Source organism: Pocillopora verrucosa, chromosome 5 (assembly GCF_036669915.1).
Source record: "Pocillopora verrucosa isolate sample1 chromosome 5, ASM3666991v2, whole genome shotgun sequence".
Lineage (NCBI taxonomy): Eukaryota > Metazoa > Cnidaria > Anthozoa > Scleractinia > Pocilloporidae > Pocillopora > Pocillopora verrucosa.
Window position 1 is genome coordinate 1828295 of NC_089316.1, and position 279456 is coordinate 2107750.

At 37.8% G+C, this 279456-nt stretch overlaps 29 protein-coding genes, 2 long non-coding RNA genes and 1 pseudogene across 39 annotated transcripts in view; 19 read left to right on the plus strand and 13 right to left on the minus strand.

The window, feature by feature from the left end:
- Window positions 1-13012: 13012 nt before the first annotated feature.
- LOC131781597 (uncharacterized) lies at window positions 13013-15733 on the minus strand. Its single transcript, XM_059098290.2, has 3 exons — window positions 15641-15733; window positions 14941-14994; window positions 13013-13817 (listed from the first exon to the last, which is right to left on the minus strand). Exons 1-3 carry the CDS (start codon window positions 15695-15697, stop codon window positions 13131-13133), a joined length of 798 nt encoding a protein of 265 aa, XP_058954273.2. The 5' UTR covers window positions 15698-15733; the 3' UTR covers window positions 13013-13130.
- Window positions 15734-17148: 1415 nt separating this feature from the next.
- On the plus strand, window positions 17149-19235 carry LOC131781594 (uncharacterized). The gene is made up of 3 exons (XM_059098287.2): window positions 17149-17277; window positions 17635-17679; window positions 18411-19235. Exons 1-3 carry the CDS (start codon window positions 17221-17223, stop codon window positions 19098-19100), a joined length of 792 nt encoding a protein of 263 aa, XP_058954270.2. The 5' UTR covers window positions 17149-17220; the 3' UTR covers window positions 19101-19235.
- A 1957-nt stretch (window positions 19236-21192) lies between these two features.
- On the minus strand, window positions 21193-22902 carry LOC131781582 (uncharacterized). The gene is made up of 2 exons (XM_066167354.1): window positions 22819-22902; window positions 21193-22015 (listed from the first exon to the last, which is right to left on the minus strand). The coding sequence occupies exons 1-2, from the start codon at window positions 22900-22902 to the stop codon at window positions 21323-21325; spliced, it is 777 nt and encodes a 258-aa protein (XP_066023451.1). The 3' UTR covers window positions 21193-21322.
- Window positions 22903-26157: 3255 nt separating this feature from the next.
- On the minus strand, window positions 26158-29381 carry LOC131781584 (uncharacterized). 2 transcript variants are annotated; one of them, XM_059098278.2, is made up of 2 exons: window positions 29233-29381; window positions 26158-27739 (listed from the first exon to the last, which is right to left on the minus strand). In XM_059098278.2, exon 2 carries the CDS (start codon window positions 27712-27714, stop codon window positions 26860-26862), a length of 855 nt encoding a protein of 284 aa, XP_058954261.2. In that variant the 5' UTR covers window positions 27715-27739; window positions 29233-29381; the 3' UTR covers window positions 26158-26859. The 2 variants fall into 2 exon arrangements, with proteins under 2 accessions (XP_058954261.2, XP_058954260.2); XM_059098277.2 differs by lacking the exon at window positions 29233-29381 and adding an exon at window positions 28326-28463.
- A 3288-nt stretch (window positions 29382-32669) lies between these two features.
- Window positions 32670-34582, minus strand: LOC131781591 (uncharacterized). Its single transcript, XM_059098284.2, has 2 exons — window positions 34550-34582; window positions 32670-33943 (listed from the first exon to the last, which is right to left on the minus strand). Exon 2 carries the CDS (start codon window positions 33921-33923, stop codon window positions 33024-33026), a length of 900 nt encoding a protein of 299 aa, XP_058954267.2. The 5' UTR covers window positions 33924-33943; window positions 34550-34582; the 3' UTR covers window positions 32670-33023.
- A 3550-nt stretch (window positions 34583-38132) lies between these two features.
- On the minus strand, window positions 38133-40227 carry LOC131781588 (F-box/LRR-repeat protein 2). The gene is given in 2 exon segments (XM_059098281.2): window positions 38133-39184; window positions 39186-40227. Coding segments are annotated over 2 exon segments (1791 nt in total). The 5' UTR covers window positions 40185-40227; the 3' UTR covers window positions 38133-38392.
- Window positions 40228-41942: 1715 nt separating this feature from the next.
- Window positions 41943-47417, plus strand: LOC131781566 (uncharacterized). Of its 2 annotated transcripts, none has more exons than XM_059098253.2 (6): window positions 41943-42554; window positions 42867-42947; window positions 43712-43736; window positions 45098-45158; window positions 46260-46395; window positions 46652-47417. In XM_059098253.2, exons 1-5 carry the CDS (start codon window positions 42066-42068, stop codon window positions 46372-46374), a joined length of 771 nt encoding a protein of 256 aa, XP_058954236.2. In that variant the 5' UTR covers window positions 41943-42065; the 3' UTR covers window positions 46375-46395; window positions 46652-47417. The 2 variants fall into 2 exon arrangements, with proteins under 2 accessions (XP_058954236.2, XP_058954237.2); XM_059098254.2 differs by having other exon boundaries at window positions 46795-47417.
- LOC131781565 (SET domain-containing protein 4-like) lies at window positions 47351-49358 on the minus strand. Its single transcript, XM_059098252.2, has 2 exons — window positions 48553-49358; window positions 47351-47946 (listed from the first exon to the last, which is right to left on the minus strand). The coding sequence occupies exons 1-2, from the start codon at window positions 49297-49299 to the stop codon at window positions 47356-47358; spliced, it is 1338 nt and encodes a 445-aa protein (XP_058954235.1). The 5' UTR covers window positions 49300-49358; the 3' UTR covers window positions 47351-47355.
- A 78-nt stretch (window positions 49359-49436) lies between these two features.
- On the plus strand, window positions 49437-63733 carry LOC131781571 (exocyst complex component 3-like). The gene is made up of 27 exons (XM_059098262.2): window positions 49437-49582; window positions 49925-49981; window positions 50365-50444; window positions 50554-50586; window positions 51528-51618; window positions 52233-52339; window positions 52891-52981; window positions 53373-53411; window positions 53852-53961; window positions 54646-54759; window positions 55206-55317; window positions 55760-55843; window positions 56255-56331; window positions 57054-57149; window positions 57507-57573; window positions 58071-58163; window positions 58270-58311; window positions 58481-58532; window positions 58905-58975; window positions 59752-59805; window positions 60172-60272; window positions 60793-60864; window positions 61496-61576; window positions 61840-61911; window positions 62325-62520; window positions 62834-62926; window positions 63360-63733. The coding sequence occupies exons 1-27, from the start codon at window positions 49508-49510 to the stop codon at window positions 63498-63500; spliced, it is 2301 nt and encodes a 766-aa protein (XP_058954245.2). The 5' UTR covers window positions 49437-49507; the 3' UTR covers window positions 63501-63733.
- A 1771-nt stretch (window positions 63734-65504) lies between these two features.
- LOC131781583 (DNA endonuclease RBBP8-like) lies at window positions 65505-73589 on the plus strand. The gene is made up of 11 exons (XM_059098276.2): window positions 65505-65683; window positions 66512-66617; window positions 67044-67106; window positions 67421-67494; window positions 67812-67887; window positions 68546-69560; window positions 69822-70023; window positions 70349-70425; window positions 70507-70577; window positions 72106-72205; window positions 73209-73589. Exons 1-11 carry the CDS (start codon window positions 65626-65628, stop codon window positions 73434-73436), a joined length of 2070 nt encoding a protein of 689 aa, XP_058954259.2. The 5' UTR covers window positions 65505-65625; the 3' UTR covers window positions 73437-73589.
- A 956-nt stretch (window positions 73590-74545) lies between these two features.
- LOC131781574 (roquin-1) lies at window positions 74546-81486 on the plus strand. Its single transcript, XM_059098265.2, has 10 exons — window positions 74546-74701; window positions 76173-77038; window positions 77231-77278; window positions 77457-77609; window positions 77854-77986; window positions 78241-78326; window positions 78723-78764; window positions 78996-79102; window positions 79447-79631; window positions 80233-81486. The coding sequence occupies exons 2-9, from the start codon at window positions 76241-76243 to the stop codon at window positions 79619-79621; spliced, it is 1542 nt and encodes a 513-aa protein (XP_058954248.2). The 5' UTR covers window positions 74546-74701; window positions 76173-76240; the 3' UTR covers window positions 79622-79631; window positions 80233-81486.
- A 1171-nt stretch (window positions 81487-82657) lies between these two features.
- On the plus strand, window positions 82658-86106 carry LOC131781573 (uncharacterized). Its single transcript, XM_059098264.2, has 3 exons — window positions 82658-82851; window positions 83857-84260; window positions 84585-86106. The coding sequence occupies exons 1-3, from the start codon at window positions 82766-82768 to the stop codon at window positions 85664-85666; spliced, it is 1572 nt and encodes a 523-aa protein (XP_058954247.2). The 5' UTR covers window positions 82658-82765; the 3' UTR covers window positions 85667-86106.
- Window positions 86107-86551: 445 nt separating this feature from the next.
- LOC131781572 (pre-mRNA-processing factor 6) lies at window positions 86552-112500 on the plus strand. The gene is made up of 32 exons (XM_059098263.2): window positions 86552-86704; window positions 86826-86885; window positions 87187-87280; window positions 87728-87846; window positions 87969-88047; window positions 88170-88264; window positions 88381-88462; window positions 88724-88867; window positions 89259-89353; window positions 89479-89543; window positions 90013-90140; window positions 90886-91012; window positions 91271-91389; window positions 91721-91768; window positions 91871-91985; window positions 92361-92469; window positions 92712-92781; window positions 93138-93259; window positions 93912-94005; window positions 94340-94461; window positions 94821-94863; window positions 95333-95383; window positions 95480-95530; window positions 96210-96284; window positions 96597-96660; window positions 96773-96842; window positions 97333-97400; window positions 97732-97870; window positions 98276-98326; window positions 99010-99085; window positions 101442-101602; window positions 111963-112500. Exons 1-31 carry the CDS (start codon window positions 86625-86627, stop codon window positions 101598-101600), a joined length of 2814 nt encoding a protein of 937 aa, XP_058954246.2. The 5' UTR covers window positions 86552-86624; the 3' UTR covers window positions 101601-101602; window positions 111963-112500.
- LOC131781575 (potassium channel subfamily K member 9) lies at window positions 106320-110507 on the minus strand. The gene is made up of 2 exons (XM_059098266.2): window positions 109896-110507; window positions 106320-109343 (listed from the first exon to the last, which is right to left on the minus strand). Exons 1-2 carry the CDS (start codon window positions 110179-110181, stop codon window positions 108679-108681), a joined length of 951 nt encoding a protein of 316 aa, XP_058954249.1. The 5' UTR covers window positions 110182-110507; the 3' UTR covers window positions 106320-108678.
- A 985-nt stretch (window positions 112501-113485) lies between the features above and the next one.
- LOC131781595 (uncharacterized) lies at window positions 113486-114316 on the plus strand. Its single transcript, XM_059098288.2, has one exon. The coding sequence runs from the start codon at window positions 113486-113488 to the stop codon at window positions 114314-114316; it is 831 nt and encodes a 276-aa protein (XP_058954271.2).
- Window positions 114317-116336: 2020 nt separating this feature from the next.
- On the plus strand, window positions 116337-119501 carry LOC131781596 (uncharacterized). Its single transcript, XM_059098289.2, has 2 exons — window positions 116337-116698; window positions 118197-119501. The coding sequence occupies exons 1-2, from the start codon at window positions 116405-116407 to the stop codon at window positions 118323-118325; spliced, it is 423 nt and encodes a 140-aa protein (XP_058954272.2). The 5' UTR covers window positions 116337-116404; the 3' UTR covers window positions 118326-119501.
- Window positions 119502-119984: 483 nt separating this feature from the next.
- LOC131781559 (polyadenylate-binding protein 1A-like) lies at window positions 119985-126833 on the plus strand. The gene is made up of 8 exons (XM_059098244.2): window positions 119985-120445; window positions 120549-120861; window positions 121910-122144; window positions 123168-123432; window positions 123829-124007; window positions 124983-125051; window positions 125636-126019; window positions 126420-126833. The coding sequence occupies exons 1-8, from the start codon at window positions 120244-120246 to the stop codon at window positions 126684-126686; spliced, it is 1914 nt and encodes a 637-aa protein (XP_058954227.1). The 5' UTR covers window positions 119985-120243; the 3' UTR covers window positions 126687-126833.
- A 992-nt stretch (window positions 126834-127825) lies between these two features.
- Window positions 127826-129904, plus strand: LOC131781567 (F-box only protein 43). Its single transcript, XM_059098255.2, has 3 exons — window positions 127826-128318; window positions 128549-128663; window positions 129336-129904. Exons 1-3 carry the CDS (start codon window positions 127903-127905, stop codon window positions 129759-129761), a joined length of 957 nt encoding a protein of 318 aa, XP_058954238.2. The 5' UTR covers window positions 127826-127902; the 3' UTR covers window positions 129762-129904.
- Window positions 129905-130004: 100 nt separating this feature from the next.
- LOC131781569 (biogenesis of lysosome-related organelles complex 1 subunit 5-like) lies at window positions 130005-131434 on the minus strand. The gene has a single exon (XM_059098256.2). The coding sequence runs from the start codon at window positions 131422-131424 to the stop codon at window positions 130972-130974; it is 453 nt and encodes a 150-aa protein (XP_058954239.1). The 5' UTR covers window positions 131425-131434; the 3' UTR covers window positions 130005-130971.
- Window positions 131435-131776: 342 nt separating this feature from the next.
- LOC131781558 (DNA replication licensing factor MCM3-like) lies at window positions 131777-143102 on the plus strand. Its single transcript, XM_059098243.2, has 26 exons — window positions 131777-131924; window positions 132404-132516; window positions 132985-133024; window positions 133137-133219; window positions 133330-133415; window positions 133788-133918; window positions 134044-134118; window positions 134597-134680; window positions 134781-134860; window positions 135173-135278; window positions 135383-135513; window positions 136233-136289; window positions 136553-136650; window positions 136933-137006; window positions 137215-137349; window positions 137892-137981; window positions 138668-138752; window positions 139213-139339; window positions 139483-139543; window positions 140177-140266; window positions 140476-140565; window positions 140673-140723; window positions 141072-141196; window positions 141483-141592; window positions 141687-141792; window positions 142289-143102. The coding sequence occupies exons 1-26, from the start codon at window positions 131856-131858 to the stop codon at window positions 142479-142481; spliced, it is 2490 nt and encodes an 829-aa protein (XP_058954226.2). The 5' UTR covers window positions 131777-131855; the 3' UTR covers window positions 142482-143102.
- A 5117-nt stretch (window positions 143103-148219) lies between these two features.
- Window positions 148220-149879, minus strand: LOC131781592 (melatonin receptor type 1A-like). Its single transcript, XM_059098285.2, has 2 exons — window positions 149540-149879; window positions 148220-149406 (listed from the first exon to the last, which is right to left on the minus strand). Exon 2 carries the CDS (start codon window positions 149379-149381, stop codon window positions 148443-148445), a length of 939 nt encoding a protein of 312 aa, XP_058954268.1. The 5' UTR covers window positions 149382-149406; window positions 149540-149879; the 3' UTR covers window positions 148220-148442.
- Window positions 149880-151434: 1555 nt separating this feature from the next.
- Window positions 151435-164344, minus strand: LOC131781576 (adhesion G-protein coupled receptor D1). Of its 3 annotated transcripts, XM_066167145.1 has the most exons (21): window positions 164210-164283; window positions 161727-161756; window positions 160451-160705; window positions 158729-159139; window positions 158349-158452; window positions 158128-158187; window positions 157769-157946; window positions 157509-157625; window positions 157128-157191; window positions 156921-157026; window positions 156774-156832; window positions 156158-156278; window positions 155944-156047; window positions 155445-155550; window positions 155022-155172; window positions 154619-154703; window positions 154220-154286; window positions 153868-153950; window positions 153342-153468; window positions 152633-152674; window positions 151436-152364 (listed from the first exon to the last, which is right to left on the minus strand). In XM_066167145.1, exons 3-21 carry the CDS (start codon window positions 160482-160484, stop codon window positions 152188-152190), a joined length of 2196 nt encoding a protein of 731 aa, XP_066023242.1. In that variant the 5' UTR covers window positions 160485-160705; window positions 161727-161756; window positions 164210-164283; the 3' UTR covers window positions 151436-152187. The 3 variants fall into 3 exon arrangements, with proteins under 3 accessions (XP_058954251.2, XP_066023242.1, XP_058954250.2); XM_059098268.2 differs by lacking the exon at window positions 161727-161756 and having other exon boundaries at window positions 151435-152364; window positions 157509-157571; window positions 164210-164344; XM_059098267.2 differs by lacking the exon at window positions 161727-161756 and having other exon boundaries at window positions 164210-164344.
- Window positions 164345-169381: 5037 nt separating this feature from the next.
- Window positions 169382-175882, plus strand: LOC131781601 (uncharacterized). 2 transcript variants are annotated; one of them, XM_059098295.2, is made up of 5 exons: window positions 169382-169888; window positions 171125-171357; window positions 171649-171784; window positions 172110-172255; window positions 174663-175882. In XM_059098295.2, exons 1-5 carry the CDS (start codon window positions 169594-169596, stop codon window positions 174894-174896), a joined length of 1044 nt encoding a protein of 347 aa, XP_058954278.2. In that variant the 5' UTR covers window positions 169382-169593; the 3' UTR covers window positions 174897-175882. The 2 variants fall into 2 exon arrangements, with proteins under 2 accessions (XP_058954278.2, XP_058954276.2); XM_059098293.2 differs by lacking the exon at window positions 174663-175882 and adding an exon at window positions 173711-174204.
- A 951-nt stretch (window positions 175883-176833) lies between these two features.
- Window positions 176834-178959, minus strand: LOC131781602 (blue-sensitive opsin-like). The gene is made up of 3 exons (XM_059098300.2): window positions 178711-178959; window positions 177628-178253; window positions 176834-177029 (listed from the first exon to the last, which is right to left on the minus strand). Exons 1-3 carry the CDS (start codon window positions 178957-178959, stop codon window positions 176834-176836), a joined length of 1071 nt encoding a protein of 356 aa, XP_058954283.2.
- Window positions 178960-181548: 2589 nt separating this feature from the next.
- Window positions 181549-184307, plus strand: LOC131781614 (uromodulin). The gene is made up of 3 exons (XM_059098312.2): window positions 181549-182090; window positions 182350-182467; window positions 183154-184307. The coding sequence occupies exons 1-3, from the start codon at window positions 181701-181703 to the stop codon at window positions 183513-183515; spliced, it is 870 nt and encodes a 289-aa protein (XP_058954295.2). The 5' UTR covers window positions 181549-181700; the 3' UTR covers window positions 183516-184307.
- A 526-nt stretch (window positions 184308-184833) lies between these two features.
- Window positions 184834-190523, plus strand: LOC136281226 (pancreatic secretory granule membrane major glycoprotein GP2-like). Its single transcript, XM_066167532.1, has 3 exons — window positions 184834-185034; window positions 188731-188848; window positions 189768-190523. The coding sequence occupies exons 1-3, from the start codon at window positions 184843-184845 to the stop codon at window positions 190130-190132; spliced, it is 675 nt and encodes a 224-aa protein (XP_066023629.1). The 5' UTR covers window positions 184834-184842; the 3' UTR covers window positions 190133-190523.
- Window positions 190524-197502: 6979 nt separating this feature from the next.
- On the plus strand, window positions 197503-199680 carry LOC131781593 (pancreatic secretory granule membrane major glycoprotein GP2-like). The gene is made up of 3 exons (XM_059098286.2): window positions 197503-197690; window positions 197950-198067; window positions 198784-199680. The coding sequence occupies exons 1-3, from the start codon at window positions 197628-197630 to the stop codon at window positions 199143-199145; spliced, it is 543 nt and encodes a 180-aa protein (XP_058954269.2). The 5' UTR covers window positions 197503-197627; the 3' UTR covers window positions 199146-199680.
- A 7493-nt stretch (window positions 199681-207173) lies between these two features.
- Window positions 207174-217775, plus strand: LOC131781590 (protein argonaute-2-like). Its single transcript, XM_059098282.2, has 13 exons — window positions 207174-207432; window positions 207565-207969; window positions 208417-208578; window positions 209145-209446; window positions 209910-209966; window positions 210632-210902; window positions 211391-211525; window positions 212527-212701; window positions 213128-213302; window positions 214116-214463; window positions 215136-215927; window positions 216698-216891; window positions 217100-217775. The coding sequence occupies exons 1-13, from the start codon at window positions 207405-207407 to the stop codon at window positions 217170-217172; spliced, it is 3117 nt and encodes a 1038-aa protein (XP_058954265.2). The 5' UTR covers window positions 207174-207404; the 3' UTR covers window positions 217173-217775.
- Window positions 217776-224244: 6469 nt separating this feature from the next.
- LOC136281294 (uncharacterized) lies at window positions 224245-237367 on the minus strand. 4 transcript variants are annotated; one of them, XR_010717662.1, is made up of 7 exons: window positions 237086-237367; window positions 236087-236138; window positions 227894-227950; window positions 227752-227804; window positions 227527-227597; window positions 225092-226928; window positions 224245-224377 (listed from the first exon to the last, which is right to left on the minus strand). It is a non-coding gene; the product is annotated as an uncharacterized lncRNA (long non-coding RNA). The 4 variants fall into 4 exon arrangements; XR_010717660.1 differs by having other exon boundaries at window positions 225092-226955; XR_010717661.1 differs by lacking the exon at window positions 227752-227804.
- A 2955-nt stretch (window positions 237368-240322) lies between these two features.
- LOC131791602 (ankyrin-3-like) lies at window positions 240323-255773 on the plus strand. The gene is made up of 6 exons (XM_066166613.1): window positions 240323-241145; window positions 241368-241415; window positions 243130-243495; window positions 249148-249366; window positions 250288-250467; window positions 252903-255773. Exons 1-6 carry the CDS (start codon window positions 240590-240592, stop codon window positions 254300-254302), a joined length of 2769 nt encoding a protein of 922 aa, XP_066022710.1. The 5' UTR covers window positions 240323-240589; the 3' UTR covers window positions 254303-255773.
- A 2514-nt stretch (window positions 255774-258287) lies between these two features.
- LOC131784134 (protein argonaute-2-like) lies at window positions 258288-274819 on the minus strand (annotated as a pseudogene).
- Window positions 274820-275224: 405 nt separating this feature from the next.
- Window positions 275225-279456, plus strand: part of LOC136280874 (uncharacterized) — a 5616-nt gene continuing 1384 nt past the window's right edge. The window contains exons 1-4 of the long non-coding RNA XR_010717444.1: window positions 275225-275544; window positions 277860-277911; window positions 278274-278543; window positions 279299-279456. The exon at window positions 279299-279456 is cut by the window's right edge and continues 1384 nt beyond it. This is a non-coding gene — a long non-coding RNA (uncharacterized lncRNA). The remainder of the gene's footprint in view (window positions 275545-277859; window positions 277912-278273; window positions 278544-279298) is intronic.

Here is a 279456-nt window from a genome sequence, read left to right on the forward strand (position 1 = left end):
ATCCGGGCATAAGCAGCGGAATGTTTTCTCCGTAAATCCATTTTGACAAGTTCCATTGTTTAAACAAGGAGCTGAATCACAGGCATTCTACAGAGAAAAAGATAAGTGATGGTGAAGACATTGTAAAGTTTTACTGTATTATTCCATTCCACTGAAGGAAAAAGTTGACAACTATTCAGCAGCCGTCATTATTTATCGCCTGGGGGGGGGGGGGGGGGATGGGGGTGCCCTAAACAAAATTACACTTTATGTATCGTGCACTCAAACGTCCTAAAAAGTCATCGTTCTTCGACCAATCAATTATTCTACAGTCCCCGCTTTGTACTTGGTTTGCGACGACTGATCCCCCCTCCAGTACCCCCTGAAAACCATGTTTCCCCCAAATCCTCAAACCCCCCCTTCCCCCATGGCGATAAATAATGACTATCCCTAAAGAGACAAAAAGTTTTATCATAATCCTCCCACTGAATGAAAAAGCTTCAAACTAAATGCAAAATTCCACACAATTGTGAAACTATGAGGGCATGTTGATACAATATCACAAACTCGGTAAAACATATATCCACAGAGGCTTTCTAAAATTTTGGAATGTTTTCTAACCTCAGATCCTCGATAGACAAAATTCTCTTTCATCTTAAGGTGTGTTTTGTCTGTAGAGTTGTTCAGTTCGCATATGTTTTCGGTAACAGAGTCATTAGTTCCAAAGTTGCATGAGACGCATGCGTCGTTCAAGTAACATTGCATGCGGCAAATGAACTCGTCTGGTACATTCAGCGTGGTTATTATGTGACTGTCCAAGGCTTGTCCGTCCACGTGATCAATCCATTTGATGACTCTACAATCATCTTGGTAAGGATAAAGACAGAAGGAAAAATCACGAAACATTTGGGATTTCTCTGCATAAAAGTAATGATCACCCCTTTAGAAATATTGACAATTGTTTTTTTTATTCTAAATCAATTCCTTTATCATTCGGGGCAAACATACGACTTGCCTTGAAGAAGGTCCTAAATTTGTCTTTTAGCTTTTTTTGTCGAAATTTTCTTCATGTGAAGAGAAAAGTTGTCGATAGTTAATTCAAAATCAACTAGAATCTTCATGCTTTCAGAAACGATTTCTACCAAAATCAGATCACAACTTCTATAATTTGCAGCTCAAATCTCTAAATTTAGAGAGAGCTACTTTCCAACGCTGACTCTACTCACTTGGACGAAAATGAATCCTAGCAGAATAAAATCTAGTTTCGGGATCAAACTTTATTCAACGTCACAGGGGCGGAGTTAACTTTTTCGGACAGGTGAAATTCTTGATTTATATAAAGAAAGAATGTAAATCGGACCGGAAAAAAGTTTGATTAGATTCTGTTCTTTTCGTAACCAGTAAACCATCGTTTTGATTTGGAATGAATAGACTTGCTTTTTTCTGAGTGGTGACAAATTTAAATTACTCATTTCTGTAATCGTAGCATAAAATTTTATACAAATCGACAAGAATACTTCTTAATTAAATTGTAGACTGAATATAAAGAAAACTAAAAAGATAAAGACTGCTTACGATTCGAAGATGAGCAAAATACCAACATCATATTTAGATTTCTTAGTAAAACAATCCAGTAAGAGATTCTGGGACGCATTTTACGCAAGGAGGACGCTTTAAGTTGGTCAACGTTAAACATTGAAGGTTGGCATAGGAAGGTGATTGAAAATATCATGACATCATAAGAATAAGAACGAAATTGTTTGTGACTGGATGATTAAGTACAGCTCACCAGATGTTTTTAGCTTTACAAAAGACAACGACGGTAATGAAGTTAATAACAAATATGATTGGTCGTCATTTGCTCGTTCTAAGCACTTATAAGACCATGTAAGCATTTTGCTTATGATCGATGTCGAAAGTAGCATCGAGAAAAGTCTAATTCAGTCTGTAATCCTACAGCTGATTAACAAATTAGACTCCGGCTTCGCGGTTTTCAATAATGTTTTAAACAATTTGTTTGATTACAGACCAAATTGGACTCTCTAATAGAAAACATGAATCGAACTTGCTCTTAATACAAGGAGGCTCTTCGCATTAAGTGAAATTTGTGCAGGTCTACACGTCATTTCAATGTCATTTTAACGCCAGTCTGTATTAAAGAAATTGTTCGTTTGATTTGGGGATTCTCTTAGCCACGTAAAATAGAAGGAATTTGTTCAAAATATGGCAGATGTTACTCCCACGGTGTTTAGACAACAGCCAAAACTTTTGATATTCGTATAGCAACGTATTTTCGTCTCCACTCCCTTTTCAATTCACCTTTTGCTTTGCATGAAAGTTGCAGTCACATACCAGGGTAAGTTACATTTAATGAAGCTTAATTCCAGATGTGATAACTTAGTTTTAAAATTTTTTTACCGACATGAACAATTTCTCCTCATTAACATGCACTTTGAATAATTTATGTTGTTTGTTGTGATAAAATGCGTTCTTTGAAAATTCAACCTTAAATTTATGCAAAATTTAAGATGAGAGTGATCATCATATGTTATGAAAACTACTTAAGCTGTAGTGAAAATGTAAGGCCTGAAAAAATTGTAGGTTCGCACCGGAGTTGAACCCATGACCTCTGCGATACCGTTGCAGTGCTCTACCAACTGAGCTAACAAATCAACTGGTTGATTGTTTGGTTTGTAATAAAACCGTTAGTGAGGTATGAACGACCTGCTTGTGGTAAATATAACCGGCCGGGCAATTACGATTATTGATCTCAGCAAAAAGCGAGATAATGGATCTTCAAATCAGAGTTGCATGAAATTCCAGTCATGGAGTATGTCGCGTTCAACTCACATTTTAATCAACTCTTGTACTTGGCCTTAAGCACATAGACGACGCCATCATTTAAATTTAATGTCTTCTCGCCTGGAGAGTATCAGCTTAGAGTCCCTTGGATTTTACCATATCATTTTCTGTTGGTAAACTGATACGCCTGTTAGAATCCCAAATTGAATTTGCGTGACACTCGTGATCCGTAAAGCCAAACCACGAGGGTTTTCGCATAACAACATGGACGTTTTTCTTTAAAAGGAGCACAAAATTATTTAAGAATAAAAACTCTCTGCAAATATTCCATTTTTGGACAGTGTGAAATGGGTATACCTGATAGTTTTTCTTAGTCATTTGTTACGGACGAAATCAATCAAATATCACAAGAACGTATACTGGGGGAGAGAGGGCCGGGAAACAATGGAAACTTTTCAAAAAGAAAAAACGTAAAATACCTCCAAATACCAAAACCTCTGTTCTATAGGACCCTCCCCTCCCTCTCGTACGTAAGAAGAAAATCACACCATCCCCCCTAGTCACAAATCTCCTCCAACTGATCAAAGTTGATGTGTCCCCATCCTCCAGAATAGCCATCAACCAAACGTAACTGTGCCTCTTTATTTTTGTAACTTGTCACGTTCCAGGTTTCTTCGTACATCATTTCTGAACATCTCCCAGTGGCTTGGAAGACCACAGTTCCTTCTACCAAAAGCTCGGCCCTCACTTGGTTTTCATTGCAACTTCCTCCAATCAAAAACTTGATAGCATTCTTGGTGATGACGAAACTGGGTGACGTCAGTGTACCTTGGGGACCATCGCCTTGACGTCCACCGGCAGGATGAGCGGGACTGGAACGATTCTCGTAGGTACCTATCCACCAGTCCCCTCTGTGTCTGGATGGCTGGCCCCTGTTTCTCGCTGTGGGATTATCCCCGTATGTAGGCTGATTATTGAAGGCCGTACCGGTAAGATTCCAGCCTGATAAACCATTTTCGAAGTTAAACAGAACGCACGGTCCTTTTAAGAACAAAAACAAACAACAAAGGTCTCACCACATCGTTCTTGATTGAAAGGTTAATGGTTTCTTACATAAATACATACATACATTTTATTGGATTTGTATTTACAGGTTATCATGCGTCCACAGTTTACGTTTGCTTGAGTGCTATTCTGGGTGGGTCGAATGTTAGACGTAAAACTATTACGTAAGCGTTCACGAATTACTTATAATCTGTTAATTTTGTCAATAGAAAAAGTTTACTATTGTAGAATAAATAAACTTACAATATCATATAGGGATTAATAGTTAAAATTTTCCTAAGGACTAACTAAGGATATAAACAAGTTGGCAGCCAAAAAAAAACCGCCAGAATTAGTTAAAACATTTTAGAAAAGCTTGACCTTTCGAATGATTTGTTGAGTGTCGATATGAGAGTCTTCTAAAGCGAGAATCACAAAGTTTTTTATTGCTTTTTGAATTAATGTTTTGAAAGATTTCTCAACTTTACGGGCATCTCATTTCAAACTTTTGTTTGAAATTCTGGAGAAAGAATATAGTCGAATTGATAGTTTGGAACTTTGTTGTTAGAAGCAGAAGATCAGGTAGTGTAAGAGAGGATCTCAGAAACATCTTGGAAGAGCTCTTGAATGCTGCAAGGTGCATTTCTATGCCTGATGTCAAACATCAAATTAGCTGTAAGTTCATAGTAGGAGAACTGTAACAGTAAAACTCCGATATCAGTAAATAGAGGAATTGCATGCTGGTTGTGATCAGAAAAATAAATAAAACGGAGAGCGCGTTTTTGGAGCTTGAGAAGCTGGCAAGGTATGATGCTTGGCCCTAAGCTATCAGACCTTAAGTTAGATATGGTGTAATGTAAAACAAAAAAATGTTTAAGAGAGCGCGCCTTGGCACAAAATATCGTAATTTAGGGATAAGTCCATCAGTTTGGCTAATTTTGATTGCTTCGTGATCAATATAGTGTTTCCAAGACAGATGGTTGTCGATTAGAATTCTTCGATATTTCACAAAGTCTTGGCATTCAAAGGCTACCTTCTGTTAAGTTTATTTTCAAATATCATTATTTTGGGTTGGTAGGCTATAATAATTAATCATACAAGAGATTCAACAGAAGAGATTGGATCCCCTTATACTTGCTTTGTTCTGAAGTAAATCCAAGTCAACTTATTATTACATTATAATCTGGTCACTCGAATAAGTTTTTCGCACGTTACATGTGGCTGGCGTGATGCTGGAATAGTATGATCGCATGAGTCACCGCATGAGATGTCCACGTGAGCAAAATTTGCCACAACGGATTTTCTAGGCATAGATTGTCGTGTAATTTCTGACTCAAGAGGACCTAGTTCAAGGGGAAAGGTTTTCTGCAAGCGTGGACAACTCGGCTCTGAAAACTTTATGCTTCTGTCTTCTGTTAACTACCTAGTTGTCCAGGCTGCTTTCTTTGAACTCAATGCAATTATCACTGGCTAATCATTGTTCACGTGACCTTGCAATAATCTAAGAGTCTCCCACCGGCGATATATTTCGGAAATAGGAACTTCAAATATTTCCTTAGAGGGATGTATGCGTTTGACAGAATTTAATTAATATCACGCGATAAGAATGTGGCAGCAGCCGGTGGCTTTAGTCAGAAGCAAAGTCATCTAACCAAAGACTATCAGAATACCTCAGTTAAAAATGTCTCCGCTTTTCTACTCTATCGAAAGTACAGTTCCAGACCTTTACTCTTTATCGTCCGAAAATGGCTGATTTTTTTTTCTTCGACACCAGAAAAGAAGCATATATTACATTTACTTTTTTATTCCCCATATATCTTACCTTTCTCGCATAACTCTCCTCCAAAACGACTGGGACATAAGCAGCGGAATGTTTTCTCTGTAAGTCCATTCTGACAAGTTCCATTGTTTAAACAAGGAGCTGACTCGCAAGCATTCTTCAGAGAAAACGATAAGTGATAGTAAAGAAATGAATTGTGTTATCGTAATATTCGACCCCACTAAATGAAAAGAAACTAACACGGCCACGTGATTTACCAAATTTCACGGCTTGATGGGTTATCATTACTATTATTATTACAATTTCTGATGAGTATGGAGCTTCGCTGCGCGCGCTGTTAACAGTGTGAAAAAATTCAGCACATAAAATAAAACTATTAAGACATCTTTTTACAATATTACAAACTAAAACATTAATACAAACAAGACTTTCTATTATGATAAATATTTCCTAACCTCAGATCCTCGATACACAAACTTTTCTTTCATCTTAAGTTGTGTTTTGTCAGTGGAGTTGTTGAGTTCGCATACGTTGTCGGTAACAGTCTCATTTATTCCAAAGTTGTATGAAACGCATGAGTAGTTAAAGTAGCACTGCAAGCGGCAAACGAACTCGTCTGGTACATTCAGTGTGGTAATCACGTGGCCATACAGAGCTTCTCCTTCCACGTGATCTATCCATTTGATGACCCTGCAATAATCTTGGTAAAGATTAAGACAGAAGTTAACATTAATAAATCGTCAGTGGTTTAGCGTGTCTGTACTCTTATCAACAACGATATTCGTCATTACAATGGTCAAAATGTCGCGGACGTACTCGATTGTGCCTCGTGAGTCCGCCACAAATTTTGAAGACTGTGATGACGAATATTACGGTTGTCAATAAGAGTCCAGACCACGCTAAAACCACTGTCGATTTGTTAAAATTGGCCCTTATGGCTGATAAACTGATTGTTCTCAATCCATCCCGTCATAATTGGGGAAAGAATACATCTTGCCTTGAGGCAAATCTTGAATTTTTTTCTTTTTTTTGGGGGGGGGGGGCTGGGATTGGCCTCTGTAGCTAATAAACTGCTAACAGGAAACAATTCAAGAAAGATTTCGCTATGCAATTTCTTCGAGCGAAAACTAAATTGTCGATATATTTCGAAGAAACTAGTTCCTTCGTGCTCTCAGAAACATCTCCCTTTTAAGAGGAAATGTGATCCGGAGCTAATGTCTAATACATATTGGTCATGTCTGCAATTTTCGCAACACTATGATGACAAAGAAGAATCAAAGCGGCCGCGCTAATTTAATCCCTGAATTAAAATCTCGAAGTTGTTGAACATCTCTATTGAACAAGCGAAAACGAGCACGAAAGTGAAAACTGTTTTCGTCTGGAGGAATCGATTGAACGGCAATTCAACAATGCCACTCCGAAGCAACAAGATTGTTAGTTAGAAGAACATAATGGAACTGGCATGAGCTGGAATCTAATGTCAGGTTCATTAATTTACAGCTCAAGTCGCTCATTCCAGAGAAAGTTATTTTGCTCACTTTTAATCTAAAGTGTATCCTACCGGAAAAATCTAGATTTGGGATCAAACTTAATCAAACCTCATCAGCTCTCTCAAACAGGTGAAATGTTTGACATACATAAAAAAGGCCGAGTGTAAATCGGACTGGAAAAATTTAATTGGGTTCCTTTTCCGTTCTTAGCCTGATGACCAACGATTTGATTTAGAGTAATTAGAATAGTTTCCTCAGAGTGGTGCCAAAATTGCTCTCCTCTAAAATCGCAGCATTACAGCACATACAAGTCAGCATGTATACTTCCCAATTAAAAGAATGAAAAAAATTAAAATTTCTTACGATTCAAAGCTGTGCAAAACACTGACATCATGTTGAAATGTCCCATCAAAATCATCCAATAAGATATTCTGCATCGCATTTTTTCGGTAGAAGGATGCAGTATGCACTGGGAACTGGTCAAAGGCAAATATACACAGTTGACAAAAGACGATGATTTGAAAATATAATGACATAGCTTGAAGAAGCACTAGTGTAGTGACTCACGATTGACTCCAGGAACACCAGGTGCTGTTAGACTGTCTACAAAGGCAACGAAAACTAATGAAGCTATAACAAAGTTCTAAACCACAAGGATCGGCGTCAATTTGTCCGTTTTAGATACAAACAGGCCCCGTCTATGTATTTTACTCGTAATTGGCCCCCGCATCTGATAGCAAAATCCGCGACAGACTGATTAACAAATCTAGGTTCCTGCTTCACGGTTGTCGATAGTGCTTTGATTCTTCGCATGAGTTACAGACTGAATTCGACTAACTGGAACCTATTACCATAATGTAAAAAAAAACTTCGGTGGAGCCTGCTTTAAACTAAAGAAGCTCTGGCATAAAGGGAACTTATTCATGTCTACAAAGTCATGTCAATGAACAGATGTAACTAACGACGCGTCCAAATTAAGGAATTTCATTCGTTTTTGGGGAGGATGGACTTAAACCATTACCAGCCAAAAACTTTGACTATTGTAAGGAAACCGTGGATCCTCTTCAACTCTCCTCGTGCTTTGTATTGAAAGTTGCAGTTACAGGCTATAGAAAGTTATACTTCTTCAAGCTTACATTTATAGTACCTTATTTTTTCAAATTTCCACGGACATGAACAATTTTCTCAGCATTAACATGCACTTTTTTGAATAATTCATCATCTTTAATTACTGTGATAAAATTGCGTTTCTTTGAAATTTTATACCTTGAAAATATGCAAAATTGTCAGATGAGCATTATCGTCTAATGGCGGCTTACAATACTTAGGGTAAGCTGAAAATTGGATACACTCTTGCAGCTTTAATGGATTAAAAATAGTTTTAAATAAGTCCATGAGGGTTCGTTTGATCATCAAGTGGTGACAAGAAAAAGGTCAACTCCAGTTTACGCTCGTTTTGACCCAGTCTGCTGAAAAGGGACGGACGATAATCATCATGCGATTCAAGTCAAGCCTTTGGGCTATTTGGCATTGTTAGCGAGCTTCAAAAAGGCCCTTGAAAACGTAAACAAAATCGTAAATACTACGTAAGATAGAGAAAATAAGAAAAAAATTTCGTTAGAAATAAGGAAAAATTTTTATAACAAGTAATTTTTAAATTACAAAGTTCAAGTCAACGAGTTTTGACTTGAAAAGAGAGAAGTACCAACTACTGACTATGAGGAAAAAATAAATTCAGTTCTTTAACATACACTTTTCTAAGATAGGGGAACGGGAATATCTTGAAAAGAAATTGGAGTGAACACATAACGCAGGGTTTTTCAAAAAAGGGCCCTTAATTTTCCTAACAATGAATTCAAGATCTAACCAGGATGAGGAGAAAAAATCCTTAACAACTTGCTATCCAAAGTACAGGGAAATCGTGAAATTAGATTTAGATAAATGTGTAAAGCGGCTTCAACTGGTTGGAAACTACTCGGTGCGGTAAATTAAAAACTGGGCAGGATCAGGAGAAAGGTTCTTTACCAAGTATTATGCGATTAAAAATATTAGAAGGACAGAGCTTCAAAAAATTTGGAATGGTGATCAAAACATTGTTTTGAGATTCAATTTTTTAAGTGTAAAACATCTGTCCCATTTATAACCTCCTTTTAACAATCGAATGAAATAGATTTTCCTCGCATCTGAATGTCATTAGTAGCCTTCGCTTATAGGCCCCACGATCTGCCTGATGTAAGGACGATAGTTATCCCACCGTGTAGCGCCAATAATCCATTTCCTTGCAATTATTTTAAGCTTCCTTCTAGCCTCACCGTTCTCTCCGGATGGCTCCGTTCGCCGCCACCAAAGTTTTACCACTCTTGAAACAAAAAATCGCATGATTTTTTTTTGGCGTTAATTAGTAGTGTAAATTATCCTAAACTTGCATTGTGTCATCATTCTTTACTCTTCATTGACGGCAACAGCTCCGCCTTGGTGTAGGAAGACAGGGGAACACGTCACAGTAGAAGACCGACCTCAAACTTATTGTTTTGCATTATTTTCCAGGTTCTTTTGTCTTTTTCCTTTCTATTGTTGAACGTTAAGTGTCTGCCTTCCTTCACACCAAAGTAATAGCCCCTCGTGGAAACCACAGGAAATTACTCGGAGTTTTTATCGTGTTACTTTGTGAGTCAGACTTCCTTACGATCAAGGTATTGGGACTTCGCATTTTTTTCGAAAGTCCCGGTAACTTGACAGGCATGGAATCATCTTTTAAAATTAAAATTTAAAAGAATAGACAAAATGCAGTTTGTGGCTCCCTAGCCAGTCCATTTGATTTCTTTGAGGCTGATAGTTTTTTAGATCATTTCAAAACCTTTGTGAAAACCCACACCTGGAATGAAAAGTTGGGACCTTCGAGAAACGGGGCCCTGGACCCGGCAACACGAAAGGTTTTCACGGTTGTTAATGTTAATCAGAAGGTCTTACAAATAAAAGCTGAAAAAACTAGAACCCTTTATTGACCAAAACTATTATATCTTTTTATTTTTTATCAGAGGGCACGGTAAAAGATCAATGAAAATTTAAATGAGGCCCTGGGGATGAAGAGCTATTCGAAGAGCAATCTCTGTTCGCTCTTATAATAAAGTAAATGGAAAATCTTTTAAGTGTGACTAAAAGTATATTTATACTTGCTTGAGAGAGGCCGGTACCCCTAGCAGGCGAATGCTTTGGAAAAAAAAAACTTACAAGACTTCACCGGCTCATACTCTACTAAGCTTGGTTAATATATGTTTCTTAATCGTAATTTGGCCTCTCAGTTACGCTCATTGCGGTTCTCACATGTCCGCTATCGAGGGTCTCTACCATAACGGAGAAGATGACGCCTCTTGGCACCTGAGAAAACGCCTAGTCTTTGTGTCAGGTAATTGCTTGGAAATTTTTATGAGATTAACGGAAGCATCACAAGAGTTTGATCTTACTTTTGATGAGTTACAGGGTTTAATTTCCTGTTTTGGCCGCTCAAGTTTTCTCTTTTTACCGAAAACTACAACCTCTACTGATGCAGTGGTTTTCATGCTCTTGAACGAATTTAGTCGATGTTCTACAAAGTTGCCTCCTCTTTTTTTCTCTAGGGCGGATTCTGACATGCATCTCGTAAACGTCATGAGATATCTCTCCAAATGGCTATCATGTGCTGTTACGACAGCAAGTTCGCAAGACGCAGATCTTGGAAAGCGAGTAGGTTTGCATGTAGATTGGAACTCTGGTGAATTTCCTTTAAAGCATAGAGCCTTTTAAGTTTGGCTTAAACGAATCGCACGTTATTTATTTCTTGCTGGGCTGGTAACGCATTTCTTCGGAACAGTTTCTTCACACCATTCCTAACACGAGAATTTCTGTAGCAATACAGTAAAGGATTCGCCAGGGAATTCAACTGCATAAGTAATTCCCACAGGAGGAAAGCTGAACTTGAACGCAGGATAGGGAAAGCTTCTCCTACCATGAACATTTGCAATAGCAGGAAAAAATGACAGGCATAGGGATCCAGTTAAAATGGCAGAGGTCTTGGCAAGCTTAGATTCAAGTTTTACCTTTAATATATCAGTAACTCGGCTGATTTCGCTCACTTTGCGCCTTCGAAATCCAATGCAAACCATAGCATAAAAAATAGACGATTGCTACAATGGCAATTGTTCCGACGACGCACCAGATAATGTAGAGGGTTTGTGAGATCTTCTCAGCCAAGCCAAGAATTTCCATCAGGAGGGCTGGAATTGTTAAACATAAGGCTGCAAGCCAGACGGCTACCTTCATAATTTCAATGAGGCGTCTACTTACAATCGTCTTGTATTCAATCCATTTTACCACTGCAACATACCTTTCCCAGCTAATCACTGTCAGGTGAAACAAAGATGACATAGAAAAACAGTACATTGAGTAGACGTTAAGAATGTCCAATAAGCAAATCCGCTGAGACCAAACTTGCTTGACCATTAAGAAGCAAATAGCGACAGATAAGGACATATTCACTGTACCCACAAGGAGACCAGCGATCGCTAAGCTGCACAATAAAAGGTTTGAGTTCGTTTGAAGCTCTTTCATTTTCATTATGGCCGTGACGACTACAATGTTCAAGGCTACTGTAGCAGGGGAAGCAACAAATGTGATACTTAATAAAATCCAAGGAAAAGTCCTGTCGTTGAGGTTCCATGTCAGTTCTGGTGCATACGCACAGACAAACACTGTATCAGATTTGACAAAAGTGGACGAGTTCTGGCTGCTGTTGAAATGCATATCCAACTGCCGGCATAAAGATGCGTTTACAAAAAACAACTTATGCTCGCTTAAGATTGCTGGACGAATGCGAAATGAATAACCTACTCTCTGTTCTTTTCTTAATACGAGAGCAAGGAGTGTGTTTCTTCCTTTTATGACAGCCTTACCGGAAGTTTTTAGGGTAAGGTATTCTGAGCCTAATTTAAAACGGGAAACACGACGTAATAACACGTAACTTGAATGGTTACTCAACAAACTAGAATTAGCTTTAAAAATTACAAAAAGGAAGAAAAGATTCAGTCCTACAATAATGGAATTCAATAGCCATTGCGTCAGGATATATATGTCACTGAATGACACAATTCTTGCAAACCAGAATACCACATCACCGCAACGGAACCAGACTCTTGTCCAATTGTTTCTTTAATCTACACCGGCAATTACGTGGCACAAAACGTGTCGCTTTTTGTTATTGATATTCATAATCTAAAACATGATAAATTTTCATTTCGTAATTATAAATTTCATAAAAAAATAATGCAGGCTGTAAATTCGGTACAATTCAACCGAATTGTACGAAACAAAATCTAGTTTCATGTTTTTTGACTCCTTATACAACAACTCCACACAATCAGAGTATATGTGTTGACAACGAAATCATTGTGTCTCTCATTATTTGCGTGCAACTCAAATTTAAGGATAGCTTCTTTATTTTTAAATAGTAACAGCGTTCTGCCTCTCAATATCTTTTTCGTATAATTGTTGCTTCATTCAATTCTATCTAACTCATCATTCGACTTGTATTCACCTATTTTCGATTCAATCGAGACCCCTCATTTGATACCTCGAGATGTTGTTAACTTCTATTTTCCACCGTGAGAAAGCCAAGTACAAAAGTACATCACCCCCGCGGATGCGAGCTTTAAATTTTTACCGAGAATGTCAGAAGAGAGAAATCAACGCGGTTCGATTTGAGTCTAGTAGTGTTGAGATGGAATATGGGAATTGAATTCGTAGGCAAAGGAGAGTGGGGTAAGTCATGCAAACATTGAAAAGTATAATTCGGTAAGGATTTGAATAATAATAAGTTGGCTTGCATATCTCAGTCCTTGTGATGTGTGAGCAATCGACAATAAGACTTGCCAAAACGGTTTTCATACATTTAACTGTTTATTCAAGAATCTCTCAATGCTAAATCAGTGTTAAAAGATCACATAACTTGAACGATGAGAGCCATAGCTCTCTCTTTCGGTTGGAATCCTCTGAGAAGATGCCTACAGATGGGAACCGAACCACCACTGAGTAGTTGAACCTTCTCCTCGAGTGCAGCGGAACTTGTGGTTGATGGCTCCATAGAACCCGAAGTTGTCTTCACTTACTACTGCGCCAGCTGTCGGGTTAAATTCGCAGCCGGCAGCACTGCTGTCGATGTGTAAGGAAAAAGTGTTTTCTGCCTGCCAGAATTTGGCTGTCAGATGTACACCACGGTGCCCGCGTATGTTAACGTATTCCACCTCCTTACACTCACCGTTTCCAAGAAAGTCGACAACGTTGAAATCCTTAAAGTTACCACGAACGTAGTCTGTAAAATCGACACCATGGCTTGGATAGCTGCAGGTTGCTCGCCAATGAGTGGAGTGGGCTGCAAGGGACCTAATGCGAGACAGACCCAAGCGGTAGACATTCCAGTTTTGGGAATTTTCGTTGACTGGAGCGTCAAACTTAAACGGAGTCTTGGAGAACTGGGGTAAACCCCTATTCTTCTGGTTGTAGGACATAACTAGGGTCCACGCAGTGCCAGGCTCGGACGTGAAGTCACAGTAGGCTGGAAAGCTATTGCCATAGTCGTCAAAGAGCCGGTAAATACCACACGTTGTCTTACCAGGAACATAATACTCAACGCAGGACTTAGGGCGAAATGGGTTGAGTTCGACAGTGTTTGACTTTGGGCAATTATCTCCCTAAAAATAGATCGAAACATCTCAAGAAATATTACATTTTACGATTTTCCACATAATATGGACTAAAAGAAATGCTCCTAGGCCCAGCAGACAATACGAACACGTGGGGGTTTTTTTCTTGGAAATACGAATCCATAAGAGGTGTCGACCTGTATGCAGGAAAATAGGCAGGAGTGTCGTATTTTTTTCTGAGCTCATAGAAACGCATAACTCTAATTTTTGTTCTTTTCTCGCCAAAACAGGAGACTCGGAGATATATTTTGCACCAGTGATGTAATTCTCATGGGTCTCAAGTTTACGAAAATGAACCATAAATAACAAATAAAGCTCGACCGGTAACTTTTAATCTCCCAAACCTATTGTGCATTACTTCTCCTGAGAACAAAAAACAGATGCACTGTTATGAACTACTCAATTTAGAAGTGTTTGGAAACTATTAAAATTAGGAATGTTTTCATTAAGTGTTTGGGAATTGTTAAGGCCTGTTAGATTAACTTGAAATCCTTATGTGAGTCTTGTGAGCCTTGGTTTGTTATCGGTGCTGCAAGATCACATTTTTATTTTTACCTTTTGAGTAATGTGTCATTGACTGTTGTAATATAATAGGGCTGAATTCTCGTACGATAATCGTCATCGCTAGTCGTGTTTGGGTTTGTCCCCGACCTCGCTGAGATTCCTCCACGGGAAGTTTGTTTTAGTTTTAATTCCCGAAGATTAGTTGTTTTTCAAGTACGTTGTTGTTCATTTGGAAATTCTCGTGAAATTGTCTGGGTCAGCGTTCTATGATTACTCTGCCAATCTCAGTTTTCCCGTAAGCCCAAATATGCCTACTGATGGATATTTAGAAGCATGTACTCAACGGGCTGAATTAAAGAGACAGATATATATTCAGAGAGTGAATAAAAGTTCCTGATCAGACTCTTGGTGCCTCCGTTTGCGCGATTGACTGAGGCTGGTTAACCCCAATAGTACAACAAACTTATTAGCTTACAAAGAAATGCATAGCAATAATAAGAAAAACACTTTATGATGACTGAAACCCTGGGGGTTGAACCAGTACGAAATAAATTAGTCTACTTTGGTAGATCGATGTTATTTAAATGCATATCTTTAAATATCGCACCTTACATTCCACAGAACGTTTTTCTTTTTTATGATCAGTTGCCTCCAGAAAAACCTAAGGAAAATAATTTTTAAAAAAATCCGTTAACGTTGAAAGTAATTAAAAATCCAAAAGAAGGATCCATTTTGGCAAAAAAGCAAATTAGATTAAGTGAAAAACGTGAAATAAATTTCGGCTTTAGAATGCTGTCCATTCGCAGGTCAAACGATCTTGATTATTTTGCTCGGCTTTAGCCACTTCGATAAGTTTGATACAAGATAAAACCACACTATTTAGTTAAGGATGTAGAGAAAAAGTTAAGGATCATGAGGAAAGTAGGGGAAAGAAGTGAACTGATTTTAGACCATGCATTGATTCATCTCGTTAATGCCCACATCTCTACATGGCATGTGTACATGCATTCTTCTTAAAACTGAAGCTTATTTTCAATACAATAAAAATTCCATTCTTTGATTTTCAAAAGATCATCAAGTGATCAGCATTCAGGAGGCTTATCACAGATAACCTAGTGTTTGACTTAACACAAAAAACGAATTTTGTGGTGCTCCTATGGAGCCACGAGATCCCAAGATCTGAGATTTGAATCCTCTGAGGGTACGGAGATTTTTTTGGAGACATCAGGTTTGCTCTTTGGCCTAAATCTGATGGAAAAGCTACAGAGTTATCAATAGATTAAGAAAAGAGAATGAAAGAAACTTACTGGTAGAGCAACAGCAAAGAGACACAGGATAACGATATAAGAACGTGGTGACCACATGTTGACTTGCTCGCTTTGTGGCTTACTAGAATGATTAGAGTCTTTATAGAGGCTAGTGGCTTATTATTAAGTTATGCTTGATACCTTGAGAAGCGTCAGCTGCACTACTCTAAGTGGTTTGTATTTTGTCAAACCCGAATTTGACAATGTTTAAACATTAAGGCACGATCATGCAAATTGCTATTAATTTGTAGCTCTAATTCTCTTGATTAATAAAGATAATCGATGTTCGTGAATTTAGCTGATATACTTCAAACCTCCTCACTTGTACGATGAGTCCTTGGATTTCTTCCGATTTTATTCTTAAGATTCATATGGAAATGTTTTGGCATTTTTCAACGTTTGATTCAAGGCCTTAGACAGCTAAGCAAATATCACTGAGGAGAGGATTTGACGTTATATCGATATATCTCAGTTTTGTAAACAACTCATTCCTTTGGGTGAAGTTTCTAATCCATTAACGCAAGAACAAATAATATGTCAGCTGGAAAAGACTTGACGCCTTCAATAATACACTACTTGATACATTTCAGAAAGAGAAGAATGCAGAAATACGTATATTGAAAATCTAATTCTCGATCTTTTGCCGCCTATACTACAAAACAAAACTTGAGTAACTGGCTGGGAAAGCGAGGCATCGCGAGGAGTGGCTAGGGAAACGAATTTTCTTGTATTAAACTTGCTATTTATTGTCATTGTCACGCCCATCTCATATATTGTGAACCGGCAAACATTTTTTTTTTCCTGTCGAGTTTTATTGCAAGATGTTGTTAGTAAGTCAAAGGAAGTAAAAGGAAAGGCTCATTATCGACCACTTTGCAACCTTAGGGTGTATTTAGGAGCCAACTTTACTGTTGTAAGACCCTCATACCTGCGAAACCACCATCAAGGCCAAGATCAATTCAATATTTTTTTATATCGATTGATTTGGTCCCTTTTACTTCCTTTCCCCCTCCGTCCTCCGCCTTGTTGCTGCACAACGCCCCAAATACAATCCAAGATACTGGATACTACCGTCTTAGATTTTCTAAATACTCTTTTTTGCCATTTTTGAGCGCGTTTTCTCCTCCTTTTCTTGTGTCAAATATTAAGTGCACTCTGAAAGGAGTTTGATATCAGCTAACCTATAATTTCTGCCAGAAAACATTTGCCTTTAACTTTGTCTTTGTCTTTGTCATTTTTTCATTTGATGTGAATACGTGGCCATCAGGTTGACCTTTGGTGACTTTTCCATTAGATATAGTAAACATGATGGAGTTTTGAACAAACATTTTAAGTGGGAACTAACTTTACAAGATATCAGCTGAGTCAACCATAGCCTATTATCAGGGGAAATTAGAAGGTGATCCACGAAAACAGCCACGCGGTAATGGCCGATAACGTCAAACTTGGGTTGAGATAAAACACATTGATTTCAAAGAAGTGCAGCTGTCATTTTCTCAAGGTATTCTTCATAAAATTGGTAAAGAGGTCAAGAGTTCGAACCATTCTAAAGAAGTTCACAAGGAAAACCACAACTCGATATGTTGTCGCCAAGTTCCTCTGCAGTGATACTTTGCCTCTTTGCTGTTATTTTTCCAGTAAGTTTCTTTCATTTCCATTCTCCTCAACTGGATTCAGACAACAAGTATTTTTCTTACGTTCCATATTTATTTCATCTTTCCATTTCGTAAACGTAATCGCAGAGCAGCGGAAGTGGCATGAATGTAGGCTTTAGTAACTTAAGAAAGTTAAGCTAAATCTCTGACCGCACTTAATTCGCTGAAGGGAAGCTTTTCAAGCATTTCTGATCTGTGACAAAGCATGAAAATTTCAGAATTATGATGCTACTGAAGGTAATTTACTTTGCTCAGGTAATATCTAGAGCACAGCCTTCGTGAGGATAGTCACTCGACTTACGCGCTTAAAGTTTCGTTTAAATTTTGTTGGTCTTTTAGGTCAGGGGTGATCATCATATAGACGAACATTCAGTGGAGTGTAAGGTGGGAAATTCTGATATGTAAATCTTTCTGTTATCCAAAGAAATCTCTCTTTATCATCATCCCCTTTCAATTAGAGGTCTCAACGATTGGTAATTATCCGCACGAATTGGAAGACCTCCTTCTAAATTAGCTGAGAGAATCTGTTATTGTATCAAGTTTGCTTTGATCGCCTGTAGAATGGTGTTTTGCTACAGTGAGAAGAGGTTACACATTAATGAACTTAGGGAATGAAGGATTTTTTAGAGCTAGACTGAGTTCTTTTTTTCGCATTTACGCAAGTTATCACAGGTTTGAAACTGTTAAAATTATAAAGTAAAAAAGAATTAAATCTTGACAGAATAACACACCAGAATTTGGGTTGTTAATTTGTAATAGTCTCCCTGGATTAAATAATAAATACCTAAACTGAGGTATACACTGTACCTGCATAAAGGTGGACGTCAAAGAGCCAAATTTAAATTTTTAGTTCACTTCCGGTTGAAAGATAGATATCTTGTATCTTGTCACGGGAGAAGCGAGAAGCGAGAGCTTCTGATTCCGCCATCCGTGGATGTACCTCTGAACTACAGAGGCTCCACGGTGAGCCAGGCTACTGAGCACGAAGTTTAAATGTGACAGGTGCCTGCATATTTCTAATATCAGCAATTTCGCGATCGAAAGCGTCAAGTTCATAAAGGTAATAAGAAAGCTCGGCTTTGAAATTATTCCATTCAATTTCTGTCTATTACCAGGGAAATCACTGTCCCAAGCCGATGCCTGATGTTTATCAGAAACCATTTCGCCCTAAGTCGTGCGTTGATTACTATGCACCAGGCAAATCGACATGTGGCATTTACCGGCTTTTCGACGAGCATGGCAACAGTTATCCCGCCTACTGCGACTTCAAGTCTGAGCCAGGTACAGCATGGACCCTGGTGATGTCCTGGGCTAACATCAATCGTGGGCTTCCTGAGTTCAGACAAACTCCTTTCAAGTACGACGCTCCAATCAACGAGAATTCTCATAACTGGTATATGTACCGCCAGAGTCTGAAGCGAATAAGGTCCCTTGCAGCCCACTCAACTCACTGGCGAGCAACCTGCAACTACCCAAGCCATGGTGTCGATTTCACAGACTACGTCCGTGGTAACTTTAAGGACTTCGACATTGTTAACTTCATTGGGTCTGGAGTGTGCAAGAAGGTGGAACACGTGAACATCCGGGGACATATTGGCACTCATCTTACAGCACGCTTCTGGCAGGTTAACGACACTTTCACCTTGCATATCGACAGCGCTAGTGACGGCTGCGATTTTGACCCAAGGGCTGGCTCGGTGCTGTCTGAAGACAACTTTGGGTTCTATTCTGTTATCAACCCTAAGTTCCGTTGCACCAAGAGAAAGTTCTCCACCACACAATGGTGGTTCGGAGCTCATCTCTAGCCCATCCTACTAAAGGCTCTTGCAGAAACGGATAAGCCATTGGCTTCATCATCTTATTGTTGTGATCCTGTAGCTCTGATTTAGAAAATAGTATTGACAGATGTTAATAAGTAGATGCTTTAAAAAATTAAACAGATTAAAAACAATAAACTGTTTTGCAAGATTCAAAAATTATTTTACAGCGTAGAAGGCAGTTTACTAAATAGCATCTGCACATCGCTCCGTGATTCTGTTTATTAATCCAAACATCACAATTAAAAAAACCAAACAATCATGGCACATCAATGTAGCCTCACAATGGATTTTATCACAAAGCAGTTAATAAAACTGCTCTGAAAGCAAAACGATGGTAACAAACTTTTCATGTTATCTTGAAACAATTTATAATAAGAACCTTTTGTGGAGTTAATAAATTGAAGAAAGAAAATAGTTTTGATTGCCAAACTACAACCTTATGGTCAGTATATGCGTGAAAATCGTCCGACTGAAAAAAGGAAAGCTGGTTTTTGATCGCTTCATATATATCCAATGGGAGTTGAGTAAAATTATCTGATCGAACTAACCTAAGTACTAGATGGCACAATGAAGAAAGATGATATGTTAAGGGCCTGTTTACATGGAGGTGGGAGACCCCAGGTAAGTGAGGTAACCCGCCTAACCATGGTTGTAAAAATAGCTCGCGTTTACATACAATCTTACAATCCTGGGATCCCGAGGTGAAATGTTTTAAGATTGTTGTCGCACTTGAAATTGTAAAATTATCGATAATAACCGTTTAGGTGGGTTACCCCACGTTGAGACGTTTACATGGCAAATTGTGATCCCGGCTGGCAGGGGTACCCCACCCATCAGACCGAGCAACCTACCTAGGCAGGTTACCCCACCTTAAGACGTATACAATTGTTGACAGTGCTACCCTACCCGGCCGACCGGGTAACCCGTCCACGCGGGTCACCCCATCTATCATGTAATCGAGATCAAGAAAAGATAAAAGATTATACGGGTAGGCGGGTTGCTTGGTTCGTTCTCCTTTTTTCTGGTCAGCGTTTTACCTCTGTTTTCATCTTCACAATCAGAGGAATTCCTTTATCCGTCGCTCAACACTTCATTAAACTTCTCTAAACGACTTAACTAGGTAAATAAATGATACGGGTAGGTGGGTGGCTTTATGCCACTAAATTGCCAAGTTGAACGTATTAATTTTTTTCGCCTTTTGTTGAAATCGTGTGTTGAAAATAGAATTTTGCACGCGATTTATACCTTTCATTTATCGAATTACGTACTCGAATCTTGACTTCTCAGATTCCCGCTCTTTTCGCAATTGTCTCCCTGGAAAGCCGGGCACACTTGTTCTTTATGCATCGAAAGGGCTGGCCTAGGGTTCCTTTGTTTTCTATAAAGAGAAGACACACAGAAAACAACTCTTCGCCTGTGTTCATGAAACAGCTTTGAGCTAACCTTCTCAGTTAGCGGATCATGCATCAGTATAACGATGAAACCGAAGGACTCATATTCTCGATCATTTATTGTGCATGGAGTAAAATACTAATTTTACAAATTGAATATTGAATCCAAAGTGATACATCGCCATTTACCCGCCATGTAAGTTTGCATGTTTATGAAATTGCTCAGAAATTTTTGCGTAGGTATTCGGACCTATGCTAATAGTATGCATTAAACTTAAACCTTCACCATTGTTTGGAATTGGAATTAATGAAGGTGCTGTCAGCCAATCGCTGCGAGTTTGGCATGGCTATCACCAGAAGAGAACTGAGTATTTTCTACGGGAACAGTTAAGGGTCTCAATGGGATGATGACTTTAACGGCTAACTGTTCATTTCTTTTCGTTGCAGTTAAAAGAAATATTTTTACGCTTAACTTTTTTACGACTACCGGTTAAAAGTTTGTCAACTTTAACGCATAACAGCTAATTTTTTTCTTTTGCCTTTTTACGGCTAACGGTTAATCCTGCAGTAGGATTTTTGCCATTTAAGCCACAAGGACGCCAAACTTTTTAGTCTTAAATCTCAACCTCTCGGACGCAAAACTTGATAGAAACTTCACGTAAAGAAGATGATTTCTTTTTCTTTTGGATCTCAATCTTTATTGAAGAGTTTTCAAATGGTTACATCGTTTTTGCTAAATCTAGTTCATGATCAACTGATTACATGAGTGTTGAGATCCTTGTCTTGTGTCGTCTAAAAGACCATTGGACATGTAGCTCACAGATGTGCTCCAAACCACCACTGGGTGGTGGAAAAATCCCCCGCTGTGCAACGGAACTTGGGGTTGATGGTATAATGATAACCAAAGTTATCTTCACTTGACACTGAGCCGGACCTCGCGTTGAAGTTACAGCCGGAAGAACTGCTGTCCGTATGCAAAAGGTAGCTTTTAGCCACTTGCCAAAAGCGTACGGTGAGGTGCAAGCCACTGTGCCCACGGATATTCACGAACTCCACCTTCTTGCACTGACCAGACCCAATAAAGTCGACAATATTAAAGTCCTTGAAGTTACCGCGGATATAGTCTGTAAAATCGATGCCATGGGTCGGGTAGCTGCAAGTTGCTCGCCAGTGAGTGGAGTGGGCTTGTAGGGACCTCATTCGAGTCAGACTCAGGCGATACATATTCCAGATAAGGGAATTCTCGTTGACAGGAGCGTTTACCTTGAAGGGAGTACTCCGCAAGGCAGACCAGCCACGATTTTTATTAGCCCAGGACATCACCAGGGTCCATGCAAAACCAGGCTCGGACTTGAAGTCACAGTATGCTGGGAAACTGTTGCCGGAAGAGTCGTAGAGGCGGTACATTCCACAAGCGGATGCGCCCTTCAGCAAATAATCAAGGCAGGAGGTGGGACGAAATTTCTTGTTGTCTTGAAAGTAATCCTTTGGTTTCGGACAAGAATCTCCCTGAAAGTCAGCGGAATAAAATTAGCGTGGTCAGCAGTCATAAAAAAAAAAAAAAAAAAAAAAAACCAATGGGATTGAAGGGTCGGGCTGAAAAACAACTTACGAAGGGGGAGAGTGAACGAAGGTTTCCATAGAGACCATCCATGGCGAGATTGGGAAATCTTAAGACTTAGAAATGCAAATTAATACTAAATTAGGTGGGAAGGCATGTTAAAAGTTTTAGTTTCCACTCCTTAACCCTCAGTGAGAATGGAAAATAATCCGGAACTCTCATTAACAGCGCACTTTTGTGACTGGTGCTGAGCGATTGCGTCACCCTTTTAATCAATGAGATGCAAAATCAAAGATCTCTGCAGCAAATCCCGACTTACTCGCATGAATTACGGTTTTCACGCGTTTGAGGCCTTGTTTACTTTGGGCTCACGTTGCCTTCTTCTGATGTGTACCTTTTCCTGATTTTCTTTGCCTGAATCAGGAAGCAGGCTTAATATGTTACTTTTCCGTTTGACTGAAAAAATTAATCAAGTTTACCTGACACACAACACAACTCCGGTCATTCTCAGTTAGTCCTTAACAGCGGAGAAAGTGGGATTTCTTTGGGTTTTTCTTTCGTTCGCAGGTTAGTAAACCAAACTGAATGAATCTTAAATTAGATTAACTATTAAAGCATTCTGTGCTCCAAATCAGAATTTCAAACTTCATAAAATTAATAATTTTCATTCTTTTATTTTCTAATTAATGCCTTAATGCATTGTGATCTTTGCTGCGCGATTTTAGGGAATGAAATGACTAAATCTTCCTACCTTGCATCCTGACGAATGTAGCGGGTTCTTGTTGTTTGCTTCTGTAAGTGCCCAGAAAACAAAATACCGCGGGTAATCAACCATTTATACCAAATTCGTCATGAAGTCCACACAGATTAAATTTTCCTATTTCTGAGTTTGGAAACTCTTTCGAACAGATGCATACGACCATTGTTAGGAACTCAAGTGTAGCAGTAAGAAATTTTCAAATGTATAGTTCTTATGGTCAGCTATATTTTATAAACAAACTTTGAAGTTAGTCCGCAACAACTAAACATCATTTTCGCGATATGCTACCCTTGCTTGAGAATTTTCTCTTGCTTTTATTTTAATTAATCCGGTTTTAATTGTTTTTATGCCTTTGATTTCGAGAACCAAGTAATGAGTATTAGGGCGCGAACCCAAGAGCCGAGGCTGTTCGGTTTCAAAACTTGATTCACGTGAAAGGCCTAGACAGCTTTGGGAGCTTCTACGCGTCAGTATCTACTAAATTTTTTCCTGGTTGTAAATTAGTTTTGAACTAGATCCGGTTTTGTCCAAAATAACAATGTTAAAAATATCGGTTTACACGACTAAGCCTCGACATATGATGAAAAAGTCAGTAAAAAACCCACTCACCAAGAAAACGATTCCAATTAATGCGATTGCTTTCAACTCCATATCCGTGTTTTCTCGCGGTGTCTAGCCGAGCTTCGATATTGGTCAGCTTCGAACAGCACAGAAATTATAAGTTCCTTTCTGACCGTTTCTAGTTCGATGGCAGTCGAAAATATCCTCAACGACTGTTCAGATCGATCTTAAGGTAAGTGCATACGTGTACAAAGGAAGTAAACAAACTGGTAACATGAAAATGTCTCCCAAAAACACGCACATTTCAGGTTAAGTAAGACATGTAACTGAAAAGCCTCAACCGTAAAAAACTATGCATCGGCCTTATGAAGTTTGTTTTTTACTTTTCCGTCGATTTAATTTGTTAAAGTATTAGAGTGTTATCCTTTTTAACCAGTTAATTCTTTCGCAGCTGTCTACCTAATGTTGTAACTGAGTTGAGAGCCAGACAATGGAACGAAACTCTCAAACATGAAATGCAACCATACACCAAAGAATTTGCATGTCCATATTCACCAATTGTCATGCATAGCGATCTCTGCCACGTCTATTTATGGACTGATACAAAAACCGTAAGCGAATCTTAAGCAAAATTTTCTCTGTTGTGCTTTTTTAAGACATTGTTGAAGTTTGATCTACTTTACCAGAAAGTTTGATGTGAAATTTTTCCACCATTTAGTCGACTGCGAATAACCCATCAAATAAAATTGTTAAATTATGGCGATTTGGCTTGAAAAGGCCTCATAATGTGCTAGTCTGCCCTTGATGTAACGTTAAACGTGTAGCTTTTAATCAACGTGTAATGTTTATCGTGTAACGTTTACGAAACGTTTAACGTGTATAATAATCTCGTACCGAGATCTTACCATTTAAATGTAACTTAAATTTAGGGTTCAAAGCGTTTTTGTCGATCACGACAAAGTCAGGAAAAGCTCTGCTTTGTAGCGCTTAATAAGTTTTCGATGTTGTCAAATTTTCAAAATTCGACTAAATACCCCTTCACACAATAAATCACTATCTTTTCACATCACTGATATTGAACAAAATAACATGTGACGACGAAGTATCAACGGTTTAGAAGCTGTTAAAGTCAATCTAAGTGTTTGCAGTTTCATATCACATGGTTGTATTAATATTGGAGGAATGGCTTATGATAACAAAAATCAAAGAATATCTATGCTAACTCGTGCATAAAGTACTTAATCTGAAGAAGAAACATGGTTGTATTTATATTGGAGGAATGGTTTGTGATAATCAAAGAATACCTATGGCCAACTCTTGCATAAAGTACTTAATCTGGAGAAGAAACATGGTTGTGAACTTGTAATTATTGATCATGTGGCAATGCAAGGTTGCTCTTGTCTCAAAAGCCAAGCTTCGGGACAATCACGGAGCGTACCACAATTATGGTAGCCATCCAACTCTGCAGAATGATGAACGCATATAATTTCTACTAAAAAAAACAGCACATAATAGTATCCTGTGTTAAACGAATTTCTCTCTGCAAAATTCGTCAAATTCAGGCGCTGCAATCCATATCTTTCTCCGCCTGCACAAGCCAAATTCGACAATTTTCCATTTCGCGATGTCACGTTTCGCCTCACGGTTGCTTAATAAATATTCGCATTGTAACGCAATGACCTTTGTCTACAGCGTTGGCTTGCATCCAATAGTGTTTCTTTAAATTTTCTGCCTCTGAACGAAAACACCACAGAACGCATTTTATGTGACCGCAAGTTTCTTGGAATGATTCAAATTGAAGATATGCGGCAGTGAATTCTACAAGTTTTCTTTTATCAGATAATCACAGGATTATTTTCGTCCGCGTCTGATCGCTCCAGCCAATGTTTACATAAGATAATTGAATTTAATCACGGTTCTTGGTGTACATCAGATCATAAGCAGTCGAAGCGGTTCACAATATTAGGTTTGTGCCTGAACTCGATACATTTTTGTTCACTTGGAAGCACAGGCAGCCTAAGCTCCACCCGTGAGATGATCATCTTGCGTAATACGAGTCATGGCGAAAATATAAGAGTTTGTATGGGAATATTTACGACCTTAGGAATTAAAAAAATACTGTCAAATTCTCAATAAAAATACCTCACCTTACTTTCACAGTGCATCGCTTGTTGTCTGACCGCTTGCTATGTTGAAAATAAGTCATTTTAGCGAGTTATCCATCTCTAGGTTAACTACTCCTTAGGAGTAGCAAAGGAACGAATTTTGCAAAGCTAATTGTGTTGGAAGGAGATATTTTACGCAACGATGCCTAGTATAAACTGCAACAAAGCCTCTCTATCGTTTTAAGCGCGGTTAATACTCCAATATAGCTTCGTGCTCGGACGAGTTCGGGTGACCAACTGAAGATGTCTGCCCCTTATTCCTATCGACTAATTGCCATTGAGTGAGTGACTCGATTGCGTATCGAGTCCCCATATAAATGTATATTTTTGAAAATGAATATTTTGCTTCGGTGTTTTTTCGAACCCCTAATCTAGCGCGCAGTTGTATGTTTTAAAAGTGAAATATAATCTCCATGTCAATGAACTTTGTGCTCACGGGTCAGAGTAGAATGGTTATTTCAGATGGAAAAACACTTGTCAATAGGAACGTGTTCCGACCTAACTCTTTCAATCCCAAGATCTCATTAGTAATTCTCCTAACTATTGCTATACGGTTCTCATGGTGTTATTTTGGAGAACTCGGTATTTGATCAACGAGTAATCCTCTAATTGATATTTTTCTTTATTCTCATCACTTATCTGGTTGACATTGTATTGATATTGTAAGGAGAAGTTCTGTCTTGGTCACTAGTAGGAGTTAAGGGTTAAGAGTGCCGCGTAAAAAGTCAATCAACAGGAGATGTTTACATTTGGAGGCTCAATGTCTAATTCTAGGAAACATTGCTTGATTCACAGATTTTACATAAACCTTGAAATAAAGTGAGAGTATAACGAAAGAATTGAGAATCAGATCATACGTTTTTAGCTGCCAATGTTTATTCTTGTCAGAGTATGTTTTCAGTCGTGTTTGATGTAAAATGTTAAGAGGGAAGAGTAAGATAAACAGATCATCCGAAAAGCGACGAATTTATTTAAAAGAATTTTGAATATTGATCTGGTAAGTGATCACGATTAATAACTGAGTACAAAAATTAACTGCTGTAATTAAAATAATAATTGTTCTGTTGACTGAATCAATTTTGTGATATTAGTGAGTTAAATCATCTATAAGTTCATAAATCTGGTAACTTTAAGTGTGCCTTTGCTAACGAAATGAATCAGCTTCACATTGTCATGTTCGATTCCTATGTATCACCAAACAATTTAGCACTGCTTTTTCAATGTATTTTTGGGAGATTTGAATCTTCTGATCTGAAAATGTCATGAACCCTGGCAAACTGCCGAAACCTGCATAATCTCTTTCTTCCTACAGACTTTTCTTTATTTCTTCAAGTTGTACCAGATTAGCGATCTTCCTGGCGAAATCGACAGCAGCCAAAACGGTCAAAGCAATCTTTGCTATTAGCGCTGCTCCTTCTGTGGCAAGGGCTGCTATGATCATGGCGCTCACCTTCGCTGCGGTCTCCAACCAGTCGTACCATTTCATCTCTCTGCACAAACTCTTGATGATGGTCCACAACAATCCAGCTGCGTAGGTTTCTTTGAGGAGGAAGAAAATGGCTTTAGCCTTGTTAGTTGCACTGCCTCCCGCCGCTTTCCACGAACTGACAAACTTCTGTATCGCTTGCTGGAATGCTGAAGACTTCTTAATTGCTTCCGCGGTGTCTTCAATGGTGGCTTTCATGGTGCTGCTGCTTACAGATACTCCGATCCCAACTGCCTGCATGACAAGCATCACCGCCTCCACCACAACACTGGCGTACTGAAGAATCGTGGCCCAAACGATGTCAGCACTCGCTACCAGTTCCCTGGATGGTAGGAACTCCTCTCCTTCTCTTGTCAACTGCACCAGATGTTTGCCATTGTCCATCTTGCTTATTTCCATGCGGAATGTTGGAATGGTGAGCGCCTTTTCAATCAGCCTGATTCGATCTTCGGGCAGATGCTTCTCAAGGCGCTTACGGATGTCTTGTTCTGGTTGAGAGGCAAACTCGTGAGCGAGTTTCACTTCCTCATCGGCGGCTTCCCTCGCTGCTGTAGTGATAGCATCTTTCAATTTCCCGTCTGCAATGAGCTTGGAATGCTCTTCAGGAGCGTTCGTTTTAATCTGCACCAACGCCCCCTCTACAGCTTCCGAGATTTTCTTATTATCTGTTGTCATTTTCGATCAAGGAAATTTTAAGTTGCTGTGAATGTAAAGCATTCAAGACCAATTTCAAAATGTTATTGCAGATTATACACCAAGGTACGCAAATACTGCTGAATAATCAAATTTAATTTCAATCAAAAGTAGGGGAAATATCTTCAGATTTGAACCTCGCAAAAGTTAGATGACGATCACTGCTGAAGAAAGCTGTTTCCACACGGCATATCTAGGTATCACTTTAATTCATTTCGAGGGCACTTTTCTGACCAACATCATTGCGAGACAGTTGAACGGAGAGATGAGTACCGAAACTATAGGTCATAATCATCTAAACCTTTTCCAAAATACAATTACAAAATGTGACAAAATTTTCTTCAGTGCTCACAGTTATTTCGCTCATTCAGACAAATGTTTTAACATCGATGCTAAAGCGATTCTCAACGAACGAAGTCAAATCATCACTAATTAGTTCCGCATATGCGCTTGCCCAACAAAACGCTTTACCAGCCCTAATTCGAAGAGCACTTTAACTGAGCTATAGAATGATCTTTTGTTATTGTCAGCTTAACTTGAAAGAAATCTAAATTGATCAACATAATGTTCCACTAGGAAACCTGCATGCTTACCAAATTTAACTGTGCCAAGCTCAGAGTTCAGCTTCAAGGGAAGAGATGTAAAGTGCTTTTGATGTTCTGAACGTTCAGTTTATACGTATCAACTCGTCCATCACGTGATAGACACGAGTTGAGTTAAGTTCTCATTCTATCTCGGCGCTTGCTGATTGGTCCATTGTGAATCACCTGATTTTCTTACTTGTTTACATCTAGTGCTAAATTTGGTTCCACCTCAAGAAACCGATGAACTTCTTGCTTTACTCGGAATTGAACATAAATAGCTCCACACAATAGAAATACCCAATATCACTGAGCCTAAATTTCTCGGGGCTCTCTGATTGGCCTATTGCGAAGTTACCTGATTTTTTTCATTTGTTTGCATTTCAACATCTAACAATAAAGGTAATGAAGGTCAAAACTCCTTGGCGTAGTTATTGAAAACATATTCTATATCCAAATATATTACAGAATATCATTTTTTTGCCAATTCAGGCGTAAACACAGAACCTCTCCTCTAACAATGTTAGTGAAACAAAACAGTCGTCTGGTTAATTTTTACAAAGCGCACAAAATTCGACATTGTTTGAAGGAGAGAGGGATTTTAGTAATACTGCGATAAGTGTTCCAACACTTTTAATCTCCCTTGTAGATTTTTACACTCGGCATGCTCGGTTTTCAAGACAGGTTTCAACAAGCTTTCTAATTTTTTTGGAGAATCTTAAGATTTTTAATATAACGACTTACTTGCACGGAGGAGCTGAGAGTGCCATATTAAAGCAAAAAATACAATATTTAGAGACATCGCATCAAAATAAGTTGACGAGACACAGACACTGTGTTGCTTCTTATACTTGCACATCAGTCATAAATGATTTGCACACCTAACTGAACAAATCACAAAGCCATTCTGTATACTTACACTTATTGTAGAGACAGTCTCTTTCCTACTGATCGTCTTCGTCAAATATAATCGATTAAGTTTGCGATTGTGGCTATCAAAATCTCTTTTCTTAAGCGCTTGCAGATTGATTTAATGTCAAATCTCCCAATTTTTTTTTCTTTACATTTGATACTTGATTGCGTTGCACTTTCAAAATGAGTTTCCTGCTTTTCCCAGAATTTGGGATAAACAGCTTATCACGAAAAAAAATCCTGACTCTTGTCATCACCAGGCCTGACTTTTCGGCGTTACGTAGAATACCATTCGAGAGTGAAAAATGTACGCTTCATACACAGGTCCTTCAAAAGATTAGTAGATTATGGCTAAGTACTTTTTGTTTTTTTACTTAACTCAATTTTGTGTCCATCCATTAGAAAAGAGGAAGAACAAGGCCGATAACAGGCCAGTTTGATGAGGATGGGTTGTTTTCACACGACAAAACTTTCGGTTGCAGTTCAATTTCAACTGAAGTCACAACAATGAAATCACCACCTTTTTGACACTTGATACTCCATTTTGCGTTGACAGGTCTTAATCCCTTTGTTTTTCTCGGAAATTAACAGACAACTACAACAATGGAATCTAAAGGCATATCTGCCTGATTGCCATATTAAACTGTTCCAAACTCAGACGTCGGCTGCAATGGAATAAATGGGTATACCATTGATATTGAGAACTTTCAGGTTATGCGCGTGGACATGTCGATCACGGAAAAGTCACAAGTTAAATTCGATTTGTCTATTGCTGAGTTACATGATTTTTTTTTATCTATTTACATTTGATATTAAAAATTGGCTTCCGGGTTTTCTCGGAATTTCATATAGCTTAATGTCTTAAATAGAGATAGCTCAGCACAATAAATTCGCCAACTCTTGACATCAACTGGCCTGATTTCTTGGAATGAAATAGTGAGGTATGAGAATTAAATTTCTGTGGTATAGAAGCTGATACCAAATCGATTTTCAGGCCTCGCGGGAGCCTTGCCTCGGCCTCGCTCTCGCCCTCCTCAACTATCACGCGATGTATGTGAGACACGTGTCACATGTGAATCTGGTAAGTTCTAATGACGGCCTCGCTCACCATAGAGTCTCTGTAGCTCGGTGACTGAGCTTCGAAAATTTTGTTACAATTTGAAATTCAAACTTTTACAATAAAAGATCTACGCGCGTGAGTGTGTGCGTTGTTTTTCTTTTTCTTGGTTGCTATCGCGAAACTTGTTGTGATACCGTTTCCCGAGTGTCTTGCGTTTGCGTCCTGCGGATCAATGCTTATGTCCACTTTTTAAAAAGCAGCGTCGTCGTTTTTTTAATGCCTGTAAAGCTATGCGCCTTTAAGGTAAATGTTTTCTTTATTGCGAGTTTCTTTGAGTTTTTGTTCTCGAATATGTATTTTATATTAGTAGCATAGGCGTTTGTATGATTTAAATAAATGGATGAGCACAATTACGCGTGACTTCGCCCATAGTTGTCGTTGTTTTCGTTTTTAACGTCGATGCAATCCAGATTATTTCTGTTAACTTTACCTAATTATCTCTGAATAAAGCATTTTCTAATAGAATGGGGGAGAGAAGGAGAGTTTTCAGGACCACTAAGATTGGGATATATCTCAATCAGTACTCGAGGTCATGAACGAGGGGAAGAATATTGAGTTACATACACTCGGCGTTGCGGAGTCATCGCGGGTCTGGGTCAGGGATTTGGATTGGTTGTGGAGACTTGGGCGAATTAAAGACTTGAATGTAGAGAGAAGTTTTTTGTTTGAATTCGAGCTTGAACGAACGAGGTAAAAAACCTTCTCTCCCCATCCCGTCTCTGAGCTGCCGAGCCTTAAAAACCGCCCTAGTCCTCACAACCAGTCCCAGTCTCTGGCCCAGACTTGCGGTGACTCTTTGTCTCTCCTTAATTTGACATTTATGATATGTGGCTAAGGAGAGACATTTCCTTTTTTGGACGAGAAGAAGGTGGAAAGGAAGGAAGACTATTGTACGACACTGAACCTCTGTAAGTGAAACTGTTTTTGACAAAGTTGGCTCGGGGTAGTGGAGTAACTAACTTGCCCTCGAAGTTTCTTAAAGAATAATTAGAACTGAATTCCATCCCGATAAATAAACATAGAGGGCAAATATTGCGGAGCAAGGCCATTTAGAGACTTGCAGATCATAGCCGCTGTTTAAATTTTCCGTTGCGTTTCAAGTTTTCCCAATCCAAAGATTTGAAAAGATCGTCAGCACTGACATCATAGGAAGAGTAGGTCACAATGTTGAGTAGGGATTAAATCGAAACAAAGGATTTGCGTCATCATTCCCGCTCGCAGTATCAACAGTAAGGGGTTAAAATGGAAGCCAGGAAAAAAAGGCCGAGGAAAACATTGATTAAAAAAGTTTTTTTCATTTTTTTATGAAATTTGTGAATAGCTGGTTGTGGTTTATCGTCGCTAAAAGCGCCAACCTCAACCTTAGCATAACATGTGTTAAACTGTTCCATGCGTTCAGTCAGTGAAACGAAGCGCGATGATAAACGGCGATAACATACATGGCGGAGGAGTGAAAAAACGAGCGTCGCTTGGGTCGAGTCGCGTAATGAACGTCTGTGTTCTTTTTTCGCTTTTTCACTCTGCAGCTATTATGGTGTCGCTTAGTGTTTCGCTTCGATTTGATAACTGACGCCTGGAACATGCTAATCATCACTGAAAGGTTAACAAATGGCCTCTTGTATGTTTACGTCGGAATTTGCAATTTAACCTCCAAGCTTCGCTTTCATGAAACAGTCTGGGGAAATCCCAAAACATGTCCGATGTCCATGGCAAAGATTCAAGAAAAACTTAGTGCTTGTGAGTTCTCGGTGACATCGTCGTATTTAAGAGCTATTTGCCGATGGGTTTTTTTCTTGGAAAAAATTCGTTTCACGGGGAGTTTGACGTTTTTTTACTTCATAGGAAGGGCCTTTCAGGCGCTACATTCAGTTTAATTGACTTACCGATGTCGGTCGAGCTGAGAAACTGGTCTGCTCATTAAATTTTTTGTATATTAACACTCTCGCTGCCGTCTTCGTAATGCCGAGTTTCCTTTAAAGTCTAGTAAAATTGTTTATCTCTGTGCCAGATCTTTTGAAACCAAGCCATATATTTGAAGTATTTGTGTACATAAAAAATACCGCAGCTCCTTAGGGGTTAGTAGACGGGCTAATTAGGGGCTCGGAACAGTCCTCGACCTCGTGACGTGATGTCTTGAATATTCTTGCACGGGCAGCTGCCAATGTAATCTTTTGTCTAGTGTGTTTTGGTTTTCGATTGAAACAATATAATTAAGGGGAAAGAATAATTCAGATCGTCTCAAAAGCGAGGATTTTTTTATAAAAAAAGAGTAATCTAAAGAACGACTAACTCATTTTAAACAATTTTATTTGCTGGTGCTTCTGATCGAGATAGCCGGTTCACTCAGTTAAATTCGGCTGCTATATACAATAATTTTGTTGTTGACAAAGTCGATTTTCTCACATCTCACGGTGAAATAATTTTCATTACTTTCATAAACCTACTAAATATGTTAAGAGTGCGCTCCATAACAGCTGGAAATCACTCTACAATAACTCCTTGCCGGAATGTAACAGTTCACTCCATTGTCTTCGATTCCTATTCATCACTAATCGGTTGCTGTTTTTTTTCTACAATTTCGAGGGACTCTGGCATATATTACAAAAGCTTGCAGTCTGACTGTCCTCTTAAAAATAATTTACTCATGTAAAGTATACACATAGACTGTAATACCTGTTCTAAGGTAGATTATCGGAACCTGTATGATCTCGTTCTTTTTGTAGAGTTTTCTTGATCTCTTCTTGTTGTACAACATTATCGATCTTCCTGGCGAAGTCAACGGTCGCTAGGACGGTCAAAGCAATCTCAGCTATTAGCGCTGCCCCATCTGTGGCAAGGGCTGTTACGATCATGGCGCTAACCTTCGTTGTAGTCTCCAACCAATCGTACCATTTGGTCTCTTTGCACAAACTCTTGATTATGGTCCACAGCAATCCAGCTGCGTAGGTGTCTTTAAGAAGGAAGAAAATGGCTTTGGCTCTCTCGGTTGCGCTGCTCCCTGCCGTTTTCCATGTGCTGACAAACTTCTGTAACGCTTGCTGGAATGCTGAAGACTTTTCGATTGCTTTCCCAGTGTCTTCAACGGTTTCTTTCATAGTACTGCCACTTACAGATACCTTTATGCCGGCCGCCTGCATGACAAACATCACTGCTTCCACTACAATACTAGCGTGCTGTAAATTCATGGCCCAGTTGATGTCTTCGTGTGCTGCCAGCTCCCTGGAAGGCAAGAACTCCTCCTGACCTCTCTTTATCTCCACCAGAGATTTGCCATTGTCCATCTCAGGCTTGCTGATTTCCATACGGAATGTTGGGATGAAAAGAGCCTCTTCGATCAGCTTGATTCGGTCTTCGGGTAGATGCTTGGCAAGGCGCTCGCGGATGTTTTTTTGAGGTCCACATTCAAACTCGTGAGAGAGCTTCACTTGTTCCTTGGCTATTTTTCTGGCCGTCTCCTTGATAGAATATTTCAATTTTTTAAATGCAGTTAGCTTGGAATACTCTCCAGGGGCATTATTTGCAATATGCGCCAATGCCATTTCTACCGCTTCGGAGATTTTCTTTTTATCTGTCGCCATTTTGCAAGGAACTCACGTTGCTGCATAAGAAAAGGCAAGAACGATTTCATAACACTTCATCTTAGTAGCTGTCTGTCAGAAATACCTAACATTACAACCGAGAGTGCAAATAGAGTTGCATAACATTTGAGATTAAAATAACCAAAACAAAACAAATTTGTCATTTCTTCATAAATGGAACTGTAAAACACAAGCTCGATGAGGATCTTCACGCAAAGAGCGGTCTGTTAAAGAAATATATCATACTTATATGCAATTCTTACGTCATTACTCTCCTGTTAACTTTAGTAAAATAACGAAACAGTAGGGGATTTAGGGGTACAAGTAACGCCTTATGAGTACTTTAAACCGTTCTTAACTACATACAGAAAATGTTTTAAAATCTTTCCAAAATTTCCTTGCATATTGCGCCAGAGATCTTTTTAATCGCTCGATCCCTAAGTGATTTTAGCAAGTTCGGTTAAAACCTCTCCGAACTACTTCAGTCGCATTTGCACGTACGTTGGTTTTTTTTTTCTTCTGCTCCGAAAACAGTTTAACTAGTGTAACAGTCTAGCATATGATTTTGCTATGCAAAGGTAGAGAACTTTGAATCATTTTTCATATATACTAGAAGATGTACTTACCAGACACAGCTAGGCCAAGCTTACAGTTTAGTGCAATGGAAGAAATGTAATGTTCTGGAATAGATGTGTTGTTTTTATACGCTGGAAGTTCAGTTTTGGCGCGGAAATCGTGCTCACGCGATAGTCATGAGCATCACTTGCAAGCACCTGCTGACCTTTAAATTATATAATCAGCTGTAATTCACATGTTTCATTTTCACTTTAATTTTTTAAACTCTCAAATCGACCCGCGTGATTTTCTCGGAAATCGCCAAAATAATAATTACACCACAAAATCGCTACCTGTTCACCACATGATCGTTTTTCTCGGAATGAAACGTAGTTACATGTACAATTATAGCAACAAAATCTTAAAGTTTTAGGAGCTGATAGTCAATCTATGTTTTGCAGTTTCAAATCACAAGGTTTTCTTGACGTTAAATACTGAACCAGACTGTACTGCAAGACCTTTTTCAACGACATTATTCAGTTGAAAATGTAGGAATTTTTTCTAGTTTTATCTCGAACCAAAGATGCGCCTAAGTCCTTTTTAAGACAGGACTAGTTGTCGGATAACACAATTTTTCATGTAAGGCAAGAAATCGTTCCTGAATCACCCCTTCGTTCTACTCCTGGTAGGTCTGTATAATGCAGAACTATGACAGAGGTCAAGAAAATGCTGCCGATGTCACAGATTTCTACTCTTGTTACAGTTTTTAGTCATTCAGATCGCCAGTTTATAACATACGTAGTGTTTCTCCTCCCTCTCCCAAATAACTTAAACGTTGCTGAAATTTCTTACATACGGTAACAAACACACAGAGACGCTCATAAACATCGTGCTCAGCGAATCTAGGAAACTGCTACAAACTTAATGTTTCAAAGAGGAATATCTTTACTTGGGGCGAATTTTAGCCTTAAGAGATCAGATGTTCTCGATCTTTTTATGAGTTTGCGCCGTGGATTCTCTTAGCTTGTCACTTTTGGTTCTCAAATTACTATTGTTCTCTTCAGTAATTGACCAAAAGCAGAGAACGTGGTAATTGTCGCCGTCAGACAGAGACTGTTTCGGTTACATTTCATTGTGAGAAGCCATGTAAGTGACGTAATTTCAATTAAATAGGGAGAAAGTTCTTGCTCTAATTTTTTCCTGTGAGTTTCAAGAAATTTCAGCCAATCTGAAGGTTTTAGTTTGCCTGTCTCTTGCAAGAAATACAAATGAAAGCTAATTCTCACGCTCCTTATCGGCACAGCGCCTGCGCTATGTTGTGGGAGGTCTATGTTTATCAATATGGAGACAACTATTGGTCCAATTATTAATTAATTTTATGACTTCCCTTCGCGACCAAAACGAAATCTTGAGATCATATTCTGCCTGTCTGTGGCGAGAAATTCGCTTCAAAGCTAATTCTCACGCACGTTATCCGCACAGCTTTGGATGACCTAACGCTACACACAAAGATACGAAGATGACTTCCCTTCGCGATCAAAACGAAATCTTGAGACCATATTCTGCCTTTCTGTGGCAAGGAACTCGAATTAAAGCTAATTCTCATCCGCACAGCTTTGGATGACCTAACGCCACATACAAAGATACGAACATGAAGATGAAAAATTTTTCAGACTTCAATGCGGCCTTAGGCGTCAAATACCACCAAAATTTGTAATCCTAGGTGCTGGAAAAGAATTGCTAGTGAAGAAGTAAAACCACAGACCAAGTTCGAGCAATATTCCTTATTAATAATGTGAATATGTTTATGTGACGCAGTAACCGAAATACTAAGACCGATACATGTAGATTGTTGAGAGGGCGCATTTATAACCCAACAATCTGACTTAGTTTTGAATAAAATCTCATTCAGTTCGCTTGTATGTCAATACGTTTGAAACTTGCGCGTTTTCTCAGTAGGCTTAAATACGGAAGTTTTTTTTCTCATTCAATTTTGCTCTTCTTGATTTGAAGGGATTACGAAAAGGGAACTAAAAACCTACTAAATAGCTGTAAATAAGCAAGAAAACTCATGCAATCCAAGCGAACAGGCAAAGATGCGAGGAAAGTTTGTTTTTTTATTCCAAATCAGATCAGATTACTAGGTTCATGAAACGTGACTTCCCGTCTTGCACAAATCTCTATTTTTGCCTATTTCATAATATAAACGTGTTTACATAACATTGCAGGCTCGCTTTCGTGCGTGCTCTACGCTAAGTGGAACATTTCACTGTCTTAGTAATACATGCAATACAAAAAGTATTTAGTTAGTTCAGTATAATATATTCATGCGTTTAGGTACATTTAGTTACTCTATGAATTTTAAGTCCGAAGTTATTTTAGCTCAAACTATGGCGATGAGTTTCTAAATTGCGAATGTCTTGCCTAGCGGCTTCAGTTAGTGGACCTGCCTAGTTTGTCCACTGACCTCAGTTGCTTTGGACCCACACGAAAGTTCTTGTTTTGGCTTAAGCTGTCAAATGTTGATTCGGTTGTGATTGAGAGCAGAAATACATTGTTGTTTATGTTTGGGATTATTGTAGAAGTGTCTGGATTAATGTTCTAACAACATATGTTTTACCTTCCAAGGTCAGATAGCCAGCATGCCCACTCTTGCCTGCTGCGACAAATATATGAGCAAGTAATTTTGAGTTTTAAGGGGGTAACTTTTAAAGAAACTGTTGTGCTGCGTCGGTGTGAGAGTATAACAGGGTAATTTTGTATAATCAACTGAGTTGATAACAAAACAGCCACAAAGCGCGCTTCGAAGATTCTTAAAACTAGTCACGGTATCCTTAAATTACTTGAGATTTTGAAAAGGGAAAATAACTCATTTGAGAATTTGCTTTTCAAATGTCATTTTATCTAAGTGGGAAAAGCGTGAACCACAGGAAGGCCTCGTTTCCTTCGCAGCCGTTGTTTGGTCTCGTCACGCAGCGTCGGGGAGAGGACATTGCGTGACGAGACCAAACAACGGCTGTAAGGGCCCCGCTGATAGCCTTTAATTTGCTTGCTTTCGCCCCATGAGCTTCCATTAAAGGGGAGGAGGGGGAGGGGGTGGGGGAATCTGAGTAACCTGTGTCCTATTAAGTTTTTGGGATTTGAGTATCCCCAATAATTCCAGTTTGAGAACCTGGAATCTCCATTTTAAATAAGAACAATTGATTAAGAAAAAAATGCATGTGAGGTAGTTCTCAGTACACACACACAAGTCCTACATGACTTTCCTCAATTTGTAACTAAAATACTTTTTTTAAGTTTGGTGGGCACCTAAGAAAACATAAAATGAAAGCATTGCTGTCACCACGGGTAAAGACAGAAAAATCAGCACACAATGTATAGGATGTTAAGGACCAATCAGAATACAGGATTTGCTTCTGGGCTTATGTAGAAAACAATAAGTGTAGTTTTAAGTTTCAATACTGCTTGTATTTCCTTCATCCCATTCTATTTTTTGAGACAATTTGACCAGTGATAAGTTTGCCAGAAATGAAGGTTCTTTTATCTCTATGGAGAAAGGTAGAAAAAGAGGGAGAGGTTGGTAAGTTTAAAAAAAAACAAACAAACAATACCTGAGTCTTTTTAAATTTTCATTGTAATTTCATACATGGCAGCAAGTTCCTTTTAAGCATGGTAATATGAATCTCAATAAATAAGTATTCAATAATGACACAAAAGCTAACTAGTATGGTTTGTTGTTGACATATCCTAAATAAATATGTCTAAGTTTGTTCCAAGTCCCATTTTAAATCATTGTCATTAGCTAAACCCTGGCCATATAAAACTACTATAAAAAGAAGGATAGTGTTCTTTCTAAACCCTTTCAAAATAGGGGTCATCAAAATGGGTTTGTTGAAAAAAGAGAAAACACATCCTTACAAATTTGGAGCAGACACTTTTATCAGAAAGTTCTTCTGTACTAACTTTCTCCCTCTTGGAGGAGAAATCATTTCCTCATAACTACAAGAACTGCGAACCTGTGAAATAAATTTAGTTACCCTTAACAAAAGTTGAGAATCTGTCTTTTCTGTAAACTGACTGAAATTGATTTGTTTTAAATATCTGCAACTCTTCACAAGTGAGGAGATGGAAGCTTCACTTACACCAAAACAGCCAATAGCATCCAAGTAGGTCAGATTTGGACAATTTGCGGCAAGAGAAAATACCGAGTTACTTGTGATTTGAGCACAAGATTGTGACCCTCTAAAAGACACATCAAGATATTGCAACTTTTTGCAACCATGAGCAATGCTGATGATGCCAGTGTCTGTGATTCTATGGCACCCAGCGACACAAAGGTATTTTAACCTTGGGCAATTCTTAGCCAGTTGTTTTAAAGTTCTGTCTGTGAGCTTGGTGCAATAGGAGAGGTCCACATGATGAAGGAGAGTTAATGAGCCTTTAACTGATTTAAAATCCAGGTCAGAAACATATGAACATACCTGCATATCAAGCCATTCAAGTTGGTTGCAGTTCTGCAGAATATCATTTATACTGCCGTCTGTTGCACGCAAACATTCAGATATCTCTAAGCTTGTTAAACCTTTACAGAAGGTTGCTAAAAGTTTTAGTGAAACATCAGAAATTCCTAAACAACCGTAAATGTTGAGACCACACAACTTCTTGCAATTTGTTGTAATGGCAGCAATTCCAATGTCTGTAACCCCCCTGACACCATTTGACATTTAACTGGTGTAAATCAGGGCAGTTTTCAGCAATTCTTTGTACTGCTACATCAGTAATGTTTCCTGTAGGTCTTGGCAGTTCACAGCCACACACATTCAACCACTGAAGCTTTTTACAATGTTCTGCAACAGTTTCGATTGACACATCCGTTACACCAGGACATCCTTCTGCTATAAGCTGCAATAGGTTTGGGCAAACCTGTGCAACAACTGCAATACCTGCATCATTGATACTAGGACAGAAGGAAACATCGAGAGATTGTAACTTAGGAGAAGTACAAACCAATTCCCATAGTACATTGCTGTTAAGTTCAATACAACCTAGCAGGCCTATGCTGAGCAAATTGAACATATTTAAATCAGAAGTCAGATGTTCCTCGTCAAAAATTCCTGCGCCGTGGAAGTAGATTCTTTTCAAACTGTCACTCTCTTTCGCTGCCTTGAAGAACTGATTCGTTAAGAAAAAATTAGATTCGTCTGAATCCTCTTCCTTCTCACAAATGACTGTCAACTCCTGGAGTGATTTACAAGATGTGATCAAATCCTTAAGAATGTTACACGTTATACTTGTTTTATATGCTACGATTTTTAAGTCACGAAGGAGTCTGCAATTCGTTGAAATCACTTTCAACCCGTGGTCAGACAGCAATCGACAGCCTTTTAGATCAAGAATTTCTAAATTGCCACACTTTTTGGCAATACTTTCCACACATGCATCATCCACTTGGTTACAGTTCGAAAGAATAACTTCTTTAACGTTGCCACACCAGGACAAGACGTGATCCAAGGCCTTATAACAGAGTCCTTCGCAGTTTGGAAAATACAACTTCCTCCATAAACTTGAATCTGTTGACAAACGAGACCATTTCTTGCACACAACTCGAAGTCTAAACAAATTATATATACGCTCTCCGGCTACAAAAGCGAAAATGTTTAGGATGACAGCCTCTGGTAAATCTTGGAACGTAATTTCTGCAGTCATTTCTCCCGAAAGAGCTGCAGAGGTTGGCGCTCTACTTGAACTACATTTCGAGTTTTGCTGAAAACAGAGAAAGGCTGGAATCTAGTTTTTAGCTCCCGCATCTCAACAAAATGTCCGAGAGCATCAGCTGATTAACAATTCCCTGGTAACAAGTAATTGTTTTGGTAATCAAATAGTTATTCAAGATATTCGCAATTAGAGTTGGCTTTTATTCATTAGTTTATTAATTGATTTGGCGCCATTAGGTCGAGGAGCTACCCTGACAACTCCACCTTTTAATTTGCTCGCTATTATTACTGAACAACGAACAACAGTTAACTGTGTGATGTTTGACTAAATATTTCACAAAAGCAATTGATGGGTCAAGTCCGGTCTCTTCCAAACAGTGTGTTACCGCCACCTATCAATAACTGCTGCTCAGCTTTGGAAGCCATGAAAGAGGGGCAAATTAACACTTTGGAAACTAATCACCGAACTGAACGAAAAAGAATAATTGTTGCTTCACCTGAAGAACTCTGAGTGACTAGCATACAAATTCACTCCTGAATCACACTAGAATAAAAGATATGATTTTAAGCAAAGTCTCCTTGTCAGCACCATAGGAAATGCCTAGAGAACAGTATGGAGATTATGTATACTGATGTTAGGTTGTAAAGGTTGAAACAATGAAGGAATACCCACCCAACAATGAAACTCCCCATGAGAGAGACAATCCACCCGATCATTTAAAATCGCAAAATGTGAAGCTTTGTAAATCTTAGCGCGGAAAGATTTGTTTTGGATTAACTCGCTGTTTGTCATTAAGGCGTTTGAGGTCAGGGCGATGTTTGAGTAGCAGTTTTCAGTATATTAAATTTCAAGAAACGTGGAGATCATATTTCACTCCCACAGTAATCCAAAACGACAATTTTTCCCAAACAGTGCGCCACCCTGTGAAACGAAATGATGGGTCTATTGATTCTCAGGAAGAACTGTCAAAATTCTGAAATGACATGGGTAAGATTCCTCATAAGTTTCATTAAAATATAGTAACAAGATTGGAATTGAAATTGTGTTCTCTTGTTTCAACTTTCAAACAGACTGACATGACCGTTAGAAAACTAAAATTGCCTCCAAATAATTTGTAATTTGAACAACTTTGCAGAAGCTTCAAATCCCAAATAATTCATTTACGATACGTGAAATTTGAGAAAAGATAGAGAAATTTCCATTTATTCCTTTGCCAAAACCTGTGCAGCGCGAGTGCGAGGGAATCATGCATGTTGTACTTGCAAGTGCTCCAGCTTTTACGCATCAGCTGTGGGTACTGAAGCACAACGAATGTACCAGATGTTGTAGACCTGAAGCTGAACGTCAACAAAAGCCTTTTACAATCAACACACAATAGAATACCTAGACAATTGAAGTTTGAAATGTTTATTTTGAGATTGTACAAACTGCTCTCCTCCTATCTTCTGGTTATTCATTTTATGGTCGATACACTTACTTCTCAATAACAACTGCGAGTAGATAGCAGCCTATTTGTAGCACAGGCGATATTATTAATATGAAAAAGAAGAATCGAAACAGCACTTTTTAATCGACAGTGTAATTTGCTTTCGCGGCTTTGCTGCGAAGAACAATATAGCCGTCAATAATTAACTCTTACATAATTATCCAACGCGTTTATGACACCAGTTTAATTGCTGTCTCGGTGACGTAGAATTTCTTAAGTAAATCAATTTGCATTACAACAAAAAGTTGTCGGATTTTGGGCAGCTCGCCTCAATCGTGTTTTTCAACACACCGTTCTCCTAGCTACAAGAGACAATGAGTGAGACGTTGATAAACACATCGAGAATGTAGTTCAGAGGAAAAATTTATCAATCCAAGTGCAAGGGGATGGGGTGCAGTGAATCCAAGCCATCTCAAGGCAACGGGAGAGCCGAAGCTGAGGCAATTATTTCATCCAATGGAAACGGATTGCAGGAGACAGAGCCGGCAAAAACCAAAGCAACGGATAATTCGCTACAAGACGTGAACCCAATCCAATTAAATTCCACTCACGGAAGCGTTAAAAGACCTGAAGAGTCGAACATTATGAAACCACTGAGAGCAAGGCCATCCGGTCTGGAAAACGCCTGGGGTAACACAAGAGTCGTAAATAAAAACCTCGAAAATACTTTCAACAAGCCGCAAGTACAAAAGGTGAACGACTTTGGCAGCGAATATGGAAAAGATGGTGTTGATTTAGCTTCAAGTCACGTTCAAAGGGGGCAGGATACTGAGAAATTCGTCAGTAACTCGCTAGGTGCGCGAACATCCCCCGATGGTACATACAGCGCTGATTACAATGAGAGACTGAACCATGAACGCCCTGGTATCCATAAGGTAAATATAATGCTAATGGCCTGAGAGAGCGTTGTAAAGCACGATGGATTGGCAAATAAGACCAAATAAGCGTTCATTTAATTTATTTTACGTCCAAGTCCTGGTTTGTTTTTCAGAATTTTTTTCCCGCCTCCCATTTGACTTCCACTGGCCGATTAGTCAGATTTTTGTAAAGCAAAAATCGCTATCTATACGATTTTGACACTCCACAATACCTTTGGAAAAAAAAAACTTAAATACATTTTATTCACCTGAAAGGCTGTTGAAGTCGCAACATAAATGGTTTATTTTTTATTTATTTTCTCTTGGCAGAAAGAATCAGATGAATCTTTCGATCCGTCGAAATTAATAGATATTGAAAAATTCAAAGCGGCAAATGCCCCAGGAAAACAGGTATGAATGATCAAAACAAATTGTTAAGTTCGTCGGATTTTTCGTCGATCTTTTTTTTCCCAATTTTAATTTCTGCCTTAAGCCTACCGAATTAAACCTGATGAATAAAATTTTTCTAACGATAAGGTCCTATTAATTATATCTCACGCAGGGATAATTGTTCATTAGTTTGAAATCCTGGTAAAATCCTTATTTTCGATCAGTGAACTGCTGTAAAGAAACTGATGTGCAAAATAGACGCTTCCAACCCTAATGTCTTATGTTTTATTCCTAATGTTATTCACAGTTGTAAACCGGTGTTTTATTCTTTGAGAAACGGAAAGAGACAGATAAAACATGGAAAGATGGCTGGTTTAAAGGCTGATCATTACCTCGCCGTTGTAATATCTGATAGAATTTACTGATGCACCAGACAATGCAGTAGTTGCTAAATGTGCCGTGCAAAAATTAATTAACGGAATGAATTATTTCCTAGCTACATTTTTCCTAACGTAAAATTATAAATCCCTCTCCATCATTTAACAACTTATATTTGAGATTAAAAGCGTATGTATTTAATCAATAAAAAACACTGTTACTTAATTGATCGAAGACAAATTCGGTTATTTCATCACAAATTTTCTACAAGAACTAATTTTAATTGATTAATGAGCTCTGATGTAACTGCTGCCAAACCACCCCTTAAAGTTTTATTAACTATTTTTTTCCCTGGGTAAATAGCTGTTATCTAACAGCTAACTCTTACTTTTCCTTTTCCTTTTCAGGTGCAAACGACCACCGCAAAACCAGGTAAGAATAAGAAATATGTTTGCGACATACGCATTTTAAATCAGCCTGAATGATTATCATATTAATTGCACGCCTTAACGTTGTTTTGAACAATAATTATTTGCAAACATAACTAAACTCCGTGATCTGAAAACTAAAAATTTTATTTTCTAATACAGTTTGAAGCGAATCAAGTGAGAAATTAGGTTTGCAACTCTAATATACACAAATAAATTAGATATATGGGAAACGAAAAGAACGTGATGCTGTGTAATTATGTAAATGAAAAGATGTTTTTTTTTTTTTAACAGTTTTATGTCTCACGGTTACTATGAAATGACTTAGCTTGAAGAGAAGAAAAGTTATCAAAAAAGAACAGCAATGAAATGTATTAAGGCCAAATGAAATTTTAAAATAGTTTATCGTAAACTTTGAAAAACAGGGAACGGAGGAAATTTTTATAATTTACATATAGGCACTATGTAACGAAGCCTGGAACTAATATCACATTACACGTAATTATACAGCAAAATTAAGCAAATATTGAGCTTTCGTGGCTACAGCAGATCAGGCGGGAGGATGCCTGACTCACTCCACACCTAGTGCCTTGTTTTTTGAGTTTAAGTCCTTGGCTCTCTTTAGGCGGCGATTGTGTTTCGCAAGAAGCGCGCGCAGCGTAGCCTCATAGTTCAGAAAATGTGTGCTATATTGTTGTGAGATACTCGTTAACTGCCTATGGAAGTTTGAATAATTTAAAGGAAGTAATGTCAACGAAATGGAGCTCCACTTTTAGGCATAGGTTAGTTTATCTTATGAGATCGTCTGGTTTTAGAGCTGAGGCTGAACTTACTCATCCATTTATTTATCTATTAGTTTATTCATAAACGAACTTTGTGGTTTGAGCCTGATAATATCTTGGGGTGTTATTTAAGCTACTAGCTCTGATATTTCGTCAAATCAACATAGACGTGACTAAAGTAAAATATAAATTTGTATTGTTTGCTCTGATGAAAAGAGAATTTAGTGAAAGGCCATAAATATTTTATGTGGCACAATTTAACACCGGATTCTTGAGGAAAAGGTGGTTAACTCATTTGAATGAGAACATCTGGATACCTGAAACTCTATGCACTTTCCAAAGAAGATTACTCGGAAAAAAAAAACATCTCAAACCGGGATTTACTCTGACGCAATATTTCTGTCCCAAGCATCTAGAATTCTATTTACTCAACTTTGCTATTTACTCACCATTAATGTTGTGAAATAAAACCCAAGCAAAAAAAGAAAGGAAAAAAAACCACCTCTGTTCGATAAATTGGGTTACCGAATTCTCGTATTGGGTATCATCCAAATTTCTTCGTAAATCTTTCTTCTTATTTCAGAATTGTCAAAATTTGATACTGACGTAAACCCCAACGTTCTTGAAAAAAGAAAAGCAGCCAGGTGAGATTGTCTAGTTATTTCAGAATTTGCCAAAATTTTTTTGCACCTTTCTTTTTCTTCGTCTTGTTTCATTTTTTGCTCGCTCACTGTGTGGCTTACTTAGTCTCTTTGCCTATCTCTCTGTTTCTCTGTTCGTCTGTCTGAGTTTATGTCTTATTACCCTTGGGCCTGTTTACATTATAGTCTGCCCGCTCGCGCCCGACGGTCCGTCGGACAAAGTCCCTGTCTGTTTGGCTCAAGAACTTCTTCCTCTAACCTATGACCGTAAACTCAAAGACCTCGTTTTCTTTTTCAAATGTCTGAATGGTTGTACCGATCTCAATGTTCGTGATTTTGTTTCCTCTGTTTCTCACAGCCAAACCAGGCTAAGTACTTCTTATAATCTTAAAACACCTGTATGTAAAACAAGTTCCTTCCAAGCCTCTTACTTCAACTGCAACGTTAACTTTGGAATTATATGTATCTGAAAATTATCACCTCCTACCAGTTTTCCAACTATAGAGTCCTTTCATAATTTTTTCAGTCGGCAGGTTTTATCTTCTTTAGAATTGCTTTGATGTAAACCATTTCTGTACTTGGAAAATTGTACGATCCTGCTCCTGTCACCCGTAGTTTCTGGTTTCTTTTTCCTAAAAATTATTCACCATGTTTTACAATTCTTTGTGTTTTCTTTTGTTATCTCACGGGCGGTGCCTGGCATGGGTCCTTGTGTCCCGGTCGCGTCAGCCCCATTGGGTCCACGACGTTTTTTTTCCTGCTTTGCTCTCTCAATAATTGTTCTTATTGTGTCTTGTATTTTCGAATCATATCGTATATTGTATTAGTATTATATGAGCCATACCCAATAAAGCTGTTAAAAAAGTCTGCCATGGTCTGTCAGTCAGTCTTTTCGCTTTTCTATCTGCTGCCTAGTTATGTACCTACGTGCCTGTGCGTCTGTCTGTCTGTCTGTCTATTAGTCTGCCTTCTTGCTACCCCCTAACCTGTCTGTTCTGTCTGTCTACTGTTTTGCTTTAATATTCCTGTTCGTTCGTCCTTCCATCTCGCCGTATATATTCACCTTCTGGCGTCTACTAACTTTTCTTATGTTTATATCAACAGTAATGATGTAGAGAGGCCGCTAAACTATAACGAAATTTACGACGACGATGAAAAGCAACTGATTGCCAGCATAGAGAATGACTTTGAAACAGCTTTGCCAGGATCTGTGTTCTAACAAATAACCGTTCCCTCCTAGGTAATGAACGGTAATTTATAACCGCGTATTAAAGATACACGTAATTTACTTCGCCAAGAAACTCACTCATTTTGGATGAAACTACCATTTAAGCTCCAAAAAAATCTCATTGAATCAGTGTAATGGCTTAAGGGATTTTCATCAAATTGTTACTGTGGCTAAGACTGTTTTTATAGCGATTAGATCGGTTTTACTCATCCTCACGACCAACGATATTCTGTTTTCTTATGTTTAATTTTTGTTTGTTTTTCAATAGAAATCCAAAAGTAGAGAAACAGCTCGATTCTCCTGGGAGTCACTTCCGTGAAGCTGCGTTTCTTTTAGCTTTAAGAAGTTATTTTTGAATGCGATAGGATAAAGTCATGTTTTCAGTTTCACATCTCCATTCTACGGTTTCAGATCCACGGTATTTTCGGGCGTTTCACCCTGATGCATCAACGAAGTCAGAGAAGAGAAACACTATGTATTGTGAACGAAGTTTACCCCCAGGTGGACATGGTAGACTGATAATAGCCATACCACAGTCATCAGTCTCACGAATTCCACTCACAGCTCAATTTTCCTAATGAAATGAAGGCGACTAATTCGTCTGTACCAAATAAACGGCATAAAATCGTGTACACAACTTACACTGTTTCAAGGAATTCAAGTCGTTTAAGAACTATTTTTTAAAAAGAGAAACATAAAAGAGCCTAAGAATTTATCAGCGTCAAGGTTTTAACAGCAAGGAAGTAATGTCGAACTAAGTTTGACTTCATTTCTTTCAGTTACGGAAAACCTTGTTTGTCTCACTACAGGGGCCTTTTGAGTATATGCATATTAGAAAACGTCGAAAAGTAAAGAAGTATTTAAAAACTGTGCATCGTTATTATCCTGTACAATATCAAGCACAGTCTCAGAATAAAAGTCAGAATATAAAATTTTGAGTGGCTGCCCTTTCCTACTTTCCATGGACTTTCATCAAGAAATCTTCAGCAGGTCCAAGGCATTTTGAAGGATGTGTTTCTCTTGGTTTCTTAAGCTCAAGGCCAACTTTGCATTTTCAGATCGTTGGATATCTGAACTCAAGAATTTAGCAATATTTTTTTCATCTAACTCATAAGATATTAGAACCCTTTCAATTAAGTTTTGTCTCCATTGTGAAACTCTATTTTCAACATCATCCCCAAGAAATTCACCAGTCAAGACTCTTTGCCAATGCCTTTTGAAGTGGTCCTCCTTCATTGCGAGAACCCTCAACAAGACAAGTAGATTCCATGACAAACCACTTCCCTCTGAACAACATAAGTCCTTGTGTAGCTTGTTAATGGCAATTATTTCCCTCTTCTTTCTTGAAATACCAAAGATATCAGGTAGAACAACTGAGTAAATTAGATCTTCAGAGAAAGCAACAGTATTGTGCAAGTTATGTGGCAAAATAAAACCATATTCTAAAAGCAGTTTTCTGTTATCGTGGGGCCCATAGTTAATAAAAACCTGCATTCCTTTCTTGTAGGGTGTAAAAGTGCAAATTTCATAATGTTTACTTTCTTGGTTGAATCCAGCTTGGACCTACAAAACAATTTTGATATTCCTGAAAGAGTTTTAATCTACCCTATTATTTATGTCAGCAAGAACAAACGATAAAATCTAAGGTGACTGAAAGAAGTTTGACCAAGGGAAATTAATGGGATGAGTACCAACACTGGTAAAAGGTGAATAAAATGATGATAGTGATGATAATGAACTACAGAACAATTACATTGGGGATGACAATAATGAGAATAATAATGCTGATGATAAAGGTGTAATTATGAGAGTAATAATCCTACAGTAACTGATACTGCTTATGGTGATGGTAATCACGGATGCTGAAGGGGTGTTTAGCAGTAATACACACTGGATAGGCTTCAAGATTTTTCCACTCAGGTTTGCAAATTACTAAAAGGGGCTACTATCAAAATGGCCGAATTTTCAAAAAGAATACTCAGACACTAAGGTTACATTCTTGGACTTGATCATGAAGATGACAAGATCATAATGCTGTTACTGCTTACAGTGTTGAAGATGATGATTTGGTGTACAAGTGGGAAGTGTTATTTTCATTGTGTCTATTGTCTTTGTCGTTATCATCATCATTACCATTGTTAAATTGTTAATTAGTAGAAATCTATATACCTCTGTTGTGTCATTATGGTTCAGCAAATCAAGAACTGGGGCAAGGGCATAGTTATCCTGTGTCTGCAACCTGCTGCCTGGTAACAAATCCATGCAGTTGGCTTTGAACACAGACCTTGTGTTAACTACAAACCACGCCCATCTGAACTCATCAAAAGTCAAGAAATCCAAAAATGCTTTATCCAGCATAGTTGAATCATTTTCAACATATCCTTTCAGCTCTTCAAAAGATTCACGCACAGTTTTGATCTGGGAAACACACTGTTGCTGTAAACTAGACGGCAAAGCACTAAGCTCTTCTGCTTTGAAGTAAGCAGGAGTGTTAAAAGATGTGGGTAATGTTCTAATGTAAGGGTACCAGAAAGAGCTTCCTCCCTGGAATTTTTCATACAAGATAAAAATGCATAAAATCTGAATCGCTGTCAGGGAATACTTCGGTTGTAGTTTGATGAACGTTTTCACAATCTGGCTCCTTTCCGCTGTTTTTGTCGTAATTAACATTTTCTCTGGAACAGATATCACTAAATCACCTTTTGAAAGCTTTCTACAAGTCATCAAACCTCTTCCTGTCTGTCGAAAGTACGCTGGACGAAGTTTACCGAAGGAGATGCCATTTCGTTTCGCCCACTTTAGGAGTTCAATATAGCCTTGTTCAAACACAGCTGCACCAAATTCCCTTCGATAATCACCGTCCCTTTTACGCTTACGCCTTCTTCCAGTTCTACCATACGATCCCATTAATATCATTTACAAATCAACCCAAAAATGGAGCACTAAAATTGGATTGTAAGGTCTAACATGTTCTCCATTTTGAAATTCCAAAACGTCAGGGTCTGGGTTCTAAGATGTTTTTTCCATAGTGCATTGCAAACTGTGGAAGAACCAAAATAAAACATGGCGGACTAGTTTCCGCCTCTGTGAAGAAATATAGTGAATTCAGTTTTTTACGCCAAACATGTCCTTCGAAATTCAGAGGTGGAAAGCTGAGGCTCATGAAAATGCTGCAAAGACCGTGGCAAATATGCTCCAAGTAAGATCCTTACTGCGATGTACAACGCTTGTTCAAGCACCTAAAAACAATATTCAGCTGATCGAAATATATCAAAACATGTTGCCCCACAAATGTATGGGTGTGGAATTTAATCTTGGCAAAACTTGCAATGTACCTTGTGCTAGGATCATTGAAAGAGATAGCAGTGAATAGTGTGATCGTTTTGTAAACTGTCAATTTCTGTTTTCATCGATTTACAATCGAGTATTCAGCACTAAACAGCTTTGTCTGAGACAGTATTTAATAGGGTTACACTTCAAGATAAACCCACATAAATCAGTTTCCGTCATGCCTGATGGCCAAATTTTTCCGATTTTTTAGCATCCTGACAGCCTGGACAAAGTGGAACAATGGAGACGGAGATATATGAGAAACAAGGTTTGTTGCAGTTCATCATTGCCCAATGCACATTCTAACCTCATTCTGGTGGCTGGAACCAGGACCTTTTTTCTTGATCATGAGTTCAACCCGTCCTCCTTTGATATTATACATAAGTGTGGAATGGAAATGTCGTCTATAAAATGGGAGGCAGTGGAGGACTATCTAGTCTACACTCCTCAAAGAAGGAGAAATGACACAATGGCCATTATTGTGTGTCAGTGAGATGTAAATAGGTCATCTTGTATTCTAAAGTTCTGCAGAAGTGATCATTAGTGTTTGAGTTATTGAATACATGTTAAGCCAAAGGGGGAGAAAAGCACATTCAGTCTCATTAGGCATGCTTTGTAGGGAGAAAATTTTAACTTTGTAATACTTCACAGGCATCAGCTGAAGCCAGACTGAAGACAGCTGTGCAGTCCCAATTGGATGGTGTCAGAACAGGGCTTCATCAGCTCCATGGGTGAGACAGATCTTGTATATGACAGAGTCAAATTATAATTCAAATTTATCACAGTTTTAATCCTGGTTTTGATTTCAAGTTTTTTAATTTGGAAGGTTTTTCTTTTCAGAGCTCTTCAAGATATTAAGGAAATTAAGAAGAGGTAATTAATAATATTTATCTTCAGATGTAACAATCTGTTACACCTAACTGTTTAGTTGAAATCATTTTGACTGGTTTAGAACATTTTACTTTGAGTTTTCAATTTTTGACAACCTTAACTTTGTGAATTGCCAGAAGTTTTAAATTGTTCACTGCCAGATTTATACCATACAAAAAAAATTTGGGGGTTCACAAGGTGTTGATCTCATTAATTTAGTCCTGTTATTAAAAAAAAAAAAAACAAAAAACATAGAAAGCATCTAAATGAAGATTTTTAGATATATGAAAATTCACATATTTGCACTGCGGTGGAAAGATGAAATTAGGAGATCCTCGCAGCTAAGAACACTACTGAAACGAGTAGTTGTAAATAGGACCTGAAAAAAATTTCAGGCCCGTACGGGATTTGAACCCATGACCTCTGCGATACCGGTGCAGCCTTCTACCAATTGAGCTAACAAGCCAACTGGGAGCTGGTCAATGAATTGGGTCCAAATAAACATCCAAGTGAATGAAGATTTTTAGATATATGAAAATTCACATATTTGCACTGTGGTGGAAAGATGAAATTAGGAGATCCTTTATTTGGACCCAATTCATTGACCAGCTCCCAGTTGGCTTGTTAGCTCAATTGGTAGAAGGCTGCACCGGTATCGCAGAGGTCATGGGTTCAAATCCCGTACGGGCCTGAAATTTTTTTCAGGTCCTATTTACAACTACTCGTTTCAGTAGTGTTCTTAGCTGCGAGGATCTCCTAATTTCATAGAAAGCATCTGTTACTGGATTTGTTCAGTATGCAAATTTTTGAAATTCTACTAAAATCGTAAAATGAAATTGAGTTCCTGAAATTCAGAAACATTTTGCACTAATTTATGAACCTCCATTATTTAATTAATTCTCATTTGATTCTAAAAAAAATAATAATACCTAATTTTTTATCAGCATGAATGAAGTGGATTCTATGTGCAAAAATGTGGAATATTTAGCAGATGAGCTGCAGACTGTTAGGGACTGTCAATTACACCAGAGCAGGGTATGTATGATCATGTAAAGGTTAACCTGTTACACCCTATCATCAGTATGTATATTCTCCATACTGTTCTCTATACATTTCCTGAAATGCTGACAAGGAGAATATATTTGAAAATCAAGAGCTTTATAAGTTGGTGATGATTTCCTTTATTCTCATGACCTTAATGTTTGATTCAGGGGTGATATTGTAAGGAGAAATTAGAAGCTGATCACTCATAGGGGTTAAGGAGTTAAAGGTCTGTATACAAACCAAGTGGCCCATCCAGCCTGAACTTATTCAGTTTTCTGTAGCATGAGGTGATTAGAAGTTTTGCTAACCCTCCCCCCCCTCCCCCCCTCCCCCCCCCCCCCAAATGGGATCCTACTGAAAGATTACTCCCCAGCATTTCATAAAATAGAACAAGTTTATAGGTCTGTCAACTTACCAGGACCTTCAAGAAAGGGGCCCCAGGCCAGGTCTTAAATATGGGCCTCTCAATCCACAGAGTCCAATGCACTAAGCATACAGCTGCTGCACCTCCCACTCCAATTACCTCTAGGGGTGAAAATTCATGTTAGCTGTAGTGTATTGATTTTTAGTATAAATTAATTTCTCTAATATTATTTCCTCAACAGATATCTAAAGCCTGTGAACATCTTAATCTTATCTTCACTGTTCCAGACAGTGTAAAAAAAACAGAAGCCTTGATCAATGAAGGAAAACTTCTCCTTGCTCACAAATGGTAATGAGCATTACGTTGCATTGATCATGGCAATCATTTAGTAAACCTTACTGTAAAATGGCCACTGAAATTTTTAAGCAGATGGATACTAAACTGCATATGGAATGATGTAGATGAACACCAAAATAATGTATTTAAAAGCAGCTAACCATCTATCCTGAGTTTTGACCAGTTAGATTTATTTTTTTGGCCAAGAAAGTGTTATTTAAGTTGGAAAAATTGCAGGCATATGCGTGGAAGAGGGTATTTGCTAGACCTTCACAGTCGTACATATGGTAGTTGTCATAAATTGTAGTTTAACATGATTTCAAGCTAGACTTGATTTGTAGTTTCTTTTGCTTCAGGATTGTGTTAAATGTATCAAGAGCAAAGATGAAAACAAAGACATCTAGTTTTAGATTATATACACCCAAAATTACTTTAAGTTTCCACTGCATTTGATAATAACCTTATGCCCAATGTAAAAAAAAGAAGAAGGTAGATGGATGTAAATGGATGTAAAAAAATCCTGTTGAATAGATATTAATTCTAAGCACTGTGGTCAAATGTAGTTTATCAGACTTGGAAGCCACCAGGGATGAACTCCTGCTGGAAGTTCACAAGATGGCACAGGAAGAAGAGGGTCCAAAACCTGATAAAACAGTGAGTTTGTTGTAACATTTACTAAGCTTGCAATATATACAACGACTTTAAGATATTGTTTTGCTCTGCCTTGAGCTTCTTCTCTCTGCTCCATTTTGATATGTCAGCATTTTGGATTCCATTTGTAATTGAATATAACACCATGCAGTGTAAAGAGACTGCATTTCTTTTGTATGAAATAAACTACTAGTTTCAGTTTTGTCCTTCTAAAATTGAGCTGTGATTTGCTGGTTTTAATGGGACTGTTGAGCTCAATACAAGTGTACAATTACATTCTACAAAAATTATGTAGAAACAGTAGACAAAATGATATTAAAAGGTTGAAAGAACCTTAAAGTTTGTAGTGTCAATATACCTTACTTACTCTGTTTTCACTTCCTCTTTCTCCCAGCCGCTGTACCAATACTTTGATGTAGTCAAAAAGTTATCAGTAAGTAACATGTGTGACTTTATGATTTTTTTGTCTTCTTGTACAGCAAGCCACTTACGTTTAACCCTTTACACCATAACATCAGTAAAGGTATTTTCCATGCTGTTCTCCTTTAACTCCTATGAGTGACCAAGACAGAATTTCTCCTTACAATATCAATACAATGTCAACCAGAAAAGTGATGAGAATAAAGAAAAATATCAATTTTTGGGTAATTAGTTGATCCAATACCAAATTCTCAGAGCTAACATTACAAGAATTGTATAGTTGACAGTAAGGAGAATTATGAATTTGATCTGGGAGTTAAAGGGTTAAAGGATTAAACCAAAGGAAATGGAAATATTTCAACATCCAAATTGAATGAGTAGAGGAAGAAATACATCATTGCATTTAGGAGATGTTTGATGGATATCCTTGCAATTATTTTTCCAATTTTTCAGGATTCCCTTGGCAAACAGTGCTGGGTTGTGTTGGGGAGAGTGCTTAGTACAGTTCGCAGTGACCCCGCCCAGTTGGTGACAGCCCTAAGAATTGTTGAAAGAGAAACAAGGTATCATCTGCTTTGCATTATATTCTATTTTTTTGGATCAACTTATATATTCTCAAGAGTCATCTCTTAACATTTTTACTTACGAAGTTTAGTGAACTTGCCAATATATGGAAAGTATTTCATCTTAGTTATCCATCTACAGTTTTCTCCTAACCAGTTTAGTCTAAATCAGGAATTATCACGAGGAGAAAATAGCAAATGATCACTGTGAGGTTTAAGCAAAGATATAATCCTTGCAGTTGGGCTGCAAACATGAAAAAATTCAGGCTTTGGTGGGATTTAACACTTTAACTCCCAAGATCTGATTGTTAATTCTCCCCTGTAGCTGCTACACATTTCCTTGTAAATAAGTTATGAGAACTTGTTGCTAGATCAAGATAGCAACCTCTACCTTATAAGTTTGAATATTCTCATTACCTGTTTGCTGAAGAATGTATGAATATTGTAGGGAGAAGTTTAATGTTAATCAATTCTGGGAGTCAAAGGGTTAAACTGTCTCTTGGGTATTCTAAGGAAATACTAACATTACTGAGCTACAAAGCGAGATGTTGGGAGAGAGGAAAATTTTCAGTTTCAAATGGTTGAACTTTGAAATTCACTTACAGTGCATAATTTTTGAAAAAAAATTGAAACTACTGTATTGTATCAGAAGAGTTTTAATATTCATGTATCATCTACTCACAGAGCTGATAAAAGAGCAGAGGAAAAAGAAAAAAATATGGGATTTTCTGTGCCTGGGCGGCCTAAGAAGTGGAGAGATAAAGCATTTAAGGTTCTAGAGGAGTCTGTCAGTAACAGGTTAATATGCAGTTATGAAAATTCTTGAAATTTAAAGAGAATGTTATTTTGGAATATTTCTCACATGTCACTGTAGATTCTAACTGTGAACAGGTTAAGAAGATTCTGACATTTGTTTCCTCTTCAGCTATTAATAACTTTTGTATAATGCATACTCAAGAGCAATGTAGTGTTTCTTTGTTGTATATTAATGGTGGATTTTACCATCTTGTTTTCTGCACTACTTCTCCTGTCTGTCTCTTAAATTTTCCAAGATGTACACACTATTTCGTACTTCCTCTGTCACAGGGTAACCAGTTCTTTGTTGGCTCTGGTGGCATCACTGTGCCTGGGTCACAGGGGATGCTAGCTTTATGTGTGGTTTACTTGCGGGGAGAGCCCTTGAAAGAATTGCATTTACATTTACATTTACCTCAAGCAGTTATGACATGATTTGGGAATTTCAGGTTTGAGAGTCTTGACATGGAACTGCAGGATAGAATGGATGACAAGATGTGGCTGGTGAAACATCTTGAACGCACAAGGCTACTTGTTTTGGATGATTTGATTGTCGTCAAGGTTTGTTTTCTTACTCACCCTTATCTCATTAATGCCAAATGACAAAAATTTCATCATTACTGAAAGAAGCAATTTTATTAACTTTAACCTTTCAACTCCCATTAGTGACCAAGAAAGAATTTCTCTTCATTATGTCAAACAAACAAGTGATGAGAATTGAGAAAAACATCAATTAGGGAACTATTAGTTGATCCAACATCAAATTCTCCAAACTAACAGCATAAGAATTGTATGGTAGACAGTAAGGAGAATTACTAATGAGATCTTGGGAGTGAGAGGGTTAAGAGAGCATTATGGGAGTGTTTTTGGAGAGCGAGTGCTCGGTGTTTGTGTGTGAAATGTTTGGCTGCTATCATGTGTTTTTTAAAGGAGGGAAAGGCGAGGGAGAGAAATAAATCCTATCACGTTTTTATTGTAATATTTACGTTCTTATTCGTCGTAGAACTTGTGTCAGGTTTGTTTCCCTCCAAGTTATGACATATTTGATCGCTACATCAAAATGTATCACAAGGCACTCTCCGTCATGGTAAGGAGCTTAGAAGTCACTTCATTCATTAAATCTATTTGTTGACTTCGATACGAACCAGAGTATTTTCTTCAATTGTAGTTTCTTCGAATTTACGAGTTTGTATTGACAAGACGAGGAACGTTTGATTGTGGTTACAACATGAGGGTAAATTACCCAACATCCAGAGGGCGTACATGTACCTGGACCCGACTATCGATTCTCGATCCCTCGATCCTCGAATCTCGAAGACATTTAGGGTCGACGGTCGTGTCGAATTTCGAGACGTTCGGGCCTGTTCGGGATATTGTCCGAGATCTTCGTGAAATATACGCGACGAGAAACAAACGATTTTTGGCGTGATTGCGTTGTTTGAGGTTCAATCGGTTTGGAGTGATTTAACGTTCACCTTATTGATTTTGATTTTGCCAGTTGGAAAGATTTGTTCTGGAAGAAAGACTTGATTCGAATGAGTGCATCAGTCTGTTAACCTGGATCAAAGAATACAAGTAAGTAACTGAAGCAAAGGAAAAAATACTGGAACATTGCTGATCCTATTAGTATGTAACTAGTGTATAACGTAATGCACCAACAGAGTCTCTCTCTCGCGCAACCCCCCCTCTCCCCCACTTCCGCGTGACCCCTTCACTGAGGGAATCAGATTTTCCTTTTTTTTCCCTACCTTTTTGATCATCTTTGTGAAGAGCTCATTTCTAATGCAACTAGCTTGACTTTCCATTGGTGAAGAGCCAAGCTCGGAACCTATAGAAACTTTAAACCCTCAGTATATAGCACTTTTAGTTAATGTAAGCTGAAGGCTTTCCTAATACGTATCATACAAGTCATAGGAATTTTTCCTCTCATCTTTTGCTAGCCCATTTGTTGCAGCCTGATCTTGCAATTCATCATTCCCTTAATCACTGTTCCGTTACTATTATAGGGCCTACATCTGTCTTGTGTATCGTTCGAGATATGTTTGGCAAACTGCTTTGGCAGATTATGTTCGCATTAACCTTTTGACCACCAACTAAAGAAATATTGATTTTTAAATACATTCTCCTCGTCAACACCTTAGGAAATGTATAGAGAACAGTATGGAGAATATGCATACTGATGTTAGGGTGTAAAGGGTTAAACTTTAAATTCGTTGAGAGTTGGCGTGACTGCTGGACTTAAATATATCAGAACGAAACATCATTTGACTGCGCTTGATACATTTTTTTTACATTAGGGGAACTGATCTTATGATGCATCCAGAGCTACAGATTGATGTTGGTTTCCTAGGACCTCTGTTATCGCCCAAAGTTGAACAGGAACTGCTAGACACGTAATCAAAACTTTGTTATGTACTTTCAAATTGTCCCTTTTACGTACTCCTCATCGTAATATGCTCGTGATGTCTCGCCACGTAATCATACTGTCTGAATGAACTTTTAAGGAGCCAAAGAGAATTAGGGTTGTAAGCGAGTAAACAGCGGGAATCGCATGTAGTCAAGTTAGAACTGGTTTCATTTTTGTATCTGATTGGTTGCGATATTGGCGCGAGTTTTCGAGAGCAATCAATGAACAGACCGAAATCCTCGTTCATTTTTGACACGAGATTGAAAGTTGTTTTTTAGTGAAAGTTAGATTAGTAGAAATAACTACTACTGTATCACAATTAATTCAACTTCTTTTTCATCAGCTACCTCACGACCACTAAAAACAACATGATGGAGTGGATGACCAGGCTGGCCGAAACAGATCTTCAGGTGATGAATTAACGTTTGTATGGTGCCGGTTTCACAGAGGATTTGGACTCCCCGGTTCAAATCAGTGAGCGGATATGGACCCCCTCTCGCTGATTTGGACCCTTAAAAGACCGGGGGGTTCAAATTAAGGGGCGTCCAAATCCGTTAGCACACTGGCAGTTGCTGATACTTTTTTGAATGTTTACTTTTGGTCGAATTATCAGTTTGGCCACCCTCTAGCTTTAAGAAGTGATTACTCTGCAAATTCACCTCTTCATTCCAATACATTATGCAGTAGACAGGCTACGAGATTAGATAATGTTATCAGTTGAAGAGTGTTGTTTTGATGCAACTGCAAACTCTCTCAACTTATTTACAAGGAAATGTGAGGCGTTAAGAAGGGAGAGTAACTTGGGGGTTATGAGGACAGTAGCTTGCTGTTACTTTTTGTTGTTTTTTTTTTTTCATGGTAACTGCTGAGAGCTAGGTTTGAATATCTGTTGCGTTTCTAATTCCAGGACTGGAACAGGGACGCACCGCCAGAGACAGACATGGATGGTTTCTACAACACATCGCTTCCAGTTTTCCTTTTTAAAATGGTCGATCAGAATGTGAGTTATTCTCTTATTTTGGCAAGAAATACTATCCAAAGAACAAGATTTAGCCCTTTCTTCCAATTTTTGGCCATCCCAGTAAACATTACTTTTTTTTTTTCAGCTGCAAGTTGCAGCGAAGGCTGGAGAAGAGATCAAACTACAGGTCAGCTATAGAAATGAATTATTCGCCGCATTGAACGTAAACTTCTAAAAGGGTTGTCTGGTTTAGTGATGTTACACTAGGACCAAAGTGATCGCAGTAAAATATTGACAATAAACGTAAAAAGACTTAAAATCTAAAGTAATACCTTGCGATTTTCTTCTTTGCTCAGATTCTGGATATTTGTCTTGAGTCTATGCAAGGTTTCCAGAGGGAATATAGAGGTAACTAGTTATTTAGATGGTAAAGTTTCAGCTTGTCTTTGAAAACGAGCTGAAAGAAAAGATCATAGAAGAGAAAGATGTTTTTCGTCTGGTCACGAGCGTGGGAAAAAGAGAAAATTCTGTGTCCATTTGAGGAAACGAACCTCAAACCTTCGGATTCCGCGCTCCGATACTCTACCACTGAGCCACTGGGACTCCACGGTGTACATTCATATATGACACGCATCCTGTATACTTCTTGGATCAGCAATGTCGAATAGTGTCATGTTTTTTAAATAGGATAAGAAAGATGGTAAGTTTTAAGCTCGGTTAAGATATGCAGAAAGATGTTTTTCGAATCATGTTATTCGTTGCGTGTGGTTTAATCTGTAGGTCAAATCAGAGCTTTCAAGAGCAAACACTTTGAGGACAGAATGCAGCCTGTGAGATTTGTGGAATACATAGTAAGAGTGTTGCTCAAAAGTTTGCGAAGTTAATATTTGATAGGCACTTATGGTAGTCTTGTGACACAATCTGGTGTCCCAAATTCGACACAATTCACTTAGTGCAGTAGTTTTTTCCACATTATTTCTTTCTTTGGTTTGTTTGTTTTGTCTATATGTTCCGTATCCTTTATACTAATGTGCGTGACGCAGTTATAAGAAATAATCATCCTTATCTGTATTGGTGTGAGTTAAAGATAAAACTGACTTACTTGACTTCGAATAAAGGAGATAAGTTTTTAGAGAAACTGTGGTCCTGCGTCGGTGTGAGAGCGTAGCAAGTTAATTTGGTATTATCAACTGAGTTGATAATGTCAATTGGCCACCGTTAAGAGTTTCAAAGCTGACTATTCGAGCGTTAGCCCTTCGTCAGAGCGAACGGAGGAATCGTGGGTTTTGTGTGTTTTTATATGTAGACTTCGTCCGAGCGATAGTTGGCTAAAAGAAGATCAAAAGCGAATCACCGATAACGTGTCCGAATGTCACTGCTGGTGTACATTACAATAGTTATCGAGAGCGTATCGGAATCACTAAGATCGAACGAGTGTCAGTGACAGCGCACGAAAATCACCACGAATACACGAAAGGGTCAAACTTTTCATCAGTCCTTCCCATTCATTTTCTTTGCTCCTCGCTCATTCACACAAGTAATTTCAAAGCCTTTACTCTACGTTTGTCTTGTAGAAGCTACGCTGTTCTTGAGTTTACAACTGAGTGTGATTTTCCCTCTTTGCCAGGTGGCCATCGTAAACAACTGTAACTCGTGTATGGACTTTACAGATCAACTAAAGGTAGGCTTCAAGATGCTAGAGCGCTTTTCGATTGAATTTCATGAACCAAAACTAAAGTGATCACAACGGCCATTGAGAAGAAAGGGATATTCCCTAACCTGCCGATGAGAACTCGAAATAAAAACTCGCAAACTTCCTAAAGCGCGGGAAAACGCGGGTTACCAAGTGGTGATTGGTTTTTAGCATGCATATGATTGGTTGAGGGGTTAGCGCAAGTTATCCGGATTAATCACAGAGCGAAGGCTTGGATCAAGCGCGCACAAAATTGGGTAGCTACAAAGGCGAAGAAGTGTAAGTCTAATCGACGTGAATGTATGTTTTTGCTCTTACCTTTACCAACTTTTAACTCTTGTTTATTCTCTGTAGGAGCGGTTAGTGGCTGAACTTGGCCGAGCAACGTTTGGAGAAGATAAACAACGATCATTTAAGAGCGTCGTCGACTGCTTCGCACAGATAGGAGAGGAGAGGTTTGTGCGCTGACACAAGTTTTATTTGTCAAAATGTTGGTTACTTAAGCGCTTTTTATCGGAGTATCGTAAAACGAATTCCAAAGTAATTACAGAAACCAGTCAGAACAAATACAAATGTCTCTTTGAGAAGTAATGGTAACCCAGAGTGAAGAAGAAAAACAATTTCCTCGAGGCGCGGGAAAAAGGCGAGGCAGAAAGACGCGTTTTGTTTCAATTCTTCATCTAATTGGTTGAGAGGGCGTCGCAAACTGAGATGTCTCGACCTAAACAATTTCTTTGAGGCGCGGGAAAAGGCGAGGTAGCAAGACGCGTTTTGTTCAATTTTTCGTCTAATTGGTTGAGAGGGCGACGCGGATTAAGATGTCTCGACCAATCACAAAGGGAAAGCAATTACGTCGATCCTGAAGCGCGGGAAAACACGAGCGACCAAGTCGCGACTAACACTTGGCTTGCATCTCATCTTAATTTTACTTAGTTGCTGTTTCCAAATGAAGATTTTTTTGTTAATATTTTTCAGTGCTGGATACCTCTTGGATGAAGCATTTTTGGACCTGGAGCCTTTTTTCTCACAAATTATGACTCCTACATGGTATTGTATTTCATGTCCAACAAACTTTGCAATTTTAATGAAAAGTTGTTCAACCTTTTAACTCCCATGAGTGACCAAGACAGAATTTCTCCTTACAATATCAATACAATATCAGGCTGACAAGTGATGAGAATAAAGAAAAATATTAATTAGGGGATTATAAGTTGATCCGATCCCAAATTCTCCAAACTAACATCACATTTACTATATGGTAGACAGTAAGGAGAATTACTAATAAGATCTGGGGAGTTAAAAAGTTAAAACTACATTTGTGGCAAGTTTTGTATTTGGAATTAATTTCCAGAGACCAGACAACTGAAACCTTTGGTCTTTCGACTACTGTTTGGATGCCATCCCACTGAGCTTCGCAGAACTTGGTTTTTAGCATCGCCATTTTCCTAGGTCCTATTTGACGTTCGTCCTCCCAAAACCTTCCTTGATTTTTCACTCCTCTGAAAACGTCGCACCATTAACTATTACGCTTCGTTTACCTGTTGTAAGAGAAAAATTTAAAGGGGTGGTGGTTGTTGGATCGTTAGTTGATCAAGGAAAGGTTTAAATATGCTTACCCTTTTTAATAGCAGTTTATTTCTGAAGGTCTGATATTTTCTGGTTTTTTTTGTTTTTTTAGGATACCAAGTCCAGAAGCTGTGGACACAATAATTGTCACAATAGAGGATTACTACAATGACTTTTTACACTTGAAAGACAAGTAAAGTGAACTTGAATGTTTCTTTTATAGCTATGGGAAGTTTTAGTGTTAACGGCATGATGTCTTTACAACGTCGCGCACACCGAGATACCACTCGATGTTTTGTGAACCGGCGTGAACCGAGAAAGCGTGAGCGCGACGTGAAAATGCTTTAAAGTGAAGTAAAAATTGTAGAAACTGGTTTAAGATAAGGGAGAAGACTCGGTGACTGTTTGGGTTTTCTTACGCTGATTAGTTTTTCAATAAGACTCTTTTTTCGACAGATTTTTCGATAACCTCATGAAACAAGCTCTGAAGAAAGTGCTGCTAGAATATGTCCGTGCAATGCTGAACAAGTATGGTGTTGAATATTTTTAACTGTTTTGTATTTAGTGGACTTAACTTCTGGCATTGCCGTATTGCTTGCGAAAAGCGGGAGTGTTTCAGATTTTCATGATGGTCGGCGATCATTCACTTTGTAGTTTTGTCTGACGAAGACGTAAATGAACGCGTGGTGAAAATTCGCGCTCGTGGGGTTAAAAGGCATGAACGTTACGTGAAAATTTCTTAACGTGACATTTTTAAAAATTGAATGAGTGCGCTTTGAAAATGCGCAAACTTCAGCGACGGTTCGTGAGAATCTGGTACGCTAACTGATGTAACTCAAAATCTGAGATTTTGTGTGTAAATCCGCGATAGTCTTGGACCTTCCCGGCATAAGGAGGCACACCTCAACTTAAGTTTTACAAGTTCTTTTTCATTTTTCTAGGCGTATTGCATTTAAGGATTACGAAGGAAGGAGGGATGCGGCAAAAAAGATCACGGAGGAATCCAAAAAGATCGAGAAACTCTTCAAGAAGTTAGCCAAAGCTAATTTGCAGCCAGAAACTCGATGCTCCGTTCTTCCCACACTTGCTGAGGTCATCAAACTTCGAGATACGTCCATGATGGCTCTTGAAATTTCGGTAACTAAAGAGCAAATCATATCTAGCTAGAATAGTTAAATTTGTTATCATTTTTGGGTTTGAGACAAAGAAAAGTCATACTGTTTTATGTATGTTAATTTGTATCATAAAATTTATCTCATGATAATTTATAATAGTTAATGATAAGCTGTTCGTTGAGAATTTAAATGGAAAATGTGATCAGAAATATTGCTTATTGTCACCCTCTTTTCAAGATAGGAAAGGTAATTTTTGAAAGTTCACAGCAGTCATGGTTTGTTATCAACATGACATTCGGTTTAAAGTTTACTGTGCCTGTTACTTTTCTCCTCAGGGAATTGCCAATAAGTACCCTGACTTCAAATCTGACCATGCCTTGGCCCTGTTGTTGATGAGAGGAGATCTTACCAGGACAGAAGCAAGACAGGTGTGTAGAGGATTAATCTCTCACAATCCTAAGCACAAACTCTCAGCTCCTCCCTCTGGGTGAATTAAATTGACACACTGTGTGTCGGTGGTTAGCTTGCAGGACTCCTAATCAAGGGTTCAAGCCCTGTCTGTGTCCCTCTTTGAAGTTTTTCAGACAAGACTTATAATTTCCACATTGCCTCTCTCCACCCAGGGAAATAAGTGGGTACCTGAAAAATGTCAGAGAAATCTGACAAATTCCAGGTGGAATAAGCATCCCATTTAGGCCTTGGTTGGTTGAAGGATGAGCAGTGCCATACACTGGATAAATATCTGTCTGATGGATAGAACCCTTGTTTTATGCAATGCGAAATGGGAGAGCTGTAGCAGTTAGCTTCAGGCTTTCAGTTATCAACCTTCATGTAAATTTTTGTTTTTGTTATTTTTCCAAGTTAATTATGGAAACTCCTCTAGAAGGAAGACAGGATACTCCAGCTGATGACCCTGCTGCATTTTTCACTCAAATCATTGTGCCACCATCTGTGTTGGACAAGCTGGAAACATTGAGAGAAACAATGATGAAAAAGAAATGAAATTTGCATCAAATTAGTGTGTAATTCTTTACTCTTCTTCACTCTGTGTATTTAAAAAAAAGTTCATTTTACATCTACTACACTAAACAGGAAATTAAACTTGCAATATGTATTTTGGGCCCCAGACATTGATCTGCCACTGTTTTTCTGAGAAGATGTCAGTAAAAAATAAGTCTACCATAAAATTGCTATTAGAATGTGGAAATTGTTTATTAAAGATAGTTTAAGTGTCACTGGGTCTGTATTGAACCACTTCATTAAAATGAAAGTTACAGTGCAGTCAATCTAAACATCTTTGAAGTCCTTGAGGACCCATCTTACAGTCCCTAAATTTATGTAAGCCTATGGGCCCCTTATTTTTAAAGGAGCATATCTGGTTTTCCCCAGTGTTTAGTCACTTAGGGCTCCCCTGCTTCCCCTTTTCTGTATTCAATCATGTTCTTCCTGGCAGTTAGCTGGTACACATGACCTTTTACAGAGGCAAATAAGAGAGTTTTCCTAAAAGGGCCCTACTATTCTGAAGACTTCTTGTTTTATACATCAGGGCTCAGTTGTTTAAAGGGAAGATAGCATGATCTAACAGTTAACCCTTTAACTCCCATTATTGACCAAGACAGAATTTCTCCCAACAATATCAATACAATATTAAGCAGATAAGTGATGAGAATAAAGAAAAGATCACTTTGGAGATAATTAGTTGATCTAATACTGAATTCTCTGAAGTAACATTATAAGAATTGTATGGTTAACAGTACTGGAAGAGTTACAAATTTGATCTGGGAGTTAAAGGGTTAAATTGCTATCCAGTGCATAAAACGTACTGCACTATCCAACAGATAGAGATTTATCCAGTGGCTAGCATTATCCACTCTTTGAGGAACAAGAGCCTAGATCTCTGCACCAGTCCTGCAGAGTCCTCATGAAACTAATTCTCCCAGCCAGGTGAGAGGAAGGAGAAGACCTTGCTGGTGCCACCAGAGTCTCTTGAAAGGGCTTGTTTAGCCAGCTGCATTCTAGAAATACTTGTTTTGATGCTTGATAATGTCATCTCTTAGGGTAAACAGTTTTTGGCATTTTAAAGGCTGATTTTCTGCCGGGTGGTTGGGCATAGTTCCATGGATACGTAGCATGTGTTATAGGGGTTAAGTACGTGTGCTTCTTGATAACAACTCTTCCCAGCTGACTGTACAAAAACTGACTTTCTGGACCCTTGAGAAGGAAAAAACAGACGGCTAAGTCAAGCTGATAAGGTGGACGAGTTAATTCTGGCAGTCAAAAGTCAAATGTCAAATGCTTGGTACAGGTTGGCATAATCCAAAAGTCACAATTTCAATAATATTTGTAGTCGGTTTTGAAACAAGCATTTAGCATCTCGGGTCGTGAAAATGTGCATTATGTTCGATCGTATACCTTTTTAGAATTTAAAAGTTTTTAAAAAACAAACACATCGAAAGTTTACTGACTGGAAGCAAAGAAAGGCATTAAAATAAGAGTTATTCCGATATATTAAAGTTCACATGGCAACCAGGTGGACAATCAGACATGGTTTGATGCTACTCTGGTTTAAAGATCTAATGGATGTAACCGAGAAGTTATTAGAGGAAGCACTAGACAGGATTGTCGAAACGTTGGGTCTATGAATTGTAACGTCTCGTAACATTCATCAAATCTTTAAACCAGTGTAGCATCAAACCATGTCTTAGAGTTGTTCCGTTTAAAACAAAGCTTTTAAAATACCTTGTGATCTTGATTTGTGTGCCTTGGTAACGAGCGATTTTCGTGTTTCTCTGGTTTGCTTTCCTGCCTTTGATGAGCTCTGTAAGTTCGATCGCATAAACACTCTTCCTCAGTCATGATCCTGTTTACTTTGTCAACAATTTAGGATCTATAATTTTGAGAAGAAACCCTGCGAAGTGTACATCGCCTCCGAGTTCGATCACTCGCTGTAAACACAAAGAAGTGCCAGGCGACTCCTTGGACCCAGTCTCAAAACCGCGGGGTCAACATGGCGGGAAGTTTACACGATGAATGTATCGCTCCAAAAGTTTTTATTCTCTGAACTTAAAATTTGGTCCCTTTAAGCTTCAGATGGAAAGGAATCGGAGTGTAGCTTGGATAATTTCTAATGGAATCATATTCTCTGCTGGAAAAGCTCAAAGAGACCATAAAAAGAGATTTTCAAGGCAAGGTGTAAATTGTGCATGTTAAAGAATCAACATGCAAATAATACTTTATTTTTCTTGGGTGCATAGAGATAGACAAAGACCCTATTCTTTCTCATGGCCCCAAAAATTAAAGTAGCATATTGATCGAAAAGACTCTATTAATCTAAAGCTGTCTGCCTTAAAGAATTTTACTTGAAAAAATCTAAAACACAACTGCCGCACTTTTCGAGTTTGTAAAGAAATCGAGAAAGAGATATATTAAGTCGAGTTTTTATAGAAATTGAGAAAGGGATAATATATCTCTTTCTCAACTTCTTTACAAACTCGATCACCTGCTCAAAAAGAGCTGCAGTTGTTTAAAGAATCTAGATGGGGTCTAACCCTAAGTTCATGGTAACTCTAAATCTCCTTGCCTCAATTAGTTGAACAAAATTGTAAGAGTTTTCTACCATGCCTTGTAGGTCCATCTGTTTGGTTTTAAAAGATTAGCTTGCACTCAAAATTAAGCTTTAGTAGAGTTTAACCAACAGTAGAGAGCAGAGTAGGAGTTCTTCTGCATTTATCAGGCCCACACTTCTCCTCTAACACCTGATAGAGGAGAAGTGAAAAGAAAAATTTCCCCTAACCTTGTGCATCTCTTGCCTCTTGCTTGCCTCCTGTTTGCCTGAAAAATGCAAAAAATGATGCCCAATCTATGAGTTAGGCTGACCATGTCTCTACATAAGGGACAAGAATGTTAAAGCTCTTGTCTTGACTCTTTGGCAAGGGCTGTACATCACTCTGACTTATGCATCCTTCATTATTATAGTATGCACTGAGAAAATTCAATTGTTTCACATTTTTCAGATCTCAGTGACAGATGTACAGAGTCTGATAAAAGGGTTCAGTGCTTGGAGAAAGAAAACAATCAGATAAAGGAGCAAGTCAAGCATTTTCAAGATGAAAATAATCAGTAGGAATTAAATCTTAAACTTAATTTTTAACAAAGTTGTATGACCTCAGTTGTAAAAATGTTTTTGATTCAAAGCAGCAGAATATGAAAGTATGTTATGAAATTAATAGGATTTCTAATTTGCAGAGATTGAGGTGCACGATTTGCAGAAATTTAAGAATAATATTGGTATGCTGGAGGGAAAATTATTCCACTTTCTGTTTGACTCTCAGGAAGGAAAGGAACCATAAATTCTTGAACTTAACTGTTACTGCAATTGTCAAATATTGTATGAACAAAATGTGTAAGTTCATATGTATCTCCCATATGGTTTTCTTAGGATATCCATATTTTGGTTGCAAAATATGTCAATAATTAGTTAGATAAGAGTATTGTTTAGATGCTGATTGTGTTTTCTTGTTATTACTTTCAAACTATTGCCTCAAGTCTTAAAGAAACCTTGGCAAAGGTTGAAAAGGAACTGGCATACAAGGATGAAAAGCTAAAGAGGTTAGAGTAGAAAGATGGGTTGAGATGATGGACTTCTTTGTGTAGACCCTTTAACTCCCAAGATCTCATTAGTAATTCTCCTTACTGTCTGCCATATAGTTCTTGTGATGTTAGTTTGGAGAGTTTGGTATTGAATCAACTAATAATCCCCTAATTAATATTTTTCTTCATTCTCATCAGTTGTCTGCATGATATTGTATTGATATTGTAAGGAGGAATTCTGTCTTGGTCACTCATGGGAGTTAATTCTTCCTCCCCTTTCCCTACATGTATGCTTTTCTTTTTACATCAGTTTTGTGACAATAATATTTCAGGAAATATGATGAACTGCACAGGAAAGAACAATGGTGGGACCAATTTCGAGATGAAACTCAGCGGAGGTTTAAAGGTTGGTTTTTACATACATGATGATATCAAAGTCTTAGACTTGGTCCGGAAATTAAATATTTGGTAAAAACTTTTATTTACCTCTTTTCCTTGATTATGATTTCGCATTTACAGATACTGCAATCTTCAAATAGTTCTTCTCTTTTTCTGTAAATCCCTAGAAACAGATTACAATATAATTACCAAATGAGTGAATTAACTAAATATAATGAATTAGGCTGTGGTGTTAGTCTGTTTGTTTTTCTTTGTTAGAGAAATGGAATGGTTGTTTGCATACAACTTCTGTTTAAATGTTTTTTCCTGTATTTTGCTCTACAGCAATGAAATCATATGGAACATTCCCTCCACACATCCTTGAAAAATATGTAAATAAGGATATTTTCCAGGAGTTGATGTGAGTTGAAAAATCTGTTTCTTACTTTTGCATTAAAGTAAACCCAGGTTGTAGTCCCTGTGTCAATTTTTGGAGGACTAAATTCTAGTTGGCTAATATAAAACTCATGAAATAATTTGAGAGTGAGGGGTGCTAACGAAGAAATTGGTAAAGAGGGATAAGGAAGACTTCAAGTTTGATTAGGTAACATATTTGTCATCTTTTGTTTTAATCCTTTAACTCTCAGATCAAATTTGTAATTCTCCTTTCTGTCAACCCCACAATTCTTATATAATGGTAGTTCAGAGAATTTAGTATTGGATCAACTATTTATCCTCAAAAGGATAATTATTTTTTTTATTCTCATCTCGTATCTGGTTGATATTGTATGGATATTGTAAGGAGAAATTCTGTCTTGGTCATTCATGGGAGTTTAAGGGTTAATCCTCTACACCCTAACATTAATATCCTTATTAACGATACTATTATCTATAAACATTTCCTATGGTACCAATAAAGAGAATATGAGAGCTTCTTTGGCCAGCAATACTATCCTAAATTCTCATAATTTATCCTTAATGCTTGTTTTGGGGATGATACTGTAAGCAGAAATGAATTTGATGTAAGTTACTCCAAGGGATGTAAGGGCTATGAAACTTTTGTGAATTTGTGTCCTCAGGAATAATAATTCTACTAGCTCTTCCTTATACAAAGAAGATTGCCTCGTGATCAACAAGAGGAATGGCAAACTTTCCACCCTTAAAAGCAAGAAGAAGGTTAGATACAACAAAGTGTCAGCCTCGCAGTCAACTGCTGCAGAGGAAGTGAAAACAAATTCTCAAGACAAAGACGAAACACACATCAGTGAAACTGAAGAAAAGGAAAAACTGATAACGGATGATGACGAGGTTTATCCTGATACCAATGAAAGCACAAAACTTTACCATCCTTCTCTACCTGATCAAAGACAAGGAGGCAATATTTCTGCTCATCCCGAGGTTCTTGTTCAAGACACTGAGGATGTGTACACAGAAGAAGTTGGTGATGGCTTCGGTTACTTTATAGGGGCACCTTCTGCAGCAAGTACTCCTCTTGCTGCCGCAAGTTCACTTCGTTTTGATTATGATAATGTTGACGATGGTGATGGTAATGATGATGATGATGATGTGAGTGTCGGTATTCTAGATAATCCAAAACAATATCCGAAGGATGAAACTATGGATATTTTAACTAATGTTAAGTCGCAGCTAGCAAATTTGCCTAAATCAGATTCACAATTTCCAGTTGACTTGTCGTACACACAGCCAGAATCTCCAACGATTCCAAGCCGTACGCGTTCTCTGCAACAAGACATGAACCTGACTGCTGATTGCTCAGTGTCGCTTTTACCTCATGGACTCAAGGCCGAAGAGAAATCTGAGAAACAAGAATGCAAACCCAATTTTGATTCTAAATTGGTTGAAGACAATGTTAAAACAGAAATCGAGAATGAGCAAATGGAAAAACAACCTCCATCAATGAAAGCTGGAAGCACTTGCAAAAGCAAATCAACCAAACAGACAACTTTGGACACAAACTTTTTCAGCACGAAAGGGGCTTTGAGCAAAAATGATTTTACCTCTGGGAAGAGAAAGAGGGACACTTCAGGGGAATTTGATGATCAAAAGTCCCGTGGAAAAAAAGAAGATTTTAGGGTTAGTTAATTATATACTTTTTACGTTCAGTGTTTCAGTTAAAGTCTTTCCGTCAAAACTAAGACAAACTTTTCACTTTTGGAATTCATGATTGTGTCGTATAATTTAGTTTGACGATTTTACGCATTAAGTAGCGAAACAGCGCAAGGCCATGGTGCAATTATTGAGAGTTTATTGAAAACTGGTGAAGCGGAATTAGCACGGATTAGTAAGGATAACTTTGACAGATTCATTATTTTTTTGGAACCATGTATTTGTTAGGGGGAAAAATTTAAGACTTTGTTCAAAGTACCTACGGCACCACCGCCAAAAACATCCGAAGTGATTCTACTGGAGGAATTTCCTTCACGCAGAGCTGATAAGAAGTCTTTTACCACTCCGTTGGGTAGCAGTGGAGATATCACAGGGCTGTACACGAGTGGTATGGACCTGTTTGGTAATATGGATGAACACTGCTCATCAGGTAATCACTAGAATTGAAGAACATTGCTTTCTTAAGCGCTCTGCGATTTGTTAAGAGCTCGCGCCGCTTTTGCAACCAATCAGATGCAGGACCGAACCAATCGTGACTTGGTCGCACGAATCGTTTCACTCGGGCTTGGACATGATCATGTACTTCTTCTTAGATTCTTCACGGGCTTGTTGTTGCATTTGCATTGCTTTCAACCTCTTCGTCGATTGTGTCGAATCTGAAATTAATTCCAATGTGCAAGTAGCGGCTGAATCTTAGGTGTTCTCAGTTTTCTTTAGTTATTATTTTTGCTGCATGTGTATCTTTTCATTGTTAGATGTGCAACAGGACAGTGAAAAAGAAGGTCTTTGCCTGGAGAACGACGGAAAAGAAAATTTTACAGGCAAAAATGAGGTACTGACTGAGCTAATACTTCGGCCAAACGCACTTTCACCAAATGTTAAATAACAAGTTACCTTTTTTTCTTATAAACAGAAGTATAGCAGTAAGTCTTCGCAAGAAAACAGGCCGAAAGATACGAATGAGTGTTCAAAAATGAGAGTCAGGTATTTGGTATTTGAATTTATCAATTCCATCCAGTAGTTGAGCTAACGAGACATATACAGGTGTTTTGATAAGCTTTTTTCCATGGGGCATTAGGCGGCTGTACCCGGGAGAGGTCCGTAAGTCGAAACCTAAACACGAGCTTGCTCGTATGCTAAACGGACGGCGGTGAGAGGAGTAATGGACAGCGGTAGACCGCTGTAAATCAGCTCTTTATGAAACTTACCCCTGCATACGAGATATGCCATGATGCTGATTCGTATAGCTACCGGAACTTCCTCCCCCTCGGATGAGATGCTAGTCTATACTGGGTTACCCATGGTCTCCGTGAGGGTTTGCAGTTAGCATAGGTAACAACATGATTTCGAGTGCAATTTGGTGTAAATAAAGACGACAAAATTGTACGAGACCGTAGGGCGAGTGCAATTTGTGAAAATTTTACAAGTGTTTATTACACCAAATTGCTCGAGAATTCATTTTATTAGTTTTTAATAATGTACATGAAAGAACATCGCAGAAAGTCAAGACCGACGAAATTTTGAAAGCGTGCGCGCGCTATTTGTAATTTGCACCCGTGTTACAAATTTGCACTCGTGTTACATGAGAATACACTCGTTTTCAGCCAATCAGAAGCGCCTTACTTTTTCATGTACATTATTACAGAATTTACAGGTAGGCGGGGAAAAGCCCTCTGAGTGTTAGCCTACGTGTAGCCGCACCCTTCCTCCCCAAAGGTGAAACAGAGGCGCCTACATTTTACCTTTGGGGGAAGGGTGCGGCTACACGTAGGCCCTCTGAGGGTAAGTTGTATACAAGTGACGAAATGATCCTCGAGGGTGAGCTGCAACTGAAGAAACTGCGGAAAAAGTAGCTTTAACCCTTTATATAGTATATATATTCTCCATACCCCTCTCTATAAGTTTCTACTGATACTGACAAGGAGAATTGATATGAAGATCAAAACCTCCAAGGCGGCGATCATTTCCTTTATTCTCATAATCTTAATGAATGGTTGAGCAGTATTACTGTAAGGAGAACTTAGATACCGGTTACTCTTAGGGTTTAGCCCTTTAACTCCCATGAGTGACCAAGATAGAATTTCTCCTTACAATATCAATACAATATCAAACAGATAAGTGATGAGAATAGAGAAAAATATCAATTTGGGGATGATTAATTGATCCAATACTAAATTCTCTGAACTAACATTACATGAATTGGATGGTTGACAGAAAGGAGAATTTCAAATTTGATCTGGTAGATAAAGGGTTAAAGGGTCAAGAGATTTAGGCCTCGACGAGATTCGAGCCCATGCCTTCTAGGTACTAGTTCATTTGAGCAGCAAGGCCACATTTTGAAAGTGAGGCAAATTTTTGAGAATTCTTTGTTCCCATAAAGGAATGCTCCTCTTGAATTTGTCTTTCTTCCGACATATGGCTTTTTAGCTCAGTTAAAAATATTGTATTAAACGCGTACATCAATATTATTATTGCTAACGCTGGTGAATCATTCCCTCCTAAATTTGACTAGGAATAATGACGCTGAACCAAATTATAAATACGTAGAAGTTGTCCGGAAGAAAGATGAAAGAGCCAAGCTGAACGGCTATAAATGTCGTGACTGCCAAGAGGTAACATGCTAGATTACTTTGACAGAAAAAAATAGTCCACTGAGTGAAAAAGTGAACTAAGACATTCCATGCTGGAATTTGGCCCAAAAGGCACTAGGTACAGGAAAACTTAGGCACGAAGAATACAGGAATTTTAAAGGCTTTTGAAACGAACAAAACATACTAAAGAAGCAAGGCAGATCTTTTCATCGGTTTTTTTTGTGGAAGTAATTTCTTCCTTGTATAGGGGGAATATGCATCATCAAGAACCTGTAGATTACTAAATAAGTTTAAAGTTAATAGTGTTTTAAATGGTATTTAACATGACAGTGGAGATCTTCCTAGAAAGACCTTATTCCTGTTTTCTCGTCACCATATTCCTACCAATAACGTAGCTCCACTTTCTGCATATAAACCCACACACAACCCACAATTCCTCCAATCGCTCTGACGAAGGGCTAACCCTCAAAATGTCAGCTTTTTTACCCTTTACGGTGGCCAATTTACGTTTTCAACTCAATTGTTAACACTAAATTACCTGCTATACTCTCCCACCGACGCAGCACCACAGCTTCTTTAGAAACCTACCACCTTTAGACCTAATCGCTGACGAGAGGTCATAAAAGAATGTCTGTTTTGGTTTAAGCCTTACAAAAGTTGGAACATGTGACCTGTTTTTCTCTCATTTTTGTTTAGTTTGAGAGCAACAGATAAAAATCAATTCAGCCGTTGGCGAAATTTATTCCCTTGTTTTTGTCCTTTTTTTAGGATTTGTATTGTATTGGCTAATATGCTGTTCTTCACGATGGGCGACTTTTTTCAGTCTGTGCGTCAAAGTTTCGGTGTTTCGTGACGAGTCAGTTAGAGTTGAGAAATGTCAAGCCGATTGTTGACAGTGGTCTCTCGAGTTCTCTTTTACATATCTAGATAATTTCATCTGTTTTGCAAATGTGATAAATTAGGTTTTGCTATTGTGATTGCCAATCGAAATGCGCTCCAAGACAGATATCCCTTTTCTTTTCAGTACTACCAGGGCCTTGATCTTCCCGAAGATGAGCTGAAAAAACGTTTGAAGCACTGTTCTCGTCACCGAGCGAAGTTTTCACCACCCCCGTCCACTCCGCCAGGCTTTTGGAATTTAAGCTTTCCGGATACCCAAGAGTATATGGCTAAGGGCTATTTGAAGACCGAGTCGGAAGCACCGGCTCCGAAGAGACTTCGGAAAACACGACGGAATAGGATCGCAAAGTGAAGTGTCTTTTCGAAGATTAACGATGAATTGCGAAGTTGACATGAAGATGTCACGATCGCTGATTTCTCGGGTTATCCGTGTGGTAACGAAGAAAACTGATTGGTGGAAGATGATACGAGGCATAATACAAATATAGAACTGTATTGTGAACAAGCCTCATGCATTTATACTAGAATGTACTGCTTGTCAATTTTTTTCTTAAGTGTGTACATGTCGAGAAATATTACGAGGAGCCAATGGCAACTCACTACAAGAAAACATGCCTGCAGCGCGGAAAAATGCGATTGAGCAAGTCGCCATTGGTTTAAGTTTTGAATCCAATTGCTTTTTAAAGTGGCGCGAGTTTCCTAGATAAATCTCCTATTCAGAGCAATCTTGGATAACTTTCAACACTTTTCTTTAGAGCGTATTTCGATCGAGCGTCATAAAACCAAAGTCAGCGTAATCACAACGACCTATCTGACGAAAAAAATGTCGCTGGGGGCAAATGGGAACCCAAATATCAGAAAATTGTCCCCTTAGTTCAACAAAGTCTGCCATGAGAAACGATAACGACTGTTTATGAAAATCCTTCCGTAAATCTAGTTGTAATTTATTGATCCACGAGTGTATTTTCAGAAATTCCAACATGCGTTCTTAAAGTATCCTGATTTGAACTAAATTATTTTGAATCAAATACTTCCCAATCACCTTTCTCGTTCCACTCCCTGTCTTGCAAGAGACGACGGAGAAAATTCCTTGGGGACCTGAATCCAAATAGATTTGCATTTTCAGCGCCATTTTTGAAGCGAACAGGATCAACACGAATAGCTCACTTGCCCTTGCAGTTCATTCCTGCATTTAGCAGAAGGGCGATTTAAAGAATTGTCCTTCCTTGCCCATATGACAGTGATTGCGTGATTGCGTTTGTCCTTGAGAACCATATTGAATACGCGACAAATACGAGCAAGAAATATTTTTACACATTCAAAATAAATCGATTAACATTTACCTATGGCGAAAGAAAAAAGGAATGGCCTAACGTTTATGGAATGTGCGGCTAACATCCGCCAATTTCCGCTGCTTTAACCGAAAATGAAATTCATTGAAAATGAAGCTACCACAATGCAATGCAATCGGAGTGCGCACATCTTTTTTAAGAGCGATTTTGCCGCAATTCAGCATTGAGTTCCTGCTTTCTTGGAAAGGCCTTTGAATAGTTCAAGGCATTGTTTGTACATGCTAGTGTTTTCCAGTGTTGGATAGCGGCTTTGTACATGTCTAAGGTGAGTGAATGAGGCGAAGATCGACTTTGCAGTCTTGGGAACGTGCAGACCGACTGCACTTCAACAGGAAGTCTCCTTAGTCTTTTCGCTTATGATTGCATTTCTCGTTTTGGTCACGAAACATCTTGCTTGGGAATTCGAAAGTTCAGAGAGCTCATCTCTCGTAATCTTTCAAAGAACGTCTAATCAAACATTTCAAAGTTCTGGATAAGGGCTTTGATCAACTTTTATAGGTATTTGTTTTCGATCACAGCTGTACCTAGTCATTAACATAAATAAACATCTACGTACTAGTCGCCGGTTCGATGCGGTTGTAGTATTTTGGAATGTTTCTCAAGCTTTTCGCGGTATTCATGACCAGGAGATAGTTTACTTTGCGAAAGGAAGCAAGATTGCTGGGAACATATTCCAACGTAATCAACGAGAAAAGTTCATTTGCAGCCATTTATAGTAACATAAACAACGGAACTATTTTCTTGTCCATACATGTATCATGTATGAGCATCGTGTCTTGGCGCAACATAGAGCCATGGTGTTGTAATTAATTATGAGCAATCATAGCATGATTGTTTAACCTCTTACACCCTAACGTCAGTCTGCATATTCTCCATTCTGTTCTTCATACATTTCTTGAGGTCGTGACGAGGAGAATTTGTCGAACAATCAAGAGTTTCTTTAGTTGGCGATCATTTCCTCCATTCTCATGAACTTACTGTTTTATTTGGGGGTGATACTGTAAGGAGAATCTAGATGCTAGTCACTCTTAGAGGTTACAACATGATTCTGCCTTTCTTCTTTTAATACCATGAAAGGTTTTAGGAATAAACTTTTTGATTCAAACAACAGGTGCTGGAAGAGCAATTTTATAGATAAAATTTAGAAGCTCTCGTACAATGTGAAGAGGGGCATATCATTCCTATGAGTTTTAAAGGATATTTATGAAAGTATCAATGGACTTAACATATGACTCGCTGCTTTGGAAGTTATTTTCCATTGTCCTTCTACTTTCAAACTATGGTCAGTCCAATAAGGAGTCTTAAAGCAATATAAGGGGATTTTGGTCTTTTTGTGTAGGAGGAGAGAGTAATATCTTGGATATGAAACTATATCAACAGAAACAGAAGTTTTCTGGTATGATTTGAGTTTTTGATGAGTTATGTGCTTTTGGTTCATTTTTGAGTTGTCTGATTGTCAAGCTGTTAATAAGTGTTTCAAGAAGAAAGGGTGTATTATGGTGCAAAATTCTTTCATGCAAGGCTGACTGAAATATTTCTAAACAGGAAACTCTTTCTTCTTTGTAATGTTTAATTTACAGTCTTTCGTTTTATTCCTAAGACATAGACTAGTATAGTTATTTTGAGATGTCTTGATATTGGTGTTGTGTTGGTAAAAATAATTTTGTAGCCTCCTTTTGTGTGATGTATGATGTTTGTAACAAGTTTGTGTCTTATTGTTTATTATTTCATTGCAGGATACTCATGGTATTAAGCATCAATAAATTTCCGTAAAACTGCTGTGTGTGCATTAGTGGTATCAATTATGCCGATTCAAAAACCTCAAGGGACAGAATTTCTTCAGTGTCCAATATGTTACAAGGAATTTGACAATCATGATCGGCAGCCAATCAGCTTGGGATGTGGACACACATTTTGTGTTTCCTGCTTGTCAAAACTGTCTAAAACACAGTGCCCTACTGATCAGGCTTCTGTAGAGACAGATATATCCAAACTTCCATACAACTATGCTTTGCTTCAATTAGTTGGAGAAGAAATGCCAGACAATAGGCTTCCCCCAATTGACAGTCTTAGAGAATATGCCACTTATTATTTAAATTCAAAAAGCTGTATTGAAAAGCTTGCCCTGTTCTTGAAACCTGTCAGTGGCTCTGGTAATGGTACAGTGAATGGAAAAGTCAATGGCAGCACCCGTAATGGTTCTGTCAACAGCAATGGGAATAACGTCCTTACGAGACCCATGCAGAGGAAGCTTGTGACATTAGTTAACTGTCAATTGGCTGAGGGTGAAGGAAGATCTAGAGCCATGCGTGCAGCCAGAAGTTTGGGAGAAAGGACAGTTACAGAGCTCATTTTATTGCATCAACAAGTCTCAGCTAATATATGGGCTGCTGTACGGAATCGTGGTTGTCAGTTTTTAGGACCAGCTATTCAGGAAGAAGCTTTGAAACTGATTTTGTTGGCTCTTGAGGGTGGTGAGGCTTTGTCTAGAAAGGTTTTGGTTCTTTTTGTGGTCCAGAAGCTGGAATCTGTGTTTCCACAGGCTTCCAAAACAAGTATTGGCCATGTAGTGCAGTTGCTTTACAGAGCATCCTGTTTTAAGGTGAGTTTATGCTTTATGCTCCATTAAGGTGGATTTCAGTGGATGTCTGTTAAATTGTCACTAAAAAGTGCACTGAGATTTTTGTTATGTAGGAAATTGAGTATGCTTGTAATATATATTAAATGTAATTAAGAGGTCTCTGTGTATTTAAAAGTGTTGAACTGCAAATATTGACTCAATTTTTTCATTCAGGTCGAGGAAAAGAACAATGAGCCATCTCTAATGCAGCTCAAAGAACAGGTACTGTTTCTTTGAAAAATTTAATAAGTGTTTTCAGATGTAACTACCATTAAATTCACATGTTAGTTATTTCTTTCCATTGAATAAACAGTGGTTAATAATTGTGTTGGTTGTGCTTTTTAGACTTAAAAACATTATATCATTCTTTTTTTTTTTTCTTTTTTTTTTTTGCTATCAGTACCGTACTTATGATGCACTGCGGAAAGTACATGATGCACAGATAGTGCAAATTGCAACAGAGGCAGGGCTGCGCATTCTCCCAGACAAGTGGTCCTCACTGCTCTACGGTGACATGGATCACAAGTCTCACATGCAATCTATCATTGACAAGGTGTGTTGTTAGTTATGGCTTCAGCTTTAATGAAGTAAAACTGTACATTTAATACAATGGATCTAAGCTAGTTTGAAATTTTTGATATCACTATTCAAGATTTAAAGCAGCAGGGCTATTATTGTATTTTTATCATGGGAAGACCTGTGAATTTTTTAATGGAGTGTTATGGTTTGCATCACAAGTTTATCCCAAAAAATGGTAGCATTACAGTTAAAACTAATTTCTTTTATTTTGTTTTCAGCTCCAAACCCCTGCCTCATTCTCCCAGAGCATCCAAGAGCTGATCATTGCCCTACAGAGATCTGGTGATCCTGGGAATCTCTGTCAAATGAGAGATCAGTTTGAATTACTGTCCCACATTGATGCATCTCCAGGTTTGTGTGGCAGTCTTTTTTGCAAGAATGGCAATTTGTTGCATACAGAAGCACATGAATTTTCATTGACTGGAGCTTGAATAAGTTCTTGACATAAGTGGCCTGGTTTGGCCGAGTTATTCACTACAGCTTTGGGATCATATACATGTAGACACCCCAGTTGCACAGTCAATTACAAATACATGTACTTCAAGGCCAGAAACAATTGCATTACCAGTTGAGATAACATGTGTCTTTGATTTTTTTTCCTGCAGAGGCATCATGTCCAGCTTGGGATGAGCTAGAACAAGCCATGGTTTCTGTACATTCTGTGGTCCACAGATTTGTTGACTTTTCAAAAGTGAGCAATGGTGTTTTTGTCTTTTAAAATAAAATCCACTCATTTCTTGATTTGAGTCTCTTTTGATTACATGGAAACTACATGAGAGCTCTTTTGGCAGATGCAGGATGATCATTGTGATTAATGTTGCTTTTGGTTCTGTTCTTTCATATTCAAAAGGCTAATTTGAAACATCTGCAGGCCCTTTTTACAAAAGAACAGATTAAAAAAAAAAAACTAGATGCATGCATAAGCATCAAGAGCAGCTGTTGAACATTTAAGGGTCTCCTTTGTTTAACAGACAAGTCTTGCATTTCCAAAAATATATCATAACCATTGGTAACAGTTTAGTAATTTTAAAAGTACTGAGTAGTCTAAAGGATGGATTATGTTTTTCCTTTATTTTGATGATATCAGTCACATGGCAGAGGAATGAAAGGATCTGGTGATCCACCACAAGTAAGTACAATTTGAAGTTTTTGTTGTTGTTGTTGTTGTTGTTGTTGTAAATTTCTTTAATTTCCAGTGATCTTGATTTAGTCTAGCTAACTGTAGTCTTATTTGTGCGTCAGTTCAGGCAGGTGTACTGGTAAACTTGGTCTAGATTGTCCTTAAGAGTCAAGTAGTAAGCCTATTATTTACATTGGTTCTTTTTGGGACAGTAGCAATTTTTTTCCTTTTCTTTTTTAGTCACACAACAACAAGTTCAAAACCAGTATGTGCAGGGATCACACTTGGGGGGGATGTCCAAGAGGTCCCCGCTGTACATTTGCACACTCAAAGGAGGAGCTAGAGAAGTGGGTGTTGATCTGATTCTTTGCTTTAAAGTTTGCAAATTAATGTTTTTCATGCTAAGCTATTCTCAGGTCCAAATACTAATGTGTGTTTTTTTTGTTGCATTATCCTAAAGTCTAATTTCCAAATCCTACAATAAATATTTGGACATGAATCACAAATGACCTCTTACTGACTAGCATTATCAGCCATGTCCCAAATTCAAGTTTCCTTCTATGATCATGGGCTGTTTATTATGTCTTGGAAAAATGATAATAAATACTGATCTAAACATGATTTTTTTCAACGACCAGGGTTTGAGCAGTAATCCTTGTTCTTCATTAACGCGCGTCACTTTTAATCGCAGGTTTGGTAAAAGAAGAGCTCAGAGGCCTCGGCCCTCACCCATTGGTAGAGGACCAGCACCATCTGTGGCACCAGATCAGTTTTCACCCCTTGAAAATGGTTGTGATGGCAGTCCAACAGCTACCCAGGCTCCTACAAATTGTGTCAACGGCTCTGCAAGATCATCTCCTCTTTAAATTTCTCCTGGTAAGGAGAGATAAAAACTTTTGTTCATCGGTTTTTTTGGTGTGGAAGTAATTGCTTCTGCGTATAGGGGGAATATGTATCTTCAAGAAACTGTAGATTACTAAATAAATTTGAAGTTAACAGTGTTTCAAATGATATTTGTTTTGACGGTAAAGATCTTCCTAAGGAGACCTAATCGCTGACGAGATGTCCTGAGAGAATGGCTGTTTTGGCTTAAGCCATAAAAAAGTTGAAACATGTTACCTGTTATTCTTTCATTTTTGTTTAGTTTGAAAGTAATAGATAAGAATCAATTCAATCATTGGCAAAAGATCCTTTTATTCCCTTTTGTTTTTTTAGGGTTTGTATTGTATTGGCTAACGTGACGTTCTTTACGATGGGCGACTTTTTTTCTGTCTGTACGTCAAAGTTTCGGTGTTTCGCAACGAGTCATTCAGAGTTGAGAAATGTTAAATCGATTGTTGACAGTGGTCTCTCGAGTTCTCTTTTAAATATTCAGATAATGTCGTCTGTTCTGACTTGCAAATGTGATAAATTAGGTTTTGCTACTGTGATTACTAATCGAAATGTGCTCCATGACAGATATCCCTTTTCTTTTCAGTACTACCAGGGCCTTGATCTTCCCGAGGATGAGCTGAAAAAACGTTTGAAGCATTGTTCTCGTCACCGAGCGAAGTTTTCACCACCACCGTCCACTCCTCCAGGTTTTTAGAACTCAAGCTTTCCGGATACCCAAGAGCATATGGATAAGGGCTATTTAAAGACCGAGTCGGAAGCACCGGCTCCGAAGAGACTTCGGAAAACACGACGGAATAGGATCGCAAAGTGAGGAGTCTTTTCGAAGATTAACAATGAATTGCGAAGTTGACTTGAAGATATTTCGCTGATTGCTCGAATTATCCATGTGGTAACGAAGAAAACTTATTAGAGGAAGATGATATGAGGCATAATGCAAATAAAGAATTGTAATTTATACAAGCCACGTTGAAACCAGAATGTATTGCTTGTCAATTTTTTTCTTAAGTGTGTACATGGAATATTCAAGGGTCGGCAAGAGGAAAGAAAGAAAAAAGTTATCAGTAGCGAAATTTGCTGGTATTGATGGTGTCAATTACTTGGTGGGAGATAGGGGGATACCCCCCCCCCCCTCCCACTTTAAGTATTCCCTTGAAATGATACACGCAAAGAATTTTTTTTTCGCTCAGTATCTGTATTCACCTTTGTTTACCTTTTCCGTCTTTTTAAAGTTTCAAGAAACAAAGATGAATGCTTGGTCATGAAGCGAAATAAGCTGCTCTTTGTGTGTTAGATATGATTCCATCTCTTTTCGTGGTTGACTTTTCTTTCAATGTGAAGAAGCGCGAATCCTGCGTTTGGTATCGCGAATGAAAGCGACAACTTCTTCCAAGTCGTTCATTTCCTCTGTTCGGAGTGGTTTAATCCTCACTCTACGACTACAATAAAAAAGGCGTATCGAAAATGTAATATTGAATGTAATATTAAAAAGGGATCAGACGATAATAAAAGAATTATGAAATGGGAAAGTTATAAAGCCAGCATAACCATCCTTTATAAAGTTACAGTAGTTCTGTTTGAATGCGGTAATACTGGTGCTAGATCGTATATTAAGGGTTAGAGAGTTCCAAAGTATTGCGGCTGTAACAAGGAAAGTTTTTCCACCTTTTGTGTCACGGTTATACTTAGGACAGCATATAGCTATATCAGCATAGCGTGAAGTTCTGGTAGACGTGTCGCTGATACGCACTGATCTACTACCTAAACACTCTGGGCATTGTCCATTTAAGCATTTGTAGAATAAGCGTAATTTATTTACCTTGATCTCGTCCTAAGAGGGTAGCCAGTCTACTCTCTTGAATAGGGTCACAGTAGGTTGGTCTCTCGTTTTATTAAGGCTTAAAATAAAAGAAGCTGCTCTGTTCTGAAGACGAAAAATTCGTCTAATGTTACATTTTGGTGTTGAACCCCAGACTGCTCCGCCGTATAAGAATGCAGTTATAGTTAATTATTGGTTGTGTTGTAAAAAAGTATACACTCGTCTAGAGGAAGATGTCTGATCGATCAGTTTCTTACATAGATGTTCAACATGTTCATTCAAGCTGAGGTCTAGATTAACATAGACCCCAAGTAACTTGTGACTTGTGGTCTTTCCCTTTACTGGTCAGAACAAGGGAAAGTATTACGAGGAGCCAATAGGAACTCACTACAAGAAAAAATGCCTGCAGCGAGGGAAAATACGATTTAGCAAGTGACTATTGGTTTAAGTTTTGAATCTAATTGTTTTTAAAGTGGCGCGAGTTTCCTAAAACAATCACTTATTCAGAGCAATCCCTGATTACTTTCGACATCAAATTGGAAAATTTTCTCTAGAATGTATTTCGATCGAGCGTCATTAAACCAAGGTCAACGTAATCACAACGACCAATCTGAAGAGAAAATATAACTAGGCAAATGGAACCCCTATATAAAAGGTAATTTAGTGTTAACAACTGGGTTGAAAACGTAAATTAGCCACCGTAAAGGGTAAAAAAGCTGACGTTTCGAGCGTTAGCCCTTCGTCAGAGCGATGACGAAGGGCTAACGCTCGAAACGTCAGCTTTTTTACCCTTTACGGTGGCTAATTTACGTTTTCAACCCAGTTGTTAACACTAAATTACCTGCTATACTCTCCCACCGACGCAGCACCACAGTTTCTTTAGAAACTTACCCCTTTATCCCTATATAAAAGGATTGTCGCCTTCAACAAAATCTGCTATGAGGGCTGGAAATAATAACGATTGTTTATGAAAACCCTTTCGTAGATTTAGATGTAATTTACTGATCCATAAGTGTAATTTTCAGAAATTACAACATGCGCTCTAAAAGCAATGATTTGAACTAAATTCTTCTTTACCGATCTTTATGAACCCAGTCACCTTTCTCGTTCCACTCCTTATCTTGCAGAGACGACGAAGAAAATTCTGGGGGTCTGGATCCAAATAGATTTGCATTTTCAGCGCCATTTTTGAAGCGAACAGGATCAACATGAATAGTTCATTTGCCCTTGCAGTTTATTCCTGTATTTAGCGGAAGGGTGTGATAAAGACAAGTTAATTGTCCTTCCTAGCCACTGCTAGATGGAAACTGATCCAAATTACGAGTTTGAAGCTCCAAAATGGTTCGACTTTACGGAAGATTTCGAAGATGAATTCAATGACTCGGGGTACGTTCAGTATTTTGCGAAAAGTTTGATTTGATGTTCTTAAAAATGGCATCGACTGATTGAATTGGTTACGATGTTGTTTGTAGATTTACTATATTAATTTTTTCCTTTGTATAACTTTTGTGTAATGCACAGAAAAAATATATTTAAAACATGAAATGTTTCGCTTTGCAGTCAGTAATGTATCGCCGTACGTTAATTTATATTGAAGCTTAATATTTTGTAACTTTTAACGTCACTTCTTAATTGAATTTTTCTCAATACAGGAAGTTAGAGTAGGAGAACTTAAGCTTATAAGCTCCTCTTTTTGTTGCATCAATCGCGTTTTTGTTCTGATTTCTTAATGAAAGTTGAGCATTGCCATTATAATCACTTTCCTTTAACTCTCATTGCGGCAAAATGCATTATGTACAGAAATCTGCATGAAAACTAAGTGTCAGATATATGATGTTTTCAATAAAAAAATGAGATTTTAATGTCGTAGTTCCTTGGCTTAAACACTTTCCAATGTGATGCAAACATTAGCAACATGTACATGTGTTTTGATTGGTCCTTAGTTATGATCTACTGGAGGACAGATGCATAGATGACGTCACTATTAACCCTTTAACTCCCAAGATCTCATCAGTAATTCTCCTTGCTGTCTGCCATATACTTCTTGTGATGTTAGTTTGGAGAATTTGATATTGGATCAACTAATAATCCCTTTAAGTAATTAATGTTTTTCTTTATTCTCATCACTTGTCTGCTTGATATTGTATTAATATTGTAAAGAGAAATTCTGTCTTGGTCACTTGTGTCGCCAAGTGTCTGTTCAGGTACAGATAACAGAAGATGATAAAATGTGGCGAGAACATCAGTGAAACATTCTGGTGCAGTTTGTATGCCACTGTTTTTGTTCTTACCACATTATGATGTCATCTCTGATCCATTACTGAACAGACACAAGGAAGCAACTTTTGAGTCTATTTGTGAAGCTGATTTTGTAACTGAATTTCTTCACAGTCTGAACAGTTCATGGTTTGAGAAAGTCCATCCACTTCATGAACCAAAGGACCCATCGCATCATGATGCAACTACCAAGCCACTGCTTGCTGCTGCCCAAGTCGACAAGCCTGCCACAAGCTCAAAACCACAGCCCAATAAACTGAAGAAAAATTACAACAGCAAAAAGTCTCTTGGTATAAAGTCAATTCGAACACAACGTGGAGAACATGAGGGCATGAATAATAGAGAGAACAGTGGAAAAGTGCAAAGAGATGTGAAGTCATCAACAGCTAAAAAAGATGAGAAGAAGACCACACAAAGAAGTAGTTCTGAGGAGGGGAACTTAACTCCTGAAAGATTAAGACATCACAAACAGTGCAGTTTTACACCACCATGGATAAACTCCCCTCATAACAGACCAGGTAAAGATACCTCTCACTAACTGAGTTCAAGGTCCGTACTGTACATGTAAGTTACTGACCAGGTTTTATCTGTTTGGATTTTTGGCACGTGTGAGAATGTAAGGGCCATTAATCTGAGCGGGAACAAGCAAGGTTCTGTAACTAACAGCATGGACTGAGAAAATGAGTTTATATTCGTAATATAGTTATTATATTTCCAGGTTCAAATAGAAGCAAAAAGATTTTAATTTAATGAAACTTTTGAATTGTATAGAGAACAGTCTGTGGAATATGTATACCAATGTCAGAATGTAACTGGTTAAAATTGCTTTTTTTACTTTACAGAAAATGCATCACATGCTAATAAGAAAGATGATAGAAGCAGTAGCCTGAACAACATGGCTGTCTTTTCTCCCCAACGTGTGCCTACTAATCAGTCTCCAATGTCTCCTGCGCCAGTGCAAAGTGTTAAAAGGTCTTACACAGAATATGCTTCTTCACCAAAGACATCTCTGCTATCAAAGGCTGTCAGTGGATATCAGAAAGGAAATCAACCTGGAAGGAAAAGAAGACTGTTGCCTGCCATTCCCAGTATAAACAAGAATAGTCCAGGTAGTATTTGTACAAGTCCTGCATCACCTACTCAGCCGCATTATCAAATTGAAGGCAAAGAGGGCAAAATGAATGATCAAATGTTCTGCAAAGAGGCTGCTTGTAGTGTTTCTAACATGCCTCTTCGAGCAGTAGATTTGTCACAAGCCGCAAGTCAAGATCACTCTCTAGGACACCTTCAGAGTAACAATACTATTAAAAGAGAATTTCAGGACAAAAATATGTTTAGCCAAAGACCTTTAGAAGCAATACATGAAAACACTGCAAGCAAAGAAAAACCAAGCCAGCCCCTTGCACAAACAGATGGTGAAAAGAATGCATCCTCAAAGCATAAAATGGTAACACAATCTCATGATGTTAGTCTGGAAGCACTGTTAAAACAACACAACAAGAAAATTGCAGCTGCAAGGAATAAGTATGATGAAAATGGCCGCAAAATCAGAACTGCAGAGCCAAACTTTTGTCCTGCACCAGGCCACAAGTCCATATCTTCATCATCCACAGTATTGTCGCCATCTGCTGCTTGCAAGAGGCCCACAACAGCTGTGGAACCTGTGGTTGGTGTGAAGCAGAAGCGCCGCTCTTGTGTTGCTGCTGTGAGCAGCACACAAAGTGAAAAAGCTACATTTAAGACAAACTCATCATCATCAAACATAAATAGGAAGGGCAAGGAGGATGTTTGTAAACAAACAGTAAAGCAGAAACGTCGTTCATGTGTTGCTACATTTGGAAATAGTGGAAATGCAAAGTTAGACAAAGAACTGCGAGATTTAATTGCCCAACATAATTCAAAAGTTAAGGCTAAGAGGTCTTAGATTTTTTGTGTACAGAGTTCAAGTAATTTAAATTAAAGTTGTAGGAATGTGGGATTGTAAATGTACATATACTTGTCAGTCAATTATCAAATGATTTAGATTTGATACTGGAATGCAAATCAGCACAAGACCATTTTAAACAAAGTGGAAACAGGGTGCATTATGATTGGCAATGTTTGTTACAGGCATTTATCCAATCTGTCTTTCAACAGCATGAAACTGAATTAAGAAGCTGTCCTCTATGTGCTCCTTGTAAAAGTTGGCAAATTTTTTGTAGGTTTGAGATTTAAAATAATACAACATTTTTCTTGTGGATTTTTCCCAAGATGTGGTAATACTTCGGGAGAATTTTAACTTCAGGAGTTAAATACATGCATGTTTGACCAGATTTAACACTGGTTTGAGATAATTCTTTGTGATATAGAGGTAGCTCAGTTGTGAATGCACAATCTTGAATAAATATCTCATTATCCAAGATGTATCAGTACTCATAATCAATTAATTATTCACAATTTTTACCTCACAAAGATGTAATCTTAAGCCTGAAAACAATCTTTTCTGTACAAAAAAGTTGTAATTTTTTTTTTAAAGAACTTCTTGCAAACATAGGATTTACCCTGTGGAATGCATGACTGAAGAAAAATAGTTGATTTTTGGAAATTTTTGGAATACTGTTTTTCAGGACAAAGACATTCTAAATTTCGTTTCAATATCACCCAGTTTTGATCCACCTGAAAAACTGAGGTTGAAATGCCCAATAATTTTTAACGGATGCTGACTTTGTGCTAATTACGATGATCAGGATTTAAGACGATCTAAGATGAGTCACAGACGATGCTGTTTTCTAGGTCAGCAGTTGCTTTTCGAAGTCCACACGACAACGAGGCCGCACCGCCATCTTAGAATTTCTCCAAGGTTTTTTCCAACTTACGGTTAAAGTTGAATAACTTTTGTGGAGATGTCGTTACTGAATAAGAAAAAGAAGTCTTTTATCGGAGTACCTGCTCCTCTTGGCTACGTACCCGGTCTTGGAAGAGGGTTCGTATTTGAATATATTTTCTGAATTCGTGTACTAAAGGAATCGAAAGATGTCACGCATTTCATGCCAGTGAAGTAATTTTGTAACCGCTCTAAGCAACAATGTGCTTGAATTTCGTAGTGCTACTGGCTTTACGACCCGGTCAGATATCGGTCCTGCTAGGGATGCTACGGATATAAGGTGAGAATCTTGCCAAACTTATTCAGGTGCTTATAATATGAACATGATAATATGATCAACATGATGATTGCATGAACGACAATAAAAAGTTGTATATGATAAATTTGGGTATTCTCATTACTTGTTTGCTGGATAATGTAAGGATATTATAGGGAGAAATTACGTTTTAATCACTTCTGGGAGTTAAAGGGACAGCTGAAATATTATCAACCTGGATGGGGGAGTTCTTCCTCAACCCTGCGTGTCATGTGTTTGCCTCTCATTATATGTTGTAGATTAATACTCTCATTTGAATCAACAGTGATGAGAGGCATGGAAAACCAGGCTTTGCAAATGAAAAGAAGCCTCAAGAGGAAGATGAAGAGGAAGATTTAAATGACACAAATTATGACGAGGTACATCAACAAGGATATGCATAATTTTGTAATGTTAGCTAGGTTTAGTGCACTAGGGGTCACTATGTGGTGTTGTTTGGAAAGAACAGGTGGAAATAATAACTAGACAAGTTGTGGGTCTGGACCCAGTTGTTTGAAAGCCAGTAAGCGCTAACCCAAGGTTAAAATTGAATCTAGGTTTCTTTATTCCTTTATTCAAAAGCCTTTTTGGGATAATTTTCTGTGTTCTTTTAAGAGCATCAAAGAGCCATATTCTAGACAAAAAGAAATTCAACTGAATTTTCTTTTAAAGCTTTTAGATCTGAAATCCCAGCTTTGAACAACCTGGCCTTGGCTAACTTTTTATCTGATCGTAAAACCTCATCAGCCTTTGTAATGAATCTAAAAAATCTGATATAAAGTAAAATGTTGTCCCAAAAATGTTGATTGTGATAACTGTGAAAAAAGTTTGCAGGATACGGTGGAAGCTTGTTCTCAAGCTGTCCTTATGAGAAAGATGATGAAGAGGCAGATGCCATTTATGATTCCATTGATAGAAGAATGGATGATAGAAGAAAAGAGAGAAGGTATGATGTTCTAAAAGGAGAATAATCACTTTGTACAGCTTTATATTGTGTGGGTGTTCTTACTGGATCCTCTTAATGTGGGTGGTTAAGTGTGAATTTTTTTGGCGTCATTTTCATTTTAGAGAGAAACGTTTTAAGGAAGAGATTGAGCAATATCGTCAGGAAAGGCCCAAGATTCAGCAGCAGTTTTCTGATCTCAAGGTATTAGTTTTTGGTGTCGTTTTTTGAGTATGATGGCCTGGTACATATAGGTAATAGAATTGCTAAGGGTATTCAAAGCAACCAGTCAAAAATTGGATAAATGCTTGCATCTTTGTTTTCAGCGGAAACTGGGTGAGGTATCCGAAGATGACTGGTTGAGTATTCCAGAAGTTGGCGACTACAGAAACAAGAAGCAAAGAAATCCAAGGACAGAAAAGTGAGTTGACAATTACATAATTCACCATAGAAAACTCTGTATAACTTTTTGTTAATGATTACAGTGCCTTTTCATTCTATTTACAAGGGTTTTTTTTGTTGACAATTCTCTTGTAGATTTACTCCAGTTCCTGACAGTGTCCTGCACAGCGCACTGATAAGTGGCGAGAAAATAACAACTCTTGACTCCCGGCAACAGGTAGTGGAGAGTGTAAAGCCAAATCAAATTGTTTTTGCTGCAGCAGCATATTTATTTTATGTTATTGGAGTAAAAACTTTTATGTGCAAATAGATGCCAGCTTTCCATGAGTGTATTCAACTGATGGATCTGATTCCATGATTTTTGCTTTTAAAAGATTATTTGGTACAAATGGAATAAGTGTTGCTTCACAATTCTCTTTCTTGTCACAACAAATCATCATCCTGAGTGCACCATAATTTCTCCTTTTTTTTTTTCAAGAAATTTGGTGGTTTCCAGACTCCTTTCCCTGGAGGGATCACACCTGGAGGAATGACAACAGGTTTTTCAACACCATCAGCAGATCTTGACTTGATCAAAATTGGAGAAGCTAGAAAATCACTTGTTGGTGTTAAGCTAGATCAGGTCTGTAACTGTATGTGAGGTATTTGTATGCCTCTTTGATTAGATATTAACTGCTTAACTCCCAAGATTTGATTGTTAATTCTCCCCTCTAGCTGGTACACATTTCCTCATAAATTAGTTACGACAATTTGGGGTTAGATCAAGATGACAACTTCTACCTGATAAGTTTGAGTATTCTCATTACCTGTTTTCTAGATAATGTATGGATATTATTGGGAGAAGTTGCTTGTTGATCACTTCTGGGAGTTAAAGGGTTAATACATTGAAAAACTCATATGTGGCATTTGTTGAGGGGATCCATGCACTTAAGTTTGTGTCTTCATTGGGCAAAGTGTGAGCTCAACATGTTGGGCCTGAGAAACAGTCAAGTTGCAGTGTATTTACTTTGCAGGCATCTGATTCAGTGAGTGGGCAAACAGTAGTGGATCCCAAAGGTTACCTAACTGATCTTCAGAGTTTAACTCCTTCCTCTGGTGGAGATATTGGGTGAGTAATAGTCATGTTTTTGTTTGGTCATCTGATGCTGTTCAGCATGCAAAAGAGTGAGGGCAGTATTAAGCATACAGATTCCATGAATATTTCTTTGATTTGGGGTTGCTGTGCTTTTACAGTGACATCAAGAAAGCGAGACTTTTGCTGAAGTCTGTGATCACCACCAACCCACAACATGGACCAGGTTTGTAACATGTTTTTAAAAATGAAGAAAGATGTTCAACATTTTTCACATGCCATTTTGGGCAAACATTTATTCCCCTTACTAGATGTTTGCCTCTGACTGCATTATTCTTTTTTTTGTTCTATAAAAAAATTCATCATGTTTAGAATTGCAGTGTATTTCGTGATATTGATTTCTTCTTGTGCAACCTTAAAGTCAAGACTTATCTTTAAGATTCATTTGTTCTCATAGCACAGATGCTGCAGGCCAATCTCATTTTAAACTTGAATCGGCAAGAACCCAGAAGATCGCACGTTCGTGCTTGTTGCGAAATTTATGACAAATTATTTGCACTACAAGCATGCGTTTGCGTGTAATCCCGCGGAGCGTGCGTGCCGCACCTGTGTAACGCTTGAGAATACCACGTGCTTGACGTGCGTGTCATGCGCAGGTACACTAGAGTGGTACTGTAACTGCACACTTTCCTTAGGTTGGATAGCTGCTGCCCGATTGGAGGAAGTGACAGGCCGCATGCAAGCTGCACGAAACACAATCATGAAAGGGTCAGAAGTTTGCTCAAAGAACGAAGATGTGTGGCTTGAGGCTATTCGTCTGCAGGTTTGTTTCTCTTTCCAAGTTTCAAGTTTCTAATCTTTGAAAGATTAGGAAAAAGTTGAACGAAGGACCTCCCAACCCTACCAAAAGTACATTATCGTAGTATGGTCTTGTGTTTTGTGAGATAAGGATATTTTCTCGCGAGAATCACTGAAAGTGCACATTTGAAAGAAATCCTGAACAACGACGGATGGCATTAGAGCATAGACTTGCGGTCAAATAACGTAGTTGGTAAAGGGCTTTTGTTTTGCAACGTTCTGCAGCGAGTGTTTAGGAGGCCAAGGTAGAAAAGTTTGGGAAGTTCTTGTCTTGATTATTTGTTACTACATGCTAGCCTTTTTGAAACCCTATCTTGGTCTTGAAGAATCTATTCTTGATCTCATTCCAACTTACCGTGTTGCAAAACATTTTAACACTTGTGCAGCTTCTTGTCGAACAGCAGAGGGGAACAATCCCTTTTTAAACCACGATATATATGTTTTGATTGGTGCGATAGTCCGAAAGAAAAATGGTGTAGATGTTAGCATTCGAGCTTCATTTGTTATAAGAGGACCAGTGGTGATTAAATTAAATCATCAAGATTGAAAAAATAAAATGTAGGAAGATGTTTTGACAATTTTAGGCCATCTTGACCCGATGAAAAATGTAAGTTGCTTTAATATTTTATTGTATATTATTAAAGCACTAGTGTCAGACAGGAGATGTAGATGCGCTTGAATCGAATAATTTCTTAATCTCCTCTTCGTAGCCCCCCGAGACAGCCAAATCCGTTTGCGCTCAAGCAGTTGGTCAGCTTCCTCAGTCTGTACGATTGTGGATCAAGGCTGCTGCTCTTGAAGATGAGACTAAAGCAATGAAGAGAGTGTACAGAAAAGGTAAGAGAAGGAAATGATCCCATCTGCAGGTAAATTCCCTTTGCCGTATTTTCTACTAGTAATTGCTTTCGAAACTCATCACGCGCGTTTGTCTTAAAAAAAAAAAACAAAAACAACAACACCAACAACAAAATAAATTAATGTAAGACAAAAACCGCCCTTTACATCGGGAGTGAGTTAGTCGTGAGACAAACATTATCTTGTTAACTCACAATGAATAACCACGGTCTATTTGTTTCTTGTCGGTGTTTCTTGTAGCTTTGGAGCAGATTCCAAACTCGGTTAGGATTTGGAAAGCTGCTGTTGAGTTAGAAGGACCTGAGGATGCGCAGATTATGTTAAGCAGAGCAGTAGAATGCTGTCCCACAAGTGTTGAGGTAAAGGTCTTGCTTATTCCTCAAGGCGCTCACGGTCACCCTAGTGGACAAAGGAAAGCATCTTACGGAGTCAACGAGAACTGAAAGTAACTATGAGTAACCGACTTAAAGCGCGGGAAAACGCGGGTGGCCAAGCCGCGTTTGGTTTTAGATTTGCTTCTGATTGGTTGAGAGGATGGGATTGGTTACTTATCTCGTCTAATCTAGTCCCTGTCCCAGTAAATGTGAACTGTCAAAAGTTATTTGCAGGTTTGCTGACCCCGTCCGTCTCTCGGATCATAATTTCACGAGAAAACTGGAAACAACTCATTTGTGTCTGTTTTCTTCATAGCTTTGGCTCGCGCTTGCGCGACTGGAGACTTATGAAAATGCAAGGAAGGTAGGCAACACTCAGTGTATAAAGAAAATTTAATTTATTTTAATGCAGCTGTAAAGCTGAGCATTGTGTTTCTTACGCCTTGTGTTATATATGTTTATGTAGGTTTTGAACAAAGCTCGTGAGAATATCCCAACTGACAGGCAGATTTGGATAACTGCGGCCAAACTGGAAGAAGCTAACAGCAATCTTCCTATGGTGGAGAAAATCATTGACAGAGGTACAAACCGACCTATAAATACGTATTTTCCAATGGGTAGTTAATTCAAGAAACGAACTGATTTTTGCAGTGAACTTTCTCAGGACAGCTCTTTTTTCCGGGTCGGAATTGTTTGCTACGTTTTCCATTGAAATTTTGCGCGCGAACTGGACGCATGGCTGGCCGAAATTAATCGCCTTGCGCAGGCCTGATGTTCATTTGACCGCTGCGTTGAGGAGAGGCAGCACTCTTAGTTACTTCATGCCACGAAAACCGAAATATGCTGCAGTGGTTAGAGCCTCCTGGCTGGTGCGTAAGACCTCGCCTTACCTCGTTACGTTGTCAATCCTCTGTGAGCTGTTCAGTTTCACATGCGCATTCTTTGTTTCTCTTCAGCTGTAACGTCATTGAAAGCTAATGGCGTGGAAATTAACAGGGATTTGTGGATAAAAGATGCGGAGGAAAGTGAGAAAGCAGGCAGCGTGGTCACATGTCGAGCCATTATGTAAGTAATAACTTTTGAGGAGTTGAAGCGGTTCGCGAGTGTTGAAAAGTTAACACCAAACTAACCAAATAGGCTAATAGGAACGAAAGAAAATATCGGAAGGAGCTAAGGAGAAATTAAAGTAAAAAAAAAGCAAACTACCACATGTGTGGGAAAACGAAATATATTCTTCCTTGAGAAGAGTGCAACTTAAAAAAAATAACCGTTTAATGTCGCCCTAAATCCATGAATTTTGTTTTCAGAGATACTGTTATAGGTATTGGTGTTGAAGAGGAAGACAGAAAGCACACTTGGATGGAAGACGCAAATAGTGTAAGTACAAAATCAAATCAGCACATTTTATATCACATAATTATCCGCACATTTCTTTCGTTGGAGACGTGCTACCCTAGTGGTAAGCAGGTTTAAATCTGGCCGTCGTCAATTAATTTTTTCTCTCAGTCAGGAGATTGAATGTCCGCGAAACTGGGGATGGACTTTCACGGACCAACAGTCGTTCTAGGCAGTACTACAAGTCACTCCACTCTACTGAAACCACAATAAACTCGCGCAGCTATGCAAATCTGTTTAGTAGCCGGAGTTGATATTTTTCACCAATCTGCCGATGAACTTTTTCTCTATCATTTGCTAATTTTGAGAGCTGTCTTTTATTTTCTATTTTTTCGTAGTGTATCGCCAATAATGCATTTGAATGTGCAAGAGCCATCTATGCGCATGCTCTGTCCGTGTTCCCCAGTAAAAAAAGCGTTTGGCTGAGAGCTGCACACTTCGAAAAGAATCATGGGACGAGGTAAGTGATTCGTAACCTGTGATCAAAGGCACGTTTCTCAAAAGACCCTGTAACTTTACAGGCCCGACAGCTGACTTTTGTTTGCCGTGTTTCACTGATTCGAGATTGAGTTATTGACAGCTTTGAAAGAGGAATAACAAGATTATCAGGAAACGAGAAAGAAGGATGACCCTGTTTTAAAATTGTGTTTCTTTGAGCCCGTAAATCTACGGAGACTCGGGCCCCAGGTCGATGATTCTTCTTACAGCTCTCCATACCGAAAAGTGGAGAGTAAAGAAGAATGCAACCAGCATTAGACTCGTGCTCCATGTTAGTCACGAGGGTCTCGTTTTAGTTACGTACGAGGTTTCGTCTTGAAAACTTCTTTAATTGGGAGAGGTCTTGATTCAGGTTGTTCATTTGTGAACGGAGAAAAATGATGATGATAGTAACAAGAATAATACAATAATCATCATAATAATTATAATAATGATTAGTATAGTTATAATGATTATCATAACAGTAATGATAATGATATTGAATAAAATTGTCTGCGTTATTCCTTGCAAGTCTAGTTCATATCATAGTATCTTTCGACTCAGTTATTGCTTGTAAAACATTCTTTAATATTTCCCCCCCCCCCCGTTTAAATCAATTAAATGTTCTTATGCAGGGAATCTTTAGAGGCTTTGTTACAGAATGCTGTCAAGCATTGCCCCAAAGCAGAGATACTGTGGCTCATGGGCGCTAAGTCCAAGTGGATGGCTGTAAGTTGAGCTCGATTTTTAAAAGGCCATTTATCCGGAAGAAGCTTAATGTGTTCCTTTTTTAAATAGATTTGTTTTGTTAAATCAAGTTTTCACGAACCCGGAACGAAGCGAGAAGAGCACGCAAGTTGGACGCGCAAAGTGAGCGTGCGAGGATAGCGCAAGGATTGCGACCGTAAAGAGTGCGCGTGTCTCGCCCCTCGCGCGTCTTCCCGTAGGCTGGAATGTAGGATAAATGTTTGATGATGCCTAGATGCCGTACCCTGTAGCTTCACCACTCGCACACCCCGCATACTATTATTAACAGTTCTTTCGATTTTACATTATTTCCTAGGGTGAGATCAATCAAGCTCGTTCAATCTTGGCGTTGGCTTTCCAAGCCAATCCGAATAGCGAGGAGATTTGGTTGGCGGCCGTCAAACTGGAGAGTGAAAATAATGAAGATCAGAGAGCCAGGTCAGCCGTAGATTCGCTATTTAGGAGCAATTTTCAATCGAGTGTCGAAAGTATTTCGGGAATGCTTACATTTTCCTTTACTTGCCCATGTGATTGGTCTAAAAATCTCGCACAATCCTCTCAACCAATCAGATCCAGAGCTAAAACGAATCAAAATTTAGACACGTGTTTTCTGCTTTTTCATTGGCTCCTGTGGTGTTTTTCTTTCTTGTTGCTTGGCTATCGTTACTACTTTATGTAGGTATCACGAAACTCCCTCGAAATGAGCTTTATTTTGTCAGATAGTAGAGAGAGATGTTAAAAGATATTAATCAGCCTGCTATTTGGTCGAAGACTTGCTTTCTTATTCGCTTTTGCAGGAAACTTCTTCAGCGAGCAAGACTTAACGCTTGTACACCAAGGGTAAGTTTACAAAAGAAAATTAAACACAAATAAGACAGAGACTATGTACTTGGTGCGCCGGAAAATGTGTTTTAAAACGCTAGAATCGTGTGTAGAGATGGTACATTTTGAAATCGATCGTAAGATAAAGAGGGGAAGGCAACAAATTTTCTAGAGGATTTGACATGGTAAAAATATGAGCTCCCGCTTAATGATTTGGCGTCTGGATGCTCTTCCAACTGAGCTTCAAAAAATTCGTTTTCTACCCTGTAAACGGCCTTTGAGATAGGCCAGTAAAAGTTCCGAAGTGACAACCGTTCTGAGACTACTCAGCAAAGATGAAAGCTTCCTGCTTGGAGGAAAGAAGGAATTTTAGAAGAGCGACTTTTAGGATAGATCCAAGTTTCGATTAAAATATATTAACAATGGACAATTTTTGTGACATTGTAATAGATGGAGATTTTTCTCCTTGTTTTTTTTTTTTTTGCAGGTCATGATGAAATCCATCAAGCTGGAATGGGTGCTGAGGAGTCTTTCTGAGGTAAACAAATCAAATTCTTCAGTTATACTGAATTGATCTCAGCTTTTCAATTATTTTATTTACTGTCATCACTTTTTCCTTCATTTTATTTATTAGGCGGAAAAACTCTTAGGCGAGGCTGTTCAAAATTATCCAGATTTTGCAAAGGTAGGAGCCACCGTCAAGGTTAATTTGCTTATTCTATTGGACCTATAGCCAAAAATTCTAGAGACTGTTACTGTTCATCAGAAATGAAGTTTTTAGTTTTAATTTTGTAGTGGTTTCTGTAAGATTTTGGTTGGCAGTTGCTGAGGTTTGAATGAAAGCCGGTTGCCGTTGGTCTACTGCATACCTCCTATAAGACCTCTTAACTCCGTCTGTTTAGCCTGCACCCAGATCCTCTGGACAGAAGGGTCACAGCCGCACGTTACACCATCGGCAACCGCTGATGGAAAGAGTTATTGAAACCCGTGAGATATAGTCGTTGTATTTTAATGTGTGTGAAGTTTAAACCCACGAAAATGTCACGGAAACAAAAGGACAAACAAACAAACAGCAATGTGAGGCAGTGAAATTTCAAAAAATGATGTGACTCAATGGGCGAAGTGCGGCAAAATTTTCGGAATCAGTTTGAAGTTGGGTTTGTCTTGTAGCGTTTCATGATTGGTCGAGTATGCCGCGCGCTTTTTTTTTTTTTTTTGTATCCAATCACTAGGCATATTGGGCTATCCAATTCAGCATTACCCTTGACATTCGCCACAGCCTTGTTATCGTGTTATTAATGAAAGTCCAAGTTAATTGTCGTCGTCGTCGTCGTTGTTGTTGTTTTTCCTCTTTATAAATAAAGTTGTGGATGATGAAAGGACAAATACATGAAGAGTTGGATCAGTTGGATAATGCGAGAGAATCATACAAACTGGGGGTATGTCTTTAGTTTATCACTCACGCCATGTTCTCTGTCCTTCTATTTTCAATGAAAAGATCATTGAAGGATACGGAATTAACCCTTTACACCCTAACATCGGTATGGATATTCCCCATACTGTTTTCTATACATTTTCCAAGGTGTTGACAAGGAGAATTTGTTTATCAATCAAGAGAATATTTAGTTGGTGATCATTTCCTTTTTTCTTATGACCTTATTGTGTGATGCAGGGGTTTTACTGTTGGGAGAAATTAGATGCTTGTCACTCACGGGTCAAAGGGTTAAATAAATGTTTTTGGATCTTCGCAGACCAAGAAGTGTCCTCACTCCGTCCCAATCTGGCTATTGTTGGCTAGGCTTGAAGAAAATGCAGGTATGTAGGGATCGTAATTTGGGTGCTAAAATATGAATGACATAGAGGAACTGTGATATAGATTTTCTTAAACTATATTTACTGAAATGGAGTACAATGTATTATATCCTAGGGCACGCCACTAAAGCAAGATCAGTGTTGGAACAGGCGCGACAGAAAAATCCAAAGTGTGCAGAATTATGGTATGACTGCGTTCCCTCTTCATCATTTTTGGTGTGAGAGTTTTCGAGTCAGTGAATAGGGTATATCCGGCTTCCAAATGAAGCCACGGGTGTAGGAAAAAGAGGTTATAGTTGGTGTAGGTGATTGGTTAGGTTAGCCGGCAAAAATCAACGATGAAAACAACGGTACTGCAGTTTATCTTAGGAGCTCTCTAACTGACTACACTCGTTTTGTGTGTGTGTATAAACATTGAGTCTCCATAAATCAAAGGAAAGTTTCTACAGGTCATTTAGTTCAAATAATACTTAATACTGAAATCTGTATAGCTCTCAGTTACCCATTCGAGTTTATTCTTGTTTCGAAAGAGAGGATTTGGACGGTTTGAAAATTACACTTTTGAAGCAGTGGTGGCTTTAAAGATCTTCTCGCGAGGAGAATTACGAATCAAATTATGTCGTTCGAATTGAAGGAGTGCTGTGGAATTCTCATTTTTTCTGTCGTTTCTTCCAGGCTCGAAGCAGTTCGAATCGAAACGAGAGGAGAACGAAGAGAATTTGCAAAAACCTTAATGGCCAAAGGTATTGTTGTTGAAGTGACATTAATAAGTGACATTAACGTTCTATTTTTATAAAATTAATAAGATTGCCTTATTTCATCAAATACTGAAATATTAGCACGTCTGTAGGTCAACTTCAAAATCAGTATTTCTATCATATGATTTTCGAGTTCCCTGTTTTTGCTTTTTTTTTCGGCGGTGTTATTGTAGATATTACGCTCTATGCTATGTTTCGATGTTCTTACATTCGACTTCCCTAAAAAGAATAGAGAGAGAAATGTTTGGGAGCGTGTGTGGTCCACCTCCCCCTCGATCTAAGCTGATCACAAAACCCTCCATAACCTCTCTTTCAGCCATGCAAGAATGTCCTGCTTCAGGCATTCTCTGGGCGGAAGCAATTTTCATGGAGAACAGGCCACAGAGGAAGACTAAAAGTGTTGATGCTCTCAAGAGATGTGAACACGATTCACATGTGCTGCTTGCCGTGGCTAGGTATAAAAATACTTCTAGCACCGTCTTGTTTTAGTATCTGGGCAAAACCACTGGCTTGTCTTCCATCTTCAGACGGCTTCTTTCCGCTCATTTTACCACAACTGATGGATAATCGCACAATTATTTATATACCGTTGTAGAAATTTGTACCGCAGCCATTCCCTAGTTTTGAGCGGAATTGTATGCGTAATTTAGATGTAATCTGCTCAAAGGTTCGTGTCAATTTCACGGGACGTCAGGGACATTTTAACTGAACAGTTCTTAGTCTTGCGTGTAATCTGACGAAACAACATGGCGCCTTAAATGATCTGGACGCTTACTATTTCTTGTTTGCCCTTTACTTTCCAACTTATCGACAACCCTAGTATCCTCTGCTGTGTCTTAAATGTGCTTGATACTTCGTAGGTTGTTTTGGAGCGAAAGAAAAATTAATAAAGCAAGAGAGTGGTTCAACAGGTAAGAATTTGTTTCTTTTGCAAGTCGAAGTGTCCTTGGCCACATCTCTCCGAAGCGGCAACCGAAGTTGAAAATCGATCTTAAGGAGGAAATTTTCGTCTTGACGTGTTTAAAAATATTTTACGTGGGCTCTCACAAAACATAAATAGCTTCTCATTCGAAGCACTCATGATAACTATGAAAGACCGAGATTTTGTATATTTTTAAGTGTTATTATACTGTACGTAAATTTCTAGATTAGTTTGTAACTTTTATTTGTCAATGAACCTCATTTTATTGACTTGTACTGAATTCAAATACCTTGGGGTGATTTTACAAATTATTTTGTTTATTATTTCACGTTTTATTAGTTAATTGTAGGTCCACATCAGCCTCATGGCTGCCACTTTTGTGACCTGCATCACTAAATAAAGTCATTGATTGATTGATTGGGCGACAACGAACGTAAAACTCCAAGTCCCCATAAGGAATGGAACTCTGGACCTTCGGACTTTGCTCTCCGATGTTCTACCACTGAGCCACAGAGACTCAGTGGTGAGCAGAGTCAGTACTTTTCCCAGTCCGAGCTATTAAATATATACCTTAGTTTCTATGTTTGTACTTTTGTTTGTCACGTTTTTTTAGTTCTTTTCTTTTTCTTTTTTTTTTTTTTTAATCAAAGTATTCTTGTGATATTTTCACAGAGCTGTCAAACTCGACCCAGATCTCGGCGACTCGTGGGCTTGTTTTTACAGATTTGAATTGCAACATGGAACAGAGGTCTGTTTTATTTTGATTTTAGCTGTCAATTACGTAAATGTTTAATTGATAAAATCAATGCTTTTTATTCGTTTATTCTTTCTTTAACATCGGAGATACATCCCTGTTAAAGTTTCAACTCCATTTTATTTTCATTTGTAGTCTCGTTTGTAGTTACTACTTTTCTATTATCTGTGTAATTTTTGTTTGTCATTGGTATCAGCTAGTTTTAGTCAACAGGCAAAAAACCGTGCACAATGGATACACTGTTGATAAACCACTATAAGTGTTATTAATATCATTATTTTCTCTTTTGAAGTCCTCGTGAAGGAAAGCAAAACTTGCACGAAAAACTTTTAATTTGAACGGAACACCCACCATTTTGGCACACAGCACACAGCACACATCACTCTCCAAAAACGGGTGCATCCATAATTCATATCGACTTCCGTTCTACACAAGAAGGGATTTAAATTCTTGTCATGAAAACTTCAGGTGGTGCTTCTTGTTCAGACTGTAAACGGTGAAGGAATGGTTTTTTGTGGATGGTCTGAGATTTATATTGGAAGCTGACCCAAATGTGAAAGCCAAGGCAATTTTCGTTTACATACAAGCATTCATGTGGAAGGGAATTTTGTAGTTGATCCAAGAATTAGTGGGCTTAATTTTTTATTAATTAGCGACTGTTTAAGTAAACTTCCTCTTAATGAGTAAAACAAAGTAAGGCTTCGAGTTTCCAGACAGAATTGATAATAAGTACCTTTATATCGGTAAATGTGAAAGACAATGACTTCGTTGTACGTTCTTATATATTATTTTTCTGTTTTTAACATTTTTTTTCAGTTGCCTGCCAACATTAAACAGTTGCGGCCAAAATGTTTGTGTTTTATCAATCACGTTTTGGTCTTTGGGGAGAAAATCACGAAATAATTGTGGCTTTGAAGAGATATGCACTATATTCAACTCGAATCGTAACTAGATCCGACAGTTTTTCACGCTGCGCACTGTTGAAAATGGCGTTTTCAACGGAAAGCTTTCAGAGTTGTCGAGTTATGTTATGAATATGTGGGCGGTTTCTGGAAAGATAGATGGCTGACTTTAATATCGTATTGTTTCCATTGTCAGCGTAATCGCTACAGGAGGTAGTCACGGGGAATAATGTTTACCCAGCTCGTGCAATTTAAACCGCAGTTTTTGTTTCTTCACACCAGGTAGAGGCACGATAACTTAAGCGGTGGTAGCTTTAAACCGCGCGCGACGCCCACGCGATTTGTTTATTTTCAGTGGTTAGCACGCCGCTATGGCTTGTTACTCCCACGCATCACGCCTACATGAAACGCCCACGTGCTGAAATGTCGTCATTTGTTCTGACATCAATATTATTCATGCTGATTTCCCAAACTTGGAGTCCTTATCTGATCTAGACTGTGGGTCGCTCGCATTTCAAACAGTGTCAAGAGCTCTGAGTTAATACTTTGACTTCAAAAAATAGATTTTTGTTTTCTTACATTACTGCAAGATTCAAGCTGGTCCTCTGTGTTAGAATTAAAACTAACACTGGTGCAAGATAAGAAAAGCTTCCTCAGAGTTCAATACAGTGACATGCTCAAGCGATTAATCGTACATTACTTCTTAGGCATTAAACTGTTTAAAGTCGTGTTAATACTTTTAAGATATTTGCGATCACTGATATTAGCTGAGGGATATTTTTGCTTCAGTTTTATATAATCACTGATAGCTGCATTGTGTCTTTGATCGCAGCGGTGACAATATCTGCTCTGTAAATACTCGAGAACTCAGTATTTTGTTTTCTTTTGAAAATACAGAGTTAATGATCTTTCGTCAACATTATTAGGAATATGTTTTTTTGCTGAGAAGCGTTTAATTTAGGTGCTTCTTATAAACTTGGACTTGATTTGACGAATTTCTCCATTTCCTACGGCTAAGGAATTAATTCCAGTAAAAATTGTTGAATATTTTTCAAATTGAAGTTAGAGGCATGAAATGTTGCGGTCCGGAAATATTGAATATTTCATGCTCACATGAAATGTACGTCATCAAATAAATCAGTTATTCAACGTACAATCAAAATAAACAGACAAAGATTATTCCAGTTCAATTTCCTACAACCATTGTTTTTAGAAATTGCTACATCCTGTGTGGCAAAATTCCTCTCAAAATTCAAACATTGGTTACACTATTTTTGAATTCTGAAATTTCGTTTGTACAAAGTAGGGAAGCAGAACTTTTGTTTAGTAACACTAAACAAGCCTCGAACGTATTTGTTATAAATTTGGAATTATTCGCGGAAACTATCAGACTTCTTTGTTTCCCAAATCTTAATCTTGTTGTTGATTAATTTCTTTTCCTCGTCCAGGCTCAACAAGAGAGTGTTATGCAACGGTGCGTGCTGGCCGAGCCTCATCATGGGGAGAACTGGTGCGCGGTTTCCAAAGCTATTCCAAACTGGAGGCTCCGAACCAAAGATATTCTGGTCATTGTGGCTAAATCGCTGAAATCCATTGAGAAGGAATAACGGTAATGAAGTGTAGATAGGTAACATGATGTGGTGCGACGTCCTGGATGGATTGAACAGTTCATCGCTCGCGTAGACTGCTATTTAGGGAGAGATCTCTTCAAGAACGACGCACCGCACGCGCGTGTTTGTAAATACACGCGTGTGTAACTCGCGGAAAGACCGACCTTACAACAGACTGTTGTATACTAGTAACTCTTATTAAAGGGAGAAAGGCCCATTTTCACTCACTGTAAGATATCAACGACAACGTTCTTGTTTTTGCATCAATATTACGACAGAATTCTCTTGTTCTCTTGTTCTCTTGTCACCACCTCTGGGTTTTGTTCAAATCATGTTAGACTCAGAATTAAAAAGGACTCGTAGTCTCAGGTCTTCTTTAAAAGGAGCTGTTTGATATACTTTTTATCAACGCTAGAAATGCGTTATTGCAAATGAAACAGATTGAAACATCAGATTTTATGGTACCTACCATATTTGTTACTCCCAAGTTTTCTTCAACCTTTTCGACAAGTTTTCTACATAATTTAGGATGGAAAAAAAATGTAGTATTTTTCCTTGACAGACCGCTCGCCTATAACTAACTTTCCAGGTTTGTAACGAAAAAAAACTTTTAAACGAAAACAATTGCTTGTAAGGACTCCTTTCAAAGAAACTGTGACTGATTTTCGAGGGGAATTATATTCCAACAAGTTTGATTTGATACTATTGGCTTGAATTTCTTATACTTTTATTATGAATACTTTGTGTTTACTTCTTTTTTCGGTGAGCGTATCTTTTTTTCTGATTTTAAAACGTATTTCTCCTACTTCGTTACTGACGTGAAGTTGTCTTGGGGTTATGAAGCGCATAGATACTTTGACGCTGTTGTTAGCAGTTTTTGCTCTGCCATCTGCTCTTTGCAGGAACGTGTGTACCGTGTGATATTACCCAGACCAATTTATTAACTGACTCTATGTAATATAAGTTCATGAAATGTGTATTTTATAATGCGCAATAAAGCCATGAAAATGATGATGGAAAATTAAGATGACGTCTGATAGATTCCTGCCAGATGCTACCAATATGAACCAGGCTTTATTAGTGAAAAAAATATGCTAGGGTAAACCAAAACTGCAAAAAGAGGCCGGCATCTTTTATTTAAAAATTTACGTTCTATTGTGGTACGTATTATTTTTCCTCTCTTTTCTGTTAATGGGAGTCGTTGATTTAATTAGAACTTTCGATGCAGTGTTGTTTGATGTTTGTTCTCGAAAGAAAAGAATGAAATATTTGCCCTGCTTGCCAGACCGAAGAACTCTTTTTGTTTTGATTAAGGAATTAAGAAACATGAATAAAAACAATTTTTATTGTTCTCCACCTTGATTTTTATCATCGTTACAAATTGTGTTAATCGTTCCTGATTTGTAATGCTTTGTTCAACGTCGCTCGCCAGTGTTTGTGATATCGAAGCCCCGGCCTGTGTCGATAAGATCTGTGCGCTTCAAAATTGTATGGAAATAAAAACACAATTGTTAAGTGTATTACGACTAGGGAAACACCAAAATGTAGCCGCCATCTCTTAATTGCCCGACAAAATGACAAAAAATATTAATAAAAAATCAGCCCTAATCATCTGTGGTGAAGTGTTTGTATCGAGAGAATACAGGGAAATTGTCTAGCAAGCTCTGGCGGGGAATCTTTTCATTGATACAAAAACCTTATCTTGTTGTTTTCGTGGTATTCATAATAGGATAGTTTTAAGCCCTTAATGTCACAGGTGTTCGTGAAACCTGTTTCTGTGGTCAAATCTGTCTGTCGTGTAGACAGCCATCTTCTTGTTTGTTTTTCGTTTTTCCTAGAATTCTCCGGACCAAATTAGTTTGGTGGGAGTTCTTGTTAATATGACGCCTTTACTTCCGTTTATTATCAGGAACTCAGCTTAATTTATTACCTTCCACGTTGTGGTTTCTCAACTTTTTAGCAGGCGTTTTTCATCTAAAAGCGTATGAAAAACTATTGATGATTTTAAATTGCATGCATTTGTCAGACCTGTCGGGTGATGTCTACTATATTGCGACAGCAACTTGAAGAAACTGTCCACGAAAATAAAAATTTGGATAAAAACTAAAGATCATCTTGTTGCTATCTTTTTATGTTTCTTTCTCAATTCTCCCAAAAATTTCAATAGATTATAATCTCTTATCTACGATTCAGCCCAAGAAACCATAGACAAAACGACTCATTAGTTAGTTTCTGCTTTTTAAAGTGCTTTAAACTTAAAATGTATTTCGGGTCAGGTCGAATGTTTACAATTGTTTTATAGCTCCAGGGCTTTTATACACTCCCTCTGTTTCACTTTCGTGACAAGATACTGTTTTCAATAAATTGAATCTTGATACAAGACGAACTTCTATTATCTATAATAACGTGCAACACAAAAAATGAAACATCTTAGACTAATAGGTTGTAATCAGCTAATCTTTGACGCTTTCGGCGTATTGAGGAATCACTTTTTCAATTGCCTAAGAAAATCGATTAATTGAGCTAAGTCAGTCCCAAAAACAAACTTAATTTCCAGAGCAGGCCGCCAGTTTAACCGCTTAAGTCGTTTACTTCTCCCTTTCACTCCCAAGATCTCATCAGTAATTCTCTTTACTTTTTCTCAAGATCTCATCAGTAATTCTCCTCACTATCTCCCTTAAAATTCTTTGAAGTTAGTTTGAAGAATTTGGTATTGGATCAACCAATAATCCCCTAATTGATATTTTTCTATATTCCCATCCCTTGTCTGTTTGATATTGTACTGATGTTGTAAGGATGTTGTCACTCGTGGGAATTAGGGAGTTAAACAATGATTCCTGTGTCAAAAACTTTGCTTACGGGTCGGAGTTGTAAACCTTTTGGATCGACTTCTCTTTACTGTTTGGTACCCCAAAATTCCTTTTGATTAAGAGAGCTGATCAAAACGCCAGACCGTCTGAATGTTTTCAAAAATCCATTTTCAAAATTTTGTGCAATTAATTGAGAATAAGAAGCAAAGCGATGTTTTTCTTATCGCGTGACCTCTCCTGTCTGGTTTTTATGGAACTTTGATGGTTTTTTTTTCTTGCTATTTTTTAAATGGTTTTTCTTATTAAGAACTGAAAGGGGTTCTGTAGGCTCTGACGGTCGCTAGTGGATGAATTATTTTCCAATATGGCCACTAAAAGGGTTTTAATTACTAAAGGACATCGAAAACGGAGAAAACCATAACTTGTTATGTATGTCTTCACGAGTCTTTAGATTTTATTCGACGCCTTCATCTGATATGCGCGCAATATTTTTAAGTTCTTTCTACCTAAGACAGGTCTCAACAAAGACTCCAAAACTGAGTCACCTTTATAAAAGTTTATTTAAAGCAAGAGAGCAAAGCATGTGACGGTTCATTTCTTTCGTCTGTAATATACCTTAACGAAGGTTAAACAGGCGAATGTGATTTTTCCAGGGACTTTTTAAAGTTAATATTAATGTTATCCCAACGGTTGCGTGCAAATAACGTGCATTTATAGAAAACCAGGCTCGTGCGAGACGGTTACCAGCACTTTGTTCTTCAAAGATAAAGAAGACTTCCTTTCTTCTTCTTCCTTTTTTTTTTTTGTTATTGTCAATTTTTTTTTTTTTGAAAGCACCAGCTGTTTTTTCGTTTGGCGCAATAAGAACTCTATTAAGACACTTTCGAATTGATTACCTAAACCGAAGGCACGGAAGATAAACATCTTTGTTAATTTTCTCGTCAAACTTCTTTTAGTTCTAACAATTTTTTGCACTCTTCCTGCGCGAATTTATTTTTTTATTTTCTTTCTTTCAAAGGAACCCATTAAAACATGTCGTGCACGTTGGTCAAACTTTACAGCTGTCACGCCTATGACACAAAGTACATTTACATTTTGTTTAATTGCATGTACCAAACTTTTGTGAACGTAATTTATCAAAATCTTCAACCCTCCAGCAGGGCTGCTCGCCAAACCACTTGTCAGAATAGTTGACAAGAAATTGTTTTGCCCCCTTGCGAGACAGAGCTGAAATTATCTAATACTTATTCACGCGTGTGAAGCTGCATCTTCACTTAAAGGAACGGAACAAAAGCCGAAGTTGCAACACTATGATAATTGTCTTTAAAAAACAAAAAAAAATATTGCTGACGCATTTATTTCCTTTCTTCTCGAGTTTCCGATGGTGAAAATTTTATGATGATGCTGAATTTTATTCGCTGTGGGAGCTTCAAAAAATGGCCAAGCGAATGGAGTTGTCTTATCTCTTCAGACAGCAACCTAGCAATATGAATAACTAATTTCTCAATCCGGCGGCATTCGACATTTTTCTGTAATCCAAGAAATGCCAACGGGTCTTGGCTAATGAGCCGGAATGAAAAGTTGTGTAAATACAGGGTTGAGCAGTAATTAATAGAGATAGAAGTTGTATTGAGCAGGCTTTGAAAACCTGCGGAGCGGGAATTGTATCTACTGTTTGGCATTCAATTTCGAGGCGTTGTAACTCGGTGAAAAAATAGATTCTCAACGTCAAAGTGGTGTTTTCTTTCCCTTTTGTTTGTTTGTTTTTTGTTTCTTTTTGTACTAATTTTCATGAAAAAGCCACGATGCATGTCATGAGGTTTTATGTCGTTTTTTTTTTTTTTTTTTTGTGCATTAAAATTTTGGCAAACCCAGAATCAAGATAATTTTAGTTGTGTTTATTATCCTCATGCGACCCTTTCTCATTATAGTACACAGTATTTGAAATTCGCTTTACAAAACGCGTTACTTTAAAGAATTCCCTCAGTTTTTCGTGCAAAACAAAAGTTCACGAACACGAGCGAGCGTTACATGTGAAATTTACAAATGAAAGTAGTCTCTCAAATGTACTTTGTTTGTCTCTTACGTAAAAACATGGGTTCTTCCAAATGGGACGATGAATAATTGATGTTGCAAAATAGCAAATAACATTGCTCAGAATAAAGCGCTCTGAGACATCGACAAAATGGGAATACGTTTAGATGGAAAGTTAAGAGTTGTCGGTCAGCATGAAGCAGTAAAATTCGTAGTAAATACAATTTGAACAACGTTTCATTTGACTATATTTTACGAAAACATGTCTCCTTTTTCTAAACGTATTTTCCGATGAAAATATACACCTATTGATTGCATTTGTTTCTTTGCTAAGGCCAAACATTGAAAAATGTTTATGTTCGCATCTCTAGAATTGAATTCGTATAAAATTTTGAAACGTATTAGCTTTACACTTAAAATCAAACTTTTGAGCGTATTTCTTAACGAAACGATCTTTAAATTTTCGAAGATCTAAACAGGAAAAACCATAGCGTATTGTTTCGTCTCTGTGAGAATTAGTTATTTTTTTCTCCTTTCTCTTGTGCAACACATTTTATGTCAGTTGCCACAGCGACATGGTGAACGCTTAGAAACGCGTGTAATTAACGTTTTTCATCAGGGCGGTAGACCGTCTTGAAAAGCTGTTTACAATGGACAAAAAAATTCTCGAGTTTGAAACGCCGATATTCACGTACATCTTTCTTATTTACAAATCTCTGACGTTCTCACAAGTAAAAAGAAAACACTACTTGTAATTTGAAGGTAAAAAAAAACCTGTCTTTTTTTCATGTCGTACTAAATATTTGTAGAAAATGCTTTCAGCGTCCTATTGGGTTTTTGTTGACGGAATTGTGTGTATTCATAATTTTCCCGTATGTTAGCGTTCTGTGCGCGACGAATTCGAAATTTGCCGTTGTTTAAAACAAGTGGTAACCGTTTCGTATGTCTCGTTTGGATTTGGGAGTTTCAAATAAATTAAAGAGGATGTTAAATTTCAAAACAGGCTGATTTAGCCACGTATGATTTCAATGACATAGCGGGAACTCTGCCTATTTATGCTTTCTACACCTCCGATGGATCATAACAAAAAACAAAAAAGCGAAAAAAATTTAAGACAAAATCTACAATACCCTTTGTTTCGTAGAAAGTTTTAATTTCACTTTTTTTCCGCTCTAAAGCTCGCTTTAAATACATGTGTGCAATTTATTTTAGAAGATTCGTATTTAAGAAACGCATCCGTAGACGAAATATTTGCATCTCGATTACAGTGTGAAAACACTCTAGCATTTTTCTGGTGTACTATAAAAAATATATTTTACAAACATCGATTGGAGGGTAATTTTATATACACTAGCAAATGTAGAATCACGTTGAGTGGTCCACGTTTTTGGTAGTGAAATTGGAACAGCAAATACTTCATTTCTTATACAAAATGATACAAAATTCCCTTTCTGTTCGTCGGAGAAGTGATTCATGCGAAAAATCCCGGTCATAAAATATTCACATCAAGAACTCTCGATTTTGTTACTATCGGGCGTTTTTCGACAAATTTGACTTGTATTTAAAACCCCTTTAACTCCCCTAATCGCGATCCAGGCTGATCGGAGGTAACATAAAAAGCCGTTATTTTTACCGTGAAGTTTTTGTTAGAGTTCTTGTACACAAATTTTTTCTTTTGGCATATGATAAATCTGTCTGCATACAAATGATATGATTAATTAAACTTTCATGGCGCGGTAACAGGTGGTAGATTTTGCTATCACCGACCAGAATCATTTTGTTTGATTGAATTTTACTTTGTAAAATTGTTCAGAACCTTATCTTTGCAAGCCATAGCCTTTGAAATTATTAGCCAGCGTTTTAGGCTAAGAGAAAGCTATTTTGTGAAAAACGCATTTCAAACAACAAAATACACAGCCAATTAAAATTTTCAATGTTTTGGCGTCCATCCTCGTTTATCTTGCAAACGGCTCTAGCATGGCTTTCCGACGCCGAACGAGCGAGCTTATCAATAAAGTAACTCCCATACCTATTTTGGCTCGCTCGCGACGCTACTGATAACTAAAAAAACAAGCGGTGTTCGTAGACCAAACTAAGAAATGAGTTCTATAATTTACATAGTCGAAAAATATTCTATTTCGTGAAAGTTTTTCTTACCAGTTTGATTAATAAAACGAGCGGCTTAATTTAAAGTTACCGCTTGTGTGGAATGAATCACACGAAGACTTTAGTTAAATTGAGGCGCGCTTCCTATGAAGGCCTTTGTACGTTGTAAATGCAATCTCTTCCTCGTAATTTTTTAGAAGTGTGGTCGATAAGTCGCTCGGATAGAGATTAAAAATGTCGATAGATTCCCGGCGACTGCATTTTTCGCATAAACACGGTCCCTCCACCAAAAGTTGGTCTGTCGTTTCTTTGGTTTGACTTGCCGTTAACAGCCTCAATGCCAACTGATTCATTACGGAGCCTACAATTGTCAGTCCAAAGAAAATAAAAAGAAGAGAGATACCCACGTATGTATGATCAAAGCGCGTCTCTCGGCTGTCTTGTAAGGCAACGTAGTCGCCGAATCCTATTGTTGTAACAGTTATAAAACAATAGTAAAGAGATTTAAAATATGTCCATTTCTCGTAGTAACGGAAGATAAATGCTCCAAGGCATACAGTGACCATCATTGCGAACAAACCGAATAAAACCACCATATTCGCTGTATTTGAAACTTCGGTGTTCTTCATTCCCAGCTTTTTCTTCACTCGTCGAAACATATGCGCTAAAAACGTGTTCAAACGCTCGCCAATTGACTGAAACATCGTTAGCGCAAGAGGAATTCCTACTGCCGCATAAATCATACAAAATACTTTTCCCCGGTTCGTCTTTGGCACCGTGTGTCCATAACCTGTGGAACAAAGAGGAAAGCTTAACCTTCATATCAGTGTGTATTTACATTGTACAACTTTGTGTTTTTTTGTACAACAATGCTGTGTGTAGGTGTAGAGGGCTGTCTGTTCCCGAGTTAAACCGCTTTCGACAAGCGCTGATTAAACCTCACGAGGATTTGTTTATTATCGCAAAGAGGAAATTCCCCGGTAACTTTTATCGCAGTTAAACATTATTGCGCGGAAATTGCCAGAGGAAGCATGTTCCGATATACATAAGTGTCGCTCGAGGTTGTTACAATTGATCGCGTCCCTTTTAAGTCTAGTGTGCGTGGTTAGGGCTATCTTTTCGTCTTTGCTAGACATTTAGCACGACTTAATGCTTCTAAGATACTACCCGCTCGCTTTGATAAAAGACGATAACGGGTTCTAGTGTAAGTGCCGGCCTTCCCTCTACTCGAGCGCGTCCTAAGGTACTTTCTTTCATACCGCAGTATTAATTGCTGCAAAGCTCTTGCGTATTGCATTAAATCAAGCTAATTTTTTCGCGTCCGGCGCTCGTTAACCCTTACCTATAGTTGTTATTACGGTGGTGGCGAAATAAACCGAGCCGGCGAAACTCCATTGGTAAAGATCCGCGTCTATGTTTGCTTTGCTATCGAGATATTGGAGCCATTTCCCGATGTCTTCGTCGCTGATGTTGTACTTCTTTGTCAGTGTTTTGTGAAGAATTGTCATATTTTTTCGCATCTCTTGGTCTTCTTCGTATTCTAAGGCGCTGAAGATTGCCGCGCCGACCAAGAGATAAGATACGCAGCATATCGTTAACAGTATCGTTCGAAGATTTTGCGTTTTCATCGCGTCGCTTCACTCATCATATCTGTCAGCCGCAAAAATCACTTTGAATAGGTTCGTTTGGCGCGTAATTTTGCTAGCGATCTTCGTTTTTTTTAAGTCTAATGTTTGTACCCGAAAGCCTTGCACATTGTTGCACTAAGTGTCCTGTGATTGGCCATCCTTAAGAACTAATTTGAAGCAATTACGAATGTGTGGAGAGGGTAACTAAAGCGCCTGGTGGATACCAACTTGTGTCAACCACCCCAAACCACGCCCATTCCGTTGAACGTGCTGTCATTAGTTTTGCCCCTCTGAGCACATTTAAGCTTGAACTAAGTCTCCGATGTGAAATATAAAAGCGAAGTCTTCTGCCAATAACTTGCTGGACGCTTGTCACCGTTGGAGGTGTGTGCGCCAAGCAGCGCGAGGTTCAAAAACACTCTTGGCACAAATTAATTCAGCATGGCCCGCATTTGTGACGGTGACATGAGTTGCCATGGAATCCAACCTGTTTCGAGTTGGTTTTAATTCGGCGATTTAGTTATAAAGCGATTTATTTGAAAGTAGCTTAACTCGTTAACCACAGTTTTATATTTAAGAGATATTGAAATTTTATAATTTTACCGAGGCTTTTGGAAGAGGTAGAGAGCTGCGCTAGTTTAATGCAATCATAATAACAATTATAATGGAGATACTCGACAATTCTATTGCCCCTATTTTGAATTTAATAGCCTTGCTCATTAGTAAAGAAACCATCCAGGTAACATGAAAATTACAAGAAGCTTTAACACTGTTTCCTTTTCCTTTTCCTTTTTCTTCATTTAAATTTAGGAGCACTTAGCTTTGCAAATGTTATTAGTAAAACGCTCTACGTGCCGATGTGGTTGAGACAATTTGAATTTCTCGCAACATGATACAAGTTTGGGTTTTTCACGCAGAGAATCGCATGAATTATTTTGTTTTTCTCTATAATTTCCCCTTCATAAATTTTTCTCACTCGCAATTTTTTTCGCGGCTCTTGATATGCAAAAACATTATTGCCTTTTATCAATCAATACTTTATTGAAAAAGGCGAATTTGTATACACGCTAGTGAACAAGTTTTCATTTCAAGCCTGAGGCGTATGGAATTAAAGAATGAATCAGTTCCACTTCTGTCCTTCTTGTGTTTTTATTAGTTACTTGTAACTTTAAAGGAAGTTTTCGGTTAATAAAAAGATTCGCGTCGGACCTTTAATATTCAAACTAGTTAGGCATGAAAACATTTCTGTTTTTTAATCACCACTTTCGGCATAGAAGAAGATAATTGCGCAAGATGTTATTTTTGATGGAATAAATATGACGTTTGACAGCAACGTGCGAGGAATGTCAAAATAACGTAATAGTGATGTATCTGTCCCGCCGTTTTACAGTGATTTTGGTCAGAAATCGCCAAGCCATCTTTCAACGAAACAAAATTATAGGTTTATTTTTATGTGTATCATCTGAGCCGGGCGAAGTATTACATGGATTATGTCTAATCCAAAAGAGGGTTTTTCATTTATTCCGATTTAGCGGTCAAAAAAAAGTTTCTAAGGAGGAAGAGATGAATTGTTAACGTTTATGTTTCAATTCAAACCTATTTATTGCTTACGTTTTTACAAGGGGCCCCTTAGAGACCAGTTCGTTCCCACGATCCCAATTTATATTCTCCTTAGCATCACTCATACATTTCTCATAAAGTTAATTCTGAGAATTTGCTGTCGGATCAATTAAAGTTTTTGTGATTGATGTATTTCTTTATTCTCATCACTTGTTTCCCAGGCAATGTGGCGATATTGCAAGGAGAAATTATACAATTATACTTCAATCACCCAGGAGAGACAAGGCCAAAGCAAACAGGAAATTTTCAGGCGGCCGTTGATCCACAGACGTTTTCCAAGAAGTTTCTTTAGCCTTGGATTTTGTATAGATCTCTCAAATTGAATTATTCAGACCAGTTTAATTTCTTGAAATTCCTCACTCTGGCATTTACTGACCGTGGGCCGTCATGTAGCGGAAAAAAGATTTCCTGTCCACTCATCCTTAAACTTTGCGCGGACGACGAAATGAGAGAAAAAGCCTGGGAACTTGACTAATGTATTTATAACATGTACACCCTTTTGGCTGTAAGAAATGGAATTTCACGACGGAATGAGCTCATTAGATTCATAAAGAGTTAAGCTGGCGAATTTCTCTTACTTTTCTATGTAAAGTCGATATACTTTATGGAGTGATAACTCGCATATTTTGAAGCAATAAAATGATCTAGTAGCTTAAAAACAATTCGCTGTCGAAAATTAATAAAAACAATTTTTCCTCATCTTTGTATTATTTTCACAGCACTCCGCACCAATGAACGTAGTCGACGTAAAAGCTGTGGTTTGTTTCGCATGACTCGGAACGGATCTATTTGAGAAAAAAAGAAAAACGTTTACTTAACAGAGACTTTAAAGATCAACCTATTCCTCTTGATCTGATACTGCACGAGGTTAAGGTACAGTTCAGTTGCAGTCAGGTTTGATTAGAAGACGAAGCAAAGTGAATGTTACAATGTTCCTCTTCTTTTTAACATCTTGACCTTAGAAACGTTTTTAGGTGTGTAAATGGATTTCTGAAGCGAATTTTTAAATATCTTGATAAGTGTTTAAAATGGGTGAGGTCAAACATAGATAAGACTTCCTTGCTAACAAGTTTGGTGTGACTGATTTCGTTGTTCAAATTGGTCATAGCTTCTCGAGAATTGAAGTATCTTTCCAATACAGAGGCTTTATGGGAGACTAGACCCACATCTGCATGAGTGATGTATGGCGCGTGGGATGGTAAAATTTAGGAATGGTCTTTGTTCGGTGTCCACATTTATTTCATCAGTGAATTTTCCCACGGATCCGAAATTTTTCATGTGAAAGCCGTGTGAAAAGCATTTGAAACACTTAAGAAAAATTCGATCCCTTCCCGAAAGTTTCTTCACAAGTGTTTCGAGTTGTTCTTGAAGCTTGCGCATGTAAAGACTAACTTTCATGCATGCGCTTTTGAGCCTAACCAAACCCAACAGGAAATTTTTAACTCAAACGGGAGACCTGAGAAATACTGACGGCGCGCGCAAAAAGTTGACTGCGCGCGCTTCTTTGTGAAGCAACGTCATAATGCAGTTCCTATGGTGATTTTGAAAACTGCTATGGTTGTCTGATATCAGAGAGAGCTTTACGCACAAAAACGATATCTTGCTTGTTATAGTCTCAAATTTCTCAGATAACTCAGTTTGCGTCAGAAGAAGTTTCAAGTGTATTATTAGACAATCGTAAACAATGAGGAAAGCTATACAGTCCGAGAAAGTGTTTTCTCTTCTTCTTGATACCATCAGTTCAGGAAAGTACTGGCGCTGTATCAGATGGTCCGACCAAGGAACAATTATTTTGATTACAAGTCCAAAGCTCTTTGAAAAAGAAGTGTTGCCAGGAGTATTGAAAGAGTTGAGGTTGAAAGACTTCTTGAGTTTTGCAGACGTTCTTTACAGAATTGGATTTCAGAGAGTGTTCACTTCAAGGCCATCGAAGGTTTACAAATTCCGCCATCCACTTTTCCAGAAGAACAGCAACGGTAATTGCGCCAGGGGAGAAAACGCGAATAGTGTTGCACACCATGGTCTGCGACAAAACCGGAAGCGAAAAATGGTAGGCGAACTTCCACATAATTCTGACGGCAAAGAAATTTCAACAAAGGAAAGTCATTCAGAACCATCGGAGCCAGATCTTAAAAGACAGCGCAAATCAGAGGAAAGTTGTCCTGGAGAAAGAGTGAAAGGTGTCGACAAAGAAAGCAAGATTTTCAAGCAGGGTGTTAAGAAAAGTCTCGTTAATCAGTGCACTGCATTTACTGAGCAAAAGGGCAAGCAGCCAGTTACGAATCATATGTACAGCCCTTCAGAAATAAACGCTGCCCATGGTCTCCTCAGTCTGGCGTCGACGACAGCTGTGCAATTTGGAAACAACGTTTCCCAGATGGGAATTGAAGCCGCGAGAAGTTTATATGATTTGTTCAGCTCTACTGTTTTCTTCAGGGAAAGAAAAATCCGCGAATTAGATGCAGCTACAGCTCTGTTGGAACTCTCACAGAACACAGTGAAAATCTTGCAGTGAATTTGTAGCTGGACGTTATAATATTAACAACTTATAGCATGGAAATGCTTTTTTATATTTATGGTATAGTCTCACAAATGTACTTGAAAAGAGTAATGTTTTGTTGATCGTGATTAAAATTTGTTTGCCCCATGAAATATGCATGTAAGGGGTAAAACAAAAATTTTCTCAGATTTGACTCTTTCTGTCTGCGTGTAAGTAACGCCTAACTAATGTCTTGGAGGTCGGGCTTGACTCCTGTCGAAGGATGAATTTTTGGAGGCTTCTTTTAAAAGTAGTATTAGGCCTCACTCGAACTTGAGCAGCATTATTTAAAAAATTTTATTGGGGAAGAACTTGCATAGATTATAACAATAACTTTTCATCTACGATCCGTCCTGTAACACACATAGCTTTTCTATTTTATTTCGGTTGACGATCTACTTTGCCGATTATCTCACACTAACTGGTTGCCATATTTTGAGCCAGCTCTCCAGGAGAGAGGTGTGGTGGGGGGGGGAGGGGGGGAGGGATGGGGGCATGGGCCGTGTTGGGGATGGGGCTGAGGGAAGACGGGAAGACAGAGAGCGGGTCTTGCCTCTGTTAACCCTTTAACCCCTAAGAGCGACTGGCATCTAATTTCTCCTTACAGTATCACCCCAAAATCACACATTAAGGTATAATGAGAATAAAGAAATGGTCACCAACTAGAGAAATTCTGGATTATGAAACAATTTCTCCTCATTAGTACCTCAGAGAATGTATAGGGAACAGTATGGAGAATATGCATGATGTGAGGGTGTAAAGGATTTATTAAGAAGCCTGAAGGCGCATTCAGCTCGAGCCGCTACTATCAGGTTCCTTGTTATCCCCTGGCTAAGGCCTGTCAACCAGACTAGGCACTCTGTGTCCTTCAGAGTGATCCTTATTCTTTGTGAATCATTCTAGCCACAATATCGTCATTGAATTTTTTGTTATGTATTTCTAAGTAGTTGACCAGAGATCCTCATGTCGTGTGCGTGATCCTTTTGTGGATCAAGAGCCGAACTTCCTAACCTGCTTTATTTTGAGACCCAGGTGTTGGTTCGGCTTAAAGCTACAACGCTTGGCTTCTCAGACGGCAGTTGCTGCTGTCATAGTTTTAGTCTCGAAGAGAATAACAGAAGTCATTTTTGTGCGTTTATGAAGTGAGCGAAAGTAAGTGGGGAAAACTGAAGCGAGCAGGTGGAATGAGAGGCGCGTTGGAAAGAGCGCGTTTCTGGTTTCTCGCACTCTCCTTTCCCAAACCTATAAAAACAAAAAAGCAAAAACAGAAAGAAAGTGACTCTTGAAATGCCAACAAGCATGCCAATATGCACCCGAGCCTATATAAAGACCATACCCAGGTAAGAGTGCAATTACAGCTCGTGTTTCTGTAACAGTCTAAGGGCCTATTTACACGGTACGACTTTGTCGCATGCGACAAGCTTACGACAGGCTTACGACACGAATTGTTTCGTGTAAATCAAACCTACAACTCGCTTACGACTCTTAAGTCATGTCGTAGGCCTGTCGTAAGCTTGTCGCATGCGACAAAGTCGTGCCGTGTAAATAGGCCTTAACAAACCCTTGACTGGGGAGGAGTTTGAACTAAAGATCCAAACGGAGAGTTGAAGCAAAGATAAGACTGTTGACAGGCAGAAAGTCCCAGTCACCACTGCCATGAATCACTAGAATTTCGAATAATTACCCGTTCAAATGCGTCGGCGAGTGATCGAACAAGTTGTGTTTTTCATTTTATTATTGGTAAAGGCTCTTGTCTAAACCCAGACGATTTCCTTCAGAGCTTCTTTGTCGTGTCTGCATCGGAACCAAGAGAGGAGCACAGGACCGTTTGTTAGGTTGCATTATAAATAGGGAGGTCACGAAAAAATTAGCGTACAAATTTTGCGCTATATAAGTATTAAATTTATTATTATCATTTCGGTGCTATCGCTTGTTTTTAGCCCACATCCGGAATGGATGGGGAACTGGGCACTTTGCAAGGAAGGGCTGCTAAGCTTCAACATGGCGGACGGAGTGTTAAAGATGACAAAAATCATTATGGCTAGTAATTGATTTTAATTCGAAATGTATGGTGGTCCTCGTCGTCCGAACTTCTCGCCTTTTCAAGGGCGAGCGAGAGCACCTCATCCTAACTTTAGACCGCGCTTCGAGAATCCGGCTTCTCTTCCTCCTGGTCAAATGATTTATCCATCTCAAAGACAACGATTTCCATCCTCACCACAGAGGCAGCAGTTTATGAATAATCCTGGTCCACCAGGACCGAGACCAGGTTTTCAGCCAAGACCTTTCCAGGCAGGTGGACCCAGACAACGCTTTCCACAAACGGAATATTCTGGTCAACCGAGATGGCCCCACAGGGTACACGGAAATAAGTTTAAAATTATATAAGTAAACTTGTCAGATTATTATTAATGATGCTGATCATCCATCTCGATAAAAATGGCAAACTAAAATCAAAAGCACAAAATATTGACCCTTTCACTTACAAGTACTGTATACTTGTTCTCTTTTCTGTCTACTGCACATTTCTCCTTATCTAGCTTTGATGTGATATCAATTGAAATGAGGCTCCCCCCCCCCCCCCTCTTATTTTGGGTTAGAAAAACAAAGAATTGCAGAAGGAAGAAAAGCCAGTAGGGCAAGCGACAAAAAACCAGGTCCCTCTCTTAGCTCAAGGTGTGGAACATCCCAACAGTTAAAAAACAGGCTTATTTTAGCTTGTTATTAGAGAAAGTTTTATTCAAGGGTTTATTGAAGAAATTTACTGACATTTTGGGGTTTTGAATATTGCGATAGTGATCATTAACTCTATTACAGTAAATTATTCCAACCTAGTGGTGAAATTTTATTTTGTAGTCTGATTATCTGCCTGAGAGTACTCCTGAGAAGGACTGATATTGGTAGTGGTTATTGTCAATCTATTTCATAACCTTAATGGAGGTCATCATTGCACTCAAGTTATCTCTGAAGATTAATTCCACTAAAGTTGTGAAAAAGGAGGCGAGCATGGCCTAGTGGTTAGGGTGCTGCACTTGTAAGCCGGAGGTCCCGGGTTCAAATCCTCCTCCCTGCCACTGGATGGATTTGTCTTCGGTGGCCCCGAATTCAACTCCTGCACGCTTTGTAAATAGCCAACTGGTCTGCCTCCTACCATTTAGGATATCTGTTCATTTACGATATTTGTTTCCTTATTTACAGTGTCCCCAATTAGCACAGCAGTGCTAAAATACACTGACACTTAAATAAAGTTATTATTTATTATTATTATTTTAAAAACATTCACTTCTACAGCCATTACTACCAAAATAGTCATAATAAAATATAGGAAAATAAACACAGTCTGCACAGTCTGCAGACTGCATTTTAGCATGACTGCTACCAAAAGCTCTCTTGGGACTATTCTCACCCAGACTATCAGACTACATGACCAATTTCCCTATTTATTAAGCTTCTCCCCCCACCCCACCTCAGCTGAGTTTGGCTTAACCCTTAAACTCCCATGAGCAACCGAGACAGAATTTCTCCTGGCAATATCAATAAAATATCAAGCAATTAAGTGATGAGAAAAATAAAAAATATCAATTAGGGGATTATTAGTTGATCCAATACCAAATTCTCCAAACTAACATCACAAGAATTGTATGGTAGACAGGAATGAGATCTTGGGAGTTTAATGGTTAAACTGAGGATTTCTCAGCAATCTACTTCCTTTCATCTTGCAGAATACATTTTTTCTGTCACGCTAGATCAAGATTACACTTATCGGGCAAAATTACTTCCTCTTTCCTTCCTTAATGTCGATCACTCTTTCAGTTTTCATGGTGAAGTCACAGTTCATTTTTCATGTTATTCGCAGGGTAGAGGAGGCTTCAAGAGAAGAGACCAAGATTCACCGGGAATTGAAGCTTATTACAGGCACTCAATGGTTGAAAATCCATGGAGAGAGCTTGAAGAAAAATACAAAGACAGAATTCAACAAGAATGAATGGCTTTTGAACTGTTCACCATTGTATACGAACATTTTTTAAAGAAAAAAATTTTTTTTTGTATATATTTAAAAAAGAAACATTTGTGAAACATTTGAGGAAGTTTCAATTATCTTAGCTTTCTATGTACACAATGCTTCTTTGAAACCCTGAGAATAGTGCAAATAGTCTTTGAAAGCACACTTATGTTGATTTAAGTTTAGTTTGCCAATAAAAATCAAGTTGCTGGCATCAAAACAATATTTTTAACTTCTGCTCCAAAGACTCCAAAAATGATGATGATGATGATGATGCTTCTGATGATGATGATGATAATGAGGATAAGAATATTAATGAAGAGAATTATAGTTAAAACAATGATAATGAAACAGATAACAGGGGGTGGGTGAGGGGGAGGCTATAAACATTGTGCACTTCTGACCATACAGTCATCTTACTTAATAAGTGATTTTCTGTGGGAAAATGGCAATACATTTGTTTCTACCATTTCAAATAAGAGGACAAGTAATAAAATTATCTTTGTAGGTGAGATGCATGTAAAGAAATTTCAGAAAAAGAGTGTGAGTGTAAAGGCATGGGATTTGAATCTTTCAAGTGTTATCTTTCTCTAAAAGTATGTAACTTCTAATATATAGATTTAGGCAAGCCTAAAAGCGGAGCTTGCATTTTTTTTCCTGCACATCTCTTCAGCAAAACTAAAGCCCTTACTATGGATAAAGTGCGTGGTAATATTAATGGATTTTCATTTGTAACTTCTCCGTGTCTGTGTAGAGGACTGATTATAAGATAGTGCCCGTGGTACAGTTGGCCGCACATGCTAAAAGTAGCATCTTGTACGGTTGTACGGTCGTACGGTCGTACATCCAAATTTTTTCAGCTTGATGGGTTAACCATGTTATTTTATATAATTATGGGGCTACGCTCTGTGAGCTCTGCTGATAATGCTGTGCATTATTCGGCAAACAGGTATTGAGAATACTCTAACTTATCAGTTATTTTGATTTAACACCAAATTCTCATCACTAGTTTACAAGGAATTAGGTAACAGCTAGAGGGGAGATTAACAATCATCTTGGGAGTTCAAGGGTTCACTGAATATTATCAATGAGGATCATGTTCTTTTCTTGTATATTATCTGCTTGTCAAATTGTGAATTTTCATCTAATTGTGCTTAAAATAAGAATAACTGGCTGAACAGGAAATGTTTTGAACATTTGAGATACATTTCAGATAAACTGTTATTGGATATAAACTTGTGTTGTACCCAGACCTTCCACGGCCAATTTCAGTTTTACGGTTGGATCGGGGTACGAGATTTGACATGAACAAAGGATGAGAAAATGAAATGAAAATGCCTAAGGCAATCTTCTTAATTTGTCTATCATGATAGACTCAAGCTAGACTCCCAACATTTTTGTTTCTCTCATACTCGTCTTTGATGCATAGCCTTGTAGTTTATCGTTGTCCTCTGCAATTTGTCTGACAACATGCCCTCCATACCTTAGCTAAAAACTTTCAACCGGAAATGCTAATTTCCTCGTGGAGTCAGCTCGTAAAAGCACATGACGTAACCGGAAGTGATAATTGACCAATGAGGCCTTACCCCTGCAACTTTCGGTGGGAGCCCCCGAGGATATGTAGAACTCGTGGCGACAGACTTCCTCTCACCTTCGAGAAATCGTTGTCGGTTACGGTCCGTATTAAGTATTTTCAACGGCTTTTTAGCGTTCTTTTTCTTCAGCGACGCTAAAAGCCGCCAAAAAAATTCATAAAAAGTAAAAAAAGGTTCAAAAAAAATTTAAAAGCGGAGAAAATCTTGAAAAAAATTCGAAAATCTTGAAAAAATTTCCAAACAACCCTGTTACAAGCAACAGTCATCGCAACTCAAGTAAGTGAACCCAAAGAAGTTTGAGGAAGATGAATCCCAGCACTACTGGCAATCCGAACTATCCCGTGGCGTCTCTGTACGTCGGTGATTTGGCAGCTGATGTCACTGAAGCTATGCTGTTCGAGAAATTCAGCACAGTCGGTCCTGTTTTATCCATCCGAGTTTGCCGTGATATCGTTACCCGTCGTTCGCTTGGTTATGCTTACGTGAATTTTCAACAACCGGCTGCTGGTGAGAATGAAACTTGATTTAGGTTTTCTAAGTTGAAATCGGATGTTTGACTTCTATGTACGCGAAATTTAGTTTTTAATTTGATCGTCTGTTCATTCCGTAGCGGAGAGAGCCTTAGATACCATGAATTTCGATCCGATCAAGGGACGACCTTGTCGAATCATGTGGTCTCAGCGCGATCCTTCTCTTCGCAAATCTGGTGTCGGAAACATTTTCATCAAGAATCTTGACAAGAGTATCGATAACAAGGCTCTTTATGACACCTTCAGTGCTTTCGGAAACATCCTCTCTTGTAAGATTGCTAACGGAGAAGACGGAAACTCAAAGGGTTATGGCTTTGTACATTTTGATGACGAGGATGCTGCCGAGAATGCAATTGCTAAAGTTAATGGCATGTTGCTTAATGACAAGAAAGTGTAAGTAAATCTGTTCGATCTTTATTTTCGTTTTCACAGCCATTGCCATCAAGTTTTACTCATACATAAATATAAAGCACAGTTTACAGCAAACCATAAGTACACAGATCAACGAAACATTAGGCAAACCTTCGAGAAATTAATTTTGACTATTTTTGTTGGTTTCATGACGGAGATAACACGTTATCTTTAAAATAATAGGTATTCAAGGTATTGAAGTGAAGCATAGTCAATAAGAACTAGTCCACCTTTTGATCTGTACTTTTTAGCACTTATTCAAGGGTTTGAAACAATGAAACTTGCGGTTGTTAGGGTTGTTCAAAGACTAGTTATTGTCATGATACAAGTAAAATTTAAACAATGGCTTCCTCACAACTCGTGGTGGGTGGAGAAATCCGGTTATTGCGAAAGAGGCATCTCAACAAGATGTATGGAATACCAAGTTTACAAATGTAGCTTGCGTTAATCACATTTCCCATAGCTTGTGAAATAAGAATAATCCTGTTCATTGCCAAAGTTGTTATCAGTTCAACTCCACCCCATGTTCTTATTATTATATCTGAGGGTGGGTGTCTATCATCCACGAGCAGCATGTCCTGACTGATTTTTCTAAGTTTGGTTTTTATTAAACAGCTACTCTGCAATTCTGTAGATTTAGATTTTGAAATAATATGGTTGTGGGCTTGTGAAGTTCCTTGGACTTTAAAGAACAGGGGCCATGACCAGTATGTCAAGATCACTTCTGATGCAGTCATAAGTTAACAACAAGCTTTGTAATTACCGATTTAATCTTACAACCAGGGCAGATTTTTTCAAGAGATGATCATTTTTAAACAATTTTTCTCTGACTGGTTGATAGTAAGGAAATAGATAGAATATTGCAATGCAATTTAATTTTGACTTTAACTGGATATCTTGATCTAAGACATTAGTATTCACCAAAAAATTCAGGTCTTCTTGTGTTGCCCTGAGCAAATATAAGTACCCAAACTACAATGAAGGGGGAACAGTAACTGTTTTATTTTAAATGCATATTTCCTAATTCTAGTTTTGCCACGAAATGGATGTCCCGAAGAGAGCGTCTAGAAAAACTAGGAAACCAACCAAAGAAGTTCACCAATGTATACATCAAGAATTTTGGTGAAGACATGACTGATGAGGGGTTCAAAGAGCTCGTTGATGAATTTGGAAAAATTCTGAGTCTCAAGGTGGTTATTAATGATCAGGGACGTTCCAAGGGATTTGGTTTTGTCTCCTTTGAAACACCAGAAGAAGCTCAAGCAGTAAGTGATCAGTTGAAGCTTGTTAGCTCATTTGCAGGCTTTTAGACATGTAGCCAGCCATCTTATGGATAGCCACTTTCTTGGAGAATATCAAATAAGGGGAGATCTTAGTGACTTTCAGTCAATTATTTCATAATATTTTAATTGAGGGAAAAACTAGTAAATACAACTGACTCTCTCATTATTGGAAAAAGGGGATAAAATTTCAATCAATTTTAGGGGGTTTTTTGCAGAGAAAACAATATATTTTGCATTCAAGTATGTATTAAGTGATCAGCAAGTTTATCAGCTAAAAATCATGGAAATGAACCGTGGACACTACTGATTTTCATCATTTTCAGGGGAGACAAGCCCCTAGACCCCCCTTAGCAGGATGGGGTGGACAGCCACTTTTTGAATCCTGGCTTAAGCCTACTTAAATGACTACTTAATCGCATGTTACCACCAAGCTTTTGTTGTTGTTTGAAGGGGTGGATAATGCAGTGCATTTTGTCAACACTTATTGGTTGGAGCAATGCATCTGTTGGATAGTGTTATCTGCACTTTTATCAACTGGACTCTGATGTAAAAATGTGTGGCCTTCATTTTTTTTTTGTGTAAACATGTTGGAATATTCATCAGCGGGTGACTTCTATCCCTAGTGGCAAACAGTTTTCCTAGAGAAAAGCATGCTTCTGCTGTTGTTTTTGATAATTCTTCAAATATTTTTTTCTAGCTTGGTATAGTATTTACCTCAAGTAATTCTGTGAAAATTGGTTAAAGCTAAGTGCAAGTTTCATGGGTGGTTCCTTGTTCAGGTCCCAGTAGTTCGAAAAGGGAGATAGTGCTGTCCAACATATAAAAATTGCTTTGCAGTTGACAAGAGATGAATATGGGTAGTACCCTATCCACCAGGTAGAGATTTACCTGGTGCATAGGGTCATCCACTCCTTTAGCTGTTCCAGTATTAGCTGCTTGGCTTCAGTGCAGGCTTTTCATATAATGACTATGTATAGTTAAGCATCCATTCTTCACAATTTGCAGTGTGTTGATAAACTCAATGGAAAAGACTGGAATGGACAAAAGCTTTATGCAGCTAGAGCGCAGAAAAGAGCTGAAAGACAGATGGATTTGAAGTCTCAGTTTGAGAAGAGGAAGATCGAGCGTATCAATCGTTATCAAGGCGTCAACTTGTATGTGAAGAACTTGGATGATACCATTGATGATGTGCGCCTTCGTGAGGAATTTACTCCGTATGGAACCATCACCAGTGCTAAAGTAATGATGGATGAGAAGAACAATTCCAGGGGTAAGTTGCTGTATCATGCTCAGGTCTCTAGAGATAAAAGACAGTGACATTAATTTTTCTGTTTTTTGGGGTTTGGGTTATTGTAGACAGTTGACCTAACTGAAAAGTAGTTTCATTTCTAAATTCATCTGGTCTAAAGAGTGTCTTTAAAAAGTTCTGTTAGTGAACATATTTACTTGATTGTTGTACACAGTAAAAGGCCAATTTTCCTTCTCCCTTTTGTCTGAATCATCATTCACCTTTGTTGAATACAAAATTTATTCATTGGTATCAAAGTTCAATCTGGATAAGGGTTTATGGTCATTTCGATGCTGTATGCCAAGCAATATCAACTTTGATTTTTGGTCATCATTCCCTAGGTAATCAATGTTTGACACTTGTTTTTTCTCATCACAGGGTTTGGTTTTGTGTGTTTCTCTGCTCCTGAAGAAGCCACCAAAGCTGTAACTGAGATGAATGGAAGGATTCTGGTATCCAAGCCTTTGTATGTAGCCCTGGCCCAGCGCAAGGAGGAGAGGAAGGCTCAGCTTGCAGCACAGCACATGCAACGTATTGCTGGTTTGAGAATGCAACAGGTATGGTATGACAAAGTGACTAAGTATTTTCTATCTGTTGTTTAGTAGAGGTTCCTTCATGTGAGCCCAGGCGATCTTACTTGGTGTGTATTAAGGTTCTGGGTTTGACATCACCAGTCTTTTTCCTTTGTAAGATTTTAATGAGTTGATTTTCAGCTGGTCTTTGAAATCTTGCATTTTTTGAGAGGTATTTTTTGATCAGACTAAAAGATTCCCTGAACAATGAAGCTTGTTTACTGGAACAAAAGTAGAAAGAAGGTACCCTGGTCATCTTGACAACCAGACTGAAATTTTCCTTTGAATTTTTATCTCAGGAAAGTTTTCAATGTAAAAGAAGAAATAGTTTGTCCAGCTTGGTGGGCCAGCTAAACTCCCACTCTTGTTGTGGAAAATGTGAATGAGTTATGGTTCTGAAAAGTATCTTAAGAGTTTAGATTACCAGTCACTGACTCTTACCTTCTCAAGTCCCCTAAACCTTGACTTGAATAAGTTAGGAGTCTTTACCACAGACTCCATTTTATTATTACGTATTTTCCTACATAAACAATAGTTAAGTGCAAGGACTGATGTCTGATCATGTCCAAGGGAAGTGTGGCTCACTGCCCAGCGGTTTATTGTTACACCCTTGTCATTTCTAGGTGTGGACAATTGATAATGGGCAGAAAGTTTGCCTGTGCTTCTGCGATAGATTGCTATGTAAACTTGGCATTCTGTCAGTCCAATTGCAGGAAAATTGTCTTAAACGTAAAACAATTATTGTTTGGTTTTTGTCTAAGCTGTCATATCTGGGCCTTTTTCTCAGCATGGCTACATGCTTCTGATTCATGGAACTGTCGTGCTTTGGAAACATCAGTAACTTTTTTTTTAAGAGCCACTTTAGCTTGGATGATCAGACAACATGGTGATATGTTTCTCCTGCATACAGACTACAGTATCTGGTTTAGTTTTGTTCACATAATCTCTTTTTCTATGCAGGCGGCTGGTCAGCAGGTCGGACAGGTTTTTCCTCAAGCAGGAGCATTTTACATGCAGCCTTTGACTCAGGTAATGAGACTTGGCATAATGCAAGTGAATAACAGGCTGTCTTGTCTTGATATTGTTGAGATGGTAATTTGGAGGGGAGCATGGAATAAGGACCTGAGTGATGTTTCATAAAACCAAATACAAGACAATTGGAAAATAAAAGAAATGTCAGAAGTCACTGGTTTTTTTTTTCTTTTTTTTTTTTCTTTTTTTTTTTTTTTTCTTTTTCATGCACTCTTGCATTTGATAGTTGCATTAATTTTCAAAGGCTTAAGACTAAAAGATGAAGAGAAGGATTTTTTTATCATTCTGAACCACAGAATGCTTTTGTTTTGCTCAACCCTTAATTTTCCCAAGGTAGTGAAATGTAACTTCAAACAACATTAACACATTATCCAGAAAAAAGCAATCATTTGTACTTGCAAACTTAACAGCAAGAGCATGTTACCTTGGTATGACACTTTGTGCGCAAAAAGTAAGACTGGTAGAAGGGAGAATTGCTAATTAGACATTAGAATATCAGTCTAGGAAGACTTTGATTTAATGATAAAAAAGATGCTAATGTGAATGTTTTTTCTTTCTTTTTTTTTTTTTTCCTACCAAAGGCTGGGCAGCGCCCCTTCTTTCCACCACAAATGCAACAAGTACGCCCTCGATGGCAGCCAATGCAGCCACAGCAGCAAGTGCGACAGCCTGGGATGCAAGGAATGCCAGGAGCAGGACAGGTTCCACGTGCCAGAGGCATCCGTCAGGTTCCACCCAGAGGAGTGCCTGGCCAGCAGCAGACTGCAGGGGCTGGAGGGCCCAACCAGCGTGTGGGAGGAGGCATGGGCCAAGCACAGCAGGTACGTGGTCCTGGCATGCAGGGTCAGGGCCAGAGACCTACCTACAAGTTCCAGCAGAATGTTCGTAACCAGCCAGCACAGGGACACCCAGCAGGAGTGGCCATGCAACCACATGATCAGGTTCAACAGCCCATCGCTATCCCAGTGAGTATCTTGTTTAAATGTTTTTTCCTTATCAAGTCTTCAACTTGGGGTAATAATCTTTTAGAAGAAAACATTGATGTCTCACTGTTGATTTTTCAAAGCTTAAAGGGTAAAATTGTTTTTTTTCTCTTTGTGGAGGAAAAAAAAAGGAGGCTGAAATGAGGAAAAATTTTGAGAGAAATAGGTCGTTTAATTGCTCCTCTGTACTTAACAATTTGTTATCCAGCATTAACTGTACAATGTTCAAATGCTCTTGGGTTTGGGTTTCTTCTCCTTTTTTTATATACTAAGTTTTATGTACCATCACTTCTCCTAGTTGGATTTGATTTAACTTGTGTTTACTGATTTACAAACTATCGTGTATGTTATTTATTGATTATTTGGACCCTTCTCTTTTTAGGGACAAAACTCCATTGATCCGAGCCAGCTTGCTGCAGCCTCCGCTCAGGACCAGAAACAGATGTTAGGAGAGCATTTGTTCCCACTGATCCAGCTCACCCACCCTGAACAAGCTGGAAAAATCACTGGCATGTTGCTGGAGATTGATAATGCTGAGTTGCTGCATATGTTAGATTCACGGGAAGCACTGTCCGCCAAGATTCAAGAGGCAGTGTCCGTGTTGCGTGCCCATAATGCCAAGGAAAAGTCCACCGAGATGAAGAACTGAAGCTTTGTGTCTGTCCCTCAAGGTTCACTTTTAACCGGATAAGACTTAAAAATTTGAAGAAACCATTACCTGATTTTGTTTTCTTTACCATGGATTTGACGAGTTACTTGAATGATCAATAAAGTTGTTTCATCAATTTAAAAAGTATTTCATAAGTTTCCTTTATTCTCTGTGTTTTTGTTATCCTCTCCCGGCATTTAGAGTTAAGAATTCTGTATTCTGCGGATTTAGTCAAACCTTGTAATTTTGTTTCGTTCTCTCCACCTCTACCGGAAAACATTAAGGTTCAAAATAGAAAAGAGTTTGTCTCAGACGCACGCTGGAACCTCGTCGATTGTACAGCTTAGCTCTTGTTCAAAGCATCGAGTACGAGTACCCTCCCTAACCCAGCGAGGAAATGTCTAGTCCCGTGAACTGTGGAGGTGAGGTGCTAGGAAAAATGTCCTCTACAAAATTACTGCATTTCGAAGTTAAGGAACCTTAGACGATCTGAGTGTCCCAGCCTGTATGAAATACAATCTAATATAAATTTTATCTGGATACGGCTATCATTAACCTTGCGTATGAAAATTATCAAAATTATGAAAGAGCATTCGTTGGTGTGTCTTACAGTAAACGACTAGTCCAAACCAAAAAAGTAAGTGATCACAGGGATCCAAGGAAAACTCTGGAAAAAAAACTAATCTGAATACCCGCCTCAAGTGCGTGATTGCGCGCGTGATTGCACGCGTGTACGAGACTGGAATGGGTTTAGGGTTGCGAATGACCGGAAATCGAGAAGCAGAATAGGTTGAACCGAGCTACATGGCCCTTGATCAGCCCAGAAAGCTCACACGATGCAAAGAAACGAACACAGAAGCGAGATAGGGTTGTTTTAATTCAATACCATTTCGGATTTTTTGGTTTGGAAAGCGATCGTTTCTTCCCTAACAAATCCTTCTATTTGGCCCATAAAGCAACGTAAAAATTCTTGCATGATAAGAGAAAAGTTGTTTGTATTTATGACCGGCTCGAGCAAGCAGCGGCTTCGCGCCGCATAATACAATTTTGGCGGGAAGAGATAACTGGCTGTGATTGGCTTACAGCTGTCAGCGCGTTTTGGCGGTTGACTCAAAAGTTTGATTCAGCGTCAGCCTCACCACATAATAACAACATCGACCAAGGAACATACGTGATCTTTGGGTCTGTAGCAAATCTACTACAACATTTATTAGTCATGGAGGAAACAGATAGAGATCAGAAGAAAAAGAGTATCATCCCTCAGCTGCCAAGCTGTTTCATGTCGCCAGAAACGCCGGGCAATCTTCTACGTGATCGCCTGACTCCTTGCTTCGACTCGCCATCGTCAATTTTCCCCACTCCACCTTGTTCGCAAGAAAAGGAATCGATCTCTCATTTTCATTCGTTAGCCCTTGATGAATTTCCTAGGCTTAATTTTGAGCTTGATGAGAGCGATCAGGAGAAATCTATACAGCAAAGCCTTCATCGGTCACCTTTGATGCCAGAAGACCGTGTTATCGGAAGGCTGATTGGAATAAAAAGCGTGGATTTCATCTCCGATCTTTTAGCAGTAAACGGCAATAAGATTTGCCAGAGAATCTGCAGCTATCTGGAACCTCTTGAGCTATGCAGGCAAGATTTTAACTTCTTCTTTGTTGTTTTTGAAATTGGTCGTTATGTCGTCCTTAATCGCTGCCAATATGAATCATGCATGAATGAAAATCACTTACTGCGATCCCTTGCGGCAGCCCTAAATTGAGTTAATGGATGTCCCACTTTTTACTGCCGATCAGCCATGCTCTTTCGTTTTTAACTAGTATTTTATTGTACCTGACATTCATCAGTTTTCTATTTGTGTCTAGGTTCGCCTCCGTGAGTCGAACATGGAGGAATGTTGTGAAAGGAGACACAAAAACGAGTCAGAGGTGGAAAGGATTCCTTAGAGATTGTAAGGACCATTGTGCTCTCAAGGGAAAGGTAATCAGTCAAAAATATATTTTTGTTGCGTAACCTTAAATTTGTAAATCATACTTGCGGCTGCTTAAATACCCCGGTACTCGACTCAGCTAAAGAAGCAGGGAAAACACTTGTATTTCAAGTAAACTAATATAATAATGAATAAAGGGGATAAGTTTCTAAAGAAACTGTGGTGCTGCGTCGGTGGAAGAGTATTACAGGGGTAATTTTAGTATTATCAACCGAATTGATAACTGACTGTGAATGTAAGGAAATCCTATTCACGAGCTGATAACGTAGATTGACCACTGTAAAGAGTTTAAAAGCTTCTAAACTCTTTACGATGGGCAATTTCCGTTATCAACTCGGTCGATGATACTAAATTACCCTGTTATAATATAAAACAAACTGCTAAGCTTGGTACTTAGAAGCAGCCATAGTTATAGCCAAAGAAACTTCAGAGATGGGCTTTTTACTCATTTATCCTCCATTTCAGTTTCATTCCATTTATCTCAACTAAATCTCATAAATTATCTCTGGCAAGATTGAGAGAGTAAAGATATTACCTTGATGAAAAGTTTGTAAAATATTTTAAAACTTTTAGTCGGGGCTATGGACCTACATCCCAAGAGTTAGATGCTGTAGCTAATAAAATAATGTGTAAGTTCACTCTCCAATATTTATCTCTTACAGGAGAATTATGGTGTGCCTACTTCTCAGAGGTCATCTTCTAATAATCTTAAAGGATTTCCATTAAAAAGTGTCGACATAAATAAACCTGAGAAAAAGATCTCTAAACTACCTGCACTTGACAACCAAACTACAACCCCAGTTTGTTCCCATCCAGCATCACAACAGACACTTGAACTGAGACCTTGTCCAAAATGCGTCTCACCTTCATATCTGTCACAAACACAAGGTCACTGTCAGTGTCAGAAATGTGGACTAAGATTCTGTTCAGTTTGCCTAAGAGAATCTCATCATCATCATCTTCAAGGTGAAAGCCCATGTGACGGACTACCTAAAAACAGTGGAATGGCTCTAAGACTCAGATCTAGAAAAATCAACAATGACAGTATTGGAAGTAAGAAAACTAAAGATAGAGTTCGACGGCTTTGACACACATTTTAGCATACATTTTGTAAATTTATGTTGTAGGCTTATTAGGATAATTTTAAATAGGTAGTTTTATACAAATTTTTAGAGAGTTGTGCATATATCTACTTAAGATTTTAGTTAGTTCATTTTTATAATTGACAGTCTTTCATGTCTTGAGTATTGATTTTAGTCAAATTTTGTGTAAAAATGTTATAAAACTGACTTCACTCATTTCCTTCTACTAAGAAAATTAATTGAAATAACCATGTTCTATCTTTTTTAATGGGCAAGTAAATGCAATAATACAGTTAGAAATATATCTTATGGTATTGAAGTCTCACTTCTTCTTCATGCCTGGCAAGATGGTTCCAACATTCTCAATAATCTTTACTAACTTCAAGGAGTGCCTGGAATAAAACCCTAGTTGAATTTATACACAGATTCTATATCTTCCTCTGTTCACAAGGGGATACAAAGCAAATTAAGAGGAGAATTTACTGGTCCAACAGAGGTCATTCAAGGCTTTATTTTTTTGCACCCCTCCAGTCATTGGGTGATGTTATAATGTATACTGTAGCCTTCCTGATGGGATATTTAGCAATTGACCACACTTTTTATCACTTCATAAGACATATTGGGAGAATAAGAAGGTAAATGCCAAAAGGGGATTGATTTACAAATTTCACCTTAAATCATGCTGACTTTTCCTCAGAGTGTGGTAAAGTTGCCTTTTCCTTATGAAAATAACTAATCCATGGACCTCTAGAAGTGCCTTGCATCCAATTTCTCCTTAAATTATCTTATATTTTGGTCATGACAATAGACAAAATGAACACCAACTAAAGAAACCCTTGATTCCCAGAAATATTATCCTTATCAGCACCTTACAAAATGTATAGAGAACAGTATGGAGAATATGCATAATGATATTAGGTTATAACAGGTTAAAAAATTCTAAGAGAAAGACTCCTCAACACCCTTACCAATGATTGCCTTTGGCTTTTGCCAGAACAACTTCTGTACATATCCTAGATCTAAACCAGGTCCCACGGCATACATAACACCCTTATGATAAATAGAGTTGTTCATTATAAAAGTCTACCATTTATTTTTATCATTATAATTATTATCATTATTCATCTCGCACATTCATTCTTTCCATTGAGTTCATAGCAACAATTCACACTCTTGTTTATGGACCTAGTTCATCCTATGAAAATAATTCTTCTCCTCAATTTGATTCAGGGTTCGCTATCAAACCATATTTTTCTTTCAGTTTTAGAGATTTTGCCAGAAACTCTTTCTCAATGCCTTCCTCTTCTTTATCCATTTCTTTCAAAAACTCATCCCATTGTTTTTTGGACTTTTCTTTGATCTCATCACGTCTCTTCTTTCTAGGATCCTGTTCTTCCCTCTCCAAAATATTATGACATCGCTGCCTTGCATCTTTTAGTTGATCTTGCACATCATTCAGCAGTTCTGCTAGTTGAACGCACTCGGGGATTTTAGACTGAATTTCATTTGCTTTCTGAGACGCTTCTGTCAGTCTTAACAGCTCTCTGTCATTTCTTTTACCTTCAAATTCACGAATTACGTATTTACATTCATTCTGCATGACGGCCCTGTGGTCAAAAAGTCGAGAATAGATACCACAAACATCACGAATCGCCTTTTCGCCCGCCATATTGGATTTGTTTAGCTGCCTATTTTTAAGGGGGGTATACTGACCTATCCCCTGAAAATATCTTGCATCAGGAAATTCAATAAAGTAAAGAGAAGAGAAATCGAGAAATCGTAAAAAAAAAACCGAAATAAAACGGAACGAAACCAAAGCATGTTGCAATACCGATTTATTTTTTTCAAAGATGACAGGCTTATATATGAATTATTTTATTTTATTTTATTTTTTTGAGGTTACCTCTTCCCACCCTAGTCAAGTACGAAAATTGCTCCATTTCTTTGGTGCCAAATTAGGCCGTCACCATATTTGGGAAGTAGATTTTTTGGCGCGAAATCTGATCACGTGGTCAAACAGTTGCTTGCAAGTCGAAGCTTTGATCAGGTAACTTCTGGCGATAAAGAGCACAAAATTTGGACAGATCGTGGCACTACATTATGGCTTTGGACAATGAACAGTACCTACGGCAACTCCAACGAGAGTATCTCGACTTCCTGGATGACGATGTGAGTAGAGGGTTGATTATTTTTGGATCAAATCCTGCGTGTAGTCTAGCTGTGCGAAAGAGCTTGTCTCGCACATGGTGAACACACCATTTCTGATTGATTTCCGTTAGTATGTCCGCACATTTCAGTCGGTGCATAATTTTTTTTTACTTTTAGTGATGAATTTGTGACTGTTAGCTTGCTATTTTTTTTTCAGTAAAATGTTAGAGACATCCATGCCGATGAAAGGTTTATACAACATCACATGTTCAGTTCCCGGGAAATTTTAATTCCTGTACACGACATTATTTGCATGATTTTCACCATCAACAATTTCTGTCGATCTCCATCGTGGAACCTATCTTGGCATCTTTTAGTGAAATGATCGCTTATACCTTAACTACATTTATGGGTCATGTATACAGGGCATCTTTTCCTGATGCCGAATTTAAGTGGTTTCAATGGCTTTTAAGCCTTAATATGTATTGTTGTTCTCGTAGGAGGATCAAGGAATTTATCATGGCAAAGTTCGTGACATGATAAGCAGAAATGAATGCAGATTGATTGTTAACATTAATGATCTGAGGAGAAAAAACGAGAAAAGAGCTGTTGAGTGAGTTTAGACCATTAAAGTATTTTTAGTTATAAAATCCTACCATAATTTTGAATGAATTCCCTAATAAAAAAGTTACAAGAGGTGCAGCGAGTTGAGATCAAGACCCTTGTGAGACTACATCTATATATTTTTTTGTTTTGCATGGCTTATGTTTGACTTCCTCAACACTTTGACTCCTAAGAGTGACCAAGACAATTTCTCCTCACAATATCAATACAATATGAAGCAGACAAGTGTTAAGAATACAGGAAAATATCACTTTTAGGGGATTATTAATTGATCCAATACCAAATTCACCAAATTCACATAATAAGAATTGTATGGCAGAAATTAGAGGAAATTACCAATGAGATCTTGAGAGTGAATGGGTTAGTTTGGAAATCTCCTGGCTCAAACTATTCTCTCATGATTACCCCCTGAGAACACTTAATAATTACTGAATTGATATTCTTTTAATTTTTTCAGAATTCTCAACAATTCCTTTGAGGAGTTAATCGCATTTCAGGTATTTCTTTAAATTCTTAATTTTTATTTTCAATCTTATTCATTGATCAAAATATCAAAATACATTTAAAACTGGTGTTTTATTATTTAAGAGTTACATTTGCCCTCTTTAGAATGCCCTAAAGGAGTTTGTGAGCTCTGCAGATACAGCTTACGGCAGAAAAAATGAAGAGTTCTTTATTGGATTTGACGGAAGGTACTTTTATTGATTGTTTTTGAATAGAGGCTATATTCACCTTAAATTATGCAAAGTGGAGCAGTAGCGCATATTAGTTTAGTTGAAAATATTTTTTTTCTTTTTTGTAGCTTTGGTGCAAAGCATGTAACTCCTAGGTCACTTTCTGCTCGTTTTATCGGGAACATGGTCTGTGTGGAGGGAATTGTCACTAAGTGTAAGTTAAATGTTGATTGTTACAGTCGTTTTTAACCCTTTCACTCCCAAGATCTCATTATTAATTAATCATTATTAACAGACCAGCATCTTATTTCAGCTTACAATATCACCCTTGAATTCATGAGAATAAAGGAAATGGTCAACAACTAAAGAGGCTGTGGATTGTTGAACAAATTCTACTTGTCAGTACGTTAGGAAATGTATATAGTATAGTATAAAGAATATGCATACTGATGTTAGGGTGTAAAGGGTTTATGTGTTTAGTTTGAGCTGATTTGAGCCGGGCTTTGTCCACTGTCAAACATTCCAGAAGACATGCAACCACAGGTGTTGTAGTTCTAATTTGTTTTTTTTTTATCTTATTTTCCAGGTTCACTTGTGAGGCCTAAAGTTGTACGTAGTGTTCATTACTGTCCTCAGACCAAGAAGACTTTGGTTCGTAGGTACACAGACCTGACTTCTCTGGATGCCTTCCCAACAAGTTCTGTCTATCCAACAAAGGTAACCTATGTCATTCATTTGCTGTTTAATCCTTTAAATCCTAATTGATTAGTGATTAGCATCTACTATTAATCCATTCTATTATGGTAATTTCATTTTGATAGAAATTTATCTTGTTTCTTTAGGATGAAGATGGTAATCCGCTGGAGACTGAGTATGGTTTATCAACCTACAAAGATCATCAGACATTTACAATTCAGGTACAACTATAGAGATGCTCTTGTGATAATCATTTATTATACATATGGCTTAAACTCACTTGTAACTGATCACCTAACTTTTTTCTTCTTGTTTGAGATAAAGTACACTTGTCTAACTTTTTGTACCTGACTGCATCATTAAAACTTATTGTAATGGCAATATTATTATTCCACATATTTTTGTACACATTTTCAATCATTTTAGCTCTGAGAATTCTGTATTTATAGTCAAACAGTATGCTCAAATCAATACTTTTCTCTCTTCTCATGACCATTTTGATTTAAAATGTAGTTAATGTTGTAGAGAGAAATTTCTCTTTGGTCATTCCTCAGAGTTCAAAGGTTGAACTGAAATGGAGGTATATAACTAGTCTAGTCACAATTTGCTACCAACTCTGCTCAAACCATACCTTTGATTCATGCCTATAGAGGCACCTGTAGAATTTTATTTATGTATGCATGTAATTATTTCACTCAGGAAATGCCTGAGAAAGCTCCAGCAGGACAGCTTCCTCGCTCAGTGGACATCATTTCTGATAATGACTTGGTAGATAAGTGCAAGGTACATATTGTTATGGCTGTACAATTTCATCAAAATTTTTGAGAATAGTTTGAAGAAGTTTTAACTTTCAATGCCTGAGCTTGGTTTTATTCCCCCCTAGCCTGGTGACAGAGTACAAGTTGTTGGAATGTATCGTTGCCTTCCATCAAAGAGAGCTGGATTCACCCCTGGAACATTTAGGTAGTAATAATGCCTTAACAAAAGAGCTTTCCTTTAACACTTTCACTATTATCTCATTAGTAATTCTCCTTACCATTTGCCATTTAACTATTATGATGTTAGTTTGGAGAATTTGGTATTGGATCAACCAATAATCCCCTCATGGATATTTTCTCTTTATTCCTATCCCTTGTCTGCTTGATATCGTATCAGTGTTGTAAGAAGAAATTCTGTCTTGGTTACTCTTGGTCCACTCTTGAGTGGAATAAAGAACAACTGCCTTTGCTTTTTTGTAAAATTTATAATGGTATTTCTGTTTTATTTTCAACACAGAACTGTTCTTATTGCTAACCACATCCATGTATTGAGTAAGGAAATTGCTCCAAATTTTTCTGCTGCTGATGTGTCCAACATTAAGAAGTTCAGTCGTCGCAAGAAGGTTTGAAAACACTAATAAATAAAAAAGTTTGCCTATCACATTCTTTATTTTAAGTTGGAAATACATTAAAAAATTATCATATTTAACTCTATGTTTTTTTACAGGATGTATTTGAAATGCTTGCCCAGTCCTTAGCTCCATCTATTCATGGACATGAGTACATTAAGAGAGCAGTGTTATGTCTGCTGTTGGGAGGAACAGAGAAAGTCTTGGAAAATGGCACAAGACTGAGAGGGTACATGTGGCCTATACCTACTTGCTTTTCAGTAGATTTTTGAAATTGATTGAGATTAATGGTTGAAAATAAGGGTTTTTTTTTCCTTTTTTGGTATTTTGAATGTGAGAGTGAAGATCTAATTGCTGTTTTCTTTGTTAATGTTCTCTTGACCATTATTAACTTTAACCCTTTAACTCCGAGATCAAATTTGTAATTCTCCTTACTGTCAACCATACAATTCTTATAACATTAGTTTAGATTATTGCATCAACTAATTATCCCCAAATTGATATTTTTCTTTATTCTCACCACTTATCTGGTTGATATTGTATTGATATTGTAAGGAGAAATTCTGTCTTGGTCACTCATGGGAGTGAAAGGGTTAGATATATTTTGTGGTGTGAATGAAAGTGATCCTCGCAGTAATGTGCACTACTTGAGCAGTAGTGAAAAAAAGGCCTGAAAAAAATTCAGGCCTGTATGGGATTTGAACCCGTAACCTCTGTGATACTGGTATCACAGAGGTCATGGGTTCAAATCCTGTACAGGCTTGAATTTTTTTTTTTTTTTTTCAGGCCTTATTTTCACTACTGCTTAAGTAGTGCACATTACTGCGAGGATCACTTTCATTCATGTCTTTATCCGCAGTTCAAATATGACTTTCATATATTCTTAGCCGTTTATATTTTGTGGTCACAATCTCTAATCAAATTGGTTTTTTTTCATTATTTTTGCAGGGACATTAATGTTCTGCTGATTGGTGATCCATCTACTGCTAAGTCACAGATGTTAAGGTAAGGGAAAACTCATAATTTTTACTCGACTTTTTTTCCAGTTTGTTTATTTAACAGTTAAAATGTAATATTGTTGGTGTTTTATCTGAGAAATATCTGAGAGTGTAGGAGAAGCTTCTCAATCAGTTTACTTTACAAATGACTCGAATCAAATAAAACTGTTTTTTTTTTTAATGCTTAAATGTAACCTTGTTCCCACAAGTGTCTCTGTGTCAATGCATAGATGAAATTGTGTGAGAATTCATCAAATTTGTCTTGTTCAGGTATGTCCTCCACTCTGCCCCACGTGCCATTCCAACCACTGGGCGGGGTTCGTCAGGAGTTGGTTTGACTGCAGCTGTTACTACAGACCCCGAAACAGGTAAAACAGGTCATGTGCAGTATTTAATCCAGTTCTCACCTTATTGGTGACTGTTGCTCAAATAAGAGCTTACATTTGGTTCCGAAGGAGCTACACTGGAAAAGCTTGAAATATTAGGTAGAATTTTTCAAGATGCTGAAATCTTGACACATCTCCTTGAGAATTGGCATACCTTGAAGAAGACATTTGGCTTACAAATTATTAATGACACCTATTTTTTTGAGCATTTGCCAGGAAGTGATCAGTGTGTAAGAACTAGTATGTAATAAATTTATTTTCTAGGTGAACGCCGATTGGAAGCAGGTGCTATGGTGCTTGCTGACAGAGGAGTTGTCTGCATTGACGAGTTTGACAAGGTAATATTGAGTTCTGTTAGGTGATTTGTTATGGATTATAAATGTGATATGTATTTTAAAGACACTTTTTTTTCTGAAAAATTTTAATTTTTGAAGCATCTGCTAGTTTAGAAATGCAGAGAAAAAGAAATTCTTAAGCCAATGTGATTTAAAGATTGGATATGGTGATCTTTCTAAGTTTCTAAATTTTTTTTCCTTCAATCCACAGATGAGTGACCTTGATCGCACAGCCATACATGAAGTGATGGAACAGGGAAGAGTCACTATTTCAAAGGCTGGAATCCATGCAAAGCTTAATGCACGTTGCTCTGTTCTTGCAGCTGCTAACCCAGTTTATGGCAGGGTAAGAGTTGTTATAAACCTGATGAAGACTTGCTGATCAACTGACATACCAAATGACTATTTAACCAACTGGCTCATTTGGTGGCTGACAGACAGACTTGCCAACTGAATGGATGACAAACAATTTGACTGACTGACAGACAGACAGACAGATGCTATGACCATGACTGAAAAATTGACTGACTGATGGACTAACAGACTGACTGACTGGCAGACTGACAAACTGACAGAGATTGACTGACATAAAGACTGGCCATCTGACTGACTGGCAGACTGACAAACTGACAGAAAGACTGACTGACTAACTGATGGACCAATAGAATGAATGGCTGGCTTACTGACTGACTGGCGGGCTGACAAACCGACAGAGACTGACTGACTGATGGACTAACAGACTGACATGCTGGCTAACTGACTGAATGGCAGACTAACAAGCTGACTATTTGACTGTTTGACTAACTGACTCTCTGTAACACTGACTGACGGACTGAATGTTAGAGTGATTTTTGATCACTTTTCTCTTTGTTTCTTTTCTTCATGCAGTATGATGAGTACAAAAATCCTATGGACAACATTGGAATGCAGGATTCTCTTCTGTCTCGTTTTGATTTGTTATTTATTGTGCTTGATCAGGTAAGGCAAGCTTTGAAAAAAGTCATTGTAGTCAATGAATGTGATTCCAAAACCTTATTCTCTATGCATTAACAATTTTTCATGACAGAATTGGCTAAGATGATGATAGAAAGATCCCATTTGGGAGAGATAGTTTTCTTTCCATGAATCATATCAAATCTTTGGGGGGATGGGTGCAATTCCATGGTAGGCTGCCTTCCCTGACCTCCTTATCAGTTTAGCAGGGTGCTGTTTTCTGCCAATAGTTAACAAATTAACCAGCACCACAACCTGCTACCTTTTATAAACAGGGTGCATTCAGTGGACACAGAAGAGTATCTGTTTTTCCCTCCTTATCTGAAAGCATTCATTTCTTGAATTCATCTTTGATGCCGTGTAACTGTTCTTTACCTCAATGTAAGTTAAAGGGAGGATGATCTCATGAGTTGTTTTGAGCAAAATCATATCTATTAACCCCTTACACCCTAACATCAGAAAGCATATTCTCCATACTGTTCTCTATACATTTTGTAAGATGCTGATGAGGAGAATTTGTTCAACGATCAAGAGCTTCTTTAGTTGGTGATCATTTCCTTTATTCTCATGACCTTGATGTTTGATTTAGGGGTGATGTTGTAAGGAGAGAGTAGATGTTAGTCACTCATAGGGGTTAAAGGGTTAACCTATTTCACTTGTTTTCGTTGTAGATGGATCCTGAAAATGACCGTAAAATTTCTGACCACGTACTGAGGATGCATCGATACAGAAAACCGGGGGAACAGGAAGGGGAGGGTGAGTAGTGTTTGGAAAACTTTCTACAAGCAGCAGTTTTTGATTGTTATGAATCTTTAGGAGTAATTTCTTAGGCAATTATTTACAACATACATTATGATTTATTCTAAATATTCATTGTAGAGCTTAAAACAAGGTTTTGAAAAATTACCTTTGTTGGTGGCAGATGAGTTTCAATCTCCTATCTCCTCCTTTCTAAAGCTTCCCTCCCCTACATCCAGCATTTAGTCTTGTCTTCTGCCTTTCAACACAAAAAACACTGCAGAACAATGATTAACAAATGAATCTTTATAGCTATGCAGTTCTCTCATTTCTCATTTTCTCTTATCTTAACAAATTCCTCATTTCTCGCCCTATTCCCTTCTCTCTCCTATGCTGCTCCCTGACCCCCTACACTAGTTAGTCCACAGCTTCAATCAGAGTTTTTTTTAAACTTTTATTATTGGGATTTCCTGTTCAGCTTTACCATTTGGAGTAACAACAGAGACTCTAGCCACACAAGACCCAGAGGCAGAGGATGAGGAGACAGACACACCAATCTATGAGAAGTATGATGCAATGTTGCATGGAAAGCGTAAAGATCGCAAGTAAGTTGACCTATGCGTCTGGTAGAACTTAATTATTTTGCAATCCGAAATGAAAAAAAAATCTTTAGGTTTACAACGGAAAGACGTTCTTAAGATTGAGACACTTTGAGATGATATGAATTTTGTTCTTGGTTGTCTTTCAGGGAGAAATATGTGTCAATGGCATTTATGAAGAAATACATTCATGTAGCTAAAGGCATCAAGGTTAGCAGAAACCATACTGCAATAAAATGTGCTAAATCTGCTATCATGCTTAATAACTGATACACAGAAGAAGGTAGAGTGTAGCAAGGCATTCATTGAGTGGTTCTTTGTCTACTGTGTTTGGGTTTGATTGGAATTTAGATTATAAAGGAAGGATGGAAGGAAGGAAAAAACGTTGGACTTTTAGAGAAATACCCTAGAAGACAGGGTGAGAGCCAGCAACAAACACATGTGACGTCAAGTGTGGGAATGGAACCCTCACCACATTAGAAGTGGATGATGGCTCCTACCACCGTTTCATCTTTTTTCTTCCTCCGCGTAATCCTTTAACTCCCAAGATCTAATTGTTAATTCTCCCCTCTAGTTACTACACATTTCCTTGTAAATTAGTTATGAGAATTTGGTGTTAGATCAAATTGACAACTTCTACTTGATGAGTCTGAGTATTCTCATTACGTTTTTGCTGGATGATGTATGGATATTATGGGGAGAAGTTGCGTGTTAATCGCTACTGGGAATTAAAGGGTTAATTTATTTTGCTGTAACCTTTTTTGAAGGAAGTCAACCACTTTAGAGAGTTTTGCCCAAGTGTTCAAGGGATGTGTTTTTCATTTGTTGTGTTTTCTGTCTTAGCCTCGCTTGACAAAACAAGCAGCAGACAAAATTTCCAAAAGCTATTCAGCTCTGAGAGACCAGGAGAACGTTGGAAATGAGAAGGCTAAGGTATGCAGCTTATAAAACAAATATGAAAATAAATCAATCTGTCCATTATTTATTTATTTATTTATTTGTATTTTCTGATTTAGAGTCGATTTACATTCGAAGCATACCACGCATTCTTAAAATTCCTCTTTTAACTTAACAGAAAATCCCTTTTGTTATTCCTGCCACTTTATACAAGTTTAACTCATTGTATGACGTTTTCTTCACAGACAATGCCTGTTACTGCACGAACTCTGGAAACAATGATTCGTTTGGCCACAGCACATGCTAAGGCAAGAATGAGCAAGACTATCGAGGAGGTGAGTACTTTAAAATTATATGTTACAGCAGATTTCGTTTAGTGTAAGAAAACAGTGTAATCACAACGGCGAGTCTCTGGGAAATCTAACCACTGTCATTTTTTTAGGACGATGCTGGTGCTGCAATTGATATGGTGTCATTTGCGTACTTTCACAAGGTAACCATCAAAAATTGTTTTGAAGCAAATATGTCATACGTGCTTATAGTCACAACGAAGAGTTTTAAATTGAACGGAGCATTTTCAAATCAAAATTTCAAATTTCGTGTGAAGACATGTGCGACGATAATGCAGCATTTTTGGTCGAGTTTCATAAAGGCAGAGTAATTCTGATGGTTCTACAACATCGTAAATTGAATATTCACATCGCAAACCTCATATTCTCTGACAACCAGTCAAATGGACATTAATGACGAAAAACGTTTCCCATATCAGTGTCAATTAATTAGCCTTACCGTTGAGTTACATGTATATATTTTCTCTTGAGAAGGTCTCTTTTCTTTCCAGGTGGAGAAGAGAGAAAAGAACAAAAGGAAGAAAGATTCTGAGGAGGAATCTGGTGAAGAAGAGGAAGAGGAAGAACAAGAAGAAGAAAGTCAAACCAGCCAATCACAGCAAAGAACATCCAGAACGTAAGAGCTGTGAAAAAAAGAATGAAAGAAAAGGAAATAGACCAACAAAAGCAACGTAAAACAAAACTCGCTGTAGGAAACATAACTCCACTGAATACACCCTATAACTGGGTTAGCGCCCCATATTTGGGTTCGCATTTCTTGAAGCACCAAATTTTTTTTTGACAACTTTCCTAGAATTTTCCAATCTTTGCCCGCTCTCAGTTTCTTTAAATTCTCAACAGCAGTTGTGTCAGAATCAGGAGAATATTCAATTCCTTGGGTTTAATTATTATTTCTGTTGTAGAGCCACTAAATCACAAGCCAAGAAACAGAAAGTAGCAAAGAAAGATAGAGGCGATGGAGATGGCGACCCGTATGATTTTGACGGCGATGACGGAGAACAAGAAACCGGAGGTAAGCTTTCGTAAAAACTACAAAAAGAGGGCCTACATTATGAAGTATTAGTCATTAGGTATAATTATTTTTCGTTGCTTTATTGTTGCCTCAGATGTTGTAGAGAGAATGAAAAGTCGTCGTTCAACCAAAAGCAGTGGCACTGAAGAAGCCATGGATACAAGTGATGACAGAACTCCTGTTTCTCTTTCGTCTGAAAGGTAAACAAAGATCCCAAAGTAAAGTATTTTAAGTGTTTGCTTTGTACACCTTGTTATGTCATTGTGTGAATTTAATGTTAGGTCAGGACTATTACTTACATTTTTGCTTGAAAATTACTCTTTAGGGGTTTGCATATTTAAAAAAAAATTAGCCAAACTTTTGAATTTTTTCCTTTTCAGTTCGTAATATTTTTCATTATTAAATATCCTCGAGCCTCCTTGGTTTACCGTTGCCCTTTTTTTCCTTCCTCATCGTATGAATGTTTTGTAGTCCCCTTTAACTTAAGGGTAGTTTTGCACCAAAAAAATGACTAAAATCTAAAAATATTGTGAAATAATTATTTTAACTTCAACCTAGCAGAGGGTGGTCAGTAAATGATTTTCTGTCAAAAAAAACTCATTTCGATGTGTTTTTGTTCTTTTTTAAACCTCCAACTCACCTCATTCTTGGCAGTTTATTGATCATTAATTTTTTATCAAATCTATTTGCTCTCAGACTCAGTGAATTCAAAGCCGCTTTGTTGAAGGCCTTCTCTTCGGCGCATGCCCAGACTCTACCGCTGACCACCGTGAAGGAGTCTGTAAAACGTGACAAGGCATTCCGTGACGAGGAAATCGAGAGTGCGTTACAAGTCATGCAAGATGCAAATCAAATCATGGTGGCCGACGATAACGTGTTCCTTATTTGAAAACATTTGTGAGTAACCAGTAACGAACGTTGTACGAAAGCAGTTGTAAATTGTGTGTGTTTTATAAAACTTTCCTTAACATTGTTGACCTCTGAAGGTCATTCAGCTGTCAGTAGTTAAATACTATACGTAGTTATCACAATACTTAGTCCTCCCCTCCCCTTCCCCTTCCCCTCCCCCCCCCCCCCCCTTTAGTAAGTCTCCCCGCCCCTGGAGTCGTGGATATTAAAAAGCTTTACGGTTGCCTGATAGATAGAATCAGGTATTCTCAAAAAGTTTAATTTCAGTTTCTCCGAGTATAATTTAATTGTTAATTTCAATTGATCAACTGAGCAAAGACCTTGTTTTTGTTAGGTATTTGTTAAGTATTAAGAATTGACGTTGAAATTCTTCAAAGATTTGGATATGGTAGACTTTCTTTCAGTTACATCGAGCAAGCAGATTTCTGTGCTGGATGTTTGAGTTAAGAGTCCATGGGTTTTGTAGCTATTTCAAGCTATCTCTATAAAAGTTTTGTTTATTCATATTGTACAGAAAACTTTTTGTAACAGCTTATAATTTGTATTCCTAACTTGGCGTTATTGACGTTATCATTTTATAAGAAAAATAAAGACGTTTTGTGTTTGAAATTGACTCAGAGTTCACGTTTTGTTTTCGGGTTTATCTCGACAAATGCGGAGAAATAGCTGAGTAGCCGCCAGAATTTCCCGATCAACAATAATTTCTGACACTTTATTGTATGAAAGGCGGCTAAGCTTTCATTTGTCTGATGAATTCCCACCTTAAAGAGTGTCTTTTTCGCTGAGTTATTGTTCTCGGGTAATTCCTTATTATCGTTTTAATGTTTCAAACTCAGCTCGACCATTTTTGCGTCTGCCAATTAAAATATGATGTAAATCGTTCGCCAAACGTCTTTCTCCTCGGGTTTTACGGGCGCTTTTAGCCAATCATCATACCTTCAACGAAAGCCATGATCCTCGCCGGAACCCTGAAAAAAATTAACGCCTCGACGGGATGCGAACCCAGGCCTACTAGATCCTACTTGGACGCTTCTTTCAACTGAGATACGAAGCCATATGTTGGGACCGAAGCAAAATTTTCTAAGATTGCAGTTTGCCTGCGAGGTTCATAGCTTTATTTGATTTTCAATCCGCAGATCAAATGAAATTTATTTCATCACAAATTGCATCATTAATCTCTGACCATCCGGCATTCTGTCGGAACGTCTTGTTGGTTTTCCCGTCTATCACAAGCCAGTGTTAAACCATTGTTAAGTAATCGCTATTTTTCTGTTTTCTTTTCGTTTTTTTTTTTGCGCTAATTTACTGTCGATTTATAGATAGTTTTCTGTATCTGTAATCACATCCCCTCCCCTTGTCTATTCCTCTGTAATCATTAAAGCCAGACCTTGTCATCTAATTATATTGCTTTAGATCAAACGTGTTAATGATCTGTTTTGTTTTCATGAAAGCTTTTGTAAGTTGCAGACGTCTGCCTCCAGCAACTTGTCGCTAGGCAAAATACAAATTGTACATAATTGTTGTTGTACAAGGTTCTGGGTGAAGCAATATATTTGAGCTTCGCTTGAAATTGTTTATGTTTTATCTGCCTTTCATATCATAAAAATTAAGTTTCAATTTGTACAAGAAATAAGTCTGCTGCTCGAACACTTATGGGAAACGCAAAAATGTTTCCTCGTCGACTGGAAGTATTTAAATAAATAAGCTTTCGACAGAGCAACAGATCAGGACTTCACAAGAGATTTAGGATACATCATTGAAGAGAAAGTGCAGATGATTGAGGCAGAAATGGAAGAGATGAACGATTTAAAAGGCGACAAGGTATCGTCTTCTGAAGAAAGGAAATACGTGTCGAAAGATTCTAAGTTTGTTTTGTCAGGACAAGAAACGACGGCAAGATCGCCACAAGGTTCTCGTTTCAATTCTATGTTGGAACAAGAGGAACTAAGTGTTTTTTCTGGTCAGGAAAGTGAAGAACCCAAAATGAGTGTCAAACTACCACATATTGACGCATGTAAACTAAGAAACGATTCCAGTTATAACGAGGGAATAGCGAGCGCTTGTAAAGTTACGGAAATTTTATTACCACCTTTGAGAGAAACGCACTTTACATCAAAACATAAAACTGCCGTTTCTTGTGCGCCTTTCTTGAAAAGCTCAAGTTCGTTACCTTTGTTAACAAATACTGCGTTTAAGAAGATGGTAAATGGTTGTGACTTCAAACAACCTCGCCCGGTCGAGACTCTCGGATCTTGCTTTCCTGAATTACCGATCCATTCAGATGGTAAAAGGATGTCGGATAAAAGGGAATTGAACTCTATTCATTTATTAACAAAGAAAAGTCGTCAAAACTCGCAAGCGTTACGCAGAAATTCGGATGGACTTCGCTCGCCTGTTAGATGCAGAAAGTCATTAAGTAGGGTGAATCAAAAGGATTTGAATTAATGGGCGTCATGTCGAATCAGAACTTATTTGATGCAGAATCGCTGCTGGTTGCACTAATGAACTGGCAGAAATAAAGTAAGGAATTAGTTTACTTAAAATAAATTGTTTTTTCTCGAACATCAACGATGAGTTTTGTAACCGAGCTTATTATCAAATCACTTGCTCAGGACTGTGCATCAGTCTAGCAAAAATTCTATGTATATTTCAACTTGTAACAGAAACAAGTTTTTAATAGGACAGGGGAAGTGTTTTTTTAAGAGACACCCTTGTAAAACAGTTCTGCTTTTTAAACAAGGCTACAAAGGCCAAACAATAGGAAACTATTACAAAGAAAAGGTGAGAATTCAAGGCACGAAAAAGCAAACTACGTGAAGCGTGAGAAAACCACACTGATCAAGTCACAGGTAGTTTTGGTTTTTCATCTAATTGGAAGGGTTTTGTAAGTTTGGTTGGCCAATCACAAAGCAAGGCTCAGCAAAATCCAAGCATTTTGGAGGTACTCTTGACCTTAAGTTGAAAGTAACTCGATCTGAGCTGTAATTGGTTCAAAGATCAGTTGATCGAGAAATGTACAGGATAACGCAAATTTAAGAAATCTACTGACTTACATGCATAAATCTTAAACAATGTTGTACCAGAATACGTGATTTGACGAGGAAATGCGTAACTAAACTTACAACTGAAATGTGTGAAGTCAAAGTCGTTTGCAGCTTAGGATAATTACGACAATTGAATTACCAGAGTTGCTACGCTCTAAATACTTGCTAGTGGCTTTGTTACGTACAAACATGACTCAACATTTCAGTTACAGCTAATGAACAAAGTTTAAAAAATTTCGATTAATTGTAAACCTGCTATTCAAGTTCTCGACAAAAGCATTTGCTAGGATTAAAAGCCGCTCGCGTAACACGCTGTTAGAGGCATGAGTTTTCTCTTTTTGACTCAGAGGCGGGGTAAAAAGAGATACTAATACTTTAGGGCAAGTTGTTGCGAAGTGCAATCAGTTATTCTTTGAAAGCGAAGACTTCGAGGGTATCTCACGTCATCGAGATTCAAACCGATATGGAAAAGGTTTCATATCCGTCTGAGGAGGATGAACAAGGCTCAGCCGGTCAGAAGTTAAGAAAGTCCCGCTCATTTGTTAAAGATCAAGGGCAGAGAAGAAGGAAACGAAAAAGGTCTCCAAAGCAAGCCAGCTATGACAAGAGCAGATATGATGAAATTACGAGCGATTCTGTTTTAAAGAGAGTGGAAGAAAGTAAGCATTATGTCTTAACTCAAGACATATGCATGAAGTCAAAGAACGACCTTCAAAAGACAAGATTCCCTTTGATATTCCACGAATCAAGATCGTTTTTGAAACGAAAACAGGGGAAAGGACACAACCTGCAAACAGAAGCAAAAGAATCTCTTCCATGCCTTGACATCAAAGCAAACTCGAACGAGAAGAATCTAGAGCGATCTCAGGGATTTACCACCTTTCCTAGTTTGATGCCCAAAAAAGGACTGATCGTGATAGCTCCACCATCATCGCCAGTAAGCGAGAACATAAGTTTGTCACCAACGAAAAGTGCTTCGTTTTTCGAAGCTTCTCCGATGATACCACGAAAAAAGCCGTCGAGGAGCAACGAAGATAATCCACCGCGAAGACTGACACCTTTTCCCGGTATATGGGGTGAGGATCGCTTTTTCATCACCAGTGTTGGAAGCAGCGCTAGAAATGGAAAGGAAAAACATATTTTAGTGGAAGAAGAACCAGAGTAAAGCTTTGTGGAAAGTAGTTAAAAAAATCACCAGTCTGCTTTTAAAAATATCTTGAAGAATGGACTATTTGTTTTAACACGTTTAGATGTTTACTTTTCTTCGGGTGAGCTAGATTTTAAATAGAGTAGTCCCTCTTTTAGTTTGTCTTGATAAAAAGCTGCTGAGGATTTCTCCATTATTCTCAATAGTTATAATATCTTGGGCCAAAAAAAGTCTTCACAAGCGATTGTAAATCAACACTGACTCATTTTAAAACATTGGAGATGAAAAAGTTGAACTTATCTCCCACAGAGTCTCATCAGGGTATGACACCGATTTTTTTTTTGATCGAGTTTTCAAGGAAAGTCATAACAGCTAACTGCAGATTTAATATTGTGGTTTGAAGAGTTAATTTTAGATCAAGGGCATATGTTTTTATTAGACTAGTTAATCACGGTGAAGATGTTTAAAACAATAAACCTGCCAAAACATCAAAAGTCATTCAGTGGCAAAACTGACGCATGGGCAGAGTATATGTTTCAGTAACAGAGGTGAAAATAAATGCTCCTTCTCTCGAATCGAATTAGAACCTCAGGCACGAACACTATTATTATTGATTGCTATGGTGATCTTCTTGCAATCTAAATTAAAGGAAATGGAAAATTTGTAATGGGAATATTGTCAAAGCAAGACGAACTGAGAATGAAACCGGAAGCTTTTTTAATTGCTATTTTTCACTTATTTAGTTTTAACCTTTTTAAACCTACAAACTTATGGGTTTTTTTTTAAATATTGCATTAGTTCCGGTTGACATATACCATTGATTTCTTTTTTATTCTAATGTTAAATTGTGAATGATAGATAATATAGTGGAAGACCATCATTGAAAAGAAAAACCCTGTAGTTTCTCAATAGCTTCCACGCTGACGGTTTCATTTCATCATTTCACCAGTACTTTCATTCATAGCGACAAAAAAGAAACTTGAACTTGAACTTGTAATGAGGTTTCAGAGTGCTTTTTTAATCCATGAGTTGTTTTGTTGAACTGTTTATGACACACATTGAGACTCTGTTTGATCTCTTTGAATAGAGAGTCAGTTCAAGTCTTTAGAAAGAACTGAATGTGTTCGATCGTAAACTGACAGCCCTCTCATGGATTCCTGCGGCTTTTCCCGAATTAAACTGAACTTGAATCTGAAATGAAATTTCAGAGAGCCTTTTCAGTCAATGAATTTTTTTGGCAAACCATCGTTCCAATATGAACTCATGGGTTCCTGTGGTTTTTCCCGAATTAAACTTTTAATTGTACAGTTTCTGTTGTCAAAGAAGACTATGCAAAACATAATCACTCAAGTACACTAAAACAGCATACAGTCGAAAGCATATATATATATATATATATATTTTTTTTTTTTTTGATTTAAGAGAAACAAAGTCAGTGGCAAAAATGTTCTGAGCGCTGATGAAAAAAAAAACACGAACAGAGACAAAAAAAATCTAAAAAAACTGTAAATAATTAACTGACGGGAACTTTATTAACTCTAAATGCTATATTTAAGGCACCATTAATTTCTTTAATTTGTCATTGCATTCTATAAGAACACAGGTTAAAAAATGTGGCCAAACGTCACGACACAAGTTTCTAGTAACTCAGACGTGAGGCTTTTTTACTCCTCACTTCATGTTGTGGGAGTAACCTAGACATCACCTGTTGTAGAACTCAGTGTGTTACACAGTTCCAAAATCTGCCAAACTAGCTGATGTTGTTCGCGCTCCTCTTGCACTTCAAAATTCGAAGATACTCGTCCCTAAAAGCCTTGTTCATGAGTCCGTAAATCAGCGGATTTGTCGCAGCTGTTATGAACATCAAGTAATCATACATCAAATGCGTCCATTTTGGCATAACAATGTCGCAAAAATACAGCGCACCGATTATACAAACTGGAATCCAGAGAAGGAAGTTGACCATAATTATAACGAAAACCATTTTTGTAGCATTGATCTCATCGACGCGACAAGAAAGTTTGTTCTCATTTCCGGGTTGAAACGATGCTCCTACAATATTTGGCCGAACCAGAATCACATGTCTACGAACAACGCGATAAACCTTGAAATAGCAAATCAGAACTACGAACAGGGCGACTACGATAAACGAAAGATAAATAGGCAAAGCAACAGCTCTCTTCATGAGCTTGTTTGTGAGATAAGGCGTGCAGAAAAAATGCGGGGCAAATTTAAAACGGGCGTCCATAACAGACATCATTCCGATGTCCAGACACGCCCAAATAACGAGAGGGGAGATCGTAGTTACCAGCGTAAATCGCTTGGTGAAGATTTTTCTGTAACGAATGGGTCGCACAACGCGATAATATCGATTAATGGCGGTCACTGACACGATTGTCAAAGAAAAACACGCCCACACTTGCATCACGTGACCTTGAAGCTGGCATGTGATGTCACTGTAAAGCCAGCGACCTTTCAGGGAAGCACCCAAAGTTAACGGCATACAAGTGACTGCGACGAACAAATCAGAAATTGCCAAGGTTAAAATGTAGCAGTGAGTAATTTTTCGAAGATCCCTGTTTCTTGAAATGGCAGCAACGACAAACGTGTTCCCAATGATTGCTGCAATGTTGATGATGAGAAACATGAACGATTCCACGCAAACTAACGAAAGTGAACGATCCGTCATGGCTGTACTCGCCGATGCTCGTATTCTTCAAAATATGATATGAATTATAACAAATTAACAGCGAATAAGTGTTCGATTATTTAACTCGACAAAAAAAAGTCGAAAAACAAAGAAGCCTCTTTTGAAAAGTTTCATTCCTCTCTCCTCAAATGCCTCACCTCTTAAGATTTTGTCCAGTTCAGTTCGTTTTAGCGAAAGCGACACAAATGTAGAAATAACTGCGTTTGTTTGAGTTTTTGTTTTCGACCTGCCCACATGCTCATCTTCCTTGACGGCCAACGTCAGGTGAGTCTTTCATCGATAAAAAATAAAATGAAACTTGTCCTCATCAGTCCTTGTATTGTTTCTCTCTGTCACTCTGTTTTGTGGACGAAACAACGCACTGGCTTTAACTACGTCTACAGCTTCTTGAGAAGAGAAAATGCTAGCTGGATCTCAATTTTTCTTGGAACAATTCTTCAGCCATGCAATTTTGAACACCTCGTCGCTTCCTTAAAATCAAATAATTCCTTGTTCAATAAACCGAATGTTCCAGACTGCAAAGTTTGCTCATGTCACAAACAAAGACACTTTTTTTTTTTGTAATTTGCATCAGAACTGACGCATTTCTTTTACGCTAAAAGCTCAATTTAACCCCTTTAATTTAATATTTTAATTAAAAAGTCCACGATGTTAACACTGAATAAACCAACATGCTGTACTTTTCACAAAAAAATTGAACAGTATCCTCCCTTGGGTTCTGGGTAATTACTTTTAAAGCTTTTCTCCGACAGATTATCAGTTCTAGACTGTTTTTCCAACTCATCGAGGAGAACGTTTGGGTGTGAAAAGTACTCAAGCTAAAAATGAAATGAGACAACTCATTGGAAGGAAGTTTACTTTTTGCTCCCATTTGGACACTTATCAGAACCGGATGTCAATATCTTGTTTCCCACAAAAATATAACTAATTCAGCATTACTTTTAAATTGCAACTGCTACTGTTAAAATAATAATATATAGTATATACGGTTTGTTGGAGAGACCATACCACTCGAATAATAATTTTCTTACTTTGTCAACAGACACAGAAAATTTTATTTCAGCCAAGTACAAACTTCATTGAATTTGGTTCGACGAAAACAATTTTAATTAAAGAGTTTTGATGGTAGCGAAAATTTATTCATTGGTAATACTATCTTTTCGTTTGCTCGATGAATGTGGCCGTGAATTGCGTTTTCAATGTTTGAAACACAAATAGAAAAAAAATGTAAGTGAAGGAACAAAAGTCAATTTCGGATAAAATTCTTAGGCATCAATAGCATGAAACAGCAGGATAACGAAAAATGTCTTCTTTTCACGCTGGTTTAAGAGAGCGCCAACAACAAAGACGATAATTGATAGAGTGATCATTAGCTTTAAAGGGTTTCAAATAGCGTCGGTTTTTTCCTAAGGATGAATCAGTTTTAAATCCTTAATAAGTTTCATCTAGTAAAATAACAAATTTCATTGACAGCAAAGTAATATAATTAAATTCTTCTTGAATCATAAATAAAAAGTATATAAGTCTGTTTTCAAATAAATTTTTGCCTGACTTTGGTTTCCAAGGTAGCAAATGACAGAAGTCACGATTCTCCGCTTGGTACAGACCAACTCCCCATTTATATCAACAAACACCTTGTCAGTTGTCGGTCGGGATTAGTACAGATAGATAGCCATTTTGATCATCTGGAGAGCTTCATAACATTTGCAACTCTGAATATGAGAGTGATTTTCCCAGTAAAGCGCAGTAATGTTTAAAGTTTAAGTACTGGAAAATATTTCATTCTGAAGTTAAGTTTCATCGGTAATGACCGTTGTGATGGACCACATTTTGTAATAGTGACGAGATAACGAGATGTAGGAAAAACTGAAGTCGGGCTAAACGTTTGATCGAGAGGTCTGGGGACAAGCTCTGGCGCACCATGCCCTTGATTCCGGGTTAAGTTTACGACAAATGAGACACTTGGCTTGATTGGTGAATTAACCTTTCTAATTTTGGTGGAGAAGGTGATCTTCAGGATTTTCGAGTTTTTCACTTAGATGAGAGGAATTTGCACAATATGTGAACTAGTTCTTGTATTTATCAATTAGATCGACATGTTTTAAACTAGGTAATATTCTTTGTTTTTTCAGAGAGACTTGAGACTTCCTATGTGAAAACATATCCGAGAATTGATTCCAACTAATCATTATTACTGAGGCTATTTGTGAATAAATTTTCAAATAACTGGTTGAACTCTCAATATCAATACCCAGGCGATTAGCTTACAGAATCACTTCCTTTTACTAATTTACTATTTTTCTTCGATTTTGTTCTCCATAAACGAAAATTTCTCGGAAAATTAAAATGTTATGATTTATAACTTATACTACATATCTATATTCCAAAACAAAAGATTCCTTTTCAAGGTAATACATTTTGCCTTAGCTTACAATATGTAAATTATTGACGTACGTGACCTGGGAGTTGATTAGACAGATGATTATGGCGATTAGTCAGTTTTGTCCAAGACTTCATCATTTTCCAAGATAAAATTGTTCCTATCATGAAGTATTTGCTTTGCATTAAATGTCTTGATGTGGTTTATCTTAGGTGAACAAAAAAAATTCGTCTCCAGCACGCTCGTTCAAAATCAAAGTCACTGCTGTCATGAAGAAACTTGGTTGTGATTATGATACCTCCTCATATCGATTAATTAAAGTAATTTTTGTCGTTCCTTCCTGGAAGTTTCACCTCGGACGTGATGATATGTTTGCGTGAACGTGATCGCTCGTGATTGTTTGTCCTATCCATCAGCAGGAGCGATCTTGCTTTTCCTTCTGCTAAGTTCTACTTCAGAAGGTTTATTTTTGTCTGAAATGTTTTCTCCGCTTACGTTGGTTTGGGGAGGGCCTTGGATTCTAAAAAAGTGACAAGCTCGTTTCTTCATCCTTTGTAACTTGTTGCTCCATACAAGTTTAACCTAGAGGAATGAGAGAGAAAACTTTTTCAAGATTAGTTTTTCTCGGCATCGACAATTTCATAATCTGGCTTTTATTCATCTTATTCTGTTGCCAGGGAAACAGGTTGTGACTTCATTAAGAGTGTGAGAACAAGAATTCTAAAACTATTATTTACATATGAAGTGTACCTTTTCCCATGGAGCCCTTAACATTGTTTCTTTACCGATTTGGTCAGTAGTATTTTTCACTTACCTTTAGTATGAGCAAATGCGATCAGGAAAATCTTACCTCAGTATTTCTCGCACAGTGAAAAATGAAAATCATCAATCCCTAGGAGGAAAGTAATTAAATAAACATGTTTAGAATTCCAACCGCTTCCTTTTGCCATGGTTGCTCATGCGAATAAACAGTCAAGCTCAGAGAATACTAGAAATTAAAGATCAATGTTTCAGCCTCGAGAGATAATTTTCTGTCTTGCCAGCATGGATTACTATTTGCGCCGATCTTTAAGTTCGTAGCTACTTAATTTGCGTCTAAAGAAAAATTTCTTTATTGTATGAAATATTTATCACGAACTATCTAAATGAGGATATCGTTCATCATCTTTAATGCTATCACGCATTACTTACATCATTAAGAAACTAATAGTACTCTTAATAATAATTTTAAAAATTAATATTGGTGTAAGGAATCATATCCACGGTAGTGGATTTTATAATCTTTTCTTATTTGACGTATATTTTGTCAGTTTTTAAACTCCTTGCTACTTTTGATTTGTATTTCAGAAAGATCTATCAACATTCAAAACCATTTTCCAATCCGTTTCTGAGAACACAGAAACTTGTTCAAAATCCTTTGCAGCTAATCAAATGATCCACCTCAATGTGTAGTGGCACTTTACATAGCACAGTAAATGTTGGAGTTAAACTAGAACTTAAAACTTAAACTATACGCAAAAGAATAAGTTTTTTTGTTTAGCAGTATTTTATATTCTCACCTGAAGAGAGTTCAGTAAAGTGAAGATGTACTGTGACGTGACACTGGAATTTATCATACTCAATAACCCAAAGAGCCACGTGACCCCCAACAGAGGAAACAACACAATGCAAGCCTTTACGGTTGTCCTGGGATAAAACGTAGACGAAAACGTCAAATTGTTATGATTGGTCAACCTTTTCCCTCTCAGAGAAAGAAATGAATTCAGTTTGAAAATGAAGCAGCTCTCACACGAAGCAGTTTTGATGACAAGAAATGCCTCTATTCGTTATTCGTTTGTACGCCAGTTGTACCAGATGAAATTAAAGACGATTTCTACTTTTCTTCATTTAATTTCATGGCCATGGAAATTAAGCTAAAGTAATATGGTAGCCTTTGTATCGCATTTAACCTATACTTGGTTCCTACGTCAAAATTTTTGTTTATAGCCACTCCAAAATTAGGTCTTTCACGTGTACATGTGTCTCTCTGTGTACATCAAGAGTTAAGGCGAAAGAGAGGACAACTACTTCATTACTGATACTCACTTGACTCGGCTTAATTTATTTGACTGCATGCTCGTCATGTTCACCATTTCTTTTACAACAATGCAAAACACAACCATATTCACCTGGATAGAGACAAACCGCAATAAATTACTGGTCCTTAAGGTTTTTTACTACATATAGTAAAGAAACACAAACTTTTACAGCTTCAGCACGGTTAAGGTGTTATCAATCGCCTGACTTAAGTGACGTGCCCGTCCTAAAAGATCACGCCACCAACATAAGCTACGTCCTATCACGAGGTTTTCCTGAACACTGATCGCCTCTCTATAAATATATTTGAGTCTTTCGAAGGGTGTCGTGAATTTCTTTTACAGTACGTATTTATACTTACAAAACTTATAACTACTACTGGTCCAGCGAACGACCATATATAATAATTCTCTGTTGAAAGCCAGCACCTGAAACAAGTTGTAACTAAAATTACTTCCCTTTACGAGGTAGGTATAATCATAATAGTACATGACACATATTTTGATTCATATTTTCGTGAAATTCTAGTCTTGTTTCATTCGTTCTATTGTCGTTTGATCTTTCTTTAGTCATTTCGTTCATTTGATGTGTAGTTCATTCGCTCGCTTGTTCCTTCGGTTTTTCATTCATTCGTTCGATCGATTGATCAAACGAAGCAAAATCTACGAATACGGATTTTAGCTAAATTATATTTGCCGTGGCGAAGTGCTTTACTTTTAGATATATGATGTTTTAGGAGAAATACGCGAATAATTCTTACCAATTTTTGTTTATGTACTGGTCTATACCCGGCTCGTTTAAAGAAGCAAATATCAGGGTTCCTCCAACAACAAGACTTGGAAAGCCTGCAAGTACCAAAGTGAACATTCTCAAGGAATTAATTTTGTTTTATCAACTGAGTTGATAATTTAAATTGGTCACCATAAAGAGTTACTAAAGCTGACGTTTCGAACTTTAGCCTTTAGTTAGATCGTGATACTGATTGGTCAGTTTTGGCCAACACTTTTAGCTGTAAATCAATTTGATTGGCCAACATCCATCCCCCTTTGAAATTAGGTGTGTTTGTTGCTTTTCCTTTCAGTATGTTAATGTAGGGAATGAGTCGTTTTCTTTTATCCCAAGTGTGGGAAGTGGTCAGCGACTCACCTTTCAGGAATACTTACCCAGAGAAAACAGATAACAGAGACGCAATCTGAGCTCAGTGTTGTAGACTTCTATGATCAGTAGATAAAGCATAACACCTTCTATTAGCATCCAACAGAAGGATGACAAATAGAAGTAATGAATCAGAGCAGCAACAGTTATACAAAGTACCTAAAGAGGATAAGATAGCTTTTGTAAATCCTGAGATATTTTCGCACATTGAAACGATATTTTTTGGTAAAAAAAAAATAAAGATTCTCATGTTTCTGAGAGTTTCAGCTTTCAGTTATCCTTATAAAGACCCTATCCACAATTCTAGTCGATTATCTCGTTAGCATATACTATGCCCTGGCTTCAAAGCCCTACTCAAAGGAATGCAAGAACCATACGACTTAAAAATTTATAGATACTAAGTACCATTGGAACTTTAAAAGGTATGTCACCTGATTATGAGTGGCGTTGATTCCCGCCAAAAATATACTCTGAGCAACAGCTAAGGTGGCAACCAAGTTTATATGCACATGACTTTGTTGATCATGACTGGAACATCTAAAATGAAAAATCAAAACATGAACAAAAACAGAAGAAAAAAATTATCTTGTTAGTTTAATAAAGAGTTTTAGAAAATACAATGATACTCTTGATACGCCGTTCTATTCTATTATTCTTCCTTAAAGCTGACCTTCCAGGTGCAAGGTCAGCTTTAAGGAAGAATAAACTATACCCCCGAAATATGGTATCTTATCACATCGCCAACAGCGCCCGTGGGGAATGTAAAGCGAATCCTGCGCTCTGATAGGCAAGATGGGCCCATCTTGCTCGCTCGGGATTGCCCGCTTTGGTATCGCGCACGATAAACATTGTGAAGAGCAGCGTCTCCTATTTAAAGAGTTTGGCAAACTTAGCAATCAGTTGAAAAATGGTCTATTTATAGGTACTCACAGAAGTAAGAAATATGCTATAAAAGTAACTGTTTCGCCGAGCAATGAAATGCCAACTCCTATGTATGTCATATAGGAAAGGGCTTTCTTGTGTTCCTCTGGAAACTGTAGGGAAAAAAATGGAAAAAACACTTTTTTTCAAGCCCCTTAAACTAGCTACACAAGCAATATAAATATATATATATATATATATATATATATATATATAATTGTACCTCTTGTTTCTCGATGTTTATTAAAATAGCGAAATTCGTCAAATGGTTACACGTGCAAACCACGTGGGTCGTATTTGATTTCACCAGTGAACAACCATCGCCTGACCAACTTCCATTAGCTCTGAAAATGAACCAATATCACAGTCAGACTCAGGTCATAAAACCAAGCGCATTATTTATCAATTTATTCCCATTTGCACCTAAAAGTTTCCTTAGCAACCAGAAAGAAAACTGAAGTACAATTTCTCTCCTATTCCACTTAGAATTTCCTCGACAACTGTCCTTGTCGAGTCAAGCACATTAGAAAACTTCTTTGTTTATAAAGTGTCTTGTGAAACTTATGACAAGGACAGCTGTCAATATATTTTCATCGATTTTTCAAGTTGCAAAAGAGAAAAGAAGAGAAAACTTGTCAAGGAGACCTTTTTTTCCAAATGAAGCTTTAATAGACAATCTCGAAGAAGGAGCATTCTTTGATCGTTTATCGTTTATCTTTGATCGTTTCTTTCATATTAAACAGTCGTTTACACGACTGTTTAATATGAAAGAGTGGTCTTAAAATTGGGAATTTGAGATCAATGCGAAGGCTTCGAATTTCGGAAAATAGCCTACTTACGGAAGGGAATTATTCCACTGCCAGAATACACAATCTAGCCTTGATTTCTTGTACTTTCCCTAAAACGACAAAAGCACCTCAATTATGATGATTTTTTAAATAGAAAAACAGTCATATATAAATGAGTAGTGACCTTATTTCATTTACCTTTTCCTCCAAAGTGTGGAAAACGATTGTGACGTTTTCTGTGAAAATTTTCTGTTTAGATGGTCCAACGTCACTTCCCAGGATCATGGAGTGAATTTTACCTTCCCTGTGAAACAGGCGAACATTGTAAGTCCCAACAAGGACACGTAATCAACTTTTTTCGATGAATACACATCAAAAGACTACCAAATCTGTAATAGGAATTACCCGGAGCCCAAGTTGTCGAGAAATTCATGGAGATCTCTGTATAACACATTAACCGCAATAGTCTCTGAAAATGAAGGCAAAAAATTTTACGAGAAGGAAAAGATATAATACACACATTGCTAGGGATATAGCTAAAGTGGGAATCAGAATAACAGACAGAAGAGACAGAGTACTTCTTGACAGTGCGTCTATTAAATCAATAATCATGAACAAAATATAAATGCGGAATGTCGAGGAACGAAGAGAAATTTGAAAACTTTGAACGTCATCCATTTTTTTTTATCTTTTGAAGCAGAAGCAGCATTGCACATGCCAGTATACATTTACATAAGCTTGAGGAATTAGTTTTTCGACAAGGAAATTGCTTATTCACATATTTACCCTTGGTTTGAAATAAAAAAGAAGGAAGAGTAATTCTCGCTTCTTCGTCCACGCCCTTCGCTCCTGTAAATGTGAAATTTTGACGATAACCCTTTGGTACTAATGATACTTGTAAGACTACAAATTGGAAATAAAAAAGAACAAGTAAAATGGTAAGTGCAACTTTTCTGCGTCTTTACAAACCAGGATCTCGTAAAATTTTGAATAAAGAGGATACGAGCGCCTTGGAAACCTTTGGTCACCTGAAGACGGTGATTTACCTATGTGTTCGTTTTCGGTCCTCTCTTCATTCCTGGTTGAATTCAAGTTGAAGGACGCGTATCTGAATGCAAACTCTTCAATAAGTTGAGCGGAATAAATCAAATTAACTTTCCTCCCTCTTTTATCGCGGTTTGACTTTAAGGACTCGGCAAAGCCTCTAAATGCATCTGTCGCAAGCTGTGAATGAGAATTTTAAAAATAATAGCATGAGTTGCGTCATATATGATATATTTATAATAGACGATGATCTGTTCTGTCGGAGAATTAATTGTCATAAATAAAACTCTCGCTGGACAAAGTTTGAAGCTAAAGTTTTTACTTAGATCCTGCAAGCGCACAGGAGCTAGTGAGAGCTTACCTTTAAAGAAAATGGATCTTTTGGATTGAGGGAACTCATGACGGAAGAAAAATTCGACAGCTGTTGAAAATAAAAATTTGCATGCGTTAGGCCTCCGTCAGACTGAGGCAGTTATATTTGAAAAGAGATGATAGAAACGCTTGACTATGTCCTTGGAAAGAGACTGTAAGTAAGAGATATCTCCTGAACGATTTTTGATTAAACGTGCTTATAGTACTCACCGGATTTTTAAGGCCTACAGAGACATTAAATTTCGCTGCTGTATTATGCCTTGAAGTGGTACCTTGGACTGTTGGTGCTGGACTACTTGATGTGGTGGGCGATACTAATATATCAAAAACGTCAAATTTCAAAAGTCAGATTCAAGGGAATTTCTCAGGGATAAATCTGGAGATTTTTGTATCCTTTTTTTTTAGCATTTTACAAAATATTTTGCAATTATCATTGGAATAATGAGAGAAATCATTTTCCTCCTTTTTTTAGGTGATCGTAATGTTTTGCAACTGCTTCCTTAGAATGCTGGCCGCTAATCAATTGTTTGTTCTAGGTCAGTTGTGCATTTTGGGCTAAAACGCAGTTGTTATTATCATTAAATAATTACCTCTGTTGGTAACTGGTTGGCAAATGTAACCATACCGATGGTTCTTGTTGCATTCTTGCTTTTCAAAGCAAATAGAGTGACCCTTCTTCACCAAGTAACACAAGTCATTTGGTTTAAGCGCTGTCTGCTGTTTTCTGCAGCTAGAGTTGGTTATTAATACTTTGTCAGCAACAACACCAGAACTCCAAAATAATTGTCCCGTCGATCCATTGTAAACAAGTCCGATCCAATACCTATTTCTATTATTGTTTCCTTGAGACGGGAGACGATTAGCCAGCTGGTCGAGTTTGTACTGAGAATCAAGAACAGCCAATAGTGAAGCATTCCGCTTGCAGTTCTCGGCAGCTGCTGACCAGAGGGTCTTTGCATCATGTATGCTGTACTCACTTGCCTCTGTGTAGCCTGCTACATCTGAGATAATGTAAGGGTAAACTTTTCGCGTTTATCTCTAAGAGCGGACTTGCATTTAGTAAAGTATAAATACCTTTCAGACATCACTGATTTTTACATCATAATTTGATGTGTGATTTTTGTTGATATTAATCTATTCTGAGAATAAAAGTTTGAACAATACCAGCAAACGTAGCGTAAAAACGACGACAATTTGATAAAACTAGTATTTTGCGATGTCATTTTGAAAAGTGAGGAAAAAATTATTATGCGTTAAAACAAGAGCCAAATCATCATAAAAGTCAAATCTTTGAATTCAAGACACTCACATTTTTTTCTCACTTCATGTTAGAAAATAAGAGCATCGCTAAATACCTATGCCATGGTTCATAAGATGCGCGGTAACAAACAAAACCAGAGCTTTCGACATACAACGACATACAAACCAATAAATAAACAGACAACAAAAAAAATTCTTATTAAGGCTTTTTACTTTTTTTGGAATTAAACTTGAGATTCGTAGAGATTAGGAATTAATTTCTTTTCTCGTTTATGCTGGAAACACGAGCAAACAAATGATCGCTGTTTCAACATTTTAGCATATGAATAGGAAAAAAAAGCATACTCCAGGGTTTCTTCAGGAACTTATCATGCAATAGCACTGAAACAGATGGTTACTACGGAAATGTTTCTTATGATTTTATGCATAAGTTAAAGCGTTTTGTTTCTTAACCACTCTGCTGCAGTTGTATTTAGTGGTTACTTCCACTGTTTAAAAACAAAAGTATTATTTTCGGGATAATTTTGCAAGTCTCTGAAAGTTTCTTTGTTTTTATAACGTACATTATTTTATTTAGCAAAGTTTTCCAAGCTTTCCTGACAAAGGTGGAAAATCTTTTGATGCATCAAAACAGAATTTCATTCCAGCCTACGTCAGTTTGCCAAAAAGAGATGTGCAACCTCGTTTACACATTTTGGTTGCGACGATGATGAAAGGACCAACTCTATACATCTGATGATACATTCATCATTCGAATAAGCAAATACACATCGTTAAACCACTCTCTTGAGACGATGTGGAGATAAAAAAAATGTTTCATTTTTTTTCATCGCTGAAACCTCTTTTCGAAATGTGTTCTTTCATATTTTAGCTCATCACAAAGCTAGAGTTTAATTTTTTCATATTTTTTATTTTCTTAACAGATGTTTCTCCCCCATCCAAATTTTTAAGATCAGTACTAGAAATAAAAACAGAGCTTCTTGTTAGGAAGCAAATACCAGACCAATGCATATCAAACTAGCTGTAGGATGATGAGAATAATATTTACTTACATGAGACGAAGACAAACCCAAACGCTACCCACATGCTGCTAGCTGAGGCACGAACTCTACTGCGGATATCTGCAGGCGTTTTTGAACATATTCTCGTGGTTTTATCCAATCAGATGCAGCCCAGCTGTTCAGATCATTGTTCTTGCTAAGCGTTTCCTGACTCTTTATCCTCGTTATTATCTACTTGTCATAAGTTACTGCTCAGCTGTTCCATGATCACTCACTATAAAATAACGGCATAAAGATGATTTGTACCTAAAGGCGAGGAAAGAACACACAGAGCGAAGTTGTGTATAAACCACATCGAGTGCAATGTATCAAAACAGAAATACAAATCACACACTATATCTCCACGATGCTCACAAACTATACCTACATACATACATATACTGGTTTCTTGTGTAAATACACTTAGTATACAAAAAAATTAATCAACATAGAACGAAAAATAATGAAGAAATGTATGATTTCATAATAAAAAAGTATTCGTATAATGTAATATATGCTACTTTAATTTGGAAAAGACGAATTGGACACATTTAGTAGGAATTTTTGTTTATATTTGTTGAATAACAAACATGAATGACATTAGAGAACGGTTTGCGAATTTTCCTTCAGCGATCTCTCACTGATAAGGCATCTAATATATCTTTAGCATACTTCCTCGTTGTGGGATGATCCAAAATATACTTTGTCTTACCTTCGAAGACAATAAAGTTGCTAGCTTACGCTAACTGCATTCAAAATCTTTTATTCGTCACGCTGTCATGACTGAATGTTGAAGGAAACGCTAGAAGAGAATCAATCCTAAGTAGAGTTTAGGATAGAATATAAAGAAAATCTTCCGCAAGAAAATTCACAAAAAAAATTTCTCTCCTTCCACTGCTAAAGCGATAACTGGATTTCATCCGGCCTCAAGCCTAATAAACTACTGCTTGCGCTTAAAGAATGAAATTAAGTTATGACAGTGATAAATTTGGAGCAACAAATTTATTTAAATTCGAGTCAGTCATCAGTTAGCAACGCTTTTGATAAACCGATCGACTAAAAGGAAATACAAAATTAAAAGCTTATTGTTTATATTTTCAGTCCATTATCGGTGTCTTGCGAAATGGTGAGGAAATAGACAAATGTAATTCTAGTCTGAATACAATTCAGCGTAAGCGTGGTAAAATCAAATTACAGCACAATCAAAATTTTGCACTCTAGCGGGGGCTGATTTTCGAAGGCGGCTTTAATTAATCATTTCACTTAACCTTTTTATAATAGTACTCACCAGATTCGAATTGGTAAGAAGGCGGAGAGTCTGTGATAAGTACAATACACGAAAATTGAGTAAGCCTGTCAGTCAAAGGGCCTTCAGAAATTCTGTCTTTCTTCCACTCTTTGGTCTAAGAGGATCTCAATGGGGTTAACCGTTAGCGGTAAAACGGCCAAAACACTTAGCCATCAGGCGTAAAAATTGATAAATTTAGACGCAAAAAAGGTAAATCGTATAAATTTTTTTCAATTAAACACAATGAAAAGAAATTATTTGTTAGACGTAAAATGGACAAATCTTAACCGTTATCCAAAAAAGCCATTACCCTCTTCTTAATGTTTAAATTTTTTTCATGATTTTCATTACTTTCACTTTCATTAACAGACATAGCGGTCTCCAGTTCATTTACGTGATGTCTGATTTTAGCGAGCGATAGCAATTAATTTACAAATAAATTAAACCAGAATGCAATTATTACTGAGTCACACAACGCAAGACAGAACTCCTTAATCCTTTAATCCCCAGGAGTGACAAGGTTCTAATTTCTCCTTACAATATCAGCCCTGAATCAAATGTTTAAGTCACGAGAACAAAGGAAATGATCAGCAACTAACGAAGCTCTGGATGGTTTTCCAAATTCTCCTTTTTAGAACTTAGGTAATGTCTAGAGAACAGTATGGAGAATATGCATAATGATGTTAGTGTGTAAAGAGTTAAGGGCTGGATTTGTAATTTTAACCAGAAACACCATCCCCTACGATCCCCCAAACAAAACATTTTAGATTTTTTATAATTGTTTTTTTTTTTTTTATGAAAACGACAACAGGAAAAACAAAAAACAATATTTAAAGTGCATTTTCCATTAATCGAAACCCACATATGCACTGATTTGATCTTTGGGGGGAAACATTATTCTAGTTATGTGATGAAAAAAATAATTACAATTTGAATCCAAGATTGATATCGGATTGAAGTTTTAATTTAAGGTTTACGCCCTCGTGCATTTACGTAAGTTCACTCTTTGTTCATAATTGTGTTCCAGACATCGGAAAAAGCCAGATTTAACCGGAAATTTAATGAATTATTCGTGTTCAAAATATCTCGGTTGCCCTCATAGTCTTGGATGAAAATCTTTTTTGCATTATGTACTTACCTTTCTACTGTCTGGTTTGTTTTTCAGAGAAAATTAATGCATTACGTGGTCTGATTTTTTCCACAATGTTTTACGAATAAATCGCTCTCTAAAGCTTATGTCCCTTCAAAGAAAAGAAAACAAACAAACAAACATCGTGCGCAATGAGTTCTTAACGTTTGGTTTATAAATGCAAGGGCAATTACCTCTCAACTATTCCGCAAAGTCATCAAACTTGTTAAAGTTGAAGTGAGTTTTGTCAAGGTATATTATTTTGTTACTAAATAGATTTTAGAGGAACTGAATATCCATATTTTGAGGGTCTCAATTGGGTTAATCGTTGGCCGCAAAACAGCCGAAAAATTGGGCCTTTTTCCCTAAAAGCCATCACCTCATCGTAACCCCATATCTTTTCCACTCTGTTCTGCTCAAATTTGTCTTCTTTCCCTACTTTAAACGCAGAAATGCAATAACAAAATCTTCAGTGAAGCAATATTGCTACTAATGTATGACATGTGAAGTTTGATAAATGTCTGAGTCATGTTTCGGCCTCGTCATGCGTTGTTATAAATTTCTTTATATCAATAATTTATCGCTCGGCAGAGGGTGTCATTTGGAGGTTGACCGTTAGCCGTAAAATGGCCAGAATATGTAACCGTTAGGCGTAAAAGTTGACAAATTGTAACCATTAGTCTTAACTAAAGTTAAACAAAAATTTTTCTTCTCTTCTACATTGTGTCATTTGGGTTAGTTTGGGTTAACCGTTAGCCGTAACACGGCCGAAATTTTAATCGTAAGCCGTAAAAGCCATCGCCGGATTAAGACCTCCAAGTGTTGTTGCAGTCTACTGCCAAAGCCACATGGCGAAATATTCTCCATACACTCAACAGTTGTTATACTTTAAATATACTAATGGCCTTTTCATGCATTACTTTGTAAATTTCTTTGTGCTGAAATCGCATGATATTTCGAAGCAGCAAAAGCTTCAATATTATTTTAAGTGAATAAAATAATTAATAAGAATATTTTGTGCTCATGATAATATTATACCTCAAGTTTCTGAATTAGCAAGGAACAATTAGTTGTTGGCATGCCATCGAAAATTCGTTTGAAAAGATTTTCGCTATGTTTCTTTCATCTGTTAGAAAAGCGAACAAGCAACCTCACATTATACAGTCAAAAACGTCTGTGCAAAATACTAATACTCGATAACAAAAACAAAATTAATTCCCACTAGAAAATGGTTACCCACTGCTGAACAAAACAATCTACGCAACGACATCTAACTGCATTACACGAAACGAAGAGAAAAAGCACAATCCCTCACTGAAAAATAAGCTGAGTAAGTTAATATAAAATTACACACCTCTTTTTCCTCCTGGATAAAGACTATTCAAGAACAAGCTGATAACCTTCAAAAGTGGGTGCGTGTCAATACATGGCCTTGAGCGCGCGGTTAAAATGTGTTCTGCTTGATATCGCACGTGAATACTGATTCATTCACTCTGATGCTTGAAGTGTGTAATTACTCATTCCAAGACCTTTTGTCTAGTAATGTTGTGGCTTTCTTACGTAATAGAGGGCCGAGAGTCATAAACACACAACACCGACCTGTCAATATTTTGTTATTCATAAGTTTCTAGCTGAACATAATTTGGTTTATTTGCTTTTTTTGTGTGTCTTTTTCATGCAAATGTCGCTAAACCTGCATTTAATAACAGAAAAACTCAACAATTCAGCTAAACTGTTCGAAAAATTGGAAAAATATCAGTTTTCTATCACCAACTCTGTAAGCGACATAATGTCACTACTATATGTCACTACCACCCACGAAGTTAGGATATTTTAACGCGCATCCTCCTCCAGAGTTTTTGCTTAAATTCCACGACAAAGCTTAAATGAAAAAGTGTCTTCCATAAATGATAGCAAATTTAAGAAGATGTCATTTCAAAGGTAGGAGTAATAATTTTCAGAAAAAAAACTAAGACGCGGAGAAAAGGATGCCGATATCGGTGACTTGATGATTGTCAAACTCTTTGAATATTCAAGTGTTTCTATTTTTTTCTCGTAGCAAGATTTTTTTGCTATTACGGTCATCTCTAAACAGTTTCACTTGGGTTAAAATCGTTAAAAAAATTGATAAATGGATAATTTCTTGATAAAGCAAAACTTGTTTCCCTTGTGACAGGTAAATCATCCACAAATGAAAGATGGTTAACCTGATTTATTCTGTATTTTAAGGATTAAAATTTTACATCGTCACATACGGGAACTTGGCGAGAAGAAAGGGAACGGGAAAGTTAGTAAGATAATAGATCTTGTATTTGCACTAAATCACTTGTTTTGAAGCCTTTGTGGCTTACAACTTTACAAGGATATTGAGTTATGTTCTTTGTCAACATTTTTCACTGACTGCCTCTCACACAAAAATTTTTTAGGGTGGGTGAGTCGGAGTGGTCACCTGTGATGAACTAACATCCCTCCCAAGGGGAGTAGTGATATTCCAAATCATACCCTGCTCCGTAGACCGAAATAAACCTCTACATCTACTTCCTAAAATATCTGTAATTATAACGCTGATTAGGTATAATAGATAATATATGAATAGGCAACGTGGAGATAAATTACGTCTGACCGGTAGAGACACCGTGAGAGCAGATATCGACCATACAGTGACCTTCTAGTTGTATGTCGTGGAATAGCTTGCCTTATAATTTTAAGGAATACATCTATTCGCCTTCCCGTTTTCTTTCCAATCATAGATCATGTGATGGTACTAACACAGTTATTATCAATGGTCCGCGCGTTCTGGCACTCTTAGTTTCCTCAAAAGAGAAAGCATCAAGTCTCGTGGCTTGAGGATTTTAAGTGACTGGAAATTAAAAAATTCGACTCAGTCTTTTCTTAGCTTTCTTAAAAGAAAATCGAAGTATTATATCTGATATCGATAGGGTCCCATAAGCAATCTGCACGTGAAAGACCTAGATGACAATTCCGGCTATAATTGCTGCTTGATAAATATGTGCTGGCAGAGATCTTTGGTTACCGGATACCATGTATGTGTTATTGACCAAGCGTGAGGTCAGGATGGCTGGATATTGCTTGAGTTCATTTTTTGCGTTTTAATGGACCGAGGCGAAGTCGTGGTCCATAAAAGCACAAAAAAAAAAATTATGCCAATATCCAGCTATCTTGACCGAACAAGCTTGGTCATTGACGGATTGTTTATACAGCGAAAAATTTTTCATATAATAAGAATCAAGAATGACTTGCTTTTGTTTATTTCGAGAGCCGGGAAAGAAACCGAACTGTATTTGTAGCACGATCGTGAAACCATAAGAGTCTTAAAATGTTTTATTTTTTTCTTCGCTTTCTTGCGACTTCATTGCCGACATTGTAAAAAAAAATCACGAACTTGGTAAGTTCGCTCCACGCAATCTTTTTCTTGCGCGAGATCAAGACGAGCGATCCCATCCGAGTAAGATGGGCCCATCTTGCCCGTTTGGGTGGCCAATCAGATTACAGGAATCGCCTCATATTGCTCACGGGCGCTTTCAGCTGCATAATGAGAGAGATTTATTATATTTGGATAGGCTTGGCACATCATAGGTTGATTGATTAATTGATTTGATCATGAGGTATATCGAACTGAAACGGGAAGAAAGATGGTTTGCAAACAAAAATCAAGATGAAAATGAAGCGCACATTTGAATGCTAAATCCACAAAGATAAATTTGGACTTAAGCTTAGCCACATTGAAATTTGCCATCACGTCAATGTACGGACAAGGAAAAAAAAGAAAATCGTGGTTTTCTTGGCTCGATTACCGTCACTCCTGCTCGTTTGGAAAACACTTCATCGCTTTCGTTGCATCATTCAATCCCTACTCACAAGGTGACATTTCGGATGGTTGTAAAGAGTCCAGAAAACCAGGTCGCAACGACAATTTGCTATGTATGAAGTTGAAAATTTCGGCCAAAAATTTTGCTCTTGCGTTAAAATTTGGTCTCATAACACGTCGTACAAATCAAGTTCATAACGATTCGTGCTTTCATTTGCTTATGGGGTTAGAAATATCGCAAGTTGCAAAAAAGAGACACAAAATTGATCTTTGCATTCCATGGAGACTTGCCAAAGTGTTTATGTGTTTAAATCATGTTGCAGAATTTCAAATTGATAATTTTATCATCCGTTATATCAGGAATGATCGTAACAGTAAAATCATCGCTAGATTCGTTAAAAGCTCAGGAATCGATGTAACAAAGGTCAACATTAAATGAATGAAAAAAATATGAGCGAATGATAAAACTACGAAATGAGCCTTTACATTTATAGAGGAGTTCTACTTTCCGAGTATGCCTCTGTTACTCGCTGAATAACATCTTCTTTCAATTAAAGACCTTAAATCACCTGGCTAAACATCAGCATTGCATGCTCATAAGCATCACATATCGATATTCCTATCCTTGCAATATGAAGGAAGTTTAATTTGTAATCATAGACCTAAATAGTTAAGCGACTTAACCTACCATGAATCTCCTTCATATAGCTCAGTACTTACTCATTTGACGGTCGTAGATTCGACTCCTGTTGGGAACAGTCGGCCCGACTGTTCCCAACAGGAGTTCTTTTTCTCTAAGCATGCCTATGTCATTCGCTGAATATCAGCTCCTTTCACAATATGCTTGTTAGCTAGATCAGATTGCTGGTGAATTATGTGTTGTGCTTATTTCATAATTTCAAGGCGTTGAGGAGTTTGAAAACTGGTGGGAAAATAGGAGCTTGCTTACCTTGTTCCCTCCGTTTATAACATTTAGATTATGGTGCACTGAGATGCACTGAACAATATAGAGAGTGCTCTTTATTATGATTTTAAAGCCATATGTCGAAAAGATTCTTTAATTTATTTTTTCAATAGCTTTTTGATGAAAAAAGCATGTCAATGTTTTGACAAAAAAAATCATTAACTTGTAGCCGACGGAAATTCATCAAAAAGTGTCTCTTTAGAATACTCATAAAAAGCCACTTTGGGCTTCCGAAAAGTCCTCTTGCAAAGATTACCTGCATTTCCATAAGAATGACACATTATTTTCAATTAATGGTCTTATAAAAACTCTAGCTTTAGAACATTGGTTGTAAGAAATTAAGAAATGGCCGATTTTCAGTTTACGTTTCCTAACATGCAGAATAAACCGAGAGTTTACAAATTGTCTATAATCTCTTAGTTAAACAGAAAACCAAAAAGCAACCGATAAAAAAAAATAGTCGTTAGCATGGCTATTAATTTCCCCTTGACTAAATCTTGGCAACTAGCTCCAAAGTGTAAACAACTATGTCTTATATGCTCACTTTAATTCAAACGAGGCGTCAGCATCGTTTCCAGGGACTCTCTTCTTCTTTACACCCCCTTCCCCCCCGCCCCCCATTATACTCTCTTGACCCCACTCAAGTGCAGTTTTCCGGCACGTCTGGGATATTGATATGTTTACCGTTCACAACACAGAAAGCCCAGGCTTTCATTTGATGTTATCAGTACTTTATTTTGCCCTCGGTATGGTAAAGATCTTAAAAAAAATTTTTTTCAAATAATTCATTTTGCATTGTGGTGTATTTTAAACTGTTTCTTTAGTTCTGCAGCCATTCCATGTTTGCTGGGTGCAAATTGCAGCGGCGATAACGAATTAATATATAAAGGATGAAGAACTTTGGGCCGCCCCTGCCAAACTCAATGCTCCATGAATTCCGTGAAAATAGCCCTAATTCACCAATTGACCGACAATGGCTCTTAAAATTCCATGTTTTCCGTTCGGCAGGTCAGTTTATCAAGGCCCTAAGAAGTATTTCCCGTCATGCCTTTCGTATCTTCATCAGAGGCTTGTGATAGATGTCTTGGACTCAAAAAGTCATAGCGGAATTACAAAATTTCCACCAAAGCTATGTAATGTTTGTAGTTCGCCCCCTGACCGGGTAGCAGTCATAGCGTATCATGCTAATACATGGCGCAAGATGAGATCATGTTCTCTCTTTCTGGAATTAGACCAAATTGAATGCTCCAGAAGGCTCAACTCTGTCGTTGTTGTTGTTGTTGTTTTTGTCTTTGGATAAATACTATAACTTATATGATCATTTTGTCAGAGCTGGCCAGGCGAAAGCGTTTTTCACGTAATGCATAGCTCTTCTTAAGAATAAGTTTTGCAAGTTAAGATAGAGCGGTTAAAGAAACCAGTTTGTAAACGCAATAGCTTACTAGCGTCAGGATTTTGGCGTCGTGCCTGAAATCTGTTAACTCTAAAAAATAGCGTAAATGTTTCACAGGCTCTTATTGCAGCGCAATACTATGATAAATCCAGAAAAAACATGCATTTGAAATGGAATGTTTGCAATGCAAGGCAAGCACGTCGTTAGAATGAAAATGCACGCGTATGTTCATGGTTGAGTATGTCAGAGCTTGTATTGGTCAACAATTCTTACACAGGAATTTTGTGGTTTGTTGTGTCAATATATATTGTGTGATATTGGTTTGCAGTTTCATTCCAAAAAGTCATTTTTCGCGACCTGAGCTCTATCAGTCACTGTTTAGTTCATCCATTGAAATTGCACTCATACTGGGTAAACGAAAGAGTTGAAAAGTTAAGGTGTTTGCACTCAAGAATTGACGGTGAAAACCTCCACATAATTCAACATCTATCAAAGGATACCGTGCAACAACTCGCTTCTTGAAGGACATGCCTAATTGTTGACGAAGACAGAATGCACAGTTTCGTTAAGAACCGTTTTAAATTGATGGACATATTTTGGACATTTATTCCCCTGGTAGCTCTGTCAGACCCATCCTTCGCCGTTTTGATCGAAATGGAACGATTACCCAGCTTTCCCACGGACGATTTTCTTTTGTCAGGCTCCTTATGTCCCTCTTCTCGTCCATCATGCAGCCTGTTCAGAGCCCACCCGCTGGGAGGTTGCTGGTGCAGTTGCCCAAACACCTTTTCATTTTACGAAGAAGACTTCCAATGCGAGCGAAATTCTGAAGCTCGACGAAATGCAGGTATATTTTGTGATTTAAGGCTGTTTTAATGCAATGATGTTCTTAAACGGTACTCTGTCGCTGATTTGTTTTCATTATATTTATTTCAAGTTGATTATTTAGAATCCATTTTAATCCTGCCATGATCCTTAGCCTTCTGCGTTCCTTCTTAGTTGCCTTTTTGGGCTTTTTGGTCCCACAGATCGAACATCTTGTCATCTCCACGGCGTAAAAATAAGCTTCAGAAAATTGCAAAGAGAAAATGACGCAAAAGTTTAAGGAGTAGCTTCAAAAAAAAAAAAATATATATATATATATCGACTAATTTCAGAAATAACACACACGCTACACCCAAACGTAAAAAAACCTAACTGTGATTTTTCTTTTTTTCAAATTATTCATTCCTTGACGCGGGAAATTTGACAGATTTTGTCCGAAAGCTGTTTTGATCTACATATCTTTTAAATTAGGATTGTTTATAAATGAATAAAGGGGTAAAGTAATAACAAGTTCGGAAACAAAAAAGTTAATATCGCTTAAGTGATAACAATGATCACGTAACATATTTTGAAGCGTTATTATATTGTACAAGTGTACAATATATTATGTACGTGATGCTGACTTGTATTGGCTTTTGGAGTGGAACTCCACCGTTATGTTTTCAGTTTCATTAACCCCTTAGCTGCCATGAGGGATCAAGACAGAATTTCTCCTTGTAACATTAATACAACAACATGCAGATAAGGAATGAGAATAAAGAAAATATCAGTTAGGGGATTATTAGTTGATCCAGTACCAATTTTTCCAAATCAACGCCATTAAAATTTGTGTGGAAGACAGTGGGGAGAATCGATAATGAGATCTTGGCAGTGAAAAGTTAACAGTTTCCGAATCCTTTGTTAGAGCAATATTTTTTTCCTCATCCATACATTTCCCTACAGTCACCTTCCACAGCCATCTGTCTGTTTGTCCGTCACATTTCCGCTCCTTTGTTTTAACTAGATGTACAATATTAGTTTAGATGGCTTTATTTTTTCCTTTTTATGACATGATTATCATCATAGTAGAATGCGTTCAGGAGGCGCTATTGCCTGATTACTACCTCAAACCGGATGCTTTTCAACGACCTCTTTATCAATGATGATCCAAACCAATATGTCATGTCAACAAAGAACTTTGGGTATGAGTTGGATGATATGGGATTCAAATCTGCATCATGACTTAAAACGCTATTTGTTATTGGTTTTTTTTTTTCAGGCTGTGATTTACTGTTTGCAGATGAGACAGATGATAGTTCACTGCCGTTTTTTCCATCCGGTTCCGTTCGTCAGAAAACGATCAACGTGCCTGCCAACCAGAACTGCAGCTTTTTTTTTAAAGATGAGGTTCATGTTAACTACCTAAGGTGTGACGGAACATGGAAGTTGGAAAATGTGGCGGACACCATAGATTTAACTAGTGGCTGGTCCATCAGTCAACTCTCCATAAAGGTATAAAAACAATTCTAAAACTGGGTGCTGTAACCTACTCATCTACTGAGCCAAATTTTAAGAACTCGTAAAATTTTTTTCGTTCCTTTTCTCCTCAAAGAAATTAAATTTCCTTTGTACACTCTCTTATTAAGGTGTATGCTGTAAGAAAATTCACATTCCTATTCTCTTTGGCAAAGCAATTTATTAATACGATGACTGAAAACTGTGGGAAAATTTGTCCAAAATACGCGACGTGGCCACCGCACTTTACTGTGTCATCAGCTTAGCTGCTGTTTCCCTAATTTTCAGCTCAAGTCTGGCCTTACAATGCCACAGAGTTTTGCTGGCCGTCTGGTCAGAGTAGCAGTGCAATGTGGTGCTCGGAATTCGGATTCGCCGTTTAAGACCACGTGTGTTCTCTTCAAGGTTCAAGGAATTAATTCATGTAAGTATCTTGAAGAATCCTTTGAATAAAGTCCGAGGTCAAGTGCTCTTCTTGAGAGAGAACAGGCGTTATTCCGGCAGATATAATTTACTACCTCACCACGGGCGCACCCTTAAAAAGAGATGATACATGTGTCACGATAAATCATAAATCGCACAAATTAATCTTTTTTTAACATGTGCGTTGCCACAGATGCAAAAAGTTGTCCCCAAAAATTTATGTTCTCTGCGTCAGAGATAACTTTTGAAGCTCTGAAATGTTTTGACTTCTACATTTCTATTCCAAAATTTGAGCATGTAAAAAAAATTGATTTTAAATCTTTCAGGTTCATATCCCCAGTCCACCCCATCACCAAGTCAAGCCATTGCAACTCTGCCGACACCAATATCAAGACCGAAGAAACCAACAACTCAACCAACAACTCAACCAACAACTCAACCAACGACTCTACCAACATTAAACCCCACTCAGGTAATTTTCTAGTAATGAGATAAGAAAGAGTATTACACAGACTCGGCGACCCAGTGGAAAGTAAGTTTGAATCCGGATAAACTCGGGGGGGGGGGGGGGGTGGTGAGGAAGGGGGGGGGGATGAGAGTTTCGGGTTAGAGCATGGCATGGTCTTTTAATTGTGTTTATGAGCAAAATCCCGAGCAGCTCCTTACTGAGAGGTATAAATGGACGATGATGAAATGTCAGGAAAAATTTACGAAATTATTCTGGGCAGTTTACTTGTTACTGATTAGCTACCACTCTCTAAACAAGGAGGCTACAATACACCTGGCGCGCTATTAGGCTTGCAAGATTCCGAAGCAGTTCTAAACACCCATTCTGTATCTATACAAGAAATTTGACCATGTGCAATTTTAATAGAACATCGTGTCTTAAATGAAAGTAGGAGAAAATGTCGTTAAAACTGCGCAAAGATGGCTACATGTATGTATCCTTCTCTTTTTTAAATGAGGGAGCTTTCAGCACGAGAGCCGCATAATTCAGGTGGCAAACTTTCCCTTACATTTCTGTCACTTGCTGCTGATCACCGCGAGAAAGATTCTAGAGAAATCTTTTGCGAAATTCAATCATCTTCACCAGCCCGAGTATAAATGACGGCAAGCAGTATGGCAAGAGAGATGCGTTGTTTTGATAGCTCGCGCGGCCCTCAGCCTTCTCGCACGCAATTGAGTTTTCTATCTGATAAAAGCAGAGCGATGTAAGGTTGAATATTACGTTCGGTTTTTCTTACTGGCTCCGATTATTCATCTGCCTCGTGAGGGAAATACTACAGTGTAGGCTTCTTAGCGTCAAGTCACAGGAGCAAAAGTACCAGACCACAGAACGGTAAATAGAGTTTCTTGTTTCTCTGAATATTCATTTGCCTTTTTATTGAATATGTCATCTTCTAATTTCGCAAATAAGATTAAAGCACGCAATCAACTGCTACAGTGTTCACGGTAATTGTCGAGAAAATTTGAGTTATGCATGCATGCATATATGCTGCTTCTTAGGATAGCATTGCATTTATTATGTATAATACATTTATTGCTGTGTAATTGAAATAATATTAAACTACCATTAGAAAATTGAGAATTAACAATAGAGAGAGTAAAATGCATGAATCACGGCAAAAAAAACACAAAGTCGGAGCGAGACATGATAAAAATCCATGTTCCCTAAGAGCTTAATTGCCAATAGATTGGATGAAGAAACGAGAGCGAAAATGGAAGTCAGCTTTCTGGACCAATCACAGCTCATATTCTTCCAGATATACTTTCAATTGGCTCAATTTTATTTCCAGCGGCAAAACTGAGAAATGCCCTCTTTTCGAGAAACTGGACGAATCTAGGTTTCAATTTACCTTTAATTCGCAGCCTAATATCAGAGTTTTGTAGATAACCTGCTTTTAATCTGATCTGATTTTCTCAACAGCCAACCAGTGAACTCCATAATCATGAAGACACGCCAATAAACTGTGTCCTGGGCTCAACAGTTGTATTCAAAAACAGCTCCTGTGATTTCCTCAGTCCGCGCATGTTCAATTGCTGTCGCCAGTGCAATTCCGATCATTTAACGTGCGTCGCAACGGACGGAAACGAAAACAATGGAGGCAAGCCTTACTGTTACAGGGGATCGTACAAGTGTATGCGCAATTGTTTGGAAGCGAACAAGCCTCTTGAGAACTTTCACAGTTAACCGATCTTTCATTCCCAGTCCCTTGTGACTGTAGGTGACTGTAGAAGATCTGAGAACTAAACAAAGTCGTTTCGATATTAAGTGTAATAAACTGTTACCTGTGTCAAAGACACACCTCTCGTGGTGAAATGTAACAGAGTGATGTTGCGAGGTCTTGTTCTTACTAAGGACAATATTAATTATTCCCTAAGTTATGCTTGTAATGATCGTAACAGATAAATAAACATGTCTTTGAAGAAACAAACTGTGTTATGTCTAAAATTGGCTCGGCCTGTTCAAAGAAATTCTTCCTGATACTGTAAATACCTTTGCTTAGGAGTCTCAGGTGAGACTTGATAAATTGTTGGGGAGATTACAGCAATGGACCAGGTTCTTCGAAGAATATCGCTGACCGCTTTATCTTAAATTGCTACGGCAAAGCATGCAAGACTTACAGCTTAATATTATGATATAAAGCAGATCCATAGCTTAATGAGGAAAATACTCATAATCCTTGGTCCCAGGGTCTTTCTTCCCCCCCCTCCCCTTCCCTGACGGGGCCAGAGAGAGACAGAGAAAGTGATGGAAAGACGAGACGATAGATTTTGGGATAGAGGCTGCGCACAATATTTCTTTAGTGTAGACAGTAGCTCACGTAATCAAAATATATTTTTGAAATAAAACAAATGTACTTGATATTCTTTTGCAGATTGAAAGCAGCCCAATTTTCTGTGATGAATCAGGGAAAATTGAAATCCAACAGCAGACATACTGGGCTAAATGTTTCTTTTTCTGTTGTCGCGACTGCAATAAGGAGTTCTACGAATGTTATAACACATCTCACAGGAGCTACTGCCTTGGGTTGGCTTTCAGTTGTGCTCAAAAATGTGCTAGGGACAGTTCACTAAGCATAACAGTGAAAGGAATGCAATTTCTTCGCTGAAGGAGTCAAGTTCTGTTAATTTTATGGTTCCTGATTTAATGCCAAAGCGTTTTTAAGAAACAAAACGTCCACCGATAAAAAGATAATTTTTGATTTCTGAGTGTCTCACCTGTTAATTGTTTATATATTTTTCATCTTTTATTTCTAATTTCCTTTTTGTTTATCCTTTTTTTAAATTATTTCGCCTATTGATGCCGCTTAACCAAAAATAAGAAAAGAGCAAAATCGGTCTTTTCTAAAACAAAGATTTCTACCAGACAAAAACTTGTCATTGGAACACTTTTAAAAAGAAATTTGCCTGAGGGAGGTGGGAATCAAACATCTTTCTAATTTCACTTGTTTAGATTTTCATAACTCCTCACTTGACATCAAGAATTAATATCAGCACATGCCTGTACAGATGGCATACCGTGAGGTGAAGAACAGAGCTTCGTGCAACCTTGAATTCCTTCACCGATAACATGGTTTGTCCGGGTATTTAGGATATGGCTATAACTGATATTTGAAAAACAGTCTGATATCTTGGCAGTATGTTGTCGTCACCATCCTTATAAATTCGGAGCAAACAGGGCTCTCTGCCATTCCACACTATTCCAATGGATAGTCACACAATTTGGGCCAGTTTTCAGTTTCTGTTTTAAAAAACCAGCTCTCGAAAAAATATTGATATTTGTGAAACGACCGAGTGGAGTCCAATTTGGAATTATTAAACAGATGATTTTTTAGTCAAAATTGTGATAACAAACAGAATTTGACGACTTAGAGTCCCGTTCCAGTTAATCAAAACTAGGCATGAGAAACGACGCACCTTCGGTAGAAAGTCGGAATTCATAGCTAAAAACATATACCGTATTCAGTGATGGCGGCTGCTTGGAATGGCACCTGCTTCTGCCGAAATTAATCACTCACCACAAGTTTTAGGTTTTCTTGTAGAAAGTTTAATTTTTTCATCAAGTATCAATGCGTGCAAAAATTTGAAATAGTTTAATTTTGTCACCTTGGCTCATATTCGAGCGCTAATCAATAAAATATCTTAACCCTTTATAAAACTCCCAAGATATCATTTAATTTAGTAATTCTCCTTACAGTTCTTGTGATGTTAGCTCAGAGAATTTCGTATAAGATCAACTAATAATATCCAAATTGTTATTTTTCTTTATTCTCATCTCTTATCTGGTTGATATTGTATTAATACTGTAAGGAGAAATTATGTTTTCGTCACTCATGGGAGTTAAAGGGTAAAAACCAAAAGCAAAGGTCATCACAGCGGTCAATCCGAAGAAAGAAAAATACCTTCATCCTTTCATTCCCAAGATCTCATTGGTAATTCTCTTTACTTTTTATCATACAATTCTTACGATGTTGATTCAGAGAATTTAGTATAGGATCAACGGATAATCCCCCAATTGATATTTTTCTTTATTCTCGTCCCTTGTCTGCTCGACATTAACCATGGGAGTTAAAGGTTTAAAAAACCAATGTTGACTCTAAGTTTAACCAACCAAATTGCCTAAAGCGCGGGAAAACGCGGGCGACCAAGTCGTGATTGCTATATTTTTGCATCTGATTGATTAGGAGAGTGAGGCGAGTTTTCTGGACCAATCACAGAGCTAGGTAAAGCAAAACTGTTGTGTATTAGGGCTCGATATACTACTGTAGAGTAATGAGTGAAACAGACCAAGTTCTCTACACAACTGCTTTATTAGAATATGATGAATATAATTGCATACAATGATATATAAGGACAATCAAGTGATTGTGGTCAAGGGTGTGCTAACCAATAAAATGCAGCTTATTTCATAGGTAAGATATTTATCCAAATATAGGGAGAAACCTTACAAAAACCAATAAAGTTTAAGATGACTTTCGACACTCAATCAAAAAAAATTGCTCTACAGAGGGTTATGCAGAAAGTGCAGTTGGTGTCTTCGCAATCTCTAGAGATCACAAAAACCTTTCAATACCATAGACGTTTCTTGTGACCTCGCTTGGTTCCGTAGCATGTCCTGGTTGTCGTTCTGTTGTTGTTCGCTGGTCATCGTCTCATTCGGAGCAGTAGACCTTTGGGTTACTTCCACGATGATATGACTGTTATTCCTGCAGCACAACATATCTGCAGCAACGGTTCGAAATCTGTGGAGAGAAATTTGTACTTGCTTATTGACTCGAAGGTGATATAAATTTTATAAAATAACGTTTTTGTTGTGTTCAACAGATGTAAAAATTTATAGTATTACGGACTTTGATGCAACACTTAAGTCAAAAAATGACCAACATTTAGGTCTGATTGTCATCTTTACTGGGCAATAGACCTTTCTCCAACCAAAGGTCTGGAAAAAAATTGAAAAGTTATTGGATGGGGGTGAGGGTTGGATGGGAGGGGGAGGGTGGGGGTTAGATGGGAGGCGTGGGGGGGGGTTGGATGGGAGGCGAGGGGTGGGGGCTGGATGGGAGGCGAGGGGTGGGGGTTGGATGGGAGGCGAGGGGTGGGGGGCTAAAGGAGGGGTGAAAAAGAAGTAATAATAATGGCTTAGAAATTCACGATAAAATGAGGCAATGATAGAGATGAGACTCGTAAGATTTATCGCTCTGTTATGAGTGACATTTTCTTACGATGGATGATAGTTACAATTCATTTCTTACATTACTCGTTCACATTCAATTCTATGGGGATCATGAAGCATTTGTACTCGTAACAGGCGCTTCAACGCATTCTTTTCCCTTTTCTCACCGCTTGCAGACAAGCATGCAGAGCAGCGGGTTGTACATGAGGCTGGCCTTGGCGAATATTCCAGGGATGAAAGACTGATCTCTGTCAAAAATTTCTGAGCCACCTATGACTGATATCATAGCAGACACACAATAAGGGGTCCAACTGATGGAAAAGCTGACTATGCCGAGTACGACCATCCTGACAGCTTTCCTTGTCAATGCTTTTTCCTTGGTCGTCCTCAGGTTTTCATCAGGGACTTTCCTTGATTTCTGGTAAATCCTCGCGAAACAGACCAAGGAAACGTACAAGGGTGCCACGAAGGCCAAAATGACGAGTATGATCAAGTAGGCGTGTCCAGCTGAGGTGTTATCTCGCCAGTTTGGGATACAAATAGTACCACCAGACTCAGACGAAAATGAGCCCCAACCCACAAAGGGAGGAAACATGACGGCAATTCCATAGAACCACGTGACTGCCATCGTCTTCATGCTCTTGTAAGGTTTCCAGTCCTCTTCTTCGCCCAAGGCAAATTTGAAATCAGCGTCTGGAGCTTGATCATGCATCCTGCGAAAGATTTTGAAGAGGGACAATGTCATGGTGGCAAATGTTGTAATAGATGCCGCCCCAACGAAGAATCCTCGCATCTGAAATAAAAGAAACAGTTTAGTCAAATGAACTTCGGAGTCGCAAACAAAATCCTCATTTTATACAAATGAAATTTCGATGCTTGTCTTTCACGTGAATTTTTTCTTTGTTGAAGAGAAACAACAAATTTATTTGAGGATAAACATCTTTTTCTCTGTGGCTATAAGAAAACCAAAGCTCAGAGAGCGAATTGAGATGTCCAATCCTTCTCTGTAATTAATGCGGAAGACGTTGTTTTTCGAAACAGAAGCGTCCAATTTTATCCATAATGATTCCCTGATCCCCTTATTTCAGCACCACTCTGCATGAATAAAATCCAGGCTGTTTGAAAGTTTGACAGGTAAAGAGTTGCCAGTGCTCCATGATTTAAATTGCTTTGTTTTCCGTTTGTTAGATTGAAGGTTTTTTCTGTCCTGTGTGTGCATGTCTGTGCCATGACTAATCAATCAATCTTACCTGACAGAAAATATCTCCCATCAGTTGTTTTTCTGCGAATGCGGAGATCGCTACTGCTGGCAGGTCCACTGTTATAACCAGGATGTTCGCCAGAGCAATGTTCAGAAAATATGGCGTGAGGTGGAATTTTCGAAACTGTCTCTTGCACAAAATCAGAAACGAAAGCACTTGAATTGCGGTACCAATAATGGCCAGCGCGATAACGCTGATACCTATGCTGAGAAATTCCACCTTGTTTAGTGAAGGCATTCTCAACTGTTGTGGAGTGAGGGAGGACTTCCAGAATGAACTTAACCCCTTTCATGACGTCATCCCATGTTGTTATTTTCTTCCTTTTCTTATTTTTACTATGCCAGAAGTATTGAGAATGTAGACACTCATCGAAGTAAAAAATTCATAGCTAAGTACTTTTAGCTACACCTTGCTTACTTATTGAGGGGAAATCAACGCAATTTACTGACTGATTAATTACTAGTTTGTCTCAACAGAATTCCTCTTGTCCTTGTTTTATGTTTAGATCTTAATGCATTAGATTTGACCTAAAGTTGTACCATATTTTCATTTAAAACTAATTTCCATTTACTTACGTCACTCTAAGTTATATAATGTTACATTCAGTTACATAATATTATATTTAAGTTATATAACGAAGATATTTTTGTTTTTCTTCTTTTCAGACAGTTATCGTCGCTACATTAATTTGAAATACTAATCATAAGTATATTAAGTAGACCAGCTGCACTGCCATAGTTTTTTTAATATGTGTTTTTTTGTAAATAAGGCAATTTTATTCTATGAAATGAGTTTGAAAATCTTCCCTATTAATCTGCTTCATCCATCTAAAACAGATCCAAATTTTTCGTTCATTCACAATTTCTAGCCATATCTCTCTGGCATGTCCAACAAAAGGATAACTTTGGATCGATTACAATGGTGCCAATCGTAAAATAAATTTTATTATCAAATCGTTAATTATGCATAAGTTTATTAACTTCTTGTGTGTCCCCACTTGGGTCACATGGTAAACCAAAAACACTTGAGAAAGCTAGTCTGGATATCCACACACCCAAACGTGTGTTTGGATATCCAAACACACGTGTTAGGATATCCAACACGTGTTAGGATATCCAACATGTGTGGTTGGAAATTAATAAGCCACTACATGGTCAAACTTGTGAGCCAGATGTCTAGGGAAATGCTTTCCAGGTCTTCAGACCTTTCTTCAAGATATTGCTTACGATGAAAATCATAATCCGTGAACACACTATTTCATCAAGGTCTTTGAACACTCCAAAATAATAAAATCATCAGTCTTCTCGTGTTTACAAACCCTGATAAAATACTCGCCCACGTTTATGAAATATTACATGATATATAAAGGCTGAAATGGATTGAAAAACAAATTCTTAAAATGATAAAACCAGCAAAATTACATTCACTGATAAGACAGTTTTCAACTGAAAGTCGAATCATCAAAAATAGGGTTATCACATCGGTAGTCAAATCAAAGGTTGACGTCATCATTAGCCAATGGAAACTCAAAGTAAAACCACTTGAACCGAGGGAAAATGGGAGCGAAAGAGTCGGGATTGGTGTAAGTTTTGCGTTTTGATTGGTTTAAAGGGTGACGTGAGTTTCTGGACCAATCACACAGCGAGTAAAGCAAAACCAAAGTAATCCTGGTTTATTTATAATTCACAATAAAGAATTGGTTTACATTCAGTAAATGAGCTGCTGCGGTCCTGTCTATGGCCCCCCTTCCCCTACTGATCATTGTTAGGGTCCCCTCCTCCTCTAAAACCTGTTTCCTTTGTTCGCAATAATGAGCAATGAGGGACTATAAACCTCATGCCTCTAGATATGATCCTAGATAGAATTCCCCCTCCAGAGTTTTAACTCCCCAATGCACGCAAATACATTATATTAGGCTTACAAACCTTGTCACTGTAAAATACTAACTTCTAGTTAGCGAAATTAATTCAGCACATTTTGACCTTCGACTGATAAATAATTAAAGACGTGATCCCCGCAGGTGAGCTTCAAGAATTTTAAATGATTATCGATGTTCCTTACACTGTCAGTTGTTAAGTTCCGTAAGTGATGCTTTTACTACAAGCTCTGAAAGTCAAACTAAAGTTAAGAATTTCTAAGGAAACAGAAATTACGTGAGAAAATTTACTCTCCGTGAGGTCAAAGCTCTGACAAGAAGACGTCCTGTCAAAATACGTCTTCACTCAATTTCCATTGTTTGATATCCACGGCCGTATATTTACATACGAACTAAGCAGTCTGCAATATTTGAATCGAATAAAAATATTTGATGGAGGAAGTTACGCGATTTGGTTCGACACAAATTGAATTGAGACTTTGTAGAATGCCGTATGACGAAATAAAGGCATATTTTAAGGAAAAGCTTTTGATGTCGAATGGTTTTTGCAAAACTCAAGACTTCATTCGCTGTTAGCTTTCCCCTGATGGCACTTTCGGAAATTTTTGTCGATTTGTGGATATACTTTTGACAATGTCTAAAACAAGACATCTCTGCTCTTAGATTTAGAGGAAAGAATAGATGCTTGGAATGAAAAACATGATTCTAAATCGCAGTTTTTCTTAGAGTTAGAGTAAGCTCGTAACGTCTTGAAATTCAAAATTTAGACGATGTTTCTGGCACAGAAATTAACGCATAACGCTTAGGCAGTTTAAAATCAACAGAATGGGAATCGCTTTTTAAGCTGCAATGTACGTAATGTTTAACCAACGCTAATTAAACAAGATTATTTATAATGTTTGATTATGATGGGCTAAATAATTAAGTCGAGACGAGCGCCGAATTTTTATTTTTATCCGTTTCGTTCGGCGTTTATCTTAGCGATCTTATGAAGTCACATTAACAGCAGTCTTTTCGAATATTCTCATATCTTTGGAAAGGATCACTGATATTTATTTAAGGACCGCGGTGCGTTTCATGAGAAAGAAGCATAACGCATTGCATGTGTACTTTGATTTTTGCACTGAGAATAATGCTTTTTCTTGGGAATCTGCTTAAAACGCAAGTTTCAGCGACAAGGATATTGATGACTGCTTTCACCATGGTGCTTGTTTTGAATCTTCAAAGGGTAATACCAGAAGTTATAACAGCGTCATTTGAGATAAGACTTTTTCATTACTTGCACATCAGTGTTCTGGAAAAAAGACATGTTGTCGAGCCCATCGATTGCAGCTTTGCTTGTCTACAAAATGTATTCTGTGTTTCATTCAATGCTGCTGCCGTTGCTGATGGAAAAGGGAAGTATTGGTGCGAACTTCTGTCGCGTAACATGCACAGCGATGCTGCAAAACTAGCGGCAAATTATCAATCACACCACTACAGCCTTTCGCAGGTATTTGAGAAATGATTAGATCTTTCAAATTCCCTTTTCTCTTCCACTGAGACTAAAATAACAAGAAAACCAGAGGTCTTTTGTTGTTTATGTCGTGGGTTGTTTCACGATTGAATTTCCAATATAGGTATTTCAAAATACTTCGGTTTCAACTTTGTAGCTTCTAGGTTTATTTGTTATGCGATAAGATGTCCTTTTAAGTAATTTATGTATGCATTTACTGCTGTTTTATGTTACTCATTTATTCTATATTTTTTAGAATTCTTGCGGCGGTGAAATCTGCTCGAGTCAAGGGAAGTGTAGAGCAATATCCTCTAGAGACGGACCCTTCGAGTGCGTATGTCATCCCGGATATGTTGGAAAACATTGTGAAATTGGTAAATAACAATTTTTTCCAGATTAATTTGAAATTCTCAGATAGATGTTATTTCTCTTGGTGATTACTCTTACAACTAAAGATTAATTAGTGTGTTTCACGTTACATCCGACGTAACCATGCAATCTAGTTTGCTTATTGTGACATGAGATGAGTGCATGGGAACAGGAAAAATCAGGTGAAAATATAAGGTGGGCGATAGAGAAATGAGGCATCCATTAATCTAAGTTCAATTGAAATTTGGGAAACTAAAACCATTCGCAACTTTGTCACCTACTGTCAACTTCAGCTAGACTTTCTTATGGATTAGGCGAGCTCTTCAAGAGTAACTAATGATGACACGATATTTAGAGCGTATAGTTTTCCCTTACATGTAAAGTACCTCTATTTTAAAGGAACCATAAACAATAATCCAGAAAGAAAGAAAAAGACCACAACGAAAAGGAAAAACTAGAAAGGATCATGGGTTTTTAAAGATAGAGAAGCAGAAGTTGATATGGATTGCAGAACTTTAACTTAATAATGTTGGAAAACCTGTCTCAATATGGACACATCATTACCTGGGCCCTTAAGTATTTCTGGTTCTCTATACTCTACTTCCTTTGAGGTCAGCAAACATCTTGTCTGATTATAATTAATTTTTCAATGTACAATCGTAGGATTTTAATTTTTGTGCATGTATTTCAGCTGCACCGGAGTGCTTGAATCATAAAGTGCTAAGCGAACCAGATCGGCACATCTCCTACGGAAGAGGTCAAAAAAAAGACAGTTCCTTGATTCCTGGCTGGTACAGATTCCAGTCCTATTCATACAAAAAGATGCTGAACAATTGCGTCCGTCATCACAAATGCCGCACAGACCTACCAGGCTGGTTAAAAGGCTCACATCCATCGATAGAGGATGGTATTGTCGACAGGGAAGTTTGTTTCTCTGGATACAACAATTGTTGTTACGGAAGAGTTCACATTCGTGTGAGAAAATGTAATGGGTTTTACGTGTATTTCTTTAAACCATCTCCTCCAGGAAATTTTCGTTACTGTGCAGTGTAGTGGACCCTTACTCTAAAATGGCTAAAAAAAATTGAACTTCCCTTAGAGAGAAAAAAAGTGCTCTGAAAATACTTGCTGTAAAAGCCCGGTTTAATAATTTGGCCTGGTCACGTGTTGGGAGCAATGACGATCTGTAATTGTCTACATTTACAGATCTGCCTTTTTTCAGTTGAAACAGCATTAAGCTGGATAATGTTAGAAGAATAGCGAGTAAAAAATGGTCTTTTTACTTAAAGGTTTTTGGTGTAAAGTTCTGTTTAGCCACAGGCGCTGCTTTTAGAAAGAAGGGTTCGAGTAAAATTAAAGACACAGTTTAACCAAGACTTAAAGATGTGTTGGTCTGAAATAAGAGTCTGACTCTTGTTACAATTTGTGAGATTAACTAACTTGTGCCCAGCCTGCAAACGCATGACAAAAGCTTGCATGGACACCGCGCTATCAACATAAATTGCAGCAACCTTTGTTTTCGTCTTGAATTTTTGCCGGCTTTCGTTAACAGTAATTAAATTCGACCTTTATGGGATCCTGCTTGTGCTGACTTTGATTAGAGTTACCCTCATCACGGAGGGGAGCATTTCATTGTAAATTTATCACCATTTATCTATCCACCGAGCAGAAAGTCGATCAAAATATTGAACAATGGAGTTCCAGAAATCCTGTTGATATCATTCATTTTTATGAGCAATCTTGCTGAATGAGTCCAAAAGACATCTGGTACCTGAAAGGATTTGTGGGAAAGTAACTTCTGATAATCACTAGGTCTACCTATTAGTCTCTAAAGAAACTGCTTCGGAAGGCAATAGAAATAGTTGATTGGTTATCAACTACGATTAGATAAAAGTAGTTACGAGATTCTCATACTGATCAAATAAAGGTTTGGAGGCATCTTTGTCTTTGTTTTTCGTCAGTCTCGAAAACGATCACCTAATCTGCTCCTTCCTGCCTGTCCGATATAAAGCTCTGTCAGAGAGTGCTAGTTATGAAGTAGATTACATTGAAAGTGGTTGAATTTTTTTATAAGTAGCGTTTAGGAGCTGAAATTGAAAGTTAGAAGGGACAGGTGTTGTATCGTGTTTTAATTTCTATTGATTAATTTCTCATCTATTGTCAAAACTGCAGGATTTCTTACAGACATCTTATCATTTGAGGACTATCAGTCATCTATCTGGCGCTAAAATTTGTCTGGTAGAAGTTCACAAAGGAGATGAAATTCTGCGCTTTAATCGCTTTAATACTTTGGCTTTTGAACCGTTATGGAGTCGTTGCTAAAAACATAATAGCTTCGTATGAGCCAATATTGTATCATTACGTTAACGCTTCTTACGTAATGAGAATGTTTGTGGAGGACATCCTCGACTGTAGCCTAGCTTGCCTTGAGAACAACCTCTGCGTTTCATACAACTTGGCGGTTAATGTTGATAGTGAAGGAAAACGCTGGTGTGATCTTTTATCGTCCCATATCTACAAAAACGCTGAACAGCTCATTGCAGATCAGTATTCACATCACCTCACGTTGAAGGTACATAATTAGTAACGTCAGTGTAGCCTAACAGGACGATCTGATAGTTAGCGGAAACTGGAAGTAGAAGAAATACTGTATAAAACACTACACAATTTAAATACAGAATTTTCAAGACCAAATTCATTGAAAGGAACGACCTTACTTCGTTTAATCTGAGGAATACAACGCTACACAATTTGAATACAGAATTTTCAAGACCAAATTCATTGAAAGGAACAACCTTACTTCGTTTAATCTGAGGAATAGTGAGAGTAAGCTTGCAGTTCCACTACTCGGCAAATAATTTTCAAGCGAAGCTTTAGTTACAGTAGTACGGTGTTGTGGAATAGCTTTCCTCACCACTTGCGTCAAGTGTCATCATCAATAGACTTTAAAACTCAAGCTAATAAACCGCCACAACTTCCAAAATCGGTGAATTACTTATTTTCTTTATCACTTATGGTTCGAAAATCATGTGATTCATTTTTTAATATTATTTCGTATTTATATCCATCACTTGTTTCTACGAAATCCCTGAAGGATCCGTGGGTAAATAAAGTAGAGTCGGATCACAATTTACCTTCCAAACATACAGAGACGTAAAAGTATTACATAACGTCACTTTGTGGAATGTTAACAAAACTATCTCCCCAACTGTCTCCCACTAAAATATTAAATGAGGAAAGAAAGCCAATGGAAAGATGCGAATCTTGTGCAACTTTCTCTCTGCGAAAAAAACGTAAACTCAGATTTGATCCGTACTCATTTTTTAATGATAATTTTTGATATCATTTACCATGTTTACCAGCATATGTGGGTGGATTCAGCTAACAAGAAATATTCAGAATTAGAAAGTTTATGAAAAGAAAAGCATTCACTTTCGTGATCAAAAGTAATTAAACTTTATCAAAACATAAAACATTACCACCGTAATTAAAAAGAGATCTCCTGTAGGGTCAGATAAATTATGCTTGGCATAATGCTATATTCAAAGCATCGAGCATGATGTCGCTATAGCGACCAAACTTCACTTGTTACAATTCAAACACGAGATAATTTCTGTAGCCTGAGTATTTTCAACAATAAGCTTACTTTTCTCGCTTACTCTTTAACAATTTTACCCAGTAAAACATTGTGTTCTTAAACCCGGTGAACCCCCTCTTCGTAACTCTTTTACCTGTTGGTGGCAGGTATGGGAGGGGTGGGTAGGGGAGGTTGAGGGGCTCTTACGAGCTATAATTTAGAATTATGACATCACAGGCAAACAACGCTATGTGTTCGTGGTTAATAATTGTTGACATGAGACGGACAGAATTTACGATGGTTAAGAATAAAGCTCTAAAATTTGCATTTCTGAATTACATCTCGGTCTGATTATCTCATAAAAGTTAAATGAAATTACTTTTGGCCAGCTAAAAGTTATCTCGTAAAAAGACGTCCCACGAAGGCAAAAAAATAGAGTAATTTATCTGATCCTCGTCTCTCGGCGGTGAAGTTTCTGAGAAAGCAAATCGGAGGCAGTAGACATATTTTTCAATCATGATAAATGGAAGCAAAAACGTCAGTTTCCTGCAGATAACAAACAAAGTTTACGGGGATGGAAAACGCTCGGAAAAGAAAAAGGATAATTTTAATATCAACAAAGACACATATTCATGAGAATTAATTGAAACGTTTTTCTAAGTTCCAGAACGAGAAGGCACATAATCAGTTATGAGGGCAGATCCCTAAAATCTCTTTTTCGCTTTGGAGGAAAACCGGCCGTTCATGTCACCATATCATGATTGACTGGGGTCTTCAGCAATCTTCACTCGTAAAGTTCGTTTTGGAAGGCTAAGAACACAAAACATCTTTATATTTCAACAACTAGAATTTACGAAAACAACTAACTGTCAGAAATAACTGTCAAAGAATTTTTATCATGTATCAGTATTATATTCGAGTTTAGCTAAAGGTTACGCCAGGGTTACGTAACCGCGGCAGATACGTACGTATTCTTTCATCAATGAGCGTTGCTTCATTCGCCAGTTCTTGTCACTTTGTTGATTTTAACTGAGTAGCTTTTATTCATCTGAAGTGTCAGATGAATAAGCAGCAACTAAACTACTCTCTACATCTAGTTACAAGCTCGGCTTTTATAGGTACGGTTGAGGATCTAGAACGTTCCGTAACATTACAACAGATTCTATTTATATATTGATTCATGGATGACTCAGCATGACACAGTTACTTCTAGAACATTCTTGAAGGTCACACTACATCATCTATGTTAGTTGTTTCTGGCGTCCGAGTAACTTCTTCGTTAATAATCACATTAATAATCAAGGAGAAGGAGTTAGACAGAGTCAATTCGTTCAAGTATCTGGGCGTAATTATCAATGAGAATCTGTCTTGGACTGATCATGTGGATTACATTAAGACCAAAGTGTCTCAGAGGCTTGGCGTTTTACAGAGAATAAAACATCTTCTGCCAAGAAATACAAGGGAACTCTTTGTAAAAGCCATGGTGCTGCCAATCCTTGATTATGCAGATGTGACTTGGGGGGATAAATCCAACACCACTCTGATGAACAAGATCCAATTACTCCAGAATAAAGCAGCTAAATTAATTCTAGATATGCCAAAGCATTCATCAGCAACAGAAGCTCTTGATCTACTTGGTTGGGATACATTGGAAAAAAGGCGAAGATCACATCGTCTATTTTTGGTTTTTAAGTCCTTGAATGGACTAATTGATTGGAATTTTAATTTTAATCATTTTAAAGATATACATGATTATAACACTCGTTTTAATAACAACATTTGTAAACCACAATCAAAGCGTACATGGGGTCAGCATCGGTTTGTTTGTCATGCAGTAGATGACTGGAACGCTCTCCCAGACGGCATTAGGAACATTTCCGATTTTTCAGTTTTTAGACGTCTTGTTAAAAACATGTAGTCTCTTCTATTGATTATACCCTTTTATCCTATTCTTGATAACCATATTTATATTTTCTGTTATCCTTACGTTAGATTTATGCAGGACCTCACTGAAAACCACACTTTGTGACGTGGGCTCCCTGTCAAAAGATCTTATTTATTATTATTATTATTAATAGTCTCGTTGACCTGGATATCGATACGCCACAGACTTTAGTTGTTGTTGTTGTTGTTGTTTTTGTTTTTTTATGCGGTTTTTTGCTTATATTTTATATTAAGATATCAAAACAGATTATGTTCGCAGACATAAATCTGTTTCGAGCCCGACTCAGTCATTTAGCCCAGCCTGCTGGGCGTTGGTTAAAATGAGCTCTGAAAGGGGCCTTAAACTTTTTCATTCCAAAGAAAATAAACTGTTTTCACTATTACAGTTACTTTGGACGACACTGAGAAAATGAGAATGACGAAAAAGTACAACAAAGCGACTACCAAAGTAGTCTGAACAATCACGCAAGCGTGCGAGTAAGGTAAACTACACTTTAGCCCGCAAAGTGCATCACAATGCCCGATGTTTTCATCAATGCCCAATACTTTCAGTTGCATTGAATCCCACCATCATACACATTTATTTGGTTAATAAACTATCTGTGCATTAGGTATAGTTTTTGAGCTGAGGGTGCACTTACAAAGTGATCATTATTTCAAGTCCGGTAGCCTGCGTAGCTAGCAGAATTTTAGGTGCTCTGGCTTTAAAAATTGTAAACTCAATTTAACAATCTTTATTCTTTTTAGAATCCTTGTACCAGAGAAGCCTGTTCCAGCCATGGGATATGCTCACCGATTTCTTTGAGAGAAAAAATCCATAAGTGCGTCTGTTACCCGGGCTACAGTGGCACTAATTGTGAAATTGGTAAGTGGCTTTTGAATTTTTTCGTCACATATTTACCGAAACGAATATTCTTTGCTATGTTACTTATAACTACAACGATCTTTATGACAGGTGTGACATTTTTCGGATTGGTCATACTTTCTAAACACTGCAGTCAAACGTACGTAGGGCATGGGTGAGGGGATTTAAGGTCCACCTTAGGAAATTGATAACGGGTATCCTATTGAATTTCCGTTTGGAGCTTTATTAAGGAATTTATACACTTCTGAAACACCGAGACTCACTGGCTTGTGTGCTTGTTTGTCGCTTGGTTCTGAAAGTCTGAAAGCACAATACTTAGGCGTCACCTAATCGTTACAACGTTGCCACATGCGCAGACGTTTCACCGCTTTTTTTTTTTTTCTGTGGTGGCCAACTAACATCCTATGGTTTTAAAAGGGCGGTAAATCCCCCCCCCTCTCCCCCCCGCCTTTCGATTTCCGCCTTAATTGAAAACTCTAGTGGCTTTAACACCGTTACAAAGAGGGGAGGGGAGGGGGGAAAGAGAAGAATAAATAAAAATCTCTTTTAGGGTTTTCGCCACGTCTTTATAAACTTACAAAAGTAATCCAAAAATAAATTTTAAAAGATTGTCTTCAGTGAGTTGCATCATATGATGCATATATGATATTTGGTGCTAGTACATGAGACATGAAACCAGGTTTTTTTTTTTTTAACAAAATTGCAATTAAGAAAACGCCAGATTAAATGAAAACGGGTGACCTAATGTATACCAATACGATGCCTTTTGGAGATTTTCATTTTATATTTTCTAAAAATGATAGAATAGAACAAAGACCCTGACAATCTTAGTAAGAACTAAATAGCTTAAAACTCTCACTCTTTACGACGTCAATCGTAGATTTTTTGATCAAGAGTAAAATGTGAATTTTTTTTTCAGACCTAGTGGGTTGCACCAATTACACTGTGCTGAGTGAACCCGATCGCCATACATCGAATGGAAGAGGAGAGAGCTCGGACGATTCTCTCGTACCTGGCTGGTACAGATTTCAGTCTGGTTCATACACTAAAATGCTGGACCACTGCGTCAGCCACCACAGATGTCACACAGACATAACAAGCTGGTTAAACGGGACTCATCCATCCCTCGAGGATGGGGTTGTTAACAGGCAGGCGTGCTTTCACGGGTATTATAATTGTTGTTACAGACGAGTTCAAATTCAAGTGAGAAGCTGTGAAGGGTTTTATGTTTACTACCTGAATCTATCACCAGCAGGAAACTTTCGCTATTGTGCAGTTGCCTAGGGAGGACCTTAAGCCACAGAACAGTAGCATGTGAGCGGCACTATTGTCTTCAAGTACAATACGCTATTAGGCTTAACTGCTTAGTAGCTATTAATATGTTTGAAGTCATAGCAAGGACAAAATTACCCTCGATATGGTAGCGGGAAGCCAAGATGGCTTAAAGGCGTTGTAAATTTTAGACGTCCCAACCTGACACAAAGAGGAGTGTTCTGTTCTCCCAATTTTCCTAGAATCAATTATCTGAGGTGTACTTTACCGATCACGTGATGTCACAAAGATTGTAACGGAAATATAAGAGGAACTGTGAATTCTTAACAGGATAGCAAGCGGCCACCGTGTATGAAATAGCATCGCCTAAGGCCAGTAAAAAAGCTGTCATTTTTTTTAACCATAAAGGCCAACCTTGTTTAGCATATGTAGCGTAGTTTTACAAATGTAATCAAAATGCAATCATGGCCGAAGCGATGTATTATTGATAATAAAAAAACCTTTTTGAGTTATTATTACTATTATTTAAAAAAATAATAACTTTACGTTAGCGTTTAGAATGGCATGTTGCTCGCCATAATCAGATTTTCGCATTAGGGTATGTATCTTGCACCAATCAGATTGTCGCATAAGGGTATGTATCTCGCACCAGTCATATCAGAGAATTTGGATATCTTGCACCAATCACAGCGTTTGGGGGTTTTACACAAAGAATGACATTAGCCAGGCTCATTTGATAAGTGTAATGGTTTGTGGCCTTCGCGAAGGCCTCGTCGCATTCAACGTTTTGTATCATTTTTAACTGAGAGCTTTTTTCCCGCTCTTTTAATCACAACACACACGCTAAACAACTTACATTCCATTACGTACCATGAAAACAAAGTCCAATCAGAACATACCCAATCATTGCACTACATGAACATTAGGCAATTTTTTACGTGCTTTTATGGTATTCCACCAATCAAATTCCATTTTGCCACATGAGACTTCGCTCTATCACGAATAATTTCGTTGTAGACAACCCACATTCTATCACCTACTCTAACCGCGTTGTCCAACCTCACTGTAAAAAATTCACATGAAGCTAAATGTTATCGATAGTGGTTTTCTCTCTGTCAGAGAAACGGTAGTAAGCTTAGTCCTTTTTGCAACCATTATTTGATCTTGTCACGCAACGCGCTCTCTCTCCAACGGGAAATAAATGGCGTTGTGTGACGAGACCAAACAGCAGTTGCAAAGCGTGGCACTGATGCATTTTATTTTTACAATGGAGCAAAACAGAGACAATAGACCACAAAATACCTGTGTGAGTTCAGATAAGTTAGGTTTTTTTTCTTTTTCTTAGGTAAACTAATACGATATGATCGTTCTTTTGAAAGTTCTGCTTTTTTTCTGTTACAAAAATGAAAAAAGACATTAGGTACACAAAGTGTCCCATCTCAACCCACCCAGCCGAAAAAAGAAAGATAATAACTATCGCATGCTACGCATGCCCATATTTTAGCTTTTTGTCGACAATAGTCAGGATAACGAGGATAGTAAAATATTTATCATTTTACCATCACGGCGCCGATTAGGGGCAAAGGTACATTTAGTCATACTTAATTTAACTAATTTTCTCTGAGAGCGTGCTAAATATTTTTACTAACCATATGCATTTACAATGGCAGCCCTTTCTTCTTTGTGATATCGTTTCTTGCCTAAAATGTTCCATGTCACAGTTTGATGTCACGCAAATTCATCAAGTTCAGAATCGCAAGGTAGAGGGTCCATAAAAAAACTTGATATTTACTTGAGAAAAATGAAAACGTTGAGTAATGAAAGATTACGAATGTCAAACTGTTTAGAAATGGGTGGGAGGTATCTTTTATTAAAAGCTTATATCCCATGGTGCTATACGTTGGAAGACTGAGGTACAATGAAATTGGTCGCTGATGTTTGCTTAGCGTTTGGGGCCTGAAATTAAAAATGAGAGAGGGCAGGTGTCGTTTCACGTATTAACTCCCGTTCCATATTATTCATCAATTATTAAACATTGTAATTAGCCTTAGAAGCTTCGCATTAACTAGTTACTCTATCAGAATACGATGTATGTATATATCAATTTAACCTTGTTGTTTGGATTCTACCCATCATCTGTCTGGCATATCCATTCGTCGGGGATATGTTAACAAACGCGATGAAATTTTCATCTCCATCGCGATAAAACTTCGCCTTTTGAATCGCCAAAATGTTTCGTTCATTCACAATTTCTCGCCATATCTTTTCAAGCATGTCGAACAAGAGGATATCTTGGGATCGATCACAACAGTGCCAATCGTAAAATAAATTTTATTATCAAATCGTTAATGATGCATGAAGTTATTAGTTTCCAAAACTAGGGTTATCACATAGGCAATCAGATGAAAGGTTGACATCATCATTAGCCAATGGCAACTCAATATTCCAGAAGCAGATGATAACTATTATATACAAATAAAACTAAAAAGAAAATACTTCTAGAAAAGGAAGTTAAGAGGTTATCCCTGTGTAAAAACTCCCTTAAAAGAAAAGACAAAATATAAATCAAAATCATTACAATCAAATATTTAAGTACGATTTAAGTTTAGATTTAAAATGCTGAAAGCTGTCAGCTTCCACTATATCACCCGGTAACTCGTTCCATAATTTGACAATCCTAATAAAAAAAGAATTTTTGTAACAATTAAGTCTAGCTGGTTTAATATAGAGTTTGTATTGATGATTTGCTCTCGTAGACCGAATCGTGGCAATATCAAAGAAGTCTTCAAAATTTAAATGATAAAAACCAAAAACTATCTTATAACATTCGACTAAAGATAAGTAAGTTCTACGGTCAGAGAGAGTGGGCCATTTTAACAGTTTGCATCGGTCTTCATAGGACATTTCTCCTTTGCGTTGATTTAAAGCGAGTCTTGAGGCTCTTCGCTGTACATTTTCAAGGGCATGGATGTCCTTAACAAGGTAAGGACACCAAACAGGTACCGCATATTCCAAGATTGGCCGTACCAGAGACATGTACAGCATAGAAAAAACATTTGTGTTAGCGGTGCCTACTGAGCGTTTAATGGAACCTAAAACTTTGTTCGCTTTATTGACAGTGATACTTATGTGATGGCCCCATGAAAGATCTCTAGTTAGTGTGACACCAAGATCTTTAAAATTAGTCACATCTTTCAGGGGCTTTTCTAAGAAATAATTAGTTACCGACTTATCGCGTAAATGCGTGATTCGCATAGATTCGCATTTGTCTGCGTTGAAACGTAGCTGCCACTTACGAGCCCATGCGCTAAGATTATTAAGATCATCCTGAAGAAGCTGACTATCTTTTATAGGGTCAATTATCTCTCTGTAGATCTTCGTGTCGTCTGCATATAGTTTTACTGTAGATGATAGGAATTCAGATATGTCATTAATATACAATAAAAACAATAGGGGCCCGAGAATGGTTCCCTGTGGAGTTCCGGAGGTAACGCACGACCAATCAGAATAAGATCCCCTAACGACTACACGTTGTTTGCGCCCCACCAAAAAATGTCTCAGCCAGTTGAGTAAACATTCGTCGATGCCGCTACATTTCAATTTTAAAAGCAGTCGCTCGTGAGGAACGCTGTCAAAGGCTTTGGCAAGATCCAGAAAAACAACATCGGTAGGAGTGGATGAATTACGGGATTTCGCCCAGTCATTAAACGTTGATAACATTTGAGTTGTAGTAGATCTTCCTCGTAAAAAGCCAAATTGGTTGCTATTGATAAAGTCGATTTCGCGCCAGAACTTAATCATCCTATCAAAAACAATTTTTTCACAGATCTTACAAGCAATTGAAGTAAGGGAAATTGGGCGGTAATTTTCTCTCGAAGATTTGGAACCCTTCTTATGTAGAGGAGTAATGTCGGCATGTTTCCATTCCTCAGGCAAAAGGCCAAGAGACAACGATTTGTTTATCATATACGTTAACGAAGGTGCTAATTCCGAAGCACACGACTTAAAAATGCACGGCGCGATATGGTCAGGCCCAGGAGACTTGTTGGGCTTGAGTTTCAGAAGATGGCGTTTGACCTCATTGACAGAACAATCAATTTTCGCAAGTTTCTTGTCAACAGTGCAGTCTTGAGTGGGAAAATTTGCATAATCTTCGGTAGTAAACACCGAAGAGAAATATGAGTTCATACTCTGAGCAATACTGAAGTCGTCAGTCAGAGCACATCCATCGACGCTTATAGAGATGAGATTATTAGTGCCTCTTCTCTTGGACTTAACAAAATTCCAGAAAGGTTTCGGGTTTTCATTTTCCTGTAGATCAAGTGCAAGTTTCTCTATATACGACCATCTAGCTGTGTTACAAAGTCTCTTAACAGAATTGTTGAGTTGCCGATATTTTTCCCAAATAGTTGAATTGTTTTTTCTGCGAGCTCTATTATACAATAATTTCTTCTTTTTGCACAAAACAATAAGTTCCTGTGTAATCCAGGGGGCACTGGATCTCTTTTTATTCTTGCGTTTGGGAATGCACTCATCCACTGCTGTAAATAACAAGTCTTTCCAGCAAGCCCAATTATGATTAATATCGCTGTCGAAGAAGGCGCAATGCCATGGAATATAAGATAACAGCGATCTTAAGTGATCCCAGTCGGCTTTACCATAGCAATACAACAACTTCTGTGATTTACGCTGGACGTAAGGTATACCAGATAACGAGAAGGAGATAGAATTGTGATCTGAAAAGGGTTCTCCAACAACCAAATGGTTTACGAGGTCGGGCGAAGTAGTGAGAACTAAGTCTAGGATGTTCGAGTCTCTGGTAGGTTCATTTATCAACTGTGTCAAAAAATTGTCTTGGACGATGTCCATCATGAGTGTGTAAATATCAGATTGACGCAAGAATCTGTTATTCAACCAATCAATCTCCGGAAGATTGAAATCGCCAACAAGAATCAACTCGTTCGTCGAAAACTCTTGCAAAGCAGCTTGTAAGTCCTCTAAAGGCTTAGGATCGTTATTGGGAGGACGATAGAAAACTCCCAAAGTGACTTTGCGATTGTATGAGAAAAGAAGATCGACGAAGATGAACTCTGAATCGTTCTGTGTAGTATCACGGGGAACCGCTTTGATGTGTTCTCGCGTAGCAATCAATACCCCGCCTCCATGACGTCCATTGAGCTTTCGGTCCCGCCTAAATACCGAGTAGTTACTAGGAAAGATTTCACCGTCAGGGATGGAGCTGTCCAGATGAGTTTCAGTTAAAACAATTATATCATAGCCCAGAGCGGCAATGGCTAAATCCAATTTGCTTGATTTGTTGACGATGCTTCGTGCATTAGCATAAAAGGTTAGAAGACGAGAGGACTTTTGCTGTTCCGTAAAATTGTGCCGCTCGGCTCCATTTGGACCAGGATTTGGGTTTACGTCGCCGCTCAACTGGAGAAGAATAGTTTGGTAACTTGCAACAGAGTTAGGATAATAACTGATTCTTGACGAAGAAAAACCTCTTCGAAGGATTGGCAAAACAATATGTCGCCTAGTCCAGGACGCTGTGAAGATATTTAAGTTCATTGAAACTACAAAATCATCTTGTAGAACCAAGAAGAAATCGTCAGCTAAACGCGGGAACATTTGAGATTGGCCCTGATCAGTCGTTTTTCCGCGATATAGAAGAATTAAACTGAGAATAAAACAAAGAAAACCGGAGAGTCGAAATGAGTGACCGTCAGCCATGACGCCTCGCCTCCCCCAGTCCAAATGACATATTCATTTCAAATGAATATGGGAACGAACAAGTCGCGAATGGTTTCAGTTTTACATTTGATTGATTTAAAGGGTGGCGTGAGTTTCTGGACCAATCACACATCAAGTAGAGCAAACCCAAAGCAATCCCGGTTTACTTATAATTCACAATAAAGAATTGGTTTACATTCATTAAATGAGCTGCTGCGGTTCTGTCTATGGCCCCCCTTCCCCTACTGGTCATTGTTGGGGTCCCCTCCCCTCTTAAAACCTGTTTCCTTTGTTCGTATTAATGAGCCACTGGGTACTATAAACCTCACGCCTCTAGATATGATCCCAGATAGAATTCCCCCCTCCAGAGTTCTAACTCTCGAATATGCGCAAATACATTACTATAGGGTTACAAACCTTGTTACTGTGAAATACTAACTTCTAGTTAGCGAAATTAATTCAGCACATTTTGACCTTCGAGTGATAAATAATTAAAGACGTGATCCCCGCAGATGAGTTTCAAGAATTTTAAATGATTATCGATGTTCCTTACACTGTCAGTTGTTAAGTTCTGTAAGTGATGCTTTTACTACAAGCTCTGAAAGTCAAACTAAAGTTTAGAATTTCTAAGGAAACAGAAATTACGTGAGAAAATTTACTCTCCGTGAGGTCAAAGCTCTGACAAGAAGACGTCCTGTCAAAATACGTCTTTATTCAATGTCCATTGTTTGATATCCATGGCCGCATATTAACATACGAATTTAAAGCAGTCTACAATATTTCAATTGAATAAAAATATTTGATTTAGGAAGTTATGCATTTTAGCTCGATAGAAAATGAATAATGACTTCGTAAAATGCTGTATGATGAAACAGAGGCGCATTTTAAGGAAAAGCTTTCTGATGTTGAATGGTTTTTGCTAAACTCAAGGCTTCATTCGCTGTTAGTTTTCCCCTGATGGCAATTTCTGAAATTGTTGATTTGTAGATATAAATTTCACATGTCTAAAACCAGACATCTCTCTTCTTATATTTAGAAAAAAATAGATGCTTGAGAATGAAAAACATCATTCTGAATCGCAGTTTTTCTTGGAGTTAGAGTAAGCTTGTATTGTCTTGAAATTCAAAATTTAGACGATCTTTCTGGCACAGAAATAAATGCTTAGACAGTTTAAAATCACCTGAATGGGAATTACTTTTTCAGCTGCAATGTACGTAGCGTTTAACAATGCCAATTATACTCTTTTTTTCCAGTATTTGATTATGATTAGCTGAACAATTTGATCGCTGAATGTTTAATTTTTTCCTTATTCGTTCGGCGTTTTCTTAGCGATCTAATGGAGTCACATTAACAGCAATATTTTCAAATATTCTAAGATCTTTAAAAAAAGGATCACTCATTGATATTTATTTAAGGACCACGGTGCGTTTCATGAGAAAGAAGCATAACGTATTGCATATGTACATTAATTTTTGCGCTGCTTTTTCTTGGGAATCTGTTCAAAAGGCAAGTTTCAACGACAAGGATGCTAATGATTGCTTTCACCATGGTGCTTGTTTTGAATCTTCAAAGGGTAATACCAGAAGTTATGACCGCGTCATTTGAGTTAAGACTTTTTAATTACTTGCACATCAGTGCTCTAGAAAAAAGACATGTTGTCGAGCCCATCGATTGCAGCTTTGCATGTATACAAAATGTGTTCTGCGTCTCATTAAATGTTGCTGCCGTTGCTGATGGAAAAGGGAAGTATTGGTGCGAACTTCTGTCGTCCAACATGCACAGCGATGCTGCAAAACTAGCGGCAAATTATCAATCACACCACTACAGCCTTTCGCAGGTATTTGAGAAATGATTAGATCTTTCAAATTCCCTTTTCTCTTCCACTGAGACTAAAATAATAAAGAAACCAGAGGTCTTTTGTTGTTAATGTCGTGGGTTGTTTCACGATTGAATTTCCAATATAGGTATTTCAAAATACTTCGGGTTCAACTTTGTAGCTTATAGGTTTATTTGTTGTGCGATAAGATGTCCTTTTAAGTAGTTTATGTATGCATTTACTGCTGTTTTATGTTACTCATTTGTTCTATATTTTTTAGAATTCTTGTGGCGCTGAAATCTGCTCGAGTCATGGGAAGTGTAGAGCAATATCATTTAGAAACGGAACCTTCGAGTGCGTCTGTCATCCCGGATATGTTGGAAAACATTGTGAAATTGGTGAATAGTAATTTTTTTCCAGATTAATTTGAAAATCTCAGATAGATGTTACTTCTCTTGGTGGTTACTCTTAAAACTAAAGATCAATTAGTGTGTTTCACGTTACATCCGACGTAACCATGCAATCTAGTTTGCTTATTGTGACATGAGATGAGTGCATGGGAACAGGAAAAATCAGGTGAAAATATAAGGTGGGCGATAGAGAAATGAGGCATCCATTAATCTAAGTTCAATTGAAATTTGGGAAACTAAAACCATTCGCAACTTTGTCACCGTTCTTTATGCAATTTACTGGCTTTTTCCTACTGTTAACTTCAGCTAGACTTTCTTATGGATTAGGCGAGCTCTTCAAGAGTAACTAATGATGACACGATATTTAGAGCGTATAGTTTTCCCTTACATGTAAAGTACCTCTATTTTAAAGGAACCATAAACAATAATCCAGAAAGAAAGAAAAAAATCACAACGAAAAGGAAAAACTAGAAAGGATCATGGGTTTTTAAAGATAGAGAAGCAGAAGTTGATATGGATTGCAGATCTTTAACTTAATAATGTTGGAAAACCTGTCTCAATATGGACACATCATTACCTGGGCCGTTAAGTATTTCTGGTTCTCTATACCCTACTTCCTTTGAGGTCAGCAAACATCTTGTCTGATTATAATTAATTTTTCAATGTACAATCGTAGGATTTTAACTTTTTTGCACGTATTTCAGCTGCACCGGAGTGCTTGAATCATGAAGTGCTAAGCGAACCAGATCGGACCATCTCCTACGGAAGAGGTAAAAAAAAAGACGGTTCCTTGATCCCTGGCTGGTACAGATTCCAGTCCTATTCATACAAAAAGATGCTGAACTATTGCGTCGGTGAACACCAATGCCGCACAGACCTAACAGGCTGGTTAAACGGCCCACACCCATCGATAGAGGATGGCATTGTCGATAGGGAAGTTTGTTTCTTTGGATACGGCAAATGTTGTTACAAAAGAGTTCACATTCGTGTGAGAAAGTGTAATGGGTTTTACGTGTATTTCTTAAAACCATCTCCTCCAGGAAATTTTCGTTACTGTGCAGTGTAGTGGACCCTAGTTACTCTAAAATGGCCGAAAAAAATTGTACTTCCCTTAGAAAGAAAGTAAAGTGCTCTGAAAATACTTGCTATAAATGCCCGGTTTAATATTTTGGCCCGGCCACATGTTGGGAGCAATGAAACAGCACTAAGCTGGATAATGTTAGAAGAATAGAGAATGAGAGCTGCTTTTTAATTTCAAGTTTGCTAATGTAAAGTTCTGTTTAGCCAGCCGCTGTTTTTAAAAAATGTAGGGTTTGAATAAAATTAAAAATATAGTGTAACAATGACTGAAAGATCTTGGTCTAAAATAAGAATCTGACTCTTGCTACAAATTGTAAAATTGACTGACTTGTGCCCAGACCACCTAAGCCTACAAACACAAGAACAAAGCTTGCATGATCAGCGTGCTACCAACATAACAAGCGGCACCCTCAGTTTTCATCTTAAATTTTTGCCGGCTTTCGTTAACATTAATCTACTTTACTGACTCTTTACTGAGAGTTACAGTTATCATGAAGGGGAGGATGCCATCACAAATTTATCACCATTTATCCATCCACCGAGAGTAATTTGCATCAAAATATTAAACAGTAGAGTTGCTGAAATCCTGTTGATATCATGAATTTTAATAATCTTGCAAGATAAATAAAAAAGACATCTGATAGCTTAAAGGATTTTTAAGGAAGTAACTTCTGATAATCACGAGGTCTATCTATTAGTTTCTAAAGAAACTGCGTCGGAAGGCAATAGAAATAGTTGATTGTTTATCAACTACGATTTGATAAATGTAGTCAGCGAATTTTTAAGAAGCTGAAGTTCAGGGCATTTTCTCTTCGTTAAGGTAACTTTCGGACCCTCAGTGTTGCCTGGGTGACGAAAAGTTCACAGACATCCTTTTTTTAAAAAAATTATTACAAGAATCTCAAACTGGTTGCATAAAGATTCCCACTGTCCGATAGAAAGCTTTATCAGAAAGTAATAGTTATTATGGGAACTAAATTGAAAGTTGGAAGGGACAGGTGCTATATCGCGTGTTAATTTCCCGTGTTTAATTTGTCGTAAAAATTATCATAACTATATAATGTATTACATATGTCTTGTCATTTGAAGACTATCAGGCATCTGCCTGGCGTTAAAATTTGTCTGGTAGAAGTTCACAAAGGAGATGAAATTCTGCGCTTTCATCGCTTTAATAGTTTGCCTTTCGAACCGTTATGGACTCGTTGCTAAAAATTTAAGAGCTTCGTATGAGCCACTACTGCACCATTACCTTAACGCTTCTTATATAATGAGAATGTTTGTGGAGGACATCCTCGACTGTAGCCTAGCCTGCCTTGAGAACAACATCTGCGTTTCATTCAACTTGGCGGTTAATGTTGATAGTGAAGGAAAACGCTGGTGTGATCTTCTATCGTCCCATATCTACAACAACACTGAAAAGCTCATTGTAGATCAAAATTTACATCACCTCACGTTGAAGGTACATAATTAGTTAGGTCAGTGTAGCCTACTGACAGGTCGGTCTGTAGTTAGCAGAAACTGGAAGTAGGAGAAGTACTGTATAAAACGCCACACAATTTTAATCCAGAATTTTTAAGGCCAAAACTCATTGAAAGGAACGAACTTACTTCATTAATCTGAGAAATAGTGAGAGTGAGCCTGTAGTTCCACTACTCGGCAAATAATTTTCAAGCGAAGCTTAAGTTACGGTAATTCGGTACTGTGGAATGGCTTTCCTCGCCACCTGCGTCGAGCGTCATCATCAATAGACTTTAAAACTCTAGCTAATAAACCGCCACAAATTTCAGTGAGTGAATCACTTATTTTTTCATCTCTTATGCTTTAGTTATAGCTATCGTTCGACAGCCTTGCAAATCATGTTATCAATTTTTTTTGTATTATTTCATTTTTATATCTATCACTTGTTTATACGAAATCCCTGAAGGATCCGTGGGTAAATGAAGTTGACTTGACTTGAATTTCGTAATTTCAGCGCGAGTCGGAACACAATTTACCTTCCAAACATACAGAGACGTGAGAGCATTAAATAATGTTACTCTGTTGAATGTGAACAAAACTCTCTCGCCAGTAGTCTCCCATCAAGTTTTACATGAGGAAAGAAAGACGATGGAAAGGTCCGAATCATGCACAACTTTCTCTGTGCGAAAAAGAACTAGTAACCTCAGATTTGATCAGTACTCATTTGTCAGTTGATGATAATTATTGATATCATTTACCATGGTTACGTGCATGTGTGAGTGGATTCAGCTAACAAGAAATATTCAGAATTAGAACGTTAATGGAAAAGAAAAGCATTCACTTTCTTGATCAAAAGGCGCCGCGGTGTCTATCATAATGTCTATCATAATTAAAAGGAGATCTCCTGCAGGGTCAGATAAATTATGCCTGGCCTTATGCTCAGCATTATAAAGTATATTCAAAGCATCAAGCATGATGCCGGTATAACGACCAAATTTCCCCTGTTACAATTCTAATTATATACAAGAAAAAATTACTCAGTTCTAATTGGTTAAGATAAGTGCAGTTTTTAGGTAATTCCATGCAGAAGAGGATTAATTCAGGGCAAAGAAAGTAACAAACCAGACATTCTGATTGGTCAATAAATTTTTGCCGGCTTTCGTTAACATTAATTTACTTGTACTGACTTTAATTAGAGTTACAGTTATCATGAAGGGGGGCATGCCATTACAAATTTATCACCATTTATCCATCCACCGAGAGTAATTTGCATCAAAATATTGAACAGTAGAGTTGCTGAAATCCTGTTGATATCATGAATTTTAATAATCTTGAAAGATAAATAAGACATCTGCTAGCTGTCTTGTCATTTGAAGACTATCAGGCATCTATCTGGCTTTAAAATTTGTCTGGTATAAGTTCACAAAGGAGATGAAATTCTGCGTTTTCATCGCTTTAATAGTTTGCCTTTCGAACCGTGATCGACTCGTTGCTAAAAATATAAGAGCTTCGTATGAGCCACTACTGCACCATTACCTTAACGCTTCTTACATAATGAAAATTTTTGTGGAGGACATCCTCGACTGTAGCCTAGCTTGCCTTGAGAACAACCTCTGCGTTTCATTCAACTTGGCTGTTTTTGCTGATAATAAAGGAAAACGCTGGTGTGATCTCCTATCGTCCCATATCTACAACAACGCTGAAAAGCTCATTGCAGATCAGTATTCACATCACCTCACGTTAAAGGTATGGCTAGGAATATAAATCACGTTAGGCTTTCAGTGGACTGGAATACAGTGCGGAGTAAGAAAGGAATACAAACAAAATTGCGGGTCGGATTGTTTACATGCAAAACCTTCATATCCGCACGATACAGGTCCCGCAGATTAGGGATATTATTAAAAACGATACATAACACCACTTATGCCATAATTGACCACTTAATGTACATAATCTCGCTAAAAACTACTACTAACGTTGATTTCGGGAGGGAAACGTGGATTAAAAATTACTTCAAAGATTATTCTTAGTTTTATGTGGGTGGTTCCGCTTTAATTGACCGTTCAGTATTGGTGGAAGATAAAATGTAATACAAACAGGATTCAGAACTCAGTTAAGGGTGACCTTGATGGAATTGACCACTTGATAAAGGTGAAAATTACATTAAGGGGAGACAAATTCGGAGCTTTGACAATCGATCGCTTTAATTATGACAGGGTGACCGCTAAAACGGTGCGGCTTAGTACAGTTTTGACTCTATTCAGAATTGTAGCGGTCATGAATTAGAAAATCAAGCACTTTCTTGATCAAAAGGCGTCCTGGTGTTCCTCATAAATAGAAAGAAAGTCTTCAGGCAGTGAGGTTTGCAAACAAAGAGGCTTAAATTTTGTTTTCAGAACTCAATAGAATTTGAACACGAGCCATAGGAAACGAAGTCTTTTTTAATAATGATCAAGACAAAATGAAAACAAAACAACCGAAAAAAAAGACAGAATATTAATAAAAAAAAAACAAAACAGAAAAACCAGGCGGTTTTGTTCATGTTGGATAACGGTCCTAATTAAACAACAAGGTATTCTCTGTTGCATGTCACCTAGGATGCTTAAATTACCAGCCGGCTGAAAATATAATTGACATAACCACAGTGGTTTTATGAACCTAACAATGTTTGTTTTTTAGAATCCTTGTACCGAACAAACCTGTTCCAGCCATGGAATATGTTCACCGATTTCCCTCAGAGACAGAACCCATAAGTGCGTTTGTTACCCGGGTTATCGCGGCAGTAATTGTGAAACTGGTGTGTAACTTTTAAGATTTTTTGTTGCTTTTCAACTGAATTGATTAAGCTATGATACTGAATAATGGATCACCGATTAGTCTAAGTAGTTATATTTTGTGTGATGAGAGCCAAATCTCACTCCATCCCTTTAAAAGGGCGTTCAATCGATCCCTCTCCCTGCCCTTTGGTTCCCACTGCTTCATTGGCCACAGTTCTGGCTCTAACACTGGTACGAGAAGTTCGAGAACGTATTTAACTCCTTTTAGGTCTTCGCTACGTCTTAAAATCTTTAGGAGCTCCACAGCATGATGCATATATGATATTCGGTGCTGGTACAACAGTCACACGAACGACGTTTAAGGAGTTTTCAAAGAAAATTGTACCTAAGGAAACACCGTGCTAAAGGAAGTCAGGTGATCTAAAGTAACCATATGATGCTTTTTGGAACTTCAATTTTCATCAAGTCTTCCCCCAAATTAATAAAAGATGGTAACTGAACCGCTGGGTGGGGTGAGATTTGGTCTGAAATGATATGCGTGATTTTGTACTGGTAATCGTATGATTTTGTGTGCAATTGGGGATAAATCAGCGCGCGTAAATTTTTTCAAAGACTAAAGCCATTTATCGCCGTTAATTTTTGGAATCCTCAGACTTCCAGACTTTCCTCTCATTCTCCCTAAAACTCTGAATTAGAACGTTGCTACTGTCTCCGAATCCGTCCGCCATTTTTTGTTGTTGTACTTTCGTGACATACCTGTCAATTAATTTAATTTCAATTTTCTGCACTTTCTGGGATTAGTTGAGGTGTTCTCGACCATTGAGCATGCTGAAATTTTTATATATTTATATTATTATTACTCTGACTATATATTTTTTACAGTCCTAGTGGGTTGCACCAATTACACTGTGCTGAGTGAACCCGATCGCCATACATCGTATGGAAGAGGAGGCAACTCGGACGCATCTCTCGTACCTGGCTGGTACAGATTTCAGTCTGGTTCATACACTAAAATGCTGGACTACTGCGTCAGCCATCACAGATGTCGTACAGACATAACAGGCTGGTTAAACGGGCTTCATCCATCTCTCGAGGAAGGCATTGTTAACAGACAGGCGTGCTTTCACGGGTATTATAATTGTTGTTACAGACGAGTTCAAATTCAAGTGCGAAGCTGTGAAGGGTTTTATGTTTACTACCTTAATCCATCACCAGCAGGAAGTTTTCGCTATTGTGCAATTGCTTAGGGTAGACTTATAGCTAAGGAACAACAACTGCAGAGCAGTGCCACTTTTCTTTCATTTGTATATTCAGTTCACCGTTCTATTTCGATAGCTTAGCTAGTTTCGTACCCAGACGTTTCACGGTCGAGCAGTAGTAACATTTCAGTTGCAGTTACGCGGTAGGATCTGGGTACGAGATTATAGTTAAGCTATGATATATTATGGTTTATAAGACCAGAACAAGAACAAAACTACTCTCGATGTAATAGAAGGGAGCCAGGATGAGAGCATTTTCAATTTGTTGACGCCTCAGCCTGACACGAGTAGGTTTCGTTTTAATTCGAATTTCTAGAAGCATTCATCTGAGTTCTCGTTCACCGATCACATGACATCACAACAATTATGACAGAAACATAATAGACCGCCGGTCCTTATTGAGAAGGGAGTGGGCTTCGGAAGATCTTGGCTGTGACGTAATGAAATCTACCTGATCCCCACCACAACATTGTACTATTTCAATTATTCCCGCCCCTCTAATTCGTTCATTAATTAATCTCATGTCCCCCCCCCTTACCCTCTCATTGGCATTAAGCTTTCTATTGTCTTATCAGATCAATATCAGTATCTGGGCAACTACCCACCTACCCCTCCCCTAACCCAACATTAACCCTAACTTGTCATCAATGGACTGTTGTTCGGTTAGGGGAGGGGTAGGCGGGCAGTTGCCCAGATACTGATATTGATCCGCCTTCCCTTTATACTCTGTCGGCGAATAAGAACTTCTAATTCTTGCGAAGACTGATCCTCCCCGATCCCTCTGAAAACCACGTGATCCCTCCCAAAATCCTCTTACCACCGCCCAGGGGATAAATTTGGACTGGTCCTAGTACTTAGCAGGACAACAAGTGGCTACCTTGTTTGATCGAAATAGCATTGGGTAAGGTTAACGTTAGAAAGAGAGTGATACTTTCGTTAATCATTGAGGAGAGCCTTATGTAACACATGTAGTTGTAGGCTTAACCACAAGTTGCCGATAAATTCTTAAAAAGTTGCCGATAAATTCTTAAAAAGTTGCCAATGAAAATGTCTAAAGTTGCTAAAAAGTTGTTATTTTTTTCCCCAAAGATGCCAAAAAGTTGCTGAAAAGTTTCCGAAATGTAGCTGTTTTTTCTTCACTGGTTTGAGCTTAAAGTTGATTTTTTCGTGGTTTTGATCCCTGACACTATAACTTTGTTTCCTAAAAAAAATTCTGTTTTTTAAATTGAACACAAATTCCACAGAATATATTGGAGTGTCTCATATGTGAATAATCCACTTTTAGCGAGATACTAAGGGTTTGCGACCAGCTACGACATGCCACGTGATACCACTTACCTCGTGGATAGGCATTTAATGAAAAAAACCCTACCCCTGAGGTCCCCAGATAGTATAAACCAGCTGAGTGACAGGTGACCTTCCTTTCGGAAGCTAATAAACGTGGCAAAAAAGTAAAAAATGATCTTTAAAATGCTAAAAAAAAATCAGCAGTTGCCGAGAATCCTAGAAGTTGCCAAAAATCTCAAAACTTACCAAAAAGTTGCAAATCTCGACCAACTTGTGGCTAAGCCTATGTAGTTGTGGAAAATGTGATTAAAATGTCAATAATAGACATTGTGATAATAAACTTTTTTTTTCTCTCTCAATTCTTGTCGACTCCACCAAACTCTTCTACTTACACGCCATTGCCAGTGGATTCTAAATAAAGTGTTACAAGCAATCCTGCATAAAACATTAAGAACAGAACGACAAGTTACAACATTGGAAATGACATGGGAATAACAAGGGAAGGTGTAACGATATTTCGTGTAAACAAAATGAAAAATAAGGATATTTCGTTTGTATATAAATGAAGTATTTAGCGTGTTCGAGCTGTCTTTGATTAAAATTAGGTCGAATGTAATTGTATGATTACTGCTCGTCATTTCTTGTGGCCTGCTTGTATTTCTCCGAGCATCAAGAAACAATGCAATAGGAAATACGAGACACTCGATGAAAGGGTCATTTACCCAACGATTCGGGAATGTGGCTGGCACAAGAACGTACTCGAGATAGCTTGTTAACTCGAGCTCACCTTTCTATTTGCATGATCGGCGTGAAGGTCAAACTCTTGTGGATAGCCGCGCGGACCGGGGTTAGGCGGTGGCTTGATGTCTACACTTTCGAGAAATTCAGTTTTTCAGTTCCCTGATTCATTTTCATTCCATTAAACTTGATTTAAACTCAACATGCCTACTGGTGTGAATGGGGTTTCGATCCCAGAAAAACAAAATAACAAAGGAACTGCGGTCTCCTCTCCGTGTGCGTATTTTTCATATTGACCGGCTTGAATAATTTTTAAAGTAATTAACAAAAGAACTCTGCGCCCCGTAAAAATCAAAAGTTTGGAGCCACTTGTAACATCTTCCCTGAGCAGTGATGAGAAACTTGGTACTCCTGTGGACTTTGAGACACTAGACAAAGAAATCAATATTAGGGGAGGGGTGACTGGCTGGAATATGATTTGTACTTTCTGTCAACTAAAATGGCGGATGGCAGATTATGTCCGCTTTCGTGCGAGAAATAACACATTTTGAAGGGTTTGCTGAAGGGAATCTACCTTGAGTACTTTTAAATAAAAAAAGAAGCTTTTTAATCGCGGAAGTGTAAAATATTTTTTCTTAGAAACGACGTTTTCCTGGAATCATCACAGTGTTGCTTTCTGAGAAGTGATGGACGTCGTCTGATTGGCCTTCTTGTGGAGTATACGTCATGGTTATTCCCGAGGAAGAAACGCAGAGTAAGCATAAATTCTTTATTTACGTTGGAAGGCCTTAAAGTGAAAGGAAGTTGTCTTGAATACGTTCTATGTCGAAGTTTCTTATGTAGTGCTATCTATTACGGAGCGAGTAATTCAAAATGTCTTCCCTAGGACAAGGGAAAGGAAAAAATAAACGCAAAGGTAAGGGACGTGGAAGAGGACGAGGAAGAGGACAAGATTTACCATCTAACCCTGGCAGGACTGAACATGTTGGGAAGGCTCCTGAGGAGGAAAGGAAAACAACTGAGGAGGAGCCAGGTTGTATAAATCGTACGGATTCAACAGCTGATTTTGATGAGAAACCTGCCGCTGGTGCGTGCGGTAATTCGACAAATGGTACCGTTGTTGATAAAGTGGGACAGGAGGAAAGCTTCCCCTCTGCCAGCGGAGAGACGACAGCAGTTGAGGAACACAGTCAAAGGGGAAGTTCTTCGGGTGAAACACCATCAAAGTCTAAAAAGACCAAAGGAAAACAACGCGGTACACAATCAAGTCCTCCTGACGATAAAGGCAAAGGTACATTTAGTCACACTGAAGTTTGCTGATTTTCTGAGAAGGAATGTTGTGTGCATTTAATAACAACATGTATTTAGAACGACAGCCCTTTCTTTTCTGTGAGAAGCTTTTTTGCCAAAAATTCGAGGCATTAATAGCATTGGGATCTAAAGAAAAAAAATAACATTTCCCGAAGGAAAAAAAACTGAAATATTAAACTTTTATTGAGATCAGATATACTCTGATCGACCACAGACCCTCTTGTATTAGAGGGAGGGCAGTTTAAAGAAAAAGCAAAAAAATAGGATGAAAGAAAGAAAAAATTGTCTATGAATGGTTTCAGGTGAACTTTTAGAAATACTGTGTTATGAATGTTCTTCTGCTGTCTTATGATCTGAACTCAATTTCATGTAAGGAACTAAGTTAATCTCAACCAGTAGATTGAATTTATTTTCTATTTATTCAAAGCTTCCACTTTGCCTCTGGGTGCAGCAGCAGCTGATGCTTCGTCAACAAAAACTGTTGGTGGTACCACCCCATCTTCAGCTGCTGTTACAAGCAGTACTGCGGCAGTGGACAGAGAAGTTGAAGATGTGACTAAAAAGCTAGGTTCTTCTCTGGGAAGTGGAGGTACAGTAAAAGCCTTTAACTCTTTCTTTTTTCATTATTTTTTATTATGGTACAATAGTAATACTACAATGCATCGCAAGAACTTAGTTTACATTACATTACAATGTTGAGAAAAAGGAAAGAATATAACATTAATGAGAAAATAAAAAGGGTACTGACAACACAAATTAAGCATGGAAATTAATGTAAAAAGGAGGGGGTGTCTTCAGTGCCACAAATTATTTTTAACAGTGTTTCAATACTCTTTTATTATATACAATTTTCAGTAACAAGCAGTGTAGAGGAACTTATCTATGTTAAAATATTTTTAAAGATTCTGATGATAAGACTTCATCTACTGTGTTGGGGGCCTGGAAAGTGGCAGAAAGAAGACAGCACTCTTATTTTCAAAATCACACAAAATGGCTCCCCAGCAGCTACCATGACAGTTGAATATTGTTCTAAATATTTCTTTGAATTAGGATTTTTATTTCTAGTCAAAGTATCAAAAAAACAAAAATGAGTATGAACTTTATTTGTACTCAAATGCTGACTGTGATGTATTTATTGGGTTAATTCTCTCTCAGAACACACTCCTCGTCAGACTCAAGCAAACAGTGGAATGCATCCTCCTCTGAGACCAGGCTATGGCACAAAGGGTCGCCCTATAGCATTAAGAGCAAACTTCTTCCGCCTCAATGTCTCACCGCAGCTTTCAGACCTGTACCACTACGATGTTGAAATAACTCCAGAAAGATGTCCTAAAAATGTTAAGAGAGATGTTGTTAATGAAATCATAAAGACTTACAAACAGACAACATTTAAAGGCCATCATCCGGCTTTTGATGGTGAAAAGAATTTGTACAGCAGGATAAGGCTACCTGTTCCTGTGAGTTTCCTATCAACAGTGTTTTGTAATGTGATATAGTCACCCCTCATTGATGTATGAGGTGATTAGAGGCCAATGCTAAAAATTTTAGCTTTAAAAACTCATTGCACTGGCCAATTTATGTTATCAACTCAGTTGATAAAACTAGATTGTCTTGAAAAAATTATAACTTGGACTGCAACACATGTGTAAACATTGCATAAAAAAAGGAAGAAGACATCACTTTGTGAGCAACACTTAATTGTTAATTGAGCAACTTTTAATTGTTAACAATTAAATCTAACTTCAAACAAGGGTGGCAATGGTTAAAAGGAAAAATGAGAAAATATAAAACTGTTTTTTTTTTTTTTACACTTTGTCATGAAATATCTTTTAGCCAACCCTGGACTTCTTTCAACACTCTAATCCATGAATCTCCTGTTGGAGTTAAGGAGTTGTTTCTCTTTTTTTGTGTGACTTACAGGCTGAACTTAGTGTTAAACTACCAGGTGAAGATGGAGGAAGAGACAGGGTTTTCAAGGTTAGCATTACAACAATTTTAAAATAAATAATAATAGTAATAATGATGTCTTGGTGATAGTCATTTTTTGAATGCAATTACTCTTTTGCATTGAATGGATGATAAACAATCAGTTTAGAAATAAACTTGACATAGTCTGCATTTTTTAACTGTTGCTCAAGATGGAATGCTACCTGCAGATCTTTAAAAGGGTAATATTTAAATTTAGGCAAGCCTAAAAGTGGAGCTTGCCTTTTTTTTTTCCCTGCACGTCTCTTCAACAAAACTAAAGCCCTTGGTATGGTTAAAGTGCACGGTAAAATTAATGGATTTTCATTTGCAACTTCTCTGTGTCTGTGTAGAGGATTGATCATAAGATAGTGCCCATGGTACAATTGGTCACGCATGCTAAAAGTAGCACCTTGTATGGTTGGTTGTACAGTAGTATGGTCGTACATCCAAATTTTTTTGGCTTTATGGGTTTTGGCTTTATGGGTTTTGGCTTTATGTATAGTTATGGGGCTATGCTATGCAAGCTCCGCTATAATTGAGACAGTTTTTTTCAAATTTGTGCTGGAAGAATCACAACTGAATATGCATAATTGTAGTTGTAGGAAGCATGTAGTCATACCAAATGGATAATAATTTCAGAATATTTTAATACTTATTCCTATTTAACCCACAAGGTTAAAATTCAGTTTGCTGCAGCAGTAAGTCTTTTGGAACTTAACAACTTTTTGAGTGGAGAACAAAATGGCAAAATACCTCAGGATGCAGTACAGGCATTGGACATTGTGGTGCGACAGATGCCATCAATGTATTACACCCCTGTTGGAAGATCATTCTTTCCATCTAATGGTCAAGCAAGACCCCTGGGAGAGGGGTGCGAGGTGAAATTTGGTTTTTATTCAAGTATTCGCCATTCTGAGTGGAAGGCTATGCTGGTAAACATTGATGGTGAGTTGCTGTAATTGGTAAAATTTCATATAAATTACTTGTTCTCACCATTGCTTTGAAAAAATTTGAGGAATATATGAAATGTTGCCTTCTCAGTAATGTTCAAGTCTCAAAAAATTTATTTTCAAAAGTATACTGTAATTCATGAAATGAGCCACTGTTTCCTTTTGAAATTGAGCTTCACAGTGTTCCTGATCATGAGCCCATTAACCCTCTACACCCTATCATCAGTATGTGTCTTCTCCATACTATTCTTTATACAATCATTTCCTGAGGTGCTGACAAGGAGAATTTGGTTAACAATCTAGAGCTTTTTTAGTTGGCCTGGTGATCATTTCATTTATTATGGTGACCTTAATGTCTGACCATTCGGGGGGGGGGGGGTAAACTATAAAGAGATATTAGATGCTAGTCACTGTTAGGGGTAAAATGGTGAAAGAACTGTCCAATGTTTACATAATATTCTCAGTGAGTTTCTGTACTTTCAGTCTCTGCAAAAGGATTTTACAAAGAGCAAGCTGTTGTTCCTGATTTCCTGTGTGAAGCACTTGATGTGAAACCCCATAATCTTGAAGACTACAGATTTGAACCTGACAGACGAAGACTTGAGAAAGCCATACGCGGTGAGTTGCTTTGTTTTCTGTTCTCTAACCATTATTATTATAAATATTTGTGTACAGGTCTGTTCATTATGGTGGTCTGTTCATTGTGGTGGTTTTACACCAAGCTGCAAAGTGGGAATGTAGATATCCACTAATTTCAGTCAGACTGAGGTGAATAATTATTTTAAAATTAGTACAAATAAAAACCAAAATGTTTCAGGTATTTTCTGTAACTTACCAAAAAGTGACTGGAGAAAGTAAACTCTTGATAATTCTGTCTCTTTGGCTGCTTAGAGAAGTATGTTGTATGTTACATGTACTTGCTAATCACTTTCAAGTTCCAAGCCAGAAAATCAGCATACCAGTAAGGTCTTGTAAGATACTTATGATTATTATAATTGTTATATTACATTTGAAATTTGTTTCTTATTATTTTGTAATATTGCATTGTTTCATATTGCATTATATGAGTTTATAATTAACTTTGATACCTTTTTTTGGCAAACTAAACTTAAATTATAAATATATATGAACACTTATGGAAAGGGTTAAACTTTACTACTATCGACTGCATACTTGGACAATAGTGGATGCTCACTTGAGTATGAAAACATTTTTTAGCATCATCATAATATTTCTAGTGTTTTATCAAGCATGAATTATACACACTCCTTTGATTTGTAGTTTAAATGACTGAGCTTCTTTCCCAATGTTTACTTAGACAAAAGTTGGCCTCTGAGTTCCATGATATCTTGCCTTAAAAAATTAGAATAAAATATGGCTCATGGGAATTATATATTAAATGGCCTTGAATCTTGTAGACTTGTGTTTATTAGATCCTAGCTCAATATCCATTTTGAGAGAATTAACACTTTTTGAAAGAAGCTTAATAGTGGTAATATTGTCATGAGCACATATATATGTTTAATTTTCTTTTAAAAAGCCTTCATATAATAATGAAAATTTAGACTCGAAGAGTCTTTAGCACTAACATGTGATGTTTTTTTTTCGGTGTGTTACAGGTATTCGTATACAAACCACTCATGCTGGCTCTATAAAGAGGAAGTACACAATTTGGGGCGTGTCGGAAAAATCTGCGAACAGGAAACAGTTTGATGTAACAAATGAGGGAACAGGTCGCACTTACAAAACAACTGTTGCAGATTATTTCAAAGACAGATACCGGTTAATTTTGAGGTGTGAGCTGCAGATGATTTATATAACTTGTAGGCTCTCTATTATAAGCACTTCTGGACGTGCATATTGCAGGGTTCTCGCGAATTTCGCAAGAGTTTGTCGCCCTCTCTAGGGGCCTGGAACGAAAAATGAGAGCCCGCACAATTTTCCGTACCAGACCCCTCTCAGACCTCCCGCCACCTTGCTTCTTTGACGGACTTTGTGATAAGCCATATAGATACTCGTGACGTTCAGCTTGCAAATTGTGATTGATAAAAATAATCCAGATGAGAATCGAAATGATTCTAATCTTAGCGGACTTACTAACTGAGAGATATAATAGTACAACATGTACACATAATTTCATCTGGTAGTCATTTGACATTAAGGAGCCCGCCACTTACATTTGCTCAAAGGTGTCTTAATATTAAGCTTTGTTACTTGTAGGTACCCTCACCTACCGTGCTTACAAGTTGGACAGAAAAAGGACAGGTATCTGCCCATGGAGGTGTGTACCATTATTCCTGGTGTGAGAAAGCATTTGTCTGAACAACAGACTGCGAACATGATCAGAAGTACTGCTCGCCCTGCGCCTGAGCGACAGCGTGACATTCAACACTGGGTAGGTTCATTTTAGCCTTGAAGTCTTTTTTTGTATTTGAACCAACTTACATGTATCTCTTGCATTTTCGGTATTCAATGTGATGTTATATACTTTTTTATTATAAAAATTTATAGTTTGCAAAGCAAAGCCTTTGCATGTATCTAAAAAAAATAGCGTCTGTTATGGAACAAAAAGAAAGTAACTACAGTCGTTACAACAACGAAGTTCTTTCGCTCAGACGGAGGGCTGACGCTCAATACGTCAGTTTTAGAAACTCTTAACAGTGGCCAATTTACATTATCAACTTATTTGACTGATGCCAAGTTATCGTGTTCTACCCCTTCCCCTCCCCCCCCCCCCTGACGCAACACCACAGTATCTCTATACACTTACCCTTTTTGAACTTAATCAGACAACGGCTCCTGATTGATGCAAGTCGAACAGAAAGTGAACTAGAGCTGTTTGACATCTTAAGTAATTTGATTGAAATCAAGATACATTACAACAGTACTGTAGATCGTCTATTGTTCTTATCAAAAAAGTTGATATTTCTATTGAGATTCCGCGATTTTTTTGTTCTTTTTTTTTTTTTTCTTTTTTTTTTTTTTTTTTTCAAAAAGTTGCGCTAAAATGAATTAAAATGCAAAGAGATACTTGAACCACTTAGTACAATGGTGACTACACAAAAATTTAGAAAGCTTACGGAACGAAAACTCTCCCGCGTCTCAACGAGGTTTAGTGCAAAAGCATCGACCTCCTGAAATAAAATTTTTAAAATCTTCATGTATTAAAAATGCTAGTGTTTTTATTGTGTGATTTAAATCTTATTAGGCCCAAGAAATGACTCGAGCAAGTAGTAAATACTTAAGAGATGAGTTCCAAACCTCAGTCAGCACAGAGATGGTTAAGGTGGAAGGACGTGTGCTTCCACCACCCAGAATCAACCTTGGGCCGCAGGATCAGCCATTGACTCCTCGTGATGGTTCATGGGACATGCGCAACAAATCGTTGCATGATGGAGCCCGCATTGAAAAGTGGGCATTGGCTTGTTTTTGCAGGAGATGTCGGGAAGACCAGCTGAGAAATTTTTCTAAGCAAATGGGCAATGTATCCAGTCGACAGGGTTTGAGGATGTCAGAGGAGCCAGTTGTTGTGAGATACGGCAGGGATGCCAGAGAGGTGAGATATCTTCACATTTAACAGGTGTTACGCGAAAACGAAATTAGTGTCATTGAAAAATCCACCGAACAGAGTTCAGAAGGGTACTCTTTGCTAAAACTATGAACAGTGAAGAATGAGTGGACAGTGCCGTTTACTTATTCATCGGGTAGTGATTGGGTGTCAAAGGAATTGAGTGGCGCTACTAACGATCCAAGCTTTGATTATTTACGCCCTTAAGGCTCTACTTTGCAAGCAAGGAATTTTCAGGTAAAAGAGAATTGTTTCTCTCTTCGTCACGTAGGACACTTGTAGATGGCTTCATTTGTCTTGTTTTTGTATTTCACGCGCTCCTTAAGCGATCGATACGACCCTCAAGTAATGCCCTAGGGATTATTTTGGAAACTTGAAAATGAAACAGCGGTGGAATAGTATATGCCTTATTCGACGAGCAATGAGCAAAATGTCCGTTTGTATTACATGTTGAACTTTCAAATAAGGTGTGCTTTTGTACAGAAACTCAGATCATGCGTAAGGTAGCAATTAGTGCTCCTGTGTTAGATCCATCTCGTAGAATGATAACAGCAAATTGTGTTACACTTATGGACTGATTAGAATTCTTTTATTACAAAACAAGTAGAGTTTGAATTCATGTAGGCTTCCATAATTTTATTTCATTTTTAATACTTTCAGGTAGAGAGTTTGTTTTCTAAATGGGTTGTGGACATTCCAGGCCTACAACTGATCATGGCTATTCTGCCCGAGAGAGACAAACAAATCTATCCGGAGATAAAACGTGTCGGAGACAATGTCATTGGAATTCCAACGCAGTGTGTTCAGTCAAAACACGTAAACCGTACCAATCCCCAGGTTTGCGCCAACATTGCGTTGAAGATTAACTCCAAACTTGGTGGAATTAATCATGTTATAGATCCAGGTGTAAAGTCGCCTGTTTTCAGAGAACCTGTTATTATCTTTGGCGCCGACGTCACCCACCCCTCCCCGACTGAAAATGGAATTCCTTCCATTGCTGCTGTTGTAGCGAGCATGGACGCTAATGCCACTAAGTACTGTGCACGAGTGCGAGCACAGAACCACAAGAGTGGTAAAGGTGCGCAAGAGATAATAAATGACTTGGCGGTTATGGTGAAAGAGCTTTTAATTGATTTTTACAAAGCCAATCGGAAGCTTAAGCCTAGCAAGATCATCTTCTACCGGGACGGAGTCAGCGAGGGTCAGTTTGACCAAGTTCTTGTTCACGAGGTGCGGGCTGTACAACAGGCCTGTATTATGCTTGAAAAAGATTATCGCCCGAGAATCACTTTTGTTGTGGTTCAGAAGCGCCATCATACGAGATTGTTCTGTGAAAACCAACGAGATGAAGTTGGCAAAGCAAGGAATGTTCCTCCTGGTACAACAGTGGACAGCGGTATCACACATCCGTATGAATTCGACTTTTATTTGTGCAGTCATTATGGAATCCAGGTACATCAGCTTTAACATGACATGTCGAGTTTTTACTCTGAGAATGGTGATTGGGAGCTTGATTATTCTTTGTCAATCAAACCCTTACCTTTCCTTGGTTACAATGTAGCTGTGCTATCTACAATTACCCACCAACTGCTTAAATAACTACGGCATTTTTTTGTCTCTTTGTGTCTAGTCTTCTATTCATCTTTGAACGTGTGAAAGAGCACCATCCTCTCCACACATTTCATAAATATAAGTACAACTCTGACATGAATCACAAGAGGTTTGCCGAAATCGTGAACTAGTATAGGATGATTTGCATACGGGTTGTCAAATTCAAACAGTCTCGAAGGCATTCAGGTTTCCGAATAATCTCGTTCCAAAGTCTCTAACGGAAAAATCTTTATCCATATGGATGGCTTTATTATTCCTCCTGTGGCCTTATCGAAAAAAAGAGGAAAAATTTTTTACATATATTTCTCTTCCACGAACTAAAAATTTAAAACATGGCTTTAGGACAACTCTGGAACAACAACCTACCCAGTAACCTAAGTTAGAAAAAATCATAATTTAGTTGATTCAAGCTATTACCTGGTTTTTATTTTGAAGTTAGTGAAACACCAATTTTGTGATCAGGTTGAGCTCGTATCGATTTTAGATTATTTGTTTTGTTTGAGGACGTTTTAAGGCATGCGTGAGACGTAGTTCCCTTCGTTAAAACAGTCATTTATTTCTTTTTTTTTTTTTCTCAATAAAGTTTACTCTGATTTTACCCCGGCTTATAGGGAACAAGCCGACCTACACACTATCACGTGTTGTATGACGATAACTCATTCACAGCAGACGGCCTTCAGCAACTCACATACCAGCTATGTCACGTGTACGCACGGTGCACACGCAGTGTTTCTATGCCAGCCCCCGCCTATTATGCCCATTTGGTGGCTTTCAGAGCCAGACACCATGTAACCGGAAATGGAAGGTTAGTGTTCACAGACTTGATGACCCTTGTATTTTTATTGGAATTTGTGTTCGAGGTATTACTTTGTCTCTTTGTCTTACTTTGGACTGTCAGTTGCTTAAAGAACGTTTGTAACTTTTTAGCACCGCTAGTCCTTACTAAACATGATTCCTCTTCCGAGCCAGTTTACTTGTAAAGTTTTATTAAAAGAAGAATCTTCTTGTTTCAGTATCGACCTGGTGAAATCTGCAAAAGCCATCGAAGTCAACGCGAAGATGAAAGGAGCCATGTACTTTACTTAGCTATTCAGCGGGAGTACGATGTGCACATGCGCAATTTAACGTATTGGCAATGACGAAAACAACGGAGGATGGAAACTGTTTTGTTGTGTTATAATTGTTATAAATTAATACTGACTCCCAGGAGTGATCAAAGTTTCACTTCTCCTTACGATTCATATATGTTGTCTTACAAACAGTTTAGGAGATTAGACATGCTTATCAGCCGGAGTGTTTTCTGATATAACACCATATTATCCAGTCTCAATCAGAGGGAATTGTATGTCCGTCAGAAGAGAGAATTGCCGCTTGGATCTGGGAATTAAATGGTCCAACCAGAATTAGCAAAAAAGGCAATTATTGCCGGGAAGACGTTATTTAAATAACTGCTCGTGTTCTCCTTATTTTGTTAAAAATAAAAAAAGGGTTGGGCTGCTTAGAGGTATCACGCTTGATTTGAGCAAAATTTTATTGAAAAAATGAAGTAAACTAGATTCAGTTCAATTGTTATTATTATCAAAACAGTTTGTATAAGAAAAATGTAAATGGAATAGACACTGCCTCCTCATAAATGTTACACGTAATGATAGAAAAGACTAAATGTATTAAAACGGTTGTTTGACATGGTTTGATACTACTCTGGTTTTAAGATTTAATGAATGTAACGGAGAAGTTACAATTCATAGACCCAACGTTTCGACACTCCTGTCTAGTGTCTTCATCAGGTGTGATCAAACGCTACAACAAAAGGTCCTTTTATACGCTCTCTAATTAGCTGCCCTTTTTTCTGACGAGGTGTAAATAGGCGTCAGGAATTAAGCCGCCATCATCACGATTTAAAGGAGCGTGGGCGGAGTTGATATGCCAGGCTTCTAAATAAAGGCGCTAGTAGTAATACCGATTAATGGTGATAATTTTAGACTTGTCCCACCCAATTGTATGGTTGATTAAGCATGTGTGCCTTTTTTTCCTAAAGCAGACCGCTTTTCGATGCTCTTTCAAACGTGTACCAAACTGACGTTTGGTCTGTCCGATATGCTCGTTATCACAGTCATTGCAGGGAATAGAACAAATAGCGTCGGTTCGTTGTTCTTTCGTGACAGGATCCTTAGGTTTGGCACACTAGTATGCTCCAAAGTCTGAAAAGGTTTTTGACTAACTTTAACGTTGTGGCCATTCAAAATTCTCTTGATGGGTTCCGTAACACCCTGAATGTAGGGAATAAGAGCAAAACCAGTCGCTGGTTCCCTCTCATCAGGAGTGCTACTAGTTGTAACTGGTTTTTCGGCAGTTACGGAGAGAAGTTTCCCATTTCTGCCCGCAGTTTGTGGCTTTCTTACATTTGTGTACCGTTCGTAGGTTAACTCTTTTGTTTTGTAATTCTAGCTAAAGTTAACTTAGTAAAGATCTGACGAGTTGCCAGTGGTATTGATATTTAAACATCTATCTTTTTCGTGAAGAGCTCAATGAGTAAAGGTCTATAAAATTCCAAATGCGTATTTCTATAGTAACAGCATTCGCCGCGTTCAGTGTGTTATGATGTGAGCTGGAGACATGGTTCGAGTACGAAAATGCAAAGCCTGTTGGAAAATTTCCGAGAGAGATGATTTTCTGAGAAACTTACGGGTGAGAACAGCATATACTGTTGTTGTGTCAGAGTGCCTGGTTAAGACAATTCGAGAAACATACGTCCTAAGCAATTGTCCTTCAGCAAACAGAGAAACGAGAAACGGGAGACACGGTTAACAAGATCCTTAAAATCAATGCCTTTTCCAATTTTCCTCATCCTGATTGTATATTTGCCCTACCTATCCTGTTTAGTCAAATTTCACCGACCCCATCCTTCAGTCCAGTCCCTAGATAAACCTTCCACTCTTACGCTGAGCCATCTGAAGGACTTTGCCCCTTACCAGGCCCCAACACGTTTCCGAAAAGTTATTCTTCTTTTGTCTTATATTTGCACCATTTCTGTTCAACCCGACTAATTCTTAGCAACAATCATTTGTTTGATACATCAATACAAACTGAGAAGTTCAGCCACGTTTCGACTTTACACAACTCCACAACACAATTTGCTTGGTTTTGAACCGCGGTGGGCTGCCACGGGAAGTTGCTGCACTGTTGTACCGTTGCACTTATGTCCTCTCATTGCAGATATGTCCTCTGACGTAATGTGATACAGTGGCCAATCATATATATCCTGCGATCTATCGAGCGACACGCGGCTTGGGACTGGTTAAGAGACTCCGTTGTAGTTATGTCTTCAAGCAAAAGTACTCATTCAAGGGGGTCGGGATAAGTGGAAAATTTGATCAGTATTTTCCGGTTACTGATCTGAGGAAATGCGATCACTGCGAACCGGATCATTGGCCTCTCATATTGCTTTCCTTGAAGTTCAATCGTTCGTTAACGCAGAGTGATCGCATCGTTGTTGTAACCTAAACTTGGAAGAACAATTTGCTGCGCGTGAATAACAAAGCGACTTTCGACTAAAGGATGCGTTATTGTTCACGTTTTACTTGCAGCCTTGCTTTATTTACAGTCTTCATTGCTCGACTTGCGACTTCAATGACAAAATTTTAGCCACAAGCTAAGACAAAAGCACAATGTGGCGTCATATCACAATTGCTTTATTTTCTTTAATAGTTGAAGATCATAGATTATGGTTCGTCGACATAAAATTATATATTTTTGAAACTTCACCTAATCTGCCGGAGGTGAGATCGACTGAGAAGTCCAAGTTGTGATTATTTGTCTGCGTCACGAAGTCTTCCTTCAGTCACAGAAGTTTGGTCTTCAGTTGTTTAATTTGAGTACTGTTGGTTTTTGCCGTATCGCACTAAGCCCTCCGTTAAAAAATTGAAGTAGTAGATTGTGATTTTATTGCGGTTCCGCTGATTTTAGCTGCTTTTTTTTTAGTACTGTTTCTAAATTATTGTAGGATTTATTGCACTTTTGGGTGGATTTGTCCTCTTTTACCCTGTTTATGACAAATTCACACAATGATTAAATCGAAAATGGGGCTAAAGGTGGCTATGCCAAGTCAATAGGATAGAATCCACCTAAAGGATGAATTTCACAGAATTTATCCCGTTTTTCTAGAATTCATTGGGAAAAAAAGGGAAAATCGGGTTGAAGATTGGATATGGCAACTTGGGATCTATTCCATTTGGAGAATAACTTTTCAAAAATGGAAAATCGGAGTAAAAATAGCATATGGGAACTTCGGGTATTATTCACTTGTACCATGAATGCTCAGAATTTACCCCGTTTTTCTCGAATTCAATTATCGAATGGAAAATCGGGGTAAAGATGGCATATGGGAACTTAGCGTATTGCTATCACCTTACCTTAAATTCAATACTCAGAATTTACCCCGTTTTTCTCGAATTCACTTATCAAATGGAAAAACGGGGTAAAGATGGCATATGGAAACTTAGCGTATTGCTATCACTTGCGGAATGAGTTCGCAGAATTTACCTCGTTTTCTAGAATTCATTAAAAAAAAATGGAAAATCGGGTTGAAGATAGCATGTGGGAACTTAGGGTACTAAGGGTACTATTCACTTGTAGTATGAATGCTTAGAATTTGCCCCGTTTTTCTCGAATTCACTGATCAAATGGAAAATCGGGGTAAAGATGGCATATGGGAACTTAGCATATTGCTATCACTTGCGGGATGAACTCGCAGAATTGATCCCGTTTATCTAGTATTCAATGAGAAAAAAGCATTGAAAATCGGGTTGAAGATTGGATATGACAACCTAGGATCTATTCCATTTGAAGGATGAATTCTCAGATTTTATCCCGTTATTCTATAGAATTTTCAGAAAAAAAAATGGGAAATCGGGGTAAAGATAGCGTATGGGAACTTCGGGTATTATCCACAATTCACCTCTTTTTTTTCTAAACTTCACTGATCAAATGCAAAATTGGGGTGAAGATGGCATATGGGAACTTACGGTATTAGCTACTTGCGGGCCAAATTCTCAAAATTTACCCCGTAATTCTAGAATTCATTGAAAAAAAAGAAAAAAATGCAAAGCCGGATTAAAGATTGGATTTTGCAACTTAGGATTTATTCCACTTGAAGGACGAATTCTCAGAATTCATCCCGCTTTTCTAGAATTCATTGGGAAAAGAAACTTTTTTTTTAAATTTGTAATTTTCCCTCTTTTTTTCATTTTTAAGTAAGACTAGCGAGCCGCACAAAGAAACACTTCTTGTAGTTGTAAGCTCCTCGTCTATTTCCGACGCGTTTCGTCTCTAATTGAGACTTCTTTAGAGAATTAGATGTGGCAGGTCAATAGGATATATTCCAGTTGGAGGATAATTTATTAAAATTTGCCCCGTTTTTCCATAATTCCTTGAAAAAAATTGAAAAATCAGATTAAAGATGGCATATGGGAACTACGGGTTTTATCCACTTGTAGCATGAATTCTCAGAGTTTACCCTGTTTTTCTGGAATTAATTCACTAAAAAGTGGAAAATCAGGAAAGATTTGACATGACAAAGTAGGTTATATTCCACTTGCGGGATGAATTCTAAGAAATTGTCCCGCTTCTCTAGAATTCACGAAAAAAATGGAAAATCTCAGCAAAGATGGCATTCAGGAACTTCGGGTAATATCCACTTGTAGCATGAATTCTCAGAGTTTACCCTGTTTTTTTGGGATTTATTCGTCAAAAGATGGAAAATCGGGGCAAAGATTGGATATGACAACGTAGGATATATTCCACTCACGGTATGAATTCTCATAACTTACCCCGGTTTTCTGGAACTCATTGAAATAAAAATGGAAGATCGGGTTGAAGATTGGATATGGAAACTTAGAATGCATTCCACATACGGGATGAATTCTCAGAATTTACACCGTTTTTCTGGAATTAATTAGAAAAAAACGGAAAATGAAGGATGTTCCGAGTTATAATTTATTCCAATTTTAAGGTAAATGGACACAATTTAGCCCGTTTTCAGAATTCATTGAAAAATTCATTTGGCATGTTGGGATATAGTCTTTTTATGAGATGAATTTTTTTTCTAGAATTCTCTGAAAATAATGGAAAATCGGGTAAAGATTACAAACCACAAGTTGGGATATGTTTCACTTGTAGGATGAATTGTCTGATTTGATCCCCATTTTTACAGAATTCTTGGAAAAATGCAAAAAACCGGGACAAAGATTGAATATGACAAGTTAGGATGTATTCCATTGACAGGATGAATATTCAGATTTTACCACGTTTTTCCAGAATTGACTCAACAAACGGAAAATCGGGGTGAAGATTGATTATGAAAAGCTAGGATGTATCCCACATGTGGGATTAATTGTCAGATTTTACCTTACTTGTCTCTAATAAACGAAAAAATGGGAAATTAGGCTGAAGATTTGATTTAGCAAAACTGGAAACTCGGAGTAAAGATAGCTATGTGAGCTAAGGGTATTATGAATTCTCAGAGTTTACCCCATTTTTCTGGAACTAATCTATTAAAACAAAGGAAAATCTGGGTAAAGATTTGACATGACAACTTAGGTTATATTCCACTTGCATGATGAATTGTCAAAACTTATCCCGTTTTCTAGAATTCGTTGAACAAATAGAAAATCAGATTGAACATTGCAAGTCATGATATTAACCACTCGTGGAAAGAATTGTCACGGTTTACCCCGTTTTTCTAGAGTTACTTGAACAAATCGGGATAAAGATTGGATATGGAAAAGTTATAATATTATCCACTCAAAGGTTGGTTCAGAAAATGGAAAATTAGGGTGAAGATTGGATTTGGCATGTTAGGATATGTTCTGCTTGCTGGATAAATTGTAAGAATTCAATGAAAAATGGAAACTGATAGCGGTTAATATTAGATATTTCAACTTGGAATACATTACATATGCAGGGTACGAGCTATTTGATTGTTTTGATTTTCGAATGCGCTTAAAACACGGAAATGCATGGGAATGAACAGATATACCGCATTTGTAAGTTAGATCGCCGGAATTGCATCCTTTATTCGCGTAAAAGAATGTTGGGATGGGCTAGGTGTCGGAAGGTTACCCTCGGGTGAAGTCCATAATTTTAGCCGGTACGTTGTAGAATCCCTGCACAAAGCCTGAGGGCCCGGTTGTTCAAAACCGCGATTAAACTAATCACCGATTAGGCCTAATCGGCGATTAAATTTCTTAATCGTGGGTTAGTTAATCGTTGGTTAAAAAACGGTTGTTCAAAGGGAGATTACTCGGTCGATTTACTAATCCGCGATTAAGCATAAAATGAATTATATTAATTAATTATAATTTATTTTGTGCCAGTTTACGTCATAAAATTGCCGGAAATTTATTTTTGTCAATATGGCTTCTCCAGCGAAGAAAGTGCGGAAAGCAAACTTTTCACCCGCTGAAATTTCCGTTTTAACGGAAAAATTTGAAGAAAATATGGACATTCTTCAAAGTAAATTTACCAACAGTATAACAAATGCAAAAAAAAAAAACAAGATTTGGGAAGAAATCTCGGAGGCGGTAAACGCCGTCGGTGTGACAACAAGATCAACGCAGGAAGTACGAGACAAGTGGAAAAACCTCCAGAGTCACGCAAAAAGAGAATTCAGTTCCTTTAAAAGTGAACAGAAGAAGACAGGTGGTGGCCCTGCTCCCTCCAACCCATCAGAAGCCAGTTTAAAAATAATAAACATGTTCAGTGACACACCGTCATTTACTGGGTTACAGGGGTTTGAAACAGGTAAGTTTATAAATGGAAACATTATTGTAATACCTCTCAATGTCCATACCTTGCATAAAATGTATACTTCGCTAACAAACACAAAGCAAAGTGAAAATTAACGGACTTTAGACTTTTGTTTCTTTCTTATTTTCTTTTACATGTACTCCTATATAAACAAAAAAACTAATGGCGCCGAAAAGTCTGCCTCGGCCCACTCTTCTCTTCTCGGCTTCAAATACAATCTTCGGCCAGCGGCCAACTCTAATCAATTAAATATGGCTGCCTTTTAGAAAGGCAGTCAAGTGCAGCTCAAAACACTGCATTTCAACAGATTGTGGTGCTTCGTTATCTAATAAGACTGGCTGGTCCGTAGGTCCAGAAACTCTTGTCCTCGAGGTGGTGTCGAGCGAGGCCTCTGCCGATGAGACCCCTAATTCTGTTGCTGAGAAGCCCGACGAGTTAATAAGCAAACACGAAGCCGTGACCAAAGTTGTCGAAGACACCGCTTCCTGTAAAAAAACTATCAAGGAGGTAAGCGAAAAGCCCCCAAAGAGGAAAATAACCCACGACATGGTGCTGGAAGAGCAGTACAAGGCTTAACTATTAAAGCAGAGTAATTTGAAGCTTAATAATTCTTCGTCTGTATATTCATCTATCGTGAAACCGATGCTCCTAAACTCTCTTTGCTTCCTTTTTCTTCGCCCATCAACACCAACACAACCATACAACAAGTCAGCCATGTTGTGATTTTTATTTTTTAATCTGCCGATTAAGGATTTAATCCACCTAGCGAGCAGGGTTAGATTTAACCCTTGGTTTGATCGAAGGTTAGGAATAATCGGGCTTTGAACAACAGAAACTAATCGGCGACTTAAATTTAATCGGCGATTAGCCTATTTAATCGTGGATTAGCGCTAATCGCAGTTTTGAACAACCGGGCCCAGAGATTATTGGACAAATATCACTGAGCCTGAGGAGATTTTTATCGTTGGAAAAGAGAATGTAGCCTTCCCTATAAAATATTTATCAGTCTGCAAGTTTTGATGCTATGTTTCACCACTGTGATGTTCTGATTGTTGAGACCGGTCTATATATTACTCACACCCTTGGAATTTAAGTCAATTTAGCGTTAAAAAAAAAGTTTTCATACCATTGGAAATTTTCCCGAAGTCGCTGTATACACAGATGCATGTGCATATACTGACGGCAAACTATTGATTTACCTTTTCTTGACAAGCAAAGTGTACATCTACGTAGAGGACTACGGGTTCTATGCACCATCAGATAAAACCTTGTAACAGAAGATTTAAAGAGTCGAGTGCAAAGGAAGCCATTCCAAAAGGATCTCATTCCAGAGAGACATCTGCCCAAAAAGCAGGATGCTTATATGAGAAAAGAAAAGAAAAGAAAACTTAAGTAATTCAGATTTAATTAAATTTTTAACTGATGACAATATTAACAAGCATTACTTTCTTGTCACTATTAACATACATCACGAAAGAAGGCAATTGAGCAATAACTATTATTCATGCTAATACTAAGTCAAGGCTTTGTCACAGTTTCTTTCTCAAAAAGATATTGTAGATGAATATGAAGAGTGATTTTATCCAACCAGTGAAATTGGTCATAAACTACTGTGCATTACAAAATCTTTGGTTTATGTCATGTTTTCCACACACAACATGGGGTGATCCAACAATCAAACATGGGTGCTGGTGTCATACAAGTTTGTTTACATACTGTTTCATGGGTTGAGTAAAATCACTCTTGTTGTTCCTTTTTTAATGTTTCATATAAATTTTGGTTACCTTTTTCCTGCTATGATATCCTTTGTTGATAAAATCATCTTGATAGATAGGATACACTGTAAGTGTTTTGAACAAATAAACACTTTTTTGTGTCATTTAAGCAGGAGTGATTGGTGCTAAATATTTTTTCTAACCACATGTGCAAACCATAATTAATCTAACTCAAAATTCAGGCTTAAATTGCTCATCTAACAAACAAATGGGTAGTTAAAAAAAAACTCCTTCAGTTGTACTTGACATGCAACACTTCCATGGAAATAAAAGTCTTCAGTACAAATAATTCAAGTAAATAACTTCAGGTGAAATACTGATTTTTTGGAATTTGTGAAATATAAAGTAGACTAAAGTGCACTAATATTACAATAAATCCATTCTATCCTTTTACTCACTTGCAACTATTTGGCTCTAACTGTTCAATACTATTTGACAGATTACAGAAAGTAACTCTTTCTGTCCTTCCAATTTGCCCTTATATACTTTTGAATAACATAAAGCAGTTGACACCAGGTCAGGGAGTCAAGGCTATTTTATTCACTCATTCAATCATAATGGTTGGTAAGATTTCTTTTTTATATGGTTGCTGTAAACGTAAAGATTTTAAATAAATGCTTTGCAATTTAAATGTTTGTGTCATTTTTTTAAATTTTACTGCTCTGGAAATGCACTGGATATGAAACTCTGGAACTAAACAACTCCAAAGGAGGTTTTGTGGACAAATTCATGGGTCTGATGTGAACATGCTTAAGAGGTCACATTCTCTATTGATGTTCTCTGGCCATGTCTAGGTACTATTCACAATTTGGAGCTGGGGAATTTTGGATATAACTTAAATTAAGCATGCTGTTAGAGTGAACACATGACCTGTTAGGTGTTTAATTATTAGTATTACACCGTGCCAAATAGCTTACCTTTACTGATTTTATTTAAAATTACAAAAAGTCTTTCTCCTCAAGTTGCCTCCATTTCCAGTCTCTCCACATTCCATAATGATGCTGTTCTGTAATGCTCAATAAGACCAATCCATCACTATCAACTTGCTTTAAGATACTTGCCACATCTGTGGTCTCCTTGGTCCAAAATTCCAAGGCTCTATCATTTCTTCTGTTGTCATCACTGCATGGTAACACCCTCTGGAACATTTATCCCTTTCTCCTTCCTTAGTTTGAAAAGATATTGCTCAGTGATGGCGTTAAGGCCTTGGAATACCTTCCTTCCTTCCTTCTTTCAAATAGAAAATCTGTAGGGTTGGAATCTGTGAAGAAAATCAGCTGACACTCAGCTGATGAAAGACTGTCTTTACCAAATTGGTATTAAAATGCACATTTGGCCTACTTTCATTAGGTTGGTTGGACTTCTTTGCTAATGAAGTACCACTAACCAAGTATCAGTATGTTAATGATAATATGCTATGAATTAACTCATGGGACAATGAAAACAACCTCATCCTTCTGTTAACCCAACAAACAAATTTAGCAATCAAAGAAGGAACATCAATCATTAGAGGTATTTATAATAATTTCCCTTAAATTTTATTGCAGACATAAGGCAATTAAAAAAACATTCAAAACTGGTCATCAAAGGACACATAAAACAAAAGCAATAGTAATTATAATTATAATAATAGTAATAATAATAATAATAATAATAATAATATTCCCCTAAACTACTTGGCATGTTACAAGAACATCTCTGCATAGCATAAAATAATGATAATAATAATGATATTCTCCTAAACTACTTAGCATATCTACAAGAACATCTATGCATAGTTTTAAGCAATAATAATAATAATAAAGTAAGAGAAAACCTAAACAGAAGAAAACTATAAATCACTCACAAATTCTGCATACCTCATAAGAAGCATCTTTGGGAGACTTGAGGAGCTCAAACAGGACAAAATCTTCATCATCTGGTTCACTGGCTATAAAAAAAGCACACAACGCTTTCATTAGCAAATAACAAAAAACAAACAAGGTTTATAGAGATAAATAATTATGGAACAATGTAGCAAAAGACTCATCTTACAAAAATAAAGAGAAAAAGAGTGAAAATGGTCAACATAATTATTAACTAACTTGAATATTGTTTTCATTTGACAGCTCTGTGTCTTTGTCCAGTAGTTGAATGTCTAATGGTGAAAGTCAGGATGGGGGAGAACAAATAGATCATCATTCATATCATCATAATCCTCCTCAAAATCTCCTGATTCATACTCACCAGGAAAAGCAACACCAAGGGACCCAGGCATGAAGTGAAGAAACCTTCCTTGGAAAACTTGGAAACAAGACAATAATGTTTTTAATTGCTCAGATCAAACCAAAAAATTTTATTGTTTGTTAAAAACAATGTTATATATTATAAAATAATTCAAATAGTACGCATGCTCTGATTGGCCATAAAACCATTTTACATGAGCGTATGTAAACAGGGTTTTCATACTGAATCTTCTTGCGGAGTTATCCCTGTTATTTATTTAGCAGTAACTCAGTTTCTTTAAGTTTGTTTTGAGTACAGTAATAGAAGAAGAAGATTTTCCTAATTTTTCTTCGGAGTTTAATTTTCCCAGTATTCAAGAAATGGCTGAAAAGCCAAATGAACAACAACAACAAGCATGTCGCTTTCCTTTGTTGCAAGAAGAGGCTCTTTCATTAGTTATTTTATAAAAGAAATGTAAAATGGTTTCTGTGTTTACATGGCCTGATGTAAACACTGAGAGGTTGGGAGAACACTCAATAAGCTGGAAACCACTCCGCTTCGCGTTGTGGTTTCCTACGCTTACCTCGTGTTCTCTCAACCTCCCGCATGTTTACATCAGGCTATGTAAACACGGAAACCATTTTACATTTCTTCAATGTTAAATGTTACATAATGTTAAAAATATTAAGACCAACAGTAATTTTGAACACAAAATTTAATAAATTTGACACCTGTGGAGTATGTAGCATCGCTTATGAATGAGACAAGAATTTGTGCTTTTAAATTTCCATCATACCTGAATAATGTCTGTGTAAAATTTGAGCTCAAATGTAGTGTTTTTAACTTATAAATCTACTCCTAGTAAGTGGCCCTGGCAACCTATCTTTACATGTAACTGCCAATAAAATAACCCTCCATCTTCATAAACTTTTAAGGCCTTCCTGTCATTTTTTTAACGCATGGCCTAGCAAACTTTTTCTTTTAGCTCCACCGATAAAAAACATTTAGGGAAAGTCAAATAATCAACAACCACAACTAGTACTTAAATACTAAGTTAGCAATTGACTGAGACACCATTAGCACCACAATAAAAAAATGCAAGAACACTCAACTGGCTGAAACTTGCATCATTCAGTTGCATACTATTCTTCCCACATTTCTTAATAACTTAACCTATATTTAGTGGATACCTCTATAACACAGACACTAGGGAAGGTTCTCAGAGAGGTTACCTTTGATACTTTTATAACTATAAAAGTAATAGCTTTCGCTGCAGTTTAAAGTGATTTAATTTTTGAAATTCAGTTAACTTCTTCACTTATCACACAACAGCTGTGCAAAGCATATCAATTGTAAATAACAAATGTGGAGAGTTACAAATTACTTTCAGTACTTTATAGTGCAAATAACATGTTCCTTAGCATCATTTTTATGTGTTTTATTTCCATTTACAGACTCAAGTGGCTGTAACAAAAAAACAAATTCAAACAATGTTACCTCACTTCCTAAAGAAAGAAATCACAAGACTAAGCAACAAGTGTAGAAACTTATGCCCCATTCACACCAAAGCTTAAACATGTTTAAAAGTTGTTTTGTTAAACACAGTTTAATTTTTTTTTTCTTCATAGAAACTATTTAACCGAATATTTTTGACTTGAATGTAGCACATTGGAAATACAAGTTAGCTAGTACTTGAATCCAATGGAAAATCAAGTTTTTCAGTTCTCTGTTTATAATTTTCATTCAATGAAAACCAGTTTAACAAAACATGTTTTGCTGGTGTGAATGGAGTATTAGACATACTTAGGCTAGAACCCCAATTCAAAAATAGAAAAACTACCCCCCTGCAAAAAAAAAAGTACCACTGTCTTTGGTACCATCCTGTTCCTCCCCTATTTCCTTTTTTTTTTTTTTCCTTTTCTTTTCTATCAACTTTCAAACACATACCATGCTTCTTCTTGATGGGAAGAGGTTCCATAAAAACCCAAATAACCAGAAAGAGTACCGGCAAGATAGATAACCAAATGAGTAGTGGTATCAAACTAAAGCTTGTGGCAATTCACTGACCTGACTATTACACCCTATTCTTTTTCCCCAGGTCTATGTGAACTAGATTTTGAGCACAGAATGCAATACCTCACCAAACATCTGCTAGGATGACTCACTTAAAAGTGTGCATGATTATCATCTCTTGCTGAGATAGCACACTACACTTCAATGTTTTTATTACTACAAATATGGGGGCTTTGTTAAGATTGTGGAAAGGAGGGACAACATTTTGAGCAGCTGGGAGGGACAAAAATGACAGTGTGGTAGCAATTTATTCCCACTTGGATAGCAAAGTCTGAGGAACCTTTCCCTGGAAATTTAAAAGTCTGGATGTCCAAAAGGGTCCATTTTAGGCCACTATTTCTCAAGTTGGCTAAAAAATTATATCTGCTACAAGGGAGAGTGAGGGAGAGTGTTGACACTGATTTAATGAATAGAGTAGCTTTTACATAACAACCCTTGCAAAATGGCTTTAGGAATTCCTAGGAATTCCTAGGAATAAAGGTGTGAATTTTCACGGTAAATTCGGACTGGGAATTCCTAGGAATTCCTAGGAATTCCCAACCATAGCAACTCTGGTTCTAAAAACCTAGAAATTCCTATAAATTCCCAGAAATTCCCAGAAACTCCAAGTTTATAGCCAACAGGACTTGGAATTCCTAGGAGTTCCTAGGAATTCCTAGGAATTCCAACTCAGAGAACCAATGACTTTCCCTGAAAAGCTGTAAATCTAAAAAATTCCTAGGAATTTCTGGGAATTTCTGGGAATTTTTGGGAATTTTTAGGAATGTTTAAGAATTACTGGGAATTTTAAGCAAAAATTTGAGGCTAATGATATAAAATAAATACTTTAAATTAAAAAAACCCAGCTAAAATTCAAGTATTCAATGAAATTTATTTAGAAGCTTAATTAAGGCTTACATGTAAAATATTTTTGATTAATTATTAACATCAATGTGTGGTAATATTAGGATGGAATTTGATTTATTTTTCTTTTCTTGAAAACTTCATACGGATTAATCCTCAATTACAGCTATTCATATAAAATAGTTCTAATCAATCATTAAACTTGGTTTGACACAAATTGTGAATAAAATCTGTTGATTCTTTTCCATAAAATACATATATGTTATTTGCCGGCTGGGAGGTCCGTATGGTGAAAAACTGTGACCGAGGTCTTGAAAATACTGCCCGAGGCCGTAGGCCGAGGGCAGCATTTTCAAGACCGAGGTCACAGTTTTTCACCATACGGACCGACCCTTAGCCGGTAAATAACATATTTATTGTTTTTAAACTTGACGAAATTCTTTCCGAAAGAACCCAAATGATTTTTGGCCGTAAATACGGCAAGATCTTCCATAAACTGAACAATTTTTGAGTGGGTAAATGGTAGTTAAAATAGAGGTGATGCCAATTTAAGAGAGATGCCTCAGCAAAAGATTTTCATTTCCGTAACGATAAAGGTGATTTAAAAGGCTTCCAAACAAACTTTGAAACATTATTTTTACAAGTATCTGTCACAATCTGACACCTGTCAATTAGAGAGCGCGCAAAAAAGAGAAAAGCGAAGGAACATTTGAAAACCAACCGAACTAGTCTGGAGAGGACTGTCACGACAATGTTTTCTTCAAAATCAGTTAATGATCTAACGGAAAGTATTATTCACTCTCATCGACGATTCATTCATGTACGAAGATTTACCTCTGTTCATTAAGTAAACGGCGAGGAAATTAATTGTGAGTAAATTCAATCTTTTTATTTTGAAGTTGTGAGAGTTTGCTCGTTTGTTTGCTGTAATGGCGTGTTTAACTCTGATCTTTCCTTCACAAAAACTAAATTCGAACGGCACACTCCAACGAGACACAAGGGAATGTAATGCGGCCTTTTCTCAAAAAAATTCCTTCAATTTCTGTTGTGCAATTTAAGGTACAAATGTCTAAATTGAACGGAATTGGAAAGACTCACCAGGAGCGTATATTTGTTGTAGAACTTAAATTAAAACTTCGCTCGCTCTTCCACTATGAACAAATTGCTCGAGAAAATTCAGATATTAAATGAATGAAAGTTCCATTGTTCAGTTTAACTGTAACCAAATACCTCACGTTCCAACTTTCTGGGTACTTTTTGTGAACAATTAAAATTAATTGCAGAAGGTTTTTAGGCCGCTTGTCAACCAACGTAATGACACTATTGTTTATACAAATTCATTCTGAAACCAATATTTTTCTGTTAACCAAAGTGATTTGATAGAGAGAAAAGAGAGGATTCAGAAGTTATTTATCGGCTTGAGGTAGTGACCGACGTGTTTGCTTAAAAATACTGCCCAGCCGGAAAACCAGCTATATTTATGAAAAATGACAACGAAAGTTGGGATGTACTCGGCGACTCACGAAAGCGTTACCGTGGCCCGTGGGCAGAGATAGGAAAATACTGACCGGGTAAAGAACCAATCAGATGGCAAGATTCGTTACCGTGCCCTCTAAAAAAACAATAAAATATCTTAAGTTACATTGATATAGTTATATTCTTGGGAGTGAAGGGCTAATTACAGACAAATAAAATTGATTTTTTGATTAAAATCTTGTTGTAACTGTAACAATAAATTAGAATGAAGTTATCCTAAACTGCAAACTTAGCTGCTGTTTGTACTGTTTGTATTTTTTTTCCTGGGCTCACAATGAGTTGGCCTTGAATGAGGTTGTCAACAAGAACCTTGACCATTTTGTATCTGGATTCCTTGACATCTGAATTTGAAAAAACATAATATATTAAAATATGTATGTTTAAAGCTCAGACCAGGCTTTTAAGATGGCTACGAGGAGAAGGGCATTCATTGGATTCTCAAATTGAGAAATCTCTGTTATATTGAGTGACTTTTATATTGGAGTTAGTACATCTCTCTCATGGATTTTACTAAAAAAGGGCTGAATACATTATTTTGTTTTTACCAAGGAGGGCTTCTTTATGTACTAAGGTTTGTTATGAATCTTGAATGTTCCCAAACGTGACTAGAGGAATCTTGAAACCTTACTGATAGGTTTATTTCATTGTAAAGCATAAGCTTAAGAAACTGCAGCATGCAAGTGACCGATTCGATTCTCAGAATTATTCTAGTTTCAGTTGCGCCGAGCGTTATGTAAGCTTAATTCAACCCGCTACATCTATTCTTTTATAAGATTTTGGTCACAACGAATATCGCAATTTTTACTCACCACAAACTTTCAAAATCGTAGCTTTACAGATGGCCACTCGACCCTTGTTTGTACCGGTCCATATCTCAACTGTTGTCCCTTCTTTTAAATCCACGGCGCCAACGACTTTCTTCTCTTTTACAACACTCACGCTATTCTCGTTTTCCCATTGAACCACAATAAAAGTTATCTTTAGAAATGTTATATTAAGCAAAACAGTTGAGAAAAGCGATCAACCGATGAAAAGTACATTCAAAGATGAGCGCCAAATGGAGTCTTCTTTGTTTCCGATCACGGGCATGATCACGTGGATCTTTTAGGACTTGTCATTGGCTAGCAAAGTGAATCCGCTGGCTTGCCGATTGCAGTGTTAAGAGAAGCGCCCAACTTTAATCTGACTTCTCCGACCGGTTCTCTGCCTCTAGAAGATGGATAGCTTGGTGATATAAATAAAGATGTGAGCTCACTCTATGTAGAAATAATCGACAAGAATCGATCGTATTACAAATGCACGATTTGTGGCCGAATGTTGTCGAGGAAACAAAGACTCGAAACTCACTTGAGTTGTGTTAATGGCAAAGGTGAGAAATAACACAAGCCAATCACAGTTTTGAATGCGACTACAAATCGTCTTTTACCCTCATATTTATAAAAGAAGGATACCACATTCGGAAGTGTAAGAGATACATAGATGATCCCAGTGTACCAGTACCTAAATCTACAAAGCTTGACCGTAACAAGCGTTCAGCAACACGTTCCAACACCGCCATCTCGATTCCTCAGTCAGTCGTTTCCACTGAACTTAAAGCAGTATTGATAACAGAGTAGAGTGCGTCTTACAAAGGAGAAACATTTGTACAAGAGACAGGAGTAGCTATATGCGATTACAGAGGTGCGTTGGAACTCTGGTCCACAAATAGTTATGCACTGCCCGAAGTAGAAAACAATTTTGTTGATAGCTGACAGACAGAGAAGAACAACAAGTAAACATAAGAGCTGTTATTATTGAAGTGTGACTAGCACTTTTCATTTTTATATAAAGAAGGACTTGTAATTTGCACCAAAAATAAAAAGATGTAACATTTTTTTGGGAGATCCAGTGATTGGGACATTTAAGAAATTAAGTTATGAAAGGAAACTTGGTTGGTACTTCTCACTACTAACAAGTCTTGTTGACAAATATTTTCAGATCAGAGTTTCAAATAAAGTAAATTGAAGACGTCATATAAAAGGTGTTATTCCTCAAAGGGTATATTGACTACCTCTGTCTTGTCTGCATGCCAAATGTTTGCAAAGTGTGTGGATGATCCACAAGTATTGGAACTCTTACAAAAATGTTTTGTAAGAATAAAAACAGCAAAACAAATTACAGCAATTAGTCATGAAAATAGAGCAAAAAACTGAAAAAAAGCAGCAACAACAATCATGAAAAAAGAAAGATTAATTAGGTGTTGAATTTGTTTGTCTAAGGCATGAAATTTCTACTAAAAGTATTGTCAACAAAAGTCTCTGACAGCGTTTGAGGCAACTGAGCTTGACTGTTCCAAGGTTTTCTAACAAAGGAAACCAGTAATGTAGGTTAGGGAAGTAAGATAACAATGTAATTATTGTTAATTATTGTGGAAGTTGGCAATTTCCATTTAACATAACTGACAGCTGGTTCATGAGAAAATCCATATTAATGTAAAGATTTACTAAAACTTAGTTTGAGTAATAAATTTCATGATCTTTAAGTTATAAACATGTACATGTATGTATATCTCTTGGTAAGTTTTGTATACCATACCTTTTATTGAGCCAAAGTTTTAAGCCTCTGAATTTACTCTTTTTCTTAAAACCTTCACATTCAAGGTATTGAGAATTTCTTAGAATTTATGTGGACCTCAGGGTATTAAAATTGCCTCAAATTCAATTCCCAGAAATTCCCAAGAGTTCCACACTTCTTAAATTATAGGTAGTTTGTAAAGCTGAGAATTCCTAGGAATTCCTAGGGATTCCAATTCCTCACAAAACTGGAGTCTTCCTTTCCCAGAAATTCCCAGTAATTCCAAGCTTTTTAAATCAGAGTTAATTTGCATAGTTGGGAATTTTTGAGAATTCCTAGGAATTCCTAGGAATTCCTAAGAATTCCCAGAAATTCCCAGAAAACTGGGAATTCAGTTTGCAAGGGTCATTTGCATAATTGGGAATTTTTGAGAATTCCTAGGAATTCCTAGGAATTCCTAGGAATTCCCAGAAAACTGGGAATTCAGTTCGCAAGGGACACTACATAAACATTATATACATAGTAATGTTGTCTCGTAGATGATGTCTGTGTGGTCTTGTTTGATTTTTACCTTTGCCTTGCTCAAAAATATGAAATTGTGCCCTGGATAACATTCAATTTTGGGGCACAGTGCTGTGATTTCTGACACAGTATATTTAAAGCAATTACTGATGGCAAAGGAATTAATTGGTACTTCAATGATGAATGTAGAGTACAGCAATCAATGTAAACCATCATACCAAAATACATAGTGACTGGTACATTCACCTAGAACTCTTTGCACAAGAAAATCCTGGAACCACTCAAAAAGTCAAACAGAAAAAATCTGAAAAATTTTAAATTTTCATACATAATGTTGTTGTTTTGTGAAATATTGCTTTCTACATGTGTCTTACCCTAAGAATAAAGGTAAAATGTACAGGCACCATCTTTGTCTGTAAGTGGATCGAATCTATTGGGTAAACACCACAAAAAATAATAATATTGATACAAATAGGCTGAGGGTTTAGTATAGGTATGCTGTGGTTTGGTTTTATCTTTAGTTTATTCTTTTACTTTTAAATTTATAGTGACATATCATCTCACAATAACTTAGGCTAGGAGCTAAATTTTATCTTTCTCTACACAAAATGCATTTTCATTCATATCATTAACAAAACCAAAGGAAACTAATTTTTACACCAAGGACAAATTAAGCACAACAGATACCTTTCATCGGCACTTTTGTTTACTTTACTTGGCTGCTGGTTCTCATCCATGCCTGTATGAATGATATTAAGTAAGGGTGAAAGGATTGGTATTTTCTTCACAAAGATAGTTGCAGAGAGTGTCTCCATTGATATATGGATTACCAAACACTCACAATGAACACCAACAAGACCAAGTTCTTGCTAACAAGTGTAGGAGCAATAATTGCTAATAATGGGCAATAGTCTGTATTGAATTAAGTATTCATTTGTGCAAGAATTAGTATTTATTTCATTTTAATGTTTGTAACACAATTGAAAAAGTATGTAAAATGTGGTAACAAAATACATATCATTGTAGTATTCCTCATAATTTAGTTCAAGGGGCTTTATTCTAAATAGATCAAAAGAAAGAAAGTGGCATATGTCAGCCACTGATTTAAATAGAAAAGCACATATTATTAAGTGATGAGTAATTTTGCTGCAAATTTATGCCCTTCTGGGTGAGCAAAGAGAATGATGACCCAACTGTTACTTGCTGCAGAGCGTTAGGAGCCAGCACCCTATCATCATATGTGTAAGCAGTTTGTAAGTTAACTTTCCAGGATATGTGAAGTTTAACATCGACCATACATCCTAGCTGAATTTTTGCGTAGCCCCGTACATTTACAATGAATACATGACTTCCACTGTACCCATAATAGCCACCAGTGTAGACACTATGAGATTGCTACATGCAACATAATACAAATTATTGAGGCTGGAAGAAAATCACAAGTTTTTGATCATTGAAACACCGAGATCTGTCCTGGTTTTTAATCGTGTAATATCTGGTGTTGAATGTCCCAAACAAAATAAAAAAGTAAGTCCTCGACACAGAAGGATTCAATGAATACAGGTATCATGCAGCTAAATGAAATCTACTGGAATTTAGCACAAAACTTGAACGGGATCTTTGAAGAATGGTTGTAATATTTAAAATTTTAAAAAATACCAGCATGAAGTGCAACGAAAACCTTACCTTATTGTACTAGCTCCAACAGAAAAGTAAGGAAAGCCATGAGGCAAATGCAATGTTAAATTCTCGTCTTCCTAGGCTTTCCAATGTATGGAAGAAAATTTCCCAAATACCTCGCAATTAAAAACGCTACCAGAATCTTGCTCCTTCCCAAAAGGTGTCAAGGATAGTCCATGAAATTCTCAAACTTCGAGCGCGGAAATCTTAACGATCTTTTTACACTTTTGCTTTGCATCCCTCCCCTAGTTGGGAAGTGACACGCAGAAGACACGATCACAACGCACTTTGATTGGAAGAAGTAAAACCGCATTCTATTGGTTATAATGTGTGAGGACATAACTACAACGGAAGACACAACTGCAACGCTACACACTGTATGGTAAATTTGAAACGGCTTGCGCCGCACGGAATTCTAAGCACGGCGTTCTTGGAATTCCTTTGGTCGCTGAGTTTGGTACTGATCATATTTAGAAAGCTATACTCATCATTTCAGCATCGATTTTCTCGGAAAATATCGGAGGGATGAAGCTCAAATTCGGCGAAGAGATCGAGCATCATGTCATGCCTTGTCTCCCTTTCCCTTCTGAATGGCCTCCGGCCAAAAGTAATTTCGTAAAAAGACGCTTCAATTGGCCCATGAAGACCAAAAAACACCAAAAATGAGTTCAATAACATTTTATTTAACTTTTTAGAGATATTCAGACCGAGGTGTAACTTAGATATGCAATTTTCAGAGTTTTCATATAGAGTGAAAGAAATGTACTAAATAAAGCCCTTACATTGTTTAAAGCATTTCTCAATTAAAAGCGAACTACGTCTTGAAATCTTGGATCGCTTGCTAACGATCGTGTTTACATGTAGCGGTAAATTTTTACGAATACACCGAATAAAACAAGCAAGGGTACCTACTTATCCCAGAAATGAGTTTTGAAATCATTCCAAACAGCATTATGTGGTCTACAAGTACACAATTTACGCAAATCCCAGGCGTTTTGATCGCGACGGGAAAACAATCGAAATGACATCCTGAATTTGTTGCAGAGAAAGACAACGTTTACACCGGAAGTCGAAATAGAGTGTGTCCAGATTATCCGCGCGTTTTCCCGTTCTGAAATCTTGCTAAATCACTATAATGATCAGTTTCGCATGCAACAATAACCATCGAAAGTTCTGGAACTACGCGCAATTATGCATGTTACGCGTATGACCCCGTGGAAGGAAGAACAAAGCAACAAAGTGCATGGCCGCTAAACGACTCAAACTTGATTTGTTTCTACGTCCCTTAGGCTTAACGTTTTATGCACCGAACCGTTAGCAGTCAATTTTTTTTCATGAAGGACAATTAAAACCCATTGACTCCTACGTGTAACACGTGCCTACCCAAAAGTTAAAATTTTGGAGAAACCGGAAAAGTAAACACAATGCGCAGTAAAGTTTGACAAATCTTTTTTTCCCAAAAACAAGCTCACGTGAAAGAAGACCATTTAAATAAATTACTATCAACGAGGAAAGCAATAGATGCATATTAAGTTTTTACTCTAAAATCAAGATAAAAGATAAAAATCAGTAAATTTTTGCGCACGTGTGCAAAAAATGTATGCGGATCGGATTTCAAAGTGAATATGCAAATTCATCAGTGTGTGGAGAGATCTCATGTTACATGGAAATTATAAATGAGGAGAAAGACAAAACTGACCAAGGAACGTTTCGGGAAGAAAGCTTTATTCAAAACAGTTCTTGATTTTCTGTTAGAACCGAAAAACGTACGAATTTCTTACGTGTGCGAAACCCACGAAGTAGAATTCATCATGCTTAGATCGATGTTTACTTGACTTCACGGCTAGAATATTGCGCAGCGTTGTGTTGAAAATACTGAAAGTTCTACGTTTTAACACAAAATCTTCTATTAAACAATACTTTTTGGACATCTCATTACTCAAACGTGATATTTACCGTGCCTTTGAATTTTCTTAATGTCTCTAGGCCTCGCTTGAAGTCCGATAGTTTGGTTTTCGCTTTACGTCCCTAATTCGCATCGCTTTAGAGAATTGTGGTGTTGTCGACTCGAAAGCTTATTTTGTCGCCTTTAAGACCGTGATGTCCATTATTTTTCGAGCAGATTATTCTATAGCATTTTTCCTTTTCATTTTATGTTGCAGAAGGTCTAAAATGGTGGGAAAGGAACAGAAAATCCGACTTGAAAATATTGAAAGTCGGCCGCGCGTACGCCATTTCTTTGTATTTGATCATTTCTTGTGAACGCATAAAATGACGCCTCTGTACTACCCCCTAAAGTTATCAAAATAACTGCGCAAAAAACGGATTCTGATTGGTTTATAGATCCTCTAACAACAGAGGAAGTGTGGAGACAAAATTCTTCTTAGTAGGGGAGATAGGGGGGAAAGCGTCTCTCGCGCAAGTCCCCCACGCGGCACGGGCGGTTACGGGCGGTTCAGGTGTCAATGGGTTAAAAGGCCTTGTTTGTTCAGTGCGGTCTTTCGCACCCGGCTTCTAACATTGATACGATTCTGAGATGATCCTTTAAAATGTATTTCGTAATCCAGAAAGTGAAATATTTGTGAGGTAGGGAATTCTTTATTTAAATGTACTTTCCTTTATGGTGCTTTCTTTAAACTTGATACCGTTTTCACCTCAGCAGCATGCATCGGCTTTCTCTTTAATTTGAGGTCAAAATTCACATTCTTAGTGTTAAATTGCGATTTATGGTGAACAGTTTTCCCAGATAGCGGATCCGAAACAAAAAAAAAACAGATCACTGCTAAAATTCGAAAAAATAATTTTTATTTTTGGAGAGAGACGCACTTACTAACCGCTTCAATCCGCTTAAACTCATAAGACAACCGGCTACTTAAATGCAAACAAGCTGGGTAAAGACAAAAGAGCCTCCATAAATATAAGGTTTCCATGGAAGGGTTCGAAGTCATGGTGATGGTGACGTTTTTACAATTCAAGCTTCGGTCAATGGAGGCGGATACGTTTGTAAACATCTTTGGAGTCGGTTTCCATAGAGGGGTTGGTAATCATGGTGATGGTGACGTATTTACAACTCATGCTGGGTTCAATGGACGCGGATATGTCTGTGAACATCTATGGAGTCGGGTTTCGCCGCTTAACTGCTATTAGTTAAATGTAGTGCACTCAACAACACGTGGGCGAAATTGCCTAAAAAATCCATAAATTGCCAAAGTAGGGACATCTCTCACATAGGCTTTGCATAACTAGGGGTGATTCATCAAAATAAAGACCCATTATCATCATCATACACCGTTCATCCATGCAAGTTACCCACAATGCATGACCCCAGGACGAGCAGACACGACGACAAAGGATAATAATTTAAAATTCTGAAATTGATAGGGCGGTGGGAATAACTCAACTTTGCGTGAATAATTGTTACAACTCCTTCAGCTATCATAAATGAGTCAAAAGCGCCCATGAAATAAACCTTTACAGCCTTTATAAGAATTTGAACCGTACTACATCGCCATGTCTGATTTCGCATACAGGGGTTTGCTTTTTGAGATAGGCGGAAAACTCAATCAGCATGATCGTCAACAATTACTCGCAGTGTGTGGATTAGAAGACGAGGCTGATAACTTACCAGACGCCCTTTCATTATTAAAAAGACTAGAAGGAAAGAGTCAATTGGGAATTGACCGACTTGGAGTTTTGGAGGAAGTCTTGGCGGCTTTCGGTGAGTCCTCGCTGTTGGAAAAACTCAAAGAGTTCGAGAAGAAAAGGAAAGAATACAAAAACTTACTTGCAAAGGTAAGTCATGCACTCGAAAGCGAAAGCGACGAACGCAATCATCTGGAACAACTCAAGGCTATTTGTGAAAGAGAGACATCGTTGGAGCTTGATGAGAGCATTTCCAATATTACAAGATTGTTCAAAGAACTGGAAAAACATGGAAGTTTGGGATTTCGCAGACTTGACTTTCTGAAAGAGATTTTGACAGAAATAAATAAGGAGGACTTGGTGAGAGAGATCGAGGAGTACGAGGAGCGACGAAATCAGAACGATGCAGGCGAAAGAAGAAAAGGTAAATAAAATTTTATGTTTGCGTATAAAAACGCTTAAGGCAATTGAGTTTAGGAGGAGCATACGAGAAATATGGGAAGATTTCATAGCAAAACACTGCGTATGTTTTCGCACCTGCATATCAATGAACTGATTTAGCATCGACGTTTTCCTCGATCCTTGGTAGAGATCGTGTCTGGTGTTTCTCATGATAACTATGTTCTTATATTCTTTTCATTTTCAGCGAAAGTGTCCTCTTGGGGCAGAGTTGTTTACGAAAAGGCGGTACAAGGTAAGAAAAACTTTTTCCGTGAGCATATGAAATAGTTGTTTGCTGTGTATCAAAATTTACAAGTTTTCATGAAGTGATATCTTAATTAAGTTTGCCAGAGACAACCAGCTTTTACATAATAACTGAGGCACTTCCAATGGATGTTGTATGTATTGCTGTGTAGCAGTACGGCTTTAGCGATCATTTCCAATGATGAAGTGGTGCGACAGCAGACACTACGCAAAGGCATACTTCAGGCCCTGGTTGTTTATAGGTCGGATAAAGCTATCCACTGGATAAATCGCTATCCGGTGGATAGCCTGTCACATTTTGTTGACAACTATCCGCCGGACAGCGATTTATCCGATGGAGAGCGTTATCCACCCTTCGCACTACTGGGTCCAGGGGACTAACCATTATCATACTTACGTAGGTGACTGCACGCCGGTAAATCTGCTCTTAAGATGCTATTGGACTGTTTTTATTCCCTAGAGTTCCCAGGCCTGTAGAGTTTTCAACTAGGCATAGAATGCTGGTGGGTAGCCATGAAGTCGTTCTATGCCAACTTGCTTTCGTTTTCAAAAGGTTTATGTAAAGGATGCAGCACCCATGTTTCCTTATTTGCCTTTAATTATCGTTTCTTGCTTTGTCTGCTAAGAGAATATCATTCAGTGAACTGATCTACATGTTTGAGAAAGAAAACATGCCCAGGAAATACAGTTTGATGAATAAATTGTAAATAGAGTTGATTGCATGTAAAGAAAACCTTTGTTGTTGTATATTTTTGGACTCCTTTTGCAGCTTCAGCGTTTCCTAAGATTGGCCTGAATGCAGCTGTGGTAGTTTTATGCGTGATCTCAGGGTGGCACACAAATGTTTGGTCTTGGGGAAAGAATAGTAGTGTAAAATGGTTGTTCAGTAGATTGGTTGCTTGTAAATCCCACTTTACTAAGAAGTGTGGCTATCAGGCCAAACGTCTAAACAAATAGAGAAAGAGTTAATTGCGGCTTCCTCTGAGAATTGAACTGTTTATAGGAGCTTCATCCATCTTTGAAAAGCTGATTTATTCGCAGCTGAGAACACCACTGAACTAGAAGATGAAAATAGGACCTGAAAACAATTCAGGCCCGTACGGGATTTGAACCTATGACCTCTTCGCTACCGGTGCAGCGCTCTGCCAACTGAGCTAACGAGCCAACTGGGAGCTGGTCAATGTGTTGGGTCCAAAAGCCTACTATGTAGTTTTAGATGATTAACACCGAAAAGCCTTTCCCTCCCCCCCCCCCGTCCCCCCTCGTATTGTATTGTAAAGTCATCAACGTATTTTAGAATTTGAAATTTCTTTATTAAGGTTCTGCAAATACTATATTCATTCCATTAGCACAGTTAATTTGCAAGAGATAAGATTTACATTTTTTATTTATTTCTTATCTCCATCATCCGCATCATAAACATCAGTAACATCTTCTGACGAGTACCGAGGTGAGCAACCCCATCCTAACTGAAAAATATTTTTCACCTACGTTGTCTCCGTTCATTTCTTTCCATACCTTCGAATTCAACTCCTTCTATGCCTGAACCACTATCAGATTTCACGATGATGATGATGATGTTGATACCTTCGCATTGGAGTGACCAAAAAAACTAGTAACGTTCGTTCTTTGATGATTTAAATTTGGTGAGAGATTTCTTTTAAAAATTACCGTTTATTTTATTTTTAATTTTATTTTCCTAGTTCGCTTGAAGACATGGGTCAAAGTTTTTAGAAAAGTGCTAACTTTCGCTGAAATATTGGCCAACTGGGAGTCTGTTGGTCAGTTTTTTAGAAGCTTTGCCGACCGGGTTCTTCCCGGTGAAGCAGAACTCGCTGACATGGGTGGAGGGAGTGTCTGCTTCACGGTCCAGGCGAACAGTTTAAAGGAGCTCACCATTTTGTGGAATATGTACCAGGACGGCACTCTCAAGGCACGCCTGCACGACTTCTTGGTGAATGACAAAGTGAAGCATCTTGCTGAAGCTGAGGAGAATGTTGAGCTAACAGTAACAATCGAGGAAGAAGAATACAAGAGAGCTTGCATTGGTCTAAATAATGAAGCCAAAGGTAACTAAGCTGAATTTACTCTGCAAATGGTGCATAAAAATTGGTTCAACAGAATCATTTTCGTGTAAGATATTTAACTGTATCGCAAATCAGTTTTCATTTCGTCTTCAAATAAGTGTTTCGACCCTTAACCAACCATGACCCATACTCTATTTGTTGTGATGAACACTGGACGAAAATATCGATTTGCCTGGGTTGCAAATGTTGAGCAAATATGAAACAAATTTCACTTTTGCCTAAGTTTGCTAACGTTTTCTCAGTGGTAAAGATCATCTTTGCATCATATTTGCTTACGTGCTAAATGTTGGGCGCTGTTATGCATTTGACGTTACTTTACACCCTTCGCAAATATGTGGCAAAATTTATGTTTTTGCAGACGTTTTTCTGAGGTAGCAAAGTAGGTGCAAACCTTGAACAGCATCCAAGTTTGCTTAGTTAAGCAAATGTGTTCAAACTGTTAACTTTGAACAAGTTTGCAGTGGTTTGCAAATGCTGCCAAATCATCGTCATTGAACCCCTTTGCTGGGGTGGTAAATTTGTGCAAAATATCAACAATGAACTTGTTTGCTAGGTTTGTCATGTGTGTAAAGCATCAACACTAGACAAGTTTGCTTCGGTTTGTGTATGTAGTCCAAACATAGGCATGCATGTTGGTTTGCACGGGTTTGAAATATTTGCTCTCAGCCGGGTAAGAGGTTTAAGTATCGATATTTATCAAAATTTACTCTGCATTGTGAATCTATTTGAGAATTCGATCCGTAGCCATGCTTCGGGGATTCTCTTCGATTAGTTCGATTATTTTAATGAGGCCTCAATACGCTTGAGAAACCTTTCGCTGCTGATCCTGTCGGTCTTCGGTACCATTTTGCGGGTTGCTTTCACGTGAGACTTTCGACTCATGTATTTAGATCTTTAACCAATGAGTTCTCCATGGCTGGTTGCTTTTCTGAGCTTCAGGCGGTCTTTGCAAACTGAGCCGTGACTTAACAATAATTCAAACACAAACACTGAGTCCCATAAAGCAGCATAAAGGTTTCATACGTCTTTCTTACAGCTTCCTCGATTTGTTGGGCTTTGCTTGTTCAGTTTCGCATCTTGTAAAGAACGGCAAAGGTTTTCTATCGAAGAACCTCAACCGGTGCTTGCATTTGAATCAATCGTTGGAGATTTGAACGCATCCTTCAAGCTTCCGTTGATGAAAACCGGCGTTCGATTGGTTAAGGATGAGCAAAAGGTTAATGGTTTAAGAAGTTACGCGATGAACACAATAAAGGCTTCGTTTCCGCCGACCAGCAATATTGGGGCTCAAACGTTTTTCTCGTGCTCATTTTCGAATAGGCGGGATAGGAAAGGCATAGTTAATGTAAACAAGATCAGTGAGAGTGTCTAAGGATGCATATTTCTCTACATATCTCACAAGCGGTGTTGAACTTATTACTTGCGACATAAAGACCCCAAGGTAAGCTATTGTTCGAACTTTTCGTCTTGAAATCACTTCATTCATTTACTGATCACGCGTGAATTTGAAGACATACGTTATTTCCTTGAGAAAAACCTGTGGTTTCCTGAGTTGCATTTTATTATATGTTACCAACATCAAGATTTCTGAGTCCAGTTGTAAATTTGTTCATCTTCAACATAACGGGGCTCATGTGAACACCCAAGTATATTAAGAAAAATAGAAAGGAGGCCATCTACTATCAATGAGATCAATCCAGTTGATAGTGAAACATTGACTTCGTTATCAAGCCAATTCAGGAGACGAAAACAAAGAACAATTCAAACTGTAAGAGTTATTCACTGTGACAGTCATGTTTACACTTCTGAGTAAAAAGAAGACAAAACAAACAAAATCAATAAGAGATGGCCTTTGGACAACTTGAATTAGCTCGGCAGAAAATGGAAATGAGAGAGTATTTATATCCGATAGGCCATTTTACAGCTGTGTACTTAGGTGCCGAGTCTTTGATTTGGAGTGAGGCTGAAAGCAACCTTGTTGTAATAGAGACTAGTATCTAGTTAGCATAGCAACAAGGCAATTTACCTTTGAAAAGCAGCAAGGTTTGTATCATAACAAGGTCACCCTTGGCCTCACTCCCGTTGAAAGGCTTGGCAACCAAGCACGCAACTGTAAATGGACTGTTCCATGAAGTGCATGAATTCCGTTGTTCCAAGCATTGTGAAAAGTAAGGTAACTAACTTTGTTTTCCAAGCAAACCAAGTTAAAAGCATGCAGGTACCATATATGTCATGAGTAGTTGGCAAGAGAAAACACACCAGTGTAAGAAGTAGTTCTAATGATCTGAACAAGCCATGTCGTAAGTGATGTCACGACAAACAATCACAATGGTTTGATGTACATTATTGTATTCTCCAATTCACTATAACTCCGATCTCCACTATAACTCCGATCTCACAACCTATCAATTCAAATCACATGATGCTGAAGCTAAGGTTCTCCCACTATCGGAGAAGATTGTTTCCAGCCGTCCTCGTCTCGCTACAAAACGTTTCAGACTGCGTGAAAACTATTCCGTTGTTTGATCTGGTTGTAGATCCAAATAGACGCCACGGGTTAAACTGCATGCAAATGATGGAATATATACCTTCATCTCCCTTTTCTTCTTGCTGAAGTACTTGATAGGCCCAGCAAAGTCGACTCCGATGGACTTGAAGGGCACTGATCCTTCTGTTCTTTCCTTGGGTAGGTTTCCAGTCGATGGGTTTGCTAGAGCGGTTACGTGAAAGCGTTTACACCCACGGCACTCATTTATTACTCTCTTTGTTAGTCGTCTGAGGCGAGGTACCCAATATTTCTCTGCTATCTTCGCCATCGTCAAACTGACTCTCCCATGGAGAGTCTGAAGGTGGGCGTGCATTACCAGCTTTTTTCTGAACAAAGTATCATCTGGAAGATAAATGGGGTAGTCTCCCTGGATACGCCCTCTGCATTAGTACGTACCATTTGCGTTCTTCTGGAGATTGAGACGTTGCTGATCTTCCTGAAACCTGCTCGTACCCTGGCATTTGACTTGTGTCCCTTTTTCCCAGAACTTCATCTGCTTACTAGTTTCTTGAGTGGGTTTTTGTCCGGTGATTATTTACTGGCGTTGGCTCCGTAGTTTCGAATAAAGCGCAACACCCACGACCCGACTCGGATGGTTGTCCACAGGTCCTATTTCTGCATCAGCTCATCATGTCCGTCTTTGTTTCAATGGTGACTGTTAGTATTTACCTAATGACTGTGGCTCAGCTTGCGTCTCTGTGGTCGGACTTCTACTTTTCCAGTCAACACTCTTTCCCAGTTCTCCCACGCGATCTTTAACTCTCTGGGAACACCACAGTCCCATGGTACTCGGACGTCGCATGTTTCTCTGTACAGCATCCTTCCAGCTAAGGTGACAAGTGAAGCTGATCCCAAAGGGTCGTATATCTTGGCTATCTTCCTGTGGATTTCTCTCTAAGTTACTTTGACGATTGGGACGGGAAAGGCCACTTTTATTGTGTCCACTGTTTTGTTCCACGGTCTGCCTAGCAGTTTGGTCTCCCCCATCTTTACACCCATATAATGTTTGGCGAAGCTTTGGCTTGTATTTAGCACAGTAGTTGGTTGTTGCCCTGGTGTTTCCTCCACGGGCGTGGCAAGGCTGTGACTTGCTTCCTGTTGAGTGGTTGAATGTTCTTCTGCCGCTTTCTCTGAAGATGGTGGCTCTTCTAGGGTTAGCACATTTGAATGCCATATGTACAACTGGAATCTCCCTTCTCTGAAAGTAGCCTGGGCTGCTTGCTTCAAGTGTTGTGTCTCGACTACAGTTGTTGCACCAGTAATCAGGCAGTCATCATAGAGGCTCCGTCTAACTTCTTCGACTTCGTTTAGGAAATTCTGCTGAATGTTTCGCAGGTGCTGATCTGTAATTCCTCTGTGAAGGAATGGTGATGTGGACAGCCCGAATAGTACTCGTGTGAATCTGAGTGTCTCCACTTGCATGGTCTTTAGGTTCTTCAACCAATGAAACCCCATCGCGTCTCGGTCTCCCTCTCTGATACTCACTTGCAAAAACGCTTGTTTTAGATCTTCTGCTAGAGCCACGGGACAGTCTGTCTTCCGCACTACGGCCTTGTGTGGAAGATAGAACTCTTTTCCTTCTGGTTCCTTGAGCGCTGGTTACACTATTCCCTGCGTCAAGTCTGGATGTCTGAGTCAATTCTGGATGTCTGAGTCAATTCTGGATGTCTGAGTCAATTCTGGATGTCTGGGTCAGAAACATCTTGCTTATGTCTGGTTCGCTCCCAGAAGACATAAGGGTCCATCCCAAACGCGTAAGTTCAGCTATCGGTTCTCAAGGTTTCCCCATTTTGGGTGTGGTCTCCGTCTTGATTCTTGCGTATTCGCTTGTTCCGAGGATTCAATGGACGGGGAGCTCTCTCTTCAATTCAACATCATCTATTTCCACTCCTCTCAGGTGGTCATACTTCGCTAGGGTTAGGGTTAGGGTTAATAACACACCACGTTCACTTTTGTTATCTCTGTGCGCGGGTGAAAATTTCCCGAGAGGTTTTCAATCACCACGTCTGGATTTCGATTTCCGTCACGAACTCATCAGCATAGTAGAAAATCTTGCAAAAGGTGAAGTTCCAAAACTTTTTTCATATAAATCTGATGGCTGTTTTGAAAACTATTGATGTTGGAGAACTGAGAGATTTACAAATAATAGCCACAAAGCTATCTACGGAAAATGTTTTGTGTTTACAGACCACTTAACCCTTTAACTCCCAGAAGTTAATAACGTGCAACTTCTCATAATAATATCCATACATTATCCAACAAACATGCAATGAGAATACTCAAACTTATCAGATAGAAGTTGTTATCTTGATTTAACACCAAATTCTCGCAGCAAATTTACAAGGAAATTTGTAGCTGCCAGAGGGGAGAATTAATAATTAGGTCTTGGGAGTTAAAGAGTTAAACCATATCTCCATAAGCTGACAGATCTGTCTATGGTTCTTCACAAACAAACTTCCATACTTCATTGATTCGATGATGACGAGGAACTATTCTGGGTTGACATAGGGACAGATGAACAACCATTTTGGTAAAGATGATTGTGCTACTGGTAAGCTAGTTAACCAAACTAGTATAGTGTGGTGTACAGATGTGGTGTACAGATCTAAATGATTGAGTCAAAGTAGGAAAAAAAAATATCTCAAGCAACCTGATCCTTAAATACTTTTGTAAATTATATATTTTAAATAATGTGTACCTATATACGGACAGAAGGAAGAATGAAAATTGAATGCAATTCATTGTGTTTTAGTAGGGCTTACATTTGTTTAATAATATAGAAATGTTGCTCTTCTGAATTTTTCAATTCACATTGTAAAATATGCTTTTACTCATTTTGTTTATGATGAAGTAAACAATGAGCACAATGTCACATTTTCATCACATTTGCGCACCAAGACCGTAGGTGCAAATCAGCATATTTACATTTTTTCCGCAAACGTGGTACAAATTTAGATCACTAAATTTTCTTCATATTTACTCACTTGGCAAACCCGAGTAAATCCATTTGTTCGTGGAGGGGAAGGGCTAACTCTCGAAACTTCAGTTAAGAAACTCACAGTGGCCTGAAAATTGTCTATTGCTAGGTCCTGCGAAGGTGCCAGGAAGAAAATGTGAAGACTCTGATTCAGTGATATCAACAACGCCGAACGAGGATGAAACATTGCAAGTAAAAGTGAAAAGACTAGAGAATGATTTCCAACTTCTAAAGGAGAGAGTGGAGAATCAAGAGATACAAATGGCCAGACTTCCACTTGAGTTTTTGGAGACAAGGATGGGCACGGAAATAATTCCAGCAGAGGAAGGTAACTAAATTATGCAAACATTCAAGCTAAGCTTAACAGTCAAACCTTTATTAAGCAGTCACCCACGGGGAATGACGGGGTTGCCGCTTAATACAGGTTAACCGCTAAATACATAGATATGGGTATGATAAAAACCGAGGAAAAATGCCATTTTATGCCATAACAGACAAATTATTTTGAAAAAACGTATTCAAAAGTACTATTAACATTGATTTTGGGAGATGGACTGAATTTTACTTGAAAGATTATTCTTAATTAGTGGAGGATTTTCTTGGGGGAACACATGGTTTTCATAGGGGATCAGTCGTAACCAACATGATATAAAAGGGGGGGACTGTAGGAAATTATCTGCCATTTTACTGCCACCAAGGGAAGGGGGTCATAAGAAGACAACAGAGCTTTTGGTGGGGGGGGGGGGGGGAGGGGGTAGTCAGGTAAACTTTTTCGTGTCATAACCAAATTCCTCCAACGAAAGAAAATCTGAGATTCGTTAGAAATGTTTACAACTGAATTGAAACAGATCAGGCCTTTCGAGATTTCATTCCTTATATGCTCGAAAATATCTGTGCTTTACTGACTTTCCTTACAAAGGCTTTTCAGAGACAATGTATTTAGACATTCTAGCCTTGTAATATATCAAATTAGATATGTACATGTGCGCGGAAAATTTGATGATTCAATTGATAAAAGCGAGAGTAGATTATACCAAGAGAATGTTTGTATTCTCTTGATTATACCTCGACCGCTCGCGGAAAGCTTGCGAGGAGCGCCATAGTTTATTTCTTAAAGTTTTTCTATCTTCAACCTGCTCCCACTGCAAACTGTTAAACATCCTAAAAGCTTCTCAACACATAAATGCATTCTTACTCTAAAATGACATTTTTAGGCAAAAACATGCTGTTTCTTTATGTTTTTTTTTAGTTCAGATTGCCAGTTACGAAAGGCTCGCAGACAAGCTACGGGGTATTGACGAACGCAAATGGAATTTGACCGAAATGTGCGTGGAAGGTCTACAGTTTGAGACGAAAAGTTCAATGTCTAAAGTTGACAGCGGTATAGGAACTGAAGGAGCACCATCTGGATTTGACGTGGATATCGGTGGTCAGTATCGAAAAGTCATAATTACCAATCTTAGTTTCTGTGATAATCATAATAATAATAAAACTTTATTTAAACACGATAAGTATTTAAAGCCAGAGGTTTGTGGGGTGGTCTTACAATAATATAACGTAAAAAAATATTAATATATAATAACATTTATAAATTTATTCAAAAATATGAAAAATATGTTCAACTCCTTTTAAATAATACAGCAATGTATCTCAGACACTGCTAAGCAGTCACTCTGGATCCAACAAACACCACCAAACCAATAGTTTATTGATTTCTATTGATATTCATCGAATTCAAAACGACTGCCCAATAGTGATGGTTAAGTCAATCAATCCAATGCGATTTTAAATGTCATATCAAGATTGACTCAACCATGTCTCAAGAATACATGTACATTTCATTATATTTTGGTTTACATCGATCAGTCAAACGATCAAAATTGAAATGTAAGAAATCACGTGACTTAGTTAAAAGTTTACAGAAATGCTTTATACTCTTAGAATCTATGTAAAAAGCTATCATTCTGTTCTTGTTTAGTTTTTGATCTTTTTGTGATGACAGCAAAAAAAACCGTTATCATTTTTCGTGAAATGCTGGAAACCGTGTTTGAAATGTTCTGTATAGAAGGTGAAACTTATTCTTTGAATGCCGCAGAACCCTCGAACAAAAAAAGTTATCTTTCAAATCGGCACTCTTAGTCCCAGGTTATCAACGAACACTTTTCGTTCAACTTATCTATGCTAGTTACCATGTTCCCAACAAAAGCGTTGATCCATTTTCTGCATAGAAACACACACAGGAGCCACAATTCCTTCATTCGCTCTGACGAAGGGCTAACGCTCGAAACGTCAGCTTTGAAACCCTTAACGATGGCCAATTTACGTTAAACTTATCAACTCAGTTTATAATACCAAATTACCTTGCTAAGTATTATTATTATTATTACTAGTAATAACCAAAGGTTATGAAATGCGGGCGAAGACGATGCATTTTTGGCTATTTGGTTAATGAAAGATTTGGGGGCCCATAGGGAGAAAAGATTTGTTTTGCGGGGTTGAAAATTTAGTCCATGAGGACACCCCCCGTGCTCCAATCGCTTTTTCCTCTATTTTGACACTAACAATAGGTTGATTTTAATAAACCTGTGAAACAGTTACCAACACTCGATCATTCCACGAGACACTAGTCCCATTGTTTTGTTTTGCCTAGTTTTAGTAAAATGCTGTAATTGTTGTTGTTTCATGGTGTAAAGAAAATCACTGTAGGTTATAAAATACGCGTATTGATCGAGTCAAAATGATTGATGCAACGCAACAATTATTTATTTATTACTGAAACGAAACGACCAATATATGAAGAAATTTCAGATTATTCCAAAATATAATGTATAAACGATCCCGTTCCAAGGACTGAAGGACGAACAACGCTCTCGCTCCACGCTTCTATGAGATCAAAGACAACAATCTCAGACTATACGTCAGGTCAAGGACGAACAATACCGACGCTCCACGCTTGAATTAAAGGACGAACAGATACAACTCTCGCTCTTCGCTTGAGGTCAAGGACTAACAGACGAACAACACTCTCGCTACTCGCCTGAGGCGGAATGCCGCCGAGAAATGGCGTCCAACGCGACATGGACGGAAACGTCGAATCCAGATATCGACACGCTTGATTTGGATTGGTCGGCGCTGCTGCTATGCGTTAGCTTCACGTGTTCCAAGGTCCAAATTACACATGATGCGCGTGAGAAAATGGCGTTCTTTGCATTCCATACATTCTTAGTGGTAGACTCACTATTTGAGCAAAAATAGAATCAGGGCCAAACTACACACCTGCTCGCATGCGTTTGTAAAAGCAACGTTGAGATTAGGATTGCTTGCTCCTCTTGTCGCCCGCAGTTATTATTATTATTATTATTATCGTCATTGTTATTATTATTATTATTATTATTATTATTATTATTATTATGCCGAATAGAGCCGCTCAATTTGCGAAGCGAGCAAGCTACGAGATACGATACCTTGAATTATATAACTGAAAAATAGAATGGAAGAACGGTGGATCGGCATAATGACGGAATATCCTAAAAGCGGAATGCCGTTTTGTATGAAGAAAAATGTCTCAAAAAATGGAATGGCAATAAAAGAATAAGAAGCATAAGTAACATTGTTGGGGCTCAGAGGATAGGGGAACCATAAGGCTTTTGGTGAACCCAAGCAAAACTATATTCTATTCTTATGTATAATGATACAACCTCTAGTTCTTTCCAATGCTCTAAAAATTGTTCTATATCAGAAGCCAAATGCAATCTTTGACTGTCTATTTTTATATATTGAGTATAAACGTTCTTATTATTACAAAATACGGAGAGGTATGTCTCTTCTGCTGTGAAATTTTTTTTCATTTATTTTTTTTTTCAGATGAACGTGACACTCAGACGATAGCAGGCGACGATTGGAACTCACTGTCATCAGCTGTGCAGACTGGCAACTTTGCCATCATCGAGGATATGTTGTCACGTGGCCTGGATATCAACACAAAAAATAACGATGGTAATACGGCTTTAATTTTAGCTGCTTCGACTGGCAAAAGAGATGCCGTAAATTACCTCTTAGAAAAAGGAGCTGATCCCTTTATTGTAGGCTACTCTGGCATTACTCCACTGCACGTCGCCTCAATGGATGATAATGTCACCATCATCGAGACACTAATGTCACGTGGTCTAGATGTCGATTCAAAAGATAGTGAAGGAAGTACACCGTTGATGTGGGCTGCGATTTATGGCAAGATTGAAGCTGTAAATTATCTTTTAGACAATGGAGCCGATCCCTCTATTAGAAACCAGTTAGGAAGAAATTCACTGCACAACGCTTCATTGGGTGGTAATGTCACCATCATCGAGAAACTAATGTCACGTGGTCTAGATGTCGATTCAAAAGATAGTGAAGGAACTACACCGTTGATGTGGGCTGCAGTTCTTGGCAAGATTGAAGCTGTAAATTATCTTTTAGACAAAGGAGCCGATCCCTGTATTAGAGACCAGTCTGGAAGAAATTCCCTGCACGTCGCTTCACATGGTGGTAATGTTACCGTCATCGAGACACTAATGTCACGTGGTCTAGATGTCGATCTGAAAGATAGTGAAGGAAGTACACCATTGATGTGGGCTGCAGTTTATGGCAAGATTGAAGCTGTAAATTATCTTTTAGACAAAGGAGCCGATCCCTCTATTAGAGACCAGTCTGGAAGAAATTCCCTGCACGTCGCTTCAGAGGGTGGTAATGTTACCATCATCGAGACACTAATGTCACGTGGTCTAGATGTCGATCTGAAAGATAGTACAGGAAGTACACCGTTGATGTGGGCTGCAGTTTTTGGCAAGATTGAAGCTGTAAATTATCTTTTAGACAAAGGAGTCGATCCCTCTATTAAAAACCAATTAGGAGGAAATTTACTGCACACCGCTTCAGAACATGGTAATGTCACCATCATCGAGACACTAATGTCACGTGGTCTCGATGTCGATTCAAAAGATTATATAGGAAGAACACCATTGATGATGGCTGCAGCTTGTGGCAAGATTGAAGCTTTAAATTGTCTTTTAGACAATGGAGCCGATCCCTCTATTAGAAACAAGTTAGGAAGAAATTTACTGCACGTCGCTTCAGTGTGCGGTAATGTCGCCATCATCACAAAAATGCTGTCACTTGGTTTGGATATTAATTCAACAGATTTTGTAGGTCACACACCGTTAAAAATCGCAAAAATATATGGCAAAACTGAGGCCGTAACCTTCCTACTTAGCGAGGGAGGACATTAGTTTTTATTTCTTACTGCTCCTTTAAAATACGTCGTTCAGGTCCATAGTCGCGAAAAGAAACGATTGATAAATTTTACAATATTGAGTAAGACTGGATAATAATTAATTCATAATACCGCGAGAGAAGGAACAAATCAAGGAAGGCCTATCGATTCCATCTTTGATTGTATAAAATAGATCACCTGCACACGATGTCATCACAAATTTAACATAGCTTTACACCCTAACATCAGTATTCATTTTCTCCATACTGTTCTCTATACATTTCCTGAGATGCTGACGAGGAGAATTAGCTGAACGATCAAGAGCTTCTGTAGTTGTTGATCATTTCCGTTATTCTTATTACCTTAATATGTGATTCAAGGGTGATATTGTAAGGAGAAATTAGATGCTAGTCACTCTAATGGGGTTAAAAGGTTAAGCTCAAATTTTTCACCCTTCAGGCTTCTGTCATCGAGTTGTAGTTTATTTCATTCAATCATATATGAACTCAAATGTAGAGCTTTAACCCTTTCACTCCCAAGATCTCATCAGTAATTCTCCTTACTGTCTGTCATACAACTCTTTTGATGTTAATTTAGAGAATTTGGTATTGGATCAAACAACATTTCCCTATTGATATTTTTCTTTATTCTCATAACTTGTCTGTTTGATATTGTATTGACACTGTAAGGAGAAATTCTGTCTTGGTTACTTATGGGAGTTAGAGGGTAAAAGATGTCCCATCGAGGAAACAAGAGCTCTTTCAAAAACCCCTTTAACTTGGTACTCTGGAACTTTGTATTATAAGTGTTTTATTATTTTTAGTAAGATGTGCATTTTAAGATGAGAACTTCAGTACACAGTTACTTGTTATCACCAAACTCAATGTAGAATAGTGTGTATGGATGTTTTAACATTCCTATATAATTCAATTGTATACTCGTTATTTATATCTAAACTTTAGCCTAAAGTATCAGTATTTCTAAAAGATATGCAGATGATATAGCATTCTTTTCTTATGTTCCAAAGTGGAACTTGTGTCAAGTTTTAGACTAACAGGCCATTACGTCAGTCATTAAGGCTATTATATCATTGGAACTTTACTCTATATATTTTTATCGTTATACATTTATGCAACTTAGGAGTGACAGATGACCATATGCTTTGATGATCCGGATGGAAGTATTGCCAAATCTTGACATTGACAATGCCTGTGGTTTCAAAGACATAAACAGACGTTCTCATAACAGTCAAATTAAATGCGAAATTGTAAGTTTAATTCTGGTCCTTGAAAAGTGACAACTGTTATTTGGATGATCACACCACATGGCTGAATGTTCTCCTTGGTTAGATGATTATTATTGGGTTTCTTAGTGTTGTCTTAAGATACGGCTGGGAGACTTTTCAGTTGTGAGACACTGTTTTACTTGTAATGAATTGGTAACTTTTAAAATGAAGTAGATTAAAAACATAGCAACATTTAAATTGATATTTTCAGTAAATAACTTAGTAAATGGCCAAGTTCGATAAATGTAAGAGGCAAAAACTGCATCTGCTACCTTACTTCACCTCCGAGCCCTTGCCCCACCCCCTCCCTCCCCCCTTCCCTCACCCCCTCCACCTCCCTCCCTCCTCCTTCCCTCACCCCTACACCCCCTTTCTCCCTCTTCCCTCACCCCCCTCCACCCCCCCTCATTTCGTGGGGAACTTATACTTGATCCCAAAATGTGCAAGGAAGTTTTTCAGAATGATCAAATGGTCCTTTCACTTTAATACAATTGTTTTATCTTTGCAACCTTTGATTTGTCACAAAATCGTCTTTTTGTAGTTTTACAACACAACGGGAGATATTGAAAGAGTGGAATTATTTTTAACACAAGATAAGGCGATGACCTCGTTCAGGAGAAGGCGGCTATTCTTTTCAATGAATAAAGGCGGATACGTCTCTAAAGAAATTGTGGAGCAGCATTGGTGGAAGATTATAACAGGGTAATCAAGTACTATCAACTGAGTTGATGACGCAAATTGGCCACCGTAAAGAATAAAAAAGCTGACGTTTCTAGCGTTTGCCCTTCGTCAGAGCGAATGACGAAGGGTTAACGCTCGAAACGTCAGCTTTTAAACTCATAACGGTGGCCAATTTACGTTATCAATTCAGTTGGTAATACTTAGTAACCCTATTCTACAAGATAGTTTATCGATAACAGGGCACCCTGTTACGTAATCACGGGTGGTCGCTAATTTTAGAAATTTATGCGCAGAATAGGATGGATAAGCCAAAGAATTGCTTCAAGTTGAAAAAAAGTACAAAAGCACTGTTGACTTATCACAACATTCCCATAAACCATCCTCCCTCATACTTCTCAGAAATATCTCTGGTCTGTGATCACTGTCATTCCCGGCATTAAACGAGAAAGACCTCTCTCGTAGACTTAAGTTCAGTTTATGTTTCGTGAGTCACTACTGTCGCCTGCACTTGACCCGAAACGCAAATAATTTTTTTGGCAATTATATGAAGAGATTCAATGATGTATATCGAAAAAAATTAAATCAATTTGACCAATTTGAGAAGAGTTGACGACGGAAATATCGATAAAGTTTCATCTCACACATGCCTGGAAAAAGATACTATATATCGTCTAAGTGACGAACTTTCCCACTGGAAAGTTGTAGCTCTTTGAACTAGAAGTCTTTTTGTCCAATTTGTTTATGATGTGGCTTACAAAGGGACAGTAGGAATTCCATTAAAGTTCCAGTAGATTCAATCAACAAAGAAATTCAACCACATGACTGCATGTATCGCTACGTGTACCGTAACATTTACTCTTAAAACTGTTTATTTTTCAAAGTTGCGTGACGAGAAAGTTTCTAAGGTAATCTGTTTACCTTTGAAATCTCACAAGCGCACGTGAATAGGAAAACAAAGAAGTAGCGTATAGTATTGTTCACCAAATCGCGATGACCGCCAAATTATTTACACTGTCTTCGCCCAACTGACGAAGAAATTCTCTCAGTACTTGTCGACCAGAAAAAAGAACACATAGCTCTCCGGAGATAAAGAAGCTGCAATTTGGTCAAGATTCAATCGCTAACTAATCATGATTTTCAACATCAGATTTAGTCAAGAATCTTCACAATGATAAGAAATAGTATTCGCGTTGACTGAAGGTCAGGTCAACTTCAAAGATCGGTCAATAATATGAAAAATTGACGTTTGCGGAAAATTCTGGAACCACGCAAAAACACTTAACGTGATAGTTGAAAGAAGTAGAGAGTGTTTAAACGGTTTTTAAGTACGTGCCTAAGGGGTTTCCGCTAATTCTCCGCGAGATAGATCAAAGCAGGTTGGGTCGTTTACAAATTTAACTTCGGTGCGTCTTTCTGTTCATTTGTGTGGATATCGCTTTAATCTTAACAGGGTAAATTACCTCGACATAGTACACCTCACCCGCAAAATTTTATTGATCAATTATGGAGAAGCTTTACAAGGCACGCAGTGAAACCTGCCTTTGTCGGGTAAAACCGAAACTCTGGAATGAGCCTTTGCCGAAGCAGAAGAAAAAACTAACAAAAGGAAAGAGCTGCCTTCCGTATTCGCCTCCATCTTATCGTTTTATAAATAACAACTTCAGTAGTTTGGTATCGTCTCAAGGAGATTTTTGCCGGCTGAAAGAGTGCGCTGTGTTCAGAAGAAGACCAAGTTGGCATAGGAGACGCTTTGTGCTGTTGGAAGATAAGCTATACTGTTATGAGAAGGGGGAAGAAGTGCTGGTGTTCTCCGAGATCAAAATGATGTCCAGTGTCACGTCTTTGACTGTTCAGAACTCCATGTGCATTAAGATTTCCCAGGTTGATGGGAGTATTAGAATGTTGAGATTCTCGTCTTCAGAAGTCAGAAACGCTTGGCTCACGGCCTTACTGACGGCTAAGGCAGTCAATTTACTGAAGTACCAGTAATACTTTTAGAGGCATCACTGCTTTAGTAAATAATCTGAACATTCAAGCAAGTAATTAGTCAAGTTTAATTCTCTCCAGGTATAAATATACTCTTGGACTACTGATAAGGTATGAAACAATATTGTAATCATGATAATGACAATAAATTTTTTAAAATCTCCTCAGGAAAATATAAAAAATTTCAAGGATAAAGTCAAATCGAGGTTAAAACAGTATTTATTTCGTCGTTCAAGGAACACAAACATAAATTCCCAAGAAATTGTTGCGCTTTTATTTTGTAAAGCCTTTCATTAAAGTGACCTTTGAGATAATTAATCGTAAAACGTGATTACTTTCAATACTCAATCTTTTAAGAGGGAAACAAGCGCCTTTTACTGTCAGATCAATAAATTTGTATATAAGTATTTAACTTTAGGAAAAGTCCAGAAGAGCTGGGATTATTCATGAAAAAGTTGATCTTTTTTCGTCGATAAAAAATTTTGTGAAAATTTACCGCTACATTTATTCTGGATTTCCGAAAGGAAACACGATCGTTAGTAAGCGATCCAAGAATTCGGGGTTCAGTTCGCTTTATTGAGCAAGGCTTTAAACGACGTAAGGGCTTTTTTTTGATACATTTCTTTAACCCTATATGAAAAATCTACGAATGGGATGCTGTTAATTTTATTGTGAATCAATTCATCAATAAATTAAACTTGCTTCATGTTGAAGTTTATCAAAATGAAATATCACAAAGCTTACCTACTGTATTATTCAGTGTTATTTGTTGTCAATCTTGTGTTTACCATGATTAAAAAATATTCTGCGAATTGAAGTCAGAGATAAAAAATTTAAGAATAGCTTGGGTTTGCACATTTTTATGTCTTAAATTTTTGATCAGCGCCGATAAAAACTAAGACAAGAAAGTCATGCAGCTAGATTTATTATGGATGCTAGTTCTAAGGCCTCTTCTGTCAGTTTATTTGATGATTTTACCTTTATACGAGGAGGCTAAAATTTCCATATATCTAATTGCATTTGAGAGACCACGAGGAGAAATGCCTGAGTATATTACTCGCCTTTTAACACGTATTAGTGATCTTCACTCTCGCAACACTAGATATGCAAACTATAACTTAGTTTGCCCAAAGTTTTAACGTAAATTAGATGGCGGTAAAACTTTCAATGTTACCTAACCACATGTCAACTATGAAACAGTTTACCAATCACCATACGACAAATGACATCAGTACTAAGCTTTACAAAGGCCTTAAAGCAATTTTTTTCTCGGAAACCAACAGGGTTTGAATCATTTTATAGTTTAATATGTTCTTATTTTTTAGTTTCCTGACTCTGTCATTTAATCCTCGAGATCTACTTTATTTCAGATTTTATCATACGATTTACAAACAATACGCACGAGCAAGTAGTAAAGACATAACCTATTAACTGTTAGTATTTTTATCATCCAATTACAGGTCGGAGCCATTCCTGTCTTTAGTCGCTGCATAAAGGTGTATGGTTTCTTGTTTCGAATGTACGATCAGCTTTTATGTAATGTTCGGTCGAAATCTGCTGATTTCTACCATTTTCATCTCCATATTGAAAATAACGCTATGCAACGCAATCAGAGCGGACACTGAGAAAATAGAATCTAAGGCACTGTTCTCTGTTTTTTGAACGCTTGCGAACTCGATCAGTGATCTTCGTCATGAAAAAGTTTCATTTGTGACGTTTTCTGAACGGTTTTGTCGGCCACAGTGTAGCATAACAGGAGAAACTTCTGTGAGATCGGAAATGGCATCGAGGTTTCTTCGGTCTTATTTTGTGAAATCGACGGCAATATTTCGTGTGGTTTTTTTGGATTTCGTTTAAGATCGTGGGCCATGCTTGCTTGTAAACTTAACTAAAAACACTGTAATGTAACACACGCCTATATCTTACGCCCGCCCAGCCTCGATTCGGTGCGCCACGCAATCCAAGATGGCGCTGCGTGATAAAGGTGTTTATTACATAGATACTGATGAAATACTAGGATTTTTCCTTTTACTAAAAAATCATATCTTCATCACGCGCAGTGAAGATACTATTTTTATTTTTCACGTGCGAGGATATTGATGTCGCCATGGTTACTTACATGATGAGCCAATTACAAGAGAGTTTCCCGTTCAGGCACGCGGCCGGTTCTTTTGAAATTATGTAGGAATTTCATCAGCATCTATAAAATAAACAGAACATTACATGGCCGCTTGGGGATACGAATTTTATCTTCTCGTACTGAAAGTATCTCTTAAGAAATGGTTGACTTTTGTAAGACAAAAGATAAATATCCTGTGTTTTCTTATAAGTATTACATTAGTCGGTAACTAATTACGTTACTCTTTACTAAGTGTCTTCAAGCAAAGTACATTCCTTTTAACATCTCAGGGTGAACTTGGACAGCTTTTGCCAAAATCTGCAGGCTTCTGTCCTCTCCATGACCACCGCTGCAAGACGAACCATTCTCAGGGCTGAATGGAAAGAATTGCAAAAATAGCTTCACTAATATCAGGTGTAACAGAAAGAATAAGAATTTAAACTCACCTTCCTCCAGCTAGCTAAGCTTGGAGCCCTTTACCCCTCGGCTCTCAAATATCCCTACCCCTTGGATTTCAAACTGCCCTTCTACCAAAAGGACCTCAATCATCCTTCAACAATCAAGCCCTTAATTTACCCGTCCCTTGGGCCTCATTCCCCCTCCTCCGCCTATCTCCTAAACCGTAGATAACTCCCCCTGTATCCCCTGCCCTACGATTTCAGATTCCATGGGTCTCTCCAGGAACTCAAATTTTTAGCTCGCAAAGCTTCTACAGCTCTTATCCGGAAGTCAATGAGTCAAATTCCACCAGGTTCAATTTCCCTGCCCGGGAATGTGATAATATTTTCTGATCTCGTTTTTATAGTAAAAAAAAATCACAAATTTCCAATCATCAGTCATCATATTTATGCCTTGACCAGTAAAGTTTATTAAGTTATGTGGAATTTCACCATCTTTCATGACTGGGGACACTCTTCGTCTACCGTGCACAATATCTCACCTTTCCCGTTCTCTTTCTATCAAATGAAATCGCGCTCTGAATGCCACCAAATGCGCATAATATTTTCCCTTTCAACACTTTGACCCCAAAGAGTGACAAGCATCTAATTTCTCCTTACAATATCATCCCTAAAGAGAATAAGGGAATTGATCATTAGCTGAAGAAGCTCTTAATTTTTGGAAAAATTCCCCTTGTCATTACATTAGGAAATGTAAAGAGAACAGAACGGAGAATATGAAGACTGGTATTAGGCTGAAAGGGATTAAGAAACACTTTCCTGCCTTTCTCTTGAGTTAAGAGAAATAAAAATCTGCGCATTCCCGCGCGCATAGCCACACGAGTGGTTTGTTCATAGAACATTGATGAGTGAAGGCCTGCGGGCGGGGGAAACTGGGGCTAGTGCTTTAACCAAACCTCCAGGAAAACGTTGTGTTTTCCACTACTTTCCTCCCCAAAATTATTTTTGTACCTAAGAAGATAAATACGCTCTCGAGACATTTTCGTCTAAAATTTACAAAAAGATATTGAAGAAGAAGTAAAACATGGCGAGCCAGTTTCATAAGCCATACCATGTCCTCTTTATCCTGACAGAAAAATCTGGTGTGATGTCTTTTCTGCACAACAATGAAAGTGAAGCCCGGCTGGTACCCAACTTCCAGCTTGATGCAAGCCTCACGGATGGCTTTTAGTTCGTGACACAAAATTTGACAAATTTAGGGTCATAACAATTTTAGTTCTAAAAGTTCGCGAAGAACTTCGTACACTATTGAACACTGACTGGTCTTCCTGCATGTGTTATTGTATGCAATGTTTTTAGCAAAGACACAAGTTTCAAAGTATTTCTATCTTATCCAGAATAAAAAAAGGAGCAGCAATACTCTTCAGTTTAAACAACGTAAAACGGAAAAATATTCGGCAGGAATAGGCAGCAAATAATATTCACCCATGAACCCCTGTAACTACTATCACTACCTCACCTGTTTAAACTGGCCTTCACTGACTCCATCACGGTAGAAGACTGGCTTGTGTCTCGTCGAACGATAAAACTGAATCAATAGCTCGCGGACCATGGCCGCTAATTCGGCAATGATTTCCTGTAAAATAAATAATTGAGCGGAGTCTAAGATCACGTGAGAGTAGGAATAACAAAATGTTTTCTTCAAAAGCTCATGGAGTGCGACTTCGACTGCATTCTCGCGCGACTATCGTACCTGTCGATGTGTCTGAACTCGAACTGAAGCACAGTACCGGCTGGGATGAGCATCCATACTGCCGACAACCTACAAACACAAAAAGTTATCTTTAGGTTTTCCATTTATAATCTATTTGTTTTCAAGTCAAAGTAAACTCATGTCGCTGAGTGCATTTGTACAAATGCACGCTTCAAGAGGGGTTTTATTGGGGAAAGTTCTTGCAACAAAGTCCACGGGCTTCACTGTGACAATATTGGAGAGAAAAAAGGACACGTAAAAATAACAACAACAACAAAAACTGCGAAACAAACAGAACAGGAGAGATACCGAATAAAACAACGCTCAACTTACAGCAGCAATTGATGGTCGTTTTTCATCCCCAGCTGCAGGGTGAGTTACATCAGCTCCAAGAAATATCACAGGTTCACGAAACACAGGAAGTCTGTAAACATGGATTCAAATATTTAAGAACCAGTCGTAACCACCCAAGGGAAAGGGAGGATACGAGGATTTTGAGGGGGAACGGAGTGGGGAATCAGTCGTCATCAACAAAGTATAAATGAGAGACTATAGAAAATTGACATCCAACGAGTGAGGAAATATAAGAATATTACAGAGCCGTCTGGGGGATCTGGTAAATCTAATCGTGACACGACAAAAGAATAGAAACATTCCAAGATAACTGGACGTAATTTGCCGAGCATATGCATACATGAACTAGTAAAGAATAACAGACGTGCGAAAAAATCGTTTTCTCGCAGATTTCTCTCAACAACCCAAACTTCTCCCATCCGTTCCAAGCCTGGCATATCCCCATCCCTCCCCCCTCCGCTGCCCCTGTAAGTACCACTAAGTACATCAATCTTACCGAACATCTGGGGCCAAAATATTGTTTATTCCTCCGAGCTTGGCATTTATCTTTAGGCACAGATTTGACAGTGTTTGAGCTTGAAACTTGGTTACGTTCTTAGCTTGCACACACTGAGTAGCGATTCCCAGCATTGTATCACCGACTCGTTTGACTTCAGCTATAAGAGAAATGTGAACAATACAACATTGAGAATCTACAATCTATAAAGGATCAAAGTCAAAACATTCAGTGCGTCAATCAGTGAGTCAGTGAGTCAGTGAGTCTGTCGGTCTGTCAGTTAGTCAGACAGTCAGTGAGCCGGTCAGTCTGTCAGCCGGCCATTCAGACAGTATTGAAGGATACTCGCACTGTGAATTTGTCGCCTCTCCTTCCTTTTTTTCTTTAACTCACCATATACGGGCGTTTTCCCAGGCAACACAAGAATAATGAGCTGAAGATTGGCAAAGGTAGATTTCAAATGTTTAAACATGGGCTCAACCTGACAAGAAAAAACAAAACGGCAAATCTCTTCCATCTCTTGCACTTCACACATAATTCACGCAAGGCGAAAACTAGAATATAGTTTAGTAAAACGATGAATGAGGGTCGTGTTTATCTATACAAGTTTCTATGCAAATGTCTTTCCCAGTTGTTTTGCATGTAGGAGATGGGAAATTTTCATACCTGGTAGTTTGCATTTGAAAATAGTTTCCTTTCCTAGAAGTCTCCTCGGTTTCGAAGACAGATGAAGACAATTGGAACACCTCGAGTGTGTTTTTACCTGAGACTAATGAAATTTACTTTTGAAACGATACACAGAGAACTGCTCAATAAATGATTTTTTAACTTAACTACAGAAGTCAAACGTAAGTAAACCTATCACGATGTTAAGGAGAATTTTGAAGTTGAGCTACTCACATCCTCGGCTCTTTTAGCGTATTTACAGAAGCATGGTTCAGATTTGATTGGCATCCCAGTCTCGCCACTAATCTTCATCAGCTGATGGGCGAAGCTCTTCAATACTCTGTCGTTGACTTCCCGTGGGTCGACAAAGCAAGCGATGGCCCAGTCTTTTATCTCAATGCCGTGAAATAGTTGCTTCCCCCTCATATCCCATGCTCCTGGAAAGCAAAGCATGAAAATGAAAGTTGGACGGTGCAAAAACAGCATAAAAATATATGGAGACGAAGATAGTTTTCTAACCAGCGACTGGAGTAATTTTCTTCATGACAATGAGAATTATCAAGGCTTCGTTCTGTGTCATTCATCTCAGTCTTTGGCTACGGAAGGTAACACAAAACTCTGGCCGAGATTATTTTCGCCATCATGTAAAAAACGAGTCGCGAATAACTGTTTTGTTTCTTTCTAGCGCCTCTGCTGTCATTGTTCTGTGTAAAATCGTCCTTGTGTCGAAGTAAAGCGCTCACTTCCTACATCAAGAGGGTTAGACAAATCCTGTTTTATGATTTAATGGCAACGGACGTAGTTGGTGACTGGAGAATGAACTAAAAATTCTTCTGAATATACCTCACTTCACTGGGTATTGCATTTGAATTGTTTCGTCATTTTTACTATCATATAGTGATTTTTCACAAAACTGTTCACTATACCTTGTTTCGGGGAAATTTTCAGTTTGTCCTAAGAAAAAATTAATATTAACCTAGACATATAACAAAAAAAAAATTGATATGCAATCAGAGGTTTGGTAATGAAAGTTCTATGAAGGACGCTTAAAAAATACTATGCAAAAACAAATATTGACGTGAATGAAAGTGATCTTCGCAGTAATGTGCACTACTTAGGCAGTAGTGAAAATAAGGCCTGAAGCCAACAAGCCAACTGGGAGCTGGTCATGATGTTGGTTCTAAATAAACCCGTGAAGTGATGAATAAACGGTTTAGAATATATGAAAGTCATATATTTGAACTGCGGATAAAGACGTGAATGAAAGTGATCCTCGCAGTAATGTGCACTACTTAGGCAGCTCCCAGTTGGCTTGTTAGCTCAGTTGGCAGAGCGCTGCACCGGTACCGCAGAGGTCATGGGTTCAAATCCCATACAGGCCTGAATTTTTTCAGGCCTTATTTTCACTACTGCCTAAGTAGTGCACATTACTGCGAGGATCACTTTCATTCACGTCTTTATCCGCAGTTCAAATATATGACTTTCATATATTCTTAACCAACAAATATTGACATACTTCAAACCTCCGTCTCATTGAAAAAGAAATCTATCCTAACTTTTTGCAATTCCTCCACGTGTGGGAGCGCGGTGGCCTAGTGGCTGGGTCATTGTGCTGTATTCTTGGGATAAATAATTTTTACTTTCCCAACGTCTCTCTTTACCCAGGAGTATAAAAGGATACCGGCGAATTGTCAAGAAAGCCTGATGAAATGCTAGGGGTAGTAGCACTACTCCTGGTCGCTTCACGTTATAGGAACCGGGATAAGTTCAAGCTTAATGGGCCCCTTAGCTCGAGTTCAGACTTCACCCTAGATCTTTTTAATTCTTCTCCATTCTTTTCCATCCTCGATCACTTTCACCCATTTGGTTATTTTCTTTACTCGAGGGCGAAAGCTTTTTAAAGCATTTCAACATCTCCAAACCGGATTTCACCCCAAAAAAAATAATCACTCGAATACAATTACCTTCCCACCGTACTGAAGCTTTGGGGCCTGAAGTACCCGCCCTGAAGGTCCACCATTTTGTCGTTAATTGAGATTCCAAAATCGTTGACATATTGGTCATTGTTGAAGTCAGCTTTCCTGACCTAGAGTCGTACGTGAGCGGAAATTAAAAACATGTCATTGTCTATAAGAAGCTTCACTGAATAGAAATGCTGGAATACAAACCTAGAAAGCTGGGGTCTAACCCTTGTAACGGTAATATACTTGTTTTCTTTCAGTATGGCCTGCAACAGCGTTTTTCAGTGTAAACAAAGCATGCAGAACGCAATGCCGAAAGCGTTAAATTTTCAGAAGGAAGGTGAAGTGCTTCCGCCTTCTCCTGTAATATTTTATTACGCTCCATATAATTCTGTCATCTACTTTGCACAACAAGCATACGTACATATTGATTAACAACATCACATGACTCGCATTGGGGAAAAGGTTATTCTGAAAAATCAGAAAAATTCGCTAATCAGATATGAATGTCAATCCGTGGTATTCCTCACCAGGTTTAAGATCTCTTGTTCTCTCTGCGGAGCACTCTTTGCTGTTGTTCTTATCATCATAGACGTTTGTTTATCAGTAAACTTCTTGATGCAGCGCTGACCTGCCACAAGGTTACACACTTCAATGGGAAGGTAGGTGTGTTTCTGTTCTTACCCGACTTGAAGACAAGGCAGATGAGGTTATCTACACAAACACACAAACAAAGAAATAAAACGAGGATTAAATAAAGGAACGTACACGTACCTTTACAGATGGGATGATAAGTGACACAAAGTTTGGTACGCTAGAATATTTATCAAAAAGTCTGGGTTGAGACCTAGCCGGGTAATAATGACGTGTTCTTTGGAGACACTTAAGTCACTTTAGTCTCACAGCGCCTCTCTCCAACCAGAGAATGTATGTTTATTCATGCAATAAGAACTGATATAATTACGCCGTCACGTCATTTTACCATATGAGGACAACGGAACGCGCAACATGTGTATTACATTGTAGAACAGGGCAAATGCGTACGGTAAACGCCCTGAACGAAAATTTAAAGCCATTCGAATTCTTAGCGTTGGTCATAAAGAGCACTTTAATTGTTTCGTTTCGCCTGTTTCCGTTTTCGCACACAGATGCAATTCTCAAACGACGACGTAGGAAGTATTTCGAAAACTAGACGTTAAAACACTAGAAAGTGAAATAATAGTTGAATATTAAACCATAAAAAGCTATGAGTCACAATAATGGAATCTATAGTGAAGTAAAATAAGTGAAAAATTACTGCTTTACTCACTGAAGCCTTCTCTTGTGTTTTTCCTGAAAATATCTGGCCACTGTGATCTCACAGGGTTGACCTGTTTCCAATTGTTTTAGAGGGAACTTCAAAGTCTGTGCCGGTAATTTTGTTACATTGATGACACGATATTTTCTCTTCATTGATCCACAGTGTGTAATCTCTACCTTCAGACCTGGTAATGAAAAATCAATATATATATATATATTTAACAAATAGATTCCTAGTTTCCGTGCGTCTGTTCAGTAATAGATCAGAAATGACGTCAAAATGTGGTAAGAACAAAAATGTGGCACACGAGGCACAGCCGAGTGTGTCACTGATGTTCTTACCACATTTTGACGTCCTCTGTGATCTATTACTGAACAGACGCACGGTAACTTGGAATCTATTTGTTTTATATAATAAAGAATTTCAAAATACGGGGAAAAAAAGTTTTAATGATGACGTCATCTGTCCTCCAATAGATCATAAGTGAGTACCAATCAGAATGCGTGCATAACTGAGCTTATTATATATATATATATATATATATAGATAGATAAATACTTTTGGAAATTACATTTACAAGGCTACTGGTATGTCATGGAAACCTCTGTCCCAAATGTGCAAGAGCAATCAAACAATTATAAACCAATTTGAATCATCCAAGAAACAACGTGATGAATTAAAATGTGTCTAGATATTTAAAAAAAAAATTATCTGGACAAGTTGACATTCCAGTATTATCAAGAGATAACATTTAGGGATTGTGATTAGAATGTACTGGATTAAACTAATAAAAAAAATCTAGCTGAGCTACAAGTACATTTACCTTTAAAATTTGGAACCTATAATGTAATCATGTTAAGCACATTTAAAAACGTATTTTCTTCATTGTAGCATTAAATAACAGTAAAAAACAACAAGAAAACAACAATTACAACAAAATCTGCTAAATATCTGTCAATGTCAAACATGCAGATAAGCTATATTTTTCCAAATTACTTTCAATAATATTAATAAAACAAAAAAAGAGTATGATTGCACAGTGAAACTCTTCTTCAATTATTTCTCCCAATCTACACATATCTATCACCCACTCATATGCATGCAATAAGTGGCCCCATACCTTTTATCTCTCGAGTGAATTTCAGTCTTTCTGCATCAGACAATGGTTTCGTCTTTTGAAGATCCTGTTCTTGTCTGCGAAGAACTTCACATATGAACTCTACAACTGGCTGGCATTTATAGAATGCTGTGGCTGAAACTATGATCAAGTCAAAAGATAAAATTTCTCAGTAACATCGTCAGAGTTTTAGTTAACTATCTATCTTGATAAATAAAAACTTCAGACAAATCTTTGGGTACATTTATACTCTACTGTTAGTGGAGGCTACTGCTAACATTACCCTTCAACCCTTTGACTCCTTAGAGTGACCAGCATCTAATTTCTCCTTACAATATCACCCCTGAATCCCACACTAAGGTCCGAAGAATAAAAGAAACGATAACCAACTAAAGAAGCTCTTGATTGTTAAACAAAATAATTCTCCTTAGCCATCACCCTAAGAATTGTAAAGAACACAGCATGTGTTATAGACACATGATTTTCATGTCCTAAATTCGTCTGTATAATTTCCTTGTATAATTCTCCCTTGATTTCAAGATACAGTCCTACATCAGCAGTATGTATATGCAGGGCATGAAATTGCGCCTAATACAGGCACCAATGTATGTGACTAAATTTTTCACTTTGGCGACCAAATCCTGAAAATTAGTTGCCAAATTGGCAACTAGAATGTTTCATCATAACCTTACTAAGAGATATAGTGAATGAAAAAGATTTGCAAAGATAAATCTGCAGCAAACTTCCTCGTTAAGTTTGTTTCCAAAACGCAGCACATGTATCTTGATCAAAAACTAGACATCATCTTGCATTTAGGTGAGTTTGAATGTTGCATATCATGCATTCTAGTGTCCACTTTGTAGCACGTTAAAGATTTTTTCCCTAACTTAATTTCTAGACAAATGACTGCATAAAAAAACGTTTTGATTGTCTTTGAAAATGGTGACCAACTTTTTTTTAATAGGCTACCACTTTGAAGAATTTAGGAGCCAAGTGGCTATTAGAGAAAAAAATTAATTACACGCCCTGATATGATACACTTAAACAATTCTATAGTAAAGTGGTCATTTTTACACTAACCATCAATGTTCAGCATCATCTTCCACTGTGATGGTCGAACACTCTGATGAAAGCCAAACCAAACTTCACGCCCACTCTCCAGGGGATGGTAATAACCTTCTAGAGGTGAGAAGAAAGATCTTCCAACAGGTATATACTTCATGGATGGCAAATGTCTTAACACCACATCAAGAGCCTGGATGGTCTCAAAAGGGATTTGATTGTGTTTTCCTTCTAATGCTTGCCCCAGTGAAAATAAGCTGACTTGTGCGACCCATTTAACAGTCACCTAAATCAAAATCAAACCATACTGTAGCTTAGCAGAATAGAAGGAAGCTGTTCTTTTATTAGTCAGCTTTAAATCCTCCACTATCAAAACCTCAAAATCATAATTGTTTGTACAGCAAATGTGCTGTGACAAAATACAGTTGGAAGTGTGCAGGCATGCACATGAACTAATCAGGCCAATGAGTGCTTTACTAATGATCTAATAATAATAATATGTGCATTTGCGGTTGTAGGTTATTTGTGGCTTTTAAACGTGTAACTGCTTGGTCAATGTTGGAGTATTAACCTACAGTGCTAGCTTTTTAAACCTAAACTCACTGTTACATGTACCTCTGAGACCTCTGTAAACAATCTTACTTGAGAACAATCTCCCTGGGTTAGTATTTTTCTTTATTCTCACTACCTGTTGGCTTGACAATGTAATGATGTACTAATTTTTTAAAAAGAAACAACTTTTTGGTCACTTCTGGGAGAAAAAGAGTTAAACCAAACATTTCACCCTAAGGTAGCAGAAACCTACACAAAAAGAGGAGTACCAGAGGATTGGCTGCTGAATGCCAGTATAACCTGTAAAAGAATCTGTTATTTCCCAATAACTATGTAACTAATTCTTTGAAAAATAAATAATGATAATGCTTGGTGGGAGAAATGGTGGTAATTAAAAAAATGCAATTTGTAATAGTATGGTAAAGTTGTAATTATGATGTAAAGCAAGTTAAAAGGAATTGTTGCAGAGAAAAATTTTGAACTTTCTCTCATTTGAATTGCAAGACCAGACTCTTTACTTACCTTACATACCTTGTCTTTACTGTTCTCAGTTGGAAGTGTTACTTCAAAATCGATCTGAAATTTACAGTATCTTAAATCAAAATAATTGACACAGAGCAATTAATGCTCTCTAAATTCATCATGTTAGTAATAAAAATAATAATACTACAGAAGGATTTCTATAGCACCACATCCATCAGCTTATTCAGCTTTACAATGCTTCTCTGAGGACTTTAGCCAGACTACATCAAACCATTAATAATTTTTTCAAGGAAATCTTTGAAGCTGCCCCTAACTTCTGAATAAAGGCCAGACCACCACAACAGAGGCTAGGTTCCCTGCTTGCGATAAGTGTAGGGGTTCTTTTTTGAAAAACCACTTCACTCAATACAGTTATTAAAATGTTCCATGCTAACCAGCAGAAATAAGTTACAGGTGGCAGAGACAGAGATGGAGACAGGGCCTACATTTTCCTTAGAGTTTTCTTATTTAAAGAATTAAAACCAGAAAATAATAATTGGTTACTGGTAATAAGTCTGATAATGATATTTCACGTTGTTATGTATACAACAATTTTTCAAGTTTTAGTGCAAAACTAAAATTTTCACATAAAAGAGAATCTCTATCTATGTTAACCAATGAAGTGGTTAGTTTTTTAGCACACAGAGCACTATTGAGACTGGATCACTTTTGAAAATAATTTGCTAATGCTTTATTGTTGTTATGCATACAACAATTTTTCAAGCTTTAGTGCAAAACTAAAATTTTCACATAAAAGAGAATCTCTATCTATGTTAACCAATGAAGTGGTTAGTTTTTTAGCACACAGAGCACTATTGAGACTGGATCACTTTTGAAAATAATTTGCTAATGCTTTACCACTCTCACTAATACTCCAAAGTATCTCCATCAAACATGTACTGTACACATTTGCAGGAGCAGTAGATGACTTTATAAAAAGTTATGGTGAGCATTTTTGTTTCCAGCTGCAAGTCCTACAAAATATAGTTTGAAGAAACTGTTATGTTGTACTTAAAGGGTAACTGACACCAAAATTCTCCCCCTTCTTTTTTCTGTCCCAGTACATTCCTTTCAGATTTAAGACATCTAAATGAGCAAATAAACATGTTTGAATATATTGTGCACAACCAAATTCCTATAAATATTTTTTGATCCTTAACCAATGGCCATTTTTAAAACATTTCCATCCAGGTCAAATGATGTGATACAACCTGAAAGTAACAACTTTGCCCTCACTCAGTCCAGCTGCTACCAAAATTTACTAGCAGGAAAAAAAATAACATTTGTTCCATTCTGATATAGGTCACCTTTTAGAGACTATGAAATACAAAGAGAGAAATAACATAAGGAAGGTTGAATTACCGAAATGCAATGGATCGCATGTCTGTATTCACTGAGCCACAGGTAATTTGCACACCATTCCAAACAGCTGTAAAAAATATATTCCCGCAATTTTTTCCTCCTTACCATTACCAGGTCCTATACTTAAAAAATATTATGTAGTCCATGCCAAAAAGTATTTGACTCGAAATTTTGTCCGGTGTATATCACTGTGGCCTCAGGCCCATTGGTTCTGGAGTGAGCTTGACTAAATGCAAAGTGTTGTCGCGTATTATGGGAGGTCTTCATCTGGTTTTTTGAATGAAATTCTTCTTCCACATTCCGGAAATAAAAAGATTCATCCTTTTTTATTTTTTTTTAATGGAGACTAGTGAGCAGCACAAAGGAAGATTTCTTACTGTTGTAACTTTTTTGCTTTTTTTGACCCAGTTTGTCTCTAGCTGAGAGTTCTCCAGGAATGATTACAACTAACATTGAGCAGCATATATATAGCACATTTGTGTGCTTAAGTTTAATTAACTTCCAGTGGAAGTGAACAATAAAAGAAACATGCAGGAAATGGATGTTACAAGAAACGTCTTGTTATAAGCATCGCTCTCAAGCGTTGTTTCTCATTTGCAACCAGAAACATAATGAAATCAATCCTGTTTGAAAGGTTGCTGGTTTCAAAAATGTGCCACTGTCAGCTAAGTGAACAATAAATTACTCAAGCTCATTCACTGTAAATAAAACAAGCCGACCGCCTGAGAGGGGAAACCATGGGACTGCCTAGCTCCCACCGTTTAAAATGCAGTGCTTAGTTAAAAAAAAAAGGAACCGAGTCAGCAACAAACTCATGCTACAGAAATAACAAGCATGCAATGTTTCTCAAAATTAAGACCTGAACTTAAATATATATATGTTCACGTTCAAGTTATCCAAAACTGCACCCTTCTTAGCCACGTTGACATTTACAATGTGAATGGAGATCGAACAACAGGATGTAAAACAAAGAAAACAAAAACCTGGGAAGCACTGTGTAGTGATGTTTTGTAACAAAACAAATGCAGACAGAGTCAGCCTTTATCAGTTTCCTCAAACCCTGGATGCTGGACAATACATCTGGCTTCTACCTGCAACTGTTCCGCTGTAACATCCTCCAAATTTTTATTTATGGCCACATTTACTTCTTGGCAAAAGATGTCTTCTTTCTCCCTCTACACTGATTAGCAGTTACCACACTGACACCTTGTTATAACAAAATCTGTAAAGTAGTAATTTATTCACGATGTTGAATAGAAGAAATAGAGAGCACAACGTATATGATTGGTTTCACCAAAAGGAACAGTTATCAGCTCTGTAACTGTCACAAACATGAGAGATAACTCAAACTCTAGGCTATAAACAAGATGTAAAGACCACAAGTAAACAATAAGCTAATATTAAGAGGATGGTCAATTCTACATGCACCGATGCTATTTTTTGCTGCATCGTGTTTTAAAGTAAACGCCGAGAAATCTTTAATCGTTCGTTGAAGTGGAAACGTGTATAGTCCATCCAATTCATCTCCACAAGCGTTTATGTTTACATTTTCAGTCAGTGAAACCTTAGCTTCGGAAGGTGCGTGTGTGTAACATAAAAACACTTCGCTCCCATGGTATTCAAGAGTCTGCACATTTGGTTTTCTTTACTTGATCGCTCCTATATTCAACAAGCGATTGATTTTCAGATACTTTATTTAAAAGTGTAAATGCACTCACCATTCTCGCTTTCTTGATTGAGGCGGCCGCGTTGCACGGATCAATGATCCTCTCTTGAATATCGCACTCTATTTCAGGTTCGTCCTGAGGGTTGAAATCGCGAGGGTCTGATTTCACCGACAGGTTCATAAACCCTTTCAATATGTTCACCTTCCATAGAGACCTCAAAATCCGAATACTCAGACCCCGAAATCGAACTGCTTTCACTCGAACTACTATCCGCCATATCTACTTGGCTAAATGTACACACGTGTGACGTATAGGGTCACACGATCAAAATCGAAGCGTCTACGGCGAATGTCTCAAGACAGTTTTCCCGGCGAAAAAAGGCACAAAGAGGCGTTCAGAAGTACGTTGTGCCTGTTTCAGTGTGTTACCTGAGGCATTAAGACGGTATTCCGAAAAAGTGACCTTTTATCTGTCAGTTAAACAAACTCTTAATACATTTTGTATTGATCAGCATTTTCTTTCTTTGCGACATGTGTCAGTAAATCATAAACATGTTTTGTGCTCTAAACTCCAATACTATAACTTCAAACATGCTTCAGGAGAGAAGTGCACGTGGTCAATTTAATTTGTATGAGTTTAGGACAAAAACGTATTGCGCGAATGTTACCTCGATACTCTGGACCTACAATTAAATTAGTAGTCACTACTAATTTAATTAGTGAGGGGATAGAAGTCAAGTTCGTCGAACGCATTCACTTAAGTGTCGCAAAATTATACAAGTTTAAATTTAAAGTCACGACATCGTACAAGGAATTTTAACCTAGAAAAATAAGTTCCATCAAAAAAGAAAGGAGAGGGATCAAAGAGCAGTTTCCCTGGACAATGCAAGAAGACAAAGGAAAGATGGTTGAAATCAAAATATATTTAGATCTTAAGATCACCAAGATGCATAGCAAAATAGTTGCAGGTTTCTACAGTTCACACTTACTGGTTTTCGTCCGATTGGCAAAGCTTTACCGCTGTAGGGTTTTTTTCTTCCATCGAAAACAGGCCTTTGTCCTCCAAAAACTTTGGGATATGTGTTTACCATCGCCTCGACAACACTTCGGTTCACGCGCCTTGGACACTTATCGGGAGATATACTAAGATCGTAATGATGTATGTCTCCTTTGGGAAGGCGAAAATGAAAAAAATTTGTCCTGAGAGCGATCGTTTTTCCCACTGTTCCAAAGTTAAGTCTTTTTGGTGGAGCAAAATCTCCACCGATAAGATTAGCTGTAAACGTAAACGTAAGTTACAACAAGAAAAAAATCCAAAAATACACACAAAATATTGCTGCCGATTTCACAAAATAAAATTAAAGAAACCAGGGTTATTCGATGCCATTTCTGATCTCACATAAGTTTCTCCAGAGGAATATCTTGAACATTTGCCTCTGGCCTCCAGGCTCATCTGCTCAAAGCAAACCCCGCAAAAAGTTTTATTTAAAACTGTTGTTTATCTGTTTTATTTGCACCTCGCTGTCTGGTTGGTTGATCGGGACAATCAGATTAAGGCGAGGTGTCGCTGTGGGGATGGAATAAGTACTGTACATTAATCTACCGTGCCACTCATGGTAGAGAGAAAATTAACCTCATACCCAAGTCTTCGGCAGCCATGTCCAGTTTGGTCATCAAGATTATGGCTAAAGAGTAGCGAATTGCAGGTGGAAAACGCACGTTTTCAGCGAAATGCGCTTAGAGTTTGGTATTGAGGCATGTCCCAGGGTCCAATGATCTTAGATCGTAAACTATGACTGAGAAAAATGCTGATCGGGAGGATTTTAGGGGCGCAAACCACCTCCACGTTAACAACGGTCGAAATCGGAGTGTGCAGCCTTCTCTTCGTTTTATAACAGGAATAACGTTAACGGTGATGGCAAAAAGAGCTTGAAACAGCAGAGATCGCCAGAAACTACAACGGACACACAAGATGTTGGTAAGTTCTATTGATTTTACCTGTAGAATGTTCATATTTCGAAATATTTATCGTTGTAAATCGACCTTATTTCTTTCTCGATACCATTCCTTATAACTTGTTAAAATTCTCAACGGTTTCTCTCATAACGTAACATCGAGTCAGACAACGCATGACGCTTTCACGAGTTAATCGTTTGCTTTTTCTCGAGACGTGAGCTTGGTCCGCCTGTGTCAAAACTTTTCTGAAAGCTTCACCAAAGAAAATGCTTCATGACGACTATCAGAAGATCATACGTTCGAAACAAAAGACATGGCAATCTCGAGTCCAGGGTGAAGATTTTCGAGTGTCCTGTTGTGTCTCACAGAAAAATCTATGTTACAAATACATCCCAAGAACACTAGAATGCTTCCACATTGAGCTGGGGACTCAAGTCGTGAAGAATTTGTTAAGAATTCAACGACAACATGGATGGGAATTTAAGTCACATGCACAAATATAGATAGTCAATTGAAGAATTAAAACAACGAAGATCGTCATTAAACAAGCAAAAAATTTCAGACGCAGCTAGGAAAGGGGCCAAAGAGGGAAGAACGTATGAAAGTAACGTTGGACTAAACTTGAATTTGTCCGAGACATCGGGAAAAGTCAACATAACATTGTCAAATACTGAACTTTGTGCTGTTCACTTTAAAAGGCAGAACAAGAAAAATATACCAATGTAATACCAAAATTCACACAGCGACCATCTATCAGAGAGGAAAAGTTCGACGATCATAAATTCTACAATTTTGTTTTATTTGACACAGAAACAAATTCCAATGGGAGAAACTGCAGAATACCCTGCCACTCATTTACATGTCATTGAATAAGAATAACATTTGGTTCTTAAATGCTCATGATGCTCTCATCAAGAGCAAACACCCACCTTGGAAAACGGTGGAGGTCAGTATCCGAAGGCGAACCAAAGCTTGTTATACAAGCACCTCTTTCCAGAAAGTTTGATGCTCATGATGCACTGGGTGATGTCATAACCTTCTATAGAATCTTTTTCTCTTATAAACTTGTCTTGTTGGTTGAATGGTTGGTGAACAAAAGTTCATTGATGTCTGTTGAGGATGCTGTTGAGGATATAAACTATCTTGACAGTTGCCATCCTTTGTGGCAAACTTTACAATTGTAGTGGTTTGAAAGTCTTTGCATGCTCAGATACTGAACTTGGCAAAATTCTATTCCATTTCATATTGTTTTGTGACAAAGAAAATAGGGATCTTTTGAGTAAAATTTATTTCTTTTACTTTGGAAAAATTTCAAGATTTGCAGGGCCATTAAACATATTTGTGTCCTTGCTAGTGCCTGTTAATAAAAAAATTCATAGGACCAAATTTGAGATGGAAGAAGAAAACACAAAATAGCAAAAAGCAAGAAAACTATGTTGGTAACCCCTATTTTTTTTGGCTTATAATTGATCAGCAGGACAATTTTCACAAATTGTGACATTTTTGGGAGATTTCACAATAGAAAATTGAAAAAAATCAAAGGCAAAGCCAAATTATTGCTGGCAAACATCTCCCTTCATGAAGCCTTAGCTTAGTGACAAAAATAATTTTCTCTCTATTTATTACAGCAAACTATATTCCTAACCTTGCTCCTCACCTTTTGATGGCTTTTAATGAGCTAGAAAAGTAAAAATGTTAAAATTTTCAGAAAAACAATTTACTGTTGTGTGTGCCAACATTCAGCAAAAACTCTTTGGAGCCTCCTTTAAACCTAGACTAGAAGGCCTCATGAAATTAACTCTTTCAATTTGTCCTGGCATTGTACAGCAGGAAAAAGTTGCCTGTTCCTGTGAGTTTCCTATCAACAGCATTTTTTAATGTGATGTACATGTAGTCACCCCTAATTGATGGGTTATCCTTTACAAAGGAGATTGTATGAGAGGTGATAAAAGGCCAATGCCAGAAAGTTCAGCTTTAGAAACTTGTTACACTGGCGATTCACATTATCAACTCAGTTGATAAAACCAGATTATCTTCATTTGAAAAAAATGATAATTTTGACTGCAACACATGAGTAAACATTGTATAAAGAAAGTATGAAGACATAACTTTATTAGCAATGCTTAATTGTTAATTGTTAACAATTAAATCTACCTTCAAAAGAGGGTGGCCATGGTTTAAAAAAAAGGGAAAATATCAATGTTTATACCAGCATGTTCATGTTACACTTTGTCACAAAATATATTTCAGCCAGCACCAGACTGCTTTCAACATTTTAATCCACAAACCTCCTGTTGGTGTTAAGGAGTTGTTTTTCCTTTTTTCTGTGACTTACAGGCTCAGAACTTGATGTTAAACTACCAGGTGAAGATGGAGGTAGAGATTAAAGGTAGCATTTGCTTTGATATACCACACATACAAGGCATAGTATACAATAATTAAATGATAATGATAATAATAATAATAATAACACCTTGGTGATGGTCACATTTTGAATGCAATCATTCTTTTGCTGTGAAAAGATGATAACAATCAGTTTAGAAATAAACTTTAAGTAGTCTGCAATTTTTAACTGTTACTCAAGATGTCATGCTATCTGCAGATCTTTATAAAGATATTATTGTGACAGTTTTTGTCACATTTGCACTGTAAGGATTGCCACTGAAAATGCATAATTTGTAGTTGTAGGCAACATGTACTCATACTAATGGATAAAAATATTTTAATGCTTATTCTTATTTTACCCACAAGGTTAAAATTCTGTTTGCTGAGCACTTCAGTCTATTGGAACTTAACAACTTTTTGAGTGGAAAAAAAATGGCAAAATACCTCAAGATGCAGTGCAGGCATTGGACATTGTGTTGCCACAGATGCCATCAATACATTACACCCCTGTTGGAAGATCATTCTTCACATTTGATGGTCAAGGAAGACTCCTGGGGGAGAGGTGTGAGGGGAAATTCGGTTTTTATTCAAGTATTCAGCATTCTGAGTGGAAGGCCGTGCTGGTAAACATTGATGGTGAGTAGTTGAAATTTGTAAAATTTCATATAATTTACATGTTTTTACCATTGCTTTGAAAAAAATTTAGATATGTATGAAATGTTGTCCACTCAGTAACGTTCAAGTCTCAAAAAAATTATTTTCCAAAGAGTATACTGTAATTCTGGAAATGAAATACTGTTTCCTTTTTAAATTGAGCTTCCCAGTGTCCCTGATCATGAACTCATTAACCCTTTACACCCTATCATCAGTATGCATATTCTCCATAATGTTCTCTATACATTCCCTAAGGAGCTAACAAGGAGAATTTGGTTAACAATCAAAAGCTTTTTCAGTTGGTGATCATTCCCTTTATTCCTGTGACCTTCATGTTTGTCATTCAGGGGGGTGATACTATAAAGTATTGGTATGTTGGTATAAGTATAAAGTATAAAGTAAAGTAGTAGATACTATAAAGCATTGGATGCTAGTCACTGTTAGGGGTAAAATGGTGAAAGAACTGTCCAATGTTTACATAATATTCTCAGTGAGTTTCTGTACTTTCAGTCTCTGCAAAAGGATTTTACAAGGAGCTAGCTGTTGTTCCTGATTTCCTTATATGTGGTCATGACCCCATATATTTATTTTTGATTTTCTTTTCATAAGCTTTCATATACCGGTAATAATGAAAATTTAGATAACTTGAAGAGTCTTAAGATTTTTCTGACTCAGTGTGATTTTTTTTTGTTTAAAGTACTTATATGTGATGTTTTTTTTTTCGGTGTGTGTTACAGGAATTCGTATACAAACTTCTAATGCTGGCTCTATAAAGAGGAAGTACACAATTTGGGGCGTCTCTGAAAAATCAGCCAACAGGAAGCTGTTTGATGTAACAGATGAGGGAACAGGTCGCACATATAAAAAAACTGTTGCAGATTATTTCAAAGATAGA

Excerpts from the sequence above, each read along its gene's own strand:
- LOC131781596 (XM_059098289.2), top strand. The coding sequence starts at position 116,405 with ATGTATGGTGGTCCTCGTCGTCCGAACTTCTCGCCTTTTCAAGGGCGA. Across the intron at positions 116,699-118,196 it reads AACCGAGATGGCCCCACAGG|GGTAGAGGAGGCTTCAAGAG; the intron begins GTACACGGAAAT and ends TGTTATTCGCAG.
- LOC131781575 (XM_059098266.2), bottom strand. The coding sequence starts at position 110,181 with ATGAAAACGCAAAATCTTCGAACGATACTGTTAACGATATGCTGCGTA. Across the intron at positions 109,344-109,895 it reads CACCGTAATAACAACTATAG|GTTATGGACACACGGTGCCA; the intron begins GTAAGGGTTAAC and ends TTTGTTCCACAG.
- LOC131781559 (XM_059098244.2), top strand. The coding sequence starts at position 120,244 with ATGAATCCCAGCACTACTGGCAATCCGAACTATCCCGTGGCGTCTCTG. Across the intron at positions 120,862-121,909 it reads TTGCTTAATGACAAGAAAGT|TTTTGCCACGAAATGGATGT; the intron begins GTAAGTAAATCT and ends TCCTAATTCTAG. Across the intron at positions 122,145-123,167 it reads CACCAGAAGAAGCTCAAGCA|TGTGTTGATAAACTCAATGG; the intron begins GTAAGTGATCAG and ends CACAATTTGCAG.
- LOC131781574 (XM_059098265.2), top strand. The coding sequence starts at position 76,241 with ATGCCGATTCAAAAACCTCAAGGGACAGAATTTCTTCAGTGTCCAATA. Across the intron at positions 77,610-77,853 it reads TGCAATCTATCATTGACAAG|CTCCAAACCCCTGCCTCATT; the intron begins GTGTGTTGTTAG and ends TTTTGTTTTCAG. Across the intron at positions 78,327-78,722 it reads GATTTGTTGACTTTTCAAAA|TCACATGGCAGAGGAATGAA; the intron begins GTGAGCAATGGT and ends TGATGATATCAG.
- LOC131781558 (XM_059098243.2), top strand. The coding sequence starts at position 131,856 with ATGGCTTTGGACAATGAACAGTACCTACGGCAACTCCAACGAGAGTAT. Across the intron at positions 137,007-137,214 it reads GCATTGACGAGTTTGACAAG|ATGAGTGACCTTGATCGCAC; the intron begins GTAATATTGAGT and ends TTCAATCCACAG. Across the intron at positions 139,340-139,482 it reads GGAAAGCGTAAAGATCGCAA|GGAGAAATATGTGTCAATGG; the intron begins GTAAGTTGACCT and ends GTTGTCTTTCAG.
- LOC131781601 (XM_059098293.2), top strand. The coding sequence starts at position 169,594 with ATGCACAGTTTCGTTAAGAACCGTTTTAAATTGATGGACATATTTTGG. Across the intron at positions 171,785-172,109 it reads GGTTCAAGGAATTAATTCAT|GTTCATATCCCCAGTCCACC; the intron begins GTAAGTATCTTG and ends TAAATCTTTCAG. Across the intron at positions 172,256-173,710 it reads CAACATTAAACCCCACTCAG|CCAACCAGTGAACTCCATAA; the intron begins GTAATTTTCTAG and ends TTTTCTCAACAG.
- LOC131781571 (XM_059098262.2), top strand. The coding sequence starts at position 49,508 with ATGTCCTTCGAAATTCAGAGGTGGAAAGCTGAGGCTCATGAAAATGCT. Across the intron at positions 61,912-62,324 it reads GTCCGTGCAATGCTGAACAA|GCGTATTGCATTTAAGGATT; the intron begins GTATGGTGTTGA and ends TCATTTTTCTAG. Across the intron at positions 62,521-62,833 it reads TGATGGCTCTTGAAATTTCG|GGAATTGCCAATAAGTACCC; the intron begins GTAACTAAAGAG and ends TTTTCTCCTCAG.
- LOC131781566 (XM_059098253.2), top strand. The coding sequence starts at position 42,066 with ATGGGGTGCAGTGAATCCAAGCCATCTCAAGGCAACGGGAGAGCCGAA. Across the intron at positions 42,948-43,711 it reads CAAATGCCCCAGGAAAACAG|GTGCAAACGACCACCGCAAA; the intron begins GTATGAATGATC and ends TTTCCTTTTCAG. Across the intron at positions 43,737-45,097 it reads AACGACCACCGCAAAACCAG|AATTGTCAAAATTTGATACT; the intron begins GTAAGAATAAGA and ends TTCTTATTTCAG.
- LOC131781584 (XM_059098278.2), bottom strand. The coding sequence starts at position 27,714 with ATGACAACAGATAATAAGAAAATCTCGGAAGCTGTAGAGGGGGCGTTG.
- LOC131781614 (XM_059098312.2), top strand. The coding sequence starts at position 181,701 with ATGTGTACTTTGATTTTTGCACTGAGAATAATGCTTTTTCTTGGGAAT. Across the intron at positions 182,091-182,349 it reads ACCACTACAGCCTTTCGCAG|AATTCTTGCGGCGGTGAAAT; the intron begins GTATTTGAGAAA and ends TATATTTTTTAG. Across the intron at positions 182,468-183,153 it reads TGGAAAACATTGTGAAATTG|CTGCACCGGAGTGCTTGAAT; the intron begins GTAAATAACAAT and ends CATGTATTTCAG.
- LOC131781592 (XM_059098285.2), bottom strand. The coding sequence starts at position 149,381 with ATGACGGATCGTTCACTTTCGTTAGTTTGCGTGGAATCGTTCATGTTT.
- LOC131791602 (XM_066166613.1), top strand. The coding sequence starts at position 240,590 with ATGTCTGATTTCGCATACAGGGGTTTGCTTTTTGAGATAGGCGGAAAA. Across the intron at positions 249,367-250,287 it reads AATAATTCCAGCAGAGGAAG|TTCAGATTGCCAGTTACGAA; the intron begins GTAACTAAATTA and ends GTTTTTTTTTAG. Across the intron at positions 250,468-252,902 it reads ATTTGACGTGGATATCGGTG|ATGAACGTGACACTCAGACG; the intron begins GTCAGTATCGAA and ends TTTTTTTTTCAG.
- LOC136281226 (XM_066167532.1), top strand. The coding sequence starts at position 184,843 with ATGAGAATGTTTGTGGAGGACATCCTCGACTGTAGCCTAGCTTGCCTT. Across the intron at positions 185,035-188,730 it reads CACATCACCTCACGTTGAAG|AATCCTTGTACCAGAGAAGC; the intron begins GTACATAATTAG and ends TATTCTTTTTAG. Across the intron at positions 188,849-189,767 it reads TGGCACTAATTGTGAAATTG|ACCTAGTGGGTTGCACCAAT; the intron begins GTAAGTGGCTTT and ends TTTTTTTTTCAG.
- LOC131781565 (XM_059098252.2), bottom strand. The coding sequence starts at position 49,299 with ATGATATTAATGGGATCGTATGGTAGAACTGGAAGAAGGCGTAAGCGT. Across the intron at positions 47,947-48,552 it reads ACCATAATGACACAACAGAG|GTCCAAGCTGGATTCAACCA; the intron begins GTATATAGATTT and ends ATTGTTTTGTAG.
- LOC131781591 (XM_059098284.2), bottom strand. The coding sequence starts at position 33,923 with ATGGCGACAGATAAAAAGAAAATCTCCGAAGCGGTAGAAATGGCATTG.
- LOC131781583 (XM_059098276.2), top strand. The coding sequence starts at position 65,626 with ATGGAATCATATTCTCTGCTGGAAAAGCTCAAAGAGACCATAAAAAGA. Across the intron at positions 66,618-67,043 it reads TTTCAAGATGAAAATAATCA|TCTTAAAGAAACCTTGGCAA; the intron begins GTAGGAATTAAA and ends TATTGCCTCAAG. Across the intron at positions 69,561-69,821 it reads GAAAAAAAGAAGATTTTAGG|GGGGAAAAATTTAAGACTTT; the intron begins GTTAGTTAATTA and ends TGTATTTGTTAG.
- LOC131781573 (XM_059098264.2), top strand. The coding sequence starts at position 82,766 with ATGGAAACTGATCCAAATTACGAGTTTGAAGCTCCAAAATGGTTCGAC. Across the intron at positions 82,852-83,856 it reads GATGAATTCAATGACTCGGG|TCTGAACAGTTCATGGTTTG; the intron begins GTACGTTCAGTA and ends ATTTCTTCACAG. Across the intron at positions 84,261-84,584 it reads CTCCCCTCATAACAGACCAG|AAAATGCATCACATGCTAAT; the intron begins GTAAAGATACCT and ends TTTACTTTACAG.
- LOC131781582 (XM_066167354.1), bottom strand. The coding sequence starts at position 22,902 with ATGGTTGATTACCCGCGGTATTTTGTTTTCTGGGCACTTACAGAAGCA. Across the intron at positions 22,016-22,818 it reads TACATTCGTCAGGATGCAAG|GGAGATTCTTGTCCGAAACC; the intron begins GTAGGAAGATTT and ends GCTGACTTTCAG.
- LOC131781593 (XM_059098286.2), top strand. The coding sequence starts at position 197,628 with ATGCACAGCGATGCTGCAAAACTAGCGGCAAATTATCAATCACACCAC. Across the intron at positions 197,691-197,949 it reads ACCACTACAGCCTTTCGCAG|AATTCTTGTGGCGCTGAAAT; the intron begins GTATTTGAGAAA and ends TATATTTTTTAG. Across the intron at positions 198,068-198,783 it reads TGGAAAACATTGTGAAATTG|CTGCACCGGAGTGCTTGAAT; the intron begins GTGAATAGTAAT and ends CACGTATTTCAG.
- LOC131781576 (XM_059098267.2), bottom strand. The coding sequence starts at position 160,484 with ATGTGGGTAGCGTTTGGGTTTGTCTTCGTCTCAT. Across the intron at positions 157,626-157,768 it reads GACCGAAAACGAACACATAG|TCTTACAAGTATCATTAGTA; the intron begins GTAAATCACCGT and ends TCCAATTTGTAG. Across the intron at positions 156,833-156,920 it reads TCCACACTTTGGAGGAAAAG|GGAAAGTACAAGAAATCAAG; the intron begins GTAAATGAAATA and ends TTGTCGTTTTAG.
- LOC131781602 (XM_059098300.2), bottom strand. The coding sequence starts at position 178,959 with ATGCCTTCACTAAACAAGGTGGAATTTCTCAGCATAGGTATCAGCGTT. Across the intron at positions 178,254-178,710 it reads TGGGAGATATTTTCTGTCAG|ATGCGAGGATTCTTCGTTGG; the intron begins GTAAGATTGATT and ends CTTTTATTTCAG. Across the intron at positions 177,030-177,627 it reads TGCATGCTTGTCTGCAAGCG|ATTTCGAACCGTTGCTGCAG; the intron begins GTGAGAAAAGGG and ends TTCTCTCCACAG.
- LOC131781597 (XM_059098290.2), bottom strand. The coding sequence starts at position 15,697 with ATGTGGTCACCACGTTCTTATATCGTTATCCTGTGTCTCTTTGCTGTT. Across the intron at positions 14,995-15,640 it reads TCTTTGCTGTTGCTCTACCA|GTTTTTCTGGAGGCAACTGA; the intron begins GTAAGTTTCTTT and ends TATTTTCCTTAG. Across the intron at positions 13,818-14,940 it reads AACGTTCTGTGGAATGTAAG|GGAGATAATTGCCCAAAGTC; the intron begins GTGCGATATTTA and ends ATCTATTTTTAG.
- LOC131781569 (XM_059098256.2), bottom strand. The coding sequence starts at position 131,424 with ATGGCGGGCGAAAAGGCGATTCGTGATGTTTGTGGTATCTATTCTCGA.
- LOC131781594 (XM_059098287.2), top strand. The coding sequence starts at position 17,221 with ATGTTGTCGCCAAGTTCCTCTGCAGTGATACTTTGCCTCTTTGCTGTT. Across the intron at positions 17,278-17,634 it reads TCTTTGCTGTTATTTTTCCA|GTCAGGGGTGATCATCATAT; the intron begins GTAAGTTTCTTT and ends TTGGTCTTTTAG. Across the intron at positions 17,680-18,410 it reads AACATTCAGTGGAGTGTAAG|GGAAATCACTGTCCCAAGCC; the intron begins GTGGGAAATTCT and ends GTCTATTACCAG.
- LOC131781595 (XM_059098288.2), top strand. The coding sequence starts at position 113,486 with ATGAGGAAAGCTATACAGTCCGAGAAAGTGTTTTCTCTTCTTCTTGAT.
- LOC131781572 (XM_059098263.2), top strand. The coding sequence starts at position 86,625 with ATGTCGTTACTGAATAAGAAAAAGAAGTCTTTTATCGGAGTACCTGCT. Across the intron at positions 94,864-95,332 it reads TTAACGCTTGTACACCAAGG|GTCATGATGAAATCCATCAA; the intron begins GTAAGTTTACAA and ends TTTTTTTTGCAG. Across the intron at positions 96,843-97,332 it reads CCAAAGTGTGCAGAATTATG|GCTCGAAGCAGTTCGAATCG; the intron begins GTATGACTGCGT and ends CGTTTCTTCCAG.
- LOC131781590 (XM_059098282.2), top strand. The coding sequence starts at position 207,405 with ATGGTTATTCCCGAGGAAGAAACGCAGA. Across the intron at positions 210,903-211,390 it reads TATGCTGGTAAACATTGATG|TCTCTGCAAAAGGATTTTAC; the intron begins GTGAGTTGCTGT and ends CTGTACTTTCAG. Across the intron at positions 213,303-214,115 it reads AGCGTGACATTCAACACTGG|GCCCAAGAAATGACTCGAGC; the intron begins GTAGGTTCATTT and ends AAATCTTATTAG.
- LOC131781567 (XM_059098255.2), top strand. The coding sequence starts at position 127,903 with ATGGAGGAAACAGATAGAGATCAGAAGAAAAAGAGTATCATCCCTCAG. Across the intron at positions 128,319-128,548 it reads GAACCTCTTGAGCTATGCAG|GTTCGCCTCCGTGAGTCGAA; the intron begins GCAAGATTTTAA and ends ATTTGTGTCTAG. Across the intron at positions 128,664-129,335 it reads ATTGTGCTCTCAAGGGAAAG|GAGAATTATGGTGTGCCTAC; the intron begins GTAATCAGTCAA and ends TATCTCTTACAG.